This window comes from Acomys minous (genome assembly GCF_964271855.1).
Source record: "Acomys minous genome assembly, chromosome: 8".
Taxonomy (NCBI): Eukaryota; Metazoa; Chordata; class Mammalia; order Rodentia; family Muridae; genus Acomys; species Acomys minous.
The window spans coordinates 59,823,176-60,070,611 of record NC_140489.1 but is presented as its reverse complement, the minus strand read 5'-3'; the positions used below and the strand labels follow the sequence as shown (position 1 = coordinate 60,070,611).

The 247,436-nt window shown below is 43.3% G+C and overlaps 5 protein-coding genes, 2 long non-coding RNA genes and 1 pseudogene across 14 annotated transcripts; 4 read left to right on the top strand and 4 right to left on the bottom strand.

Moving 5' to 3' along the window:
• The first annotated feature begins 14,697 nt into the window (after positions 1-14,697).
• On the top strand, positions 14,698-113,429 carry LOC311603331. Its single transcript, XR_014781051.1, has 2 exons — positions 14,698-14,729; positions 108,002-113,429. It is a non-coding gene; the product is annotated as an uncharacterized lncRNA (long non-coding RNA).
• Positions 20,504-62,917, bottom strand: LOC311603320 (uncharacterized protein). 2 transcript variants are annotated; one of them, XM_084792368.1, is made up of 9 exons: positions 62,768-62,917; positions 43,319-43,440; positions 41,581-41,719; positions 39,749-39,870; positions 37,365-37,475; positions 33,886-33,992; positions 29,578-29,668; positions 26,129-26,236; positions 20,504-20,581 (listed from the first exon to the last, which is right to left on the bottom strand). In XM_084792368.1, the coding sequence occupies exons 1-9, from the start codon at positions 62,862-62,864 to the stop codon at positions 20,519-20,521; spliced, it is 960 nt and encodes a 319-aa protein (XP_084648494.1). In that variant the 5' UTR covers positions 62,865-62,917; the 3' UTR covers positions 20,504-20,518. The 2 variants fall into 2 exon arrangements, with proteins under 2 accessions (XP_084648494.1, XP_084648495.1); XM_084792369.1 differs by lacking the exon at positions 20,504-20,581 and having other exon boundaries at positions 25,950-26,236; positions 62,768-62,916.
• Positions 63,159-105,665, top strand: SRP54 (signal recognition particle 54). Of its 3 annotated transcripts, none has more exons than XM_084792360.1 (16): positions 63,159-63,180; positions 74,394-74,503; positions 75,856-75,947; positions 76,948-77,032; positions 80,798-80,902; positions 82,392-82,458; positions 82,539-82,596; positions 84,962-85,112; positions 86,878-87,026; positions 87,380-87,480; positions 88,055-88,141; positions 95,010-95,083; positions 95,732-95,840; positions 100,258-100,428; positions 103,018-103,113; positions 105,197-105,665. In XM_084792360.1, the coding sequence occupies exons 2-16, from the start codon at positions 74,426-74,428 to the stop codon at positions 105,286-105,288; spliced, it is 1,515 nt and encodes a 504-aa protein (XP_084648486.1). In that variant the 5' UTR covers positions 63,159-63,180; positions 74,394-74,425; the 3' UTR covers positions 105,289-105,665. The 3 variants fall into 3 exon arrangements, with proteins under 3 accessions (XP_084648486.1, XP_084648485.1, XP_084648484.1); XM_084792359.1 differs by lacking the exon at positions 63,159-63,180 and adding an exon at positions 63,253-63,372; XM_084792358.1 differs by lacking the exon at positions 63,159-63,180 and adding an exon at positions 63,282-63,538.
• A 2,156-nt stretch (positions 113,430-115,585) lies between the features above and the next one.
• FAM177A1 (family with sequence similarity 177 member A1) lies at positions 115,586-132,809 on the top strand. 2 transcript variants are annotated; one of them, XM_084792371.1, is made up of 5 exons: positions 115,586-115,837; positions 121,237-121,410; positions 127,187-127,253; positions 128,834-128,931; positions 130,287-132,809. In XM_084792371.1, the coding sequence occupies exons 1-5, from the start codon at positions 115,754-115,756 to the stop codon at positions 130,491-130,493; spliced, it is 630 nt and encodes a 209-aa protein (XP_084648497.1). In that variant the 5' UTR covers positions 115,586-115,753; the 3' UTR covers positions 130,494-132,809. The 2 variants fall into 2 exon arrangements, with proteins under 2 accessions (XP_084648497.1, XP_084648498.1); XM_084792372.1 differs by lacking the exon at positions 115,586-115,837 and adding an exon at positions 121,022-121,100.
• Positions 117,716-120,892, bottom strand: LOC311603328. Its single transcript, XR_014781048.1, has 2 exons — positions 120,741-120,892; positions 117,716-118,789 (listed from the first exon to the last, which is right to left on the bottom strand). It is a non-coding gene; the product is annotated as an uncharacterized lncRNA (long non-coding RNA).
• A 532-nt stretch (positions 132,810-133,341) lies between the features above and the next one.
• On the bottom strand, positions 133,342-157,474 carry PPP2R3C (protein phosphatase 2 regulatory subunit B''gamma). 2 transcript variants are annotated; one of them, XM_084792361.1, is made up of 13 exons: positions 157,341-157,474; positions 154,248-154,375; positions 153,770-153,874; positions 152,960-153,072; positions 150,423-150,520; positions 149,197-149,267; positions 145,841-145,973; positions 144,550-144,605; positions 144,397-144,472; positions 143,715-143,851; positions 138,851-138,988; positions 136,254-136,313; positions 133,342-134,095 (listed from the first exon to the last, which is right to left on the bottom strand). In XM_084792361.1, the coding sequence occupies exons 1-13, from the start codon at positions 157,396-157,398 to the stop codon at positions 133,907-133,909; spliced, it is 1,362 nt and encodes a 453-aa protein (XP_084648487.1). In that variant the 5' UTR covers positions 157,399-157,474; the 3' UTR covers positions 133,342-133,906. The 2 variants fall into 2 exon arrangements, with proteins under 2 accessions (XP_084648487.1, XP_084648488.1); XM_084792362.1 differs by lacking the exons at positions 144,397-144,472; positions 144,550-144,605.
• Positions 157,475-157,996: 522 nt separating this feature from the next.
• Positions 157,997-243,394, top strand: PRORP (protein only RNase P catalytic subunit; the record flags this gene model as incomplete). Of its 2 annotated transcripts, XM_084792357.1 has the most annotated exons (8): positions 157,997-158,023; positions 159,217-159,632; positions 162,324-162,371; positions 163,330-163,462; positions 190,645-190,752; positions 238,305-238,453; positions 240,876-241,071; positions 243,143-243,394. In XM_084792357.1, 8 exons carry the CDS (start codon positions 158,012-158,014, stop codon positions 243,287-243,289), a joined length of 1,209 nt encoding a protein of 402 aa, XP_084648483.1. In that variant the 3' UTR covers positions 243,290-243,394. The 2 variants fall into 2 exon arrangements, with proteins under 2 accessions (XP_084648483.1, XP_084648482.1); XM_084792356.1 differs by lacking the exon at positions 157,997-158,023 and having other exon boundaries at positions 158,641-159,632.
• LOC311603326 (small ribosomal subunit protein bS21m-like) lies at positions 200,331-201,441 on the bottom strand (annotated as a pseudogene). Its single transcript has one exon. The product of its transcript is annotated as a small ribosomal subunit protein bS21m-like (transcript).
• Positions 243,395-247,436: the final 4,042 nt, after the last annotated feature.

The window sequence follows — 247,436 nt, the reverse complement described above, 5'->3', positions numbered from 1 at the left end:
TCTCCTGTCTCCCCACTTGTCTGCCCCCTCCACAGGTACCCATTGAAGACCCCACGGGCCAGGACATTAAGTAGTGTGCATGCCACAATACATGTTTAAAGGTCAGGGGACACTGCGCAGGAGTCGTTTCTCTTGTTCAACAATGTGGGTCCAGAGTGTGGAATTCAGGCCATTGTTCTCCACAGCAAGGGCCTTCACCTGCTGAGCCACTTTATCAGCTGTGAGAACAGTTGTACGTAAGATTATTTATTCTAAAGACCAGGACAATAGCACCTGTCTATTGTTCGGTATCAGTGTTCTACAGTAGACCTTAGTTGTCATCAGAGACAATGAATCGCTGGCTACTTCGTTGGACACCTAAAACTAAAAGCTCCAGGGGGTTAGGGGATCCATATAGATCTGGCACTGGGTTACTTCTGACCCTGGGTGGGAGCTAAGTGGCTCAGTGGACCTGGAGATGGGGGTGAGGGGTGGGAGGGGGGAGGGGGGGGCACTGGGAAGCAGGAATTGTGTCAATTACCTTCCTCCTCCATCCAACCAGTGTCTGTCTTAAGAGTAGAAGGAAGTTATCTGAAGTGTGACTGCCAAGTTCTTTTCCAGCTCCATCTCTACCAACCAAGGTGCAGCACCCTGAAGAAAGGCAGCAAGGAGGCCTGAAGCTTCTGGAAGACTGTCCCAAGAATAATCCCCGGCTGCCTCAGGGCAGTGCCCCACCTCCAACCCCTGCAGGGCTGGGACCAAGGCCTGGGCCACCACACCCAGCCTTTTTCAAAGGCGTTAGTCTCAAATACTTTCTTCCGTGCCCTGATTATCTATCTTACAGTGTGCTGCTGTGGAGTATTGGGAACGTGTGCATTTTGCAAGCATAATGATGCTACAGCCCCAGCCCTAAGGTGTTTTGTTTTGTTTTTTGAGATAGGGTTTCTCTGTGTTAGCTTGGCTGTCCCTGACTTGCTCTGTAGACCAGGCTGGCCTCAAACTCACAGAGACCTACCTGCCTCTGCCTCCCAAGTGCTGGGATTAAAGGCATGTGTCACCATGCCTGGCTCCCTAAGGTCTTAATATTGTTTGGTTTTAGTTTTTGAGATGAGGTCTCACTATGTAACCTTGCTGGCCTCCAACTCACAGACATCCACCTGCTTCAGCACTCTCCAGTGTTGAGATTAAAAGCCTTCACCGCCACAGAGTTTTAATTTTGATGAAGTTTGATTCTTTTTTGAGGGGAGAGGAGGCTTATACTTTTCATGACATATCTGAAATGACCTAACCAACTGTAGTGCCTATTTTCTTCTAAGAGTTTATCTCTTTAGTTATTTATTTATTTTTATGTGTTTTGTCTGCTGTGTGTCTATGAATCACATGAGTCCAGAGCCAGCACAGGGGACTGGATTCCTTGGAACTGGAATTATGGAGTGTCGTGAGCTGCCATGCGGGTGCTGGGAATTGAACCCAGATACTCTGAGAGAGCAAGAAGCACTCTCCCACCTGCCAATCCCACCCCCTGGTTCTTGGTTTTGTTTTGTTTGTTTGTTTTGACAAACTATAGAAATGATCCCTGAAAGTATAGTCTTTGTTTATTTTGAAAACAGATCTTTTTTTTTTTTTTTTTTTTGTTGTCTTTGGTTTTTGGTTTTTTGAGACAGGGTTTCTCTGTGTAGCCTTGGCTGTCCTAGACTCACTTTGTAGACCAGGCTGGCCTTGAATTCACAACAGCCTGCCTGCCTCTGCCTCCCAAGTGCTGGGATTAAAGGCATGTGCCACCACTGCCCGGCTTTGAAAACAGATCTTATTTATTTATTTAAATCTTGGTTTTATGATGGAACCCAGCCTAGGATACACACACACACAGACACACACACACACACACACACACACACACTCGCGCTCGCACTAAGCAAGTGTTCTGCCTCTAAAGTATACTCCAACCTTGAGTTAATTTTTAAATATAGTATAGGTTGAAGGCCCAACTTTTTTTTTTTTTTAAACAGGGTTTCTCTGTGTAAAAGCCCTGGCTGTCCTGGACTTGTTTTGTAGACCAGGCTGACCTCGAACTCACAGAGATCTGCTTGCCTCTGCCTCCCAAGTGCTGGGATTAAAGGCATGCACCACCATGCCCAGCCCTTGAAGGCCCAACTTTATTCATATGCATTTAAATATCCATGTATTTTGTATCCCTAGCCTTTGCATTCCTATGTACATGGATTTATTTTTGTCACTTACATATTTAGGCTTGTAATAACTGCACTCTTATGTTTTCATTAAAAACTGTTATGTAGCAATTAAAAAACATTCTGTATATTAAATTGTTAATAAGATTACACTGTGGGCTGTTGAAAGGGGGGGATTTTAATTCAATAAGACCAGTTCTATAGATTGCATAGGTTGAGTATAAATTGTACCACAGTATCTTAGCTGCCTACAAAGCTTTGTGGGAAAAGAGACCAGCATTAGGAACAAAACTAAAATGAAGAAAGAGATTGTTAGAGGAAAAAAAAAAGACATTAATGTTGTGCTTCAGTAACTGGATTTGTGAGCAACTGGTACCAAGACCCTTCCCCTGGTATGTGCCATTAAGGATGTTATAGTTAGAAACTGGATGTAAGCCAGGTATGGTGGCACACTCCTTTAATCCCAGCACTCTGGAGGCAGAAGAAGGTGGATCTCTGAGTTCTACACCAGCCTGGTCTACAGAGTGATTTGCAGGCCAGCCAAGTGCTCCACAGAGAAACCCTGTCTCAGAAAAACAAACAAACAAACAAACAAACACAAACAACGAGAAAGAAAGAAAGAAAGAAAGAAAGAGCTGAATCTAAAAGTATACTCTGATGCTCATGTGGAATAAAGATTTTTTTGGCAGCTTATTGTAGGTCATTTTCGTTTTCTCCCCAGAGTTAACCTGTGGGTCCTCGACTACTCTAAAGAAAGTTAAAGTCACTCTCACGCATGCACTGTGGCATCCTTGGCATCTCCGTATCCCTGTCTGGGGTCCTCCTGGCTACATGGGGGCTGAGCAGCTCGCTTGGCTTCAGCCCTCCTTGGTGAAGCCAGCAACTGATAAGCCAGAGGACTCGAGGAGCAGGGGTGAGGGTAGGAGGCCAGCTGCCCCTGGAGACTGGCCAAAGGCCAGGACGGGACTCAATTTCTTTAGAGCACCATGCACATTTCTGTGGGAAACACTTTGAAGGACTCAATGCAACAATTTGGGGGAAGTTCTTTTTTTTTTTTTTTTTAAAGATTTTATTTATTTATTACGTATACAGAGCTCTGCCTGCATGTACCCCTGCAGGCCAGAAGAGGGCATCAGATCACATTATAGATGGTTGTGAGCCACCATGTGGTTGCTGGGAATTGAACTCATGATCTCTGGAAGAGCAGTCAGTGCTCTTAACCACTGAGCCATCTCTCCAGCCCCTTGGGGGAAGTTCTAATTCTGCTTTTTCCATGCCAGAGATTCTCACCCCTATGGGAGGGGTAAACTGAGGAGGACGAGAGGAGCTCAATGGTGCATCCCAGGCCTCACAGAAGAGCCAAGCCTGGGAGAGAAGAAAGACCAGGAAATGTTTACAGACCCAGCCTCTGAGGCTAGGACTCCTGTCTTGTCATCGGGTTAAGGACCTAGAGGACAAATGCCCTATCCTGTCATTTACACAAATGCTGAATTCTGGTTGGTTCTTTCAAAGATGGCTCAGGCCACCTCAGGCTGTATGTGCAGGTGGCTAAGTAAGTACCCTGTCATAGCTGATTGTAGTTGAAAAAGAAAAAGCAGAAAGGAATCCCAAAAGATTTGTGTGCCGAACGTCTCTTCCCAGCTACTTAGTTACAATTATATAAGATGCACACTTTCACTGGAGATCTGCGAAGATAATTCCTCTACATGCCTAAACGGAGCCCAAATAGTAGTGAGGGCTCATGATATAGAGGGAGAAGTCCAGGACTTGGGATCAGAGCAAGTGCTGAAACTTCGCCTTTTGAAGTAACTGGCATTAAATATAGGGTAAGAATATTGTAAAGTGGTATGTGTTAGCTTTTCAGCAAATGTGTTTGATTTATAATGTATATGAAGGCCGCCCTGGGGTTGCTGTTCTTGCAGAGAAGTCTGGCTGGGTTCCCAGCACCTACACGGCAGCTCACAACCCTGGGCAGTGCATTCATGCGGTACACAGACATGTGCAGGCAAAACACATAAATAAAAATTAACAAATATGGCCATGCTTATCTATATATTTTTTTATCTTTAGAGTCAAAATGACAATTCCCTTTGTTTTATTTGTAACTGACCACCACTTTATTTTATTTTTTTAAAAGATTTGTTCATTATTTATACAATATCCTGCCCACACGGGTGCCTGCCCACCACAAGAAGGCACCAGATCTTATTACAGATGGTTGTAAGCTACCATGTGGTTGCTGGTAATTGAACTCGGGCCCTTTGAAAGAGCAGATGGTGCTCTTAAACCTCTGAGCCATCTCTCCAGCCCTCACCACTTTATTTTTTATTATTTATTTGTTTGTTTGTTTTTAAGGAAAGCATGGGTTATTTTTTCACACAGTTTTAGAGTACAGCCCATCATGGCATCATGGAAGCAAGAGCTTGAGGCAGATGGCCACACTGTCTACAGTCAGGAAGCAAAGCTTACTTTTTAACGGTTATTCAGTCCAGTCAGCAGCCACCATTAAAGCAAGTCTTCCTAACTCACCCTAGCTGGATGTTTGTCTCCTGTGGGGTTTTAGGTCTCATTAGTATTAATCATCACATGGAATTTTCTCTCTTGGACTGCTATGATAAAGGACAAATAATGCAAGGCACAAGGTAGATATGCTGTCTATATTAAGTAATAACAATAGGGGGCTGGAGAGATGGCTCAGAGATTAAGAGCACTGACTGCTCTTCCACAGGTCCTGAGTTCAATTCCCAGCAACCACATGGTGGCTCACAACCATCTGTAAAGTAATCTGATGCCTTCTTCTGGTGTGCAGGTTTACATGCAGATAGAGCACTCATACATATAAAAATAAATAAATATTTAAAAAAAAGAATATCATAGAAAGAAAGGGATTTAACCCATTTCTTTACAGGTAGTAAATTTTCAGCATAACATCATTTATACAATATCAGTTAATTAATTAATTAGGTTTTTTTTTGAGACAGGGTTTCTCTGTGTAGTCTTGACTGTCCAGACTCTCTTTGTAGACCAGACTGGCCTCAAACTCACAAAGATCCATCTGCCTCTGCCTCCTGAGTGCTGGGATAAAGGTTTTGCCACCGTGTCCTGCTATTTGGTCTTTGAAAGGGTCTCCTGATCCTCCCTCCCACAAGTTCTGGGATTACAGGTACAGGTCACCAGCCCCAGCAATTTTACCTCTTTTTGTTTATTAGAACCACAGAGACTGAGCACTGGAATGTTGCACCTGTGAAAAGGTAAAGACAAGCCGGGCGTGGTGGCGCACACCTTTAATCCCAGCACTCGGGAGGCAGAGGCAGGCGGATCGCTGTGAGTTTGAGGTCAGCCTGGTCTACAGTTAGTCCAGGATAGCCAAGGCTACACAGAGAAACCCTGTCTCGAAAAACCAAAAAAAAAAAGAAAAAAAAAAAAAAGAAAAAGAAAAGGTAAAGACCGTAGCAAGAACCAGACTGAGTTTGTCTGAGTCTGGAGGAACAGGTGGGCCAAGCCGCTGCAGTAGAGAGGAAGGGGAGGAACCAGAAGACAGGTAAGTGTTATATAATGGAAGCATGGCACTGAGATGCAAGGGCCAATGTTGACATCAAGTCAGGACCAAAATGAGTCACAAATTAAGATACTAAAAATGATGCTTTGCTGGACCAGAGACAAAGAACAAAGATGAGTCATGCTGCCCCAGGGGGAAAGTGCAGGTGCCGTCCTTGAGTCAAGTTTTGTACACAAGTAAATGCAACCTGAAAACTCCAGTTTCCATTTGGTTTTCCATGATCCTCACTGTCTTTAAAAACAAATAAACAAACAAACAAAAACAAAAAACAAAACCAAAAAGAGCTGGGCAGTGATAGTACACACCTTGAATCCGAGCACTAGGGAGGCAGAGGCAGGCAGATCGCTGTGAGTTCGAGGCCAGCCTGGTCTACAAAACGAGTCCAGGACAGCCAAGGCTAACACAGAGAGACCCTGTCTGAAAAACAAAAAAAAAAAAAAAAAAAAAAAGAAAAGAAAAGAAAAAGAAAATCTCATATTTGCTGAATAGTTCGTCTATTATTACTGGCCTTTCTCAGCCTAGTCTTAAAAGAAATGATTGGAGACATGCATATCTTGCCCAGATATTAGTTATTTTAATTTTTCTTATGAGGGACACAATTAAGAAAAACATTTAAGGATACATAAGTGGTGGTGCACGCCTTTAATACCAGCACTCGGGAGGCAGAGGCAGGTGGATCCCTGTGAGTTCCAGGCCAGGCTGGTCTACAAAGGGAGTCCAGGACAGCCAAGGATACACAGAGAAACTCTGTCTCAAACAAACAAACAAACAAAAAAGTACATTAATGGAAAACAACTTTTTTGTTTGTTTGTTTGTTTGTTTGTTTTCGAGACACAGTTTCTCTGTATAGCCTTGGCTGCGTCTGCCTCCGGAGTACTGGAAAACAATTTTTAACCTTACCACTTTTGGGAGTTAAGAGGCCTTTATCATAATTTTGTCATTAGAATTTTTTTTTCTTTTAAAAATGCTGGGCATGGTGGTACGCTCCTGTAATCCCAGCACTTGGGACTAAGTGAGTCCAAGACAGCCAGAGCTACACAGAGAAACCTTATTTGGGAGAGGGGAGAACTCCCTCTTTTGTCCAGGCTGGCCTTGAAGTCTTAAACTCAACTTCCTAAATTACTGTAACTGTAGAGGTGTGTCACATTCCCCAGATTGTCATCAGAATTCCTCGGGGCATTTTGATTTGTTCATTTATAGTAAAGTGGTTTTTCTTCTTTCCGTTTCCAGGAAAGACTCACCCAGGTATGACGACACAGTCCTGTATTCTAGGCACTTGGGAGTTTGAGGCAGGAGAACTGTGAGTTCAAAATCATCCTGTGTCCCACAGCAAGACTGTGCGTCGGGTACTTTTGTGAAAGAAAGAGCCTAAGGAAGGAGATACTTGCGCAGGTGATCAGTGCCAGACTGTCCCTCCATGGTAGAAGACGAGGCAGGAGAAGTTCACATCCTGGATGACTAGGAGGCATCCTGTGAGTTAGGAGCCAGGGACTGACTAGTCAGCACCTTCAAAGTCCTGCTAGTTAAGTCCTTCTTCCTAAAGGCTCCACAGATTCCCGGAATATTCCTACCCACTGAGGAACCAGTGTTAACATCCTGCGGTGAGGGGTGGGGAATCAACTCTCCCCTCCTGTTTGGTAAGGGTTTATTTTTTCTTCCAGATTTTATTTTTGTTTTATGTGTATGAATGTTCACCTGAGTTTGTGTCTGTGCACCACCATGCATGCAGTGCCTGCAGAGGCCAGAAAAGGGACTGGAGTTACAGACAGTTGTGAGCTGCTATGTGGGTGCTGGGAATTGAACCCAAGTCCTCTGGAAGAGCAAGCCAGCGCTTTTAACCATGGAGCCATCTCTCTAGCCCCAAATTTAGTGGTTTTTTAAAAATGATATATTAAAAAATAAAAAAAGCAACAATGAAAAACATATCACATGTTCTAGAAAGCTCCAGTAAGGGTCCATGAGCAAAGGTGACAGAGCAGAAACGCTCATTGAACTGCATGTGTGCAAAGAATAGGCTTGTTATTTTAAGCCACAAACAACTATTGGGTAACAGCAAAAAGCACTGTTTAAACAACCATTGCCACTTATAGCTATTTTCAAGAGACTGCCATTCTTCTTAAGGACTGTGATGAAACCTGTCATGTTCAGTGTTGTCCCACATCTAAATGACAGTTGACTGGTGTGGCATCTGCCCAGTGTGGCCAGTTGGAGTTTCTCCCTAGGAGCTGAAAAAGAACCCTCTCTTCTTGTTTGTACATTTATTTTTAAACTAATTAATTAATTAGAGAGAGAGTCTCATGATGTAGTCCTGGGTGGCCAAAACTCACAATGTAGACTAGGCTGGCCTTGAACTCCCAGAGATCTGCTTATGCCTGCCTCCTGAATGCCACCATGCCCAGCTGATTTGTAAATCTTAGAGCTGTTAGGGCGACCTGGGCATGGAGGAACCAAGGAAGTCCTTGGAGATGCCTCATTGGTTAAAGACTCTTGCCTCCAAGCCTAAGTTGAATCCCATGGTAGATAGAGAGAACTGAGTCCTGCAAAATGCCTTCTGCTCTCCACAGTCACATCACAGCACAGTATGACAACACACACACACACAGACACACACACACACACACACACACACACACACACACACACACACCATAAAATAAATAAATGCAATTAAAAAAGAACCTAGGTGGAGAGTAGGTGGAAAGAGGCCCATATATAGGGGCTGGAGATGGCTCAATGGTTAAGAGTACTGGCTGCTTTTCCAGAGGTCTTGAGTTAAATTCCCAGCAACCACATGGAGGCTTATAACCATTTGTAATGGAATCTGAATCCTTCCTCTGCGTGCACGAAGGCAGAGCACTCCTATACATAAAATAAGTAAATAAATATATACATACATAAACAAAGAAAGAATTAAAAGAAAAACTTAAAAGAAAAGAAAATTAAAAAAAAAAAAAAGAAGAAGCTAAGGTATGAAAGGAGGGAGACAGAAGATGTCCTTTCAACATTAATGGGCTCCTGTGTCCAGTTTAATTTGTACCTGAGTTCTGTGAATCACTTCTCTCTTTACATTTTTAAACTTTTTAAACCCCGTGCCCCCATGTTTAAAGTTGATTTGGTGTTGTAGTTGGCATGACACTTGGGTAGTTGGTTGCATTGTTCATACACAGATTTTTCTGTTTATGTTATATAGCAGTATACACTACTGATACATGCATGCACATCACAATATAACACACAAACACACACACACATTTCTTGAGAGCAGCCATGCACAAAACATGCTATGAGGTAGCTATACTCTTGATCCCAGGATGTGACTAACTGGGGGAAAACATTGAAGCAGGCATGCTTGGAGAAGTGACGTAGCACCGAGTGCCAGGTTTGAAGGGCATCAAGAGCCTGTGTAGAGCTGGCAGTGGTGTCGGTGGTGGGTGGAACCCTTAAATTCACCAGTTTAGCACTACACAAGTGCCACCCAGTAGTAGTGTGCAGCTGTAAGGGTTTCTAATTTTGTGAAACTGATGTCCTCTCAGGATGTCATCATACAACAAAAAGGACATACATGGCTGACCTCCGACAGAAATTCTATCGCAGCCTAGGCCGTGACATGGTGTGACATGAGAAGACCTTACATTGCAGTGGTTTTTTGGATCCTCCCAAAGTCTTTTTTTTTTAATTAATTTATTCATATTACATCTCAGTTGTTAGCCCATCCCATGTATCCTCCCATTCCTTCCTTCCTCCCACTTCCCCCCTACTCCCCTCCCAAAGTCTTTCTGCACCCTCTTCAAGCCTCATCAGGAGTTAGTCATCTTTGCAAGATTCTATTTTTTTTCCCCCAAGAAGCACAGGACACTAAGGAAGATTCCTTTATTAATCATGGTGGAGACTTAATCACCTACCGAAGGTCCTTCATCTTATTTCCTACAGGTAACCCAGCGGCCCAGGGTGGACAGCCTTTCAGTTTGATCACCTTGTAGTCACTGGCAACCACCTGCTTGTGAGCCTCTCTCCGCTGTTTCTTACCTGCATCAGTGCCTAATTCTGGCTGCAGATTCTTCGGGGTGGGGGGGGGTAGGGGGGGAGGAGGCACCAGCACATCCTCCCCACACAGGCACACTGGAGTCTCCATGCCCCACAAGGACCTGACCATCACAGTTTGAAAAATGAGCTCCCGGCCCCTTCCTCCAGCAGAAAGGGAATCCGGCTGAATCCGCATCGCAGCCACTTCCAACACTGTGGTTTTGGGGAAAGCCACTTATCTTTCCAAGCCACAGAAGTTAAGAAACACTCAGCAACTCGCGATCTGGACTGTATTTCATAACATTAGGAATAACAGACTTAAAGATGTTCATGATACGCTAGACTAAATTAAGGAGGCCCTTTCTTTCTTTTTGATGTGCTCCGGTGTGGCACATTCAAGGGCCAGCTTGAAGTTTGCAGTTATCCCATAGTCTTTGCCAGAGATATTTTTTTCATCTTTTCCTAAGGAAAGTGCTGCCATATTGGATATCCAACATGTCCCTTTAGATTGTTTTTCATGACAATAATGAGAGCCTTCATCTGCAAAGCTCTCCGTTATGACAATTGATGGCACAGGCCATGCCAAGAGCACCAACCCCAACAACTGCAATCTTATCGTAGGGGCCTGTCCCCCTTCAGAAGATTCACAGACAGCTCATCCTTGAGGCTCACTGACCTGGACTTGAAACCCAGAGTACAGATTGCAATTACCAGGGCCACTTTAGCAGGACTCAGTCAGCAGCGCCAGCACCATTTTTAAAGTCTTTGGAGACAAGATCTCACTCTGCAGCCCAGACTGGACTAGCTTAGACTGGTCTCCAACTTGCAGGAATCTTCCTGCCTCAGCCTACCAAGTGCTGGGATTGTAGGTGTGAGCCATCATGCCTGGCTATAAACTGACCTTAGTAGCTAAGTAAGGACCTATTTGTGTTCCTGTGACTTGCAACCATGAAGCCTCTTTCAACTGGGTGTGGTGAACCTTAGTCCTACAGTCCTAGCGCTTGGGAGGTACATTCAAGGCCAGCCTGGGCTACATAGGGATTTGGAAGCCAGCCTGGGTTACAATGTGTCAAGAAAAAAGGAAAGAAGGAAACAAGAAAGAAAAGAAGGAAGGAAGAAGGAACCCAAGTAGACACACTTAATCTACCCCTGGCTTACACTTGAATAAGGCCTATATTTCTTTACATATTTAATTTTAATAAAAAAAAAGTATATGGACCTGTTGGTGCGCACCTTTAATCCCAGCACTCGGGAGGCAGAGGCAGGAGGATGGCTATGAGTTCAAGGCCAGCCTGGTCTACAAATTGAGTCCAGGACAGCCAAGGCTACACAGAGAAACTGTCTCGAAAAGCCAAAGCAAACAAACAAACAAACAAACAAATGTATGTTTTTGTGTGTCTGTATATGTGTGTATGTCTGTGTGTGTGTCCGTGTGTCCGTGTGTGTGTGTGTGTGTGTGTGTGTGTGTATGTGTGTGTGTGTGTGTGTATGTGTGTGTGTGTGTGTGTGTGTGTGTGTGTATGTGTGTGTGTGTGTGTTTAGTGCCCACAGTGGTCAGAGGCTTTGGATCATCTTGGAACTGGAGTTGAAGGTTGTTGTGAGGCCTCCAATGTGGGTGTGAGAACCAAACTCAGGTCCTCCACATGAGCAGTTGTTCTTAACCCCTGAGCTGTCTCTCCAGCTCCTGTATTTGGTTTTTGCATTTTTAAACCATTTATCATTTTATTTATGTGTTTTGCCTGCGTGTATGTTTGTCTGTGCACCGCACGCATACCTGGTGATGGAGGCCGGAAGAGGGTTGTTGGCTCCTTGGAAGAAGTCACAGACTGCTGTGCGCCACCATCTAGAAGCTGGGATTCTGACCTTGGTCCACTGGAAGAGCAGCCAGTGCTCTTAAATTCTCAACCATCTCTCCAGCTCCCCCAGTTTGCTTTATAACCTAAGAAGTATGACTTTGCAACATCTATAATAAAGATTGGCACCCCCCATAGTAAAAACTGCACAAGAAGGTACCAAAAGCCACGCAACCCCTCATTTTCAAGTGAGAAAACTGCAGGTTAAGTGACAAAGTCATACAACAGGCTGTAGGAGCAGAACACCTGCGTATCTCACTGCTCGCTCTGGTACAAAGCGGCATCTCTTCAGGGAAGCATTTGGGTGCACCGTAGGGCAGTGTTTTTGCTTGTTTTGGGTGCACTAGCTGCACAGTCAGTGAATCAGAGCAGAGTTAACAAGGACCTACCAGGGAGAGCCAACAAAAAAGGCAGCGTGAGTGGTGATTAAATACTATGTTACAAGCACTTAATGCTAAAAATAAATGCCTACTTTTTTTTTATTAGTCATAGAAGGACTCTATTCTTCGCATAGATATACATAACAACTTCAGGAGCAGTTGTATATAGATTGAAGAAAACAATTCAAGACCATATGAGATGGGGTACAAATTACTCAGGTTTATCTAAACTTCCTTGAAACTTGGGTGTTAGCTCATAAACTTCCTGTTTGGTCATAATGGAGAGCCAGAGGATTGGAACAGTTCACCTCTCTCAGTCTAGTCCTACAGTTGATTAAAACTGCTAATTTGAGCCAACTGTTGTGCTAACTGTGTTTGGGGGAGTCATCTGTAATGTGGGAAAGAAATGCCCAGGTTTTTTAATGAAAGGAAGTTTGGTGAACACGTGACTTGCTGGAAGGCACCGCAGAGAACAGAAGGTGTAATTGGCATCTTTCGGCGTCCGCTCCTACTGCAGCAGCTGCTGCTGTCCCTGCTAGCACATCGGTGGCTCAGAGTCACAGGTGTCTAAGTTTAGATAGCATCTGTCTGCCACACTGGATTGTGTCTTATATTTCCCTGGGGGTTGTGGGTGGTAACAGAGAAACCCTGTGCTGTGACTATGTGGATTCCTTCCTACTCTTGCTTTCTCCTAAGCAGGTAGGGCAGCTTTTTTGTTTTGTTTTGTTTTTTGTTTTTGTTTTTTGAGACAGGGTTTCTCTGTGTAGCCTTGGCTGCCCTGGACTCGACCAGGACTGGCCTCGAACTCACAGCAATCCCCACCTGCCTCTGCCTCTCAAGTGCTGGGATTAAAGGCAAGCACCTTTTTGGTTGGGGGTGGGGGTAGGGGTCGGGTGCAAGGGTGGGAGGGTGGACCTGGGAGGAATGGGAAGCCAGTGTGATCGTGTGCATTGTATGAAATTCCCAAATAGTTAATAAACATTATTTGGGGTAGGGGAATCTGAAAAAAAGAAAGAAAGAAAGAAAGAAAGAAAGAGAGAGAGAGAGAAAAGGCAAAACCCATCATGCCCAGATGTTAACTATATACATCTTATATTAGAAGGAAGGAAGGCTGAGCATCACAGCACATCAGAGGGGGGGGGGGAAGTACGTGAATTTATGACCATCGTGGTCTGTGTGTTCCAGGACTAGACAGAACCTGTCTTTAAAAAAAGAAAGAAAAAGGCAGCCAAGGCTGCACAGTAAAACCTCGTCTTGCGGGGTGGGGGTGGGGTGGGGGTGCAGGTGGAGGGGAAGGAAGAAAGAAACAAAGGCCTGAGAGGTAGAATGCTAACCTGATACACATAAGGCCTGGAGGATTCCTAGCAACACAAACAAAAATGTACATAATGCATAGTGACTGTCACACCTATAGCCTCTTTTAATGCAAACAAGTATGCATTTTTAGTGCCACATAATCTATCATTGAGAGCTATTACTTACCAGAGTTATATGTTAATTATATATTACATGGATATCATTAGCTGTGTGGTTGAACCTGTTAGCGTGTACACAGAGAAGGGACTCTGAGTAGTCTATTTCACTTCATTACACACCTGTACTTGAAGGTATGTAGTTACGTTTAATAGGTCATGTAGCACGGAAGATATTATGCCAAGCAAAATTATAGTTGGCGGTTTATTTACCTGTCTAGCTTCTCTGCCCTTCTGCCAAGTAGAACGTGTGCTTGAGGGCTACAAAGGGCCTGTGTGGTTTTCTGTTTGTTTCGGTTTTTGTTTTTATTACAGACACGGATTTTCACCTTGTCTGTTTTTGTTCATAATTGCACTGCTGTCCTCAACAGCCTGACTCAAACAGTAACATAATAGTATGTTAATACACTTTAGATGAATCAGAAATAGGGAAGGAACTTTAAGAGATTTTTAAAAACATTGAGGGGTTGGAGCGAAGGCTGAGCAGGTTAACCCACTTGTCATGCAAGTGTGAATGCCACGTACATGACAGGCAGTCATGGCAGCCTGGCTGGCGGTATCCTAGCACTTTAGGAAACACTGGATTCTCAGGGAAAGCTGCCTGGCTAGCTGAGTCAGAGGCTCTGGGTTCAAGTGAGTGGTCCTACCTATGTATAAGATAGAGAGCTCAAAGAAGACATCTCAAGGCAACCTCTGATCACCATTCGTGCTGTGTAACCTGCACACATACGCTCTCCCATGTGCCCAAACACTGGAAAGTCTGCACATGCATACTTGCATACACCACACACACACACTTTAAAAATTAAAAAAAAAAAAAAAGAAAACAGAGAGCACGGGTTTTATAAAACACCATAAGCAGAAGTTCTAAAAGATTCCCCACACCCCATTCTAAAATAAATCAGATTTATTCAGAGTTTCAAGTTATTCTGTGTCCCGACTTTGAAGTGCATCACAGGCTTACTGATGATATAATTAGGCAGTGACACTAATTGCTAGAGTTCAAAGATGAGTAAGGAAGGGAATTTGTGATGCAGAGTCAAAGGTAGCCTTTGGCCTCTGAGTAAGCGTTTGAGGCAGGCCATCACTGCCTGTGGGCAGATGTGTAAGCTGACAGGGTGAACAGGAAGGAGCAAACTCATTTGCTCATCCGTGGGTTTCTCTCTCCTAAAATGTTGTATTATGTTTGTGTAATCTGGTTTAAAAAAATGAGCCAGTTGCCAGGTAGGGAGGTGTGCACACCTTTAATCCCAGCACTTGGGAGGCAGAGGCAGGCAGATCACTGTGAGTCCCAGGCCAGCCTGGTCTACAAAGTGAATACAGAGCAGCCAAGGCTACACAGAGAAACCCTGTCTCAAAAAACAAACAAACAAACAAACACCAAAAAATTTAGCCAGTTGTAGTGGTGCATGCCTTTAATCCCAGCATTTGGTAGGCAGAGACTGGAGGATGTCTGAGTTTGAGGCCAGCCTGGTGTACTACATAGTGAATTCTAGGTCAGGACTACAGAGAGAGACTTTCTCTCTCTCTCTCTCTCTCTCTCTCTTTCTCTCTCTCTCTCTCTCTCTCTCTCTCAGTGAAAATCAATTATTGTATTTATCTTATTTGTTATGTTTATGAATGGTATTTTGCGTGTGTGTGTGTGTGTGTGTGTGTGTGTGTGCGCGCACGTGCGCGCGCGCGCGCGCGCGCGCGCGCGCGCGCGCATGCCAGGCACCCATGGAAACCAGAGGAGTGTCAGAGGCACTGGAACTGGAGTTACAGACAGTTGTGAGCTGCCGTATGAGTGCTAGAAATCTCTAGAAGAGCTCTTAACTGCTGGGCTAGCTCCTAGTTCCTTATTTTGTACGTCTATGTGTCTGTGCCCATGAATGAGTGTCACAATGTACATGTGGGTGTGAGAGGCTATCTTTCAGGGGTGGGTTCTCTCTTTCTACCATGTGGGCTCTGAGGATCGGTGGTGGAGAGTACTATTAGCTGCTGCGCCATCAGCTCCCTTTGTGGGCATCTCTTTAACTTCGTTCTTTATCCTTCATTGCTCCAAACTAAAGGAATGCTTAGCTCCGGAGAATTGAAGCAACCGATTTAATAAAAAGGCAACTTATACAATTTTAGCAGAATTAGTTGAAATGTATAAATAGGTTTGATGGAAGGTAAGAAAAAGCCTCTAGAAGCTGGCGAGATCTTCTAGAGAACTCAGGTTCAATGCTCAGCATTCACGTGGTGGTTCACAACCATCTGTTCCAGGGGACCTGCTCCCCTCTTGTGGCGTCTGCAGGCAGCAGCCACACACCTGGTTTACAGATGTACATAATGACAAAAAAACCCATAACAGATAAAGTATATAAATAAAAAAGAAAATCCCGGGGGCTGGAGAGCTGGCTCAGAGGTTAAGAGCACTGACTGCTCCTCCAAAGGTCATGAGTTCAATTCCCAGCAACCACATGTTGGCTCACAACCATCTATAACGAGACTTGTATACACAATAAAGAAATAAATCTTTAGAAAAAAAAAAAGAAAATCCCATTTAAAATAATAATTATAATAATAAAATTAAACAATTATTATTGTTATTATTATCTGCACCTTTTAAAAGCTTGAACTTAAATATTTTCAGTTATGATATGTGTGTGTTTGTTGGGAGCAGGGAGTGGCTAGTGTGTGCATGTGTGGGTGCCCATGAAGGCCTTGGCCCTGCTGGAGCTGGACTTGCAGGTTATTGTGAGCACTTGTGGAAGCTAAGAACCAAATGCCAGTGCTCGGCATGGGCAGTGCGCTCTTAACCACTGACTCATCTGTCCAGCCCCCATAGCTTCCAGGTTTAACACATTTTAAAATTCAGAGCTAAAGAGCCAGAGGAGGTGGCACACACCTTTAATCCCAGCACTCAGGAGGCAGAGACAGGCGGATCAGTGGGAGTTGAAGGCCAACCTGGTCTACAAAGCAAATCTAGGACAGCCAAGGCTACACAGAGAAATGTGCTCTCTCTCTCTCTCTCTCTCTCTCTCTCTCTCTCTCTCTCTCTCTCTCTCTCTCTCTCTCGTTTTTCCAGACAGGGTGTGCCACTACAGCCTAGTTTGAGAAATGCTGCCTTAAAAAGCCAAAAAGCCAAAAAAGGAAAAAAAAAATCCAAATTAGAAAGATAGCTTCTTTCAGTTGGTTGCTTGACTGATTGTTTGACAGATTGATTCTGTTTTGCTCAGACAGTCAGGCTCCATAACTCACTATGTAACCCAGGCTGGCCTCAAACTCCAGTGCCTCCTGACACAGGCTTTCCTGTTTCATTTGTTTACTTACATTTAAAAGAAAATTTGTATAAACTTTATTACTTTTTTTTTTTTTGAGACAGGGTTTCTCTGTGTAGCCTTGGTTGGTCTGGGCTCTGTAGATCAAGCTGGCCTTGAACTCAGAAATCCTCCTGTCTCTGCCTCCCAAGTGCTGGCATTAAAGGCATGCGCCACCACGCCCAGCTTAAACTTTATTACTTAAAGAGCTTACAAATAAAAACAAACAAAAACAACTACCACCAAGAATATGCTTTTGTTTTGTTTTCTCTTTGTAGCCTTGTCTGTCCTGAACTCACTTAAAAAAAAAAAAAGATATATTTATTTGTTATTTATACAGTATTCAGCTTGTGTGTATGCCTGTGTGCCAGAAGAGGGCACCAGATCTCACTATAGATGGTTGTGAGCCACCATGTGGTTGCTGGGAACTGAATTCAGGACCATTGGAAGAACAGTGCTCTTAAACTCTGGTTCATTTCTCCAGCCCCTGAACTCATTTTTTAATCCCAGGCTAGCCTTGAACTCACAGAGATCCACCTGCCTGTGCCTCACCAAGTGCTGGGATTAAAAGTATGTGCCACCACTGCCCAGCTAAGAATATGTTTTTAAGTCAACTAATTAGAATTATCAGGTGATTGTTTTCTAGCTATCACACAATGGTGGCTGGTGTATTAAATAGACATGTGCATCTTCAAGCCAGGCCTGGGAAGATGGCTCAGAGATTAATAACACTGGCTGCTCTTCCAAAGGTTGTGAGTTTAATTCCCAGTAACGACATGGTGGCACACAACCATCTATTATGATATCTGGCGCCCTCTTCTGGCCTGGTTGCTCACATGCAGGCAGATACTCTATACATAATAAATAAATAAAATTTAAAAACAAAACAAAACACATCTTCAGGCTGTGATCATTTGTACCAAAGAGTCCTTGTTTCCAGAATTGTTCTGAGGTACTTCCAAACTAGGAGTATATTCTTTTCCAGGATAGTAGAGAAATAATTAGGGACTTTCAACTTAGAAAAACAAAAACAAAAACAAAACAGCAATTTAAAAAAAAACTTGTTTCTAAATGAAAAAGCATGACTACATTTCTTGCGAACTTAGAAGCACAATTATCACACAGTTGTTTACCAGCATGGAGGCCTTTTCTGGGTAATAAATACCTTGGTTGGGAAGGAATAAGTCTTTTAGCTGGGTGGTGGTGGCGCACGCCTTTCATTCCAACACTCAGGAGGCAGAGGCAGACAGATCGCTGTGAGTTTGAGGCCAGCCTGGTCTGCAACACAAGTCTAGGACAGCCAAGGCTACACAAAGAAACCCTGTCTTGAAAAACAAAAACAAAAACAAAAACAAAAAGAAAAAAAGAAAGAAAAAATATAGACCAGGCAAATAGTTTTTATAACCGAGTAAAATTTAGTTAGACATAAGTAAATATATATGTAACAGAGATTATATTAGTAATCTATTCTTTTTAGTTTTACTTTTTTATATTAAAAAATGATTATGTGTATCTGTGTGTCTGCATCTCTGTGTGTGTGTGTGTGTGCGTGAGTATGTGTGTGTGCCTGTATATTTATGAGTGTGTACATGTCTCTCTGTGTGTGAGTTTGTGTTTCTGTGTGTGTGTGAGTATGTGTGTGAACGTGTGTGTGACTTCAGGTGCACTGTGGTGTGTATGTAGAGTTGAGAGGGAGCCTTCAGGAGTGTTCTTCCCTTCCACTGTGGGATCCAGTGACTGCAGCCAGCTTGCTCAGCACTTTAACCTGCTGATCCATCTCACCCACTTTGTTTACTTATTTTGAGACAGGCTTTGTTGTAGCCCAGGATTGCCCTGAACTCCTTATGTAGCCGAGGCAGTCTTGAACTCCTGTGTCCTCCTGCCTCTACTACCTGAGCGCAGGGATGAATGCATACACTATCATGACTGGATGTATTAGTTACTGATTTCTATGTAAAAAATTACTTCAAAAAATTAAAACTTGGAGCTGGTAGCTGGCTCAGTAGTTGTAAGAGCACTTGCTGCTCTTTCCCAACACCCACACCACGTAGCTCAAAAACACCTGAAACTCCAGCTTCAGGGGCTCCGACACTGTCCCTGGCCTCCACAGGTACTCACACACATGGAGCATGCAGATACATGTATGCATGATATACAGCATACATACATAAAAATAAATCTTTTTAATTAAGCAAAACTAGTCATGGTGGCACATGTGTGGAACTAACACTTGAGGGGCTGTTCCAAAAGCGTAAAGAGGCGACCAACCATTGTCTTCCACTGTCCCTGAGTGACTAGGCACAGCTTTTAGATTTGAGTTCCCCCCAGGCTGCATTTAAGGGTTTGGCTGGTGCTACAGTCATCTTAAGGGCAGTTCATAAACTGTGTATTGAACTGGGTGCAGTGGCACAGGCCTGTAATCCCAGCACCTGGGAGGCAGAGGCAGGCGGATCTCTGAGTTCGAGGCCAGCCTGGTCTACAAAGCGAGTCCTGGACAGTTAAGGCTACACAGAGAAACCCTGTCTGGAAAAACCAAAAACCAAAACCCAAAAAAACCCAGTGTATTGACAAGGATTGTTTTCTTCCAGAATGTTGTAGTGATAGCCTTATGTGTTTAATTCACACATAGCCCAAGTTACCCTCAAACTAACCGTGTATCCAAGGCTAGCCTAGATCTTCTTTCTGACCCTCTCGCCCCAGCCTCACCAGTACGGGAATTACAGGTATGCACCACTCACACGGCTCACTATTGACTTTCTTTGTTTCGCCACACAGCTTGCAGCTTCCCTCACTGAGCCAGCGAGAGAGGGGAAGGAGATTGGACCGATGGTCAAGCCTTTGTTATTCCAGTCTCAGGCAGAACACTTATCATGTTGCCATATTTTACACATTAAAAACAAGTTCTAGCCCATCATGGAGGAGGAAATTGCACAAGATGTGCAAACAGCAGATGGGGTGATGGGGGAGCCCTGCTGAAGGAGCCTATGGCAGGGACAATGAAAAGAAGGAAATCACCAAGTGAGAATGCCAGCTCAGCAGGAGTCATCGCGAAGGAATATCTTTCATGCACTGAGATGGTGTTACTGATAATGATCCCCTCATGACTCTGTGGTTAGGAATGGAAAGACGGCTGAGCGAAGTAGGAACGCTTTCCACGAGAGAACAAAGGCGGTTTTATGATTGAAATCACTATTTGTAGTTCGTGGCTGTTTTTGACTGCGCAAACAGGTTTCCCCTCCCCCTCAAGACAGCAAGGTGGTGCTGAGATTTAGAATTCAAAAGCAACTGTGGGCCAGCCACAGTGGTACACACTTGGAATCGCAGCACCGGAGAGGAGGAGTCCCAGCTTGCGGGTTATCGGACTATGCGGTAGAACCCATAGAAAAAGCCAAGTCAGAAAAGCAACCCCCTCCTCGCCCCAAATTTTGGGATACTGTAGTCATCGTCAAAAACATATTTAAGTGCTTACTTTGTATTATATTAGAGCCATACGAGACGACATTTGTTCTCAATTAGTCTGGGACGAGATTTGTAACCAATGAAATAGAAGCCTTGAAAGCTATTTATGTATTTATTTTTGTTTTTGAAACATTTATTTTCATTTTATGTGTGTGGGCGTCTTGCCTGCATATATGTCTAAGTGCTTCATTCGCGCCTGGTGCTGGTGGAGGCCGGAAGTGAGCACTGGGTTCTTGGAACTGCAGTTCCCGAGAGCTGCGAGCTGGTTATTTAGGTGATGAGAATTGAACTGGGGTCCTCAGGAGGAGAAGCCAGTGCTCTTAACCACTGAGCCGGCTCCCCAGCTCCCGGAACCAGGCTCTGACTGTCTCATATTCTGTGTCCTAAAGTCAAAAGGAGAAGAAAAAATTTGAAAAATCAGTGAGGTAGAGTAGCACATACCCGAAATTCTAGAAAAAAAGAGAATAACCTCCGCATAGTCTTCTTGGGGAGCATTCATGTCTACGTTCATGCATGTTTTCATTCATTATTTTCAATACAGTTTTTGAGTACCTACTGTGTGCCAGGCACATACTTTCTATGCCCTCCCTCGCTTTTCTTTCTTTCTCTTTTTCTTCCTTTTTTTGGGTGGTGGTGGTGGTGGTGGTGGTGGTTTGGTTTTTCAAGGTACGGGTTCTCTGTGTAGCCTTGGCTGTCCTGGACTTGCTTTGTAGACCAAGCTGGCCTCAAACTCACAGAGATCCGCCTGCCTGTACCTTCGAAGTGCTGGGATTAAAGGCGTGCGCCACCATACTAGACCTATTTTTTTTGGCTTTTTTGAGACAAGAGTTTCTCTGTGTAGCCTTGGCTGTTCTAGCCTCACTTTGTAGACCAGGCTGGCCTTGAACTCACAGCAGTTTGCCTTCCTCTGCCTCCAAGTGCTGGGATTACAGTCCTGCACTACTGCCATAACTCATTGTGATTATATTACTTTAATTAAAAAGAAGAAGAAGAAGAAGAGGAGGAGGAGGAGGAAGAGGAGGAGGAGGAAGAGGAGGAGGAGGAGGAGGAGAAGAGGAGGAGAAGGAGCAGGAGGAGGAGGAGGAAGCAGCAGCCAGGTGTGATGACGCACGCCTTTAATCACAGCACTCGGGAGGCAGAGGCAGAGGCAGGCAGATCACTGTGAGTTTGAGGCCAAGCTAGTCTACACAGTGAGTCCAGGCCAGCCAAGGCTAACACAGAGAGACCCTGTCTCAAAAAAAAAAAAAAAGAAAAAGAAAAAGAAAAAAGAAAAAAAAGAAAGAAAAAAAAAGGCCAAAGTGTTGCTGTTGTATATTGTTAGATGGCAGGGATATATTCTCTCGTATTTTCTTTTCTTTTTTTTTTTTTTCCGGTTTTTCGAGACAGGGTCTCTCTGTGTAGCCTTGGCCATCCTGGACTCACTTTGTAGACCAGGCTGGCCTCGAACTCACAGCGATCCGCCTACCTCTGCCTCCCGAGTGCTGGGATTAAAGGCGTGCGCCACCACGCCCGGCTTATTCTCTCATATTTTCAACTCGTGTGTTTATCATCTCATGCCCAGACCTGGCATGCTTTAATGCATGTGGGTAGTTGACATTATTCATTTGTCCCTAAAACATATTTAAAAATCATTTGGGGCGTGTGCTATGCATGCCATGCCTGTAGAGGCCAGAGAACAGCTTTGGAGAGTTGTTCTCTGTTTCTACCACAGGTCTGGAGATCCAAGCATGACATTCTAGTCCTCCTATGCCTTCCTTCCTAGTGCTGGGATTACATGTATGTGCCACCATGCCTCCTTTACATGACGCTGAGCAGCAAACCCAGGCCTTCACATGCTAGGCAAGCACTGTACCAACTGAGTTACATCTCAGACCCTAAATCAAAATATTATGTTGAAAACACTTAGTTCAGGTGGTCAGTGGTGGCGCACACTTTAAATCCTAGCACTTGGGAGGCAGACGTAGTCAGATCTCTGGGTTTGAAGTCAGCCTGATCTACAGAATGAGTTCCAGGATAGCCAGGGCTACACAAGAAAACTCTGTCTCAAAAACAGACAAGCAAACAAACACACAAAGGGAAAAGAAAAGAAATCACTTAGTTCAATTGGTTACCAATATTCTGTTTTACGGCAGTGGGGGGACTAAGCCTAGATCTTGCCTGTATTCAGTGTACTCTTTGCCATAAACACTACTGCCAACTTAAAATAATACCTTACTTACAAACTATTATCTGAATGAACAGTTACTGTAAAGGTGATTTGTAAATCAAGAATTCTTCTATTATTATTTCTTTTTTCTTTTCTTTTTTTTTTTTTTTTTAAGATTTATTTCTTATTATACAGTGCTCTGGCTGAACGTACACCTGCAGGCCAGAAGAGGGCATTAGATCACATTATAGACGACTGAGACACAATGTGGTTGCTGGGAATTGAACTCTGGACCTCTCTCTGCAAGAGCAGTCAGTGCTCTTAACCTCTGAGCCATCTCTCCAGCCCCATTCTATTACTATTACCAATAATGCTATTAGGGGGCTGGAGAGATGGCTCAGTGGTTAAAAGCACTTGCTGCTCTTCTAGAGGACCCCATAACTGCAGTCACATGGGATCTGATGTCCTCTTCTGTTGTGCAGACATACATGCAGAGAAAAAAGGCCATATACCTAAAACACATGAATATACATTTTTAAAAGATGTATTTATTATGTATACAATCTTTTGCTTGAAAGTACACCTGCTAGCCAGAAGAGGGCACCAGAGTTCAGTATAGATGGTTGTGAGCCACCATGTGGTTGCTGGGAATTGAACTCAGGACTTTAGGATGAACTGGCAGTGCTCTTAACCTCTGAGCCATCTCTCCAGCCCATGAATACATTTTAATGCAATTATATCAAGACATTAGAAGTAATTAACAAGAAAGCATTGGCCGCCACTGTATGCGGGCTTTATCCATGAGCATCCTATCAGCATTCTTTGAAGATGAGAGGAAACAAGTGTGGCCCCGGGAGAGGGACACAAATTCATAGCTGCTACTATTACATGATTTACATGTCTAAAAAACTAAGACAGCTGTGATGGTGCATGCTGAGGCAGGAGAATCACTAGCTTGAAACCATTCTGGGTACATAGCAAATTCTAAAAAGAGACCCTATTTTAACAAGGGGAAGAACTGCATTGTTCTCTGAGACATGAAGACATGAATTCTTCAAGCAACTCAAAGCCAAACATAGGCTTGTCTAACTAAAACACAACCATTAAAAATGCATCCTCGGAAACTTTTGGTAAAACACGTATTACTTTTTCAATAAAGAAAACTTTGGAGCCAGGCATGGTGGTGCACGCTTGTAAGCAGCACTTGGGAGGCAGAGGCAGAGGCAGAGGCAGAGGCAGAGGCAGAGGCAGAGGCAGGAGGATCTCTGTGGATTCAAGGCCAGCATGGTCTACAGAGTGAGTTCCAGGACAGCCAAGGCTACACAGAGAAACCCTGTCTCAAAGTAAAAAACAAAAGAAAAAAACTTTGGAGTCAGTCACATCCTTGAATACTTGGCAAGTTACCCGGTGGAACCCGAAACGTGTGAAACAGTGGGTCCCTGGTGGGGCAAGGTTCTTAATGTCATGAACGGACAAACAACAGCATGTCAGGAACGCTAGGGGAGATCTTGGTACCTGGGATCTAGCTAGAGATTCACCGGACACTGTTTCCATAAGGGGTCTGTGAGCATCTGTGAAGGGGGCGACTGCATGCATTGTGGCCTGGGCAGCAGCTGGATTCTCACCTTATATTCTTAAACATCTGGTTTGTGCAACAGGGAAACAAGTTTGGAAAGCTTTGTGCTAATCCTTCTACGCCTTGGCCAAGATCTAGTATTTGGATTGTACTTTGAATTTAGTCAGTTTAATAGTTGATATACCTGCCTGGCAGTGGTGGCACACACCTTTAATCCCAGCACTTGGGAGGCAGAGGCAGGTGGATCACTTTGAGTTTGAGGCCAGCCTGGTCTACAAAGCAAGTCCAGGACAATCAAGGCTACACCCTTGATATACAGTGCTCTGCCTGCATGTACACCTGCACACCTGAAGAGGGCACCAGATCTCATTATAGATGGCTGTGAGCCACCATGTGGTTGCTGGGAACTGAGCTCAGGACCTTTGGAAGAGCATGCAGTGCTCTTAACCTCTGAGCCATCTCTCCATCCCCTAATTACCTTTTTGTTGCTGTTGTTTTTATTTTGTTTTTTGAGACAGCAATTCTCTGTTTAGCTCTGGCTGTCCTGGATTTGCTTTGCAGGCCAGGTTGGCCTGGAACTCACAGAGATCCACCTGCCTCTGCCTCCCTGAGTGCTGGGATTACAGGTGTGTGCCACTGTGCCTGGCTATGCTTCCCCAGTTTTCAAGCATTCTCCGTCTTATGCACTGAGTCCAGAAATTGAAAAATACATTCTCTGTAACACTCAGGATTGTGCACACTTAGCTCAGAAAATACAAGAAAATGAAAAGATGTGGTATTCCACCACCACCCAGGATGGTGTGAAGGGACCAGGATCAGTCTCCCATTAAACCAGCACTGGAAGAGAGCACTGAGCGGGAGGGCTACATAAAGAAGCTGCATATATAGTGATCCTATATATAAAAAAGAAGCTCTCATGAAATGACTCAGATCAGTGTTTGCTTGGGCAGTAGGCAGGGGCGGGATGGATGACACGCAAGAGGAAACTGGGAAGGACGGAGATGGGCCGATTGGCCACACCGTGACCATTCTGTCATTTCAGTAAAACTACTCACACCACCAACACTGGATATATTACTGTGAAGTGGTTAGTATTCAACCACTGTCACCTCTTTTCCTACCAGAGTCAGTCTTTTTAATTCTTATTTGTTTTATTTATTTTTGGTCTCACATAGCCCAGGCTGACCTGGATCTTACTAGTAGTGGAGGATGACCTTGAACTCATCCTTCTGTCTCTACTTTCCGAGTGCAGGATTACATGTGGGCAGCCTTGATCCTTCAGCTTTGCATATGCATGTCCCCTGGCCTCAGCACTAACTTGTCTATACCCCCCAGTAACTTTTATTCTAGATGGGGAAAAACGGCTAGCTTACCCACTGGTCTTAGACCCGATGCCTTATTGAGTTGGGGGCATCCTGTTTTGTCTTTTAGACCTCGGTTAGCAAGCTTCACCTTGCTTCATGTGTACGATCGATCATTCATAAAGTAAAATGTATCCCTGGTGCTGTAAATGGTTGACAACTATGAATATGGTGGGCATCCATCTAGGTCCCCAGGGAACGTGCATGAGAGCACAAATAGAAGACTGGGGTTCAGTGAGGGCTTTGTGCCTACATGTAACAGAAATGGGCTGCAATGACCATGATGAACCTAGTGAAATTTGTGTAATTTTTTTAAAAAAAGGTTTGTTTTATGAGCCGGGAGGTGGTGGCACACACCTTTAATCCCAGCACATGGGAGGCAGAGGCAGGTGGATCTCTGTGAGTTTGAGGCCAGCCTGGTCTACAAAAAGTAAGTCCAGGACAGCCAGGGCTAACACAAAGAAACCCTGTCTCGAAAAACAAAACAAAACAAAACCACCAAAAAAACCAACCAAATAACAAAAATCATCCTATCTTAGGTGCTTCAGAGACACAGTAAATCGGATACGATGAGACCTGCCATTTCCTTCTTTCTTGCATGAAAGAAGCCACTGTCAGGCTTCCTAGTGGCATGTAAAGTAAACTCAGAATAAAGGGGCAAACAAACATTTCAAATAAATATTTTAATTTTCATACAGTTTACTTATATGTACATACAGCTGCTGTGTATGTGTAGTCATAGAGAACTACTGCAGGTGCATGATCATGCATATAACACTTGAAAGGGAACATACAAAGCACATGGATTAACAGCACACTAGGGAGGGTTACTTCAGTGCTAGAGAACCTTATATAAGTGAATTTGCTCAAGAGCTTCTCCGTCAATGTCCCTTTGTAGGTACACGTCAAGGTTCAGTGGTATCTCTTCCACCCAGGAAGACAGCTGCATATTAATCTATGAGAAAAAAAGTATTAACAACATGAAATTTCAGAATGATTTTATTATTTAGAATTTTACAATATCACCTTAAGTAAGTTACACAACAGCTTTTTAAAGGACCTATTTTTATATTTATAAATGTTTATGTATACGCATGTATGTGTACTTTGTGCCTGGTCACCAAGAAGGCCCAGGAGGGTGTCACTCCCTGGCCCTGGAGTTAGAGCTCACCCACGTGAGCTGCCACATGGGTGCTGGGAACAGAGCGCAGGTCCTCTGCACGAGCAGCACGTGCTCTTAACTGCTGACCCAGCATCTTGCCAGACCCCCGCACAACAGGATTTTTACTATGGTAACATTTACATGAGTAATTTTCGTTTTACTCTGATTCTGAAACTTGAAATTTTTTCAGAAATACTTATAGATTTATTTATGTCTATGATGTTTTGCCTGCATGCAGACTGTGAACTACCAGTGTGTGCCTGCTGTCCACGGAGTCCCGAAGAGGGATTTTCCTGGAACTGGAGTTATGACAGGTTGTGAGGCACCTTGTGGGTGCAGGTCATCTTTTAGAGCAAACAGTGATCCAACTGCTGAGCCATCACATGGGCCTGAAACTTGTTTTCTTAAATAAGAAAGCAACAAAGTCATCAAGTTTATATATAAGAGCTCTTCCATAAACGTCTTAGTTTGTGAAACAAGATGGCCTCCAGCCAGCTCTCAATCTTCCTGTCCCAGCCTCCCGTGTAAGGGGAGTATAGACTCTGCACCAACATGTGTAAGTTGCATTTTTTTTTTTCGAGACAGGGTTTCTCTGTGTAGCCTTGGCTGTCCTGGACTAATAACTTTGTAGACCTGGCTGGCCTTGAATTCACAATGATCTGCCTGCCTCTGCCTCCCGAGTGCTGGGATTAAAGGTGTGTGTCACCACTGCCTGGCTTAAGTTGCAAAGGTTTTAAACAACTGATTGTATTTATTATTTGTGTGGATGTCTACTCATGTGTCAGGTACATGCTATCTCTCCAGACCTCATGAGTTTTTTGTTTTGTTTTATAATTTTTTAGGATCAGGACTTCCTTATATTGGCCAAGATAGCCCTGAAGTCATTCATGAACTTCCTCGTTGCGGCCTCTGGATTGCTAAAATTACAGGTACAATGGCTGTCTAGGAAGATCTGTGTGCACTGTATGAAAGCTGTTATTTTGGGGCTGGGGAGATGTCTCAGCAGCTGAGAGCACCTGCTGCTCTTGCGGAAGACCCAGGATTGGGTCTCTGCACTCACAGGGTGGCTCACAACCATTCCTCAGCACAGGCCCAGGGAACTTAATGCTCTTTCCACCAAAATGGGCAGCAGGAACACACACACTCGGTTCACATTCATACACGGAGGCAAAAGTTACACAAACAAACCTTTAAAAACCTGTTATTTTGGTAAGTGAAAAAAAAAAACCAACTAAATTGGCTTACGAATATAAATATTCTATTATAAATTAGAAATTTAGAATGAATATATTTTGGCTTTGGTTTTGGTATTTATTTATTTATTTATTTATTTATTTATTTATTTATTTTTTGAGACAGGGTTTCTCTGTGTAGCCTTGGCTGTCCTGGACTCCCTTTGTAGACCAGGCTGGCTTCGAACTCACAGTGATCCGCCTGCCTCTGGTTTTGATTTTAAACAGGGTCTTGCCGGGCGGTGTTGGCACACGCCTTTAATCCTAGCACTCGGGAGGCAGAGACAGGTGGATCCCTGTAAGTTCGAGGCCAGCCTGGTCTACAAAGTGAGTCCAGGACAGCCAAGGCTACACAGAGAAACTCTGTCTCAAAAAACCAAAAAACCAAAACAAACTAACAAACAAAAAACCCAGGGTCTTACTATGTAGCTCTGATTGGGCTGGAACTCACTTTGTAGACCAGGTTGGCCTTAAACTCAAATATTCTCCTGCCTCTGCCTCTGAATTGCTGGGATTAAATGCATGCACCACTATGCCTGACCAAGAATATATTTTAAAAGGCATGTTTGCATGAGAATGGGAAATTATGGTAGGATCACACTATTGATGGACAGGGCTCTCACAGGAAGAAATGAAGCAGGTAAACTGGAATTAGCATCTTTCTTTACACATTTCTGGATTACTTCCTTTGCCGTAACAAGCACAATTAGGGCAGGAGAGATGGTTCAATGTTCAAGAACACTTGCTGCACAAGCAAGTGGCTCTAGAGTCTATGGGACCAACAATAAGCATCCATCATCATGCTGCAGTAGACCAGCCTGGGCCAGAGTTAAAAAGAAATTTTTTTTCTTCTTTCTTCTCCTCCTCTTCCTCTTGTTCTCTTCCTCCTCTTCTTCCTCATCTCCTCCTCCTCCTTCTTTTTTCCCCCGAGACAGGGTTTTTCTGTGTAGCCTTGGCTGTCTTGGATTCCCTTTATAGACCAGGCTGGCCTCGAACTTACAGTAATCTGCCTGCCTCTGCCTCCTGAGTGCCGGGACTAAAGGCATGTGCCACTACGCCCAGCAAAAAGAAATTTCATACTGACTTAGGAAATCAAATTGCACATAGAACACAGTCTTCCTCTCTACTTGTTCGATTCTGAGACCCTTGAACAACTTTGACCCTACTGCAGCCCTTTATTTTGTATGGCAAAGGCTCCATATATAGCCCGACTGGCCTTAAAATGCACTCAGCACCTGTTCCTTTTCTGCTACAGGACAATGTGAGGACGTGGGTACTCAGTTTTTGAGTTTAGTTTTTCAGAAGGGGGTTCTGTTAACCAGGTTGGCTGTGAACCAGTGGGTTCAAGTGGTCTTCCTGTCTCAGCCTCCCATGTAGCTGCGGTGCAGGCTTGTTACCTTCCTCCTTAGCTGTGATGTGGGTGCTAAGTCTCTTACCCACACTCGAGTGTTTATTACCCTCCAACTATCACCCCACAGTTATTAAAACTGTGTAGAGAAACAAGGGAATCTATATCCACATATGAAATAAACCACAAAACAGTACTTTAGCGGCACAGTCTTGCTATTTCTAGAATGCTATAATAGTTATCAGAAAAAAACAGTTTTGATAAGAGAAACGGTGAAGGGCTGGGAATATAGTACAGCACTTGCCTAGCATGCATGAGCCCTCTGGGCTTTCTGTTTGTTTGCATTTTCAATGACAGAGTTTCTCTGTGTAGCCCTGGTTATCCTGGAACTCTCTCTATAGGCCAGGCTAGCTTTGAACTCAGAGGGCCTGCCTCTCCTTTCCAAGTGCAGAATTAAACACCTGGGTCACCATAGCAGCTCAGGAGCGCTACGTTTAATTCCCACCACCACCAAAACCAACCACCAACCAACCACCAGAGAAGTGGTTACATACCTGAAGACCCATGAGAGACTCTTGGAGACTTGGTACTGTCACTAAAAGTGAGCCTTGTTTTCTTACATTATGGATGATGTAGTCCCAGGCACTAGAACACAGTAAAAACAGTAAGATAACATTGCATATAAATCAGTATAGAGATAGCTGTCTTGTTCAGTGCCTCCCCGCTCTCTCTCATGATGGGGAGAGAAAGAGAGCCTCAAGCATGCTAAGCAATCTACTCTACCTTTAAGTTACAGCCCCAGCTGAGTTTGGTGGCACACACCTGGAATCCTAGCACTGAAGGAAAACTAAGGCAAGAGGATCCTCTTGAGTTTGATGGAACGGAAACGGAAAGGCTTGGGATTCTACCATTACATGCTGGAAACACAACACTACGGGCTGCCGAGGCTGAGGCAAGAGTACAGGAGCTGAGCAGGGGATTTTTAGGGCAGTGAAACTATTGTCCCTGTTTCAAGGCTGAGTGCATATCATCACACGTTGGTGCACATACATAGGCTGCACGACACCAAGAGTGAATGCCACTGTGGCCTGGGGCCTTCTGGTGACCATCATAACAAGCACACTGTTCTGGTGGGAGGAATGGGTGGCACAGACTCTGCAGGTGGGGGGAGTGTACAGGAAGTCTTTATCTTTTTTACAGATTTGCTGAGAACTCAGATGTCACACACACACACACACAAAAGGCAAAAACCTGATGTTAGCTTTTATCAGACACTGGATTTTTTTTTCCTGAATAAGGATGACAAAAGAAAATGCAGATAGTATCTAGAAATCTAGATGGGCAAAATGTTTACCCACAGGAAACAGAACTACAGTAGAAATTGGCAAATTTTCCAGTTCCTGAGGGGTGTTGCCAAAGTTACGAGGTCAAAGTACTGAGATTAACAAGATGGGGATGTGGGTTACTGTCAAGTTTCTGAATAAGGAGAAATGAAGTTTTCAGAAGCACACAAGTCAAGCAGGATCAGCATCGAAGCCTTGTCATTTCTCCATGAAGCAAATGAAAATCAGCCCTTCAGACTGGAACCAGAGCTAAGAAGATGACGAGTCCTTGAAAAACAAGGGGCGCCAAAGCCAGAAACCAAGCACAACTGTGTGTGGATGTGTACAGTGTGCGGATTAGATCTTCTAAAAGTCACATCAAGAGTGAAGTCGTACCTCATTTGGTTGGCTGTAGTATTTTGGGATGGAAGTCTAGTATCACAGGGCACCTGCAGAGTTTGGTGGGACTAGCCAGTTCTAAAGGACAATGAAATGGGCCCTGCCGATGATGTCACAGTGCAGTGTGTGTTGGGCCAGTTCTGTTTAACTCCCAGGTTGATATGCACTGGACTTCACCACATGGTCTTGGTAGATTACCACACCAGTGGGGAACACAGATGAAGCAATGCAGGGGGAACACAGTCTTTGCAGTGAGACGGGTGAGGTGGGTGGGTAGCAGTGTCAATTGTACTTATTTTTGGTTGAGGCTATGGCTAGTAGGTTTTGTAAGTTTCAGAACTTCTTAACAAGGTAATACAATGTTCAATAATGTTCAGTAATAAATGTCATCGTTTCAGCTAGCGCTATCTTTTTTAGTGTGATGTGGTGCCTAAAAATGATGTACTTTACAGGTCGACTTAATCCCAGACTGAAGAACTATATTAGCGCAATCTTTTTGTTTATCCGAGACAGGACTTACAGGGCTCAAGATGCCCTGAATTGGCTGTTTAGCTGAATTCACTGCCACAGCATAAGTGCTGTGTCCTGGACCCTGACTAGGGGCAATCAGAAAAACTAGGGTGGACTGTGCCCTGGAATGGAGAAGCTGCATCACCCCGGAAGCTCAGTGTGTTCATTATATGCAGTTGCACAGGCTAATGCGTGCAGCTGAACAAAGATGCAAGGTAGCACACACAGGTAAACAAGGAGGCGGGGCTTATGGTGTACAGCTGGCAAGAAGACAGGCTTAGCTAACCTCAATAGCAGCAGTCTCTGGAGGGGAGCAGTCTTCAGGCCGGAAACACCCAGGGGAAGCATGCTATGGTCATTTCCTACAATCACTATCAGCATCCGCACAGGGAGCGAGTTTTTGCTGCTCCCATGGGCCTAAGACACTGGGGTGCTTGGCATGGCCACGACCACGTCAGTAACACACATTCACCCGGGACGTCACTGCTCCCTAAGTACAAGTTATTGTATCAGGTAGCCACTGCTTGTTCAGTGACTCATGTGGTCTTGGGGAATGAACGTATGAAGAAAGCCGTTTGCATTTCTGTTTAGAGACAGGGTCACGCTATGCAGCCCTGGCTGGCCTGGAACTCTCATCCCAGATGCCTCTGCCATCCCAGTGCTGGTATTAAAGGTGTGTGCCACCACACTAATCTAAATATAGAACCTCACCAGCCCCCACAGAGCTCACCAACATTCTGCATTCCCAATCTGTGTATTTCGAAGGGTTTAAGCTACTTTTCTTTCAATGCCTAATACATATACCAGTGATATTAATACCGTTCAACAATAACATAACATTTTGCTTATCTGCAACTAAGTTTAAAAGTAAAACAGCTGCTGGTGTGGGGATACATGCCTGTCATCCCAGCACCGTTTGGGGGTAGGGGAATGCTCAGGTTTGAGGCCAGCCTGGGGTGCATAGAGAAGTGGTCAGACAGTTGCACTTTTCTCACTAGCTGAAAGTGGAGTAAATGGGCTGGGGAGACGGCTCAGAGGTGAACAGCACTGGCTGCTCCTCCTGAGTTCAGTTCCCAGCAACCACATGGTGGCTCACTACCATCTATAATGAGATCTGGCGCCCTCTCCTGGCTCACAGGCATACACGGATGCAGAACATTGTATACATAATAAAAATAAATAAATCTTTAAAAAAAAAAAGTGGAATAAAGAACCTGTTATTACTTCCTCAAGGACAGTGTTTGAGGATGGAGATGAAGCTCAGAGACAGAACATGTGCCTAGCATGTACAAGGCTGTGGGCTCAACCCCAGCACTGTAGAAACACTTTTCCAGGCTAATATTCTCATCTTCGCTACAAGCCTCAGCTAGTCCTTACTACTTTATGGTAGGAGTGATGCTAGTGTTAGCTGTTGACTTGATAGAGTCTAGAATCACCTGAGAAGGACTCTGGCTTCTGCTAAGGGCTATTTTGAGCAATTAACTGAGGTGGGAAGAGCTGAGCTAACTAGCATGCGCATGCGCACTGCTTCTAATCTGTGTGGATGCAGCTGACCAGATGCTTTGCTTTCCTGCTGCCTCGACTACCCTGTCATGGTGGGCTGTAACCAGGAACTAAAGATCCTTTCTTCCTAAAGTTGCTTTTGTCAGAGTTTTATCACGGCAACAGGGAAAGAAACCAAGACAACGGGCTAGAAATACAGTGGTATTTTACAGAAAAGAAAACCAAGGCAGAGAAGAGCAGTGTAAGAACTACTGGGAACTCTGTTAACTGTACCCTAAGCACATGCGTGACTCCTGCTGTCGTTTTATATCTGTCAAACACTGCGTGTTACAGGGACCGCTGAGACGGCCCAAAGTGTAAGGCCCACTACCTGAGCTTGATACCCAGAACATACAGTGGAGAGAACTGACTCCTGCAAGTTTTCTTTTGACTTCTACACACTTACTCTGGCACATTCACACTCACAAATAAATAAATAAATGTAAACTAAAAAATTATTTTATGGGCTGGAGAGATGGCTCAGAGGTTATATAGAACACTGGCTGCTCATCCAAAGGTTCTGAGTTCAAGTCTCAGAAACCACATGGTGGCTTACAACCATAACTAGTGAGATCTGGCGCCCCCTTCTGGCATGCAGGCACACAAGCAGGCAGAGCACTGATACATAATTAATAAATTTTTTAAAAAATTATTTTACAAAGTCAGTTTTTGTCAAAATTTTACACTTTGTATTTAATCTGTTTCCTTCTTAAAATAAGTTGATATCATGTATGAAACTGTCAAAGAATAAATAAAAATATTAATAAAACCAACTTGAGTGCTGGATGGTGGTGGTGCACGCCTTTAATTCCAGCACTGGGATGGCATAGAAGGGCAGATCTCTGCGTTCCAGGCCAGCCTGGTCTACAGAGTGAGTTTCAGGCCAGCCAGGACTACACAGAGAAACCCTGTCTTGAAAAACCAAACCCCCCCAGAATAAAAGAAAAAACAAAACCTCAAAACAACAACAAATAAACCAACTTGAGTTTGTTACTTTAAAATTAGCATGAAACCATTCTACCTTGCCAATCTCTTTCCACACCTTGCTGGGTGTAGTTTAGTAACAGATTTCTTGCTTCAGTAACATACCTGACCTGTTCAGCCTCAGTAAGAAAGTATTCGAAGACGTTATTCATTACAATGACATCGGCACTTTGCAGAAGTGAACTCTGGGTACATACGTCTGCATGAAGCACCTATAGAAGAATGAGCTTGTGTAAGATAATGAGGAGAGTGCATCAAGCAGCCGCGTAGGAGATGCCTGCTGGCTCAGTGATGCTGTGAGGACCACAGCTGAGGCACTTAGTATCTAGTAAAACCCAGACGCTTGTAAAGAAGATTTGTCTTGAATGGAATTATTTGTTCCATTATTATTGTGTCTCCCGAATTATAATTATTTTAACAGAGTTCAGAGATTTTTCCATTATAATTACATTGTTAGATGTCAGAGACAAAGGATCTAGATTTGAATTATGGCTCTGCCCAACTAGATTTGTACTCTTAGGTAGGTAGTTTTGTTTGTTTGTTTTATAGTGGTTATCAGTCCTGATTACACAATATAAAAGTTATAAAGGTAGATATGAAAACCAAACCAAACCAAACCAAAAGCCCAAGGGGCTGGAACAGCGGCTCACTGGTTAAGAGCCTTTACTGCTCTTGCGCAGAACCAGGGTGTGGGTCCCAGCACCCATGGGGGCTAACAGCGATCTGTAACTCTGTAGTTCCAGGAGACACAATACCCCCTTTTGACCCTGGTGGATACCAGACACACATGTAAGGCAGACATACACGGCAAGCAAAACGCTGAACACACAATTAAAAAAAAAATCTTAAAAAAAAAAACCCATGCCCCTCAAAACCACTAAAGTAAATTATAAACTGTCAAATTTGTCAAATGTTTGAACTTGATTCTAAAATTCACTTCAATGTATTACTGCCAAAAACGTAAGCAAAATAATTTATTTAAATCTTATATAGAGCTAAAGATTTGGCTCAGCAGTTAAGGGCACTGAGCTGCTCCAGAGGACCCAGGTACGAGTCTCAGCGCCCACATGGCAGCTCACAAACTTCTGTAACTCCAGTCTCAGGGGAGCCAACGCTCTCTTCTCACCTCTGCAGTCACCGGCACCACATCTGGTGCATAGACATACACGCAGGCAAACACACACATAATAAAATAAATAAATCTTAAAAAACCGAAACCCAAGCCAGGTGGTGGTGCACGCCTTTAATCCCAGCACTCGGGAGGCAGAGGCAGGTGGATAGCTGTGAGTTTGAGGCTAGCCTGGACTACAAAGCGAGTCCAGGACAGTCAAGGCTACACAGAGAGACCCTGTCACAATCCCTCCCCCCAAAAATCACCATAATGCTATTGATAGTGGGCTTGGGAGCTACAAGCCAAGAAAAACATGTGGGTGTGTACTGGAATAATATTTTGAAAAGTGGTAAAAAAAATTCATAAAAATATAAACATCATAAATGCTTTTATCATCATATTTAAGAAACAAAAGCAAGCACTTGATCACTTGTTTATTAACTATGACTTTTCAGAGGTCTTAATTTCCATGGCCAAGTCAGAGTGTCTCTGTGTAATAGGCCTTGGCTGTCCTGGACTTTGTAGACCAGGCTGGCCTCAAACTCACAGCCATCTTCCTGCCTCGGCCACTGAACACTGGGATTACAGGTATGCACCACCACACCCTCAGAGGTCTTAATTTTTACAGAGAGATTTATTTCCTTTTGTTTTGTGTGTCTGGTTATTTTGCCTGCATGCCTGCTTGTGTACCATGTGTGTGCAATGCCTGTGGAAGTCAGGAGAGGGTGTCAGAAACTGAGTTGGAGTTACAGACAATTGGTAGCTGCTACTGTGTGGGTGCTGGGAATTGAATCTGGATCCTCTGCAATGCTCTTAACTGTGAGAGATCTTTTTTTTTTTTTTTTTTTTTTTAAGTTTTTCAAGACAGGGTTTCTCTGTGTAGCCTTGGCTGTCCTGGAGTAGCTTTGTAGACCAGGCTGGCTTTAAACTCACAGCGATCCGCCTGCCTCTGCCTCCCAAGAGCTAGGATTAAAGGTGTGTGACACCACACCCAGCTAACTGCTGAGAAATCTTGCTAGCTCCCAATGAGTTCTTTTTTTTTTTTTAATTTAATTTTTAAATCTTTGGTTTTTTTCAAGACAGGGTTTCTCTTTGTAGCCTTGGCTGTCCTAGACTCTGTAGACCAGGCTGGCCTCGAACTCACAGCGATCCGTCTGCCTCTGCCTCCCAAGTGCTGGGATTAAAGGCGTGCGCCACCACCGCCTGGTGAGTTCTTAATTTTTAAATTTCAATTTTCAACTTTATAAATATTTTTGTTAGCTATGTGATTATTACCTAAGAGCAGAGCGAGGGCAGTCTCATCTACAGGGTAAGTTCTAAGCTAGTCAGGGCTAAAAGAAAGAAAAGAAAACTACGAGTTGATTTTTTTTTTTTTTTTTTTTTTTTTTGCAGTTCTAGGGACTGAATCTAAGATTTTGTGCATGGCAGGCAAGTACTCTTCCACTGAGCATGATCCCCATGCTCATGAACTTATTACCAGATAATGAATTCGCTCTGATCACTTATCTCTGTATTTGCAAGACAAGGGAAGGAAAAACACGTTGTATGAGGAAGTAACTACCTTTTATAAACCGAGGAAGGCTTGGTCTTCAAATTTTTAAAGAATGTTATTTATTGTTATTTATGTGTATGTGTGTGTGCCTGTTTACTTGTATGTACACCACGTGTGTGCAGGTACCTGTGGGAATCAGAAGAGATTGTTGGATAACGCGCAGCTGACAAGCAACTTTGAACACTGAATATGGGAACCCGACCTGGGTCCTCTGCAGGAACAGCAAGCAACTGCTCTTAAACGTTAAGCCATCTCTCTAGCCCCTTGATCTTTAACTCACTGGGAAGTTTTTCAATATTTTACTGTCTTTAATATCAGAGATCATTAATATTGTCTATATTGCCATGAGAAGTACAGAACAGTAATGAAATTTCAAGGACCACTGCATTAAACAAACAGAGTGCTTCCCCAAAACCAAACCCTCCCAAATCTTTTATCTTGTTATTTTTCTTTTTACAGGAAAAAGAGGAAAGCTGTTTTAGCCTAACAGGGACACCTTCCCCAGGCACCACTGTGCTGTGACATAGTATCTCCACCTCCCAGTTACAACAAGATAAGGAATCATGGGCCGTGCAAGCCCTTCTGTTTCCGGTTTAATGAAGTGCGCTGGCTGCCAACCTCTGTAGAGTCACAGTTCTGCCACCCAAACTGTCTGATGCACAGAAAAGAAAAGAAAAACTCTTCCAGGGAGGCAGAGGCAGGTGGATCTCTGTGAGTTCGAGGCCAGCCTGGTCTACAAAGCGAGTCCAGGACAGTCAAGGCTACACAGAGAAATCCTGTCTCAAAAAACAAAAACAATCTCTCTCTAAAAAGACAATAGGTCAAGCCAGTCTCGTTCCACACAAGAGCAGCAACAGGCAAGAATACAGAAGCAATTAGGTAAGATTCGCAAAAGCAACAGAAAACATACTGAACAGGTACCTTGATTCTGTCACCAAACTGGTATTTCTTTACGATCATTTCCTGCAACTGGCAAAATTCTCCGTTCAGCTCTACCCCGCAGAGCTGTGCTGCCGAGCTGTAGAGATATCCCTGAAACGAGAAGGCCAGCATGCCACACAACAGTGAGGGTTAGGTTTACGTTTATGTCCACTTGAATTAAAAAAGCCAACTGTTGCAAACCCACGGCGTTCAGAACTTTTCTGACCAGGGCCTTGACTCAAGTTTATTAACTCCTATTACATGGTTATATTTGTAAAGACTGGTTTTTAAATTTTCCTGGGCACTCAGCAAAGCTGGAAAGGATAGAAATGACCACAGTCCCCAGCTCTGTAGGCTCTGCTCAGCCGTCGTAATTTCTGGGAATGCTGCATCCTAGCAAAGCAGGCAAGGAGATCATCTGTGGGGAACGCAGCGACAACCGCAATCAGCTAACGGGGACATGGAGAGCTGCTGCAAATTGTGAGCTGCCTCGGTGGCAGAGGAATAAAAAATAATACACAAGGAGGGGTCAGCTAATTTTCTTTTTTTCTTTTTTTTGGTTTTTTGAGACAGGGTTTCTCTGTGTAGCCTTGACCTGGACTCATTTTGTAGTCCAGGCTGGCCTTGAACTCACAGTGATCCACCTGCCTCTGCCTCCCGAGTGCTGGGATTAAAGGTGTGTGCCACCACGCCTGGCTGGGGTCAGCTAATTTAATGAGGTAATCTTCTGCTAAAGGTCTGTCTTTCTTTCTCTTTCTTTCCTTCCTTCCTTTCTTTCTTTTTTTCTTGCAGGATTCATGGAGTACATACAGGCTGGCTCTGAACTTATCTTCTGGGTGCTTTAGATATGTGCCACTATGGCTGGTTCTTGAAGACGGCTGCCTAGCAACACATGCAAAGACCAAGTTTGAATCTATAGCTTCATCATATATGTTTATAATATTTGTAATGTGTTTCAAAGTACACATGTCAATATTAAATTTGGTATTGATTCAGGGATCTACTATAGGAAAAATGCCATCATATTTACATTATCAACACTGATACTATTCCAGCTAATTATGTGACAATACATTTTTTGCATGGTTCTTTTTTCCTTCTTTCTTTCCCTCCCCTTGCTCCTCTTTCTTCTTCTGTGTGTATATGTGCATGAGCATGTGTGGAGCCAGAAGGGGGTGTCTTCCTCTCCTCCCCCTTCACCTTGCTGCCCCAAGGTAGGCAATAGTTTTTAAAAAAGAAAGCTGGGGGGAAGGTGGGCAGAGCGTTGCACGTGCAATCCTGGCACTTGGAAGGCTGAGTGTCGGCCAATTCAAGACCAGCCTGGTGTTTGGCAAGTCTTAAACCCAATGCAACCTAACCCATCCAATGCCCAAGAATAACAGGAACATTAGAATAAAAGTCATCAAACTGTGTCATCTATTCACAGACTGAAAGTTAAGCATCAAAGAGTTGGTTTATGCCTAAAGCAGGCAGCAATGCTGGGAGCGGACAGCACCTGTTCCTGGCAAGAGTTGGTACTGCTATGGCCATGTTTTGTTTGTTTTGTTATAAACTGATCTAAGAACATTAGAAGTACTCACGACTTGGATTTATAACAAGAGCTACACTGAAGTAATATTTCTGAAACAAAAGTCATGCGCACATTTTGGGACACAGGAAATTGGACATGCTGTGTCCTTGGACATTGCCCAGTGTGCACTTTTATAGGGAACTAGAGAGACAGAGCCATCAAGTGACTTGCTCTGGACATACAAAAGGTCTTAGGCCCGGTGTATTTGTTATTCTTCTGAGTTCTTTTTTTCTTTTTTGGGCTAGGATTATAGGCGTATGCCACCATCGCCCGGCTCTTCTGAGTTCTTATCAAAGCTCAGTATACTATTTTATTTTAATATAGTACAAGGATAAAGAGGTTAGGCCCGGAGACAAGCCTCAGTCAGAATACTTAGTGGGTTGAGGCAAGAGGATCAGAGTTCAAGGTTATCCTCATTGACATAGCAAGTTTGAGGCCAGCCTGAGCCACATGATCCCCTCCCCAAAACAAACAAACAAACAAACAAACAAACAAACAAAGAGGGTAGTGAGTGGGGAGGGGGGAGGAGAGGAGAGAGAGTCAGTCAGTCGCATGGTCCACTCTGTTTATAGTTGTCACTTGGGTTGTGGAGACAAACCAGGAGAGGAAATTGGACAGCTGGTGTTTGAAATTCCAAACCCAGTTATTGCCACCAAGTAGAATCCAGGAGCCTGCCAACGGATCCGACTTCAACCTTAGCCTGTTACTTTAATAATAAAGCCAAGCTGTCACCTTGGATGGTGGCAGGCAAAGCTCTCGCTAGCAGAAGAAAGTATTTTCCACAGGTCGAGCAAGTCCACAAGCTGCACTTTACCCCATAAAGGACTGTGCCAAGTCTGGAGCCAACGTCAACCAAGACCTTTCCTGACAGGTCGGGGAGCACGTGGTGATAAATGAACTTCAACTCCACGAGGGAGAAAGAATGAGAGACAAACCCTGGGGAAAGAAGAGAATGAGCATTAATTAAGCTGTGCTTTTGCTTGTTGGTTGGTTTTTGAGACAGGGTCTCACTCTGTAGCTCTGGCTGGCCTGGGGCTCCCACAGACCTACCCACCTCTACCTCAGAGAGCTGGGGTTCGGCCTGCATCAACATGCCAGGCTGGCTGCGGTTACTTCTATCCTTGTCAGAGTTTTGTACCCCAGTTTCCGTGACAGCCTGACTCTGGTTTTCTTCTGACCTGGAGGGGAACTCCAAGACTCATGAGACCATGTCCTACATAGCATAACTGTCAGGAAGAATTATCATGGTCATGGAAAAAAAACAAAACCTAGGTGTGGTGGCGCACACCTTTAACCCCAGCATTCAGAGGTAGCGGCAGGCGGCTCGCTGTGAGTTGGAGGCTATCCTCGTCTACGGAGTGAGTCAAGGACAGCCAAGGTTACATAGAGAAACAAACAAAAAGAAGATGCAGGAGGAGGAGGAGGAGGAGGAGGCAACTAAATGGAAGAAGGTGACTAGTCCTCAGGAAGAGAGGGCATGTGCATGCCTCAGAGGTGGGAGGAGCTAGGCCACTGCAGTCCCCTACCCTCACAGCCCCTCACCATCCCAGTGACTCCCCTTGCCATCTGAGTGCTTGTCAGAGTCATTCATGGTGACTCAGATTCATTAGTTATCTGAGCTGCTCTGCTCTGGGTTTCCATTCGTCATTTATAACTGATTACATGGGGGACATAGGCCAATCTTAAGACTTACGGTTGTCAAACCCAGTTCTATGAATGTTTACACATCAGCCATTTGGTACATGGTACTTCAGTTTTTCCTCTAGCTCTGAGCCACATCTTTTTCCATCCTATGAATGTCATCTTTAGAGATGGGTCACTCGGTCAAAACAAAGCGCAAATAAACTTTTTTTTTTTTTGATTGCCTGTCTCTGTCCAACCCCATCCAGTAGTATTTCACCACCATCTGTCTTGCTAAGCAGGGGACTACCTCAGGTGCCAGGGAAGCTACACTTCTCACGGGAAGTCAGGCAGCATGTGGCCTATCTATCAATCTCAGTTGAAGAGCTATCTCTGACTAAGCAGTTTTTAGATGTGAAAGACATTAAGTAAACTGATCTCTAAAGACAGTTTTTAAAAAAACAGAATCTAACTCTACTACATTTCATCGCTCTACCCACCTACTTATCTACTTATTTGTGTGTGTGCCAGCGAGAGTACATGTACTTGTGTGCCTCAGTGCACATGTGGCAGCCAGAGGACAGCTTGAGGAAGCTGGTGCTACTTCTACCACGTGGGTGGCAGTCACTGATCTCGGGTCATCAGGTTTGACACAAACACTCTGCCAACTGAGCCATCTGGCTGTAGTCTCCCTACTTCTAATTTTGGTAATGGCAATGTTGGAGGTTAGCTTTTATTCTAAAAAGTGTCCAATAGTCTGATCACAAACTTACATACAGGGGCTGGAGAGATGGCTCAGTGGTTAAGAGCGCCGCCTGCTCTTCCAGAGGTCCTGAGTTCAATTCCCAGCAACCACATGGTGGTTCACAACCATCTATAATGTGATCTGATACCCTCTTCTGCAGATAAATCACTCATATGCAATAAATAAAATAAATAAATCTTTTAAAAAAACCAAATTTACATACAGAAGACATGGGTTAAAAAAAAATACACTGAAGTCAGCTTTGCAAATGAGGATCTTACCCAAAGGTGCTGTTCGGTGTGAGCCACACATGGTGCAGTAGTTTCTGCTCATTTTTCCTTCTTCACATAATGAGTCAATAAACTCTTCATCATAAAGGAATGCATCAACGTGAACTGTGGGTTCTGGCTGCTGTCGTATCTGGAGAAACACATCAAAGGAAGCAGAGTACAAAGAAGCTTCTTTTTATTGCTAAATAAGGCAAAGCAGCAGAGCAAGGCACAGAAGACAGAGCTCTGATTCACTTCTGTTTACTGCCCCTCCCTCTTTTTTTTTTTCTTTCTGAGACACTGATAACTTTCACTTTAATCTGGAAGGACACAAAACATTGCTGAGGTCTAACTTTGAGTCTTACATGTCAATCACCATCAAGATACCTGGCAAGGGCATGGTGGCGCACGCCTTTAATCCTGCCACTCGGGAGGCAGAGACAGGTGGATCACTGTGAGTTTGCGGCCAGCCTGGTCTACAAAGTGAGTCCAGGATGGCCAAGTCTACACAGGGAAACCCTGTTTCAAAAAACCAAAACAAATAAAACGACACTTGGCCAAACATCTTTGCTCAGAAAGCCAAGTTTTCAAATTGCTAAGATAGTATTGCTAAATTCAAATTGCTAAAATACTGCTAAGATAGTATTAAAACTTCAAGTTTCTAGATGTGGGTATCATAGTTTCTGTTTGTAATACCAGCATTTGAAAGACGGGGCAGGAATGCCTGAATTTGAGGCCAGCTGGAGCCATATAGTAAATTCAAGGCCAGGCTGGAGATTACAGAACAGGCTGAACACGTGGCATATGACTTGATGCCACCACTTGGTATTCAGAAGCAGGTGGATCTCTGAGTTTGAGGACAGCCTGGTCTACAGAGTGAGTTGTAGGCCAGTCAAGGCTATAGTAGAACTGTCTCCAAAGTAAGTTAAGTCAGGTGGTGGCGGCTTGGCTGTCCTGGAACTCACTGAACAGGCTGGCCTCAAACTCAGAGATCCACCTGCCTCTGCCTTCTGAGTGCTGGGATTAAAGGCATGTGCCACCACTGCCCAGTTTACTTTGCTCTTCTGAGATCCATTCTGAAGGACCGAGTATTTTCTAATAATTGTTAAATGTTCACAATGTCCATGTATTATTGAAATGTTCTGGGTTTAAGGCTAGGTATGGTGATACACACCTGTAACACCAGCACTTAAGACTGAGACCTCAATTTTGAGGCCAGCCAGTACTACAGAGCAAAACCTAAGCAAAAAAACCCTATCAACCCACCAAATAGTCAAACAATACTCTCCATCAACCCCTCCCCCTGGGAAAACAAGTGCGGGATTTCATTCCTCCACTCAGGTGTTATAGATGGAAGAGGCTGGACCGTTAACTCCTGTTGAGTAGCCGAGCTGGTGGTGGCACACACCTTTAATCCCAGCACTTGGGGAGGCAGAGGCAGGCGGATCTCTGTGATTTCGAGGCCAGCCTGGACTACAGAACTAGTTCCAGGTCAGCCTGGGCTGTTACATAGAGAAACCCTGTCTCAAAAACCAAACCAACCAACCAACCAACCAAAGAAACAAAAATACTTGTTGAGTAAATAGTACTGGGGAATCCAAAGGTTAAAGCCTCAAAAGAAAGAGGTGCATGACTGAAACCCCAAGTGGAAAACTGCTTAAAGCTGCATTTAAAACTAGTGAGTTTAGAGAGTGTGCGGTTAGGAGAAGCAGACTTCTTGAGTGGGATAAAAATAGTTCAACATATTTACTTTTTGAAAGGCTAGCTGTTCTGAGCAAAGCACAGCTTCCAGAGGCAAGCAGTTCCGAAGGTCGTCGGCTATGTTCTTCAACATAATGTCATTGTTATCTTCAGTGAATTCATCAAAATCCCCTGAAAAAGAGTAAAAGGGAAAAAGAAATAGCCCCTGTTCTTACACTCATACCTAGACTGAGAGATTACGGATGGTGCATTTCCTAGTAGAGAAGCCGTCTACACACTGGCATGTCAGCTCTAATCCGAGTTCCATTTAAGACGGTGACTCTCTCAGGCTGCCGAGATGGCTCAGTGGGTAGAGACACTTCTTAAAGAAGCATGATGAGTCAGCTCAACCCCTGGAAGCCACACGAGGGAGTGAAGAACTCCCACAAGCTGGCCCTGGCGTCCTAACATGTGCACAGACCTGCACATACATCAAATAAATAAAAAGCACACTTTACAAATAAAATACATTGTTTCTTTCTCCAAACTCATCATCAAATAAAAACAAAGATGCAAGGAAATATGTAGTTTTCAGTTTTTGTTTTTTCGGGGCCAGGTTTTTCTGTGTGTAGTGTAGCCTTAGCTGTCCTGGAACTCACTTTGTAGATGTTGAAGAGAAGTAGTTTTAAAATTTAAACTTCTTTCTTTATATTCATGAATAGTACTCTCTTGGTTTTCAGGGTGTTAAACCCACTAACAAATAATAAAGTATTTTATCTTTTGACGGAGTGAATCTTAGAAAATTTGGAGGTATTGTTCAAGGATTACTCAGAAGACTGACAGCCTTCATCTGAACATCCAGACTCCAATAAAATGCATTCTTCAAGCCGTGAACACAATAGGGCAGCCCTGAAGCCAGGCGGTAGAGTTCTCGGCTACTTGTACTGGCCTCGGGTTGATCGTAGCAATGCGTAAACAAGATGGGGTACCATGTGCCTGTAACTCCAAGAAGCAGGAAAGATCACAACTTAAGGTTCTCACTGGCTACATGGTGACTCTGAGGCTGGCCCAGGCTACATAAGACCCAGCCTCAAAATATAAACCTAATAAACAAGAGTAATACTGACACCGACTGCTGCTCTGGTGCACTATAGCACAAGAGGAAAAATTAACACACACATATTATGAGGTCTACTCTGAGGTCAGATAGGCCTTGAACTCATAGCAATCCCCCTGCTTCAGCCTTCTTAAGTATTGTGATTACAGTTGTTTCAAAGCCTGCCTAAAATAGCATATTTCCTTAAAAAATATTTATTTGCTCTATGTGATGAGTGTTTTGCTGCATGAACGTATGAGTACCATGTGTGTGCCCAAGGAGGACAGAAGAGGGCATCAAATCCCTTGGAACTGGACATTTGGTTGTGAGCTGCCATGTGGGTACTGGGGACTGAGCCCGGGTCCTCTGGAAGGGCAACAAGTGCTATTAACCCCTGAGCCATCTCTCCAGGCATCACACAGCAGATTCTCAAAGGCTGTGGCCAATATCTGAATGGTCTTGTAAAAGGGCGGAAATAAAGATGCAAAGATAGAGTAAAAGAGTGACAGGGAGCCTGTCTAGGTAAGGGTACAAAATAGTATCCATGTTTCTGTAGTTTCCACTTTCTATGAGTTAAACTGTATCGTTTGTAAGTAGTTCAAAGACAATCTAAGACAGAACATAATTTATCTGGAAATGAAGCATTCTTTTAAAGTTTTATTTTAAATAATTTTTTATTTTTTCATATACATTTATATTATTACACATATATAAAATGAACGACATACAGCAAGAAGAACTACGAAACAATCAAGAATTATATTAGTGTTTTGGCTATTTGTATTTGGCAACCTTGAAGAAAAGATATTTCCTATCTTGGTGAGTCTAAGAATCTGAATGAAGCACTCTGAAGAAGCCAGCTTCTCTCCAGGATGCTAAATGGGAAAGACTGAATGAAATGGTAGATTGGAAAACAAAGTATTTTACCTTTCTCTGAAAAGACTATTGTAATTATGAGTTCTTGCTAGGGCATAAGGAACACAGGGTGCTGTCTTTCTTACTGTTAAAAGGAGCCATGATGACGCCAGACATGGTGGGTCGTATTTCTATGGGCTTAGCTCTCAGGAAGCCTGAGGCAGGAAGACTGTTGCCTTTGAAGCTGGCTAGGGCTACATGTGAAACTATCTCAAAAACCAAAAACAAACCCCCCAAAAAACAAAACCCAAATGCTGTGGGGATTAAGGGCAAAGCTGAGTGGCTGAACATATGCTTAGAGGGTGCAATGCCCTGTTTTTGATCCCCAGCATCAAATCAGGAAGGGACAGAAAAATAAATAGTTCTAGAAGCAAGTCAAGGACATCTTGAAGGGAATGTCTATTTTCTCCATTTCTGCATCCCCCAAAACTTAGGTCATGATCTTTGCCTGTCAGTCACTCTCTCCTTTTAAGTTTTGAGGCATGGTCTCTCACTGAATCTGGAGCGTGTCAATTCAGCTAGACCCGCTTGCCAGCAAATCCCAGGGATCCTTTCTCTCCACCTCCCCAGCACTGGGATTACAGGCACCTGCTGCCATGCCATTTCTTAGTGGGCACTGGTGATCCATCAGGTTCTCATGTTTACATAGCAAGCGCTTCACCCACTGAGCCGTCTCCCCAGCCTACGATCTTTTTGTAAAAACAATAAAAATCAACATATAGATAAAACATAAAAACTGTATAATATACAGAGCAATGAGATATTCTAATACATGTCTATATTATTCAATATTTAAATCAGGTCAGAAGTATCTCCTATACATTTGATATTTCTTTATGGTGAAAACATTCAAAATCCTTTATTCTAGCTTTTTAAAATGTATGTCATAGCCTGGCATGCTTGTAATGCCAGCACTCAGGGAGGCAGAGGCAGGCGAATCTCTGTGAGTTCGAGGCCAGTCTGGTCTGCAGAGTGAGTTCCAGGACAGCCAGGACTACACAAGAAAACCCTGTCTTGGGGAAAACAACAACAACAACAACAAAAACCTCAAATAAAACATATGTCATTATTTTCTAGAGCCATTTTATTGTAAAATAGCACACAATTATCTTTTTGTTTTTTTAAAGACAGGGTCTCACTTTGCACCCTTGGCTGGCCTCGAACTTATAAAGATCCACCTGCCTTTGCCTCCTGAGTGCCAGAATTAAATGTGTGTATTACCACCATGTCCAGCTTCCCCTTTTGTTGTTGTTGTTTTTTGTTTTTCGAGACAGGGTCTCTGTGTAGCCTTGGCTGTCCTAGACCCACTTTGTAGACCAAGCTGGCCTGGAACTCACAGCGATCTGCCTCCCTCTGCCTCCCAAGTGCTGGGATTAAAGGCGTCTGCCACCACGCCTGGCTACATATACCATCCTTGCATGAACCCAAGTTCAGTTCCCACACCCTAAGCCACCTATTACTCCAGCTCCCAGCCCTGAGCTCCCACCAGTGCCTATACCCACCCGCCCTCCACATATCTGAAACAAAATTTAAAATGTACTAATTTCCTAATCAAAATTAAAACATGCCCAATTTGACAAGTTAGTTTTGTTTATGTATTTTCCTAAATGTTCTTATTCTGTCCCAAGTGTTTTCTTTATTCACTGTCCCTGATTCATAATTGTTAACAGAAACTTTCAGACTTCAAAAGAAAGTTTTTAGCCAAGATGAGTAAAATTCATATTATTTATAGTGGTTAGGACATAGCGTTTGAAAAGACTAAGAGCCGGGCGTGGTGGCGCACGCCTTTAACCCCAGCACTCAGGAGGCAGAGGCAGGCGGATCGCTGTGAGTTCGAGGCCAGCCTGGTCTACAAAGCGAGTCCAGGACAGCCAAGGCTACACAGAGAAACCCTGTCTTAAAAAACCAAAAAACAAAACAAAACAAAAAAAAAAAGACTAACTAGGGGATCATCTTCTCGCGATAATAGCTATAAAAATATCAGAAAGGCAACTGATATATTATGGAAGTACGTAAAACTGGAAATCATTTTAAAGTATTTCTTACACATTTATTTATTGATGGTACACTGCCATGCTGTGCATTTGTGGGGTCAGAGGACAAGTGTGCTTTCCTAGCATGTGCGTCCCAGGGACGGAACTCAGGGTGGAACTTGGCAGCAGATTCTTTAGCACTAAGCCGTCTCTCTGGCCTTTGAATTCACTTTACTATTAAATATTTACTCTAAGAAACTAAATTTGTTGAAGCTAGGCTTGGTGGCACACAGGTGTGACTCTACCTATTCCAGAGGATTGCCTGAACCCATGAGTTTATAGTTGGTGTGAGGCAACATAATCAAACTGTCGGAAAAACAAATTATTATCCGTCAAAAATTTTACTTATGAGCTGGAGAGATGGCTCAGAGGTTAGGAACGCTTCTGCTGGCTGCTCTTTCAGAGGTCCTGAGTTTAATTCCCAGCAACCACATGGTAGTTCGTATCCATCTATAATGAGATCTGGTACCCTCTTCTGGCACACAGGCAGAATACTATATACTAAATTAAAAAAAAAATTTTTTTTTTTTGAGACAGGGTCTGAACATGTAGCTCTAAGGTTAAAATTCATTATGTAGACCAGGCTGACCTTGAATTCACAGAGATCTCTCTGCATTCTGAGTGCTGGGATTTAAGGGATACACCACCGTGCCCAGCTTTTTAAAAAGTTAAATTACATCTTACTTATTTGTGCATGTGTATAAGTCTGTGTAAGCACTTGTGTGGTACAAACGATGCAAGCAGTCCTTCAGCCCTGAGTGTTACTTACTCAAGTATTCAACAAGGCTTTTACAGTGTACTTTCAAATTTCCTGAATGATGTACTAAGTTGCTCTGAAGGAGAGATAAACCTGTTTTTTAGGATTCCAAGTGTGGGATCAGAACGGTCTTGTGAGAGAACAGGTGAGGTTAATCCACTAGAAGACCTGACCACCTTGTGCGGGAGCTTGATTGTTGCCAGCTGAAAAGATCCCGTGAACAGACTCTGGGAGGAGCTATATAAATGAGCCGAGAACTGGAGGCGGGGTTTTTTTTTTTTTTTTTTTTTGAGACTTGGGATAGTTTTGGCTGTTCATTGCTACACTTTGAGACACTCCTAGAGAGAACCGCTTGAGGGAAGGCTTTGGGGCTCCAGCTCCTGCTGAAGTTCTGGGTTCTGGTTACTCCAGGTTCCAGCAGAAGAAATCCTGCTGATTGTGCCAGGATAATCGTTCCTTGGAACTGATATCCTTACAGTTTTGTTATTGTGTCCATTAATCCTCATTTCCTATTGTTTTGGTTAGTTGGGTTATAAGTGACCATATACTTGGTCACTAAGTTGTTAATAAAATATAGTGGTTAAGAAAATTGAGCATACATTGCTGATAGATATGAGTAAGAATGGGAGGCGGTGGGCATGGCGGCACCTGCCTTTAAGCTCAGCACTCTTCTCTCCCCTCTCTACCACTGGGAGGCCGAGGCAGGGCAGCAAGGGTTCTAGGACAGCCTGGGACGAACAGCAAGTTCCTAACTCAAAACAACAACAAAGAACATATATTTCATCGAACTTCCTTCCACAGCATTGGATGGAGTCATAAAAACAAACTTGGTGGTTTTAATTCACATTTATTCAATTACCAATTAGAACAAACACCTTTTAAGCCATGTGACAGCCATTTCAGAAGGGCCAGCCACAGTCCTTTGGGAAGTCTAACCTGTGGGACTCTGCTGTTAAGGTGGAAGTCTGGCATTTCTGGAATGCCTCTGAGCTCAGTAGAAGATGACAGATTCCCTTTCTCAGCTGGTTTCCCTCTCTGCCTAATCTGGGAAACCCCAGGTCTTCTAAGGAATGTCACATAGGCCTCAGGGAGATTAAAAGCCCAACCCTTTCCTGATAAGAAACCCTTTCAGCGAGCACCTGGGGATTCCTGGAAACACTCACCCTATACTAAAGCAAATGACCTATAACTGTGCCTGGAGATCTTCTCCCACCTGTAGCTAAAGGAGGCCTCTGTTCCCTTCTCCTGATAGGACTGTGTTAACTCTATGCAAATGAGTATCCCTGGCATCCCTAGCCCCAGAGAATCAAACACATTCATCCTCAAAAACCCTCCCACTGAACAACAACAACAACAACAACAACAACAACAACAACAAATCTAAGGCTGTAATCCCAGCACTCAGGGAGGCAGAGGCAGGAGCACAGGACAGGCAGGGCTTCACAGAGAAACCCTGTCTCGAAAAAAAAAAACAACCCAAAACCAAACCCCTCCCACTGCCCAAGGTGTGTAAATCCTTGTTTCACAGGAAACAAGGAAGCCAGCATCATCTGTTTCATCAAAGATTGTCTGACACTCGCCATTTATTCTGGGGGAAACAAGGGCTGCCCTTCTCCCCAGAGAATTCATCGCTGGACCCGGGGGCTTGGTTGCTGGTCGGTCAGCCAAGAGTCACTTTTGCCATTCCTGGCGTTGGATTGCTGCCACCATTTTCCCACCACTGCTCGGCCTCCCGCAGTGCCTGCAAGAGGCTGGCTGTTCCTGAAGCAGCCGGCTATTTTGTCTGCCTAGACAAAACCGGGCTCACACCTGTCTCTCTCGGTTTTGAAGCTCCGAGCCAGCCTCCATTACCAAATCAGGCCAGGCCCTCGGTGCAGCCTGGCTGAGGGCCCTGAGGCCTGAGTTCCTTGACTCGGAGCTTTACCCTCTTCTACCGCGAGAGTGCACTTCCAGCTTCATGCTCGACGGGGCAGGAGCGTCTCAGTAGAGGACCCAACAAAGTAGAGGTATCTGCTGGACATGGAAGGACAAAATCCATTTTCCTGAGCCTTTGTACTGCCCTTACTACACAACAGGGCTGGCGTAACATCTGTTAGTCTTCCTTGCCTAGCCCCATTCCTTCAGTGAGAGTGTGAATGCCTCCAAAAAATCGGGGGGGGGGGGGAGAAATAAAAACCAACAAAATATCCTTTACGCTTCAATGAGCTTTTCAGCCAAGTTAACTTCTCCACAGGAGCATAAGAGGCTACCCAACTCTGGGGTACTTGGATCAAGTACACCTCTGTGTCCTTCATGTCTCGGATCACATACCCCCACCCCCCAATACCAAGATGGGGATTCCTAGTTTCTCTTCCTCTGGCAGAAGCCCGAGGAACCACTCTTTGATTTTGTTCTTAGAACAAAAAGGAGTCTACAACATAAAATCCTTGATCCTATATAGGGCTAGAGAAGTCCTTAAAAGCATAATTTGGAAAGGCATGACCGGCTGGCATGTCAGGGTTTAAATAATAAACATTATGGCCAGGCATGGTGGGCATGCCTTTAATCCCAGCACTGGGGAGGCAAAGGCAGGCGGATCTGTGAGTTTGAGGTCAGCCTGGTCTACAAAGAGAGTTCCAGGATAGCCAGGGCTATTACGCAGAGAAACCCTGTCTACAAAAACAAAAACAAAACAAAAAAAGAACATTGCTTTCAGGCATGGTGGCACATACCTGTAATCCCAGCACTCAGGGAGGCAGAGACAGGTGTTGGAGGTTGGTCTGATATACTTGGATGGATATTGTTTGTACCTTGCCTAAGAGCTTAATCCTGTTTGACCAATAAAAAGCCATCACACCTGGGACACCTGGGTAGGGCAAATGGGACAGGCATGGCTAGGGCTCCTGAGTTTTGGGAAGACAGAATCTTGGGAGAAAGGAGAGATCGGAGAGGAAGGGCAGGAAGGAGGAAGAAGCACATGGCTGGCATGGATGGAGATTTGGCCCAGATGATGATGATAAGCAAATATTTGGGATTCTGGATGGGAGGTAGCTTGATAGAAATTATTAGAAGCAGATGGCATGGGACTGGGACAGGTATCCCATACCTGACCCACTATGGGAAGTAGTTTAGGGGATTAATATCGGTCCTGCCCCAGGTTAACTAAGGCTATTTTAAAATATAACTGGTGTCTGTGTTTCATTGATTGCTAGCAGGTTAGAAAATACTGCCATAATAATAATTATAGGCTGTATAATAAACATTATAGGCTATACTGATAAGTTAACTGCAACAGGCAGCAGGTCACTGTGAGTTCGAGGCCAGTCTTGTTTGGACAGCCAGGCTACACAGAGAAACCTTGTTTAGGAAAAGCCAAAAAGAAAAAGAAAAGAAAAAAGATCAAAAAAGGAAGCATCCCATTGGCCGGGTGGTGGTGGTGCATGCCTTTAGACCCAGCACTTGGGAGGCAGAGGCAGGTGGATCGCTGTGAGTTCAAGGCCAGCCTGGTCTACAAATCGAGTCCAGGACAGCCAAGGCTACACAGGGAAACCCTGTCTTGAAAAACAAAAAACAAAACAAAACAAAAAAAAAAGAAAGAAAAAAGAAAGCATCCCACACATCATAAAGACGGCAAGCCTCCAAAAAGGGCAACCCTCAGCCCTGACAATGAAGGAAAACCCATAAAATCTTATGGGTCACTAAACTTTAGAAGGCTCACACCCCAAACAGCTTTGGCTGTCCTGGAACTCGTTCTGTAGTCCAGGCTGGCCTCGAACTCACAGAGATCCACCAGCCTCTGCCTCCCAAGCGCTGGAATTAAAGGCATGCACTATCACCACCCGGCTTTTTTATTTTTTATTTTTTTATTTTTTATTTGGTTTTTCGAGACAGGGTCTCTCTGTGTAGCCTTGGCTGTCCTGGACTCGCTTTGTAGACCAGGCTGGCCTCGAACTCACAGTGATCCGCCTGCCTCTGTCTCCCAAGTGCTGGGATTAAAGGCATGCGCCACCAAGCCCAGCTGGCTTTTTTATTTTTTATTATTATTTTTTTTTAACATTTCACTTTTTCAAGCCCCCAAATTAACAACTCTGGGCCAGCCTTCAGATATGAATGGAGAGTCCTCACTATAAGCCAGCATATGGTTGCTGCAGCCCTGAAACCATATTTAGACAAGGAGACACACATTTACCACTATATGAATGATATCTTGGCCTGGAGAAATTAAAAAAAAAATTTACATTATGACCTTAAAGATTTACTTGTCCTCTCACTAACAAAAGTGGGGTTCAAAATAGCCTCAAACAAGATACGACTCATTCCGCCATCCCCTTCTTGGGGGTGGAAATTTCCTTAACCTCAGTCTGTCTTCATAAACACACTCTAACATTCCCCCATATGTTAAATGTCAACCTCCAGAGTTTCTTGGGAAACCTCAACTGGCTCCGGCCATCGCTGCCTATCCCTAACAGCCTCTTTTTGACCTCCTAAAAGGAAATAAAATTCCCTGCCCCTCAAACATTCACCTCTGAGCTCAAACAAGCCCTTTGCAGACAAAGCTGTCCACCTCCTCACACTCAGCCCTCCTCCACCAGCGTGTGGGCCCTATGTACGCTTCAGGGAGTTTTGGAATGGCTCCACTCTCCTACTGGAGGCATTCCCAGAATCCTAACAGAGGTTGATGCCCTGGCCTCTGTGATAAAGCTAGGAAGGGACATGGCTGTCTTCAGTGAAGATGGAGGGGAGAAAGTGGGGGACCTTCAGCCATGCTTCTCTACCCCAGGAGATGAACCCACTAACTATACATTTCTGAGAGCTCCCTGGCTGCTCCCCCAAGTTCAGGGAACTCTCATGCAATCTATATGACCCTTAAAGAAAAAGACGGCCCTTTCAACGTATTTTCTGACAGTGTGTATGTTGTTAACCTACTCCCCTGGCACGCCAGAAGCTTTGTCCAGCTAGATAAAGATCTGCGCTCCCCTCTGCTCATCAGTTTCCAATTTGACTCAACGGAGGACTGCTCCTCTCTTTGTCCAGCAAGTCTGATCGCATACTCCCTATCTGGTCCTTAGATCCGCCGTTGCCTCGATGGGAATTTTTGTAGTCACTCCTGAACAAGGAGAGACCTTTCACTGAGGCACCCATGTTCAGCTTAGATTAGTCTTGATTCCCCCATATTCCATCTAACCAACTACATTGGATCACAACTTGCAGCTCAGGCGCCTCACTAATTACCACCCCTGCAATACAACAAATGGGAGTTAACCCCCAGGCCTCGAGGTCACTGCCTTCTGGTAGATGTCACCCACGTACCCCTTTACAACAGACAGCTCATCGATGTATGTATCTATCGTGTTTTGTCAAGACAGGGTTTCTTCTGTGCCTCCTTTCTGAGGCCCCTTATAGTTGTGGCACCAGCTAACACTACATTAACTGACCCCTTCCTCAAACCTAAGCTCCACCTTTAACCAACTTTTACAAGAAATGCCCCTCTTTGAAGCGCCCCATCCTTTCACCCCGTGTAGACTGCCCTATGCCCACTACATGATGGATGGCAGGGTTGTCACTATCAGATGTGTCAACCTTCCCTTGTTCCTCTGGTGTGGAGGGATCTCTAGTCCCTGCACCAACTCAACAAGGAAAGACTGTGGTGTTCCTGCCATAGTTATTCCCCAGGTTTTATGAGGAGGAAGAAGTGGCCCTCCTGCTCCAAAATTCAAGAGACAAAAGAAAGATTTTCATCCCTCTGTTGGTGAAACTAGGACTCACCCTGTCATCAGGAGCAGGGGGAACTGCTGGAGTGGCACTGGTACAGACCCACCTCCTGGCTGGGGACTTCAAAGACAAACTAGATCAAGCTTTGGCCGCCATCACAGATAGTCTGGATGCCCTCCAATGACAAATGGCCACCCTTGCCGGGGTGGTATTACAAAACAGAAGGGCTCTGGACTTCTTGACAGCAGAACAGGGTGGGGGACTTGTGTCATCCTGTGGGAGGAATGCTGTTTCTATGGAAACGAATAAGGACTGGTTGAACAGAATATTAAGATCCTCGAGACCTCTGCAGCAATATGAGGTCCCAATACGCCTTCAATGATCCTGCCCCTTGTACTCCAACCCACTATTTGCCTGGCTCTTACCCCTGATGGGCCCCATCGCAGCCACTGAGCCCTCTATGCCCCAATAAGGCCTTCTCACTCCATGTCTTATACAGTTTCTTAAAAATCAAGTTACTAATATAGCCAAAGTTACAGCTAACCAAGTTCTCATACAGTATCAAGCTATTCCTGCAGATTATGCTGGCACATATGATGTTATGGCCCCATTATAAAAAACATACGGGGAAATGTGGGTTCCCAAGCCAGATGAGGGAGATGGTCATACCCCAGACTTGTCTCAGAGAGCACAGCAGGAGTGGGGCTGCTCCATACCCAAATCAGGCCTGGGCCTACTCGACCCCATAGGGACAGAGGCCATGTCATGTTAGAGTCAGTTAAACTTCTGTTTCCCTGACAGAGAACTTGCTTCTCAGAAATCAGTGACTGGTGGTCTGCCAATGAAATGCTTAGAAAGTGTTGCAGCACGGCCTCTCAAAGGCCTTGGTATTTGAATTGGTCATTAGTGTTTGCCTGTCTTCAGTCATGTCCGTATAAGCAAATTAGGCACATTTCCTCCCTTGTTCTTTTGCCCCGCCCCCACTTGAGCTATGAAAGCTAGCCCCATGACGTCAATAAACGGGCTGTCCTCTCAGTCTCATGGGTCGTTCATACTCCCCACTGCCTGAGCCACTGCTCCCAGCTATCTCCTCCACAGCCTGAGACCGCTGGTGCCAATCAGTGCTGGGGGACCCACACCTCAATACCAATTTCCAAAGTGGATGTACTAATTTACATTCCTACCAACAGTATACAACAATAGCCCTCTTCACATTTTGCCAACCCGACATTTTCGACCTTTTTCTTAATAGCCATTCCAAAAGGTGTAAGTCAACTTCCCATTTTCTACTCTCATTATTCCCTAATATTTTTGCGCTAGGTGCACCTCGGTTGTTTTACACGTTGTCTCCTACACACACAGCTCCTTGGTGACCTATTATCATCCCCCTTGCTCACCTTTAATTCATTACAGTGTGTAAGTACTAGGTCATATGATACTTATTATGCAGCCCTGTCATTAAGGAGACTTCTGGTCCCAGACAAGATGAACTTTCCCTTGCTCTCTTCTAACTACAACAAAATGTCCCATGAGCAATCCGACAGTCATCACAAAAGAACTTAAAAAAAAAAAAAACTAGATAGAAAGCCAACTGTTTAGTTACTGCAGAATCAGAGGAGGTACACTCTGGTAAACTGTTTGAAAATCTTAAACATAGCCTATACAGGGTAATAGAGGCCTGCAAGCTAGAACCGCCATAAGCATACACATAAAACAAAACAGAACAGGACAAAAACAACAAACGCATAAGCCTAAGAAAAGCTTGTGTGGCCAGAGACAGAGAAAAGAATAGCAGAGACTACGAGGAGTCCCAACCCCCACTCCACACTGGGCAGTGGAGGCCGATCTAGCACCCGTGGAGCCTGCTGTCTCCAGGCCCTCGGTGCACCGCCATCGCCTCATCAGCTGCCCAGTACCACAAAGCACAAGAGGCTGGTTTTGCCTTCTCTCATCAGTGAAGGGCAGGTTAGCCACACAAGGTGATCCAGGAAGGTGTCTTCTGTTCTTGTAGAAAAGACTGAGTCAACAGCTAAAAAGAAGAAAGGGGTGCCCAGGTACCTACAAGGAAACCTCTGCAGCTAATGTTATATTTAATGATGGAAGACTGGGGACAAGGAGATGTCCATTTTTAACATTATTACTCAACTTAGCACTGAAAGTCAAAGTAGGAATAAGAATAAATGATATTTTAAGATGCATGTGATCACAGTAAAACGTGTGACACAAATATAGGTTTTAAAATTTTGTTTGTTTTTTGAGACAGGGTTTCAAACTTGACTGTCCTAGACTTACTCTGTAGATCAGGCTGACCTTGAACTCACAGAGATCATCTGCCCCTGCCCCCCAAGTACTGGGATTACAGGTGTGGTGCCACCATGCCCAGCACAAATATAGTTTTTATTATGACAAAGTTCCAAGCCTGGAACACACTCTTAGGGAAACTGCTTAAAGCAGAGAAATAAGACCTTATCACAAAAACAAACAAACAAACATGAAGAGACTTGACAAACACATGGTAACTGAAGGGAAGGAGAAAAGAGACACCTCTCCCATGGAGTGTGGGTGTTCATGCACCACCTGTAGAGCCTGACAGTATCAGTTAAAAGAATAACACACACTACGGATTCATTCTCATAGATTCCCCAGACTTCTCAACTTCTTGTTAAATCCAGGCCCTCAACTGATAAACTACCACACAGTCCCCTTTAATGGTGTTTGACATTTCACTATAAATTAAATAACAACTGAAAACCGGCCTTAACTTCTTTATGATTCTTCTGTCTCAGCCTCCTCAGTCCTATTTGATCCCTAAGTGATTAAAAAAGTGACTAATATGTCACTGCAGATTCTAAATAGTTAAAGTCAAGAATACTGGTAATCACATAGAAAATATGGAGAACCTGGATTATTCATACATTGCTGCTGGAATGATAAAACAACATAGCTAACGCTGGGTTGGGCACAGTAGCCCAGATCTTTAATAGTAGCACACGAAAGGCCGAGGCAGGCGAGTCTCTGAGTGTGAGGCCAACCTGGGCTACATACAGAGTACTAGGCTACACTTTTTTTTTTCTCAAGACAGGATTTCTCTGTGTAGCCTTGGCCATCCTGGACTCACTTTGTAGACCAGGCTGGCCTCGAACTCACAGCGATCCGCCTGCCTCTGCCTCCCGAGTGCTGGGATTAAAGGCATGCACCACTACGCCTGGTTTAGGCTACACTTTTTTTCGGGTGGGTAGGGTCTCAAAAGGGATGGGGGAAGTGTAGTGGTGCATACCTTTAATCTCAGTACTTGGGGGCAGAGACAGGCTCTGTATTTGAGGCCAGCCTGGTGAGTGCAGGATAGCAAGGGCTCTGTTACACCAAGAAACCTATCTTAAAAAACACACAACAAAACCCCCAAAACAAACAAACAACGACAAAACAGGCTACACAATGGGGAAAAAGCCTTCCCAACTCTCTATTAGAGATGGGATAAATACGTAAGAACTTCAAAAACTAAACACCAAAACCAAATCATTGTCAATAAATGGGCTAATTAACTGAATAGACTTCTCCAAGGAAGAAGCACAAATGACTAATATTTGAAATGCAAATGAAAACTGCTTTGAGATTCCAATTCCTCCTATAGAACAGCTAGCATAGCAACAGCAAACCATAACAAATGCTACTGAGGACATGAGGAAAAGGAATTCTTTTCGGCAAATACATTTTATTGTATTTAAAATTATTATTATTATTTTTTGTATATTACATGTATGTCTGTGTGAGGGTGTCAGATTAGGGACAGTTATGAGCTGCCATGTGGGTACTGGGAATTGAACGCAGGTCCTCTCAGAGAGCCAGTGCTCTTAACCTTGGAGCCATCTCTCCAGCCTCAGGAATACTTACAGACACTGATGGGAATGAAACTGGTACAGCTACTACAGAAGTCAGTATGGAGGTGCTTCACAGTGTACAAAAATAACTATCATATATCGCAGCTACACCACTCCCCAAGGACTCTATGTCAAGATACCACAGATGGAGGCACACTCCTGCTCAGGTCTCCACTACTCATAATACGTAAGAAATGGAGTCCCTATAGATGTCCATCAACAGATGAACAGATAGATATAAAGGTCTGTGTGATCTGGCTGGAATGCAGACATGCCACATACTGTTAGTCCCTCTTGCTGGAATACAGACACACCCTTAATCTCAAGCAATGACGGTCAGGTGAGTTTGTAGAAGGAAGCACCCACATTTGAAAGTGATGTCCAATTAAATGAGGGGCAGAAAAAGTGATAAATGAGAAAAAGATTTCACAAAATAGGATATGCCAATTCTCACCAGAATAGAAGAAAGAGAAGCTATTTGAGAGAGCAGAGAGAGCAAGAGTGAGGAGGAGACAAAGGAGAGAAGGCAGTTTTACCGGGATGGTTCTATAGACAGGTTGAAGAGAACAAGCTAGATACAAGTGAAGACAGACAAGTGGGAGAATGAGAAGGAGCCAGAAAATTAGAACAGATTGCTAGAGTTAGTTTGAGGGTAAGCAGACCAATTTAGTCAGAAGCTGAAAGAAGCCAGTTTGTATCAGTCAGCTTGGAGAGGGAGTTTGAGCCGGAACAGTTGAGTTGAGCCAGCCAGCCAGAGTTCAGAAAGAGCTGATTCAGCAGCAGGCTTCAGAGGCTGAAAACATTCTAGGCTTAGATTAGATTGCAAGGAGGCTAGAAGCTTCCAGGACTAGGCCTAGGTTACTGCCAGATAGAGGCAGTAAGCCTCCAAGATGGCAGTTACATCTGCTTTTTGCTTTTACAAATAGATAAAGAAAACGTGGTACATACATGCAATGGAATTTTATTTAACCATAAAGAAAAATGAAATCTTTTGTTTTTAAAAAAGATTTATTTATTTTATTTATTACATATGAGTGCTTTACAGAAGAGGGCACAGCAGATCTCATTATAGATGGTTGTGAGCCACCAAGTGGTTGCTGGGAATTGAACTCAGGATCTCTGGAAGAGCAGGTGTCGCTTTTAACCACTGAGCCATCTCTCTAGCCCCAGAAAAATGAAATCTTGACATGCAGGAAAATGGGTCCAGAATAATTCTACTGGTTCTACCTTTAGGCTTGCATAAACTAGGCAGGTCAAGGAGGCCTGAAATCATAGTAGTTGGGAAGTAGACTCAGGGGCATCAAAAGTGTAAGGTCATCTTCAGCTATTCAGGGAATTCAAGGCCAGTCAGGGAAACATGAGAGTCTGCCAAAACAAACCAACTCACCATTTATGTGTTGAAATTTGTGTGTTATGTATCATTTACCAGAATAGGTGAGTATACTAATATACTTCTTGTTTTGGTTGATAACATAGGCAGGTACAGATGGGATATCTTGTAATACCCAGAGTATTTATAATTGGAGGAAGAGAGAACTTGGAGGATGCCCAGTTCAAGGCTAACCTGGGCTATAATGGGACCTTGTTTTTAAAAAAACCAAACCAAAACACTCCTTCAAGCCAAGTGATCTAATTTCTTTTGTTTGTCGGTTTTTTCAAGACAGGGTTTCTCTGTATAGTCCTGGCTGTCCTGGAATACTCTTTGTAGACCAAGTTTGCCTCAAACTCACACAGATCCTCTGCCTCCCAAGTGCTGAGATTAAATGTTCTTTGGAGCCAGGTATGATGGCGCACGCCTTTAAACCCAGCATGTGAGAGGCAGAGGAAGGTGGATGTCTGTAAGTTTGAGGCCATCCTGGTCTACAGAGTGAGTTCCAGGATAGCAAGGACTACACAGAGAAACTCTGTCTTAAAAAACCAAACCAAATCAACCAACCAACCAAAAACCTCCAAATAAAAAACCAACCAACTGAACAAACAAAAATGTTCTTCAGAAACTCAAGTTATTTTTTAATAAACTACACATACTTCCGGAGTAGAAGGCTGGCTGCAGAGTGGGGTCACCTGCTGGCACTGCTCTCACAGAGGACGTGAGTTTGGTTCTCAGCACCCACACCAGGAAGCTCACAACTGCCTGTACTTTTAGTGCCAAGAGATTCAACATCCTTTCTGGCCTCTGCAGCACCGGTACACATGTAGCATTCACTCATACAGACACACAAATAAAAGTAAATCTTTGAAAAGCAGAAATGTTACTGGTGAGACGGCTCAGTGAGTGAAGGTCTTTGCTGCTAAGCTTGACAATGTGAGTTTGACACCAGGAATCCACACTGTAAGAGACCCAATGCCCCAAGTTGTCCTGATTTTCACATATACACTGTGACATGCCTCCATACCCCAACACACACACACAATTTAAAAATATAAGTAAAAATATTCTTTTTACTCAGCGACATTGGGAGTACTTTTTTTTAAAAAAAAAAAACTAAATTAACATCCAGAACAGACATTAAAGTCAATCCAACCTTGAACAATGGAGTCTCAACTGATGATTCTAAATCTGAGGACTTGAATTACAAATAATTCAACAACACTAAGGAGGACCTTATTTTAGTAACTGTGCAAGCGCCAGAGGAAGGCACAGGACATTTGTGGGTTGTATGTATGCATGTGGATACCAGAGGAGAACCTCAGCGTCCCTTCTCGTTTTTGAGACAGGGTCTCTTACTGCAATTTGAGATCACCAATTAGGCTAAGCTTGCTGAGCAGGGACCCCTCCCCCACCCCACCCCTGTCTCCCAGGGACCAGTATGTCTCTGCCTGGCCAGAGCTGGGACTCCGTGTGCTAGGATTACACGTGCTGTGCCGTGCCACATCTGCTTTTTCCGAGACTTTTTAGACTAATGCACTTATGGTTTAGGAAAGGAAACACCCAGGAGCAGTTGGCACACCTGTAATCTCAGTAGTTTGGAAGCAAAAGAGAGTAGGGATGGAACTCTGGTCCTCATGGTCGAGCACTGAGCACTTGGCTCTTGGAAGGGCAAAAGTCCTTGGCATTCAAAGACAGCACTAGGGAACCCGGAATGTTAAACACACAAGGCTGTCTTTGCAAGGGAAAAGATGTAGAACTGTTTCCCACCCAGAAGGCTGGGACTGGAGGTGGCTAATAGCCACTCTCAATCTGTGGGTCATGACCCCATTGGGGGTTGAATGACTCTTTCACAGGGGTCACATATCAGATATTTACTTTATGATTCATAACAGTAGCATAATAACAGTTATGAAGTAGCAACAGAAATAATTTTATGGCTAGAGGGGGTTCATTACAAATGAGGACCTGTATTAAAGGGTGGCATCATCAGGAAGGTTGAGAACCCAGGTGATCCTGTAGGGCCAGGCCATACCAAACTCCCACAAGCAGAACCAGATGAACTCTGTGCTATCTGTATGTCAGAGACCACAGCAGATCCTCCGCTAGGCCCTGAAGATAACATGCACAGCCTATCTATAGACCTCATCTTCCTGGGAGAAGTGATGTGTACTTTGAGAAGGATTTCAATGTGGTTATGCCTCCTTGTACAGACAGGATTGTGCTACACCAGAAAACGTTTTTCCAAATTGTACTGTACTAAATGTGCCTAAAATAAGTTGCCCAGTATCATCTGGAAGTCTGACAACACCGGCTACTGAGTCCTGTTGAACTGGATTTTCTTCTTACCTCACTAGGATCATTACTTGGCCGGCCCTGGTGTTTGCAGAGACCCTCTACACTTTACTATCGCCCCAGCCTACTGCATGTTTTTGGTTGTGAGCCTGAACCTTTAACTGTTAAGCTATCTCTCCAGCTCCAACACTGCATTTTTGTAGTCAATGATGCTTTTGGAATAAATGGCGTAATGCAGAGGTATGTAGAACGATTGAAAGAAAGTTGGTGCTGTTATGAACCACTCGGTGACGGTGGATGACACAGGCAACTTTAAAGAAGTGATCGAAGACAAGATGCTTACAGTGAGACCTGCCTCAAAAAAGGTGTATTTTGTAAATTTCTATCGCCAAGCAGTCTTCTTGAATGTGTCTATAACCAGAAAGAGGTGTCTCTCGCTTCCTATACTTTCCAAAGATAAACCTTGGCTACGTGATACTTCAAGCCAACCTTAGTTTGATTGTTTCCAATTAAAATAATCTCTCAAGATGCTAGGCAATTATTATTATTATTATAATATCTAAAGGTGTTGATTGTCTCTAACTACACTGCGAAGCTTTCTCCTAACAGGTCAAGGGTGAAGGTCTAAAATGGGAACTTGGAGTTGATGGTGCAGCTCAGTAGGTACATGGCTTGCATGGCTAGCCAAGGCCTGGGTTTGCTCTCCAGCATCAGCACACGGAGGATGGCGGTAGAAGGACCAGAAGCTCTAAACCATCCTTTGATAAGTTTGAGGTATAGTGGGACAACATGAGACGTTGACTCAAAAAGTAAAAATACACTGGAGGTCACCATCAAATAAGACTATTTCAAGTACTGGGTCTGAATGAAAAGTAAGCTTGGGGATTAACGTTTTGCAGTATTGAGTATAGCATACGTTGGTACAACTGTCAAAAAAGGACGAGCATATAAATAAAACAGTGCTTTCAATAGGCTTTTCTTTGCTACAAAAGAATAGTTTTATCCACTAACTAGAGCTAATCTTTCCTGGATTCTAATTTGTGACTTTTCATTTTTTACCATTAACAGTTTAAAGAAAGTCTTTTTTTCCCTCCCCATTCCCTGATATTATTATTTAATAGTCTCTTTTACCATTTATAAAATAAATGTACTTTAAGTACACGTGGATTTTTTTTTTAACCTTGAGGATAACTCTATAGCTTAAAAACCTTTCTTGCAAAGAGCTTTTTCAAGGTAGTAACCGTCTGTACGAGTAACTGAACAAAGGTTCTAGAAGCCCGTCTAAAGTCAGCACGGGAATCACACACAAAAAAAACCCCCTAAAGTTGGTTCTCGGGCATCCAATCCTAACACGAATTCTGATGACTAGGCATCAATCAGGTGTGCAGCGGTCCAGAGCTGCCTAGCGACCCGGTGCCTAGCCCCGGCCCGCCCTGGTACCCAAAGATCAAAGCCAAGCGCCGGGCTCTAGCCATGACTGCTTACGGGTAGTTCTCATCCAGTGGAGCAGAGCCGGGACTTCTGCTGGAGCGGTAGTACTGAGCACCTGAAGCACAGCTCGCCGAGCGGAGTCAAAGTCCATGGCGCAGCCAGCAAACGGGCGGGGAGCAGTTCTCACGGAGCACGCGCAGCCAGACACGCGCCCGCCGCGACCCCGCCCCCCACGGGACCTCCACTCAGGAAGGCTGACACGCTAAGCCCCGCCCCCTCGGGGATCCCGCCCCCTCTCGGCGGCAGAGGGCGCAAGGGTCGCCCCCTGGCGGAGACCTCTGGCACGCTTTTTTCTTAAGGTGTCTCTTCGAGAGTCCGGACTTCTCCGCGACATTGCACACGGAGAGAGCCTGCTTCGCCGGGGCTTGGCGCCCCAGTGACGTAGAGGTAGAACACTAAGGTCAAAGGTCAGCTCAAGCAAAAAAACACCCCCTTAAACCCATAGCGGAGGCGAGCCTCAGAAACGCGGCTTTGTGCCCCGGAAGCGGAAGTGTGTTTTCTTCACGAAGGGCAGGACTACGCTGAGTGATGACGTCTCATTGGGGCGGAAGGTTCGGTGGCAGTCGTCGCTATTCCAGCTGGTGGGAGTTGGCTTCAAGGTGCTGGGCTCTGAGCCCCTAGTTTTGTGTAGCTGGGAAGTTGGGCCGCGGGGGTCGTCCCTGTCCTTCTGCTTCCAGTGTTCCTGGGTTTCCTTCTGCGGCGTGGGGGACCTCGCCAAGGACTCGCCGGCCCTGTGGGGCCACGGCTTGAGTGGTGCCTTTCGCGGTGAGTGTGGGGTTTTCATTGCTCGGCGCTGCTGAGAAGGTAGAGACGGGCAGCCGAACCCCCTAATTAGGACCAGACCCTTCTGCGGGAGCCTTCCCCGGTCGCCACTGGCTGTGGTCGCCGAGGCGGAGGTGCACCGACTTGCCCTCCATCGCAAAGTTTACGGAAGGATGCGCTGTGACCCTTTTTAGTCCGTCTTCAGATTTACCCGAGCCGAGTAAGAAGCGAGCATTTGTAGACCCGACTTACTGAAAGGCTTTCCTGAACAAGAGTTTAGATGAAGCTATTTGCTCGAAGCCTTTTGTGACAGATACCAGATTTTTCTATGTTCCTATCTTTTAGTGCTTAGCGTTTTGTTCTTTATGTGGTAGAACAAATAAGAACTTCCAGTTCAGTGACAATGATAAGATAATACGGACTTGACGCTACCCACTATGCATTTTGAAAAAAGAACTCTCTTATATCAGCTTTTCTGTTGCCAGCGTTCGTTTAGTTGTTAGATAGGCATTTGAACATAATGTTTCCAGGCCTTTCTTTGCTTTTTTTTTTTAACTTGTAGGGGTAAAGTAACAAAAGGACACAAGCCCCAATATAGAGCTACTAGCAGTACAGTGGAGAAAAATCCATAAATGAATAATGAGAAACTCTAATTAGGCATAAAGAGGTATGGGACAGTGAAGAAAGTTAATGTACCCCGTAAGAGATTTGTCTGAGTTATTTGCTGTTAAAAGTCTAGCCTCAATTTCCTACTGGGCTTATGAAGACGGAAGGAGGGTTAGGTACTATGTTTTAGTACAGTACCTGTAACATAGTAGTAATGGTGCGGAGAGGAGGGAGACGTTTCCCTCAAACCTCTTTCCCTCACTTTTTAATATGACATTAGTATTTTCTGATTTAATAAATAATGACTATTTTACAAAGAGTACTCCTGTAAGTGTCTGCATCTGCTACTGTAATGGTTGCTTTTCTTTCTTTTTGAGATAGTTTTTTTTTTTTTCTGTGTGCCTCTACAGGCAGAGAGGATCAGTTAAAAACTGCAGCCTCTTGGGATATTTTTAGTCTTGGCTGATTCGCTCTTTCATTTGCCCCTCAGTGCTAGAGTACATAATCTTCCATAGACTCACCTTAAGATTTATCATCCCCGTGTGTTGATTCCACACACCCTTCTCACTTGCCAACCATTTCCATGCTTTTTTCTCTAGCCTTCATTCTGAGAGTTGACTCTGTAGGTTCAAAGTAAACACGCTGCTTTCATCTCCCATTGTCCACTAAAATATGTGGTATGACCGCGGATGCAGCAGTGTGTTTTGAGTTTTGACCCTTATTTGTTGAGTGTATTATATGTTCAGTTTTTTAAAAAGACTAAGCCACATGGGCCTAGCTACTTTGTAGGCAGGGAAGGGAAATTTGAGCACAGGAACTGGAGGTGAGCCTGGGCATCACTATCAGTGTCGCCTCCCTAAAATATGCAACAAAGTAGCGTAGTACAAGGACCACTTATCTAGACGCTCTACTTAAGTTGTGGGCTATTACAAGTAGCTAAGAGTCTTCAATTTTTTCTGTATTGATTTTTTTTTCTTTTGTTTTTTCAAGACAGGGTTTCTTCTTTTTGTAGTCTTGGCTGTTTTGGACTCACTTTGTAGACCAGGCTGGCCTTGAGCTCATAGAGATCTGCCTGCCTTTGCCTCCTAGAGTGCGTGTATTGATTTTTCTGACTTTCAAATTAGCTTTCCATTCATTGGTTAATGGTATCATTACACATCAGGCTATTTAAACTAGAGACATTGGAATACTTTTGCCTTGTTCCTTTTCTTTTTATAACCATTTGGCCTTTTGGTCCTGAAGAATGTCTCATGTGTATTTTGTTGTTGTTTTTCAGGAGTACATTTCTTCCAAACTTGAATTGCGTTTGTAGTATTTGTAGATTTCTTTTTTTTTTTTAAGATTTATTGCTTATTTATTATTGTGTATACAGTGCTCTGCCTCCATCTATACCTGAGTGCTAGAAGAGGGCATGAGATCTCATTATAGGTGGCTGTGAGCCACCATGTGGGTGCTGGGAATTGAACTCAGGACCTTTGGAAGAGCAAGCAGTGCTCTTAACCTCTGAGCCATCTCTCCAGCCTGTTTGTAGACTTCTAACTCTTGGATTTTTTACCATTTGATGCTTTTCTTTCTTCTTCCTCCTCTCCCCCCCCCCCTCTTGGTTTTTTGAGACAGGGTTTCTCTGTGTAACAAGTTTTGGCTGTCCGGGAACTTGCTGTGTAGACCAGGCTGGCCTCAAACTCATATCAATCTGCCTGCCTCTGCTTCCCAAGTGCTGGGATTAAAGGCGTGTACCACCACTGTCTGGTTGCATTTGCTGTTGTTTCTAAAGAGGTATTATTATATTCTATATTTTCAGGTATGTATGTGTATACATACAGTTTTTGTTTTCCTTTTTGAGACAGGATCTTACTGTGTTGCCTTGGCTAATCTTGAGCATGATCTCAAATCCTCCTGCCTCAACTTCCTGAGTAAAAAGCACATAGGTGCTCTGCCTAAGGTATTTTGAAAGTTGAGGCTAGGTTTTCCTTCCTTTCATTTGAGGGACACTGCCGAGTGTGCAGTGATCACTAGACTTGGCTCTTCTGCTTGTCTAATCAAGAGCTTAGGTAAGATTTCTCCAGAACGTTGTATTATTTTTTTTTCCCCACTGTTAACTGTCCCTGGGGATTCTGACTGAGGATTTACTTTTGAGCCGATAGGCATTGTATACATGTAACTAATAGAACACTGCTTGAACTTGTCCCTTCTCTCTGCTTTTCAGTTTCCTCCCTCAATGCTCTTTTCAGTTTCAAAAGCAATTGTTTCCAAGGAGTGTGTGTGTGTGTGTGTGTGTGTGTGTGTGTGTGTGTGTGTGTGTGTTCATTTTTCCTCTTGGCAATATTTTCTGTAAAGATTCTTTTTATGACTGACCTGACAGCCAAAGAGTATCTTAAGAAAGTATTCCTCATAGGTTTTTTTGTTTTTGTTTTCAAGATAGGGTTACTCTGTGTCAGGTTTTTTCTTTCTCTTTTTCTTTCTTTCTTCTTCTCCCTTCCTGCCCTCTCCTTCTCTCCCTTCCTTCCTTCCTTTCTTCCTGGGCTAGAATCTGCTGTGTAGACCATGCTAGCCTCAGGTCACAGAAGCTCTGGAGTCTCTTCCTTCTAAGTGCTTAAGTAAAAGATGTGCACTACTACACCCACCCACCCTCTTGGTTTTTCAGTTACTGTTCTTTTTGCTTATTGGTTACAGTGTTGGGGAGGGAGGAAGGTGTATCTATGTTTATGTATATGTATGTGTTTGACCATGTGAACATGTGTGTGCAGGTCTGAGGAAGAGGCCAGAGGAGATAGTTGATGTCTTCTTCTAGCCCTCTCTGCCTAACCCCTTGATTGAGACAGGGTCTTTTTTCCCCCTTCTTTTCACTGTAATATCTTTAAAAAAATTTTTTTTGAGATTATAGTTACAGCATTTCCCTCTTCTCTTTCTTCCCAACAAACTATACACACCCACACACACACTCACACTCACACACACACACAACTATATACTCCTCACTTTCAAATGCATGGCCTCTTTTTCATTAATTGTTGTTACATACATATGCTTATGCATATATTCTTAAATACATAAATATACCCTGTGTAGTTATAGATATTATTGTATGTAGGTTTTCAGGCCTGACTGTTTAGTATCAGATAACCAGGTGGTGTACTCCCATGAGGAAGACTATTTCTTCTGCTCAACATTTCTTAGTTGCCTGTAGTTCCTTGGGTAAAGTGAAGCCATCTGAAGAGCTGTTGATTATTGCCAGGATATTTGTGCCATTATTGCAACCTTAGGGCTATTGTGTCATCCCAGTTGTTGCTGTGGATTAAAGCTGTCATAGCTGGGTAGGACTCTTGGTTGCTTCCTGCTTTTTTTTTTTTTTTTTTTTTTTTTTGGTTTTTTTGAGACTTGGTGTAGCCTTGACTGACCTGGACTCGGATCTCTTTCTAAATCTAAAGCCCACTATTTTGGTTAGCTGGCTGGCTGGTGAGCCTCCTGGATCTAGCCCTTGGTGCTGGGGTACACGCATGCACAGCTTTTTACAGTGGGTGCTGGGAATTCAAACTCAGATTCTCATGTTTGCACAGCAAGTGCTCTTAGGCATTGAGCCATTTCCCCAGGCACTCAATTAGATTTAAAATTGTATCAATTTTCAGGGCAAGCATGGATTTATTAAGAAAAAGAGGAAATCTCCTGAGGGTGGGAGGGGCTACAAGGGAGGAAAGTCCTTCTCTTTTAAAGTAAGCCTGTTCTATAGCCAGGTGGGCCTCAAACTCATGATCCTTGTGCCTCAGTAGGATATGCACTACCATGCCTAGCCTGATGGACGATTTTCTCTACCTTTTCTTCCATTAGACTATGAGTGGGGTCTGGAGAGATAGTTCAGTTGGTAAAGTGAGGACTCGAATCTAAACCATTTTCTTGGATTTTAAAACTCTTTGTAAAAATGTAGCCAAGAATTGAGAATGATGCAGACCTTGTATTAATGTTTATGCCTAGCCAGTTAAAAGCGTGAGCGTTGTTCTAAGTTCCAGGCCATTCTGGTCTAGATAGTGAGTTCCAGGCCAGCCAAGACCGTACAGTGAGATTCTAGGGGCTGGAGAGATGGCTCAGCGGTTAAGAGCACCGATTGCTCTTCCAAAAGGCTCAGGTTCAATTCCCAGCACCCACATGGCAGATCACAACTGTCTGTCACTCCAAGATCTGACACCCTCACAGACATACATGCAGGCAAAACACTAATGCACATAAAAATGAATAATAAATTGTAGTGGATTCTGTCTCAAAAAACCAAAAGAAGAATTTATGGTGGCATGAAATTATCAAGAGGCTTTGTCTGTGTTAATCTAATGTTAATTAATTGATTCGGAATGAAAATGTTTTTATGCTGGCACAATTAATGGAGCACATAGTAGGTATTTAATGAATGGATGAATGAGTACAAATGACACCTACCTGAACTCCTACTTTACATACTAATAGCATAAGTTCTGTATTTCACAAAGAAGCACATTGGAAAATACTCTTCTTGGCATAAAAAGTAATACTCAAGCTAGGCAGTGGTGGTGCCTGAGTTAGGTTTTACTGCTGTGAAGAGACACCATGACAGTGGCAACTCTTTTTGTTTGTTTGTTTTTTGTTTTTTGAGACAGGGTCTCTCTTTGTTAGCCTTGGCTGTCCTGGACTCACTTTGTAGACCAGGCTGGCCTCGAACTAACAGTGACCTGCCTGCCTCTGCCTCCTGAGTGCTGGGGTCAAAGGCGTGTGCCACCGCTCCCTACGACCTTGGCAATTCTTTTAAAGGAATCATTTAATTGGGCCTGGCTTACAGAGGCCTAGCCATTATTGTCACGGCAGGAAGCATGGTGGTGTGCAGGCAGGCCTGGTGCTGGAGAGGGAGCTGAGAGTTTTATATCTTTATTTGCAGGCAGCAGAAGGAGACTGTTACTGGGTGTGACTTGAGCATATATGAGCGATCAAAGCCAAACTCCACAGTAACACACTTTGTCTAACAAGAAAGCACTCTTAATGGTGTCACTCTAGATGGGCCAAGCATTTAAATACATGAGTCTGTGGGGGCCATACCTATTCAAACCACCACAGGTAGTGCACACCTTTAATCCCAGCACTTGGGAGGCGGAGGCTGGTGGATCTCTGTGAGTTTGAGACCAGCCTAGTCTACAGAGTAAGTACAGGACAGCCAGGGCTACACAGTGAAGTCCTGTCTTGGAAAAAAACAAAAAAACAAAACTCTTTTTTTTTTTTTTTTTTTTTTTGGTTTTTCGAGACAGGGTCTCTCTGTGTAGCCTTGGCTGTCCTGGACTCCCTTTGTAGACCAGGCTGGCCTCGAACTCACAGCAATCCACCTGCCTCTGCCTCCCAAGTGCTGGGATTAAAGGCGTGCGCCACCACTGCCCGGCATACAAAACTCTTAAGTATGCACTCAGCATACATACATACAGGCATAGCCTCACACATAAAATAGTCATTGCCAGGTGTGATGGTACATACCAGTGATCCCAACATTTAGGAGTTAGGTCAGGAGTTCAAGGCCTTCTTTTGGGGCATAATGGGCTGTAGACCAACCGTGGATTCACTAAAGCCTTCCTCAAAAGAGCCAGCCAAACAAACGAGTGAACAAACATAAAAAATCATGTGATGGCATCTATAGTCCAAAACTCAGCCCCCACTGTAATCATTTTATCAACTGAGTCATCTCCCAGCCTGAAATATGATTCCCATACCACACAGTTTTATACAATTTGAAGGCTTTTGATGAATCTACAGCATTATGTAGCCATGGTCATAATCAATTTTAGAACCTTTCCATTACCCTGTGATGAAACAGCATACCCACTAGCAGTCAGGTTATTCCCTGAGTTCTGAGCAGCTGTTCACCTGCACTGCATCTGTAGATGTGCCTGCTATGGATGCTTTGTAAGTGAATGATCGTATCCAACCTTTTGTCATTGGTGTCACTCCCTATGCATAATGTGTTCAAGATTCGTCCATGTTGTAGTATATGGCTCCACCACATTTTACTTAGCCGTTCATCAGTTGGTGGAAATTTGGGTGGTTTCTGTTCTTAGCTATTTTTAATAATGTTGTGACTGACCATGTTTTGTTTTTGTTCTTGCTTTCTCTTGGATAAATATGTTATAGTAGAATTTCTGGGTCATAAGGGAGCTGTGCCTCCCACCCCCTTTGGTTTTTCGAGACATACTGTCTCTACATAGCCCTAGCTGTCCTTGAGCTTAGAGATCTGAGAGCTTCTGCATCCCAAGTGGCATTAAACGCTGCACCAACACACCTGCCTTTAAAAAAATGATTATTTTATTTTTGAGCAGTGACTCACAACATGTGATTAGTTTGGAACTCTCTAGTAGCTTAGGCTGGCCTAGAATTCATGATTCTTCTTAAGTCTAGATTTTTATAAAGAAAAAAAAGATATTGGTTTTTTGAGACAGGGTTTTTTCTCTGTGTAGCCTTGGCTGTCTTGGACCTTGTAGACTAGGCTGGCCTTGAACTCACAGAGATCTGCTTGCCTCTGCCTCCCCTAGTGCTGGGATGTGCCACCATGCCCAGCACCTAGATTAATTTTTAAGAATTAACTGGTATAACTTAAAATGAAAGGTGATCTATGATGTCATCTTAACATGCTCATTGTGTCACAGACAGGACTGTGTCACCCTTGGTAACAGTGGTAAAAGAATAGAAACATCCCGCTTCCATGAAAAGTAATTACGTCATTGATTTAGCATTTTGGATATTGGATAAAAATAAATCTTAAGCTGGACGTGGTGGTTCATGCCTTTAATCCCAGCACTCGGGAGGCAGAGGCAGGTGGATCGCTGTGAGTTTGAGGCCAGCCTGGTCTACAAAGTGAGTCCTACACAGAGAAACTCTGTCTTGAAAAACCAAAAATAAATAAATAAAGAAAGAAAGAAAGAAAAGAAAAAGAAAAGAAAAAAGGAAATCAATCAATCAATCTTGAAATCTTGAATCTTTTCCATGAAGTAGTTGCTTTTTGAGGTTCAGCAACCATGGAACTGTTTAAAACAAAACAGCCTTTGCTGAAGGTAAACAGACTTTTCTCATTTTCATCATATCAGCAGTAATTTAAAATTTTTAACTTAATTTTAAGTATTTTTTGGAGACAGGGTCTCACTGTGTCACCCTGGCTGACCTCTAATGCACAGAACTCTCACTACCTCTGTCTCCCGTGTGCTGAATTAAAGGTTTGTGTCATCACGTCCAGCTTCAATTTTTAAAATTGTTTTTAAAATTTAGACAGTGTTTCACTATGTAGACCTGACTGGCCCAGAACTCACTATGTAGACCAGGCTGACCTGGAGCTCACAGAGATCTCCCTCCTCTGTTTCCCAAGTGCTGGGTAAAGGTGCGTATCAACCTACCTGGAAATAATTATTTTTAACTTCTAAGTAACTAAGTACTCAGCCTGAGATAGCTCTTTGTGCAGGTGTGGGCAGGTGTTCAGAAAATGTTTCTCTGTAGCCCTGACTGTCTTGAGTGCACTTTGTATAGATCTCCTGCCTATGTCTCCCCGACAGGTGTGTGCCACTGCTCCCAGCTGAGAGAGCTTTTTTTAAAAAAAAAATTAGACTCTAGAGCTCATTTTTCCTTTCCTATGTCTTTTAACTCTCCTAAGCTCAGTCTTCTCTACGTCTCTTTGTGGCAAATACCTTTACTATTTTCTTACTGTTTTCCTTTAACTTTTATTTCTTATGCTTATGGGATTTTTTTTTCCCTACGTGTATACCTGGTGCCAGAGGATACCAGAAGAAGGAACTAGATTCCCTAGAACTTGAGGTATGAGCCCTTGTGAACTGTACTGTGAGCTGCCATGTTGGTGCTGGGAATGAAACCTGGGTCCTCCAGAAGAGCAGTCAGTGCTCTTACCTACTGAGCCATATATTTTTTTGTTTTTGTTTTTCGAGACAGGGTTTCTCTGTGTAGCTTTGGTTATCCTGGACTCACTTTGTAGACCAGGCTGGCCTCGAACTCACAGAGATCCACCTGCCTCTGCCTCCCAAATGCTGGGGTTAAGGGCGTGCGCCACCACCGCCCAGCTTGAGCCATATTTTTTAAATGAACTTTTATTATTTAATTTATGTGTATGAATGTTTGCCATTTGTGTGAGTATGTGTTGGGGGACACAAGAGTGTGTCTAATTCCCTTGGAACTGGCTTTACAGGCAGTTGTGAGCTGCTTTAAGTGGGTACTGGGAATTGAACTCAACTCCTCTGGAAGAGTAAGTTTAACTGCTGAACTATCTCTCCAGCCCCTGTCTTTGTTTGTTTGTTTGTTTGTTGTTGTTGTTTTGAGACTGGGTCTCTGTCCAGCTCTGGTTACTCTGGAGCACTCTATATAGATCAGGCTGGCCTTGAACTCACAGATTCTCTGCTTCCCAAGTGCGGGAATGAAAGACATGTGCCACTGTGCCCAGCTTCTGTTTTTCTTAATTTTAGTGTCTTATATACTCTGCAAAATAGGATCAAATCTGGAAAATCTCAAAAGCACTGCCAGAATAATTTTTAAAAAGATTTCTTTAGTAAGTATCAGGACCTTTGGAAGAGCAAGCAGTGCTCTTAACTTCTGAGCCATCTCTCCAGACCCCAAAACAGTTGTTTAAACACTAAACTTTTGGCCAATACTGTTTATATTAGACAGTTGCTATTTCTTAAATCTGGTTTTCAAAGCTTTTATTCCCATGTCCGCATTTCTGCTTATTCCATTTCACATTTCTCAAATTCCCTTTCGCCTTCTTTTCTACTTACCTAAAACTGTTATTTACAACCACATTTTGATAAAGCCTATTTAGTTTTGCCTAATTTTGTTTTTTATTCTTTTTTTTTATGGAAATCAATAGTTGACTATGGCCCCTTATTATTAGGTTTGCTTCACTAGTCATGTGTCAGCATTCTCCAAAGAAACAATACAATTTATTATTGTTGTTGTTGTTGTTATTAGAGTGTGTGTGCGCGTGTGTGTGTGTGTGTGCGCGCGTGTGTGTAGAGGGGGTATTTATTGTAAGAATTGGCTTAGGCAGTTATGGAGGCTGACAAGCCTGAAGTTCTGCAGGACTTATTGGCAAGTGGGAGGGCTGATGCTGTAGTTGCAGTCCAAAGGCTAACATGACACACTGAAGACCAGAGACAAGGAGCTGATTTTCTTTTTTTGTAGTTAGGCAAGAGTACTCTACTTTTGGTATTTATTGTATTCTTCTTTCATGTACCTCTCCTTACCAACTAGTAAATAAAGCATTTGTGTACAGGTAGTACTAAGCATATTTATTTACTGTCTGTGAATTCTATCATCCTTACACACAGTGTATCTGTATACTTTTATAAAGCTATACCTTTTTTTGTTTTTGTTTTAGACTATCTCATGTAACTCAGGCTGGCCTCCACAGCTCCCCTGCTCTCAAGTGCTAAGACTACAGTAGTGTATTCCAATGGTAGAACAGGTTGGCCTCAAACTCATAATGATCTGTGTTCTTCTGGATCCCAAGTGCTGGGTTTAAAGGTGTGTGCCACCATGCCCAGCCTTGAAGTGATGCCATTTATGTGGAATGATTCAGTGGGTGACTGTCATGTAGTTAATGGCTCAGCAGTTGATTTGTTTTGTGCTGGAAAAGTTAAGTGAATTAAGGTAAGTTTTCCTTATCTTTTCTGCTTAAGAGTCAGATTCAAAATAGCACGGAGTTCTATAATGTGGGAATTAAGCACCGTTTCTAGAGAATTCACTCCCCCCCCCCTTTGGTTTTTCGAGACAGGGTTCCTCTGTGTAGCCTTGGTTGGCCTCGACTCGCTTTGTAGGACCAGGCTGGCCTCAGTCTCACAGAGATCCAGTCAGCCTCTGCCTCCCAAGTGCTGGGATTACAGACATGCACCCCCCCCCCAGCTCTTTCTCTTTATTTACAAGTGAATATGATGCGTCAATCAGTTACCTATGTTCATGAGCATGTGCCAAAAAGAGAACAAACTTAGCTTAAGATCATATTTTCATTTCCTTAACAGATATTTAACATTTTAAATCTCATGATTTATGTTTAGGATTGTCTAATTAGATATTTAAATGAAAAGTGTCATAATGAAATATATCTTTTGGAAATGAATGTATTAAAGTTGTAGGTCAAGGTGCTAGAAGCTGAAATGACAGTGTCCAAACATTGGACTACTTTAATTGGAATTTAAATATTGTTTTTCTTTGGTTAAGAGTTAATGAGAAATGGTTTTCAATTAGTTTTTTTTTTCCCTAGAGTTCTCATAAGTATATCTTAAGACCTTCAAGATGGTTCTAGCAGATCTTGGAAGAAAAATAACATCAGCATTACGCTCATTGAGCAATGCCACCATTATCAATGAAGAGGTATGAAAATAGAGTGTGAGATACATGTGCTTGTACATTGTTACTGGGATGAGAGAGTGGGACTGGATGTCTCTTTAGACTTGTGATTTAATTTGATGTAGAATACACTGTAACAGTAAGGAGTGATTTTTTATTGAAAATCAACTGTGTTGATGTTATTTTTATAAAACTGTTTGTTTCTCTTAGCTTATTTCTTAACCCAGCTATCACACAAATAACTGAGACTCTTTTTAATACCAGGCTCCACAACACAATCAGAGCAGTTTAAGTCTGACCATAACCCTCAGTATTATTTTGTCTTACTCTCAGCAAACATTCCAGCAATACTTGCCCCTTATAGCTTTCCTCAGCCCCAGCTGCTTCCTCCTGATCTTGCTTGGACCTCTCCCTGTGGCTGAATGCCCTGGCTTCCTCCCCTAGCCCCTCCTCCACTGGCTGTAAGCTGCTTTATTGGCGTATCAGGGGGACAATTGGGGAACAGAGTTTACACAACATTTAGACAATAAATTCTCAGAACAAAGTTTGCATGCAGACATGGGGAATACAGAAATCAGCATTTAAACTACACAATAATTTTATGCCTACACTGTGTCATTTTGTCTTTTTAACTTAATTTTTTTAAAAGTGTGTGTGTGTGTGTGTGTGTGTGTGTGTGTGTGTGTGTAAGAGGTTATGTGTGCAGCAATGCTGATGCCCACAGGAGCCAGAAGAGGTTAGGTCTCTGGAGCTTGAGGTATAGGGAGTTGTGAGCTGCTAGAAATCAAACCCAGGTCCTTTGGAAGAACAGCAAGTGGTCTTACCCACTGAGCCATAGCTCCTTCCATTATTTCATCTTACTAGTTATTAGATAGAACTTTAAAAGTCCCTCAAACCTACCTTTAGTTAAAAAAAAAAAACCAACAACAACAACAAGAGAAAAACCAAGCAAACAAACAAAACCCAAAACAAAACAATGTAGCTTTTAAATGCTTGAATCTGGAAATGTAGTTTGCTGTTCTGTTTCCACAGATCTAAGATTTCATGGTCCTTCCTTCTCCTTGGGCAACATGTGCTTACTTGTTTATTTTTTTCCTGTATCTTCCATGTAGCATTCCTTATATAAAAGATCAGCACATGTACTATAGGGATAATTAATACTTGGTTGTGTAAAACTAAATGCTATGCCTTATTTTGACAACGATTGCATATTTAATAGTATTTTCTCTCCAAAGGTAATTGAAGTTTTTTTCTCACCTCCATTAGTGTGACACTGCTATATATTAAGCTACTGCAGTATATAAAACCTGGTCAACCATTGTTTTTATGTCGCTGAAGTAAAACACTGATCATATTTCAATTTTATCTGTTTTCAGGTATTAAATGCCATGCTAAAAGAAGTATGTACAGCATTATTGGAAGCAGATGTTAACATTAAACTAGTGAAGCAACTAAGAGAAAATGTTAAGTAAGTTGAGTTAATTCTGTAAACACAAGAGGAACTAAGTTTGGATCACTGGGGCTGAGGCCTAACTAGGAAAGCTTGCTCTATTACGAGATACTCCTACCCAGCACTGGACCCATAGAGAACTGGCATTAGAAAACCGCCTGTGGGACAAGGTGTAATGGCTCGTGCCTGGGAGGCTGAGGCAGGAGGGGTGCCAAAGTCAGTTCAAGGCCAGCTTAGTTATCTAGTGGGGTTTAAGTCAGCCTTAGCTAAAAGATTTAGATGGAAGAAAGAAGACAGGAGAAAGATAGAAGGACTATATATTTCCATTGTGTGGTTCAGTGAACAAACCAAGAATGGCTTCATTTCATTGTAAGTTTTCTCCTATCCTACTTCTTTATTTGGGTGGGCTCAGTCATTTCTTAATGTGATACCATCCTAATGTAAAACCTTTCTAACAATTCAATTTGTTTATGAAATTGTGGTAAAGTTACATGAATCAACCTTCTTCATGACTGAAGAGTTATCGTCTCTTTTGTTCCCCATTTTAGTTTCTCTGCCCATGTTTGAAGAAGTCTTGTGTGCGTTTGTTACTGTATCCATTAGGAGAGGACATGCACAGAGCATCTAGAACCACACGGGCACCACCAATAGCGTTCCTTCTTTTTGCATTCATCATCTGGGAAAAAATAGGGAACTACTAGCATTTAGAACTACAAAGTCAGTCAGTGAATTCTCTGTGTATAAAATTTACAAGATACAAGAAAAATGAAATTAATACTTTAGTTACAGAGAAATTATATTTATGCATTGAACTAAAAGCCTTGAAAAATTAACCAAAGTCTTGGATCTAGTATTTAATGGTATAAATCTTTGTGGTATATGCTTATAAGTCTATAACAATTATATGAATGTTAATTAACATGAATAGTTAAATACTCTTACATTCTGTGGGATAGAAGTACTTTTAGATTACCCTAACTGACTTTTCTCCTTCTTACCCCAATTGTCACCTGTGAAGGTCTGCGATTGATCTTGAAGAGATGGCATCTGGTCTGAACAAAAGAAAAATGATTCAGCATGCTGTATTCAAAGAACTTGTAAAGGTAAAAGTGTATCAAGATTATGATTCTATCACCTCAGTGCTTTTGAGTCCCTTTTAATGTATTTTATGGACAGTTCATCTGTATTTAAATATAAATTTGAGCTAGCAAGATGCTTCTCTGGTGAAGGTGTCTGCTATTAAGACTGACAGCCTGAATTCAGCCCTGGAACCTATGTGATGGAAGAGAGAGCTGACTCCTGTAGTTGTTCCCTGACTTTCACGTGTGTGTCATGGGACATGAACACAAACACATACACACAGAAAAAAAATGTTAAGAAAAAAAATAGCCAGGCAGTGGTGCTGTACTCTTTTAATCCTAGCACGCAGGAGGCAGAGGCAGGTGGATCTCTGTGAGTTTGAGGCCAGCCAAGCTACATAGTGAGACCATGTCTCAAAAACAGAAAGACAAGCTAGACATGGTAGCACATGCCTTTAATTCCATCACTCAGGGAGGCTGAGGCAGGTGGATCACTGTGAGTTCAAGGCCAGCCTGATCTACAAATCAAGTCTAGGAGAGCCAAGGCTATATAGAGAAACCCTGTCTCAAAAAACAAAGAAAGTAAAAACAATACAACTTCCCCCAACCAAAAACAAAAAGACAGTAACACTAACTAAACTATATTAGCGACTGTAGACTTTACTAGCAGACAGCTAAAACGCCAACTCTCACTTAAGGGAAGTCCTTGATCAAACACTAGATACTATCAGTTGTATTAAACTGGGACTGTTGACTATGCATGTGTCTTTTTAAGGTTCTGTGGATGAAATGGGAAGTATAGATAAAGTTCTGTCTGTACTGTACTCTCAAGTTTCAAAATCCTCTTAGCATATCTGTGACTTCAGTTACAAGCTGAATATTATTTTATATAAATGAGCAATAAGCACATAATCTGCTTATTCTGACCTAGATTTAATTTGGCAGAATTTTTTTCCTAAATATAGGGAACCTATCACTTGAAGGAAAATAACTGACAACATTGTAGCTGATAAAATGTTAAAAATTTTATGTGGAAATATATGAACTAGGGAACCCTGTTTTGAGTCTCAGCACCACACACACAAAAAAGGAAAAATTGCATTTCGAGTTTGATAAAATGCTGATTTTTTTCCTTCTGAAACCAGTACTGACTTTAAGATTTTTAATGATTAGTAAAATGAGTAATAATATAAATTTACATAACTCAGTAAACCAGTGATTTAAGTTTTTAAAGGTATGGTGTTACAGAATCATGTACTAGGATAATACCTATGCTAAGTATAGAGTAGTGTCTCAGTTTCAGTACAGCAGACTTAAGGTTTATATGACTTCAAATGACGTATTGCAGCTAACCCATTACAAATGAATGTGTTTATAAAGGATATTTTATACCAAAAGGTTGGACATGTTTCAGAGTTTAGGAGGAAGAAAAGATAGATTTATAAAATGTTCGGTAATAATAGCCGAGTTATTCTGAGGTGTACAGAATGGAGTTTAATGTAGGGCAGCCTTTCCATATTGAAAAGAGATAGGAGGAAGGGAACTGGCCCTGTTTTAAGACAGATTTTGCCTATTTTAAAAGTTTTTCCAAAGTTGTGCACATGCTTGGAAAAGGGAGAAGAAAATGTGTTGTGATTTGTTTTCCCCGTCTCTTTACCTGAAACTCATGTGTAATAACTCGTGTGTAATACCTTGATGACACTGTCTAGGATGAGTGGGGCCGACTTCCTCATATGGGCTGTAGAACCACATGTTCTCTCTTGCAGCTCTTCAGCTCTGCTTTTGAAGTACAAAGGTAGTAAGTGAGTTGACATAGCTGTGTTCACTAAAGGATTATTTATACCAGGTTGGCAGTTCACCCCTGTAATTGTAGCACTCAAGAGCTGCAGCAGGAGTTGTAGGGCAACTTGGGCTATATAGTGAGTTCCAAACCAGCCTAGGTTACAGAATGAGATTTGTATGAGCATCATCATAATGATCATAATAATACATAATAAATTTACTTAGATTGTAAGCCTCTGGGTTAAAATATTAACAATGATTATGAATTTATTATCATGTGCAGGTAAATGTTTCAGGCTCCAAATAGACTCAAAATTGAATTAAGCTGGTGAACACACTTTTAGGATTCTTTTGCTTGTTTGTTTGTTTTTGTTTTTTGAGACAGGGTTTCTCCTATCCTGGACTCGCCTTGTAGACCAGGCTGGCTTTGAACTCATAGCAGTCTACCTGCCTCTGCCTCCCCTGTGCTGGTTTTAAAGTCGTGCGCCACCACACCTGGCCTAGGATTCTTTATACTTGGCAAACATGGTAGTACATGCTTGTAATCTAAGCTTTCAAGAGATAGGAGGAGGACCAGGAGTTTTTGGTTAGCCTCAGCTACATAGTGAGTCTACGGCTAGCTTGGGTAACCTGAGACTCTAAAAAGGCAGGGCACCCGGGAGGCAGGGGCAAGTGGATCACTGTGAGTTCAAGGCCAACCTGGTCTACAAAGTGAGTCCAAGACAGCCAAGGCTACTCAGAGAAACCCTGTCTTGAAAAACCAGAAAGAAAATTTAATAATTGAATTAGATATCTTCGTGTGCCATTTATCATTTTGCTTCATATAATCATTTGTCAAATTGAACATACATAGCAATGTCGAAGTCTCTAGGCACATAGTGATTGAGAACTTGTAATGTATCTAGGCTAAATTGTAAGGTTATTTAAATAGGAAATTTAATTTAAACACCTAACTTAAATGAAAAAAAGGAGAAGGTGATATAACATAAATGGTAGAGTACCTGCCTTGCTGTGTGAAGCTCTGGGTTCTATCCATACTATCAAACCACCTTTTGTTTTGTTTTGTTTTGTTTTTTGAGTGAGGGTTTCTCTGTGTGACAGAGCCCTGGACTCGGCTGGGCTGTCCTAGAACTTACAGAGATCTGCCTGTCTCTGTCTCTCTCTCTCTTTTTTTTTAAATATTTATTTATTTTATGCATAGACGTGCTCTATCACATGTACACCTGCTTGCTAGAAGAGGGCATCAGATCACATTACAGATGATTCTGAACCACCATGTGGTTGCTGGGAATTGAACTCAGGACCTCTGGAAGAGCAGACAATGCTCTTAACCACTGAGCCACTCTCCAGCCCCCCTGTCTCTGTCTCTTAAGAGCTGGGATTAAAGGCATGCAATAGTATGCCTGACCTCAAACCAAATTTTAATTTATTTAAATTTTTTCTTTTTTTAACCTAAAGGAAAGACAAACTTAAAAAGTATACGCCGGTTGGATTTAAAGACTTAGTATTTGAGAAAAGAAACATAAAATATCTCACTATATAGATTGCATGCTGAAATGATAATATTTGAGTAAACATAAATGTATATAGTCTAAATAATAAAATATTATACATAGATTCAACTTTTTATATTTTATGAGAAATTTTAAAAATTACATTTATGTATTTGTGTGTCTGGTAAGTATGTGCCATGTTTAGCAACTTGAGAGAGTTAGCTGTTTTCCTCCTCTATGTGGGTCTTGGGGATTGAACTCAGGTTGTCAAATTTGATAAATTACTTTTTCTTAAGATGGCCTGAGTACGATGTTAACCCTGTAATATTTTATAAAAATTCTTAAATTTAACCCTGCATGAAGGGAGCTGGTAGCGTTGCCTCAGAATGTTGGGATTGTGGTGGCTTCAGTAAATTGAAAAGATCTTTAGCTTGGCATTCATATTTAAATGCCGTAGGGACAGGGGTTTTTGAATGTCACATGTTAGTCTGATATTTTTATTTTGGACATATAGCTTGTAGACCCTGGAGTTAAAGCATGGACACCAACTAAAGGAAAGCAGAATGTGATCATGTTTGTGGGATTGCAAGGGAGTGGAAAAACGACAACATGTTCAAAGGTAAATGCTAAAAAAGTCACACGGAGCATATATTTGTATAAGTAAAGTTTTATTTTAAAGCCAAGCTATAGACTGTTGTTTTACAGTTTTGTTACTTGGTGTATTTTTTTTTTCTGCTTTTGTAATATTTTGTAGGAAAGATGTTAGAACCCCATAGTCTATGACATTTATCAGGATGTTAGGCTTCCTAGCCAGGTGTGGCGATACCAGCTTGTAGTGCTGGCCACATCTGGAGGTGGTAGGATGGAGAATTGAAGATCATCCTGTATCATAGTGAGTTTGAGGTCAGCCTTAGCTATATGAAACCATCTCAAAAAACAAACAATGTTAATTCTGGCTTGTTTTGAAAAAGAAAAAGCAATTCCTGTTCTTAAAGAGAGTAAGTATGGCCAGATGCCACGGAAAAAGAACAGATGGCCCTTTATGTTTTGAGGCCACCCTGTCCTGTAGTTACTTCCAGGCCAGCCAGGGATACAGGCTGAAAAAGAGGGGGTTGTAGGAGGGAGAGCTGATATGCACACAACGAAATTTTTTTAATTGAAGGAAACAAAGGTACTCTACTTTCTGTTTATGTATGTTGGTGTTTTGACTGCATATATGTGTGAGGGTGTGGTATCCCCTGGAACTGGAGTTCCAGATAGTTGTGCGCTGCCATGTGGGTGCTGGGAATTGAACCCACCCAGGTCCTCTGGAAGAGCAGCCACTGCTCTTAACTGCTGAGCCATCTCTCCAGCAGGTGGAAGTGGCGCATGCCTTTAACCCCAGCAGTTGGGAGGTAGAGACAGGTGGATCTCTGTGAGTTTAAGGCCAGCCTGGTCTACAGAGTGATTCCAGGACAGCCAAGGCTGCACAGAGAAACCCTGTCTCAAAAAGATGTATTCGTCTGGCCCTTTTTTCTATAATTGGGCTCCCTAACTTAGTTGCTAGGTTTGTTTTGTTTTTTAATTTCTTTCACAAGCGGTAGTCATGGTACAGTTTAAGGACGGGGTAATAATTATTATTAAAGGATGGTATGAGTTGTTTTAGCCTAATATTAGAACATTTTTAACAGTGGCCATTGCTACATCTTACATTCATTGAATGAGAGTCAGAATTTAAAATATTTAAAAAAAATATTTATTATGTATATAGCATTCAGCCTGCATGTGTGTCTGCAGGGCAAAAGAGGGCACCAGATCTCATTATAGGTGGTTGTGAGCCACCATATGGTTGCTGGGAGTTGAACTCAGGACCTCTGGAAGAGCAGTCAGTGCCATAACTTCTAATCCATGTCTCCAGCCCCGAATTTAAAATCTTTAAAAAAAAAAACAAAAAAAACCTTTCAACTCTTTAAAAGTTTTACTATGCCTCAAAATATTTTATATTACACTCAAGAGAATTATGAACATTTTATTTTACTCCTTGGATAAATAAGATTAAACAAAATAAGTTATATATAAAATGACTTTTTATGTTTTCTGATATTTTATTTTGAATCTTCCTTTCACAGTTAGCATATTATTACCAGAGAAAAGGTTGGAAGACCTGTTTGATATGTGCAGATACATTCAGAGCAGGTAGTGTGTTGACATTTAAAATTTGTTTTCTGTAATTTTTATTGCCACATTTGAGGCTTCATCAACTCTTTATCTCTTAGGAGCTTTTGACCAGCTAAAGCAGAATGCCACCAAAGCAAGAATTCCATTCTATGGAAGGTAGGTTCCTGTCTGTTTTGGTTTGTTGAGACTCAAGTCTCATGTTTAGTTCAGTCTGACCCTGAAAACTAGTAGTCCAGGCTGCCCTCTAACTTGTGATCCTTTTGTCTCGGTCTTGTGAGTGCTGCCAACACGAGGTGTGTACCACCATATTTGGCTCACACCCCCGCCCCCTTTTTTTTAAAGATAGCCAAAGCATTCCTCCCTCATGCTAGGGAATATGTTCTTGAAATTCTTTATCATTTAAAAGTATATAGCAGGGGCCAGACAGCCTGAGTTTAACCCACAGAAACATGGCGGAAGGAGAGAACCAACTTCGTAAGGTAGATGTATACTGTGGCATGTGTGCATGCATGCATATACACCTACAAATAAATATTTATTTATTTATTGGAGTTCTTGAGACAGGGTTTCTCTGTGTAGCCTTGCCTGTCCTGGACTCACAGTGATCTGAATGCCTCTGTCCCCCACTCCCCTCCAGTGCTGGGATTAAAGGTGTATACCACCGATAAAGTATATGTTGACTACTGGAACTGGACATGTAGCTTATGGATAGAGTACTTGCCTATGGCATACAAGGCCCTGAGCTTAATACCTAGTTCCACCAAAACAAAACAAAGCAAAAACCAAAACAAATCTCTCCTGCCAACAAACAAACAAACAAACAAACAAAAACCCTCATTAAAATGAGTACAGTGGGGACTGATGAGATAGCTCAGCAGGTAAAGGCATTGTCACCAAGACTGGCAACCTGAGTTCAGTCCCCAGGAACTTGATGTTGGAAAGAGAATGTACACTTCAAGTTGCCCTATGACTCCACAGGTGCACCATGGTTTATTCCTGCTTAGAGAATACACATATGGAAGAGTAGGTAAATAAGAAGATGCATATAATATTTTTGATTATGAGTCTAGCTTTTAACAGCTGAGCCATTTCTCCAGCCCGTATATGCATATAAAAAAAAATGAACACAATGGCATACTTTATTATATCATTTGTTAGAAAGGGCAGTTTAATTTTAGAATGATAATTACTGCAACCTTTTATGAAGCCTCCTATTTGTATATATGTAGTTGTTGCCGTTTTCTATAAAGATCTTTAATCCTGTTTTCTTATGAATTTTAGTTGTATAGCTATAATCTTAGTTCATAAGACACTGAGTGGGGATTACCATAAGTTCATGACTACCCAGAGCTACATAGCTGGTACCAGGTTAGCCAGGGCTATGTAGTGAGACATTATCTCAAAAAATAATTAGTTGATTGATTGGTTGATTAAATGATACATAATAATGTTAGTAACTGTCATTTTAATTTTATTTTCTATATATTACTGTTTTGCCTGCCCAGTGCCCTGGAGGATAGAAGAGGGCATTGCATCCCTTAGAACTGGAGTTAAACATGGCTGTGAGCTGAGCTTTAGGTCCTGGGAGTTGAACCCAGGACCTCTAGAAGAGCAGCCAGTGTTCTTAATTGCTGTGCCATCCCTCCATGATCCCCCCCCCCTTTTTTTTTTCCTTAAGAGAAGTACTTAGGAGCTGGAGAGATGGCTCAGAGGTTAAGAGCACTGACTGCTCTTTCAAAGGTCTTGAGTTGAATTCCCAACAACCACATGGTAGCTCACAACCATCTATAACAAGATCTGGTACTCTTTTCTGGCGTATAGGCAGAATACTGCATATAGGATAAATAAGTAAATCTTTTTAAAAAAAGAGAGAGAGAAGTGCTTATTTTGGCTCATCTCTTTTTAATACTAACATACCAGAAAAACTGCTAATGTCCAACATTGGTATACGTAGTAAATGATGATGTCATCTGATGTGATGTTGGGATCCTGTATAACCTAAAAGTTTGTTTCATGGGAGCATTTCCCCCCCTTAATACAGGGTTTCTCTGTGTAATAGCTCTGGCTGTCTTGGACTTGCTTTGTAGGTCAGGCTGGCCTTGAACTCAGTGATCCACCTGCCTCTGCCTCCCAAGTGCTGGGATTACAGGTGTACACCACCACGCCCGGCTCATGGGAGCATTTAATAATCTCATAAAATGATTTTTTTTAAGGTTGTTAAATGGAAGAGCAGTTATAATATACTTGTAAAGAAGATATTAAAAAGTGTTTACGGAAATAACTCAGAAAAAACTGCAGTAGATATGCAGTCTTGTATAGGAGAAGTTCAATGGTTCCTCATGATGCCAAAGAAATGGTTTTCTCTATTTATTACTTGCTAGTAATTTTTCCTTCTAAATTGAAACTATAATATTTTCAGTTTTTCAGAGTAGATTAAAAGTAAACTAACAATTTCCAAGTAAACAATATTTGTATGTTTTCCCATTGTGGGCTTGTTAAATTACTTGTTTATGTTAAATAGCTATACAGAAATGGATCCTGTCATCATTGCTTCTGAAGGAGTGGAGAAATTCAAAAATGAAAATTTTGAAATTATTATTGTTGATACAAGTGGTCGTCACAAACAAGAAGACTCTCTGTTTGAGGAAATGCTTCAAGTTTCTAATGCTATAGTAAGTAGCTTTCTGTGGAATACCACTTTAAGGACTTTAGTCAATTTAACTATGAAACCTGATTGAGTTTGTGGTGAATATAAGTTGCTCCTTGCCTGAAAGACAGCTGCTAAATAATTTGTTTCTGTTTGGGGGATCGATCCCTGTATGGTAAGGGCTTAATGCCATCATTTTTAGTCTTCAGTAAAGAAACAAAAAAGAAAAATTAAGAATTATCTGTATTTGTTGGTTTTTCTCCTATTGCTTAAGTTCAGTAGAAATAATAATTTTGAAGATTTTTTTAAATGAAGCATTAATACTGTCATTTAATGTCTCCTTTAAAGCTCCTAAAAGATGGAGCTAGATGTAGTAGCACACACCTTTTATTCTAGTACTTGGGCAGATCTCTGAATTCAAGGCCAGCCTGGTCTATATATGCAGCTCTAGGCCACTCAAGCCTACTTGGTGAGACCCTGTGTGTTGTTCGTTGTTCTGTTGCTGTGGAAAAGAGAACATGACCAACTCTTACAAAAGTAAACATTTAATGGGTCATGCTTACACTTTGAGAGGTTTAGTCCTTTATCATGGGGGTAGGGGTGGGGAGCATGGTGGCACACAGGCAGACAGGGTGCATGAGAAGTAAGTAGATCCCGATCTGTAGGCAGCAGGAGAAGACAGAGAGCTTCTGCGCCTGGCTTAGGCTTTGGAAACCTCAAAGCCCAGCCTCAGCGACACACTTCCTCCAACAAGGCTACATCTATTCCAGCCCAGCCACACCTCCTAATCCTTCTCAAGTAGCTCCCTAGTTATTACGCATTCAAATGTAGGAGGGCTTGGGAGCATTTTTATTCAAACTACCACATCCCATCTTAACAATCAAAACAAAAATAAAATTATGATGTAAATAATGTAGGAGTAAGAAGCAGCTTAACACTTGTTGCATACATTAGAAATTCATGCTTGGCTATTAGGATATTGTCAGTAGTTCTTTGGCTAGTCAGTTTTACTAGTTAGTACAAATTAGCACTTTTTAGTACTACTGTTATTTTAACCAGTGTAAGCAGATCTTAGGGAAATAGCCTCAGTGTGTTACTGATTCTGTTTTCATAATATATTCTTCTGCCTTGTACTTTTTCTGATTTACTTTTATTGTTCCTTTGTGTCATTCTTAAAGGTCTTGCATAACTTTTTCCTTCTCCCCTCTTCTTGTCCTTCCTCCTTCCTTTCTTCCTCCTCCTTTCTTTCTGATTTTTTTTTTCGAGACAGGGTTTCTCTGTGTAGCCTTGGCTGTCCTAGACTTGCTCTGTAGATCAGGCTGGCCTCGAACTCACAGCGATCCGCCTGCGTCTGCCTCCCGAGTGCTGGGATTAAAGGCATGTGCCACCACACCCAGCTTTCTTTTTTTTTGAAACAAGGTTTCTCTTTATAGCCTTTGCTGTTTTAGAACTTGCTCTGTAGGCCTCAAACTCAGACATCTGCCTGTCTCTTTTTCCTGAGTGCTGGAGTTAAATGCAGCTGCCACCACCTCCCTACAACTTTCTTCTTTATTCAGGCCTCAGTTCAAAATAGTTTCCAAACAGGCTACCATATTTTCTTCTATATATCATGGGCACCAAGTTTTCCTTATTTATCTCTTTGTCAAGATCTATATGCCACCTAATGCATGGTGCTCCCTCAGACCATATTTATTGATTAAATATATGTGTACTAAGCATTCTGTACATGCTCATGGTGACCCTTTTTGTAACACTAGTAAAAATGTGTCTTTTTAATTTACTTTTTCTAGCAACCTGATAACATTGTTTATGTGATGGATGCATCCATTGGACAGGCGTGTGAGGCCCAGGCAAAGGCCTTTAAAGATAAAGTAGACGTGGCTTCAGTAATAGTGACAAAACTTGACGGTCATGCAAAAGGAGGTGGTGCTCTCAGTGCGTGAGTATCAGTTGAAGCTTCACTGTTGTGACTGTTGCTAAGCCCTTTGTTCTGTAAATCATTTGTTCTGTGTCTTGGGATCGTGTGTGTGTGTGTGTGTGTGTGTGTGTGTGTGTGTGTGTGTGTGTGTGTGTGTATTTATGAGTTTCTTACTCTTTTTTTGAAACATTCTAGTAATGGAACTGTTAGGATCCATAAAAGAGATTTGGGTAGAAACAGAATTTTGGAATCTCTTTGGTATAGTTCTAAGCAGTGAAAAGAAACTTGAATATTATACATTCTGTCTATTGTCTTTGAAAAATCTGCTGGATATTTTCTTTTTTGAGGTTATATTTTACTTTTTTTCTATGTAGAGTTGCTGCCACAAAAAGTCCAATTATTTTCATTGGTACAGGGGAACATATAGATGACTTTGAACCTTTCAAAACACAACCTTTCATCAGCAAACTTCTTGGTAAGTACAGTATGGAACTACAGAGCAGCCTTTGAGATAGTATGGATCTTAGAACAAGTTAGGGCTTTAGTCCTGTCCTTACTAACTAGCTTAAGAAGGTCATTTCCTTCTGTGATTTACCCTTCCAACTTCAATTTCACTTTTCATTAAGTGCTGGGGATCAAAACCAGGGTCTTGTGTGTGTGCTCCTGAGCTGTGTCTCCAGCCCTCTAACCTCTTACTTGCTGTGGTTAACATGGACACATGCATAGTAGATGCAGAGTTTTGGAAGAGTTTGAGCACATAATACAGACATAAGTAGTTATTGTAATAGAAGTTGTAATGATAGTAAAATCTTTGTATGCCTGAAAGTGGTATAGTTAGGGCCCGGAATTAGGAGGCTATCCCTGGGCTGTCATCTCTAATTTATGTCTTTGTTGCCATTTAACCTTCTTAGCTTTAGTTTTTTTCACATAAAGTGCAGTAAGAGTACTTAACCAGCAATGCAAAACTATTAACATGTGTCAGTGTTTTTTGTATGATGTAAAAGTGAGCATATTGTTAGCTGTTAACTTTTCTCTTTGGTGTTTTATAGGTATGGGTGACATTGAAGGACTGATCGATAAAGTCAACGAGTTGAAACTGGATGATAATGAGGCACTTATAGAGAAGCTGAAGCATGGTATATTTGTAGCAGAAAAAGCATTTGATCGCACATGGTTTCTCTCTGTTTTGTTTTTCTTTCCTTTTTTGTGGTGCTGAGGATTGAACCTAGGGCTTTGTGCATGCTAGGCAAGTGCTTTCCTGCTAGTCTGCCTCCCAACCCATTGGTGTCTTCCTGTGTGGCTCAGGCCGGCGTTAGACTTTTGATCCTCATGCTTCTACTGGGTCATAGGCATGTGCTATCATCTTTTCCCTTGATTTTTCTTTTCTTTTTAAAAAATATCCAGGTGGTTGTGACACGTCTTTAATTCCAATGTTTGGGAGCAGAGACAGGCAGATCTCCGTGAGTTCAGGGCCAGCCTGGTCTACAATGTGAGCCCAGGACAGCCAGGCTGTTACATTAGAGAAACCCTGTCTCCAAAAACAAAACATAAACAAAATGTATGTAGGGAGGGAGTAGCATATGTGTCACCACACTCAAGTAGAGTCTGAGGGCAACTGTGTAGATGAAGTTTGTTCCCTTTCTCCCCCGTTTACATAGGTTCCAGGGATTGAACTTGAGTCATTGGACTTGTAAGACAAGCACCTTTACCCACTGAACCATGTTCCCAGTCCACCTTTTTGATGAAGTTACTGTTAATTTGTTGGAAATGATACTATAATTAGAGTCAATTTTAATAATTTTTAAAAGCTGCCATAGTGGCATATGCCTTTAATCTCTTTGAGTTCAAGGCTAGCCTGGTCTATAAAGTGAGTTTCAGGCTTTCCAGGGTTACGTGCTGAGTCTTTGTCTCAAAAAAAAAAAAAAAAAGCAAATACTTGTTTTAGATTATTTATATGCAAATCATTCTTGGGCACCTGATCAGCTACTGAATTACTGTTATGTTATGTTATGTTATGTTATGTTATGTTATGTTATGTTATTATTAAATTAGCTGAAAGTTAAAATAGAAGCTTTTATTTTGTTCTTGAAACAAAAACAGATGAAAAGTCAGAATATACAATGTCTTGCCTTCTGGGTTTGTCTTGAATACATTTTCTCTTGCTTCTGCCTTTCAAGTACTGGGGTTACAGGATATAACATTCACACTTGGCCGTTTTTAGTGTTGTTGTTGTTTTTTTAATTAATTAAAAAACTTTTTACATGTACAGTTATATTATTACACCTATATAAAATAAATACAGCAAAAAGAACCACAGAACATTCAGGAATTACATTCATGTTACATTCATAGTGTTTTGGCTGTTTGTATTTGGCAACCTTAAAGAAAATATTTTCCTATTTCAGTGAGTCTAAAATTCTGAATGTAACTCAATATCTATCATATCTCATCTCTATCAATTTAAAACATCTATCTAGACCCAAAAACATCTTAACCCCTAAACAAGTAGGCTTAATTGTGAAATTCAACTATTTTGTCTTCAACCCCATCAGAGACTTGAGAAGGAGTAAAACTAATTACTTGATTAAACAGGAAGTGTGTGTTAGCAGCTTCCAAATTTAATAATAATAATTAAAAAATGACAGAGACAGTTTGCTGCCTGAGTAGTTACCCATAGCTCTCTAAAACGTTGGAGCATCATCTTCAGCCTCTGGCCCAGTATATCTGACAGACATATTTGTGAACAAGGAACTGTTGAGGACTTGCTGACCGTCTTGGCAGAGTTTGGCCATCAACTCTGCCTTCATCCAAATTTGCCAAGTTTTAGGCAGAATTCTGTCAGTGGTTGGAACGAGGACATTTTGCCCAGTGGCTGGTTTGTCATGTTTGAAGCCATCTCCATGAGGAGGTTCAAGAGGAGGTCTTAAAATATAGCTCTAGCTGGCCTAGGACTCACTATGTAGATCAGGCTAGCCTCAGTTTGTGGCAGTTCTCTTACCTCTGAGTTCTGGGGTTACAGGGATGCACCACCATGCCTGACCTATGGAATATATATTTTTAATTTGCTCCCTCCCGATGATATGTGTATATAATAAACTGTATAAAAATAATTTTTTTTCTGAGACAGGGTTTCTCTACGTAGCCCTAATTGTCTTGGACTTGCTTTGTATACCAGGCTGGGCTCAAACTCACAGAGATCCTTCTGCCTCTGCCTCCCTGAGTGCTGGAATCAAAGGCGTGTGCCTCCATACCTGACCATAAAAAGAAATGTAAAAGAATGAGATTAAGAACATACAGGCCCTTTCTTCATGTCATATGAGTGAAAGACCACTTCTGTATCTGTGTCAAGTCTCAGATTCTTCCATTAGGGAATTTTAGCTTTATCTATAAAAAAGTGATACTACTACTGTGGTTGTGACTGTCACATGACAAGATACACAGAAATACCTAGCACATCATGAACACTTAACATGGAGATAGTGACCATCCTGGCTTTACTTGGGTCTTTTTTGTTTATTCCTGTGTTGTGTTTTATTCTGCCTTTTCCCCTCTTTCTTGTTCATTTTGCCAGGTACTCCTTTGTTTACTTCTCAAATATAACTTTTGTATTTATCTAATTTACAAATATTTCCTAGATTCTTTGAATTCTTTTCATTTGATCTGCTGTTGTTATTTTTAATAATTTATTTAATTTCATGTACATTGGTGTGAGAATGTCAAATTCCCTAGAACTGGAATTATAGACAGTTACGAGCTACCATGTGGGTGCTGGGAATTGAACCCAGGGCCTTTGGAAGAGCAGCCAGTGCTCTTAACCATTGAGCCATCTCTCCAGTACCTTCCCCCCCTTTTTAAAGCGTGGATTCTATGTAGCCTAGTGTCTTCATTCCTTTTTTATTGCCCTGAAGAGACCATGCCCAAGACAACTTACAAAAGAAAATATTTAACTGGGGGCTTACTTACAATTTCAGAGAGTGGGTCCATGACCACCATGGTGGGAAGCATGGCAGCATGCAAGCAGACATGATACTGGAGCAGAAGCTGAGAGCTTACATATGAATCACAGGCACAAAGCTTGGGCTTTTGAAACCTCAAAGCTCATTCCAGTGATACCTCTCCAACAAGGCCACATTTTGTAAGCATTCCCTAACAGCCCACCAGCTGGGAACCAGACGCTCAAATATATGAGCCTATAGTGACCGTTATCATTCAAACCACCACATCAGGACTGTCCTGGAGCTTGGGGTCCTTTTGCCTCAAGCCTCTGGAATGATGGAGTTTTAGGTGTGTGCCACTATGCCTGGCTGATCCATCACACTAAAATCCTCCAACAGCTTCCCATTGTGCATGTAAATGATCCCCTTCTCTAGTCTAGTTTCCATCTTCTACACAAGGCTTTGACACTGCTGTGTTTAGCACTCTGCTACCCTGCTGACTTTGAGTTTCTCAAGTGTAAGTTGCTCACACCTTTCGCTGGTCCCTCTGTTATATATCTTGTCTTTATCTTACCTGTAGACAAGTACTTAATTCATACACTCGATCTCTGCTAACATGCCCCACCTGATTCCTAGATGTAGAATAGAAGCCTCTGATGCACTTTCCTTTGTATTCTATAGTTAATTGTTGTCATTCGTTGTTCATTTGATGCTTACCTTTCTCACTCGAAGGTGAGGTTCATAGCTGTGTTCATCTTTCATCTTCATAGTACCTTACTCAGTATTTGACACATAGGTCCATGGTAAATACGGTCTCAGTGTAGAGGAATTTTAATTCAGAATGTGGTTGCTCTGGCAAGAAATCACATCCAAAGACCTTTTCTTAGGACTGTGGAATACATAAATGCCTTTAACCCAGGAGATAGAGGCAAGCAGATCTGAGTTCAAGGTTAGCCCGGTACAGAGCAAGTTTCAAGTAAAGAAAAGCTTAGGTCTGTGTGGTGGTACACACTTTTAATCCCTAACAGTGAAGGTACAGTTAATTTGTAGAAAGAAGCACGTGTGATGGAAAGTGATGTCTAATTGAGTGGCTGAAAAAGGAATAGATCAAAGACGATCTGACAGAATAGGGCACGCCCAATTCTCTTGAGAAGAGAGAGGAAAGGGTAGCACTTAAGAGGCAGTGCAAAGGTGGAGGAGGGCACAGGGGGGAGGAGGAATGGGAGAGAGAGAAAGAGGGAGAGGGGGCCATTTTACTGGGACAGTAATAGACGGGCTGCAGAGAGAGAACTCAGGTGAAGATGGAATGAACCAGAGAATGAGGAGCCAGAAGATTAGAACACATTGCTGAGTTAAATCCACCACCAGTGGCTCATATCTTTAATTCCAGCACTTGGGAAGCAGAGGCAGGTGGATCTCTGTGAGTTCGAGGCCAGCCTGGTCTATAAAGCAAGTCCAGGTCAGCCAGGGCTACACAGAGAAACCCTGTCTCAAAAAAACAAACAAAAACAAGAAAACACGCACACACACACACACACACACACACACACACACACACACACACACACACACACACAAACAGATTGCTGAGTTAGTTTGAAGCCAAGCACAACAATTCAGAGGCCAAGAGAAAAGCCAGATTGATAGTCAGCTGGGAGAGGAGTTTGAGCCAGAACAGCTGAGTTGAAGCCGCCAGCCCAGAGCTCAGTAAAAACAAGTAAGGGTGAGCTTATTAAGTGGTAGGACTCAGAGGCAGAAAATGTTCTAGGCCTAGGTTAGATTGTGTGGAGGCTAGAAGCTTCCAGGACTAGGCCTAAGTTAGCAGAAGGAAGCAGTCAGCCTCCCAGATAACAAGTGAAACAGGCAAATAAAAGTTCCTTTTACAATTCAGTGGCTAAATTTATCCTTCATTGCCTGACTTCTCTGCCTTCTATCATTTTTGTTGTCTTTTGATTTTCTTTTGAGAACAGGGTTTCACAGTATAGTAGGCTGGACTCAGATCCCCCTGCCTCTGCCTTAGGAGTTCTGGGATTAAAGGCGTGTACCAGGCCAGGCCCTTCTGTCTTGAAGCAGTGCCCTAGTTTCTCTTCTCTGATGACATAGTCTGCCTAACTGACTTAATTCCTTGCATCTCTGAGGTGTTTTTGTTTTTATTCCTAATATTCTGCTCATTTTGAGCTCAACTAAACTCTGCCCACTTTCCAAATATAATCATTGTTCTTTTGTTCTCCAGTTAACATTTGACAGCGTTACCTGATTTTTTTTTTTTTTTAAGTTTCATTTGATTCTGTTGCGTGGATTTTCTGTTTGGTCAGTGGTCACTTATTTTGTTTTATAAAAAAATTTTCAAGTATGTGTGTATGAATGTGTGTATGCCCACATATGTCATGTCATGCATATATATGGCGCTCAGAAGATAACTTGCAGGACTCTCTTCTCTTATCATTATGTGGGTTTTGGGGATTAAATTCAGCTCCTTAAGCTTGATGACAAACACCTTTACCCACCAAGCCCCACTTCTTTATGAGTGGCCAAAGTGGATGCTGGAAGCTGAACACTAATCCTTATTGCAGAACAGCAAATGCTTTTAGTCACTGAACTCTCCAGCCCAGGGTATTTCCCTAATTCTATGGTGTATCCATTTTCTCCCACTCAGTTTATTTCATATACCATGATTTCTCCCTGAACTTATTATTATTATTATTGAAATTATTATTATTATTATTATTATTATTGAAATTATTATTATTATTATTATTATTATTATTATTATTATTATTATTAATTTATTTATTTATTTGGTTTCTCTGTGTAGCCTTGACTGTCCTGGACTCACTTTGTAGTCCAGGCTGGCCTCGAACTCACAGCGATCTGCCTGCCTCTGCCTCCCGAGTGCTGGGATTAAAGGCGTGCGCCACCACGCCCGGCTGAACTTATTATTATTATTCTCATTCTCATTATTATTTGTGCGTGTGTGATGTGTGTGTGAGTGAGCATGCTATGGCATCTGTGTATAGAGAGATCAGAGGACAACTGAAATCAGTTCTCTCATTCCACCTTTTGTGGTTCCCAAGGATTGAACTCAGGTCATCAGGTTGCATGGCAGGAACCTCTGTTCACTGAGCCATCTGATCAGCACCACATAATTTGTTTTTTGTTTTAGAGACAGAGTCTTACTTTTTAGCTCTGGATGGCTATAAACTTGAATCTTACCTTCTCAGCAGGGTGTGGTGGTGCACGCTTGTAATCCCAGCACTTGGGAGGCAGAGGCGGGTGGATCTCTGAGTTTGAGGCCAGCCTGGTCTATAAAGTGAGTCTAAGACAGCCAAGGATACATAGAGAGACCTTGTCTCAAAAACTTAACAACAACAACAAAAAGAATCTTATCTTTCAGCTCCTGAATATAGCTATTACAGATGTGAGCCACTATGCCCATTAGCATAGTGTTTTTATAATCATAAATGAAGTTATGTGTAACTGTACTTTTTCAGGTAGAAACTCTTTATATAGCCCTAGCTCTACTGAAACTCGCTATATAGACCTGGTTGTCCTCAAATTCACAGGATGCGGCTGGGATTAAAGGCATGCTTCATCACTCCTGGCATTATTTGGGTACTGTTTCATCCTGAGTCTGTCCATTTTCCTAATCATGGGTAGCTAAACTACTAGCACATTATAGAGCTTATAAATCATTTTTGTTCTTTTATATTTTTTCCATATGCATAGGAATTTTGTTTGTTCTATATTCTCTTTAGCTTTTGCTGTGTCCAAGCCTTTTAATTATATCCATTTTGTTAGGTGTAGTATGTCTGCCTTGCTTTTAAGTTTCTGGGTGCTGGCATATATCTGTCTAATGTGCTGGAGTAGTAGTAGGCGTCTCTTAGAGCCTGACCATGTGCCTCTTAATCCCTGCAGCATTCATCTTGTCTTCCACCCAGCAATGTGCAGTGAATGTTTGTTGATTGGATAGTATGCTTCAGGATGAATTCATGTTCAAGGGAAATAGTAGTTTTATTGAATGGAAATGTACATTTTTTACTATATCTGAATTATTTGTGTTGTATTTCAGGTCAGTTTACACTGCGAGACATGTATGAGCAGTTTCAGAATATCATGAAAATGGGCCCATTCAGTCAGATCTTGGTTAGTTACCCCTAAATGTTTCTAAAGTTTCCTTATATATTTTTGTGTTCATCTTAATTTTTACAAAGACAGCGAGTTTAATGCACTGCAAACAGCAGGCATGGCTATAACGTAAGAGCCACCTGCCATATTAGGGTCAACCAATTTTGAAAAATAGTGGGTTTTGTTAACAACGTTTTCATGAGTTTATATAATATGTGTTTTGCTTTTCATTATATTGTTTTGTTTTGTTTTTGGTGTTTTGAGACAGGGTTTCTTTGTGTTCTGTGTAGCCCTGGCTATCCTGGATGCGATTTATGACCAGGCTGGCCTCAAACTCACAGAGATCTGCCTGCCTCTGCCTCCCTGAGTGCTGGGATTACAGATGCGTACCACCACTGCCCAGCCTTTTTTTTGTATTTTTAAGACTGGTTTTTTTTTCTGCATAGCCCTGGCTATCTTGGACTCACTTTTGTAGACCAGGCTGGCCTTGAACTAGCAGAGATCTGTGTGCCTCTGCCTTCGTGAGTAATTTCTAAGAACAGATATATTTGAATTAATCATTTGGGTAAAACGGATCTTTCAAGAATTAGTTTCAAAGCTAGTATTTAAATATTGACATTTTGAGCAATATTAAGTCATTGATGACTATGCTTAAATCTGTTTTAGGGGATGATTCCAGGTTTTGGAACAGATTTTATGAGCAAAGGAAATGAGCAGGAGTCCATGGCAAGGCTAAAGAAACTGATGACCATAATGGATAGTATGAATGATCAAGGTAAGAGTTTAATTATTTTCTTGTTGACAAGATGGAAGGAACTTAGACCAAAAGGTTCTCTTAGATTTGGAGTAATTTATAAGCTCTGACTTAAGGGCGTGATCATTGGGCTTATTCATCACTGAGAGAAATGTGAAGTGTAATACTTTTTCAAATGAATTCTGAAGAACGAATTGTACATTTTCATTATGTTGATAGAAATAAATTAGAAAAGTTACAGTCAAATTTGAGAGACTCTTGGGCTTAAAAGAATTAACTGTTGGCTAGGTGTAGAGGTTCACTCCTTTTTTGGTTTCCTTTGGTTTTTGTTTTTTGATTTTTGAAACAAGGTTTCTCTATGTATCCTTGGCTGTCCTAGACTTGATTTGTAGACTAGCTGGCCTTGAACTCACAAAGATCTGTGTGCCTCTGCCTCCCCAAGTGCTGGGGTTGCAGGTATATGCCACTGTACCCACCTGAGGTTTACTCCTTTAATTCAGGCATTGGACAGGGAAAGGCAGGTAGATCTCTTTGATGCCAACCTAGCCTAGATAGCAAGTTCCAGGCTAGTCAGAGATACATAGTGAGGTCGTATCTACATAATCAGGGGCTGGAGGAATGGCTTAGTGGTTAAGACCACACAGATGGTGGCTCACAACCATCTATATAACTGTAGTCTCATGGGATCCAATACCCTCTTCTGATACTGCAAATGTATATGCAGACAACACACTTGTATATATAAAGCACATAAATAAATAAATAAATGTAAATTTGTTTATTATTTATAATCAAATAAATTCAATTTTTTTATTGTCTCTTCAATACTTAGTCTTCCAGTGTACCTTTCAGGTCTGTAAGGGGAAAATAATTAAACCGATATCATAGACTCCTTTTACTCTGTCATCCTGTTTTATTACATCCTCTGGTTTTATTTAGTGCTTAGTCCAATTAGCATTCTTTTTTTGTTTTTGTTTTTCGAGGCAGGAAAACACGAGGTAGCTTTGGCTGTCTTGGACTCACTCTGTAGACCAGGCTGTCCTGGAACTCACATTTATCTGCCTGCCTCTGCCATTAGCATTCTTAATGCTAAATTTAGGATCTTGTTTTTTGTTTTTTTAAATATATACATATATTTTAACCTAGGAGTATGCTAGCATATTTTACCTTTTTTAGGTCTTCTACTTCATTACTTGTTCAGTTTGCCTTCTACACTCAGTTGAGAGACAATGAAAATTCTTTGACCTTTGGCTCATTTAGCTATACAATTATGAGAAATAGCCCTCCTAACTCTCTTCAAAGTGAATCAGCTGGGGCTACACAGAGAAACCCTGTCTCCAAAAAAAAAAAAAAAAAAAAAAAAAAAAAAAAAAAAAAGAGAGAGAGAAAGAAAGGAAGGAAAGAAAAGAAAGGAAGAAAGAAAGAAAGAAGTGGTAGGCGGGGCATCCAGGAAAAAAAAAAAAAAGAAAGAAAGAAAAGAAATTGGTAATACTGATTTTCAAACTTGATCAAAATGGAAAAGGCATAGATACTGGGTCTGGTAGCACACACCTGTAATCCTAGGACTGAGGCAGGAATACCATGAGTGAGCGAGCCTGGGCTGTGTAGCAAATACGAGGCTAAGCAACAGCTGCATAACAACACTTCGTTTCAGAGAAACTAAGAAATAAACAGTCTAAAAAAGGAAAATATCAAGAATAGCCAAAACATCTTGAAATTTTTAGATGAAAGCATCCTTTTTCACTCAGTCACTGAGATATTCTACACCGCTGCCTTCTAGGAAGCTTTTCATTGTACTTCATTCCCGCATCTGTAACTGAGGGTTTGTGTCTGTGTAGGAAGACAGGTGACCCTGGTCTTGCTGCACTGCTCTTTGTTGCCGTTCTACAGAAATGGATTTGTTCTGCTTCTAGACTCTGAGTTTCCTATTTCATACATTTGTTCTGTAGGTTTTGTTGTTTTGTTTTTTACTATGGCTTGTAACTTGTTATGCAGACCAAACTAGCTTCAAACTTAAATGAGATCTCCTGCCTCCTGAGTGCTAAGATTAAAAGTGTTTGCTGTCACACACCTGGCTTCATTCTATACTTTTGTACTAATTCTAGGAACTGTGCAGTCTTGTGTTCCTTGTGTGTGAATGTCAGTCTGCCTATGTTAGCCAGTTACTAGAGTTAATAAAACTGAGCCCACTTACCTTTTTATAACAGAAACTGATTTTTCTAAATTATAATTGTATGTATATTGGTGCTTTGCCAGCATGCATGTCTGCATAGTGTGTGAGCTGTGCCTGGGGAGGTCAGAAGGCACCCAGATTTCTTGAAACTGGAGTTATGCCATGTGCCACCACTGCCCAGATCCCCTCAACTTCCATTTTAAAAAAATTACTCAGTTACTTTCTAGCAAGGGTTAGAGGGACTTGGTATACAATGTAAAGGTCAGAGGGCCTTGGGGAGGTTGGTTCTCTCCTGCTCCCATGTGAGTTTTAAGGATTGAACTCAGGTTATCAGGCTTGGCAACAAGCACCTGAGCCATCTAGACTGCTTACTAAGGGATGTTAGGAATGTTATAAAGAGAATATTGGGCTAGGCCATATCATATTCCTATAATCCTGCCACTCAAGAGGCTAAGACTAGAAGATCACAAGTTTGAGGCCAGCCTGGGATACAATGAAAAAGAAAGTGAGAGGTATTTTCTGTTGTGTGTGTATTCTGATTTTGTTTATTTTGCCTTGTTCTGTTTGTTTGAGGCAGTCACATTATAGAATATCCCTCCCCCTCTTTTTTTTTTATTTTTGGAAACAGGGTTTACTGCGTAGCCCAGGCTGGCCTAGAACTTGTGATCCTGTTGCCTCAACTTTCTGAATGTGTGTCCACCTCATTCCTTACATTGCGTACAAGTAAAGGCAGAAGAGCTTCACCTTATCGAATGATCAAAAAGCTGGAGGGGACTTCTGAGAACACCACAAAAGCATTAGAATGTTACCAGGTGTAATTTCTCCATTATAGGAAATGGCAGAATTTCCCCATCAGAGTTTTCTGTCTTCTGCTTGCTTGTGGGGTCTCAGTTTGTGAAGTAGAGGTTAGCAGTTATTTAGGCAGAGTGAAGGTGAGTGCTTCTGTTGTGTGTTTGAAATGCGCCATGTTCTTGTGATACGTAGAGGACATAGAAGGGACATGTAGAACAGAGAGAGAGACTTTCAGAATCCTCAGGCTTTTCCTGCTGTTAGAGCCAGCTCCTACTGTGTAGCCCTAGTTGGCCTTCACACTGTGCCACTGTGCCTGTTTGTTCTCAGACTGTTCTGTTTAAATCGTAGGTAAAATACACATATGTTTGCTTTATTCTTTTTATCTGAGTGCTATAAATATTTTAAAGATATTTCTACTTAAAAAATTAAATTAGAAGCAAACATAACAAACAGTAACATTTATTAGATGTTTTGTGGTTTGAACATTTATATGTCTTATTCTGTATACATTTTATAATATACAGACAGAAAATGAAATATTATATCTGTAAAAAGAAAAAAGCCAGGGAGATGGCTCATGGAGTGAGAACTTGCTGTGAAGAATTTCAAATCCTCAGAATCCATATGCAGAAACCAGACATGGGTGTACAGTCCTCTAACCCTTCTGCTGACGAGTGGAGACAGGCAGATCCTAGGCGCTTGTTGGCCAGCCAGCCTACTTAGAACGCCAGGCTCCAGGTTCACTGAGAGACCCTATGCCAAACAGAGAAATTTGGAGAGTACACATCTGTACACACATGTACATCATCTCCCCTCATTCCCACCCTCAATATCTGAGGTTGATAGAGCTCAGTTGGTAGAGTGCTTACCTAATACACAGGAATCCTTCTGTTAGGACCCATTAAACAGGTGTGGTACCAAACACCTGTAATCTCAGCACTCAAGAAACAGAAGCAGGGTGATCGGAAGTTTAGAGTCATCCTCAGCTACATAGAGAATTTGACCCTGCCCTAAAATAAAAATAAATAAGGTATCTTTAAAACCCTCTGAAGTTTTGTTTTGTTTTGTTGGTTTTGTGTGGGTTTTTTGGTTTTCTTTTTTAGAGGGGTGGTTTTTTTGAGACAGGGTTTCTCTATGTAGCCTTGGCTGGCCTGGACTCACTTTGTAGACCAGGCTGGCCTCGAACTTACAGAGATCAGCCTGCCTCTGCCTCCCGAGTGCTGGGATTAAAGGCATGCGCCACCATGCCCCGCCCCGCTTAAGTTTTATATTGCTCATTTGAATTTCCTCTGTGAGTCACTTCTTCCTTGTTCAGTCCCAAGTTTTGTCTCAAGTTTTTCATTTGACTTTATTTTTATTTTCTGATAAATACATTTTCATTTTTAGCACTGGAGGTGTAACTGAGAGGCAGAGTACTTGGCTACTGTGGTCATGAAGGATAATTTTATGTAATGAAATTGTCTTTGTCTGCAGAACTGGACAGTACAGATGGTGCCAAGGTTTTTAGTAAGCAACCAGGCAGAATCCAAAGAGTTGCCCGAGGATCAGGTGTGTCAACAAGAGATGTCCAAGAACTTCTGACACAGTATACCAAGTTTGCACAGATGGTAAAAAAGATGGGAGGCATCAAAGGACTTTTCAAAGGTAAGGGGAGAAAAGCAATTTATCACTTAAAAAAACAAAGTTAAAGCCAAGTAGTCTCATACTGGAAAACTTGCTGCTGGATTTCATATTGTAGGGGTTGGGCCTTATCTCCGTGGAAGGGCCTGAAAATATGTGACCATTAACCTAGAAACTATATTAGAAAATGTACTTAGTCTCTACTATATTTCTCATTAAAGAGGACAAAACTCATTCCATGGTAATACCTAGAAACTGACCCTAATATACAAGCAGACAAGTCTCGCATATATTACGTCTCAACTACCATTTCCCCTCCCCTGACTCTCTCCCCCTGCCTCCTCTTTCCCCTGGATCCAGCTCCCCTTCTCCACCTCTCAGAAAAGAGCAGGCCTTCCCAGGACATCAACCCTAACAAGCTACAATAAGACCAGGCTCATATTGTAACATCAAGGCTGAACAAGGCAATCCAGTAGGAGGAAAAGGGTCCCAAAGGCAGGCAAAAGAGTCAGAGTCAGCCCTTGCTCCCACAAGAACACCAAGCTACACAGCCACAACATAAATGCAGAGGACTTAGGTCGCACTCACACAGGCTTTCTGGTCTCTGTGAGCCCACTTGAGTCCCAGGCAGTTGATTCTGTGGGCTGCGTTCTTGTGTCCGTGATCACTCTGGCTTCTCCAATACTTCCTCCCCCTCTTCCACAGACTTCCTTAAGCTCCACCTAATATTTGGCTGTGAAGCTCTGCAACTGTTGCTGGATGAAGTCTTTCTGATGACAATTATGCATTAAATTATTTTACTATTTTTTTCTTTTTTATTATAAGTTTAACCTCCCTGTTTTTTCGTTTATTTATTTATTATTATGCATACAGTGTTCTGCCTGCATGTATACCTGCAGGTCAGAAGAGGGCATCAGATCTCATTATAGATGGCTGTGAGCCACCCTGTGGTTACTGAGACTTGAACTCAGGACCTCTGGAAAAGTAGTCAGTGTTCTTAATCTCTGAGCCATCTCTCCAACCCTGAGACCAGGTTTCTCTGTGTAGCCTTGACTGTCCTCCTGGACTTTCTTTGTAGACCAGGCTGGCCTTGAACTCACAGAGATCTGCCTGCCTCTGCCTCCTAAGTGCTGGGATTACAGGTGTACACCACTACCCCTAGTTGAACTATTATTTTTTAATAAAGTAACTTTTGTTAAAAACTACATAGATGTCCATTTTAATACCACTTGATTATTGAAGGTCTTGTGTTTTCCTGGGATATTTGAGGTGATTGATGTTTCTTTCCTGAGTCAGGGATATACCCAGGACAACCCAGGAGCACCACATGCCTATGTGGTCCATTTGTTCTTTTGGAGTTCTCTGAGCACACACATGCACAGACAAAACTGTCTCACTGTGTCATTTGGTTCTTTACGTGTGGCAGTCCTTCTAGCTTTCCTACCTCATCATAGGCCATAGCAGGGGCTACCTAGATTTGTTGGTTGTAGTATAGTGTGCCCCTTGGGCCCTTGGGAAGAGGAGGGAGCATCTATCTCTGTGTCTGCCTCCTATTTTTGTTAAGCAATTGCTGTTGTATCTGTTAGTATTCACTTAGTACAATTCTGCTTATAGCGGTTCATCACACTTAAAACTAAAAATTTCTGGGGGGGGGGGGAAATCATAGTTTTAAGAAAACACTTCTGGCCTTTATTCCCAGTACTCGGGAGGCAGAGGCCTGTGAATCCCTGTGAGTTTGAGGCCAGCCTGGTCTATATAGTGAATCCAGGACAGCCAAGGATACACACAGAGAAACCCTGTCTCAGAAAACCAAAAAAAAAAAAAAAAAGAAAGAAAGAAAGAAAGAAAGCGCTTCTAGGGGCTGGAGAGATGGTTCAGTAGTTAAGAGCACTGTCTGCTCTTCCAAAAGTCTGTGTTCAATTCCCAGCAACTACATGGTGGCTGACAACCATCTATACTGAGATCTGGTGCCCTCTTCTGGCGTATAGCCACACATGTAGGTGAAACACTGTATATATAATAAATAAACCTTAAACAAACAAATAAACAAAAGAACTTCTAGCCGGGGTGTGGTGTCACACGGCTTTGGTCCCAGTACTTGGAGGCAGAAGCAGATGGATCTCTGTGATTTCGCAGCCAGCCTGGTCTACAGAGTGATTCCAGGACAGCCAAGGCTACACAGAGAAACTCTGTCTTAAAAAACAAAACAGAGCAAAAACAAACAAACAAAAACAAAAGAAAGAAATACTTCTAGGAGCTGGAGAGATGGTGAAGAGCACTGCTTGCTCTTCCAGAGGTCCTGAATTCAATTCCCAGCAACCACATGGTGGCGTATAACCATCTATAATGAGATCTTGTATCCCCTTCTGGCATGCAGGCAGATGACTGTATACATAATAAATAAATAAATCTTAAAAAAGAAAGAAAACACTTCTAGCTGGGCTTGGTGGCTCATGCCTTTGATCCATTACTCAGGAAGCTATCAATGATAGGCAAAGCAATGCTTTATATACAATTTGTGGTTTTCCTCAAAGAAAAAAGTAATTTAAAGATTAGTAAACTGTATGATATTGTACACTACATACACTAATTTAAATTTTTTTGTTTTATCAGGTGGTGATATGTCTAAGAATGTGAGTCAGTCACAAATGGCAAAATTGAATCAACAAATGGCCAAAATGATGGATCCACGAGTTCTCCATCACATGGGTAAATATAAAGTTCTTGGTCACTTGTAAGGTTTGTAATTTAATAGTAAGCCTTCTGTAGCGATATAGGAAAAGCTGTTTAAAAGATAAGTTTGAACGAGATGACTATCAGAATCTTAACTGACTACTTAATCATTTTTGATAAGGAGTTTTTTGAACAATTTATGAAAAATTTGGGGGTGGGGAAAGGGAAAGGGAGGGGCGAGTGTGTGTGCATGTCTGTGTCTGTATGTTTCTGGTGTGTGTGTGTGTGTGCTCATGCTACGTTGCTATCATGGAGATCAAAGAACAAAGTCCAGACTGAGCCCTTGCCTTCTGCCTTGCCAAAGCAGTGTCACGTACTGTTTTTTAGCTGCTGCTCTGTGTGGTCCTGGCTAGCAGGCCCACAGCCTTCATCTTGCTGGCTGTTGAGATCACGGATGCATACTGCTGCATGTAGCTTTCTACGTTCTGGAAATTAAGTGTGGGTCATCAGGCTTGAGCAGCTAGCACTTTAACTCACTGAACCATCTCCTTAGCTTGTAAATAAGCTGAGCTTTTATTTTGTCCTGTGCGTGCATGCGTGCGTGCGTGCGTGCGTGTGTGTTAGTACAAGTACACATGGAGACCAGACACTGGCATCAAGTTTCTTCTGTTGCACTCCATCTTTTCAAAGATAGAGTCTCTGACTAAACTAACATGGAGCTTGCTGTTTTAGCCAGGCTGGCGGCTGGCCGGCCACCAAGCTCCAGGGTTTCACGCGTCTCTGCTCTCGTCCCCACCTCCCAGGGTTGGGATTACAGAAGTTCTGGCCACCGAGCCCAGCCTTCGTGCAGGCGCTGGGGTCCAAATTCAGCTCCTCATGCTGGTGTAGCACATAAGCACTCCCTAAGGAGCCAGCTACAAACCCAGTTTTTTCTAGTTTTTAAAGTTTATTTTATTTATTTACTTGAGTATTTGAGGAGGTGTTTGAGATAGAATCTCACTATGTAGTCCTGGCTGTTCTCCCTGGTCTGCAGGCCAGGTTGCCTTCACCTCAGAGACACCCACCTGCCTTTGCCTCCCAAATGCTGGCCTCCATGTCCGGCCCATCAAGTGTGACTTTGGGGGCAAACCATTTTATTATCTTTGCTTTGAGACAGGATTTTAGGTAGTCCAGGTTGGCCTAATCTTGCTATGTAGTTGAGTTTGATCTGGAGCTTCTGACCTACTACCTCTGTCTCCCCAGTGCTGGATTATAGGCTTTGAGTGCTGGGGGTTGAGCCTGGAGCCACTTACGTTTTGTGTATGCGTATTGGGTATACGTTTGGGCATGTGCGTTAGGCAGACGCTCTACCAGTTGAGCTACATCCCAACACTAGTCTCCTGTCCCTAATGCTTCTTCCACTGACATTTCTCCTATTTTAGATGTGGGTATTTTACTTATAGAAGTTTTGAAATCACACAAAATTTTGAACTCCAGTTCCATTTATACTGTGTAATCTTTGAAAAATCCCTCAAACCTTTTAAGCTTCACTTTACTTTTCTATAACAATTGTAGGTAATATTCCTGAAGGGATTGTGACAAATTAATCATTAATATATGTGAAGCATTTAGTATAGTTCTGGATTATAGTAAATGCTTAGCATATGGTGAATTTTTTTCTCCTTAAGTCCTTTGAAACACAGCACCCACCCTAGTCGGGATAGAGAAAATGTTCTGTTTGGACTACTTGATTGTGGACAAAAACTATTCTGACATCTTTTTGTTTTCCTTTATTCCTCATGGTAACTTCATGAAGCACATTTTTTCATTTTTTTAGATAAAAATAAAGCAAATAATTCATATTTTAATTTGGTATATTGTTAAAGACTACTGTCTAAAGTACTGTCAAAACACTATTTTTAGAAGTTAAAGTACTTCCCAGTAGAGGCAGAGGCAGGTGGATTGCTGTGAGTTCGAGGCCACCCTAGTCTACAAAGCAAGTCCAGGACAGCCAGGGCTACACAGAGAAACCCCGTCTTAATAAACAAAAAACAAACAAAAGTACTTGTTTGGCAAAAGTAGTAATAACCATTTCAGAATTCTCTTGGTCATGACCTGTTCTATTTCTCTTTTCCTCTAGGTGGCATGGCAGGACTTCAGTCAATGATGAGGCAGTTTCAACAAGGTGCTGCTGGCAATATGAAAGGCATGATGGGATTCAATAACATGTAAAGAAGCTGCCTTAATCAAACTGACACGGTTGATTATGTTATCTGCTGAGACCTCAGAGTTTCCCTCCCTTTTGCAAATGGGGAAGAAGAACTTTCTTGCCTCTCTTGCCCTTTTTCTTTTGTCTCACCTTTTCCTTGTCTTCCTTCTGATGTTTGGGAGGAGTGCCTGGTTTTTTGCGGAAGTCATCATTTCTGCTTTAAATCTGTTAGTTTTCACTGGCATAATAACTTAAGTTAAACAAATCATGATGTAAAATTTAGTAAAGGTTTTTAACTGTCTCAAAGGCCAAGCATTACATTTATAAACAGTCACGATCAGAAAATCACATGATATTGAAGAAAAGTGCTGCAAAATAAACTTCAAGTGATAAGTTTCAAGGGTCGTTAACTTTTTTATGGTTTAACATTGTCAGTGTACCACCCAGAAAGCCAGCAGGTACATTTAAAGGGAGATAAGGTAGAATAATTTAATCATGAGTATTAAGAAATACTATTTATTTTAGAATAAAATGACTTTATTACAAAAAAAAGAACCTTCAGCTTTGCCATTTAAATTGAAATCAAGGATTTGGTTACAGTTCAAAGTATATTATGTTTTGTATCAAATTTAAATTTTTTACATGTTTCTGGAATCTCATCCTTGATTGTTTTTAAAGTCATTTTTTAATATTTCTTACTATTGAAAGATGATATGTTTTGATACTAGATAATACGTAAATTTGCTAACAGGAAAATATCAAATTATTAGGCTACAGTATTATGCATTAAAAATATTAAGGACATGACAAAGTTGGTTGGGTTATTGGTAACTATTGCTGTGTGTGTCTGTGTACTTGTGCCATAGCACATGTGTGGAGGAGGTCAGAGAACTACTTTTTTTTTTTTTTTTTTTTTTTTTTTGAGATAGGGTCTCACTAAGTAGCTCTGGCTATCCTGGAACTCACTCTGTAGATCAGGCTGGCCTCAAACTCAAAGAGTTCCACCTGCCTCTGCCTCCTAAGTGCTAGGATTAAAGGCGTGAGTCACCATGTGGGTCCAGGGATTGGACTCACTCAGTCACACTGGCACCAAATGCCTTTACCCACAGAGCCATGTTATTGGGTATAGTTCTATAAAAAGGAAATCTGTGTGTGTGTGTGTGTGTGTGTGCGCGTGCGCGTGCGCGCGCGCGCGTCCTGGCACATAACAGGCTACACGTTGGAAGTCAAGGCAGTTTCAGGTGCTAGTCCTTGCCTTCTAAAATGTTTAAAACAGGGTCTCCTGTTCGCTTCTGTATAGCCAGGCTAGCTACTAGCTGGCCACCAAGCATCTGCAGTTCTCTTGTTTTAGCCTCACATCTTGCTGTGGAAGCACTGGGACTACATTGCTACCATGTCTGCCTTTTGCTGGTTTGGGGAGAAAAGCTCAGGCTGGTCTGGAACTCATGGCAAATCTCCTGCTTTGGTCTCCTTAATGCAGGAATCATAGTAAATTAACTATTTGGAAAGTATTCTCATGGTGGAGTTCAGCTGAGCATGGCAGTGCTTAGCTGATCCCAGCACTTAGGAGGCTGAGGCAGTCTAAGTTATGTAAACCCTGTCTCAAAAAACAAAAACAGAACAAAAAGAATGCAGCTGATTTTTTTTGGTTTGCTTAGGTACAGATGTTATAGCTAATAGTTGTTTAGTATAGGACAAAGATTTCCCTACTGGGTATTGTATGTATCTATGGAAAAATGACGTATTTTGGTTCTGCAAAAGCATAGCAAGGTATAGCTATAGAAATCTGAAACTAGAGAAAAATGTTAATTAAACTGTGCACACTACCATTCCTGGGTATGGTTGTTAGTGATTTCTGCTTTCTGGGTATTTTGTTTTGACTAAATAAAGGTAAAATGAGATGAACCTCTGGCCATTACATTGTGAATGCCTTTTGTATGGGTTTTGGTATTTTTATGTCTGATTTGAACTTTTTCAGAAATTAAACAGTGGCAAAAGGACAGTTAAAGATCAAGATACCCCTAGTTCAATGTATTAGTAAGGGTTCTCCAGAGTCACAGAACGTACGGAATGACGTGTGTGTGTGTGTTTGTGTATATACAAAGAACTTATTGGAGTGACTTACAGGTTGCAGTCCAGCTAATCCAATAATGGCTAGCTGTGAACAGGAAGTTGTTGCTCAGTCCCACAAGGCTGGATGTCCCAGCTGGTCCTCTATATATGTTGGAATCCCGAATAAGTAGGCTCCAATGCCAGTGAAGGAATGGCTCTGTTAGCAAGGCAAAGGGCAAGCAGGCAAAGAAAAGCTTTCTTCTTCCATGTCCTTATATAAACTTCTATCAGAAAGTATAACCCATAATTAAAGGTATGTATTCCTGCCTCAAGATTTGGACTAAAGGCGTGTGTCTTCCCACCTCAAGATCTGAATTAAAGGCAGGTGTCTTCGAACTCAGAGGTCTGGACTAGAAGTGAATTCACCTATTTCTAATCAAGCAGAAAATCTTAGTTCTTAAGCTTTTGAGGATCTGACATTTTCCCAACTTGTGTAATTAGATACATCAAATATTGCATAGCACTGAATTGTTAAATTTTATTATAAAGTTACTTAAACATACGCAAACATAAAACAGCCTAGCTGCCTTAAACTAGAGTGCTTACATAGCTCTAAAACAAAAACAAAGCAGGCCAGGCGTGGTGGCACACGCCTTTAATCCTAGCACTCAGGAGGCAGAAGAGGCAGATCACTGCATTCAAGGCCAGCCTGGTCTACAAAGCGAGTCCAGGACAGCAAAGGCTAAACAGAGAAGCCCTGTCTCGAAAAAACAAAGCTAGAAATTAAGGAGCAACACACTAAGATAAAAAGGGTGGAGAAATCTTTTTTTTTTTTTGAGATTATAATGAACTCTATCATTTCCCCTGTCTCTTTCCTCCCTTCAAAGCGTCCCAGATGTTCCACCCCTTGATCTCTCTCATCATGGACTCTTTTTGTTTGTTTGGTTTTGGTTTTTCAAGACAGGGTTTCTCTGTAATAGCCCTGGCTATCACATACATGTATATGTATGTTACACATATATACATACACAGTGTCACAGCAAAGTCCCTCATCCTCTGGCTCTTGCCATCTTCCTGCCCCTCTTCTGAAGTTGTCATTGAGCCTTATGCGCTGGAGTGTTTTGTAGAAGTATCCATCAGGACCAGATTCCACAACTCTGCATTTTGATTGATTTTTGTTTCTGTAATGGTCTCTATCTGTTGCAAGGAGACATTTTTTGGATGAGGGGTGAGAACAATGATTTGTGTGGGTACAAGGACAAATGTCTAGCATGTAGTTAGGAGTTATGCTGGGTTAGTAAAATGGCAGTTGTAGATTCTCTTCCAAGATCGATGAATTCACTAACCCCTGGGTAGTTGGCTAGGTTTCCAGGACCAGGCATAATTTCCAGTCTAGTTAGAGAACTCTTGCTACCCCCAAGGTACATGTGCCACGTATATGTTTCATGGTGGGGCAAAGGCATGATGAGCAGAACAGCTGAGCGTTCATATTTGGGTCTGCATGTAGGAGGTGGGAGAGTCACAACAGTCTCACCAACTGGGACCGAGTTCAAGTATATGAGCCTCTGGTGTCGTTCTCATTTAAACCATCATAGAACCAAACCCAGTTAGGCCTCTGGAAGAGCAGCTAATGTCCTTACCCACGGCCATTCTTCAGCTCCCAAATTCATTTTCTGAAATTTTTGCTTTAAATTTCACTTACAATGTTTTGAACATTATAGTAGTGTCATCTTAATGTCCTCTGCTTTTGGACTGAAAATTATCGGTATGATTCATTGGCATCTCAGCTGCTAAGAGATTAGCTTGAACTTTACGTCTGGATGAGTTGTCTAGCTTGTGGCATGTTGTAGTAGTTAGGTGATGTGTGTTAATTGTTCTGTGCTAGTTTCTCCCAACATTTTGCAAGAAGGACATTTACCTGCCCTCACTGTTGAGTCCTTGCTCATCTATACTGTTGGGCTAACTCCCTGCACTGACATTGTCTGAAGCAGGATATTGATATCCAGGTAATTTTGTGCTTTTAGAGTAAAACTGCACCTTTGTGAGGTAGTATAATTATTAATATTTTATTAATGTGAGCCTATCATTTAAATTTTTGTTAATTTGTTTTGGTTTGGGGGGGTTGTTTGTTTTTTGTTTTATTTTTATTTGTTTGAGACAAGGTTTCTCTATGTAATGGCCCTGGCTGTCTGGAACTCACTTGGTAGACCAGGCTAGCCTTGAACTCACAGAGATCTGCCTGCCTGCCTCTGCTTCCCAAGTGCTGGGATTAAAAGTGGGCAGCATTGACATCCCTTCTTTTCCTCCAGTTGAGGATATTACATATTTTTTAGCTTCACTTCGCTTAAAGATTATTAGCCCAAAGCAAAACATTTATCAATACTGTTTGGATCATAAATGTTAAAAAACAAAACAGATAAGGAGTTGCATATAATACCTGCTACAGAGGGATAACTGAGATGTGCCTGGCATTAAGAAATGCTGAAAGCACACAGGATTCAGCATCTCGTTACCTGACATGTCCTGTAACACAAGCACTAAGAAAACAAAGCTACAGAAGATGCTCAAGATGGCCAAGAGAAGGAAGGACTGGGAAGAAACTCCAGGATTAGAGTGTCAAGGGATGTAGGCTTTCTCCATGAGAACTATTGTGGCTGATTCGGGCAAAATTAAGAGGAGCACGTTACTGGTCTTTGGGAAGAAAAGAAAAATGTCCTGCCAGGCCTGAGGAGAGGGCTCAGCAGTTAAAATAGTGAGTGCTCTTTCAGAGGATTGTTCATTCCAGCACCCCCATGGCAGCTGTTTGCCGTTTGGAACTCTAGTTCTGGGGACTCCAACACTCTCTTCTGCTCACCAGGTACTATATACGCATAGTGAACAGCAGTGCACAGAGGCAAGACACCCGCACATATTAAATAATAGTAAAAAGGACTGATGTTCCTGACACTCTTTTTTTTTTTTGCGACAGGGTTTCTCTGTGTATCCTTGGTAGACTTCTGTAGGACCAGGTTGGCCTTGAACTAAGAATCTGCCTGCTTTTGCTTCCCTGGTAGTGGCATTAAAGGTGTGCTCCACCACCGCCTGGCTGGCATTCCTGACACTTGTTTTCCAACCTAGAGAAAACAAGGTGGAACAGCCTGCTTGTGGCTGTAGGTTTTTGTTTTGTTTTAATTTTTAAAAAGTGATTTAAGAGCATTAGTGTTTTGCCTGCATGTGTGTCTGTGAGGGTGTCAGGTCACCTAGAGCTAGAGTTATAAACAATTGTGAGCCGCCATGTGGGTGCTTGGGAGTTAAACCTGGGTCCTCTGGAAGAGCAGCCACTGCTCTTAACCACTGAGCCATCTCTCCAGCCCTCAGGTTCTTCTTTTTTCTTAAATCATATTTATGTATTTGAGTGCAGGTGCCTGCCAAGGTCAGGAACATTGGATCCCCAGGGCCTTTGGCAGAGCAGCATGTGCTCTTTACTGTTAAGCCATTCTCCTGCCGCTTATTTTCCAGAGATAAACTCATGTCTGCATTAAGTAAGGAAAGCATATAATGACTAATTTTCACATTTTATTTATTGGTTTTTCTTTTCTTTTTTTTCCCCCCTCGAGACAGGGTTTCTCTGTGTATCTTTGGCTGTCCACCGCCTGGCTAAGCATAACTCTTAAAATGTGAAAATTAGCCAGGCATAGTGGCACGTGCCTTTAATCCCAGCACTCGGGAGGCAGAGGCAGGCGGATCGCTGTGAGTTCAAAGCCAGCCTGGTCTACAAAATGAGTCTAGGACAGCCAAGGATACCCAGAGAAACCCTGTCTCGAAAAACAAAAAGAGTCAGGCTTGGCTTGCTTTTTAAGCTCTTACAGTCATTAAGTACTGGATGTGGTAGTGCACGCCTTTAATCAGGAAGCAGAGACAAGTGAATCCCTGAATTTGCGACCCATCTGGTCTACATAGTTCCAGGACAGCCAGGAGGCACATAGTAAAGCCCTGTCTTAAAAAATAGAAAGGGAGGCTTGTCCTTAAAAGATACAAAGGAAGCCAGGCACAGTGGCACAAGCCTGTAATCCCAGCATTCCCAGGCATAGTTCTTTGAGTTCAAATGAGTCCAGGACAGCCAAGGCTACACAGAAAAACCCTGTCTGGGGGTGGGAGGCACACAAAGGAAAGGAGATGATTTCAACCTTTACTTTGTTCTGGCAAGATAAGGCATAATAATTTCAGTTGTTGCCAAATGGTACAAGAAATAATTACACATTTTTAAAATGAAGATTTAGTATGTGCACAGTGTTCTGTCTGCACACCAGAAGAGGGTACCAGATCTCATCATAGTTGGTTATGAGCTACTAGGTGGATGCTGAAAATTGAACTTAGGACTTCTGGAAGAGCAGCCAGTGCTCTTAACCTCTGAGCCATCTCTCCAGCCCAGTTGCACATTTTTGATACTTCATTTGATAGGAAATTGGAGAATGAGCCCCATTAGTTGATGTGTGTGCCTTGATTTTATAAAATTTTGTAGTTACTGTGTCAACAGAAATAGTGTATGAGCTTTCCCTGAGGCAAGAAGACATGGTTATGACTTTTAAAGATAAATAATAGAATCCTTGAAATAATTTTATATACATACATATATATGTGTGTATAAATATTTGACATAGATCTTGCTATATTGCCAGACTGGTCTTGAATTCCTGTGCTCAAAAGATTCTCCTGCCTCATCCTCCATAGGTGGCACTGTAGATAGGTGCCCCTGTGCCTGGCTGCTGAGGTTTGAATCCTGGCTGTATTCCTTATCACTTGCGCCCTTGAGCAGATTAACCTGTCGTCAGTTCTCATCTGTAAAAGGTGATAATTACAGTGTTACTTCAGAGTAGTTTTAAGAAACAAGAAAGACCTTAATATAGTTCCTGATAATGGTCTCCATAAATGAAAGCACTGCTTTTACTAAATACTTTTCTTTATGCCTAAAAATCAGCAAAAATGTGTTGTCTTATTTCTCATGGGTTTTACCACCTCCATTTTCAGTTTCAGAGCTGGGGATCAAATCCAGACGTATGATAAGGCAAAGTTGAGCTATATCCCTCAACTTTGTGTATCATATTTAATGAAAACATACCTTCAAAAATTATACTTCAGGGATAGGATAACCTGAAAAATAGCCCCAACTAAATATATCCACACAGACAGACAGAACTGTGCAAAAGCCATATGATCATGTTCAATGAGTATTCCTGATCTCCAGTTTTTGTTCAGCTTTATTTTCCTAGTTTTACACAGTGGATAGATCTAAATTTACCTTTATAGCTCCATATGGACCATTTAAGTTTGGAGAACAAGCTGGGCATGGTGGCACACACCTGTAATTCCAGCACTAGGGGAGGCAGAGGCAGGCAGAGCTCTGTGAGTTGGGGGCCAGCCTGGTCTACAAAGCAAATCTAGGACAGCTAAGGCTACACAGAGAAAATCTGTCTCCAAAACAAAAAACAAAATTTCAGAAACAAGTTCATTATCCTTAAATGATGGCATGAAAGGGCAATGTTTTGGCATATGGTTTTGTTGCTTTGACTTAGTTGAATTAGGACAAATTGGAAATGACTATAAATGCTCAAAATAAACTAGTGGAATTTTTTCAATATCCTTTTGCTTTGCGTTGTTGATTTATATTAAGTTACTCTTCAACTATGTGTATTAAACTGCCATTTTAGCTAGAGTGTGATGCATGCCTTTAATCCTAGCACTCAGGAAGCAGAGGAAGGTGGATCTCTTGTGAGTTTGAGACCAGCCTGGTCTACAAAGAGCGTCTGAGACAGCCAAGACTACACAGAGAACCTTGTCTTGAAAAACCAACAAAATAGCCAGGCGTGGTGGCACATGCCTATTTTTCATCCCAGCACTCAGGAGGCAGAGGCAGGTGGATCTCTAGGTTCCAGTGTTAGGATTCGGCTTCAGTCCACCTATCTGTGATGTCATTGCCTACTTGCCATGGGGGCGTGGCCCTGCTCGGGGCTATTTTAAAGAACCAGACCCTCCTCATGGCTCTCTCACTTCTTACTCTTCCTTTCTCGTTTCTGTCTCTCTTTGGAGTACCCCTCCCCTTCTCCCCCCATGCTTAATAAACTCTATAACACAATATCTGGCATGTGGTACCTTATTTTACCTTATTACCTTATATCTATATATTAATCACAAAATTGGAGGCCTGTATCTGCTGCTGCCTGGTAACTTATTACCTTATTATCTTATCATTCTCTTTATTTTTAATTATAAAATTGAGTACAGCCTGGTCTACAAAGCGAGTCCAGGACAGCCAGGGCTACACAGAGAAACCCTGTGGGGGGTATGGGGCGGAGAGGAAAAACCTCTGGGCATGGTGGTGCACGCCTTTAATCCCAGCACTTGAGAGGCAATGACAGGTGGATTGATGTGAGTTCGAGGCCAGCCTGATCTACAAAGTGAGTCCAGGACAGCCAAGGCTACACAGAGAAACCCTGTCTAGAAAACAAACAAACAAACAAACAAACAAACAAACAAACCAAAAAAAAAGTGCCATCTTTAGGAAATATTTTCTTTGGAATATAACTTACTTTTGAATTTTCAATAAACACAGTACTTGTAAACCATGAGAAGAATTCTGTTCAGCAGTGAAAATTCCAATTTAATGTTTGTTGCTAATTTGCCAGATAGCATGCATTTATAGGTACCTACATTCTAATAACAGTAATTGTTGCTTGCCCCTCATGCCAGTAAGAAGGAAAAGATTTTTGAATGCATACAGTGTAGAATTGTGTTGCTTATAAGATCAATTCAAAACTTAACAGTTGGCTCTTTATTTTCAATTTATCAGTTTAGTTTTGATGCTTTGGACTACTTCAATCCTTTGTGTATGTTACTGAATCAGATCATGTTATAATTTGGTTGTATTTATAACTAGTGTTCAAGTGAAGATGGTTTTTAAGGAACCATGTTTGTGCTTAAAGGTTTTTGGTATTGTTTTTAGATTGTCATAAGGATAGGAAGTGTACAAGAGTATTAGGCAGAGAGTAAGGAAAAAAACAAGTGCACTGTAGAGAAATCATGTCAGGATGTTAGTGGCTGAGGGCCTGCTCCTTCCATTCTGAGTAACAGACACGCCATAACTTTCTTTTAAGATATTTCTGAATTGTGACTGGCGTGAAAATACAATTTAAATCTATCATATGAACCAGGCTTGTAATCCCAAACCCGAGAGGCAGGAAGATACTGGTTTTGAGGCCAGCCTGATCTACATTTGAAAAAAGAAGTGCTTGTGGAAAGCTGAGGAGGACGGGTGGGCTCATGCTGTGTGTCCCATTCCCCACAAAATGGCACATGAAATAACAAAAACCCCACCGGTGAATTTCGCCTACTATGCTGGGGAAATGGAGACAATTTGATTATTTTAGATCCCTGTGTGAGGAAGCATGTGTAAAAGAGGGGTGGGGGCTTTCGATCATCACACCTCTGTGGCCAAAATAATCTCTTATTTTTACAAATTCATCATTTGAGACAAGGTCTCATGTAGCCCAAGTTGGCCTCAAGCTTTCTATGTATGGAGGCGTCCTCTTAATCCCCCTGAGTCTGTCTCAGGAGTGCTGCGATTACAGGTGTGAATCACTGTGCTGGGGCTGTGTTTTATTTTAATTTTTGTCTTTCTATGTATTGGTGAAGATGTTCGTGTTAATAAAAAGCTATTTACCAGGAAATGCTCCAACTAGCGCAATGTCGAAGTCATGTAGTAAGTTAATACCTCAGCAGCCCTTATGGCACTTGCCTCAAATCCCAGCACACAGGAAGTGGAGTTAGAATCTTAAATTCAAGGTCATCCTCTACTTAGGGATGCGACCCTGGCTACATGAGACCAGTCTCAAAAGAAATCTTGTAATTATTATGGTTATGATTTAATTTTGCTGAACAGTAGGAAATATAAAGTCTTGGTGGATCCCTGCTCTTAACATTCACAGCCCTATAATAAATAAAACCCCCATTCCCCACCATACTGTAAGCAAAATTCACCCCTGGGGCTTTATTTCAAGGGCATTTCCTGAGAAATGGAACAGGTAACATGAGCGGTGCGTTTTACAGCTTTACAGCTCGCATCTCCATCTCAGCTTTCGAAACAGACGCAGTTCTGGTTTTACCAGCTCAGAAACCGGTGTGTCGGGTCTCCGCCCGGGATAGCGTCTCGAAGGTCCCCGCGCTGTCTCTTGCTGCCTAGCAGGTAGGGCGGTACCTGCGATGGCCACGCCCCCCGGGCCGGCGGAAGCGGCGAAGGCCCCACCCCGCGCCTGTCGTCCGGGCGCGCCTTCGCGGGGAGGGTAGGCTGGGTGTGCGTCCCCGGCGGCCAGGGCGGTCCGGTGGGAGCCTCCGTGCTTGCGTGCAGGCTCTGGGGAGCGTTCCTCCGATCACCCTCCGTGTCGCCGCTGCCCGGCGCTGACGATGGACCGCGAGGCGGCGGGCCGTGCGGCGGCGGGAGAAGCCGAGGCAGCGGCCGCCGCGGCGTTCAGAGACGCGGGACCGCAGGTAGGTTGGCGACGAGGGTCAGCCGCTGCCCCCGGTGCAAGTCTCCGCTGGACATTTCAGGGTTCCTTTCGGTGTCCCCATTTTGCTCGGGCACCGAGCCGCTGCCGAGGCTGGGCGGCGCGGCGCGGCCTCCGCTGCCTGGGCTTTCCGGGATGACACTCCGGCCACCGGTTGCGAGCGAGAGAAAACAGGCGTGTCCCGGAAAGGCTGTCCTTAAAGTAGTCAAAAGGCAGGGGCTGCAGCCCATGGCTGCTAGGACTGCGGGGTCAGCCTTGAGGTGGCGAGGAACCAGGAATTAGTGAATGCACTATAAGCATGTCCCGTTCAGCTAGCTCAATCTACTACTACCCAGCCTAGGGCCCAGACTCAGGGAACCGTGCCATCTGCTCACTCCAAGCCTTGGTCTTCCACATCAATTAAGGTAGCCTGATGTGGACAACCCCGGGCTGAAACTTCTAGTCTTCATGCCACTTAATCCTTCTGTTAATGTCTGGAGATGGGTGTTAATCCCAGTTCACGGATGAGGTGACCTGCACAGCCCAACACAGACATGTGCTAATGGCAGTTGTGAGCAGAGAACCTTAAGAGAGTATTTCATATACTTAAACCTCTGTATAAAACATTTCAGCATATACGTAATAAAAAATCACTAGTGAAGCGTTTTACATTCTTTTAATTTTTATTTATAAGTAGGTGTATGGTGTGTTTGAGAGAGACATTGTAAATCTAAATTAGCCACTAGTGACTGGTGGTTGCCGTCTCAGTCATCACTAGTTAGAAGAAATTGCTTTAAAACTTAATTCAGGAGTATGTATATTTTGGCTATTAACATTTTTTAATTTGCAGGGTGTGGTGCCCATGCCTTTAATCCTAACACGCATTTAGGAGGCAGAGGCAGGCAAGTCCAGGACAGCCGGGAGTACACAGAGAAACCCTGTCTCAAAAAACAAAAACAAAAAAAAATTTTGAATTCTGTTTCTTGTACAAAAGGTGCTTTTTAAGCTGTTTCATTTTTTAAAACAAATAAATAAATAGTTGAATAGTAGAAGGAATAACATGTAAAGAGTTCAGGCGGGAAACAGGTCACACTTGTAATTCCAGCACTTAGAAACCTTGCCACAGGTGTGGAGTCAGCTGGGTGGGCTCAGGTGTTGAAAATAAAGTGGTTGAGGGGAGATTCCCACTGTGGCCCACTGGCTTGAGCTGCCCCTTCAGGAGTGCAGGCCGGGCCATGATTGTTACTTCTCTCCTGCTTTCGCTGCTGCGCTCTCTCTCACACTGCTTGAGCTTAAACTGATGGCAAAGGAAGCATACCAGTGCGCAGAGCCCTTGCCTGTTATTTCAAGAATGGCTTCTTGCTTTCGTTTAATACTAAGTTGTTGTGTTAACTTTTCCTGGGGAGGCATAAGTAAACCTCCAATCACCCCAGATGGGCACTACCTACACACCAAATACCATAGTCCATCCAGAGAGGCCATGAGTTTATTGGGCCCTACAGAGTATGGATTACATACTATTACAGAGTATGGATGAGTTCCTCACAGGAGCAGGTGACCCCTGAAAAGCTTCAGCGCTGTCACATCCCACCCGGTCATGGGTGGTGAGTTCATAGAGCCTCTCATTTAATCAGGCTTTTACTTCTATATATATATATAGTCTTGAATCTCCCAAGATCACTTGCGGTTGGGGGAAAGGAATGACAAGTGAAGTTCCAGATAAGGGTCTCCCAACTCCCTTCAGGAATGCTAACAGTTCCATGGCAGTTACCATAGACCCAGCCACACGTATATTATGCTTTAATTACCAGAGCTCATTTCAAAATGATATCTTGTTGCCATAGTAGAGGAAGAAGAAATGCCAGACCACAGTGCTCCATAGTCATTTAAAAAAAAAGCTTTTACTTAAGTGTGTACATGTGTTCGGGTCCCTGAGGCAGGGAGAGGTGAATGCCTGGGTGCTGGAGTTTCAGCAGTGGTGAGCCACCTGATGTGGGTGATGGGAACTGAACTCAAGTCAGTTCTCCAACCCTGGTCTTCGTAGTCTTGGTTTAAAAAATAAGTATTTAAACAACAAAGGCTATAGAGAAAAAGGTAAGCCTCACAGGAATACCCCATGGCCTTTTCTCTGAGTTCCTGTTCCACAAATGACAAAAGTATTTGTGTGCGTGTGTTCTACCGCTTTCTTGTTAACACAAATTCACACCATAGATGGAGACTCTTGGAATTGACCAGTTTTGTATGTTAGTCACATTCCTGAAGTAAAAACACCTCTGAGCACTCTAGGGGTTTGCCCAGTTTGAGGAAGAGGTCAGTGGAGATCTGGAGGAGGGAGAGGCCGCTGGCTTCGTACATTCCTATTCACACTGTTGAACAAATAGAGAAACTCCTTCCGGGTGTGGGGATTTACACCTGTAATCCTAGCATTTGGGAATCTGAGGCAGGAGAATTGCTGTGAATTTGAGGCTAGCTCGGGCTACGTATTGAATTGTAAGCTATAGACTGAGACTTGGGGAGGGGGAGGGAAGAAGGAGGGGACGGGGAAGCGCAGCCTGAGGTACCATGCAGACAAGGAGTAGAAGCAGTTCTCAGTTTGGCCTCTACCAGGCCACCTAGGATCTCATGTGACATTTTATGCAGGCTCTTTCCCTGGCCTTCCCCGCCATCCCCAGACAGGGTTTCTCTGTGTAGCTCGCCTGTCTTCCTGGACTCACTTTGTAGACCAGGCTGGCCTCGAACTCACATCAATCCACCTGCCCCTGTCTCCCGAGTGCTGGGATTAAAGGCGTGCGCCACCATGCCCGGCTTTGCAGACTCTTACCCGAATAGACATCTAACAGAATCTCAGCCTCCGGACTACTGAGGAGGTCAGGTTTCGGTTCTATTCATTTATCAGCACTTGTGTTGCTGGGCAGAGGTTCCACCGTGACGGTGTACCAAGATGTTGCTAAAAAACCTGGCGGAGGGAGGAGACAGAAGAATCCAGAGTTGTGTTTATTTTAAAAGAAGGCCTGCGTGTCTTTTTGCATTCACAAAAAAGACAACATCTATTAAAAACATCTGTAGCTGAGTGTGGTGGCACCCACCTTTAGTTCCAGAAGCTGGGAGGCAGAGACAGGAGAATCTCTGTGTGTTGAGGCCAGCCTGGTCTACATAGTGATTTCCAGGACAATCAGGGCTACATAGAAGGGAAGGGAGGGAGAGAGAGACTGATCCTGTCTCAGAAACAAAACAAGAAAACCCCCCAAGACTCGAGATTTATAGTCTAGTTAACCACAAAGTATAGTTAAATGCTAGTGAACATTACATTTCTAACTTTACTGCTGTTAGAAAATTATGTTTTCATAAAATAGTTTTTCATTGTTGTTATGGTTTTGGTTGTTTTTGCCTGGCAATGCCTCTCTTCACTGCCGCATTTCCCAAGTTCAGGCTATACGCACACTCGTGAGTTGTTCCTCATAAGCTTTGTTACTTTCTAGTCTGGTTCTCAAGCCATAGGCCAGGGGCCAGGGCCAAGCACTTGCCCATTTCATGCTAAGGCTTACTGGAACTGGGCCATGTCGATTCATCACATAGCGTCTGTATAAGTGGTCTCATCCCTGCCTGCTTTGCAGAGTTCGTTTATGGAAGACAGGAGCTCCATGGTTCTCAACCTTCCTAATGCTTCAACCTTTTCAGACAGTTCCTCAGATTGTGGTGACTTCCAACCATAAGATTATTTTGTTGCTACTTTGTAATTGTAATTTTGCTACTGTTATGAATAGTAATGTGCCAGGCATGGTGGTGTACACCTTTAATCTCAGGCAGAGGCAGGTGGATCTCTGTGAGTTCCAGGACAGCCTGGTCTACAAAGAGAGTTCCAGGACAGCCAAGGATACATGAAAAACTGTCTCAAAAAACAAAATAAAAATAATACAAAACAAATCATAATAATGTAATATCTGATGCATAGGATATCTGATATGTCCCCCCAAAGGGGTCACAACCCAGAGGTTGAGGACCACTAATAGCGGGGCTGAAAAACCTAAGAAATTTACTACTTGGCCTTTACATGTGCTTTGCTTTAAAATGATAGGCCTAAAAATTGAGATTTACCATGTCAAAAACAATGGCTAATTTTTGTTATTATGTGTATGGGAGTTTCACAAGCATGTGCTTGCTGTCCACAGAAGCCAGAAGACGATGTCAGATTCCCCAGGTCTGGAGTTTAGGTGGTTGTGAGCCATCACGTGTGCACTGGAACCAAATCTAGACCCTCCTAAGAGCAGCAAGTGCCAGGGTATCTCTGTGCCCCGCCCTTTTCAGTATGATTTTTAAGATAGGATCTCATGTAGCTCAGACTGGCCTCAGATTTACTGTGTAGTGGAGGCTGGCCTTGAACTACTGATCCTCCTGGCTCTCCTGCCCAAGTGCTGAGAGTATAGGCTTGTGCTACCGCAGCCGCCTTAAATCTTTCACATGAAATATGATTATTAGAACAAGTTTAATGCTACTGAAAATTATTACATACCAAGAACATTACTCAGGATTTGATTTTATACTTACATACTTTTGGTTCTGCAAAAAACTTGTGAATGGTGTTTCAGGCTTTCTCTTTTTTAGATTTGTTTTTGCTGTTTTGTTTTGTTTTCTGAGACAGGCTTTCTCTGTTACACAGAGCCCTGGCTGTCCTAGACTCACTTTGTAGACCAGGCTGGCCTGGAACTCACGGAGATTTGCCTGCTCCTGCCTCCTGAGTGCCGGGATTAAAGATGTGTGCCACCGTGCCCAGTTTATTCCACCACACCAGCCTCTTTTTTTTAGATTTTAAAAATTGGCAAAAGTCAGGACTAACAAAAATTCTGTGCTAGTCTTTATGGCTTAGATAGGACAAGTATGGCAACTTGAGTTCCATCCCAGGGACATACTTTTTAAGAAGCTTGTAATCCCAGCACTGGTGAGCAGAGAGAGGTGGGTCCCAGGCTTGCTGGCCAGCCATGCTGTACTACTTGGAGAGTTCAGGACCAGTGAAAGACTGTTAAAAAAAAAAAAGATGGATGACACTTTGGTTGTCCTCTGGCTTCCACATGCCACACACACATGTACATATATATTATGCAGGCAAAGCACTCATCCATATAAAAATAAATCTAAAAAAGAACTTTCTCCCATTTTAAATGCTTCAGTTGGGTCATGTATTCTCCCCAGGAGCCTTCATCCCTGTAAAGATTTATCAGTTTGGGCCATCTTCTTGACCCTAGAAGGAGTTTGGATTTAGGATTCCTGAGGTGTGTATACTTTTTTTTAATTGCTTAAGGGTTTTTCTAATTTCTTTGATCTTTAAAATAAAGCAATCAAACACCTGTTAGATATACAATGAAACACTCACTCAAAACTCATTTTCTTAATTTTTCATTGATGTAGATGAATAATGAAAGAGGCTTTGAGAATGTAGAACTGGGAGTCATAGGGAAAAAGAAGAAGGTCCCAAGGAGGGTCATCCACTTCGTTAGTGGCGAAACTATGGAAGAGTACAGCACCGACGAGGACGAGGTCGACAGCCTGGAGAAGAAAGACGTGCTGCCTACTGTGGATCCGGTATGCTTGATGCTCGGTTAAGTTTTGCTCCTTTTAAACACTGAGTGGATGGGACCATTTGAAGCTTAAGTCAGCTATCATCCATTATGGTCTGGTAGAAAACATTATTTTTACACAGTATGGATGGAAATATTGCCAATGTTTCAATAGCCTAAACCAGTTCTGCTTCTCTGTAGCAGAGTGCTCTGTCAGCGTGGGTGTAGGGAGGCTCAGTGCGTGGGAAGGAGTATTCTTGGAGGTTACAGCGTTCATTGATCCCATGTCTACAATGGGTACCGCGGAGAGGTTCTGGTTTAGACGCTGGTCGTGAGGCAGCAGCTTGTGTAAACTATATGCTAGTGGGGATACAGCAATAAACAAATAAATGTCCTATAGTTAATGAAACTCTCAAAGTGCTATAAATAAAATAAAGCCCAGGAACCTATACGAGATTTTAAAAAATATATTTAAAGTCAAGACATGCTAATTTTATAAGATTTAGCTTACTAAATTTTTGGTTATTTAAAAAATCAATTCTGCCGGGCGTGGTGGCGCACGCCTTTAATCCCAGCACTAGGGAGGCAGAGACAGGCTGAGCTCTGTGACTTTGAGGCCAGCCTGGTCTACAAAGTAAGCATGTCTAGGAGAGCCAGGGACACACAGAGAAACCCTGTCTCAAAAAACAAAACAAAACAAAAAAATCAATTCCAGCTGAGCACGGTACCGCACGCACTTGGGAGGCAGAGGCAGGCAGATGGAACTCTGACTTTGAGGCCACCCTGGTTTACAAAGCAAGTCCAAGACAGCCAGGACAATGAGAGAAACTGCCTTAAAACAAACAAACAAAAAATCCCAGATTCTCTGGTACAGAAATTATTCAAAAGGTTGTAAAATATACTCAGAGCAGTCAGACATGTTGACTATTAGTGGTAATCCATAAAGTAGAAGAATTGTTTGGTTAAATGTTTTTCTTTTAGAGTACTCTGAAGGGATAGTTATAGTTATATTTTAAAATATTTGTATATTTCCATGTTTTTAAAAGTCATTTTCAGCTGGTGTGGCAGGAGGTAGAGGCAGGATCAGGAGTTCAAGGCTAGCCTCAGCTATATAGCAAGTTTAAGTCTAGTCTGGGCTACATGAGACTCTGTCTCAGAAGTTACCTGGTGGCACATACCTTTAATCCCAGCACTTGGGAGGCAGATGTAGGTGGATCTCTCAATCTGAGGCCAAGCCTGGTCTACAGAGTGAGTTCCAGGACAGCCAGGGCTATGCAGAGAAACTCTTATCTTAAAAAACAAAAACAAAAAAACAACAACAACTAAAAAAGCTGGGTTGAGCTCTTGCTTCTATGCAAATTCACCTGTTTAATAGCTGTTAGCATAGCCATGCCCACAGTCAATTTTAGCGCATTTACGTCACCCTCACTTCCTGTGCCCCCTCGCTCTGTGCCCTACCTCTTTCCTGACAACCGCTAATCTTTCTGTCCATACATGGTTCCCCACTGTGAACGGTCTTGCATTCTTTTTGACTGTCTCCTTTCATTTGGTTTGATGTTTTCAAGGCCTGTTAGCGTTAATAGCATGTGTTAATGCTTTTATTCCTCCCTGTAACAATGGCATATCACATAATATCCAAATAATACTTCCTTGTGTCCCTATACAACATTTTATTCATTCTTTTCTGAGTTAGTGGAAACTCCGGTTGTTTATGCCATTTGGGTCATATGAATATTTCACTGTGAATACAGGCTTTTGTGTCACTGTGATTTTTACATCTTGGGTATGTAGCTAGCAGCAGAATTGCTGGGTCATTGAGGGTTTTTTTTTGTTTTGGCTTGTTGGGTCATTTGTTAACACTACCACCACCTGGCTCCGTTTTTCATTCTTTTTAATTTTTTTCAACTTTTATTTTTGTATGTATGTGTGTCTTACCTGCCTGTATGTATGTCTGTGCAATAAGTATGTCTCCTGAGTGCCGGGATTTAAGGTGTGTGCCACCACACCCACCTGGAGTTAATTCTTATGTTTATTTTTAATGTTTTATAGTATCATTCTGGGCATGGAAAGTCCCAAGTTCAAGGCCTGCACAGGCACCATAATCGAGTTCTAGGCCAGGCTAGGCTCTATGATGAGGCCTTATGAGCACAGCTTGTACAGTGAGGTCTGTAGTACTGGGTTTGTTTTGAGACAACCTGTGCCCAAGCTTGTCCAGAACTCAAGGTGATCCCCCTGCTTGAGCCAGGTGTGTTCCAGCAGCCGTATCTGTTTTGAGTTAGTGTTGTATGTTATATGGGTAAGGGTCAGATGTCATGTTTTGCCATGTGAAGAGACACCATGACCATGACAACTCTTATAAAGGAAAGCATTCAATTGATGGCTAGCTTATAATAGTTTTATGATCTTACAGCATGGGGCGGGGACGTGGGAAGACCAGACAGATACTTTGAGTTTTTGAAAAGTCAAAGCTCATCTCCAGTGACACAGTTCCTCCAACATGGTCACACCTTCTAATCCTTTCAAATAGTGCCACCCCCTGGTGACCAATCATCCAAGTCTATGAACCTATGGGGGCCATTTTGTTGTTGTTGTTGTTGTTTTTGTTTTTTGGAGACAGGCTCTATGTTGTTGTTTGTTTTGGCTTTTGATTTTTGGAGACAGGCTTTATGTATCCTTGCCTGTCCTGGGCTCACTTTGTAGACCAGACTGGCCTCGAACTCACAGCGATCCCTCTGCCTCTGCACCTCCCTGAGTGCTGGGATTACAGGTGTGTGCCACCGTGCCCAGCTTATTCCAATCACCACAGTGGTCTTGTTAAATCCTTTGACTATTGACTGTGAGTTGTTGGTTTTTTGGGTTTTTTTTGTCATTCACAAAACTGATTTATTACATAGAAAAATAGCATTTTAGAACCATTTATGCTCAGGAAAAAGGTATTTGAGGCTTAGGACACTGTCACCCAACACAAAGTCGCCATCTGGACTGTTAGTAGGCATAGATTTGTGAGTGGCCCTAGGAGGTGAGTCCCCTGGTGCCCTTTTAACACGATGTTCTCCTATACATTAGTGCTTCACTAGAGCACAGCCCAGGGCAGGCCACAGGAGAGCTGCTGGACATTTCCCTCTGCAGAGGAGCTTGCTGGTCTATCTGAAAAGGAACCCCCTCCACACATTCAGGTGTAGTGTAAAAACTATGCACATTTGTTTAAAAGAGCTCATAAATGCAGTTATAGGACTGGAAATAATGGCATCTCTCAGATGAAAGTCCTGAAATGGCCCGTGAAAGAAGGCCTTGTCTGTCAAGTACAGGTATCGTCTCTCTGTCTCTGTGTGTGTATCTGGAATCATCTCTCATCCGTCTGTACTGACTGTGGTGTTATCCTGGCTGTAAGTCCTCCACTGGCTCTGAGTCTGTTCGTGTGCTGTACCTTCCCTCTCTCTCAGTGTCTGGAGCACTGAAGTCCAGGTGTATTCTGTGCCTGGTGTAGGTTTTGAAGCTGAAAGATGTGAGTCTTAGGCCTGTTCTCCCCCACCCTCCCACCTTGCTTTCTTTTCCAGATTTCTTGGCTGTTCTAGGTCCCGTAAAATACTATGCAAATTTTGGAATTAGTTTGTCAATTTCTGAAGAGAAGGCAGTAGAGATGTATAGGTCTGTTTAGGGAAGGTTGTGACCTCCCAAAGGGTCATATACCAGATATCCTGCATATCATATATCTACATTATGATTCGTAACAGCAGAATTACAGTTAGGAAGTAGCAACAAAATCATTTTACAGTTAGGGGGTCACCACACATGAGCAACTATATTAAAGGGTTGAATATTGGGGAGGCTGAGAACCACTGGTGTAGGGAGTCTGGCCATATTATTAACCAGAGTTGTGTGAAAAACAGAGGTCTTCATAGGGTACACACATTTTTGGAGGAACAGCAATTTTTTTTCCCCGTAAATGAAAGCCTTGAAGACTCACAGTGTAGTCTCAGATGGGTGCTTCTGAGACGGTGATGGTGGCAGTGATGCTGGGGGTGGTGACATGGCTCTGGGGAGACTCTTGAGCCACTTGTGATTTTTGGCTCAGCAACATCTGTGTCCGAATAACAGGCTGGCTAAGTTCCTTCTGTGCGATTTGGGTGATGACAGGTGCCCTCCATCTCCTCAGCCACAGCAGGGGTTTTGGTAGTTCTCACTTCAGCATTGGCAGTTTCTGTCTTTAGAAATAACTTCAGGCCGGGTGTGGTGGCGCACGCCTTTAATCCCGGCACTCAGGAGGCAGAGGCAGGTGGATCGATGTGAGTTCGAGGCCAGCCTGGTCTAAAAAGCGAGTCCAGAACAGCCAAGGCTACACAGAGAAACCCTGTCTCCAAAAACAAAAACAAAAACAAACAAACAAACAAACAAAAGAAACAACTTCAGGAAGACTGCCCAGTGAGAATATCTGTATCTTTTGTCTGTATGTACATGTGTAGATGTGTGTGCTGGTGTACCCATGCATGTACAAGTGTGGAGACAAAGGTTAACTTAAGGTGTTGCTCTGTTTGACAAGGATTTTTGACAGAATTTTTTTTTCTTTCTTTTTCTTATTCTTTTTTTTTTTTTTTTTTTGAGACAAGGTTTCTCTGTGTAGCCTTGGCTGTCTTGGACTCACTTTGTAGACCAGACTGGCCTCGAACTCACAGTGATCCACCTGCCTCTGCCTCCCCATTGCTGGGATTAAAGGTGTGTGTGTGCTACCACTGAGGACTTACCAATTAGGTGGCTGTCTGGCCAGCAAGGGCCAGAAGGTCACCTGTCTCTGCCTCCCCTGTGCTGGAGTTAAAAACATGCACTACACACCTGGGTTTTGTTTTTGTTTTTATTATACACCTGGGTTTTTATGCCTAGTTCTTTTCTAAGTAGTTCTTTACTGATACAACCCAAAACATTTTATAGAAATTTCGCATTATATGTTATAGAAATTGTGCCGGGCATGGTGGCACATGCCTTTAATCCCAACACTCAGGACAGCATACAGAGGTAGGCAGATCTCTGTGAGTTCAAGGCCACCTGGTGTACGTAGTGAGTTCCAGGACAGCAAGGCCTATGTATAGAGACCCTGTTTCAAAAACAAAACAAAACAAAAAGACTGGGGTCTTTAGTGACTATATCTTCTGGGTGTGATGTTGCATGCTTTTAATCCCAGCATTCAGGAAGCAGAGGCCGGTGGATCTGAGTTGGAGGCTAGCCTGGTCTACATGAGTTCCAGGACCCTGTCTCTAAATAAATAAATAAATAAATAAATAGAAAGGACAAACACCCATCCTTCCGGTTTTGCTTGTTTTTCACCCTAGAACGTTCATTTGATATGCCCTTATTTACCTTACTTTCTGTACCACAATTTTCCCGCAGTAATGTTTGTTAGACATGCTGCAAGGTTCTTTCTGTTCATTGTGCACTCTCCTGGATGTGCTTATGAAGACTGAAGGCAAAAATGCAAGACAGGAGAAAGGATGCAGACAGTCCAGACTGAGTTACAGTGCCGTTCCATTGCTAAATCTGTTTCAGTCCCTCCGTGGGTAGAGGTGGTAGTTAGATAGAATAGTATGAAGTATCTTTGTGGGATTTGGATATGAATGCTTAGGTTTTTACTTGGCTGGATTCTGCAGAGCTGCATATCGATGGATGCCTTACATGCCCGCTGCTTACCCGGCTAGTCCTCCCTGCCCGCTGCTCAGCCGGCTAGTCCTCCCTGCCCGCTGCTCAGCCGGCTAGTCCTCCCTGCCTACAGACACTGAGATGAGTGGTGCTAACCTGCCTTCTTGTTGCAGACAAAACTTACCTGGGGGCCCTACTTATGGTTTCACATGCTGCGGGCTGCCACATCCACCCTCTCAGGTATTGCTCTTCTGTTTGAATATTATCTGATGCTGTAGTATGTTCTGCACACAGGCGCTTTACCAAGTGGGATGTTCCCCCCAAGGAAGAATACAAAATAGGGAACTACTTTGTCCTCTACAGGTAGCCTGCTAGCATTGGAAAATAATACTCTAGTTTGTACAAATGGCCTTTGGTTTACAGCTGTGTCACGAAGCACACAAACTAGGGCCAATGAATTGGCTCAAGCAGGTAAAGGTGCTTGTCACCAAACTGACAACCAGGTGCGGAGCCCCTCAGGGAAGAAGACTTAACCTCACGAGCGTCTGACCTCCACACAGTATAGTACCCTGCCACCTTTTAAGTGTAATGATCAAAAACACTGGAAAATGGCACCACTGATGCAGACAGGATTGTCATGGTTTTGTTTGTTAGTTTTGGTTTTTTGAAACAGGGTTTCTCTGTGCTGTCTTGGCTGTCCTGAATTCTCTTTGTGGACCAGGCTGGCCTTGAACTCACAGTGATCCGCCACCACGCTCAGCGGATTGTCATGTTCTAAGCCCTGTTACCACTCATTGTTACTTTACCATTTGGTTTCCTACTGCTTATCTGAAAGCCTTGTTATAAGCCATTTATATTTTTATTAGTAGTAGTTCTTCCTTGCATATTAGCATCTACCATTTTATTCTTTGTTGTGTAGTAAATTTTGTGTGTTGCTGAGGATTGAACCTATCCTGTACATCCCAGGCAAAAACTCCCTGAGTTATGTCCCAGCAATATTTCACTTCTTAAATAGAAATGTGTAACAGCTATTTGAAGGAAGTGAATTATCAACTTATATAGTTATGCTAATATGTTTAAACCATAAAATTTACTGTTTCCAATTAACTACTTGATAATTTCTGTTGCCTTTTTTCATTAGAGGAAGTCATGGCTAGTATTTAAGTCAATATTTACTGAGCACATATTGCTTGCGAGGCAGTCTGATATGACGGAGGAGCACAAGCTTCACACACAGATCTGTAGTTAGTGTCTTTATCCACTTTGGCAGCAACCTTCCGCCTCTAAGCCTGACGTCTCATTTCGTGCCAGAGCCTTCTGTATCACATGCTGATCTTGGTGGGACAGAGTACATGACAAAGGCAATTTAAAGGTTGGTTCTGGTGCCCAGTTGAAGGGTACAGTCCCTCCTGGTGAGGAAGTCATGGTGGCAGGGCCATCCCTTGTCCTGTGATATCCTAACGGTCTAATGCAGTGTGCTGTCCTAAAGACTGGACCTGTCCCTGACAGCTACAGTGCCTCATGAAAGGCGTTAGAGCTGTGGCCGGCCATGAGCACAGCTAACCCAGGACTGTGGAGACTGGCGGCGGACTGCTGATGAGACAGTCTGGAGTACAGTGTGCTGGACTGTGAGACACTGTTCTCAGAACAGAGAAATAGGAAGCTGAGCAGCCTGGACGTCCAGGGCGGAAATGAGGAGACAGGGCGAGAAATGTCCTGAGCTTAAGGATAAAACAGTAACTCTCCTGTTCTTAGTATTACGTAAAATGCTCAAGAAATGTTTACGGTATTGTATATCTTTTAACTTTTGTTATCTTTAGTGTGTGATTTTCTTGGAGAGAAGATTGCGTCTGTTTTGGGCATCAGCACCCCAAAATACCAGTATGCCATTGATGAGTATTACCGGATGAAGAAGGAGGTGTGTCTCCTCTTTTCACTTTATTGGTGTCTGCCTGAGGTTTGATGAGCCGCATGAGCAGGTGCCTGCTCGAGCAGTGCTAGCGCGGCAAACACAGCACCTCACACACCCAGACAAAGGCCCTGCCACTGAAGATAGCTTATTTAGTTAACAAATCAACATGTTTTAGGACTCTCCAAAATGCACATTTTCTAAGGTAAATGTCTAAAACCTTTGTTTGCCAGTGTTAACAACTGAGGTTCCTATGTGTATTAGCTTAATCTTTACATACTTTTTGGTATTGTCACTTTAAAGAAGAAACACCACCCAGCCTGTGTACATAGTGAGGTAGTTACTAAGTCCCATCAGCCTCAACTCCCTGTCACTTTGAGCACCCCACCTACTCTCAGGATTTGTTTAAAAGGCTGAGAACAGCAGTAACTAGCACCTACTGCTCTCCTTGAGTCAAGAGCAATAGTTCAGGCAAAGCCAGAACAGAGACACGAACATGGGCGTGCAGTAGGGGAACCGCAAGAAGCTCGGCCATGGAGGGCGGCCTAGAAAGAAACCTTTATTTTGTTGTGTGGCTTCAAACATGTGGGGTTTTCGTTGTTGTTTTTAATAAAACCAAACCAAACAAAAAACAAACCACTGCAAGCCTTGTTTAGAGCCTCCGTGTCTCATTCAGACCCCTTCAGTGGCTTCTGTGGTCTCCTGTCCTGTCTCAGGATGGGCCTGCTGAGAGGACACCACCTCCTGCCAGCCACTGCTAAGTAGTTCTGAACTAGCAACTCCTCTGTGGTCTCTGGAGTGCTTCTTCTGTATCACGGCTCTCCTCTTCCGTCCTAACTTTCCTACTAGATGGCAGAGTTCTTGAGGACAGTCACTGGACTATCTGTACATTGATCAGGTGCTTAGGGGAAAACTATGCTATACCATTTAACGAATGAATCACTCTGTTAACTAAAAAGGATGACATCTTATAATTAAGTGGTACAGTATAGCCAGTGTGTTACTCTGTTAGGCCAACTTAATTTAGTTCTCACCTAAACATAGTACTGCTGGGCCATCCACCTTTTAAAATAACTATTTTACTTTAACAACAGGGGAGGTGGATAGTTTGTTTTGGTAGTAGAGGTTCTTTCTACCACCGCCCCCCCCCCTTAGTGTGTGTGTGTGTGTGTGTGTGTGTGTGTGTGTGTGGTGCTGGGGATCAAAGCTGGATTCTTACATGCATTTTAGGCATGCACTTTACCACTGAACTACATCCCCATCCCAGACAAAATTTTGGCTTTTGAAAAAAAAGATGCTAGCAAGAGAAGAAATATTTGTTCCTTTTGAACACTAATAGTTTAACTGGTATTTCCCATTTTTAGGAGGAGGAGGAGGAGGAAGAAAATAGGATGTCTGAAGAAGCAGAAAGACAATACCAACAAAACAAGCTGCAGGCGGATCCCATCGTACAGACAGATCAACCGGAAACCGTGGTGTCCAGTTCATTTGTGAATATTAATTTCGAAATGGAGGAAGACTGTGAAGTAATCAAGGAAAGCAAACAGCACCCTGTCTCTGTCCCGCCATAGAATGAAATGACTGTATAGAAAGCACTAAGCCCTACACTTCTCCAGTCAGGAACTTTTTATGTTTTGTTTAGTGAGACTTCAAACAACTATTTATATTTTAAATTATTAAGGGAAAATCTTTCTTCATTCTTACGCTGTATCTGTCACAGTCAGGTCTGAAGCTGGGATGTTTTTATTATGAGTTAAATTAGTGACAACCCCCACCCCCTTGTTGGGGAGCAAACCCAGGGCTTCTTTCACATACTAGCCAAGTACTCTCACTAAGCCCAGTGCTTTGATTTTAAGATAATCTTTTATAACCATAAGGACTTTTAGCTAGGCCTAGTAACACACATCTTTAATCCTAGCGCTGGGGAGGCAGAGACAGGTGGCTCTCTATGAGCTCAAGGCCAACCTGGTCAACACAGTGAGCTCCAGGACAGCCACACAGTGAGACCTTGTCTCAAAGACTGAAGGCTTTCTACATTTAAGAGGAAAGTTAAATTACTCATTAACATTTTTGGTTTGGGGGCATTTTTTAAAAAAGGTAAGTATTGATTAAGCATTACTAATCTTCATAGCCTCAGATTAAAATACTCCTGGATTTTCCCCTAAGGATGGTTCAGAGTGTGTAATAGGGAACAAGATGGAAGCACTGTGGATGCCCTTTTGTTGAGAAAAGTTCAAAAGTACTGACTGTATTACTCTGGATATTAAGTTGGCTTTTCATTTTCAGTACAAGTCATTCTTGTATTTTTCAGTAGTTACTGAGATGTCTTGCTTTGATCACAAATTAACACTAGTTACTGAATGAATCTGTAGTTGTGGTTAAGTGCTGACACCTGGTGAGCACCGCATGGTATCCTGGGTGTGCCACACTTACTCTGTGCTCTGTGTAACTGAGGATGAGGAACTGGGAGCAGTTTGTTGTGTTCACCATTTTCATCCAGCGGTGGTTGAGTTGGACAGTTGATGTGAACCAGGTTTGGCTACTTCTCTCCTTCCTAAGTTATTCCTTTATAAAGCTGTATACTATGAATCTGAATTTAAGAAATATTTTTAGTTGGGTGGTGGTGGCGCAAGCCTTTAATCCCAGCACTTGGGAGGCAGAGGCAGGCGCAGGCGGATCTCTGTGAGGCCAGCCTAGTCTACAGAGCGAGTTCCAGGACAGCTAGAGCAGTTACACAGAGAAACCCTGTCTTGGAAGCCCCCCCCCCCCAAGAAATATCTTTAAGCGTGTTCAGAACCTTGTATCTGTATAACTGATTTATAACCAAATGTGGGCAGTGTTTTAGAAATGCTGATGTTTGAAATGCCTTCTCATAGATTTAAAAGCTTTTAGAAATTAATGGCTATACACTAGTCTTCTAAGTAGCATGACACTTACTGTCTTAAATATGTACACAATTAAAGCATGGGTAGGGGAGCTATTGTAGAGACCTGCTAGGGCACCTCGGTAAGTTCAACTGAAAACTGGACTGAAATTTGGAAGGCTCAGCAAGGGTAGAGTCTCTCTCAGAGATGTGAGCAGTGAGCTCACTTCATGGGTGTAAACATGTGATTGAGTCCTTAGGGGTTTATGTTTGGATTGTGTAATTAATGTCACTATCGGTTAGTTTACTAAAAATCAGTCATAGTTGATAGCTGCTAAGACATGCTGGCCTGACCTCTTCCTTTTTTTAACTTTGATACGGTGCCGCCAACCGCAACACATTTGGTTATAAGGTGAAGGCAGGTGGTCTACATGTGACCTACTGGACCGCCTCTGCTAAAGTGCCAATACCTCAGTTTATGCCTGCCAGGGCGGGGCTGCGGTAGAATGCTAAGAACCTGCTTAGGCTTGCACTTTCCTGAGTTTTTGCTGCCTGTTCAGCAAGAGCTGGTTTGTGATGTTTATAGTTATTCACTGTGCCTTACATTTTTATATTTTGGTTTATGCAAGCTGTAAAATTTATCATAAATGGGTTAAATGGTTTCTTTTATTTTAAGCCTCCCTCACCTCTTCCTATTTTCTAATTCCTTGTAGAATTATTTTCCCTCTGGATCATAGTTCATGACACTCCCCTTTCTTCTGGTCTCTCTTTATAAACCCTGAACACAAGCCAGGTGTGGCAGTGTGCGTCTGTACTCCCAGCACTAGGGGGCTGAGGTAGAGCATCATGAGTTGGAGGCTAGCCTAGACTACATACCAAGACCCATATCTCAACAACAAAGAAAAAACCATAAACACATGAGTTAGTACAATCAATCAGTAAATTCTGTAACAAAACCTTTAACAAAAGGTACAATTTTGTAAATGTAACTTGCTAATGGTTAATAAAACTAGACAAAATTTCATACTTGTGATTTTAATGAAAACAAAATATTTGCTTGAGTAGTTTTTTTTTTTTTTGAAACACTATATTTAAAAAAAGAACTTGCAGCTGAGCATGGTGGTGCACGCCTTTAATCCCAGCACTCGGGAGGCAGAGGCAGGCAGATCTCTGTTAGTTCGAGGCCAGCCTGGTGTACAAAGAAGAGTCCAGGACAGCCAAGAAAAAGAACTTGTGGCACCAGATAACTGAGTACACGTGCTTGCTGGCAAGCCTGACCACTGAAGTTGATCTCCAGAAGCCATGCAGGGAAAGGAAAGAATCAACTCCTGAGAATGTCCATTGACCTGCATGTGTGTTCTGGTGTCCACACACAATAAATAAATGAAATAAAAAAAGCTACGCATATTTGGCACTCACTTTTCGTCTTAGTACTTGGGAGACTGGGGCAAATGCCTCATGAATTCAATGTTGAAGGCCAACTTGGTCCACAGAGCAAGTTCCAGGCCAGTCAGGGCTACAGCGTGAGACCAAGTCTCAAAAAACAAAACAGCAAAAGCTGTTTATACCTTTAATTCCAGAACTTGGGAGGCAGAGGCAGGTAGTCTGAGTTCAAGGCCAGCCTGGTCTACAGAGTGAGTGCAGCCAAGGCTACCCAGAGAAACCCTGTCTTGAAAACCAAAACCAAACCATACCAAACAAAAAAACAAAAAACAATCCCAGCAACAACAAAGCCACATCTAAAGTTTTTGAATCCAGAAATGCAGTGGTGCTACTCTGATGGAAAAGTCTAAGGTCCTGCATAGTCAGAAGAACAAATAGTCATCCAACAAGAATATTGGAAATAAACTCAACACCTGCCTACAGCACATCTTACTTCCCACTTCTGAGCTAAATGCTAAATGGAACCAGAACTTACCACTTCATTAAAAAAAAAAAAAGTAGTTGATGCTGTTACTTTGAAATTGTTCCAATTGAACCAAAACTCTAGTAAGCGGAGCATCTGCTGTTGTGCAGGCATGTGATGAGTTTTATTTAGGCGTTTCTAAGGGTTCTGCTTCAAAGGGAGCTTTGCATGCAGCGTTCAGGCGTCTTTATGAAGGTGGTCTCTTCTTTCAGAGCTCATGTATCATCAAGATCTGCAGAGTTCTCGCTGTCATTTGCAACAAGGGCTTCTCTGTTCTCGTAAGTCCAGAAGCCATTCAGATCAATCAGAATAGTCGTGACTGTGTCTCCTTGGTTACTGTTGATCAAATCCTGAAGGGAGATTTTCAAAGGATCCTTTGGTTTTACCATGTCAAAGATTTCATCCTATAAGAGAAAAAATAATGAAAGCTGGTAGAAGTAATTTCCATCACACAGTTATGTAAAATTCAAAGTAGGTATTTCCCTATTTTACAAATTTTTATTCCAGTTTTTTCTTTTCTACCTAATAAGCATCTCCATTTTCTTTTCAATTTCTCTGTGTAACAAGAGCCATAGCTGTCCTGCCCTCACTTTGTAGACAAGGCTGATCCAAAGAAATCCACCTGCCTCGGACTTCTTAGGGTGCTGGAATTAAAGGTGTGCACCACCACGCCTGGCTGATAGGCATCTTCTTAACTACAGAATTTTCTTGGATAATTTCTTAGCTGTGTGAGAACTGTCTCTCATTTTATAGATGAAGAAAACAGGCTCACAGTTTAATCCAAGCTCATGGCTAATCAATGGCAGAGCTATCCAATACAGCATTCTTTGAATGTAACTAACTACTTTTTAAGCATTTTACTACCTTCTAATAGTGGGGCAAAGTCTTGGCATAATCTTTTTCACCTGCATGGCTGGATGGGAATCAAACCCAAGACATCTAGTTTTTTGCCAAGTAAGCACTGTGCCACTAAGCTGTGTCACTATACTTTAAAACAAGAGCTCATCTAAGCAAAACTCAGAGATAGCAATAAAACTTCATTTCCAGCTGGGCACAAAACAAAACAAAACAAACTGCTTTTCCAATAATAGCTTCTTTTACTCTATTCCCAATACGGGAGGAATGGAACTCTATATTAAGGAATTAGTCATCCAAAATAACAAAACTGTGCCAAGACTCAACTAGAATTCATGGAAGAGCCTCCACTATGTTACAAAGTATACAGTATAAATATTTGCAAGGCATTAGCCCATGTTTTCTAATCTTTTGTAGTAAAATTACCCTAGAATTTTGTTTTGTTTTTCAGAGACAGGGTTTTTCTGTGTAGCCCTGGCTGTCCTGGACTCACTTTGTAGACCAGGCTGGCCTTGAACTCACAGTGATCTGCCTGCCTCTGCCTCCCCAGCGCCACCATACCCGGCTACCCTAGAATATTTAGTAACATTTAAAGAAGCAATGACGTTTTTAAAAAAATTTAGAGTAGGGCCTGGAGCGATGGCTCAGCAGTTAAGAGCACTGTCTGCTCTTCCAGAGGACCTAGGTTCAATTCCCAGCAACCACATGGTGGCTCACAACCTCAACACTGGGATTTGATCTTCTCTTCTAGCATGCCGGTGTACATGCAAATAGAGCACACAGTATCCATTAAATAAATAGGTAAATAATCTTTACAAAGTTTTAGAGTAACTTGGGTTCATAAAATAGAAACTTTTAAAGTTTGAATTCTTTTCCAGATTGGTTGAAGATTGAAGTGCTGGTTCTTAAATTCAGGTTTCAAAGTCTGAAGTTCCCCCCATTTGTGTTGCATCAGAGTACCCATCAGGCTTACCCTTGGTTAAAATTGGCCAGGGTATTTTTATTGTGTTATTCAACTTGAAGTAGAAAGATCCTATTGAATGATTTTCCTAGCTGGTGAGCTGCAGACTAAATGTTGAATAACGCATATGTTTCAGATAATGATGTTTTTCTAGATTTGTGTTTATATGTGGGGGTATGTGTGATGGCTACATGTGTGCCAGTACCCACAGAGGTCAGTGGAGGGGTCAGATCTCCTGGAGTTACATACGTGAATTCTTGGAATAGAATGCAAGTCTCTGTCTCTTTTACCCGAATTGCCATCTTTCCAGCCCTGAGTAACGATGGTTTCCATATTGAAAGATGTAAGTCTCTTTAATGGAGCAAAGTATGCAGGCTCTTTAATGCAATATACTAAAGGGCTTGAACCTAAATAGTCCTCCAGCTGAATGCTGGGTTTGTTAGTGAAAAGGACTGCTAAAGGAAGCAAGCTAACTGACATTTTTTCAAATGAAATGAACGGATGCTTCCATGAAAACACGAGTGATAATGAAATCAACACATCAATCAGTAAGTCCAAATTTGTCTCTATTTCTGATGATGTAAGTATCAGTTCAGAACAAGTAACAGCAAAAATCTGATTTGGAATGATGTTTCATAGTTCATAAACTGCTTTCATATGAAGCTGGATACATTATTCAACATTACTTAGTATTATTGTAGCTATATTATCTGATAATGTTACATAGGTAAATGAAAAGTAATAACCTTGACATCTTGAAATGAAACAGGATCCTGTCCATGGATTTTCATTAGTTCTTGTATGGCCTGTATTTAAGGGAAATAAATCTATAAATAGCAATTAAATTCTTACCCCACAGTTCCCACCCAGTTCAACACTGTACATAGGCCCATAAGCTTCACCATCTCATGGTCCTTGTCAGTCTTTCTTCTGACTGTTCCACTTCAGTCCAAACTGGAGGAGGGTAACCACAGACCTTTCTACACTTACACTTTAGCTATTGAGAACTTGAGGTGAGGAAGGAGGGTTAAGACTGGGGCTAGAGAGATAGCTCAGAGGTTAAGAGCACTGACTGCTCTTCCAGAGGTCCTGAGTTCAATTCCCAGCAACTACATCTCACAACCATCTATAGTGTGATCTGATGCCCTCTCTTCTAGCATGCAGGCAGAGCACTGTATACATAATAGTAAATCTTTAAAAAAAGAAAAAAAAAAAAGACTGCAGACTGCTGTTACTTCACAGGAATGTCCTCCAACCTCAGGTGGGCCCCCAGGGTGGCCTAAGCAACTACTAATCGGGTTCTGGTTTCCAGAAATGCTTATACTTTCACTTGTTTATTTCTTTAAACTTTTAAATGTGTAAAAGTGTTTTGCCTGCACGTATATATGTATACGTGCTATATGTGTGCCTGGTACCCAAGAAGGTTAGAAGTTGTCAGATCCCCTGGACATGGAGTTACAGTAGTCGTGAGCCACCATATGGCTGCTGGGAACTAAACGCAGTTTCTCTGTAAGAGCAGCAAGTGCTCTTAACCAGTGAGCCAACTCTCCAGCACCACTTCACCATTCTAAAAGACCAATCTCTCTACTCTCAGAAAAAACAGAGCTAGACCACCCAGACTCCTCCCTCTGAAACCAAAGCCCAGCACAGTGGCACATGCCTGTAATACTCATGAGGCAGAAGGATCCAGAGTTAGTCATCCTTGGCTACCTAAGTAGGTCCTGCCTGGGTTACTTGGACCCCACCTCCAGGAAGCCAGAACCTTTAACAACAGAGTGACTAAGTAAGCTACCACCATTCATCTGGAAGCTGAAATTCTTGGCAGTTGTGCTGGTTAGCTTTTTGCCAGTTTGACACAAATGAGTCACGTGGAAAGAGGAAGCCTCAACTGAGGAAATGCCTCCATCAGACTGGCCTATAAGGCAATTCTGTGGGATACTTTCTTGAGTAATGCTTGATGTGAGGGTCAAACCCCATGTACTGGTGCTACCCATGGGCTAATGGAGCTGGGTTGTATAAGAACACGGCTGTGGGCCGGGCGTGGTGGCACACGCCTTTAATCTCAGCACTTGGGAGGCAGAGGCAGATGGATCCCTCTGAGTTCAAGGCCAGCCTGGTCTACAGTGCGAGTCCAGGACAGCCAAGGCTACACAGAGAAACCCTGTCTTGAAAAACAAAACCAACCAACAAAACAAAACCACCCCCCCCCCACACACACACACAAAGAAAGCAGCTATGAGAGCCGAGAAGGGCAAGCTGGTAGGCAGTGCTCTTCCACGGACTCTCCGGGTTTCTGCCTTGGCTTCTCTCAGTGATAGAACAAAAGTGAACTAAGAGTCATTAGCTAATTCCTTAGAGATTCCCACTCTGAGGTGTCACTAGTCAGAGTATCCCAGGAAGTCTCTGTAGGGGCCTCAGTGTCCAAGCTTAGCCTCATCACTGTGATAGTGTTATATATGTTAAATTTTGTAATATTATGAAGAACAAAAACTGTAGCTATGAAAATGTGGTACAGGGGCTGGAGAGATGGTAGAGCATTGGGTTGCTCTTCCAAGCAACCTCATGGTGGTGCACAACCATCTATAATGACATCTGGTACCCTCTGCTGGCAAACATGCAGGCAGAGCACTGTATACATAATAAATAAATTTAAAAAGAAAAGAAAATGTGGTACAGAAAACATTTCACAACTCTCCCACACAGTAGAAATGTTCCCATTCAAACTAAGGACTCGCAGGAGCAGGGCGGACGTTCCTATTCTTTACATCTGCTGGTGCTGATGCACGGCACACAGTCTGTCCGGTTAAAAATGATTACTCGAGGCTAGAGAGATGGCTCAGTGGTCAAGGGCGCTTGTTGGTCTTGCACAGGACCAACACAGGTTTGAGTCCCAGCATCCACACGGCAGTGCACGACCATCCATAGCTCCAGTTTGAGGACCCTTTATGGCATCAGCACATGACATGATGCGCAAATATCAATGCAGACAAACACATATACATAAGCCTAAAAAAACCTGACTAATGTCTACAAAAACTGCCTAGAAGGAAGCTAGGTATTTCCAAGTGAGTTACTGATGGCCAGAAGCACAAGATGTCTCATCTCCAAAGGCTGAGCCCCTCACATGTTTCCATAACAATACTGAAAAGGTAACAAAATCAGCTTTACTTTACCAGTATGTATTTCTTAAAAATAGGAACAAAACAGACATGATTTCCATTTTAAATCTATTAGTCCTCTTAAATTTCAAAACAAGTTAGGTAAAACTGTCAGTACATACAAAAAAACAAATACTTTAACACATCTTAAGGTAATGGTACTCCTTTACCCAAACCATACTTACCCTAAAGAAATAATTAAGGGAAAAGACATTCAGATACCCCTTGTTCTCAATGTCCAGCAGCTTGAAAATATACTGCAGAGCTGCAGGCTCCTTTCTGTTTTCTAAAGCAAGAACAAAGTCCAGGTAGGTCTTATAATCCTACAGAAGAAAAAACATTCATAGGAGATCTTGAGTGCAATTTTAAACGAGTGTCTGCTGAGATGAAGTTATTTTGTAATCGCAGATGGCAAATTCAAGTATTTTTTTAAAATATGAAATAAATGTGGGCCGGGCGTGGTGGCGCACGCCTTTAATCCCAGCACTCGGGAGGCAGAGGCAGGCGGATCGCTGTGAGTTCGAGGCCAGCCTGGTCTACAAAACGAGTCCAGGACAGCCAAGGCTACATAGAGAAACCCTGTCTCAAAACAAAACAAAACAAAAACAAACAAACAAACAAAAAGCCAAAAAAAGAAAGAAATGCATGTATGCATTTAGTGATGGTTTCCTAGGAATTTCAAGCAGTTGCTACTCTATAGGACAGTTTTCAAAGACACAGCCAGTTTCTTTGAGCAATTTGCTTAAACTATAATTTTCTTCTATTATACTATGAAAGTGTCAAGATAGCCTGGTGGTGGTGGCACACGACTTTAATTCCAGCACTTGGGAGGCAGAGGCAGGTGGATCTCTGTAAGTTGGAGGCCTGCCTGGTCTACAGAGAGTGTCCAGGAAATCCAGGGCTAAAACTGAGAAACCTTGTCACGAAAAACAAAACAAAACAAAAGTGTCAAATCAGTGATTAAGTTATTTTATGCTGCCATTAAATTTGTTTTCAGTGTTTTTTTCCCCAAGATTTATTTATTACTTATACAGTAATCTGTCCATATCTGCATGCCAGAATAGGTCACCAGATCTCATTATACACGGTTGACTGGGAATTGAACTCAGGACCTCTGGTAGAGCAGCCAGTGCTTTTAATCTCTGAGCCAGCTCTCTAGCCCCTCAGTGTAGTTTCTTTGAAGAATCTATTTTCAGCCAGGCGGTGGTGGCGCACGCCTTTAATCCCAGCACTTGGGAGACAGAGGCAGGCGGATCGCTGTGAGTTCAAGGCCAGCCTGGTCTACAAAGTGAGTCCAAGACAGCCAAGGCTACACAGAGAAACCCTCTCTCGAAAAACAAAAACCAAAACAAAATAAAACCAACAACAAAAGAATCTATGTTTTGGATAATGAACAGTGGTCTATTTAATTGCTATTTAGAGCCCATTCATCCACATCTGTGGGTCACATCAACTGTGGGCTGAAAGAAAATATCTGGGAAACCCTTGACTTTTCACCTAACAGACTCTCCCTGTCAGTACTCAAACCACACAGTACAAGTGCACAGCGTTCACATTGTATTAGGGATTACAAGCAGCCTAAAGATGATCAAGTGCACTGCAGCCAGTGCACGGAGCATCTGTGAATCCTGACCCTGAAATGTGGGGTCTGGACGCAGGCCACAGAGTGAGCCTGAGCCAGTAAGCAGCACTGGGGAAGCTGAAAGCGGGGGTGGTGGTGGGGTGGGGTGGGGGGTAGTGTCACAGCTGAAGCCAGCATGGGCCTGCAAGCTTATGTCTCCACAACAGAAGAAAAAAGAAATCAGAAGATTTTCAGTAGAATGAGGAGGTGGCAAGGTTGCCTGAGGGCCTGAGGCGGGCACCTGTATTCCTGACGAGAGGGAGACTAGGATCCTAAGGCTCTGGTGGCTGGCCAGGCTAACCAGAGATCCTGTCTCAGGTGGGCTGCATTCCTCAAGTTGTAGACCTCTACTACAGGCATGGAAACTTGCACATACAAACAGGATTTTAAAACTACGAATGGAAGCTAGAAACATGACAACAGGCTGTCTGCCCCTTACAAGGGGGTACTTGTAGTTTATTTGTATTTTTTTAAATTTATTTTGCTTGTTGAGACAGAGTCCCACTCACCCCTGGCTGTCCTGGAACTCTCTGTGGTTCAGGCTGGCTTCAAACTCAAGGAGCTTGCGTCTCAGCCCCGAGTGCTGGGGTGAGCCACCATATCTGGCAGAATACTTGTCTTATATGATAAAAAGAACAGGAAAAGAAGCCCACATTCTTGGAAACTATTTGGAACAATATGATAAAGAATGGTTTTGGCATAAATTGTAGCATGAGAAACTAAGGAAATGGCATGAGGATATGTAGGTCAGTTGTTAGTGTTTGCTGAACACGCACAGTGAAGCCTTGGACTGAATCCCCAGCACAGAGTAAGCACAGCACACTGTAATCCCAGCACTGAAGCAAGGCCAGCCTTGGTGACAGGACACCCTGCCTCAAAAAAGCAAAACGAAACAAGAGTTAAGGAGACAGAGCTTCATTATGGCTTAACTCCATCCACTTCTGCCCCTGGTTTTTCTTATTCACTAAAAGGGATTGGTTTACGATAAACCTCCAACATCTATGTCAAGAGTTGTGGAGTCACTTTTCCTTTGCTGTTGGCCAAGAGTAGTGCTGCCATACAGCCTGCTGGTGTCACAGTAGCATAATACAGTGTAAGGGCTCACTCTTATCTGGATGACTGTTTCTTAAGCAGTCTTCATTGGGAAAACTGTGCCCTTACTCTTTCTCTATTTGTTCTGAGATGCTCTACACCAATGCTCAACCGTCTTAATAACCCAACCATAACATTATTTATTTATTTATTTATTTGGTTTTTCAAGACAGGGTTTCTCTGTGTAGCCTTGGCTGTCCTGGACTCACTTTGTAGACCAGGCTGGCCTCAAAGTCACAGTGATCCACCTGCCTCTGCCTCCCAAGCACGGGGATTAAAGGCGTGCGCCACCACTGCCCGGCCCAACCACAATATTATTATCATTACTGCTTTGTAACTGTAATTTTGCTGCTGTTATGACTCACAATGTAAATATCTGTTTTTTCTGATGATTTTTTTTGGGGGGGGGAAACAGCCCTCAGGTTGAGAGCCACTGCTCTGTGGTCCACTTGACTTCAAAATTCAAATTCTCCTCCCTCATTTTCCATCATTCTGGGATTACAGGTGCATCACCCTCTCTAGCCCTCTACAATTTTTATTCTGTGGCCTTTTGTTGTTATTGTTTATTTTTTAAACAGAGTATCCTATCACCCAGGCTGACCTTAAACTCACTATCTCCTGCCTGCCACCTTGCAAGTGTTGGAATTTCAGGCTTCTTACACCACCACACTTTGCTTCCAAATGTTTTTTATTAACAAGAATAGTGGTTTTAAAATGTTATTTACAATTTTTCTTCTCAAAGCTGGGTATGATATATCTTTAATCTCGGCACCCAGAAGGCAGAGGCAGGCGGATCTCTTTAAGTTCCAGGCCAGCAAAGGCTACAGAGTGAGATCTTATTTTTAAAATAAGCTTTTCTGCTCAGCATGGTGGTATATACCTTTAATCACCAACACCAGGGAGGCAGAATCAAGGTCAAGGCTAGACTGACATAGTCAGTTGAAAGCCAGCCAGAGCCACATAGTGAGACTTGGTTGTCCCCAACCACCCACCCCCCAAAAAAGGAATTTTCTTTCCCAGGTGTTTTGAAAACATTAAAGAGAATATTTAACAAAATCTCTACATCTCTAAAACATCTGTATAATCTAAGATGTAATTTCTAAATTTAAATATAACTAAACTTCCGTGTATTTTGAGAGGGAAGAGGAAGACTGTATGTTAGTTAGCTTCAGCTATTAAAATAGACACAGTAACCCGACAGGACTCTCAGCCTTAGCTGGCTATGGTAGCGTCACACCCAGAACCTCAGACCTTAGGAGATGCCAGCAGAAGTAACTACACGGTAAGTCCCAGGCAGCCTGCGCGACAGAGAGAGCAACGGGCCTGATTTAAATCACAGCATACATGGTCTGTCAGACCTGGTAATTTAATGACTGAACTATTTATATAGAAATAGTTTAAGGGGTGGGGGGCTGAAGAGATAGTTCAGAGGTTAAGAACACTGACTGTTCCTCCAGAGGTCCTGCATTCAATTCCCAGCAACCACATGGTGGCTTACAGCCATCTATAATGTGATCTGATGCCCTCTTCTGGTTTGCAATTGTACATGCAGGCAGAGCACTGTATACATAATAAATAAATAAAACTTAAAAAAAAAAAGTGGTTTCCTTAGGCATACCAACAATGAATGAGAAAAATATTACATTTTCTATGTTCTAAGCTCAGAGGGAAGGTTTTTGTTTGTTTGTTTGGTTGGTTGCTTTTGGATTTTTGAGACAGGGTTTCTGTGTGTAGCCCTGATTATCCTGGGCTCCCTGCTTTTGTAGACCAGGCTGGCCTCAAACTCACAGAGATCTGCCTGCCTCTGCTTCCCGAGTGCTGAGATTAAAGGGCGTGTGCACAACCATGCCCAGCCTGGGTTTTTGTTTTGTTTTTGAAGACAGAGTTTCTTTGTGTAGCCCTGGTTATCCTGGAACTCACTCTGTGAACCAGGTTGGCCTCGAACTAAAGAGATCCACCTGCCCCAAGTGATGGGGTTAAAGGCGTGCACCACCACCGCCCAGCTTGAGGTACATGTTTTCCTGAAGAGTCGATTCAGAATGTCAAGTAGTTCCATTGACTTAACATTTTAAGATGCTGTTACACGCTAATATTAATACTGCTGAAGGAAGCAGGGCATGCTGGCACGTTCCTACAGTCCTGGTACTTGAGATGGCAAGACAGCAGGCTCTAGACTTCAAGATCATTCTTGACCATTAACCACATTCAATGCCAGCATGGTCTTCCAGAGGCCCTAATATTCAGACAGACACACACAACTGTTGATTTACATTAAGATAATAGCTTATGGAAAATGTAGGAGCCTAAATTTTTAAACAGCAGATTTCAACAACTACCATTTCTCCATCGTAAGTGAGACACTCCTGGAACACTCGGTCTAAGAAGACATTGGTCATGGTTGCTGTTCCATAGCGGGAGAGTTCTTCTTTACTGAGCATGCCATTGTGATCTTTATCAAGATTCAAATACTGACCTGGCGAAAAGATAATAGAAACATAAAATGATATTGTAGAAGACTAATGAAATTCAATAAATCCAAATCCCTCCCAAATACCCCTGACACTAGCATTTGATTGCAAAATAAGACAAGAGCTGTTGTTCTGAACTGTGAAAGGACAGACTGCACTGTTCTACATATGCTCTACAAAGTACAGTAACTGCAGAAGAGAGCTCAGACATTAGTGACGGAGCAGGTACATCCCAGGAGCCTAGAACAGTCCTTTCTTTCTTTCCTTTTTTTTAAATTTTTTTTTTAGGTTTTTCAAAACAGGGTTTCTCTGTGTCACAGTCCTGGCTGTCCTGGACTCACTTTTGTAGACCAGGCTGGCCTCGAACTCACAGCGATCTGCCTGCCTCTGCCTCCCCAGTGCTGGGATTAAAGGCGTGCACCACCACACCTGACTCTACAACAGTGAGCATTCTCTGGGCGTAAAGCAAGCAGCCTGGGTATACAATAGCTCTCTCGACATCGATCCCCTGGGGAATGGGAAATGGGATCCCCTTAGTAATGGGTCCTACCATAGACCCTCAGGGCCGAAGGAGCAGAAAACCAATTTGTTTCTTGACTCTCTTTGGACAATTCCTCATCCCTTAGCTAAAAAAACACAAAAATATAATTAGAAAATAGCGATTATCATGTGATAAAATAAGGTAGTTTAAAAAAATATTTACCTCTAGTAAATCATCTAGGAAGCTGCATGCTAAAATATCTTGAATTTTGATCTTCCCTTAAAAAATACAATGAAATACAATTTCATTTTGAGAACAAGCTATTTTCTAGAGGTGTTATTTTACAAAGTTATTCTACAGAATCATATAGTAGCTCTTAGGTTCCTTACATTTTGTTACAAAATTGAAACACTGAGAAAAATGCACACACAAAAGCAAAATGAAATAAAAATACTCCAAATAACAAAAAGAGGAAACAAACCCCAATAACCCACAAAACTCTACATTTCTACTCGTATGCCTTCAATGATAAGAAGCTAAGCAGGAAATTCCTACTATCCTTTTGTTAGCAGAGTCTACAAAAGCGTATGTCATATTTTTCCCAAAGAGGGACAATACTGGTAATAAAGGGGTGGAGCGGGAGAGCGCAGCTGCTGAAGGGTAAGGCCATTCTTCTCAAAGATGGTTTCTAGCACCTATGTCATCGAAGCCCAGCTTTCCAGCTTTCTTTTTGCCAAGTGTGGTGATGCATTCCTTTAATCCCAGATACTCAGGAGACAGGCAGGCAGATCTCTATGCGTTCAAGGTCAGCCTCGACTATAGAGTGAAACACCACCTTATTAATTAAAAGGGTATATCTAACTGAAAAATAGGGGGTTTCTATGAGTATACTGTTACAAGTATATTTACTAATCTGGCCACCACTTAAAAAGGAGAAATACATTATAGTTAAATGACTCTCAAATACAAATTTTTCATAAGAAGAGACTAATCATACAGTATGTCATATACCAGGCAGCAAGACATATAACTGTATGTGGCGCCTTAGAATTGGAAGAAGTGACAGTGACTGCTCACCTAGGTCACACTTCCAGGGACAAAAGGAAACTTGGTTTTTCTTTTGAGGTAGGGTTTCACCTCACAGAGACTATCTGCCTCTGTCTCTGCCTCCCTGGTGCTGGGACTACAGGCCTGCACCACCACGCCCAGTGTGAAGGGCATTATTAAGAGAGTAGGTGTAGTGGTTTGAGTAGGGATGGCTCATATAGGCTCATATATTTGAATGCTTGGTGACTAGGGAATAGTGCTGCTTGACAGGGATTAGGAATTCTGGACGATCGCTACAGAAAGCAAATCACGTGGCTGTCTTGTACTCTTGCCCACTCTCTGAGACTTTCCAGATTATGTCACTGACTTTAAGAACAAAGAGAAACTGTGGAGGCTGGTCCAATAGTGAGAGAGCGTGCAAGAGTAATATCCCAAAGTTTAAGATAGATATACTTTTTTCTTTTACCTGTTCTTAGAGGGTCCAAAAAGAAGAAGAACTTCCTAACGGCAGTACAAACATAAAAGGAGTAAAAGGATTTTTCCAACCCATCTAATTGTGGCAAAGTAGGAATAAGTTCCAGTATGTAGTTTTCTAAGTCCTGGAAACAAAACAAAATGTTGGTTAAATCTCCTGCCTTGACTTCCCTCTGTGACTGCCTGGAAGCTAGAATTGTAAACTAAATAAAAACCCTCCTCCCTTTAAGATTGCTTTGATTAGAGTATTTTATTACAGCAAAAGAAACAATACTATGACACCAAGTTAACATATTTAAAACTCTCTGGTACACACATGTAGTCCCAATATTTTGGAGGAGGCAGAGGCAGGAGGATCACTGCAAGTTCAAGGCCAGCCTAGCTACAAGGGCTGCAAAGTGAGACTTTGTCTCACAAAATCCAAATGAAAAAATACAAGTCTGCTGGGGCGCTTTGTATTTAACAACTTTATTTTTCCTCTATTTTAAGCATATGCCTGGTAGACCAATGAATCAAAGTTCATAAACAGGTACCCCAAAGCTGCTTTCTAAAATGAGCTTTTCCCAGCTCCTCCTGGCCTTCATCTGCTTACCCTATTCCCTACTTTATATCATCAAAATAAAATTTAGGACTCAACTTTAGCTTCTACATTCCTTTTGCCAGTATCTCATTTTCTAATCACACATCCAATCTACCAATAAGATGTGTGTCCCTCCCCCACCCCACCCGACCCTCTGTGTTCCCTTCTTTCCTTTCTTTTTAGAGTAGTAGAGGTGAAGGTACAATGTCCAAAACATGTACTGAATACATCTGTTTTTAGCCTTGGGGGTGGGGGTGGTGAGCCAGGGTCTCCCTGTGTGACTCAGGCTGGCCTCAAATTTATGAGTCGTCAATCTCCTGTTCAGCCTCTGAGTGCTGAGCTCAACAAGCGTGAGCTCCCACGCCCAGCTTTATTTCCAGCTCCCTCTACAGCCACCCGCAGTCTTGGCCACTATCATATTTTTACCTATACTACTATCATAGCTGCCTATTATTTCTGCCTCCATTTTATACTCTTATAATCTTTCATAATACATCCAGAGTAGTCGGGCATGGTAGCACAGGCTGTTAATCCCAGCACTTGGGAGGCAGTGGCAGAGGCAGGCATATCTCTGAGAGCTCGAGGCCAGCCTGATCTACAAAGTTAGACAGCCAGGGTGATACAGAGAAACCTTGTCTCAAAAAGCCTAAATAAATAAATACATATATACATAAATAAATAATAGTACATCCGGAGTGATCTTTAGAATTAGAAGCCATGGGCCAGGCAAGATGGTTTAGTGGATAAAGGCACTTACAGCCACGCCTGATGACCTGAATTCGATTCCTGGTTCCTTTATGACAGAGAGAAAGAACCAACGCCTAGAAGTTGTCCTCTGACCTCCACACTTACACGTAAAATAATACAAAAACAAAAACAAAAACCTGACAACTCATTGAAACTTTCACTGGCTTAAGAATCTTAGAGTAAAATCTAAATTCCTCATTACAGCCAAAAGGGCTTAATATGTGGTGGCCACTATCTCCTTCTCTGGCTTCATCTGCCACGTCAGCATTTGTCCTAGCCACACTGGCCTCCATTTCTACAGAGACAGGCAGAAGCAAGAGCCATTTACTACAATGTTGGTCTGAATATTAACTATATACTATCCTTGGGAAGGACAAAATGATGATCAAAATAGTTTACTCATTAGCTGTTTTGATATTTATACCCAACATACCAACTCTCTTAAGCTCTAAAAGAGGTCTCCATGTTGGAGAAAAAAATATAAGCAAAGAAGAAATATACCTACACAATTTGCTGCTAAAACCACAGAAGTAGCATAGCCATTTTGATCATGAGGTTTTAATCCCACGCATAGCCTGACCCAATGACATGAATACCTACTAGGAAACAAACACCCTCTTGGTATCTTACCATGTCCCTCTAAACCTGTGGGTAAAAACAACGCCATTATTCTATAATAAAGGAACTTCCTGGTCTTTCTCAAAATAATAAAATAATGTATATTTGCAAATAACCAAGAGCCGGTGAGGCAAGATGACCTAGCAGGTCAAATGCTTGCTGTGCAGGCCTACAGACCTGAGTTTGAGCTCTAAAACCCACGTAAAGGTGGGAAGAGAGAAGCAGCTCCACAAAGTTGTCCACGTGTTCCGTGGCACGTGTGAGCCCTATCACTTCTCTCTCTCTCCAGCCCTAGAGGCGCGGGCTAGGGAGACGCTCGGTGGGTAAGGCACTTGCTTTTCAAGAGGGAGAACTAGATAGAGTTCAGCTTCCAGATCCTGTATAAATGCCAGCGGGCTGGTGGTCCACCTGCAACGCCAGCCTGGCCTAGGGGTGCCCAGAGCAAGCTGGTTAGCAAGCTAGCCATATTGCAAGCTCTGGGTCTGACGCAAAGCCCGCCTCAACGAAGAAGGAGAAAGAGTGAATGAAGATGGTTCCTGACTTCAACTCGACCTCAGTCCTCCATGTTTGCCTGCACACATGCCAAATACACACAACTCCTACATGTACAGAGAAAATGGAAAAACAAAACCCAAAACTTTGGCCGGGCAGTGGTGGCACACCCCTTTAATCCCAGCACTTGGGAGGCAGAGGAAGGTGGATTTCTGTGAGTTTGAGGCCAGCCTGGTCTACAGAGCGAGTTCCAGGACAGCCAAGAATACATAGAGAAACCCTGTCTCAAAACAAACAAACAAAAAACTAGCCAAAACACTGTTTCTTCAGTAATTTTTTTTTTCAATCTCAGGGACAATATCTCACTATATAGCCCTAGCCAGCTTGGAATTCCATGTGTGGGGTAGGCTAGCCGCAAGCTTGCAGTGGTCCTTCTAAGTGATCCTGGCCTTAAGCTAGGATCACGGGTGTGTGGCACCACACTCCACTCTTGTCAATTATTTAAAAAGTCTGTTTATATACATTCTGTTCACTTATTGATAATGTTTTATTACATAGCTCAGGATGCCCTGGAACTCTATGTGCAGTTTCTACTACCCCTGAACTCCCAAGAATCTTTTTGCCTCAGCCCCTAAAGTGCTTGAATTAGAAACAAATACTATGATGTTCAGCTTCATTTTCCTTTAAAAAAATGAAAAAAAAAGTTTTTTAAAGGCTGGAAAAAAGAACCTAATGACCATTTATGTGGCTAATATATACTGAACTTAGCATGTTTACAGAGGCAAAATCAAGCAAATAAAAGCCATTGACAAAATCAAGCAACATAAGACTTACCTACAGTCACAACTCACTTGGCGATAATGTGAGGATTTGATGTCTATAATGTTTATTAAGTTTGGATCAATACTCACTGATTCCCGAAGGTATCCTTGCCCGGCTACATCATATAAACTGAGTCCTATTCTTGTCTGATGCAGCCAAACTGCCAACAAACAAGAAAATTACATGTAAACACTAAGATCTGTCCTTTAGTACATATATGAAAAACAATAAGGTGCAAGACTAGAAGTGTAAGCCAATGCAGGAACTCCATAAAGCCATTTTCATACATACATATAACCTGTGACCCCTAAGCCATTAAACCAAAAGAAAAAAGCCATGAAATGGCAGATTTCAACAATTCTGCCATGATTACAACCTCAGTAACGCCGATGCCCTTGGGGCTATTGTTTTCCACACATTAAACTTGACGTTCCACGAAACAGAGAGAGCTAGCCCAACACTGTCTTCAGTGAAGCCTGTATCCTCCTGAGGTTAATTACTGCAGCCAAATCTGTTCTTGACAATGGCACACAGCACCATTCTGCAGACCAGGCGGTACTTAGGAGGGTCACAACAACTCCAAAATGTTTTAATACAGGCTTCGTGAAACCAAGAGTGCAGCTGTGGATTTGAGACTGCCCTTCAGGTACATGTATTAGCGAAACAAAATTACTTCAAACTACTCGCTGTAACTCTTGCTCTGCTTTTTTAAAAGGACTACAGTGATTTACTGCTCAAGTACACAAGACAAATATAAGCCACCAGGGCAGGCTGTGGATGGCTCAGTTCCAATCAGGGAGCAGTCCCTTGGTCTTGCGGTAACTGCCAATGGATGAACTTTCCTTCCTTACACAGCAGAGAGCTCAGCAGGTCAGGGACCAGCCCTTTGGACTTATGGAGTCTCAAGCACAAAATGGACTTGTGCTACGCCCTGTGAACCCCTCAGGCGCACACCTCTCTGCCCAGTGCGTAAGTCAATTCCTTCACATCATCGTGAGACATCAACTCCAGCAAGGTGAGGACAACAGGACAGAGCTGACTGGAAAAGGCCCTTTGGGGAAGAGTACACCTGTGACCCAGAAAGAAGTGTTTCTGCTATCTCTACTTTGCCGCTGTCCTTAGGGTACATGAGACTTTTGTTTAAAATAATGAATTCAATTTTAATCCAGAAAAATCACACCCCTGTACAATGTACAAGAGAACCATAATAGCACGGGAAAAAGCCACGTGACATGGAAGAAGTAACAGAAAAGCACAGACCAACACCCACTTGATTCCCAGACAAAAGTTCAAACTCACACACACACCAAGTCACCTTTTCGCATGACATAGTTAAAGAACTGCATGATGGAAATTCTCCCGTATGAATCTGTGTGAAGGAGTTTGGCAAAGACCTTTGCTGTAAAAAATTGCCTAAAAAAGGAAAATAAAGATTAAAATGGTCTACTAGCATAGCACAAAAATGATGTCTATAAGAATTAACAAACAATATCAATTTATACAATTAAAAATCAAAGTAAGAGATAATGGACTCCTAATAGTTCAAAATTTAAAATAGTAAGTTGTAAATATTTGCATTTTCTTTGCGTTCTTCAAAGAATGAAGACCTAGATCCATGGACGGGTAATCGGTCTTTAAAGGCACCTGAAAGCCACCAGCACTTTTGATGAGATCTGGCTGTACCTCTGTTCACCAGAGATCAATGTGAGCTAGCAAAGAGACATCACATCCCCGGGGGGTTGAGCACCACGTTCTGAAAACGCAGCATTTCTAGTCTAAAGACAAAGGAAAAGACACTAAAATCATGACTATATTCTAGTTATGGGATCGTGTCTCACTGGTGTTTGAATATCTTGTAGCAAATTTTCCTTGGATGTTACATACAGTGTAAGTGATTTAATACACTGGCCATGATGTTTAATACACTGATCATGGTGTATGTAGTATTTAAAAGGTTATCTATACAACTATATTAAAGAGGGCAAGAGAGTGGTTAAGAGTACTGACTGCTCTTCCAAAGGGCCTGGGTTCAATTCCCAGCACTCACATGTCAGCTCACAACTGTCTGTAACTCCAAGATCTGACACCTTCACACAGACATATATGCAGACAAAACACCAATGCACATAAAATAAAAACAAATTATATTTTTAAAAGTTACTATATTAAAGAGTTTATCTAAAAGGAATACCATGGTTTTATAAACACATAATATAAAATATTGTGTGTTTAAGTAGATGTGGGTTGATATAAAGACCATGTAAGTATATAAATTATCATTAAGCATTAAACATCGAAAGCCCACTGTGGAACTTGTATACTATGAAGTTCCTGCTCTTGGGTAAACATCCCCAGTCTGGCTCTGAAGACACCACCTCAGGTGGCCAGCTACCTGCCGCAGACAGCTACCCTGTCTTACTCTTCATAGCTCTGAGTTTAATTTTATCATTTGTGCTTACCATTTTTGTGCCCTTAAAACTGCTTTATAGTAAGCAACTCTCATTTATATTTAAACTATATTCACTTTAAAATGACTGTAAATAGGAAAAAGTAAATCTCCGCTAAGTGAAAAAGGAATGAAGACATAGCAGCACTAAATGGCATTATTTTGCTTATTCTTTTTCTTTTTTCTGAGACAGGACCTTGCTATGCAGCACAGCACAAACCAGCCTTGAGCTTACAATCCTCCTGCCTCAGCCTCTAGAAGGTAGATGACAGGTGAATGGCAGCATCCCCAACTTGGTATCTTCCCTGCCCCCCCCCATCCCTCTGTCTCACTATGTAGCTCTGGCTAGCTTGGAACTTGCCATGTAGAGTAGGCTGCCTTCAAAGGCACAGAGAATCACCTGCTTCTGCCTACTGAGTGCTGGGATTAAAGGTGAGAGCCACCATACCCAGTGGTAATATTTTTCTTAACAACTTCATAGCACTGTTTTGTTTTATTTTGTTTTTCTTGCTGTTTTATTACATTTTATTAAGTTGAATGCCTCAGTCTCCAGAGTACTGGGATTAAGGTGCCCAACTTTGTATCTTCTTTTCTCTCTTTGAGGCCGAATCTCACTATGGAGCCTAGGCTGGCCTTGAACTTGTGATTATCCTCCTGCATCTGCCTCTTATGTGCTGAGCCATTATACCCAGCTTTGCATTATTTTTCTCAATACATCCATACCAACACTTATGTATGTGTGGTATATGTATGTTCCTTTCTGTGGCTGTGTGCATATGTGCATGTGGGCACATAGAGAAGCCAAGGGGTGATGGGAGCTGTCTCCCTCCATGATCTCCACACTGTTTTTTGAGACAGCTTCTCTAACTGAACCTGGAGCTCATCAGTTTGACTAGCTGGCTGGCCAATGAACTCCCATCCCTATTCTACCAACATTGGGGGTTACACACACCGTCTACTAGTAGCACCCAGCTTTTATATAATTGCTGGGAATCCAACTGACTCAGATATCTACCCAGCCTCCAGTTTTTTTCTTGACTTCAAGTAACTTTATTAGAGTGCAGTCACTTAAAGTAGTAAGTCAAGCGTCACTTAAAGTCACTTAAAGTAGTAAGTCACAACACTGAATTCAACTTCTATTGATATTTGAGGCATTAAAAATGTCTAAAACACCAGGCACAGTAGCACATGCTTATAATCCCAGTACTCGGGAGGCAGAGGCAGGTGGATTGCTGTGAATTTGAGGCCAGCCTGATCTACAAAAGAGTCCAGGGACTCCAGGACAGCCAAGCCTACACAGAGAAACCCTGTCTCAAAAAAAAAGAAAGAAAGAAAGAAAAAGAAAGGAAAAGGAAAAGAAAAAAGTCTAACACAACACGTTCCTTGTTACATCACATTACTCTTACTTGCACTTTGGTCCAGCCTTTTCACCAACCTTCAAAAAATTTTCATAATTGATCATTGCTTCCTCTCCAATCATAGGTGGTATCTGGTGTTTATCCAGCAAAAACCATAAGTTCTTAAGAGAATTAGGGAAATGAAGATGTTAAAATTTAACAAATGATTTAAGAATGTAAATGCATCATTTGTCTAATAAGGTTAAGATGAATTTATGCCCCAGTATTTTGGTTACTACCAATAAAAATAACTGACACTTAATATGCTGACTAAAGTTTTTTTGTTTTTTTGTTTTTTGTTTTTTTGAGACAGAGTTTCTCTGTGTAGCCTTGGCTGTCCTGGACTCACACTGTAGACCAGGCTGGCCTCGAACTCACAGTGATCCACCTGCCTCTGCCTCCTGAGTGCTGGGATTAAAGGCGTGCGCCACCATGCCTGGCTCTGACTAAAGTTTTAAGTTTTCAAAATACATTGCGTCTTTAATCCATGTTACTATGTAATGCAGGCAGCTATCTTACTTTACATGTGAGAATTAAAGCATAAAGACATCAGATCCACTGCCTGAAGTGGGCTAGGATCTGAACCTCTGCAGAGCACCACACTGTATGTTTCCCAAACCATGACCACTCATTAGGATTCTGTGGGAACATAAAAAGCAAAGCCATAAGTGCACCCATCAGCATCAGGCCACGCAGGCTCAGCAGCGACGCTGGTGCACACCGCACACCTGCTTCAGCAACCTGTGCAGAGCCGCTCTGCAGCAGTGATTCAAAAAGGCACGATGAGCCCTGCGCGACTCACATCCACGCCCCTCGTACCTGTAATTCTTCGTTATCTAAGAGTTCTCTGCTTTTCCTCTGTAGAAAGACAGCTCTAGATTCTTCTCTTAATTTCTGGAGTAAGACTTCATCTTCAGCAGGCAACTACAAACACATTGGAAAAGTCACCTGACATGGATATGAAACTAAACTGGACCAGCTTAACAGTCTGGGCAGAGCAAGCACGCCTGCTGAGTCTATACCACCTAATAGTGTACTTACTACTAATGTCTATAATAAAAAGTAGGAGAGTCTATAGCTCAAAAAAGGGAGAGTAACCATTTTTCTGTCTTGCACCAATTTATATAAAGTCTCAACATTTTAGTACATTCAAAATATTTTATCATTGTGAAAAAACAACTATAACGAAATATACAAACTGTTCAATGTAATCCTCTAATTTTAAGACACATGGATCCCACTTCTGATGTTACGGTTTTATTTACAGATCAAAAACATCTACTCAGATAACACTTACCCTGTAATAAAACCGGGGAATGGTCTTATAGAACTCATTTGTGTTTTTTCTACCTCCTTTCCATTCTGAGTAGTATTTGGTAAATAAATCCATTTCTTCATCTTTTGATTCTTGTTCACTCTTTTTTCCTAGTAAAAACAAAAACAAAAACAAAAAATCAAAGTGAGAAAATCATAAATATCAAATATTATTCCTACTCAGGATAGCCTATATATTAGAATCTAGTTAAAATATTTGCAAGGCCAGCCTGGTCTACAAATTGAGTCCAGGATAGCCAAAGACACACAAAAAAAAGCCTGTCTCAAAAACAAAACAAACAAAAACAAAACAAACCAACAACAACAAAACAAAAACACAAAAAACAAACAAACAAACAAACAAAAACTGTAGTGGCAGAAAGGCATTCAAAACTGCTTAGACACAGAACATGCTAATCTGAACATATTAACTGCTTGGAACTCACCAATTATGGACGAGCCTAACTTGCATTGGTTTTCCTTCTGTCTCTGGAGTGAATTAAGGAATGTACCTGGCTTACAAAGGTCTATATGCTAATGAAATGATTAAGAGAACTTGATGAAGCCGGGCGTGGTGGCGCACGCCTTTAATCCCAGCACTTGGGAGGCAGAGGCAGGTGGATCGCTGTGAGTTCAAGGCCAGCCTGGTCTACAAAGTGAGTCCAGGACAGCCAAGGCTACACAGAGAGACCCTGTCTCAAAAAACCAAAGGAAAAAAAAAAAAGAAAACTTGATGATACAGGTGAAGGGCTGTCCTTCAGAATACATCCTTAGAGGGCTGGAGAGATGGCCCAGCATTGGCTGTTCTCCCAAACTTCCTGAGTTCAATTCCTAGCAACCACATGGTAGTTTACAACCATCTATAATGAGATATGGTGCCCTCTTCTGGAGTACAGGTGAACATGTAGGCAAAACCCTGTATACATAAATAAATAAATCTAAAAAAAAAAAAAAAAAGCCAGGTGGGGGTGTCAGGCAGGCGGATCTCTGTGAGCTCGAGGCTAGCCTAGTCTATAAATGGAGCCCAAGACAGCCACGGCTACACAGAGGAAACCCTGCCTCAAAACAAACAAACCAAAGAACACATTCCTGGGAAGGCAAGAGAAGAATACACCCTAGGTAGAAACATGAATCTACTACGCTGACGGCAACAGCCTTCAGTAGGAGCTATTAATATTATCCACACAGTCTAGATGATTTGTTGCACACACTCATGGCCCAGTAGCAGGACTGCTATTAGAGGTGAAGAGAAATGTGGTAAACTGGAGGGCAGCTGGAGAGATGACTCAGGAAGTTAAGAGCACTTGCCGCTCTCCGGGAGGGCTGGGGTATGTTTCCCAGCACCCACATGGCAGCCCACAACCATGTGTAACTCCTGTTCCACGCGATCCAATACCTCCTTTTGGCCTTTGCGGGTGTCAGGTCTCAAAGAAATCTGGGACAAATGGCTAAGTGAGGTGCCTACTAATACATCAAAGTGGAAGCAGGACCCATCCCCCCACCCCCCACATCACCCAATACCTGTGGCTCCTCCCAGCACTTCCCACCCCACCCCCTACCCTAAACTTCTCCAGCCCAGGGCCTGGGCTTTTCCTCCCTCAGGTTCTGACCTTACCTAACTCAGCTCTGTTGGATAAGCACCATCTTGGCTCTGCTCTCGGTTCCCATGTGCTCTCTTGGTCCATTTACCCTCCCCCCCTTCTCTCGCTCTCCTCTCTCATGGTCCCGTCTACCTGCTGGCCATATTCAGTCTGGACCCTTCCAGATGCCTCTGGCTGAACTCACCCTCTTATCTACAATGAAACTTGCCCTCAACCATATCTAGGAGCAGTCATGTCCTCATTTTCACTCAGCGGGCAACGCACAAAGATGGCACACTTACATCCGCGCAGGCTAGTCCATCTTTGTTAGTAGCGATGGAATGATGGAGGAGGAAAAGATGATAATGCGTGAGAGAGGAAAACAAGCCAGGCGATATATGAAAAAGAATGTCATCTACTGAGGGACTGGAGGGACTCAAGTAAGCGTGCAGACAAGTCTTGTCTTTTCTAGAAAGAGGGTTTCTCTGTATAACCCTGACCGACCTGGAACTCTCTGAAGACAACGCTGCTCTCCAACTCAGAGATCCACCTGCCTTTGCCTCTGCCTCCCAAGAGCTGAGATTAAGGCGCGAGCCACTGCTGCCTGCCCAGTGACTATTTTAAAGATGAAGGTTGAGTGTAAGGATACATACTTACGACCTGACAGAAATGTAAATGGCAACAATTGAGGCTCTCCTTTTTAATGTTGTCTATTTCCTCTTTGAGATATACACTTGAAAAACAGATTCATCAACTGAAGTCTGGAGAGGGCAGACTGAAGGTTTGTAAAGATCAGAGGAATTAAGTGCAGCAAAACAAATGCTTTTCTTGCAGATGCGACTTTACTTTAGCTTAGTGGATGGACATGGAGTCTTAAGAACTCACCATGGTTATGTTTTTCTTTTTGGTAGTGAGTCCAGCCTTTAATGGCTGTGCCATCTCCTCAGCCCAGTTGTTTTATACTTTAGCCAATTTCAGCAGTCTGGGTGCTGGTGTGGAACTGGAAGGATTTAACCAGACTGATTGGCAAGCAAGTGTGAAGGACCAAGGAACCAAGAATGTAAAACGAATTAATGAAATTTAAAATGGAGTGTTAAGTGAAAAGTGAGAATTAAAAGCCAGCAAGCATTCCGGAGGCTGAGGTAAGGAGGGTCAGTAACTCAAGTCTAGCCTAGGCTATAAGATAAAACCCTGTTTCTAGGGGGGAAAGGTTGAATTATAAGTCTTAGGGTTCTCAGTTATTCCTCCTAAGTCTAAGATAGTGGAAAACGGGTGCCACGGTTATGCTTTTCGCTCCTAGCAGGTCCTTTATCAGGGAAGTTTGGGTCTCCCCACCGTGGATCTCTAAAGCACATTCCAATCTGACTCCTTTGTCAAACAAGTTTAAGAGACGCGGGAAGTCCGGCTCGCACTTCCTCCTCTTCCTCCCCATTCACCGTCTCCGCCACTTCTAGCCTGGGGCGGGCTATCTAGCGGGCGGCCCCTCCCAAACTCACTCTTTGGATCCGTGTTGGGCGACGCTAACCGCCGGCGAAGGGCGTCTTTCCAGTCCATGGCTGACTCCCGCTCAGAGGACCCTACATTTGCGGTTTCTTAACCGCCCCACCCACTGCCAGCTGCGACGTCAGACGCCACCAAGGAAGGTGGAAGTTAAGAAGGCCGCCTGGACGCCATCTTGGACAAGGGCGGAAGCCGTGACTACAAAGGCAAGAAGACGAATGCTGTAGCTGTTCCGGTCACACTAGCAAGGACGGAAATCAGACATGAAATAGGTGAAAGATTATTCGTCTTACGTGGGTGCCCTAGCTCACGAAACCAGATTTTAAAAGCCAGAAGAAGCCTGCGTGACTTAGGCGCTGTGGGCATTTAGCGCTTGCGCGCCACAGGATGCAGGACGCCATTGACATTTCCGACTTGAGAAAAGCACTTTCGTCACATTTTGTTCTCGTTCTGGAGGCCTTAACAGTATCTAAAATGTAATCGATGCCTCGGCAGCCGTATCCAGCCCTCTTGAATACTAAAAGCTTCAAAATCACCTTTTTCCCCCTGCTTATCTTCCTAAGCTCAACAGAACGCCTGAATTCAAGCCACTGAGGCCCGGGCGGCTCATTCAGCGCGGTGCCTTGTGGGTACTGTAGTTTTCACCGCATCTGTGGTTCCTTTAAGCATGCGCCGCGTGGTGAGTTGTTGAATAAACTGAACTTCATTTGTCGGCCGTCCGTAGAGTTAAGTCTGAGCTCTTTCTGGACCTCACTTTCTTCTCCGTGATGGTTATGCTTCATTCCAGGATCCCTCTTCTCTGAAGAGTTTTACGGCCTGGAGAGAGTTGTGAAGAGCAAGGGACCGTAGGCCGGCTTTTCTTGCTGCTGGTGGAGCTGCGATTGGTGGTTCCTGATCGAGGTTTTAAATTTTCCTGTTCTAGCACGCTTGGTATCCCGCCCCTCTTCAGGACCAGAGTCGTGATCCACTTGAGTCAAACTGGCAGGCCCTTCTTGTACTTTTTCCTCAGATTCGGAAAGTGGAATGTGACAGACTTCAGGACCGTTCTGTCTTCTGTTTTAGGGGTTGATAACTGGTGTGGGTTGTCCCTGGATCGTTGTTTAATGGCGAGAACTCACGTGCTTTCCTTGCCAGTAAATCGCCCCTGAAGCATACTCTTGATTTATTTGTAAGGGAGAAACAAAAAGTTAACCTTTTCAAGAATTGTGCTTCAACTGTCTTCAACCCCCAATCCCTTAATTTTAGGTAGGAGAGTAGAACTGTTTTGTTTTTAAGCCTCATTCACCTCACTGCACAATGACCTTCTGTTTGTCTGGCTTTCGGAGCTTCCCGAAACTTTGGAAGACCAACCCATACTACTTGGAGCTAGGCCCTGTGACCTCTTCTGTCCCTTTTTTTCTCACGGTCTACTGTGTCACCAGGAACCAACAGAGATGGTTTTCCGTTAAGCCCACGTCCCCTCCAGATAGCAAAGCAATGAATCTGCTGCTTGCCAAGGCTAGAACACTGAAGAAACGAAATGACAGCAATCAGCAGATTTCCTCTGATCCTCACTATTTTGCTGCTGGGGCAGCTAAGAAGAGGTCACCCGTAACTAAGACCCCTCAGGCTAGCGGTCCTGCCTTGCCACGCGTGAGAAGCACTATTCAACTGCCAACTAGACCTTTGAATTCCCAAGAGTGGGACAAACTTAAAGAAGACTTCGAAGGAAAGGCCAATTTTGAAGACTTGGTCATTTCACAGATGGCACAGAGCCGTAGTTGTGTAGATGTGGCTAAGTCTCTCCTGGCATGGGTGGCAGGGAAAAACAATGGCATTGTGGGGTATAATTTACTCGTCAAGTATTTGTATCTTTGTGTCTCTCATGGGCAGACATCGGAAGTCCTTGATGTCTATGAAATCATGAAAGCCAAGTACAAGAGTTTAGAATCCGGCGCTTACACCCTTCTCATCCGGGGATTAAGCCACTCGGACAGATGGAGAGAGGCCTTGCTGCTGCTAGAAGACATGAAAAAGGTCATGACCCCTTCAAGAAAGAACTATGGGGACTGTATACAGGGAGCCCTCCTTCATCAAGATGTGACCATGGCCTGGAGTTTGTACCGGGAATTGATGGGGCGTAATCTCACTCCTCTGTTGGACACTTTAAAAGCCTTCTTTGATTTCGGCAAAGACATGGCCGATGATGACTATTCTAGCAAGCTCCTGGACATTCTGCTGTATCTAAGGACTAACCAGCTGTATCCTGGAGAGTCATTTGCGCACAGTATAAAAGCCTGGTTTGAAAGGTAATGTTGATTTTTGTATGTGTGTTTTATCTTAGTGCCTATATTTTTAGAAGTAGTTCCTTTTTTTTTTTTGTGGTGTTGGTTAGTTGCTGAGACTCCTTTTAGTCGGGTTATGTCTTTCTCACCTTGACATAAGAGTTGCTTCTCTTAAGACAAAATATTCTCTTAAAGTAGTAGGAAGATGGGCATGGTGGCCCACGCCTTTAATCCCAGCTCTCTGGAGACAGAGGCAGGTGGATCGCTGCCAGTTTAAGGCCAGCCTGGCCTACAAAGCGAGTCCAGGACAGTCAAGGCTACACACAGAGACCGTGTCTCAAAAACAAACAAACAAATAACAACAACAAAACAAAAACAAAATCAAGGCCAGCCTAGTCTACACAGCAAGTCCAGGACACCCAGGGCTACACAGAGAAACCTTGTTTCAAAAAAACAAACAAAACAACAGAGAGAGAGAGAGAGAGAGAGAGAGAGAGAGAAAGAGAAAGGGCTGGAGAGATTCCTCAGAGGCTGACTGCTCCTCCAGAGGTCCTGAGTTCAATTCCCAGCACCCACACGATGGCTCACAACCATCTATAATGTGATCTGATGCCCTCTTCTGGACTGCAGGTGTATGTGCAGGCAGAGCACTGTATACATAATAAATAAATATTAAAAAAAGAAAACCCAGAAGAAAAGAAAAGTATAAAGCACCTTTTGTTTTGATGTAAATAGATCTCTTCCTTTTAGAACTAGAATTTATTTTATTTTCTGAAGCCTCTAACATGAATAATATTATAGCAAGAAAAGGGTTTAGGTGTGCAGGATGTATGCATGTGTGAAGAACGGAGGTTGACTTTGGGTTTTGTTCTTGTTTTTGTTTTAAATTAAACCCCGCCTTATTTTAAGGCAGAGTCTCTTACTGTACCTAGAGTTGAGCAGGTCATTTGGCTCCAAGTTAGTGAGCCCAGCCATCTGCTAGTCTCCGTTCCCATCTTGCTGGGGTTACAGGTTCAGGCTGCTGGCCAAGGCTTGTGCACAACGGCCTCTGGGGACCTGAACTCAGATCATGCTTGTGCCGCAAGCACTTTACCCCGTGATCATATCCCCCTTTTCAGAAGTACTGACTGGAGTGATGTGCTATAGTTGGTCTGTGAGCCCTGGCTTCAGCGCTTACAATGAACAGAGTGGATGGGGCAGTTCCTGACCCACCCTGATACCCAAGCATTACATGGAAACGCATCCTTTTTACTTTGGCTCTTTTCTTGTTTAGCCAAACTCTGCTTTGACTCATGCTACTAGTCAGATAACTGCTTATTGCTTCGTTATTTTACTCTCATTTCTTCACCATTGGTTTATTTCAGGCCGTTCCTAAAAGCTCCTTCCTTCTTTTCTCTCTCTCTTTTTAAATTATATATCGTGTTTGCAGAACTTTCAGGCAGCAGTCATGTTTAGCTATCTTAACATATTCAGTGAGGATCGGAAGAGGAGTAAGAGTGAAGATCTTGGATTACCAAGGAGTTTGGGTTTTATTCCGTTTTCAAGATCATTGGTTTTGGAGTAGAGTTTGAGATCTCAGAAAAACAAGTGTCAGAACAATGAAAAGAGCTGAGGGGAAAGGAATTAAGATTGAAAATGGGGATACACTGTGGTTTGGTTTTGCTGCTTTGTTGTTGTTATTTCTGAGACAGGGTTTCTCTGTAGCCCTTGGCTGTCCTGGAACTTGCTTTGTACACCAAGTTAACCTTGAACTCAGAGAGCTACCTGCCTCTGCCTCCCTAGTGAATTCTTTGAAATCTTTGAATTCTTTGAATGCAGTTTTGGATTTGAGTGAGAGATGCTAAGGTTTTGGATTAATTGGTCAAGGAAAGAAGGCAACGGAACCAAGAATCAGTGGTAGTTTATATAAGAAGAAAGGCTATGGTGATTGAGTGAATAAGTCAATAAGTAATTTTTGGATGGCTGTGATTACACCAGAGCCGTGTGTGTTTCTAGCATGATCTCTATTAGGATGCCATCCTCAATCTAACTAGGAAGGCCGTTCCTGGCAGTGGTCCATGAGACAGCAGCACTACAAGAGATGAGAGAAATTACTCCAAGCAGGCGCCATGTCTAGCAGTTTTATGAAGAAGGCTAGAGTTGTGTGTGATTTGAAGAGTATATCAGCCGGACATGGTGGCACATACCTTTAATCTCAGCACTTGGGAGAAAACCAAACAAAAAGAAGAAAAAATATCCATTTTTTTGCACACTTCCAGTGAAAGTAGATTTAGACATGGGGTTTGCTGCTGCTGTTTTTGTTTGTTTGTTTGTTTGTTTGTTTTTGAGACAGGGTCTCTAGCTGTGGCTGTTCTGGAGCTCTCTGTGTAGACCACGCTGGTCTTGAACTCACAGAGGTATGCTTGTCTCTGTCTCCTAGTACTAGAAATAAAAGGCGTGTCCCACCATGCCCAACCCTAAGCCAAGACTTGAGGAGGAGGAGGAGGGTTATGCCAGGAGATGAACCAAAGGGATGCTGTAGGATCTAGTAGAGTACTATCTGGTCCTTAACCCCAACCACAGCCCAGCAGCCATGGAGAAAACCATCCTCAGAAAGCATTCTGAACTTCTCCGAGCTCTTCCTTGCAGAATGTTGTACAGTGACTGTCTGTCTTTAGGTCCAGTAGGAATTTTTAACTTATTGATAATTTGGTTTTGTAATCTTTTTTTTAATAGTATTCCTGGAAGACAATGGAAAGGACAGTTCACCACAATCCAGAAAAGGTAAAGGCCATTATTTGTCTTTAATTTGTTTGATTCAGTTATAGTAAGTTCTGTTGGTATTGACTTAAAAATAGGAGGGGGTGGAGAGATGGCACAACGGTTCTTGCTCTTCCTCTGGTTCAGTTCCCAGCACCCTTACCTTACAACTGCCTGTAATTCTAGCTTCAGGTGATCTTCTGCCCTCTTCTGGCCTCTGCCTGTATCAGCACTCATATGCATATACCCCCACACACTCACACAGACACATAATTAAAAATAAATCTTCGGATTGGAGAGATGGCTCAGAGGTTAAGAACGCTGGCTGCTCTTCCGGAGGTCCTGAGCTCAATTCCCAGCAACCACATGGTGACTCACAACCATCTGTAATGAGATCTGGTGCTCTCTGTATGTGCAGAAAGAACACTGTATACATAATAAATAAATAAGTCTTTAAAAACAAAAACAAAAAATAAATCTTCATGCCATGAAGTGGTGGTATATGCCTTTAATCCCAGCACTCTGGAGGCAGAAGAAGGCAGATCTCCTTGAGTCTGAGGCCAGCCTGATCTACAGAGTGAGTTCCAGAACATCCAGGGCTACAGGAAACCCTATCTTGAAAAACCAAAATATAATAATAATAATAATAATAATAATAATAATAAGAAGAAGAAGAAGAAGAAGAAGAAGAAAGAAAAGAAAAAAGAAGAAAAGAAAAACTTTTATTTTTCATCTAGATGCCTAATAATCGTCTATTCTGGGTTTTCTGGCATACTGATAGGTAATATTTTCAGTTTTACAAAAAACAAACAAACAAACAAACAAATGTGATGGTCACAAGGGTGTTGTTGTTGTTGTTGTTGTTGTTGTTGTTAGTAGTAGTGGTAGTAGTAGATTTTTGTTTCCTTGTGCTTTGGAGTTACTCATCTTAGGAAAAATTATTTTCCAAGATATTATTTAATACAAAACATTTCAATTACAGTGGCCAGTGTTCAGGCTGTGGCAGAACCATAGAGTCTATTCACTTGAGTCCAGAAGAATATGAATTTCTCAAGGAAAAGATCATGAGGCATGTGATAGATGGTGGTGACCAATATAAAAAGACGACACCTCAGGTGAGTCCAGCAGGCTTTGTTGTGCTCTTAGATTGCTTGTCTAGAGCAGAGGCCAGCAGTTTTTTTTTCTTATAAAAGCCAAATGACAAATTTTGGGGCTTTGTGAGCCATGCAGTCTCTTGTAACATTTTGGCTTTATTACAGTTGAAACAGCAATGGACAATATATAAATGAATGACTGTGATTGTTCCATTAAAACTCTTCACAAGGACTAGGAAGATGGCTCAGTGGGCAAAGTGCTTGCTGTGTCAGCTTGAGGGCCTGAGTGCAGGTGCCTAACACTCATGTAAAAGCTAGACATGACGGCCCATGCTTATGGAATAGGGAGCTTTAGGCTCAGTGAGAGGCCCTGTCTCAAGGTATAAAGTGGAGAGTGATGAAGGAAAACTCCAGAAGTTTACCTCCAGCCTCTACATGTACTTCCATGGACACACCCACTCCTGTACACACCCGTAAATACATGCACATCCACCCTGCCCCTGCAAACCCAAAAAACTGTTCATGCAAACGAGCTAGAGTTAGCCCATGGCCACAAATGCCAGTCTTCCACAGATTAATATAGAGTTTTGGAGAATAATTGGGTATATTACAATCTGTTGAACTCAGTCTTATTATATCTAATGATATTTTCAGTAGTCAAATAAGCGGGTACTTATTTTTTTTTCCTCTGAGTGTTTCAAGGAAAAATTTGAGCAAGTTCTTTTTCTGTTTTGTTTTTGAGACAGGGTCTCACTATGTAGCTCTGGCTGTCTTGGAACTCACTTTATAGACGAGGCTGGCCTCATACTCACAGAGACTGTCCGCCTCTGCCTCCTGAGTGCTGGGATTAAAGGTGTGCGCCACTGTGCCGGCTCTTCAGCAAATTCTTATGAAAATACTGTCATGTCTTATAACCTTGCTAGTTAAGGCAGTTGAGGATAACTTAACAAAATTATGTTAACATTTCCTTCATAGTGAGTTTGATCTTTAAGTTATTTATAGCAACTTCATTTTGCTTATCTATAGGACATTATGCTGAGAACTAAGGTTAAGTTGCATGTTTTTGAGTCAGGGATACTGTCATGTCCAGGATGGCATGGAACTCACTCTGTGAGCCAGGCTGGCCTCAAACTACACATCTTCCTGCTTTAGTACCATCCGCTTCTCTGATGGCCTTTCTTGGAGTAAAGCTGCCCATCATTTCACTAAATGCTCCTCCTCCTTCTCCTTCTCCTCCTCTTTCTCCTCCTCCTCTTCCTCCTCCTCCTCCTTCTTGGCGACAGGGTTTCTGTGTGTAGCCTTGGCTGTCCTGTGTGTAGCCAGGCTGGCCTTGAACTTACAGAGTCCACCTGCCTCTGCCTCCCAAGTGCTGGGATTAAAGGCATGAGCCACCATGCCTAACGCAAATCCTTCTTCTTGTTGTTAGCTACCAAATAAAATCGGGAAGTGATCATTATTTTGTCTTCTTATCTTGACTTAACAGTTTTCAAAAAATATTCCTATGGGGTTTTTGTTTGTTTGTTTGTTTGTTTGGGTTTTTTGTTTTGTTTTTGTTTTTGGAGACAGGGTTTCTCTGTGTAGCCTTGGTTATCCTGGACTTGCATTGTAGACCAGGCTGGCCTCGAACTCACAGAGATCCACCTGCCCCTGAAAATGTGTAGCCCAGGCTGGCCTCAAACTTGTGATCCTCCTGCCTCCACCTCCTTCAGCAAATCCTACCAGCGTGTGCCACCACTACCAGCTCCTGTGTTCTATAACGACCCTAATCCTCAGAATAAAGTAAAACATTGAGTATCAAAATAATGCCTCCCTGGGCATAGCAACACATGCCTTTAATCCCAGCAGGTCATCTTGTGGGAATTGAGCCTGGCGCCTCTGTAGGAACAAGAGCTGTAAGCTCCAGTCCCTGCCTCCTCCTCATGCCATCCTTCAATTCCTCCTGTGCCCCCATCTCAAACTTATGACCTCTATAATTACTGTTGTGGGCTTTTTCTTACAGAAGACCTCAGTTCAGTTCCCAGCACCCATATGGTAGCTTACAGTTACCCATAACTTCTCTTCCTGGTGCCCCCTTCTGGCTTCCACCAGCACCTGACACACACATATACACATGCAGGCAAACACTCATACACGTTAAATAAAAATATATCTCTAAAAAGTTGTTATTGTGTAGCCAGGGCTGCGGCGGCTCATACATTTAATCCCAGCGCTCAAGGCGGCAGAGGCAGGCAGATTGCTGAGATTTTGAGGCCAGCCTGGTCTACAAAGCAAGTGCAGGAAAGCCAAGGCTACAAAGAGAAACCTTGTCTCAAAATAAAAATAAAATATTGTTATATATCTATACATATGAAGGGGAGATAAACTTGTTTCTGTTTTGATCTCAAGTGTGGGAGGGATATTTACCACTTAGATGTGAACTTGGTTTTTGGCTGTTCATCACTGCACTTCAAGAGGCTCCTAAAGAGAACTGCTCCAGGGAAAGTTTCAAGGCTTTGGGCTCAGGCTGAGGCTTGAGGTTCCAGCTGCTGCTCCTGGTTGCAGCAGCAACTTTGGTGGAATTGCTGGTCTGCTGAAATCCTGCTGACTATGCCAGGGACTGATATCCTTAAGGTTTCATTGTAGTATTTTTTAATATCCTTTTCTGATTGCTTGGGTTAGTTGGGTTGTTAAAAGGGTAGGCTCGTTTAATAAATTCATAATAAAATATAATTGATAAGAAAATTGGGCCTACATACATATGTATAGATAAATCAACCTGCTGAGTCCATCAATATTGTACACTTACATGACCACTCAGGATTAGATAACCTATAGTACAAATGATTAATTTGGTGCAGGATTTCTCAAATTTTGTCTCTGTGAATCATTAGATGCTTTATTTGTTTTGTTTGAGACAGGGTTTCTCTGTGTAGCCCTGGCTGTCCTGGACTTGCTTTGTAGACCAGGCTGGCCTCGAACTCACAGAGATCCAGCTGCCTCTGCCTCCCAGAGGGCTGGGATTATAAGTGTGTGCCATCACACCTGGATCTCATCTGAATATCTTAGAATTCAAATTCTAAATGAGATGTCGGCAACGAGGCCTAAGCTTCTGTATTTCAAACAAGCCCAATTGATGTTATTTTGGTCTTTGGTTAAGACAGTGGGCTGTTTAATTGTCTGTTTAGTCTTCACTAGTTTGTTGCAAAGATCTTTGAATCTGCTACGTGCCATGTGCTTCTTGGTGTAACACACAACTTACCTCTCTTGCTGATGCTCATTTGCTTGGGGCCAGGCTTTGGCTTTGTGACGCTGGGCATAGAAACAGGGTCTCCTACACATATGCCAGGCAAGCACTCCAGCCCCTAAGCTACAAGTCTCAGTCTCTGAGGCTGTTTGACCACTTGATTAAGAGAGTGACTGCAGGATCTCTCTGTGTGAAGGCACATTTCCCCTTTCATGCTTAATACGTGACCTGTGAGGCAACATCCTCAGACCGTGTTAATAGCATGCCACCCATCACCCTTGTACCCAGTGTTTTTAGCATCATGGGAGTGATCTCTACTTTTGAAATTGCAAAGAGGTGCTTTTGTAATTTTTTTCAGTTCTTCCCACATCTAGTAACTGACATTATGTTGTATGAAATATTTCTTCCCTCTCTCTCTTTGTCACCAATGTAGAGATGAGGACTCTTCCATGACTCTCTCTGTGTTAGGATCCATTGCTGTCATTTATGTTGATCTTCCCTGACTTGGCTTGTGGGAGCCCCTTCAAACCATCCTTGTCTCCTTGGACGCCTCCCCATCCCTATCCCGGCCACTCCCCAGTCATTGCGTGTCCCTAAATGGATTCTTTTGCTCAACACTTCCAATGGTTCCGCAGTGGTGGGATTCATTCTCAACACTTACTCTAAAGGAATAGAAGGAAGTGTAGTTCACTTTGCTATGCTGATCTGAACTCAGATGAAGTCCGCCCCGTGTATACGGTTTCAGATTCTAGGCGGTCAGAGCTGCAACAGCAGAAGGATTTGATGTGTCTCATCAGCCTAGCTCGCCGAGCTGCTGATTCCATTCATCCTTGGCTCTCCGTAGGGCCCTTTCCTCTTCCTTGTGCCCTAAGTCTTTAGTAGGAGAGGGCCTGGAAACAAGCAAACAGGAAGTCAGAGGACACCTTAGGGGACAGACTGGCGTTTGATTTGCTTACAGTGCCTAGGGAGGAAGATAGAAGGACATGCGAATTTTGAAGTGGGTCCTGAAATGGATGCCTCCCCTGTTTCTCTTCTTCCCTCTCCCTGGAACAGCACTGGTCAGAAACAGTTGTAGGACAGGATGATACTCTAATTTCTGAAAGGTGAGGGCAGGGGTCAACTTTGAGAGGACAGTTAATGCCAGAGGTTTAGTACACCACCTCCATAGAATGCCTGAGCTCGGCCAGTAAGAGAGGAAGGGCAGTAGGTTCATTTGAGAACTTGCTGGGGACGGATGGGGACAGCAGCATGGAAGGAAGGTCAGAGAATCCCATAGCGGACAGGACAGTGCTCAGTGCAGTGTCATAGACTCCAAAGAGGTGATGGCACCATGGGGATTTGGTCAGAAGAGATTGATGAACAGGGACTTAGTAACCAAGGTCAGACAATACTGGCAGGGCCAAGTTTAGCCAGGTTAGAGCAGCAGAAGGAGCACATTCAGTATAAATCTGCTTTTGAAATGCTTAAGAATAGGGCTGGAGAGATGGCTCAGAGGTTAAGAGCACTGGCTGCTCCTCCAGAGGTCCTGAGTTCAATACCCAGCAACCACATGGTGGCTCACAGCCATCTATAATGTGATCTGATGCCATCTTCTGGCCTGCAGGTGTACATACATACAGAACGCACAGAGAGAGAGAGAGAGAGAGAGAGAGAGAGAGAGAGAGAGAGAGAGAGAGAGAGACTATACAGACACTTTGCAAGTCTGTTTGTGCCTTTGTGTTAGTTTCTCATGATACTCTAATTGCTGCCCAAACAAAACGCCACAAATTGGATGACATAAAATGACAGAAACTGTGCTCTCACAGTTCTGGAAGGGAGAAGTGTGAACTCAAGGTGTTGCCAAGCTGCAGGGAAGAGCTCCTCGCCACCTGTGTGCCAGCTTCAGAAACTTTTCCACTCCTAAACATTTTATACTCCTCCCCATCTTTTTTTCCCTCCCTATGTTAAGTATCCTGATTTAATGCCTCTGGCTTAGGGAGGCCCAGGGTTAGGGGTTTCAAAGCTCCCAGCTGCTTTCAGTTGCAGCTGGGCTGGAAAATAGCCTCCTGGAATGTGAGGTTCCCTTAGCAGTATGGGGGAGAGAGAAAACATCCCTAAAGATGTAAGAGCGAAGACAGCAACTTTTTAGTTTTTCTGTTTTTAATTAATTTTGAGACACAAGCAGTGTTTTGATTTGTTTGTTTGTTTTTCTTTTTTCCAAGAAGGGTTTCTTCCAACCCCCACCCCCCACCCCCCACCCCCACCCCCGCAAGACAGGGTCTCTTTGTGTTAGCCTTGGCTGTCCTTGACTTACTTTGTAGACCAGCCGTCCGCCTGCTTCTGCTGGGAGTAAAGGTATGCGCCACCACTGCCTGGCAGGAAGGGTTTCTTTATGTAGCCCTCGGTATCCTGGAACTCACTCTGTAGACCAGGCTGGCCTCAAAATCGGAGATCTGCCTGCCTCTGCCTCCCTGGTGCTGGGGTTAAAGGCATGCACCATCACCACTGGGCTAGTTTTTTGTTGTTGTTACTGTTTTCTTATTTTTTGGGTTTTTTGTTTTGTTTTTTTGTTTTTGAGACAAGGTCTTTCTGCATAGCCCTGAGACAGTCTTTCCTCACATAGGTCCACTGTCTTCGCCCCCCCAGTCTCCCTCCCCAACCCAATTGCTGGGATTAAAAGTGTGCACCACTTCACTGGGCACAAATTTAGACTTAACTCATGACAAGCTGCCAGCCTCAGCTTCTCCCACTGCCAAGATTTTAAGTTCCTGTTTTAAACATTTGTTTGTTGTGCTTAGCCAGTGTAGCCACCAGATGGCAATAGCGTAACGTATTAACTCCAGGCTATTGGGCAAGTCAGCCCTGTTAAAGGATTTGGAAGTTTCTCAAACTGATGGATGTCTGGCATTTTGTTTTTGGTTGAGCAAAGTTTCTTGTTGTGTGCTGGAGCATCTTCTGGGTATATTCCAAGGAGTGGGATAGCTGGGTCTTGAGGAAGCCCTATTCCCAGTTTTCTGAGAAAGTGCCAGATAGATTTCCAAAGTGGCTGTACTAGTTTGCATTCCCACCAGCAATGAAGGAGTGTTCCTCTCTCTCCACATCCTCGCCAGCATGTGGTGTCGCTTGAATTTTTGATCTTAGCCATTCTGATGGGTGTAAGATGGAATCTCAGCGTTGTTTTAATTTGCATTTCCCTGATGACTAAGGAGGTTGAGCATTGGCTAGGTGAGTGCTATTAGGTGAAGAGAAGAGGTGTGGGTGTGAATTTTAACGGAAAAAAGCAGAATTCCAAATAATTTAGCCAGAGACTAATTGTGTGGGTTTTCAGGGAAGAACAAAAAGAAACAACAACAACAACGGGGCAGGCGCTGTGGCCCACACTCCTTGCTGACTCCTCCCGGATGTCGGCTTTACAGGTGTATGCCCACCACACCTGACTTGCCCTTTATTTATTTTTCTAAGACCAGGTCTCTCTACATAGCCCTGGCTGTCCTCTTTATTTAGACCAGGTTGGTCTCAAACTCACAGAGAGATCCTCTCTGCCTCCCAGGTGCTGGGCCATGCGCCACTAAGCTTGGCTCATCTTTTTGGCTGTTTTGAGACAGGCTTTCTCTGTGTAGCCCTGGCTGACCTGGAACTCCCTCTAGAGACCAGGCTGGCCTCGAACTCATGAGATCCGCTTGCCTTTGCCTCCAGAGTGCTGGGATCAAAGGTGTGCACTACCACCTACCGGCTTACAGATTCACTTTTAAGTAGCTTTCTTTGTTTTTTTTTCCTTAAATAAAATATTTCTAGCTAGCCGATGATGGTGCACACCTTTAATCCCAGCACTTGGAAGGCAGAGGCAGATGGATCTCTGTAAGTTCAAGGTCAGCCTGGTCTATATACTGAGTTCCAGGACAGTCAGGGCTACATAGAGAAACCTTGTCTCAAATAAATAAATAAATAAATAAATAAATAAATAATGCTTTCCCTACAAAGTATTTAAAAATACTTTGGAATAGCATTTCTTAAAATGCTTTGTTTCAAGCCTTTTTGTAGTCTTACAAATTACTGAGGCATGGGGAAGGTGGCAGAGTGGGTAAAGTACTTGCTTTGCAAGCCTGAGGACCTGTGTTCGGATTCCCAGTATCCACATAAATGCCAGGCATGGCAGTGTGTGTTAACCTCAGTGTTGGGAGGGGCAGAAATAGGAGGATTGTGGGGGCTTGATGGCCAATCAGTCCAGAGGAAACTCTAGACTAGTGAGAGACCCTGCCTCACCAAGTTAAGTTGGAAAGCAGTAGCAGGAAACACCCATAGGCATCTTCTGTAAGTGCAGTTCAGCTTCTGCACAATTACACTCAGGCACCTGCACACACACTCGTGCAGACACACAAAGTAAGAATTTGGGGGTTGTTTTATGTGGAGCTATATCTATTGATGTTTCTGGTTTAGAAATGTACTCTAGTAGCCTTTAAAATTAGAACTAGTACACAGGCACATTTTATGGAAATTTTGTTCAAAACCCAAAATAAATAGTATCAGTGAGAAAGAACTGTTCTAGTTATCTTTGCAAGTCTCTAACTATACAGCCTAATAGAACACTTTCTAGGGGGCTGGAGAGATGGCTCAGAGGTTAAAAGTACTGTCTGCTCTTCCAGAGATCCTGAGTTCAATTCCCAGCAACCACATGGTGGCTTATGGCCATCTATAATGTGATCTAATGCCCTCTTCTGGCCTTCAGGTGTGTATATAATAATAATAATAATAATAATAATAATAATAATAATAATAATAATAATAATAATAATAATTTTTAAAAAATAGACCACTTTCTAAAATGGCAAAACAACTTATATTTAGAAGTAGCCAGCTGGACTTACTTTACGTGGCTCCAGTTTTGTTGGCAGTGTCCAGAGCATGAGTTAAGAGCAAGATGAACAGAAACCTTTTCTCTAGTGACTTCATCAGATGCTCACCTTGGCCGTGTCAACGTCATGAAGCTTCTTAGCAGCCTGTTCAATGTGATGCTTGTTGACCTTGACAAAGTGCTGTGTTCCTGGTTAGTCAGAATTTGATGTTGGTGTATAGTGGTCCAGATTAATTCTCCTCGGGACATCCTTCAGGAATACTGGTGCTAGTTTGGGAGCTGAAGTGTCTTGAGCTGTGGAATTATGATATGCAGAGGTGTGTGTGTGTGTGTGTGTGTGTGTGTATGTGTGTGTTCGTGTGTGTGTGTGTATGTGTGTGTGTGTGTGTGTGTGTGTGTATGACAGACAGTGGATGGTTTGTTGTTTCAGATAGGTTGTCACTGTATAGCCCATACTAGCCTCAAATCCACTCTGTGGTCCAAGCCAGCCTTGAGCCGTTCTCTGGCTTAGTCTTCTGAGTGCTGGGATTACAAGTATTCTCCACTGTGTCCGGCTCAGGACCACCTCTTTTTAGCTTTGAATTAGGCTGTGGGAGAGATGTAGGTTTCTTACTTTGCTTTCTAATATCATCTTTTTGTTTTTTAATGTATATGAGTGTTTTGCTTACGTGTATGTCTGTGCACCACTTGCATGCCTGGAGCCTGTGGCAGTCAGGAGGGTGTCAGCTCACCTGGAACTGGAGTGACAGAAGTGTCCACTGAAGCAAGGTCCTCTGCAAGTGCTCTTAACTGCTGAGCCATGTCTCCAGCCCATCAAATATTATCATAATGAAAGAGTTGACAGGAAGCCTGGGCTGTCTTTAAAAAGAATTCCATTTAAAATAGACAGCTGGAGGGTGCTGAGGAGGTGGCTGTCACAAGCACGAGGACCTGAGTTCAAATCTCCAAATCTCCACGTGAAAGCCTGACACAGAGCAAGGGTCTGTATTACAGAGAGAGAAGGGGGAGACAGGAGATCCCCAGGAAATTCCCAAGCCAGATATCCGTGTTTGCACAGCAGCAAAACAAAGAGACCTTCTCGCGAAAGGCGGAAGGTGTGAAGAGCAGCCCCGCCCTCTCCAGTTGTCCTCTGTCCTCCAGACACACATGATACATACATGCACATCCCAAACACATACATTACAAAGGGAGCCATGTGGCAGGGCGGCCTAGCTGGGAAGGCCATTTGCCACCAGTCCTGAAAGCCTGACTCCTGTTCCCAAAACCCACATGGGAAAAGGAGAGGACTAACCCGACAGAGTGGGTGGCTAAGCTCTCCCTGCATCCCATGGCCTGTATGCACACACACATGGCCTGTATGCGCACACACATGGCCTGTATGCGCACACACATGGCCTGTATGCGCACACACATGGCCTGTATGCACACACACATGGCCTGTATGCGCACACACATGGCCTGTATGCACACACACATGGCCTGTATGCACACACACATGGCCTGTATGCACACACACATGGCCTGTATGCACACATACATGGCCTGTATGCCCACACACTAAACAAATTGTACCTACTACAAAACATTTATAGAAGACAGCTAAGGAAGTTGTGCATGCCCATGGCTTCCACTGATAATCCTATTATCTACAACTTTCAGATAATTTCAGGAGCATGGGATTTTCTTTTTCTGAGAGAAAAAAGGAAGGCAAATTCTGTGTGGTACATTTGTTTGAATTCTTACAGTGACATGAAATCAAACCACCAATCTTGCTTGATAGCATCTCTTTAGTTAACCGAGAAAAGAGATGCCTTTTGATGTTTCTCATGTGACATGTGACGCAAACAAGATGGCAGTGTAAAAACTGACGCAATACAGGCCGACTGTGGGGGACGGCATTGTTTTTGTTTGAGACGCAAGCTTGCTGTGTAGCCCTGCCTGACCTGAAACTCCTTACTCAGACTATGCAGGCCTTGACTCACAGAGACCTGCCAGCCTCTGCCTCCTAGTGCTAGGACGAAAGGTGCGCACCTCTACACTCCACCTTCCACAGGGCTGAGGGGTTTTAATTGTGTGAAGGCCTAGGGCAGACATCCCTCCTGTGGTCTGAGTGGCAGCTGGACACTGTACATGATATAAATTGAGTTCTTTTATCAGTTTCCAGAACTTTCTGTCTTGAACTTGAAGAGCTTGCTATTTCTAAGATAAAGCATGGGATTCCCCTTCCCCAGATTAAAGACAAAAATGTAGTAAATGGTAACTTTGGGGAGCTTAGTGGCCTTTTTTTTCTATTTTTTTTTTTTTTAGCTTAATGGCTTTTAAAAATCCAAGAAATTATGTTATCTACATATTCTCTCTCTCTCTCTCTCTCTCTCTCTCTCTCTCTCTCTCTCTCTCTCTCTCATTTTTCTATGTAGCCTTGGCTGTCCTGGACTCACTTTGTAGACCAGGCTGGCCTTAAACTCACAGTGATCCACCTGCCTCCGCCTCCGAGTGCTGGGATTAAAGGCACCACACTGAGCTTCTTCTACATTGTTTTCAGCTATGTACTTTTGATGTACTTATTTATGATGTCCAATCATAAATGATTAGTTTTTAACTTGGGGACATGTTGCCCCAGTGTGCCTGTAACAGTCGCTGAACCATATCCCCTTTCTTTCTTCCTCAACTCCACAATTGAAAGCCTGAAGGTAGACACGTGATCTCTGGACCATCCAAGTGTGTCCCCGAAAGGACTCTGGTTATAAAGGAGAAGTAACTAGGGAGCTCAGGAAGTGCTGACGAGGCTGCAGCTTAAAAGGAGAACAGTCGCTTGAATTGTGGCCTTCACTTTGCACGTTCACACAACAGACACATTCACCTATGGGCATCCGTGTAGAGGCCTGCTTGCCTGCCTTTCTTCCTTCCTTTGGAATACTTTCCCTATTTCTGCACTGTTCTTCATTTTTTTCTTGTTTGGTTTTTATTGGATTTTTGAATGTTTTTATTTCACGTATACATGTATGCCTGTGCACCACAGAGGACATTGAATCTTCTGGAACTGGAGTTACAGATAGTTGTAAACCTCTATGTGGGTGCTGGGAATTGAACTTGGATCCTCTGAACCACTGAGCCATTTTTTTTTCTTCTTTTTTTGTTTTTTTCAAGACAGGCTTTCTCTGTATACTCTGTAGTACTTACTCACTTTATAGACCAGGCTGGCCTCAAACTCACAGTGATCCACCTGCCTCTGCCTTCTGAGTGCTGGCATTAAAGGTGTGCGCCACCACGTCCAGCACAATGCACATTTTTTTGTACTTACCTTTTAATGTGTCTATGAATTTTGTCTTACGTGGCAGGAATCTGTTTGATGGCTCTTCTAAAGTTACAGGGCTGGTTTTTCGATGTGGAGAATGCTCTAGGGCAGGTGTGAGAGGGATGCTTGGTTAGGAGGTACCTGTGGGCGGAAGTGCCAGAAGCTAAGGGATAAAGTCATGTTTAGGAGTTACTAGGTTACTAAGAAATGTAATAAGATATTTTCTTTATTTAATAAAGGATAAGTATGCACTATATTTCTGACAATTTTCATAATGGATTATCTTTACTTTAAGAGATTAAAATGTAATAAAAGGCCCAGTGGCTCATGTACTTTGGAATCCTAGCACTTTGGAAGTAGATGCGGGAAATTAAATGGCTGGATGGTGGTGGCGGCTCATGCACACCTTTGATGCCAGCACTTGGAAGGCAGAGGCAAGCGGAGTTCTTTAAGTTCAAGGCTAGCCTGATCTACAGATCGAGTTCCAGCACACAGAGAAACCCTATCTCAAAAAAGAAAAAAAAATTTTTTTTTAATGATGTGTTTGTTTGTGGGAATGTGTACATGAGAGCCAGTGTCAGCAGAGGCCAAAGATGTTGGCCCCCCTGGAGCTGGGCTTATACGTGGTGTTTAGAATCAAACTCAGGTCCTCTGGGAGAGCTTTTAATAACAAAATGGTCTATCCAGCCCCCAGATTTCTCTATAGTCAAGGGAAAGTTACCTTGCTGCTTTCATTTCTGCTTCCTGATCTTTAAACAGAGAAGGTTGGAGCAGATGGTTGGCAGTGTCCCTTCGGAGTGCTTTGATGTTAAGGTTTCCTGTTGCCAAGCAGCTTCTTGATCCAGTAAAAGGGTATTAAGGCCAGCTCTTCCCGTGGAGCAGCGCTCAAGGCGGAGCTCTGAGGACAAGAGTAGGATGGGGCGCGTGATCTGAGTGTGTCAGATTGCACTCTGAATATTGTGCTGTCAGGTTGGAGGACAAGAAGAGGACATTAAATCCTTGTTGATGTCTCAGATGTGCAGAACTCTATTGAGAACCTCTTTGCCTTCCTTTAGTATCTGAAGGTAGAAATGTAATGTTTTCACATGTTGAGCAGAGTATATGATGCCTCAGTAATCAGCTTTATAGCTATAGGTGATTGTTCTGCAGGACTTGAAGAGATGAGAAATAGGAGAATGTGAGTCCCAGCACTCAGGAGGCAGAAGCAGGCGGATCTCTGTGAGTTCGAGGCCAGCCTGGTCTACAGAGTGAGTCCAAGACAACCAGCGCTCTGTTACATAGAGAAACCCTGTCTTGAAAGAAAAAAAAGAAAGGAGCTAGGTGGTGGCAGCGCACGCCTTTAATCCCAGCACTCGGGAGGCAGAGGTAGGCTGATCGTTGAAAGTTCGAGGCCAGCCTAGTCTACAAAGTTAGTCCAGGACAGCCAAGGTTACACAGAGAAACCTTGTCTCGAAAAAAAAAAAAAAAGAAGAAGAAGAAGAGGAAGAAGAAAGAAAGGAAGGAAGGAAGGAAGGAAGGAAGAAAAGAATTTGAGTAGGGTGGTGTGGAGTTTCATATGTGTACTCCTAACACTAGAAAGAATAAGGCAAGAAGATTAATATGGTTGAAGGGCAGCCTGGGCTACATAGTGAGTCCCAGGCCAGCCTAGGCTACATGACCTTGCCTCAAAACAATAAGGAAATAAGGAAACTAACCTAAAAATGGGGCATGGAATAGATAGGGTTGCATATGACACAAAATTGGCCTGAGTCCTCAGGTAAAGTTAGTTTATAGGCTCAGGGGATTCATTCTGTCTGTTTTGTATATGATTTAAATTGCCATTATAAAAAATTCTAATCGATACTTTATGGTCTGATAGTGTTTGCCATGTAAGCATGAAGACCTGAGTTCAGCTCCACAGCAACCATGGAGAGGCTGAACATAGTAGCACACATCTGTAGCCCCCATTCTAGGGGGTGGAGTCAGCTGAGCTGAGCTTGTGCGCCCCGGGTCCAGTGAGAGACCCTGTTCCAAAAATAAGGTGGTTGAGTTGAATCCCCAGGACCTATATTGAAGGAGAAAACCATCTCACAAAAGTCATCTTCTTTACCTCTATACATGTGCCATGACACATGCGACTACACACACCACACATACGGAATAATAATAATAATAATAATAATAATAATAATAATAATAATAATAATAATAATAATAATAATAATAGAGAAATAATTGAGGAAGACATCCAATGGCAACATCTGGTCTCCACATACGTACACCACACACACACAGACAGCTAGAGAGAACTGCTGTCATGCACAAATCCACATGCATTTTTTTGGGTAAGAGTGTTGCAGAGGGAGGTTATAAGACAGCACACCCTTAATGGTTTCTTTCTGTAGCATCTCCCCTTACTTAAAACTGTATACTTAATGTTCATTGTAAGATGATAACAATTCAGGACCTCACTGTGGAGTGGAAGTCTCCTTTAAGCAAACATTGTGAAAATGCTGACAATTGCTGGGTGTGGCCGCAGAGACTTTTAATTCCAGAGGCTGAGTCAGGTGGATCTCTGTGAGTTCCAGGCCAGCCGAGGTCACCTAGTAAGACCCTGTCTCAGACAAGACAAAACATCCCCAAACCCGGAAAAATGTCAGTGGTAATAGGGTCTTTTTTCTGTTTTTAAAGCAACTGGATGACATTTCTGATGGAGTAGGTAGCACAGTTCAGAGAGGCTTCCTGTTGTATATTGTGTATTGCTTTTGACTTATAAGAATTACTAATTTAGAAAACAACAAAACCCCAGTAACCTGTACATGTGAGTCCACGGCACAGTTAAGACTGTAGCTAGAGCAGCAATCTGGACAGGCGTAGTCTGGAAAGCTGTTCTGCCCTGCGTGTGAGCTGTGGATTGATTGGGGTGGGGGTGGGGGGTTGGGACTTCCATGCAGGGAACTTGAGTCTGAGCGCCCATGTCCTCCGCAGTGCTAACTGGGAAGTGTGAGGTGCGGGGATTTCCATCCTTTGTTGGTTACGGCTCCCGTCTCCCGGTGCATTTCCTCTGAGTTCTGAGTTCACGCATGGGCCTGAGCAGCTGCAGGGAAGTGAAATGTGACTCCCTACACTCAGGAGGCCTGGCTTTTCCTTTGGAGAGTGTGTCACTGCAGGGGTGGGATGTGCATAGATTGGGCTGTCTTTGGGGCTGCTTACACAGTAGGTTTGTTCTGTCCTTCTGGAATGACTTCACTGCACTTGTGCCAGCAATGGGTCTGCTCAGGTGACTTCCTTCCCTCTACAGACAGTTCAAGCATTTACTGGTCCCCCGCTGGAACTAACATTGGGCCTGGATTGGAGCAATCACACCCTGCCTTGTTGAGGAGTGCCTTTGCAGGTTCCAGTTGTGTAAAAGCTTGTGTTTTGTTGCGCTCAGTGTTTATTTCGGAGTCTCTGAGATGAGAAACGCTGCTGGGGATATTTTTTTGGGACAGTGCAAGGCCCTGCGTAGGTAGGGTGGCCAGGGGCAGTGAGAGAACTCAGAATGGTGGGGAACCAGCAACTATCCGACGTCAGCTGAAAGGTCGAGTCAGAGGTAGTACCTTTCCTGCTTGAGGCCTAATACATTTGTTCATTTTTCCAAAAATATGTTCTGGATGCTGATGTGGTAGCATACTGCTCTAACCTCAGCGTTCAGTTCTAGCGGTGGAGGCAGGAAGGTCAAGAGGGCAAGGCCAAATTAGACTATCTAGGCTGACCCTAAAGAAATAAACAACCAGCTTCTTCTGTACTGCCCTTGCCCACTGTTTCCTTGCACTGTAGGAAACAAACATATCTTTTCTACTCTGAGAAAAAAGCCACAAAATATATTTAGGAGCCCATACCGCCTCTAAACATAGACCAAGAACTTTGCAGATAGAAAGCCGTGATGATTTCTTCCCAAGTCACTTGGCTGTTTTATGACATCGGCCTCCACCCTTGCCATCAGAGAGACTTCACATAGCTGGAGATGAACCGGTAATCATGAAACCAGAATAGCCAGACAAGCCACCTCTGCAACCTCTGGTTAACCAGCTGTTGAGCTCCTCCCTGTCAGCTGTGTGGTCAGTGAAACTATAAACAAGTGCTTAAGTACAAATAAAAGTTTATTTCTATTGTATTGGGATAAACCTTTTTAATTACATTTATTTATTGGAGTGTGCGTGTGTGTGCTTGCTCATGTGTGCTTGTGCTTGTGCTTGAGCAAACACACCATGGTGCAGGGGTTGGGGTTAAAGGACAAATTTCAGGAGTCCTTTCTGTCTTTCTACCATGTGGGTCCCAGGGATTGAATACTGGTTGACTGGTTTGGCAGCGATCGCCTCTGACCACTGAGCAATGTTCTTACTGCCCTGATCCTATTTTAAATACAAAGTAGCTATACCAACTGTTTATGAACCATTTTTAAGTGGGTAATTATAAACTCAACTTGTCAGAAATTAAATGCTTGCTGGGTGTGGTGGCACGTGCCTTTAATGCTAGCATTCTTAAGGCAGAGAAAGGCAGATCTCTGTGAGTTCAGGGTCAGTCTACATGGGAGTTCCAGGCCCAGCTAATTTACATGGTAAGACTGTCTCGAAGCAAACGAACAACCAAAGCAAACATCTTATAAATGCTTCCTCTTTTGTAGTTCCCAAGGCCTCCTTTGGTTTTCCTTTAGTTATTTCCTCTTTATTTGCCACCTGGACCAAAATGCTTAAAGCTAATTTTGTCTCCTTTTACTCCTTGACTTCGGTATCCACTTAGTGACTCATCTCAGTTTGCACCCTTCCTCATAGCTGCCACTGCTGTTTACCTGCACTGGTTCTGTGTTGTCTTTACTGACTCAGTTTGCAGAGTACTTCCTGTTTCCCCAGTGTGTACTCTCCCCTTCTAACGTCCCGTTCTCCCCTCTAGCCATTCGGACTCTCTTGTCCAAAACATCTTCTGCACTTTCGCACTTTTCCTAGTTTCGCCACAACTTGTATTTCAGGCCCTGGCTCTTATTTTTTGTTTTTGTTTTTCGAGACAGGGTTTCTCTGTGTAGCTTTGGCTATCCTGAAATTCACTCCTTAGGCCGCCGCCACTGCCGCCACCACCGTCACCACCACCAAGGCTCTGACTCTTAACCTCTCTAAACACTCTTTGAGGGATTAGCACCTTCTGTAGTTTCCAGACTACTTGGTATTTTGTAGGTATACCACAAATACTGTTAATTTTACACTAAATAGGCAAATGTTTACACTTTATCAAAGCTACTGTTTACTTAGCTGTAACATTTAGTAATAACTTTCTGGAGGAAGTATTTCCTTTATAGGGAGGGAAACTGAGATTCAGAGAGGTCACGAATTCACCAGCATCATACAATGTAAGTAAGTGCTGAAGCCAGGAGTCAAACCTAGACCTCTGGACTAAATAACCCATGCTGCCTGCACTGTCAGCAGTTCTACCTCCCCTTTACACTGGTGTAGATTTTTGAGCATAGAAAAGTAATGCTTAGCTTGCTTATTTGCTTAATTATGACAGAGAAAGATATGTGAGTTAGTCATTTTTAGCAGAAAAAAATGAAATCAATTTAAAGTGTGTCAGAGGCCACAGGAACACAGAATTACCCTTGGCGTCGTTGGTTCCTGCTATAATGACTCATCCCCACTTCTTGGTTGCTCTGTAGTTCCTCAGTTATTTGTGTAAGTGAGAACTCAGGAGCCACTGATGAGGTGTACAGGCTTTATCCTGTGAGCTAGTGAGTGTTCTGGGATAGCCCTGGGATTTCTACCCAGGGGTCTTATCTCTTCCGTCAACTGTTTCTTTTTCTCCCATCCCCCTTTTTTCTTTGTGCTTTTTTTTTTTTTTAAAGATAGGATCCCACTGTGTAACTCAATTGGAGCTCAAATTCAGAATCCTACTGCCTTGCTGTCTAGCTTTGTGATCTGATTACTGGAATGTGCTACCAGGCCTGGCCTTAGATCTACTATTATAACTTTTTTTTGTTGTTTGTTTGTTTTGGTTTTTCAAAATAGAGTTCTCTGTGTAGTCCTGGCTGTCCTGGACTTGCCTTGTAGACCAGGCTGGCCTCAACTCACAGAGATCCGCCTGCCTCTGCCTCCGGAGTGCTAGGATTATTATAACTATTTATCAGGTCAAACTTAAGAGTTGTTTCTCTTATAAATTCTCTCTTCTTGGGTTTTAAGGGCGCGCTGTTTTTCTTCTGGTTCCCCACCCCCTTTTTCTCTTTTGGTGTGTATGTATGTGTTTTCATTAAAAGAGAATTTAAAAAAAAATGGGGCATGGTGGTAATGTCAGTATTCAGAAAACAGGCAGGAGAATTCCTTTTCTTTGAAAATTACCATTAAAACCCGAGTGAGGTGATAGTTGTCTCAGAGAACATCTTAAACTAAATGGCTTTTGAAGACAGGATGGGTAAATTACACTTTATACTTCATAAACAAAGCTCTCTAAGGAAATGGGGAGTGAGTGTACTCTTAAAGAAAGCTGAAAGGCTGGCATGGGCACCCATGGCCCAGCATCCAGAGGCAGAAACAAGATTTCTGCCAATTCAAGGCCCACTTAATCTGCATAGAAAGTTTCGGATTAGCCAAGGATGTATAGAGAAGCAAAAAATATTGGTCTTTGCGGGCATCCGTCCACTCTACTTCTGCATAAATAATGGAGCTCATTGATCAGTAGGAAACAGGAAGTAGGGAAAGGTGTTCTAATAGCCCCTGTTAAAAGACCAAGAACAGAGAGTTGTTGGCAAGCACTTATTTAAAGCAATTAAATGATGCTTTTAGTAGTAAGACTTTTAAATTTTTTAATGTGTTTTATGAATATAAGTGCTCTATATTTGCATCTGTGCCAGCAGGGCAGAAGAGGGCACCAGACCTCATTATAGATGGTTGTGAGCTACCGTGTGGTTGCTGGGACTTGAGCTCAGGACCTCTAGAAGAGTAGCCAGTGCTCTTAACCACTGAGCCATCTCCGCAGCCCTGTACTATAGACTTTTTGTCATGAAATCATTTAATGTGTGTGTACGTGCGTGCGTGCGTGCGTGCGTGCGTGCGTGCGTGCGTGCGTGTGTGCTGAATATGTGTGTGGTATGTGTGTATGTGTTCCTATGTCTTTGCCCAGTATATGTGGAAGTCACAGTAGCATGTCTGGTGTCCTGCTTTGCCACTTTCTCTGCCTTATTCCATTGAGACAAGGTCTGTCATTGAACCAGGAACTAGGCTGACAGCCAGCAAGCCCCAGCAATCCTGTGTACCCCACCCTGACCCCCGACAAGCACTGGAGTTACAGGCTTGCCAGGCGTGGTATCTGGGTGTTTTTGTGAGTGCTGGACATCTAAGCTCAAGACCTCATGTTTATGCAGCAAGTACTCGGACCCACGGGCTATCTATCTCCCTAGCTCCAGTTTTCTTGTGTCTTTATACTGGTTCTGATGCAGGAGTTGCAGGAGGTTGTGGGCCGCCAACTTGGTGCTGGGAATGGAAGTCAGTCCTGCAAGGGCGGTGTGTGCTCTCAGTTGCTGAGCAATCTCCCCAGCCCCTTGGGGTTTGCCTTGCTGGCCTGAAACTCACCATGTAGCCCAGGCTTGTCTGAATTCCTCCCCGTCCTGCCTTCACCTCCTGAGTACTGGGGTTGCAAGCATAGGCCACCACACCTGGCTACTTAACTCTAATCTCCAAAATATGTTAAACATATTTTTGACGCACTCGGTATATATTTGTAGCTTTTAAGTATTGAACCCCCTAGAAGTAAATGTTTTTCAGGCCAGAATAAAATTACTGGGTCAAATAGAGTAACAGTAGTTTTAGATTTTGAAATATATTGCCAATATAACTTACCAGGAGAGTAAAATGGTTACGTTGTGTCCTGCAGGTTAGAGAACTGTGTTTCCTGTATGGACTCCTGGAAGTCCTTCAGGATGACCTTGTTATCTGTCTTGTTTGTTTGTTTGTTTTCCGAGACAGAGTTTCTCTGTGTAATAGCCCTGGCTGTCCTTTGGTAGACCAGGCTGGCCTTGAACTCACAGAGATCTGCCTGACTGCCTCCCGAGTGCTGGGACTAAAGGCTTGGGCAACCATGCCCTGCTGTGTTATCTGTCTTTATCAATGAAGAGCAAAGTAGTTACCACTTGCGTTATCAGCAATGAATGGAAGAGCTCACGGTTATACCCAGACCTGAGCCCAAAGCCTAGCTAATTTCTACATCATATTGTCACTCAAAGAGATTTAAGTCTATTGCTATTTTTATTTGATTCTAATTGTGCGTGCATGGTGAGTGTGCACACCTATGTGGCAGTGTTCATGTGTACAGTGTGTGGGGGGATGTGCAGAGGCTGGTGTCAGATGTCTTCCTTGATTGTTCTCCGCCTTACTTCCTGAGTCCCAAGCTCTCTGGTTTGGCCAGTCTGGCTAGCCAGCTTGCTTCCTTGATCTCCAATCTCTGTCTCCTGAGTGTTGACATTATAGGAGGCCACCAAGCCTATCTGGCATTTATTTGGGTGTTAGGGTCCTAAACTCCGGGCCTTATGCTTCTGTGGCACGTTGAACTATCTCCCCTGCCTCTGATTGTCCTTTTTAATAAAGAATAGCTCCCTGAATAAAAAACAGTGGAGGGCATTTTGGGAGTGACTTGCAGGCTTCTGCCTAGCCCCGGTTTTGTTTGCCTTTTTTCCTCCCTCTTTCATCTTACTGATAACTCAGATAAGATTACAAGGTTTCAGGGTTACAGAAAGGCCCAGTTGGCCTGTGTTCCACAACCTATGTAGAAATGCTGCATGTGGTGGTGTGCTTGTGTGGTACTGCACTGGGAACTGGACAGGATGATCCCTGGCCTGCTGCCTTCATTGGTAGGGGCCTGTGTCAAAGAGGTGGATGCTGTTCCTGAGGATGATGCCCACACTTGTCCTCCAGCCTTCACATATGTGCACATGCATGCACACTTCCACACATATGCACCTGCACATGCAAGACAGTACACATACATAAAAAGTTTTATTTACATGGCCAGTGGGATATCATACTGTGTAGTAGATGTACACATGTTTTTGTTTTGATCCCAAATGTGGGATGGGGAACAGACTTGTGAGAGAACAGGTGATGTTTAGCCACTAGAAGATGAACCACCTCGTGTGAGGGCTTGGTTTTTGCCAGCTAAAACACTTCCTAGTACAGACCTATCTAGTGTAGGTGGGCTGGAAGGGAGGTGTAAGAAATTAAAGAACCCCAAATTAAGTGGGTTTGGAAAAGGTCGAGGCCTACAACCAATGTTCCTAATATGGGGACATCAATTTTTTTTTTCCGAGACAGGGTCTCTCTGTGTTAGCCTTGGCTGTCCTAGACTCACTTTGTAGACCAGGATGGCCTCGAACTCACAGTGATCCGCCTGCCTCTGTCTCCCGAGTACTGGGATTAAATGCGTGCGCTACCACGCCCAGCCTGAGACATCAATTTTTTAAAAAATTTATTTATTATATATAGTGTTCTGCCTGCATATGCACTTGCAGGCCAGAAGAGGGCACCAGATCTCCTTGTAGATGGTTGTGGGAATTGAACTCAGGACCTTTGGAAGAGCAGCTAGGGCTCTCAGCCTCTGAGCCATCTCTCCAGTCCTCAATAAAAAAATTTCTTTAGACATTAGGTGTAAATTATGTGACTTCTTTAGGACATGGTTCCCAAATCATCTCTAACACTGAGACAGGCACACAAGGAGTTGGATATGAGGTAACTAAGGAAGTCGCAGGTGTATTTCTTGGTAGCTATAGCTCCTGATGCTCAAAACTATCTTGTAGCCATAACTAAGGCTCCTCCTGCTACAGCAGAAATTCAGGTGCCAGGACAGTTTCCAAAGTAATATATGTGTGTGTGAGTGAAGGGCCTGTGCTTCACTAGAGTAGCATTTGCGTTGTGGCTTGTCTGAAAGCTGAATTATTTCCTTCACTAAGTCAAGAGCTGAGAAAAACTCCTTCCAGTAACAGCATGACTGCCTTAGTGCAGGTTGGAAAATTAAGCCACACGTCTAGGAAGTCCCATTAGAGCTCGACAGTTAAAACAGAGGCTGGAGGACATAAGCTTTTCTCAAACCTTGTCAAGAGAGAAAGTGTAGAAAGCTCACACTTACTTAGTGAGAAGTCAGGAGAGATTCTTTAATTTCCCACAGTTGTTTCATTCCCTGTGACTACTGCAGTACTGTAGGCTTCGCCCTTTCCCAAACCTACTGTATTTGGGATTCTTTAATTCCTACACCTCCCCCTTCGAACCCACCTACACTGGATGGGAGAGAAAAGAGGTTAATGGGAACAGGAGAAGTAGATCTTTTTGGACTTCCTTCCTGGGAGTGATTCCCCTGGCATAGTCGGCAGGATTTCAGCGGACCAGCAATTCAGCTAAAGTTGCTGCTGGAACCTGGAACAGCAGCCGGAACCCGCAGCCCCGAAGCCTTCTCTGGAGTGGTTCTCTCTAGGAGCATCTCGAAGTGGAACAATGAACAGCCAAACAATACCAAGACCCAAAAAGCCCCGCCTCCTGTTTGGTCCCATGTATATTAGGATGTGTTTCAGCTGGCAAAAACCAAGCCCCTACGGGAGGTGGTTCATCTTCTAGTGGATAAACATCACCTGTTCTCTCACAAGTCCGTTCCCCGTGCCACACTTGGGATCAAAATAAAAACACGTGTACATCCACTACAATTGCTTGTGTCCAAAATAGCTGGTATTTCCCTGCTTTTCCACTTTCAGTATGACTAAAGCCAGTTGTTTTAATATTTCCTTTCTCCTTGTTTTAAAAAATACTGTGTCTGCAGTACTTTGATACATGGTTTTTTGAGACGGGGTTTCTCTTTGTAACAGCTCTGGCTGGAACTGGCTCTGTAGACTAGGCTAGCCTCAAACTCATAGAGATCTGCCTGCCTCTCCCTCCCAAGCGCTGGGATTAAAGGGGTGCTCTACCACTGCCTGGCTTACATTGATACATATTAAGATCCTTGGTCTTCACTCAGGAGGCAGAGGCAGAGACAGACAGCTCTCTGTGAGTTCAAGGCCAACCTGGTCTGTATATCAGGGCAGCCAGGGCTTCTTTCTCTGTTTTGATTGGTGTATTTCCATATCCCCAAGTTGCCCTTCTGGAATAAGACACTAGCTAGACAAATGAGAGACTTCTGTATCAGAATTTAAGAACAGAAGTAAACCATTATGTGCATGGATGCTCCCTTTCAATTGAATAGGAAGGCTCGGCAGCTAATAGCACTTCCAGAGGGCTTGGGTTCAGTTCGCAGCACCCACGTGATGGTTCATAAGCTACGACTCCAGTCCCAGACGACCCAAAGCCCTCTTCTGTTCTCCTCAGCCACCAGGCAAGCATGTGGTCCACGTGCCCACATGTAGGCAAATGCTCATACACACATGACAAACCTGAAAAAAAAAGAAAGGGAGAAGAGAAAGCTTATAATTTGTGCCTTATTTTCTTGTTTGATTTTTTTTTCTTTTTAAGACAGGGTCATACTCTGTATCTCAGGCTGGCCTGAAGTTCACTACATTACCCAGGCTAGCTTGGAGCACACCACAGCCTCTCAAGTACTGGCTTATAGGCATGAAACTAGAAAGTTTGTTTGTTTATTAAGAATTTTAGCATCTTCACTAACCAAGAAAAATCTCTTGCTCAACTTGTTATCTTAGGAGAATTGTAAGTAGAGTTAGGTTCTGCCATGTGGGACTTAAGACTCATGTAATTATAAATCAGCTTTTTCCTTTGCCCTGGAGCAAAGGAAATGTATCATTTTAAAAATTCCAGTTAGTTGCTTGCATCACTTAGTTTGCATTTACTCTGTTACAGTCACAACAACAGTTCTGCTTCATTGTTTCTAATATGAACTTTGATAAGGTAAAGAATTCAAAACTTAGGATTGTTTTAGAGTTCATTTTACATTTTTAAAATACATTTCAAGCAAGCATTTCTTTCTCCTTTTTTCTTAATTTAAATCCAAGATATACCTTTTTATTATTTATTTATTTATTTATTTATTTATTTTTGAGGGTACAGGGTCTCATATAGCTCAGGCTAACCTCAGATTCTCTATGTAGCAGAGAATAACCTTGAATTTCTGGTCCTCCTGCCTCAGTCTCCCAGATGCTGAGTTTATTCTTTATGTGCCTCTATGCCCAGCTATCATTTACTTATTTATGAAAAATCTATCACTGGGCCAGTCTCTTGAGTTTAAAGCCAGCCTGATCTACAGAGCGAGTTCCAGGACAGCTAGGACTACACAGAGAAACTCTTTTGTCTCAGGTCCCCTTCCTCTAATAAAGGAAGGAGGGATGGAAGGGAGAAAGAGAACCTGTCATGTAATCCAGATGTTTTAAAACTATGCACATGGATGACCTTAAACGTCCCATCTTCCCTTCTCTACCTCCAGAGTGCTAAAATGGCAGGTGCACATCCATTTGTTATTTTGGTTTTGCTTGTTTTGTATGTTTTTGAGTCAGGGTCTCACTACGTAGCCTGAACCTCACATAGACCTGCCCATCTTTGCCTCCCACGTTCTGGGATTACAGGTGTGCACCACCATGCCCATACAGATCTGCTTTCAAAGTCATGTCCTCGTGCTTGTGAAAGATCAGAACATAACTCACAAAGAAACTTGTGAGTGTCAGTTTTCTTTTTCCACCATGTGGATTCTGGAAGTTGTTGAACTCTGATGGTCAGGGTAAGCAACAAGCACCCTTACCCACTGCACCATCTTGGTTTTCTTGTATTTAGCCAGTGTTAGCACTTATTTTACCTGCCTGATCCCTGCCAAAATTTGTGCTAATAGCCTCTGCTTGTAAATCATATTTACAATTCCTTTGTGGTTACATTTTCACTCATGTTTTAAAGCTCTACTGTCAAGTCGATAGCCTCTTTTTCTTTGGTATTGTTGTTATATGGAACATATGTATGCACAAATATGTATAAATATATCCTGCTGAGTTCATTTTTATTGCTTGTATGTATATGGTTTCAAGGCTGACTTGGACTCTGCATTGGACAACCAATAAGAGGGCTTGTTCATGGGAGAAACTAATTCCTTTTGTCCCAGTAAACATCAATTGCCTGTAGTCCTTTGTCCAGAAGTAGAACCTCCTGAAAAATTCTCCCCTTTCATATTAATGTGTCCATATTTCCGTTGTTCAGGTCATTCGGTCATTTCTAGAGAGCCTGCTCCTCTGACTTGTTAGAGAAAAGGCAAGCCAGGTGTGGTGGTGCATGCCTTTAAACCCAGCATCCATGACAGAGTTTGAGGCCAGCCTGCAATACATAGGGAGTTCCAGGCCAGCTAGTGCTACATAGTGAGACTCTGTCAGAGGCAGGCGGATCACTGTGAGTTCAAGGCCAACCTGGTCTGCAAAGAGTCCAGGAGAGCCAAGGCTACACAGAGAAACCCTGTCTTGAAAACAAACAAACAAACAAACAAAAGTAGATCAGCAGTTATTGGCATTTCTCTCTTTTCAATAAATATTTAAGCCCAGCCCCAACTCCCTTATACATACTGAGGTTTTGGGTTTTGGATTATTGGATTTTTTTGGTTTTTGTTTTTTGTTTTAAGATTTATTTTTATATATACAGTGTTCTGTCTATGTGTGTGCCTGCCCACCAGAAGAGGGCACCAGATCTCATTATAGATGGTTCTGAGCCACCATGTGGTTACTGGGAATTGAACTCATGACCTCTGGAAGAGCAGACAGTACTCTTAACCTCTGAGCCACCTCTCCAGCCCCCTTGGTTTGATTTTATTTGCTTTTGTGGGACAGACGATCCTGAAACTTTGAATGTACCTAGCCTTGACCATGGTGATTCTCCAGCCTCATCTGCAGTCCTGGGATTTCAGGCATGCGCCTCCAATTCTACTGTGTTTTGTTTGTTTTGGTTTTTCAAGACAGGGTTTCTCTGTTTAGCCTTGGCTGTAGACTCGCTTTGTAGACCAGGCTGGCCTCGAACTTAGAGCAATCCCCCTGCCTCTGCCTCCCGAGTGCTGAAATTAAAGGCGTGCGCCGCCACCACTTGGCTCAATTCTACTATTTTTTTATTTCTTATTCTCGGAAATCACAGAGCCACTTGTTGGGGATGTGGCTCAGCTTTAGAGCAAGGTCTTTCCTAACAGGCAGAAGGCCTCGAGTTTAACCCCAGTACAACAGCAGCAAGGCAGGGAGCCTCACTAAGGCTGTGTTTACCTTCAAGCCCAGCTGGGCTCCAGCTTTTGAGGTAGGAATAGTGCCAAATAATTTTCAGGCATGTACTAACTTTTACAGTGTCATGCACTGTCCAGTTTCTGTCCACTTTGATTCTGTGGTTAGCTTTGAATCTGGGGTTTCTATTATTACTATTGGGCATTCCAGTGGAACAGACAAATTCTGTTGTTACCAGTGTGGGGTTTCCCCCTTCTTTTCCCTCCATAGCAGTCCTCTCATCTGACATTTAGCATAGTTTATTTACTTTGTCCTCACATTAAGCTTCAGTAAAGCAGAGGAGTTTCTTCTTTTGATAAACTAGTAAGCATAGAGTAGTAGTAATGGCACATAATTGTGATTCCAGAACCCACAGGCAGAAGGAGGAGGAGTCTCACTCGGGAGGCAGAGGCAGGCGGATCGCTGTGAGTTCAAGGCCAGCCTGGTCTACAAAGTGAGTCCAGGACAGTCAAGGCTTCACAGAGAAACCCTGTCTCAAAAAACCAAAAAAAAAAAAAAGAAGAAGAAGAAGAAGGAGGAGGAGTCTGCATTCAGGGCCAGCCCAGAGTACATAGTGAGACCAGCCTGAGCTATATAGAAAAACCTTGTTTCAAAAAACGAAATTCAAGGGCAAAAATAAATAAATAAATAAATAAATAAATAAAATTTTTTTTTTTGGAGACAGTCTCACTGTGTAGCCTAGCTAGCTCAAAACTTCCTATGTAACCAGGCTGGCCACAAATTTATAGAGATCTAATTGTATCTACCTTCAAGGTGCTAGGATTAAAGATGTGTGCCACTAAAATATATAAATAAATAAAAATGTAATAATCTAGATCCACGTTCTCTCACCATAGTTGCCAGGTAACTGTTCACTTCTCTTGGCTTACAGAACAGGACTTAAATTTTTCAGTATTCCAGTCTCTTCATGACTGTTACATGTGTCGTGTGCAGATCTTGTCTGATTGCATCAAATGAAGCTGTATATCAGGATGTCCTGTGAGGGGAAAGCACTAAGAGATGGAAGAACACTGGATAGCAGTGCAGATGGCATCTGAATGCAGCCCTTTTTAGACTTCATTTTGGAATTCTGGAGTGGGGGTGTGGGGAGGAGGATGTGGTTTTTTATGACAGGAGTATTTTCAGTTACCAGAATAATACTAACTCACCTGAGCATGGTTACAGCGAAGTCTTTGTCTAGTTCTCTGATCTAGTTCTTTTGAGATCTGTTTGCTCTGAGACAGCGTCTTCTCTGTCTTGGGCTGGCCCAAATTCCTTGTGTTACTGAGGATGAACTAGAACTTTCTGCTTCTTCTGCCTGCACTTCTCTGGGTCGAGTGACACACCTAGTTAGACAGTGCTGTGAATTAAACCCAACAATTTAGGCAGAGTAGAACAGCGCTGACCCACAGCCTCAGCCCCTGACAGATAGAGTATAGACCAGCGCTGACCCACATCCCAGGCGTGACTCTCAGACAGAGCATAGACCAGCGCTGACCCACATCCTCAGCCCCTGACTCTCAGACAGAGTATAGACCAGCGCTGACCCACATCCTCAGCCCCTGACTCTCAGACAGAGCATAGACCAGGGCTCTACCAACTGACCTGCATCCGCAGCCCTTAACTCCAGTTGATGTTTCCTCTTACTTTGCCCTTTTAGGAACTGAAGAGATTCGAGAGCTTTGTGAACTCCCGTCCTCCTTTTGATATTGTTATTGACGGACTCAATGTTGCAAAAATGTTTCCTAAGGGCCGTGAGTCTCAAATTGTAAGTATGGTTTATTTTGTTACTCCTGTAGAAACAGTTTTGCCCTTTTTGCATGGCCCTCAGCTGGCTTTCCCCTGACCTCTGCTTTCTCTTGGCCTCTTACCTCTCTAATTTGAAAACGAATACACCAAGATATAATGCTGAGATGCTAGGTACTCGTTATCTCTTGTTTTCTCCACACATGATGCACTCATGAATTAACCTATATAGTTGTTTTCTCACTGGGTAATTATTTGTTGTTTTTTTTTTATCAATTTATAAATGTGCTAGCAGTTTCAAATAAGACTACTATGATTTTTTCCCCAATCTTTTCTTTTTGAGATAGTCTCTCTTTTTAGAGCAAAACAGGCCTGAACTTACACAGCTCCTTCTACCTCTCCGTCCCAAGTGCTCCCTTCTGTGAGCATGCTTTTTCAGAGCAGCAATGAGATTAGTACAGGTGCGGTGGTGCTCGCCTGTAATCCCAGCACTCAGGAGGCAGAGACAGGAGGACCTCTGTGAGTTTGAGGCCAGGCTTGGTCTACAAAGTAAGTCCAGGACAGCCAAGGCTATACAGAGAAACCCTGTCTCCAAAAAAACAAAACAAACAAACAAACAAACAAAAAGGAAAAAAAGAAAAAGAAAGGAAAGGAAAGAAAGAAAAACAGAAGGAAGGAAGAGAATTAGAGGTAATTTTGTACAATAAACACCCAGAAAACAACCAGACCAGTAAAATTAGGTTGTAGAGAGAGCCTGGATTTCAGCTGTGGCTGCTGTGATTGGTGATTTATGCCGCTCTTCTGCAGCTGAAGGCCCTATTTCTTTCATTTTTTTCTTTCAACTTTTTATCGGTTCCCCATCCCAACTCATCTTCCCCTCGCTTGCATCTGCCTTCCACCCTTGTGCCCTCCTCCCACAACAGAGAAAAGAATCTTGTTGTGGAAGCTGTAAAAAGCTCATAGCACAAGCAAAGGACAACTTCAATTTACAGCAATATCTTTTTTTTTTTTTCATTTATTTTTTCACCCACATTCTTATGACAAATTATGCGTTTAAAAACCTTTATTTTATCCCAGCATTCAGGAGGCAGAGGCAGGCAGATCTCTGTGAGTTCCAGACCAGCCTGGCCTATAAAGTGAGTCCACAACAACCAGGGTGACACAGAGAGACCCAGTCTCGAAAAAACAAAACAAAACAAAAAAGCAAAACCTTTATTTTCAAAAGTCACAAGTGGAATTTGTTATCTTTGTTTGTTTAAGGATGAGGTAGTTAGTAATTTAGCTTTGTGACCGGCCTTAAACTCCTGATTTTCTTGCCAGAGAGGAATTTGAACGTATCTTTGTCACTTATGGTATCTTTGTCACTTAAGGACCTGGGAGAGATGCCTATTGACAAAGGCAAGACAGAAAATGAAGAGTGCAGTTCCTGCCAAATGGCCTTGGAAGAATTCAGCTTTGATGGGTTCTTTTAGGAATGTCACATCTGATACATGAAATATTGTAGTTTCACGCTATTTTGCCTTGAATTTGGTTTTCAGCTTTCCACGATGCACTAACAATTAGCTTGCCTGATACAATCTAAATTGGACTAAGTTTTTTGAGGAAAGTAGGACGTCAAAGAAGGTATGTCACTAGCCTGTCCAAAAAAAAAAATCTATATATGAATGGTCCTGTCACATGTTTGGAAAAAGAAACAGAGAACAAAAGCCAACCAGCACAGCACCCTTGTGAGCCCTCTGCGGTACTTTCTAGGTTTTCAAAAGTAGTTTTCTAGTTTTTCTAATCATCTCATAAATGGCATTTTAGTTTTGAAATTAAGAGTAGATCTTCTGTGTGGGAGACGTAACTTGGTTGGTAGACTGCTTCTCTAGAACGCACAAAGCCCTTAATCCCATCCCCAGCCCCTCATAAGCCAGGCATATGGCACACACCTGTAGTCCTGGCACTTCAGAAGTGGAGGCAGGAGGGAACAGAAATTCAAGGCGATCCTCGGTTGCATAGCAAGTTCAAGGCCACCCTGGGCCGTTTTCCAGTCTGTAGAAAGAGAATAGAATGGTTCCCAGCTCTGAAAGGTGTTGTGAAGATTTAATGACTCCATATATGCCAGCTCTCGGTGCACGCGCTTCACAAGTGCAGCTATGCTTGTGGTTACTATTCAAGCGAACTCCCAAATGGAGCAGTAATTCTTGTTTGTCTGTAGGTTTATCTGATAGCTTAAGTTTTTTTTTCCTGTCATTCATGACAATGGAAAATGCTAAATTCTAAGCCATTCATGTTAGGTAATCCCAGCATTTAGGAGGCAGACACAGGCGGATCTCTGAATTTGAGGCCAGCTTGGTCTGCTATGTAGAAGAACTCTTGTCTTAAAAGAAGGAAGGAAAAAAGAAAAGAAATACTGAGTTCTACCTTAATATTAGACTCAGTCTATGCCAGATCGTCAAATAATACTTAATTAGGAACTGAAGTCAGTACTGGATCCTGAACCAGACCAATGAATCATTGCAAGTAAAGCTGTGTGGTCAAGAAGGTACACTGTGGGACACACTACAGCTTCCACGAGGAGATGGGGTTTTTGTTTTGTTTTGTTTTATTTTATATCTTATTTTCTTTTATAGGGGGAGGTTGCAAGAGTGGAGGGTGGATATGAAGAAATGGGGAGATGAGTGGGATTGGGGTGCATGATATGAAATTCATAAAGAATCAATACAAAATTGAAAATAAAAAATATTTAAAGGCAGGCGAGGTGGCACAGACCTTTAATTCCAGCACTTGGGAGGCAGAGGCAGAAAGATCACTGTGAGGTCCAGGTCAAGCCTGATCTACAAACTGAGTCCAGAATAGCCCAGGCCACACAAAGAAACCCAGTTTTGAAAAACAGAAACCAAACAACAACAACAAATTAAAAATAAAGACAACAGTTTAAAAAAAAAACAAAAACATTTATTACCCCCTGCACACATCCTGAGTACTGGTTGCTCCGGATGCTCGCTGTTACTGTGGTGGCGTCTGTTATTATTCAGCTGTAGCTAGCTCCCCTTGTCATCCATATAGATTAGTCACGGTAACTATATTTTCTACATCCTTTTTTACCACTGAATTCTCCTTTGTATGACCACATCAGGGTCAGGTCAGACTGATACATTGTAGAAGAAGAAGAAGGAAAAAAAAAAAAAGAATCGAAGTCAGTGCTATTAAAAACACAAGACAAAATAAAACAGTATGAAGAAACTGTTTCACGGTGAGGCTAAGCTCAGTGGAGAGAACTTACATAGCATGTGTGTGGTGGGATTTCTATCCCAGCTCCACAGGAGGAAAACAGACACAACTTAAGTGGGTATGTCGGTATACCTGTGAGCCCAGGCTTCAGGAGGCAGAGGCAGATGATCTCATGTTACTGAAGGACACACTGTTGTTAAGCATATTGTTTTGTCTTGCTTTCTAGACAAGAGTCTTGAGTAGACTGGACTGGCCGTTAACTCACTAGGTATCCAACGGTGACCTTGAACTTCTGACTCTCCTGCCTCTCCCTCCACACTTCCCCTCACTCGTTAATTATGTGTCTGATATGCTCGGTGAGCTTGATGATGAGAAAAGAATCTGACATTTGTTTTCTAGGGAGCTTCGCTCTGATCACACAGCTTGATCTTAGAGCTTACATCTTAAGGGCAACAGAAATTAAGAAACTAAGAAAACAAGCTTGGGGCTGGAAAGATGGTTGAGTAGTTAAGAGCATACACTGCTCTTGCACCTGGATCCAAGCTGTTTCCAGTGTCCACATCAAGTGGCTGTCAACAGCCTGCCACACACACACACACACACACACACTTAAAAATAAAATAGCAGAGCCAGGAGCGGTGGCACACACCTTTAATTTTAGCACTCAGGAGACAGAGGCAGGTGGATCTCTGAGTTTGAGGCCAGCCTGGTCTACAGAGCAAGTTCTAGGACAGCCAGGGTGGTTACACAGAGAAACCCTGTCTTGAGAAAAACCAATAAATAAAATAGTGGATCATGGTGGCATCTGCCTTTAATCCCAGCACTCAGGAAGTAGAGGCAGGTGAATCTCTGTTAATTGTAGGATAGCCAGGGCTACATAGTGAGATCCTGTCTCAAAAAGAACAAAGTTGTGAACTTATTTTCTCAATTTGCAGATGCATCTTGTATGGTGTTTTACATTTTAACTTATTTTCCATGTGTGAAATGTGCATGTCTCTGTGCTCTTGTGGAGAACAACTTGCCAGAATCAGTTTCTTCCTTTCACCATGTGACCTTGGAGATGGAGCCCAGGGCATCAGGCTTGGCACCAGGTGTCTTTACCCACTGAGCCACCTCATGACCCTCTCCTTTCCATATTTCAGCCTTCTCTAATCTCAGCACTCAGAAGGCTGAGGCAGGAGGATTGTGAGTTGGAGGGCATTGAGTTCTAGGCCAACCTGGGCTACATAGTAAGACTCAATCCAAAAGAGAAGGGCAGCAGAGAGGTGGCCTGGTGGGTAAGAGCGCTTGCGGCTTTTGCAGAGGACCTGAGTTTAGCTCCCAGCACCCACACAGCGCCTCACAACTATTTGAACGCCACTTCTAGAGGATCTGGTGCTCCTCTCAGGCCTCTTAGGGCAATAGACACTCGCATAGAGCATGTGCATGCCTGCAGGTGAGCACTCATACATGTTTTTAAAAGAAAGGCATTGCATGGATAGCGATAAATAGAAATTACGCATTATTTTCATGGCTTCAGACTGATGAGAATGTGTTTGGCTCCACCATCCACCCGGTTACTCAAGCCCCCAAATCAATCAATCCAGGCTTAATCATTATCTTTCTCAGCCAGTGTGGTGGTGCATTCTGGTAATTCCAGGACTCTGAAGGCTGAGGAAGGAGGATTACTACAAGTCTGCACTTAACCTAGGCTACAGAATGAGACCTTGTTTCAGAAAATAAAGAACAAACCACCAAAATGTATTCTTTTCTGTAGCTTTATATCCAGTTGACTGACAGTATAGATTATCACCCCAAAATATCCCCCCATGCCCTAATTGCTTCTTTCCATCCCCAGGAACATTACATTTCAGCAAAGCATCTAAAGCTGTCTTGCTTTTCCCCTCTCAATAACTTCCTACTGTATGCATAATAGTATCTAAGTTCCTTGTTGTGGACCACAGAACTGTTTGCTATGAGATATTTACCTCTTTTCAACCATCTCGGTGGCATTTGCCCTTTGTCTTTCACTCCGCTAATTGGCTTGCTAGAATCCTCCTTGTTCGTCAGACATTCTGACCCTGTTCCTGCCTGAAGATCTTCTGCCTTTGATGTTCTTTCGTTCTAGTAGCTGGATCATTCATTACCAGCACCTCAGGAGGCCTCTGGAATTCCGGAGAGGGCCTGCCTCTGCTTACCCAAGTCTGTCCTTTCATTTACATCAGCCCTGTTCACGTCTCTGGTGCGTTAAAAGTGATCACATAGGTGGCTGTGGTAGCCTCCACCAGAGGTCCTCCCAGCCAGGAGGTAGATGCAGGAAGGTCATGAGTTCGAGGCTAGTCTAGGGAACACAGGAAGAGTCCAGGCAACCTGCAGACTGATTCTGAATACAAGAATGAGCTCAGCCAATACACTATGTGGTACCAGAGAACTCTCCAGACCTCGACCTAAAATGAGCAAGTGAATAGTTATTTTGAACCCCAGTTTTAGGTGGTTAGTTGCATAACGATAGATGACTGTTGTAGTTGGCCCCCTCGGTGGCTGTGATAAAACATAAACAAAAAGCAACTTGGGAGGAGTGGGGTTTTTTTTTTTTCACCTTACAGTTGTGTCATCCAGGGACGTCAGGGCAGGAACTGAGCACACTGCTTACTGCCTGTTTCCTGTGGCTTGCTCAGCCTGTGTTCTTATACCACTAGAGACCAACCTGTTCAGGGGTGGCAGGGCCCAAAGTGAGCTGCTCTCTCCCACCTCAATCATTAATCAAGAAGATACACACACACACACACACACACACACACACACACACACACACACACACACACACGCCAAGCTGATGGAGGCAGGTCCTCATTTGAGTTTCCCGTTTCCATTGGGACTCTAGTCTGTGTCCACTTCTGTCAGTCCATTTCATAGATGATTGAAAGAACGGACAGTTGAGACTAGAGTCACTTATGTAGCCTATTAGAGAGAACACCTGCTTTTCAGCCAGACTGAGGAAAGATGCCCTAAGTTTATTCTTAGCAACCTCCTTCACTTGCCTCTTACATGACCTAAGCTAAGTTACAGAACCTCCTAGTGCCTTGGTGAAATTAAATATGCTATCTTTGAAAGATGTATTTATTTATTTAATGTGTATGTTGTGCGCCATGCATATTCAGGTGCCTGCAGAGATCGGAAGGCAGAATTGGAGTTGTGGGTAGTTAAAAGGTACTTGATGTGGGGTCTGGGAACTGAAGCCAGGTCCTTTGCAAACCATCTCTCCAGCCCTCAAATGAGCTAATTCTTGGAATATACTCACTGTAGTGTTTGCACGTGATCCAATTAATTCAAAAGCAAGGGAATAAAGCAACCCAAAGCCTGTGGGTGCATTTGTTACCCCCGGCTGCAACTTTGTAGAAACAGAAGCATGGGAGTTTGTTTTATTGTGGCTCTTGGTTTTAGACTGTGTTTAGGATCCTAGTTGAACAGCTGGCGGCCTTTCCTTTTTTGGTGTTAGCAGTAGTCATGAAGTAGTCTTTATGCTTTATTGAACTGGTGCTCAGAGTCTAAATCCACGTCACCAAGGAAACAGGCATCTTCTCTGTAAAGTAACCAGGAAGGGCCTGGGAGGAGATGGCTCCATGGACAGTGCTGTGCAAACATGAGGCCCTGAGTTCAGATCCCCACCACATAGATCCAGGCATAGTAGTGCATGCCTGTAACCCCAGCATGAGGGTGGGGGCGCCAGGCAGGCAGGCGGCAGCAGATCCTAGGAGCTTGATGGGCAGTCAGTCTAGCTGAAGTAGTGAGCTCCAGGTTTAATGAGAGACTGTGTCTCAAATAATTAAAATAGAGTGGAGATATGATTGAAGAAAGCATTCCATATCAACATCTGGCCTCCATGTATACCTGCCCAGACAAGCACACCCTCATACTTAGAAATACCATGTGCGTGTGTGTTCACACATAAGCATTCATGCACATACACACACATGAATATACATATATACATATACTCGCATACATACATATACTGCACACCCTCACACATGCACATACCACACACATATACATATATATATATATATACATATATAAATGAGGAGACAGACATACATCTACACACTCCCTCACATACATACACACGTACATACATACATACACACAGTATAGTCATTCATACAGATCCTCACATATGCATATACCACACACATGCATGCACCACACACACTTGCATACACTCACAAGCACATATACACACTCATACACACACACAGGCACACCATACATGCATACACCACACACACAGGCACATACACATATGTACATACATAGTACAAACACACAGGTATTTGCCATGAATATACATGCATGCACACACATGCATATATGCACATACACACACATATATATGTAACATACACCATACACATGCATACACATACATATATACACAAACAGTAAGGAAGAAAGAAGAAAAGATAAGAAAAGGAAGAAAGACTGTGAAAAGCCTGGTATTGTAGCACACACCTGTAATCTCGGCACTTTGACAAGAAATTGGTGAATTTAAGGACAGCTTAAACTGCATAACAACACCCTTTCTTTAAAAATAGAATAAGCAACTTTCCTTTGAGAAGCCACACCTACACTCTTGGGTATATGTGCTTAAAATCTCTTAATAAACTTCAACTCTACACACACACACATATGTATATATCTATTATTAGTGTGTGCCTGTGTGTACACATGTGTGTGTGTGTGTGTGTGTGTGTGTGTGTATGTGAGCATGTCCTGCTGTCCATGTAGAGGTCAGAGGACAACTGTGGAGCCTGTCTGGCTTCTGGCTAACCTGAAGCTGTCACAGTTTGACAGCCAGTGCGCTGTCCCACTCAGCCCCTCTGCTCATGCAGATGCAGACTGCCAATCACGTTGACTTCAGTAGGACAGGGAAGGTACCCTTACCCTGGGCTCGGCGGAAAGAGTGTTTCTCAGTAGCTTCTGGCTGCCTGGCTGAGAATGCTGATGTCTTGTTACAATAGCCAAGCTAGAAATGAGTTTTCACACAGCAGCGCAGACTGTCTTTGCCTGGATTCCTTTTTTTTTTTTTCTTTCAGAAATCTAGCTCTTTCGTTGCAGTTCTGTGTGATACTTTTGTTGATTATTTTTCTTAGAACCACTGGGGAAGGAATTCTAAAAGTCTCTATGACTCATACTTGACTCACACTTTCACAACTTTCATTTTTAAGAACCGAGTTTTTCTTTGCAGTCAGTCACCAAGTGTTCATTAATGCTTGGTGATGTGAGGGTGCTTTGAGGAGACGGGAACAACACACAGCTTCTCACTTGGGAAACAAAAGAATAAAAAGTGGAAAGGTTCTTACGCCCCGGCTTCTCTCATTAGCTTCTGCACCCCACACACCTGCCCGCGCCCCCGTCCTAATGCTTTTGTTCCTCGCTCCTTCTGAAGCCTGCATTTTAGATTGCCCAGTGTCCCTAAGTCCCTCTAATAGAGAGCGTGTGGGGGGGAAAGTACACCATTTTAGTTAATCGTGCTAGCTGTTCACAACTCTGCTCCCTATTTCTGCAACAAACGGAGAATTGGTTAAAATGGCTTCGGCAGAATGAAAATTTATAATGTAATTTAAAAGAATCACGGGCAGGCATCTGCACTGAATGCTTTCATGCTTGCCGCTTGCTTGGGCGATGAATGGAAAGCCGTCTGGTTGGAAATGCGCAGAATCCCTTCTGATTGCCGTCTCTTAGCTGCGTTTACTACAGTGAGAGAAAAATGAAGGCAAGGTATTAGCCATTAAAGGTCATTTGGTAGAGCGTTTACTTGGCAATGAGTTCTCGTATTTTTCTGCCACTCACGTTATTTTATTTCTCTCTATCGATTTACATAACCCCTTGTTAATGTTTCAGAACCACGAAGCACCTAAGATACAGTAAGCTGCGCTCATGGTTTACGCGGCATAACCTTGGGCCCTTCACTGCAAGCTGTAGTAATGGTGAATTGTCACCGCCTGTGCTCAGAACTGTTTCAGTAATGTGAAGCTCGCTCAGTCCCTGCTGTTTACAATGGCAAATGTTAAATACCAAAGCCGGCTTTCTGTTACATCTTCTTTAAAATACTTTGCTAGGTGTAATTGTTTCTCCCGCTTCACCACTGACCCTGGAAGGGTGGCTCTGCTGAAAGCGTGCCTTGTTTCTCAGCTCCTCACACTTGGCTTGTGCTACTTTTTCTCTCAAGGAACATGTTGCTTCTTTATGAAGGATTTTCATTTTCTTTTTTCCTTTGTTTGTTTGTTTGTTAATTTGTTTTTATTCATATTCTTCCTTTTAATAAAAGAAAATGTCCATTGTGGACTAACAAGATAGAAAAGAGTGGGGCATAGGATTAGCTTGGGCTGTCTATCCCAGGCCTTAGCAGCCAAGCCATGGGCTGCACGGTTCTTTGGCATCAAGAAGTTAATCTTTCGAGCCCTTCGCATGTTGTAAATCCTTTCGCACGTTTCATAGCTGTCCTGCTGGCGGCCGTGACAAGGCTTCTCATAGTAGCGTTGTCACTTTATGACTTCAGTGAGCCCATCGGTGGTGAGGATTCTGTTCATGGTCCTGTATGCACCTTCCACATTCCCCTCCTGAAGCATCACAGTCCTGGCAATGAACTTCAGATGTTTAGCCATGTATTCAAATCTTCATTCTTCAAGACCTATAGACTAGCTGGGAGTGGCGGCGCACGCCTTTAATCCCAGCACTCAGCAGGTGGATCTCTGTGAGTTTGAGGCCAGCCTGTTATACCAAGTGAGTCCAGGACAGCCAAGGCTACACAAAGAAACCCTGTCTCAAAAAACAAACAAAAAAACAAACAAAACAAAACAAAAAAAGAATTTGAAAGGTAGTTGACGTGTGTGTGTGTGTGTGTGTGTGTGTGTGTGTGTGTGTGTTAGTTAATGGGTTTTCTCTGCATGTTTGTTTGTGCGCCACAATTGTAGAATGCCAGAAGGACTCAGACCCCCTGGAACTGGAACTGAAGTTTGAGAAGGTTGTAACCCACCATGTGGCTGCTGGAAGTTGAACCTGAGTCCTCTGAAGGAGCAGAGATTTTAACTGATAGCCCAGCTCTCCAGTCTCCTGACAGTATTTCATTTTTTCATGCTCATTCTTTCATTCATTGATTCACTTACTGGTTTTTAAGACTGGTTCTTACTATGTAACTCTGGCTGTCTTAGAGCTCACTGTGTAGACCAGGCTGGCCTCGAACTCACAGAGATCTGCCTGCCTCTGCCTCCCAAGTGCTGGGATTAAAGATGTGTGCCACCATACCTTAGTTTTTTTCTTTTCCATCTCCCTGACTGGTTTTCCTGACAATATTTTTAAGCTATTCAGTTGCTTCTGAATTAAACTCTAATCCAGAAAGTTTGTCTGACTCACTCAAAGTGAACTAATTTTTAAATTAACATTTCTGATTTCAAGATTAAGAACCATGTAGTGGAAGGAATGGACTGACTCTCAGAAATTGTTCCCCGACCTGCACACATATACAGCACATTAAATGGGCAAATAGAGTTTAAAAGAGTGGCTGGAGAGATGGCTCAGCAGTTAAGAGCACTTGCTTGTACAGGACCCAGGTTCAAGTCCCAGCACCTACATGTAACTCCAGTTTAGGAACCAACGCTATGAACACTAAGCTTGTTTGTGGTGCACATACATCATTCAGGCAAAACACGCACATATGAAATAAAATGGATAATTCTAGTAAAACAATAAAATATTTTAAAAGATTTAACTTTAAGTTATGTGTGGTGGCACTTGCTGATAATTCTAGAATTTGAAAGGTGGAGGCAATTGGATGAGGAGTGCAGTACCATCCTCGGGTTTAAAATGAATTTGAGATCAGTCTGGGCTACATGAAACCCTGTCTCAAACAAAAACAAAACAAGAAGTTTTGAAACTAGGCCTGATAGCACAGACCTGTGCCTGTGTTGTCTACAGAGTGAATAACTTAGATCCCATCAAAATTGAAAAGTTGAAAAAAGAGAAGGTAGGGCAGAGGGTGGTTTGGTTGGTAAAGTACTTGCCGTGCAGGCATGAGACTTCAGTTCAGTCTCAGAACCCAGGCTTTAAAAGGTAGATAGAGTGGTGCATTCTTCTAATCCCAGCTCTGGGGAGGCAAAGGCAGGCAACTCCACGGGGCCTGGTCACTAACTAGCCTGGTGTGCTTGGCAGAATCCAGGCTAGTAGGAGACTCGTGTCTTAAACAAGATGGAAGAAGACAACAACAAAACAAGATGGGGTCAGTTACACTTTTAATCCCAGTGCTGGGGAGATAGGAGGTGGTGACTCCCCATGAGTCAAGACTAGCCTAATCTACATAATCCAGGCCATCAGGGCTGCATAGTGACACCTTTCAAAAAAAAAATGCCACATCAGATTGTCCTCTGATGGTCACATGTGTGCAAGTATATATGAGTGTATATATGTCCACATATGTCCACATATATATGACCACACACACACACACGCACACGCACACGCACACGCACGCACGCATCATTCTCTGATATCCTAAAAACATATTTACACACTCTGAAGACCTTTATATAAAGTAGTGTAGGGGCTGGAGAGATGGGTGAGTGATTAAGAGCACTGGTTGCTCTCCCAGAGGACCCAGGTTGAATTTCCAGCAAGCACATGGTAGCTCACAACCATCAACTGTAGTCTCAGGGAATCTGTTGTTTTCTTTTCTGGCCTCCATAGGCAACAGGCACACATGTGGTACACAGATATACATGTAGGCAAAACACCCATACGCATGAAAATGAATAAATAAAATGAAGTGGCATAGTGTTTGCATATACCCTATAAACATCATCCTAGATTCTCAAATTGAGCTGTTAGCTTGTTTATAATCCAGAATACAATTTAAATAGTTACCTAGGAAATAACAACAAGAAGAGTCTGTACACTTCACATCATATTCCATCACTGAAGGGAAGTCAGGATACAGGGCAGGAACCTGGAGGCAGGAGCTGATGCAGAAGGCATGGAGGACTGCTGGTTCCTTATAGAACCCAGGACCACCAGCCCAGAGATGGCTCCATCCCCTATGACTGGGCCCGCCCCCAGCAATCACTAATTAAGAAAATGCCCTACAGGCTTGCCTACAGCCTGATCTTATGGAGATATTTTTCTCAATCAAGGTTCTCTCCTCTGAGAGAGAGGTTTGTAGTGCTAGTGAATAAAAAACAAAACAATGCCAGGCATGGTGGCACACGCCTTTAGTCCTAGCACTGGGGAGGCAGAGGCAGGCTGATCGCTGTGAGTTCAAGGCCAGCCTGGTCTACAAAGTGAGTCCAGTACAGCCAAGGCTACAGAGAGACCCTGTCTTGAAAAAACAAAACAAAACAAAACAAAACAAAACAAAAAATCCAAAACAACAACAAAAACTTGGGTGAATGCTTTACAGCTAAACTATACATTCTATAAAGTTCTTTAATTTATAAGCTCATTGCATGCTGGGAAAGTAAAGCTAATCTAGGACTCCTTATTTTTAAAATAGTTAACAGCTGGGGGCTGGAGAGATAACAGCATTTGCTGTTTTTGCAGAGGGCCCAGGTTCGGTTCCCATCGCCCACATGGTGGCTCACAGCCATCTGTAACTCCAGTTCCAGGGCCTCTGACGCCCTCTTCCGACCTTCATGGGCACCAAGCACTCATGTGGTAAGCATACACACATACTGGGAGAACAGTCACAGACATAAAGTAAATATATCTACATTTGTAAAAAAAAGTTACGGTTGGGCATAGTAGCAAGAGCCTAAAGTAAGAAGATCACAGTGCCAGGCCAGCCTTGTCTCCGAAAAACCACAAAAATTAAAAGGATGGAAAGGTAACTAGTTATATCTGGTTCCTCAAGGGTGAGATAGTGACTGGGGCGGTAAGAGACAACTAGTAGATGCCTCTCCAGGGTTGCCTGAGGAACAGGAAGTGTGGTGCTGGGGTTTTTCCTCGCTATTCATCTTGGATGACACGGATATAGAGAAGTCAGATCATTGCCTCAGGCTGGTCAGTGGGGCTGACTCCTCTCAGTCACCTGCCGCTCCACCCACTCCTCTTGCTCTGCACATGTGAGTTCTCTTTTGCCATGTGACTGCTAGACTAGCCTGCACCGCTCCCAGTCACCAGCTTGTGAATGAAGGCCATCCACCAGACAGGTGAGACTTGGTGCCTTCATCCAGGATGCTAAGTAGAAAGCTAAGTGAAGCCAAGCAAAGTTTCTGCATTGAATTTGGTTTTATGTTCCTTTCTTTACAAATTTCCAGAAAGGTACACTTTGTGTGATGGTTAGAACTTCTCCAGGTGCGTCAATCAGGTGTCATGTTTTGTTGCCAGGTTCCTGTATCTGTTATCTTTCTGGCAACATCTTAATGCCTAATTGATTCCCCATCTTAATCTGTCTTGTGTGATAAGTAAGCATTTGGGGTGTGGTGAGAGTGACTGTGAATCATTATTGTGTGTATCTCGCTCCTATGGCAATATATTAAAACATCCTCCTTAGCAATGTCACAGGTAGAGGCCACTATGCAAATAATACTAATTTTAACAACAACAGTATTCGTAGTCAGGAAGAAATGAGTCCATCTTCAGCAGTAAATGTATTCCTGTTTTGAGAGCTATGTAAATACTTAATTATTACAGTGATAATGATTCAATAATTATTAGTTGTATGGTGACATTATTCTAAAATAGCATTTTTCTTCTAATATAATTGGTTGTTTCACACTTCCCACAGTTATGAAGGCTGATATTTTCTCCCAGCTCCAAATAATTAACCCAATAGATTGAAGGCAGTTTAGTTCTTAAGGTTGTACTTGTTTGGTGTTAGTTTTGCTTATTTGTTTGCTTTTGATAATTCAGTTTTCTTTTCTGGGTAGTTTTGGGAAGTGTTACATTTCAGACCCGGGACAAGCGGCCGAGGTGCCCACTTAATATACCAAGTTGGACCTGACCTCTAAATTCTCTCAGCAAACCTCGGCCCCTGCCTGTTCCAGGACATGGCTGGTACACCCCTTCCTCTACCCGGAACTTTCCAGTGCAGAGGCTGGCCCTCTTCTCCTTCAGAGGCGCTTCACTGCATAATGCGAACTCGCTCTCTTTCTCTCTGTGCCCCCACCCCTGCATGGCGACTTCACTGACCCCCTCCCTCCTCTCACCCCAGAGCTGCCCCCGTTAAACCTGCCTTCAGGCTTTAATCCTCCCTGAGTTGGCGTATTTCGTCAGCAGAGAGAAGCTTTTTGTCAAGAGTATATGGCTCCTTTTTAATTCACCCGTCTCCAAAGTGGGTCCTCTGCATCTTAGGTCAGTTCAATTCCAGAAAAGATAAGATAGTTAGAACCATACAGTACAGAAAATAGGACAAATTTAGAGGCTGAAAGAAAACAAACATAAGAAAGGAGAAAATAAAGTTAGGAAAGCAGATTTGTCCGTATAGAAACCGCGTGTGTGGTCTCTCGGTTTGGCAGTGGTCCTGAGCAGATGCGCATGGAGCGTGACTCCGAAGCAAGGGCTCTCATAGTCTCATCTGCCCGGGCACCGTTTGTAGATGTGGCACTCCCACTCTAAACATCTTTCTTTACTCACGAGGATTCTAAAAAGGAGGAATGAGAGAGACAGGCCGGGAAATTTGGAGGCACACCCAGTTCTGGTATATCTCCCCCGTGATCTCCTCCTATAAGACTCACTGGTTTGTAAGATTCACGTCACTCATAAGATTAAATAGGTATAATTTGTTGAGGAAAAGTATTATTCCTCCTTCAAAGCAAAGGGATTTCTCCAGTGACCCCTGGTGCAGGCCTTCCGGGCGCTCTTTGTTAGTCATAACACTGTCATCAGGTCGGAGGGAAAGGACAGTGTGAGAACTGACAGAAAAGCATGGGAAGAGTGGTTATGGTTCTAGAGAGGCCCTGAGGTGTGGAGAAGCCTGGATAGTTCAGTACTGCTGAAGTCAGTGGCTGTTCACAGGAGGCATAGAGTTCAGCCAGCTTGCCTTGTATGGAGTGCCCAGGGCTGTCCCTTAAGATTGTACAACCTATATGGAAGCCAGTCCTTGAAGAAGGCTGCTTGCCTCTCTCAGTAGGCACTGACTACCTGTAGCTCTTCATCTAGGGGTGGGACTCTGTGGAAATCCTTGTCCACGGTGTCATGTGACCTGGGGGCATGGCATGTTGGTCCTTTTCATATTATTGGGAATTCATAGGTTAGTTTTAAGGTATCATTCTCTAGTCCCTGGTGTGGATGTCTTGTTTTTCTGAGGCCTTGCTTATTAAGTAGCCCAGGATAGCTTGGAACTTACTATTTATTTAACACAGGGTGTCCTGTCCTACATCCAGTATGTTGAGAACTTTTTCTGATTTGTTTAGGAAAGAAATAATATATAATCTTACTGAATTTAACGTTGGAGAAAGTGGAAGCAACAGTCTATCTTCAAATAAACCAAAATAACCCCACAAAATATACATAATTTTGTTTTGTTTTGGTTTGGTTTTTTGAGACAGGGTCTCTCTGTGTTAGCCTTGGCTGCCCTAGACTCACTTTGTAGACCAGATTGGCCTCGAACTCATATTGATCCACCTGCCTTTGCCTCCCAAGGGCTGGGATTAAAGGTGTGCACCACCACGCTGGGCTTTTTTTTTTTTTTTTTTTAATGTGCATTAGTATGAATGTGTCAGATCCCTTGGTACTGGAGTTACAGACAGGTGTGACCTGCTATATGGGTGCTGGGAATCGAACCCATGTCCTTTGGAAGAGCAGACAGTGCTAACCACTGATCCATCTCTCCAGCCCCATACATAATATTTTAAGAGTTTGTCTTCTACTAAAATAACATAAGAGCGAAAACCCCAAAGCCATAGCAGTTCTATGGTTATAAAACATGAGTCTACCAAACTCTCAATTACTCTCCAGTATATTATTTTAGGTATTTTATGTTATTTGGTTATCACAGTGATGTGCAATTGTAGCGAAAGCATCCCTAAGCATTTGGCTCTTTATTATTTTACTTCTAATTAAATCCTGGCTTCTATGAATTAGTTTGTATAAGGATGCCAGGCTGTTGACTCCACACCTGCATACACACACACCCACACACTGCAATCTCTTTAAATACTAGTCCTTATCAAGTTTATCATGTATATAGTTTTAGTATTAACCATAGAGATAAGAACCAAAAAGTTCAGTACCACTGCAGGGTGCAGCTAACAGACTTTGCTGTTAAATCCATGTATACGTACATACGTTCCCACATACACATATCTATGGTGTAGATGTCTTGTTTTTCTCAGGCCTTGCTTACTAGGTAGCCCAGGATAGCTTGGAACTTACTATTTATTTAGCACAGGGTGTCCTGTCCTGCTTCCAGTGTGTTGAGATTACAGTTGGGTACCATCATGCCTGGCTTAATAAACGTATGTTTTGGGGGTTGGCAAGATGGCAGAGTGGATAAAGGCGCTTGTCACTAAAGCTGTTGGCTTGAGTGTGATACCTAGAACCCATGCAGTGAAAGAGAGAATCATGCAAGCTGCCCCCTGACCTCCGCATGTTCTCGGTGGCAAGTGCAAACCCACACATGGATGTGTTTGTTGGTTTGTTTAAAGATGGGTCTGATGTAACCCACACTGGCTGCCAAGGGTGACCTTGAACTTCCCAACCTTCTGCCCCCACCTCCTAAGTGCTGGGATTACAGGTGTGCACGCTGAATAGCTTTTATATATAAAAGTATAATGTTGGGAGCTAAGTATTTTGCCATCCACATTTTAGAAGCTGGAATATAGGCCAGTTCTTGATATTACTGATACTTTTAAAAGCTTTTTAAATTAGCTTGGCGTGCTGCCACACACCTGTAATCCCAGCACACGAGGGAGGGATCTCTGTGAGTTCGAGGACAGCCTGGTCTACAAAGCGAGTCCAGAACAGCCAGGACTGTTATATAAAGGAACCCTGTCTTTGGGGGTGAGGAGCTTTTTAAATTATAAAAGTAATATTTTTATTTTAGCAAATATGGAAAACAAACATAATCTCAGTACATATAGCCAATTTTTTATTGTATTGCCACTTCTTCAGGATTTTTTAAAAATCATTTTTAATTATGTGAAGGTGTGTGTGTCTGACATGGGTCTGTGCAGGTGAGTGCTGGTGCCCTCAGAGGACAGAGGCGCTAGCTCCCCTGCAGCTAGGTTTATAGATAGACAGGTGTAAGCTGAGTGACCTGGGTGCTGGGATCTGAACTCAGGTCCTCGGGGATAGCAGCAGATGCTTCTAACCACTGAGCCATCTCTGCATCCTGTATTTCCACTTGTTAGTTTGTTTTTATTTATTTATTTTTCTTTTCTTTTTAAAAAGATTTTATTTATTAATTATTTATACATTATTCTGCCCCCAGGTGTGCCTACATGCCAGAAGAAGGCACTAGATCTCATTATAGATGGTTGTGAGCCACCATGTGGTTGCTGGGAATTGAACTCAGGACCTTTGGAAGAACAGACAGTGCTCTTAACCTTTGAACCATCTCTCTAGCCTTTATTTATTTATTTATTTATTTATTTATTTTCGAGACAGGGTATTTCTGTGTAGCCCTGGCTGTCCTAGGCTCACTTTGTAGACCAGGCTGGCCTCAAACTCACAAAGATCTGCCTGCCTCTGTCCCCTAGGATTAAAGGTGTGTGCCACCAGTTTGTTTTTAGATAAAATCTCATATTCCTTTGGCTGACCCATATTCAGACTATATCTAAGGATGACCTTGAACTCCTGATCCTCCCGCCTCTCCCACCTAAGTGCTGGGATTGTAGACATGCACTGCCACCCCTGGTTCACTTTTTTTTCTCTTCGACATGGAGTCTACAGGCATGCACTGCACCTGCCTTTCCACTCTTTCCATTCCACTGAGGCATTATATACCTAAACGTCCAGCTTGGTTTGATATTGGCTTTGTCTTCCATCTGGTAAGGTCTCTTCTACAGAACTAAATATTCTAGAAACCATTCTGAATGAGTAATAGCTACTTTCCTACTGTTTGGTGTTTAGGTTGTTCCTTTTTTTTTTTTTTTTTTAAGTGGAAAGTGGTGGCCTGGGGCTGGGGCTACAACTCAGTAGAGGGCTTGCTGAGCACGCACCAAGCCCTGGATTTGATCCCCTAGCACCATATAAACTATATTTGGTACTACAAGTTTGTAATCCCAGCATTGGAGGTGAAGGCAGAGGATCAGAAGTTCAGTCATCCTCTCCAAGGCCAGCGTGGGATACATGTGAGACTGAAAGCATCGGAGCCATCTGACAACATGGATGCCACCTCTCCCTCTTGGCATTATATGAAACCTGTGCTCCACTCAATGTGTATGAGTGAAGAAGGCACGCTTGTGCATGTCAGAGCACGCCTCAGACCATTAACCTTCCTCTTGCAAACAGACACATTTCTTTGTGCCAAAATAAAAGTGAAAAGCTAGACGCCAGTCTTTTGACCACTGAGCCCTCTCTCCAGCCCCTGTCATGTGTTTTAACTGGAGAGCAGAGTCAGGGAGCTTAAGACAGAGTCTTGGTAGTCTTCAGCTTGTGATTTCCCTGCCTCCACTTCCCAAATGTTAGGGTTCCAGGCGTGAACCCCTACGCCCAGCTTATGTGCATTTTTTGTGTGTGGGTGTGTGTTTTCTTTTCTCTTGGGCATCTGCCTGAGAGTAGAATTGCTCAATTATATGATTACTCAAAGGACTGTAGCATTTTACATTCCCACCGAAAGTATGAGGTTCGAATCTCACCTTGCCTCCAACACTTCTCATGCTCTCCTTGGAGTTTTTCTCACAGTAGTCACACTAACAAGGATGACGTTACTTTAAGGATTTTGCTTTGTACTTCCCTGATATTTAATGATGTTGAGCATCATCTCTTAAAATGTTTTTAGCCATTTGTATACCTTTTTTGAAGAATATTATTATGTTCACTTGCTTGTTCAAAATTAGATTAGTTTTGTTTTACAATAAGCCAGGAAGTTTTCTCAAATGTATTTTGGTACTAGGTCCTTATCAGATAGAGAAATGATTGGGAAACTGTCCTGCTAGTCTGAAGTTATCTTTACTTTCTTTTTATTTGTTTACTTATTTGTGTGTTGTGTGTCTGCATGTCAGGAGTCAGTTCTCCCCTCTCACCATGTGGGCCCTGGGGATGGTCGGGTGTCAGGCTCGGTAGCAGTTGCTGCTTCCCCAGGAGCCATCTTGCCAGCCTGGCCCTCTCTTTACTTTCTTAAAAATTTCTGCCTCTTTTTTTTCCTAAGAATTTTTATAGTTTTACATTGAGTTTCTTTGATCTGTTTGTGTCATTTTTAAAATGTGGCATGAGTAGAGTCCCACTTTATTCTTCGGTATATGGATATCAGTTACCCTTGTATTGAGAACTTTATACCATCGCTAGTTAACTTATTAGGAAAACTGCTGTGTGCCTGTGTGCTAGTTAGCTTTTTTTTTTCAACCTGACACAAGCTAGGGACATCTGGGAAGAGGGAACCACAATTACCAAGATGCCCACTACGGATTGGCCTGTGGGCAAGTCTTGATGATTGATGTGGAGGGCCCAGCCCAGGATGGTGGTGCCACCACTGGCCAGGTGGTCTAGGTAGCATTACAAAGCAAAACAGAAAGAAGCTGAGCAAGCCATGCAGAGCAAGCCAGTGAACAGCATTCTTCAGCGACCTTTGCTTCAGTCCCTGTTTCCAGGTTCCTGCCCCAGGCCCCTGCCCTCACTTCCCTCTGTGATGGACTGTGATCAGGACATGTCCGCCAGGCACACCCTCTCCTCCCCCAAGTTGCCATTGGTCATGGTATTTATCACAGCAACAGAAACTAAACTAAGACCACCTGCTTGCTGCTTGCATCAAAAATGCAACTCCTCTAGTGCCTTGAAAGTAACTCTGTCAGTTTTTGGAAACATTACAGAAAAACTTTCCTCAGTGGGAACTTTTCATGGACTCTGAGTTTTTTGTTTGTCTGCGTTTTGTTTTTCTACCAGGCAGGAAATGACTAGAAAAGAGACTGTTAGCCTCAGAAGCTCTTAAAATCTACCTGCCTGGGTCCTCTCCTGCCTCCTCCTTTACAGACTGCCTTCTGTGTTTTGTTTCTCTCTGTGTCTCTTAACTCTTCGATGTAGTACCCTCTCAGCCAGTCCAGAATAATCTTAGCTAAGAGATCGTTAACTTGGTATATCTTCTCCTCAGTCAGCTCAGACTCACAGTTCAGGCATTGTGCCACGGGCAACTTTTGAGCCCACTTATCTCTCACCTGGCCCATCTCACTTTACTTTTTTTCTGGCTTCACAAGAGTTTGGAATCATGGGACAGTCATCTTACGTATCCTCACAGTCTGTTTACAAACAGCTTTCAAAGGTAAACTGTCTTCCTTCTACTGAGCCAGGCCTATCCCAAGATACGATTTAACAGGCTCCAGGTTTCTCCTGCATGGATGTAGGGGGCAAAAAGACTGGCGCCATGATTGTCATGGGAGGGAGAATTAGCATACCCACCAATTCTCCATCGTTCCGGTAACAGCTTTCTAGGAGGAAAGCTATGCTTTCCAACACAGACATCGCCACATACTGGAAAAAATAACTCCCGTTCCTAATGGTCACCAAGTGCATAGCACCTTTCCCTACTTCCTGCTTTCATGCCACGTTAACAAGTTGTGATGGACATGTACACTGTGGTGCAAATGAACCCCCCCCCCCCCGCCGCCGCCACTCCCCCACCCCACCTCCTCCCTCCCTCATACATACATATGTACAAAAATGAATAAATGTAATAACTTATGAAATTTTAAAGTAAAGCCAAATTATACACATCCTCTCTAAAGGTACTGTGAAACTTTCCCTCTTAGTTCGAGGATTCTCCTTTACCAAAGTCTCTTCCTTTACTGTTACAAAGGCCAAGCTAGAAAACACACTTCTGATAGCCAGGCAGTGGCGGCGCTCGCCTTTAATCCCAGCACTCAAGAGGAGCAGAGGCAGGCGGATCGCTGTGAGTTTGAGGTCAGCCTGGTCTACAAAGCGAGTGCAGGGCAGCCAAGGCTACACAGAGAAACTGTCTCAAAAAAAGAAAGAAAGAAAGAAAGAAAGAAAGAAAGAAAGAAAGAAAGAAAGAAAGAAAGAAAGAAAGAGAAGAAAGAAAGGAAACACACTTCTTCTAAACCTCTGTTGTTCCTACATCACCTCCAGTTTCCGCCCTGTCAGTCATGGTAGTCCTGACTAGACATTCTCTTTGTTGTTTGATCTGCTTTCTGAGAAATGAAATTGTCGATATGGTATCAGTTTACCAGGTGCTTGGCTTTTACCGGAACGAAACCTCTCTTGTGCTGGGAGAGGTACTGTTTCCTTTCACTGTGGTGTACTGAGTGTGTCAGTCTGTCCTGCAGTCTCTATTAGGAAGCCGTCACTCTGCATCGATTACATCTGTATCATCAGGATAGAACATCACTCACTGCCCAGTGCCATGAGTTTCTGTGACAGTTGCCCCCTTGTATAAACTTTCCAAGTTTACTTTCCTTGTGAAGTCTGTCGTAGGTATTGCTACTAGGAACGAAGCCAGTGGCCCGTGCAGAAGCATTATTGGGAGCCTCCCCCATGGTCATTATTGAGGTACACTGGTGATTGTGCGTGGGAACACTGCTCTTTTTCAGATAATGTTACGAGACCTTGGCGCCTACGGCATCAGTGTTTATGTCATACATCAAACACAGGAGTGACGTAGCCCCTCTTCGCTCTCATTTCCACAAAGGCGTGGCAGTTTGGGAGGAATGAGGACCTAAGCAGGCAGACTATTCCAGATGCAGGCACTCTAACCAGCACTGTGCAGGCAGAGTTAGGAATCTGTAACCAGCACTGTGCAGGCAGAGTTAGGAATCGTTGGGAGAAGAAGGACAAAGCAGACAGTGCTCCTTAGAAAGCAGGAAAACATGACCGCCGAGTGCTGTCTGTTTGTTTGTTTGTTTTTTAAGATGGAAGTTCAGTCTTAGCTCAGACTGTCCCTGAGCTGTCAGCGATCCTCCTGCCTTGGCCTATTAAGTTCTGAGAATGTAGGTGTGAGCCAACAGCCCAGAAAAAAAAAATCTTCCTTGAATAAACACTTGCACTATGGCGGCCAGAGCTCATTTAACAAACACAGTGCACTGAGAGTGAAGCGCTCTGCGAACAGTAATTTACTTAAGCATCACCAGCAAATCAGCAAATCTCTGTTTTCTTTTATTTATTTTTCTTGTTATTATGGAGTTTTGTTTTGGGGCTTTTTTTTTATTTTTCTGAAATAGACCTCACTATATAGCCCTGGGTAGCCTGGAACCCATAGCAATCCTCCTGCCTTAGCCTCTTTAGTGTTGAGATTACAAGCTTGAGCTACCACTCTTTTTTTTTTCCTTTTTAATTCTTTTTCTTCTTCTTTTTCTTTTTCTTTTCTTTTCTTTCTTTATTTATTTTTATTTTTTGGTTTTTTGAGACAGGGTTTCTCTGTGTAGCCTTGGCTGTCCTGGACTGCCTTTGTAGACCAGGCTGGCCTCGAACTCACAGTGATCTGCCTGCTTCTGCCTCCCGAGTGCTGAGATTAAAGGCCTGGCCACCACCTGGAGTAATTTTAGTGGCTTCCTCTCAGTTATGTTACAAACTGTATACAATGTATAACAATTTAATACATTGTGTTATAGGTAACCTGGGACCATCATTTGGGCTCCTCCAATGTGCACCTGTGAGCTGAGCCTATCTGTTAGTTTTTATTTCTCTTCCTCCCCTTCCATCCTCTTTTCCTGAATAGGAGGAACACCCCCCCCCCCAGAAAGAAGAGCCCTTTTAGCTGTATGAGGTGACACATGCTGTTTGTTTTTGTTTTTTTTGAGACAGGGTTTCTCTGTGTAGCCTTGGCTGTCCTGGACTCGCTTTGTAGACCAGGCTGGCCTCACAGCGATCCTCCTGCCTCTGCCTCCCGAATGCTGGGATTAAAGGCATGCGCCACCACGCCTGGCTCGGTGACACGCGCTGTAATCTCAGCCCTTGGGGAGGTAGGCAGATCTCCAACTTCGAGGTTAGCCTGGTCTACAAAGCAATTCCAGGACAGCCAAGGCTACACAGAGAAACCCTGTCAGTTTGGGGGATGGGGACTCCTTTATACTTCTTCCAGCATCTCATCTCCTGGAACAGTCCTGATTTATCTTAAAATGAAATAAGCATAGTGGCATACACCTTTAATCCCAGCACTCAGGAGACAGAGGCAGACAGAGCTTTGTGAGTTTGAGGCACAGTGAATTCCAAGCCAACTGGCTACTTGGTGTGACTCTGTCTCAGAAATAAATAGATAAGTATAAAATTATCTTATTTTTTTCTTCATAATTCATGGCTACATAACAGGCAACTAAGGAACCTAAGATCTCAAGTGCTAGCCTTGCACTATTTCTTTTTACTGATAGTAACCTGTCTGTTCCGTGTCACCACTGTTGCTTGCTGAGGGGAAGTGGATGCAAGCAGTGTAAACTTTAATACCTTTGCTTGGATTTTGGCGTTGGGGTTTTATTTGTAAGTTTGTTTGTTTTTAGAGGCAAGGTTCTGGTGGTCCTAGCTGGCTTGCAAGTCACAAGGATAGACTAGGCTGGCCTCAGAATTGCAACAGTCTTGCTGTCTCTGCCTCCCACATGCTAATATTTTGGGGGTTAGTTTGGTTTGGGTTTTGAGTCAGCCCAGGCTAGCCTCTAAATGTAGGTATTTGTAAAGAGCATGAAGGCCTAAGGCAGGAGGATCAGGAGTCCTGAGCTGCATAGTAACACACACACACTTTTTAAAAAAGAAACAAAATAAATAACATCAAGATAAATTCATAAATGAGCGTGAGGTCTTTGGGCTGTGGTGTGCCTAGCTTCCCGTTTCACTTGCTCCCACGCTGTACCCCATATGCCCTGTAGATGGCAGCACTTGTATAAAAAAGAAGTTAATGTGCAACTTGGGTATGGTGAGTGGTTGGGTCTTTAGGGATAAGGTTCATTTCAAATATCCTTTCTTTGTATGTCTTCTGGACCCTCTAGGTATTTTAAACACAAAGTTTCTTTTAAAATTATGTTTCCATTCCATTTTCTTCAGCCACTGTCTGACCTCCTTTCTAGCTGTGACTAAAAGCAACCATGGGGAAAGGGTTCATTTGGCTTATATATCCTGGTTCACAATCCACTGACAGAAGCCAAGACAGGAACCTGGAGGCAGGAACGGAAGCAGAAACCATTGAGTAATGCTGCTTAATGGCTTGTTCTGCGTGGCCTATTCAGTTTGCTTTCTTGTACACCCAAGACCACTTACCCAGGGTGGTACCACCACCTTCCTCATCAGTCGTTAGTCAAGGAAGTGCTCTGCAGGCTTGCCTATAGGCCAGTCCAATAGAGGCATTTCCTCCCTCGAGGTTCCCTCTTCTCAGATGACTCTAGCGTGTGTAAAGTTGACAAAAAACTAACCAACACACCTCCCAAACCCCCATTTTTTTTTTTCCCTCAGAAATCATATTATATGCTCATTTTCTCTTTGGAGGACAGTGACTGGAAAGTAGATGATTACACCCATGAACAAATTCTATGCAAAGTTATGTTTTCCTCGAGACGATTGACTGCCTGAGGATATCATTAAGTGTGATGTCGACAGAGAAATCGATGGCACATATGTCGCAGATAGTTCTCCACAGATCTATAGTTCTGGGACCAATCAAGTAAATGTTGACATACAGGAAAGTGGCTCACTTAGGAGTGCGAGCAGCTTGGTTGGTTGGTTGTGGGTATTATTATTATTATATGTATTTGTTTATGGGGAGGGGGCATACCATAGCACCTATGTAGTCAGAGGACACCTTATGGAAGCTAGTTTTGCCCTTCCACGATGTGAGACCTGGATCTCAAACTCAGATCATTAGTCTTGCCACAAACACCTTTAATGTTAACCCGTCACGTTGCCCCTGTTATATTTCTTCGAGAAAGGGTCTCATATTGTCTCATAGCCCATGCTATCTCAGAATCCACTATGTAGCCAGGCTGTCCTCACATTCCTGGTAATCCTCCTGACTCAGCTCCTGTGCCTAACTGAAGATCTGTTCTGGTCTCTGTAAGCATTTGGGATCTTACTGTGAGGTCCACTCACTAAATATTGCGTACTTCCTGAGTGCCAGCCATGTCTGAATAGGTGCTCTGCATCGTGCTTATGAAAGGACACGGCCCCTCCGTCTTCCCAAGCTGGGCAGTTCCTGTGAGAGGGCATTGGAAGGCGCAGTAAGAGCACAGAACAGGAACCGACTACTGCAGAATAACTGCAGCTCTGCTCACCTCACACTCTTCCACAGTACTCAGAAAGGCTGGAAGGTTTAATTAAGGAAGGTCTATAAGAAGAAATGTATCTTCTAACTGTGGCAGAGGGGCCAAGAGTCTGTATAGAAGTGGTGTGCAGAGTGCTACCATTTCAGTAAAGAAAGCACACACCCCTGCGTCCCCTCCCCCTCCCACACATGCACGTTCTCCCATATCCTTGCAGACATCTTGTTAGAAGGCTACCTGGGAATAGAGAGTATCACGTACCCTTGACGGAAGGAACTGGGTGTTTAGAGACAGAGGAGGAGAGAGACTTTCATCAAACACTCTTTGGTTTCTTTTTGATTTTGAACCGTATAGGTTTATAACGCATATAAAAATAAAGTTTTGCTTCCTTGGAACATCCCATAACCGCAGCTGAGGAGAATATGCAGCAGTTGTCTTTTATTTGGTGGGTGATATAAGCAATTACAATCCTAAAAGCATACCAGATAGACAAAACCCAAGGATCATCTAAGTGTGTAATGTGTACTGTATTTTGTTTTGGTTACAGGGAACTTCCCACTTTTATTTTCATGCCTTTCAACTAGTATATCCTGATAAACATCCAGTGGTTGAAAGTAGGTGTGGTTCCTCCCAGGAGCAAACTACAGACTTTTTTAAAAATATATATATATACATCAAAGAGCCTCGTGTTTTGCATCTGATTAGTTTTGTTGTTTTAGTGGAAATTACCCACAAACTGTGCCAGGTAATCCTGGCAGAAGACAGATTAGAAAGAAAAAAATGTGATTTATTGAATACATTTGCATTGTCCAGAATTTAGAGCAAGTTAGATTTCCCTTTGTGTGGTGTATTGCTTTTGAAATGCCATCGGCGGAGTCGTGGAAGACACAGGGAGCAGAGCAGGGCTTGTTTGTGAAATCCCAGCCAGTGGCGTGGTAGCAGCGAAAGAATCTCAAACTCAAGAAGCTCAACCTGGATCACACAGTAACACCCACCTCAAAACAAAGCAAACATGCGTAGTAGAAATCCCATGGAGTATAGAAGCACCCATATGTGAGTTTCAAAAAGCTCTCATCGTAAAAGAGTTTAAGGATTATGTAAAATATAGAGGATTATAAATAATTTAATTTATTTAGCATTCATTTGCTATGTGCACGGTATGTGTGTGGAGGTCAGAGCGCCACTCGGCATTTTGTTCTCTGCTTTGATCAAGGGGTTCTTGGGCTCCAGTTCTGGTCCTTGGGCCTGGTGTCCGGTGCCTTTACTTTTAAAGCCAGCAGCCAGGCATGGTAGTGCTGACCTGTGGTCACAGCCCTTGCAAGGTAGAAGCAAGAAGATCAGGTTATTATTGGCTACATAGGGGAGTTAAGAGCCAGCCTGGGCTATATTACAAGACCATGTGCCATACCTCAAACTTTACCGTTACTCTGCAATCATTTCCTCAGCCCTCAGCCCTCAGCCCCCCAAAACCAGATGTGTAGTGTGCGTCTTTCCTCCAGCAGGTTATGCTAAGCCACTAAGATTCACTTATAATATACCTTCAGTGGCTTAAAGGGTTTTTTCCTGTGCCTTCTCTACTTTTTCTGTTTTTCAGATTTTTTTTTTTAACTAGACAGGGCTTCTCTGTGTAGATCTGGCTATCCTGGAACTCACTTGGTAGACCAGGCTGCCCTTGAACTCATAGAAATTCACCTGTCTCTGCCACCCAAGTGCTGGAATTAAAGACATGTGCCACCACCACTCACGGCTTCTTTTTCATATTTTCTTTCTCATTAAAAAAAATATGAGTGTGGGTATGGGGGCAAGTGTATGGAGGCCAAAGAACACCTCCATTCCTCAGACACTATTACCTGTTTCTTTCTTTTCTTTTCTTTTCTTTTCTTTTAAGCTGGGGTCTCTCATTGACATAAATTGTAAGCACCCTTTGCCTCTGACCTTCACAGGCACACTGTGGCAGAGTGCAAGCATGTAGACACACATACACACACACACTTTAAAAGAAACAAGCTTCACTAGTGTAGTACAGAGCAAGCAGTAGGCATGGCAGGAAGGACAGCCTGGCACCATATTAGTGCTGCACACCTGTGTCCCAGCCCTCAGGAAGTAGAGGCAGGAGGCACTGGAATTTAAGGATTTAAGGGCACCCCAGCTACTTAATGAGTTTGAGGACAGCCTGACCTACAGGACCTTGTCCAAAAGAAGAAAACGAAGCCCACCTGTCTGCACTTTTTCCACTGCATTTCATTGGTTAGGGAGAGATGTGCCAAGTAGGCCATTGGGTGCTGCTACGAGTGGCTGCTCAGCTCTCTTGCATTCTTTGACGTTCAGGCTCCTGTGTGGCTCCAGCACCTGTTAGCGGTACTTACTCACACAGCCAATTTAGAAAATAACTGAATTCATCTTAGAACAGCTTTGATGCTGTACTCATTATTAGAATGGAACATGTATTGAAAGGTAGCAAATCTTCATGCATACAAGGTTGGAAAAATTGAGACGTATGTTTACTTGCATGCTGTTACAGTTAAGATCAGACGGAAAGGTTTAGAGTTGTGTAATTGTGGAATATCTTCTACCCACGAACTCCCAGGCTGCGCATTTCACATTCGTTAGCAATCAGGGCCCAAGGACACTTGGATTAAAATCTGCTTTGGAAACCAATTTTTCCAAATACTTTGTTTCCTAGATCTCTATTAAAATGCTGTATGACATCAGATGTTCAACTCTGTCAACAATTTTCTTCTGTGAGATAGTTTGGCTTTTGTTTTTTCCTTGTTCTTCCCTAGTCATGTTGTGTCGTGCCCTCTCCCCACGACCCCTGTACTGAGCCTAGGCTCACTTACCCTAGGCTCAGCTAGGGCCTCACTTACTCTAGGCAAGTACTCTACCATTAAGCTATATCTCCAAGCCTCTTTTTACTTTAATTTTGAACAGCTCTCTCTAATTTGCCATAGCTGGACTTGGACTCACTCTGCAGCCCACGCAGCCTTGAACTTGCAATCCCCTTGCTTCAGCACCCCCAGTTGCTAGGCTTACAGACCTGACCTACACTTGTTGAACTTTGGTCAGCCTCTTAGAACTTATCTCTGTTGCCAGCCTCATCCAGCCACTGTTGGACTTCTGCTAATCACATGTGAGGTGTGGTCCAGCCCTGATCCAGCCTCACTCTGACTTACTTCATCCTTTCTAGGCTTCTCTAGACAGGAGTAATGAAAAAAGTAGCCTTGGAAGGCTTATACAAGGAGGTGAGCCAGGTGGTGGTGGCGCACGCCTTTAATCCCAGCACTTGGGAGGCAGAGGCAGGTGGATCGCTGTGAGTTCGAGGCCAGCCTGATCTACAAAGTGAAGCCAGGATAGCCAAGGCTACACAGAGAAACCCTGTCTCGAAAAACCAAAACAACAACAGCAAGGAGGCAAATGTCACTGGAACTTGTGACTCTGGAAAACAGTGCTCAGGGCGGTGCACAGTGAAGATTTCCTCACACAGATTGCAGAACACCTGGCCCTGCCTCCCCAGTGCACCCCATGCTGCTTACATTCTTTATTTATTCTACTGTGAATGGGTGTGGGCACACACGTGCCACAGCTCACACGTGGAGGTCAAAGGGCAACTTACTAAAGTCGGTTCTCTTTTTTCACTATGTGGGTCCACTGGGCACTGACCTTCGATCATCAGGCCAGACTACAGGCGCCTTTACCTCCTCAGGCATCACCCCAGCCCAAGACTGTTACTGATTAGGAGAATGGGTTTGAGGTTACAATTTTCTAGGTTTGAAACTCACCCCTTATGTTTACTGGCCTGTGACTTTGATCTAGTGCCACAACCATGCTGAGCCTTAATTTCCCCACATGAAAAGGAAGTATGAAGAGACAGTGTACCAAATTCAATGATGATATGCATAGAAGACTAGTTTGTTTTTTTTTTTTCAAGACAGGGTTTCTCTGTGTAGGCCTGGCTGTCCTGAACTTACTGTGTAGACCATGCTGGCCTCGAACTCACAGAGATCCATCTGCCTCTGCTTCCCAAGTGCTGGGACTAAAGGTGTGCACCACCACTGCCTGGCTAACTTTTTTTTTAATTATCTATTTTCTTTTTTAAGTTTCATTATTTTTGTATACAGTATTCTGCCTGCATGTGTGCCAGCTAGGCCAGAAGAGGGCACCAGACATTATAGATGGCTGTGAGCCACCATATGGTTCCTGGGAATTGAACTCGGGACCTTTGGAAGAACAGCCGCTGTTCTTAACCTCTGAGCATCTCTCCAGCCCCCAGAAACACTGACTTTTAAAGTATTCTGGACATGCCATAATTACCCAGGAACTCACAATAAAAGTAGTGTCCGTTTTGTCCAGACACCAGTGAAGAAGACTCTCCTTTAGTGAGGACCCAGCATGCCTCTGCCTTGATCAGAGAAACAACACACTTACCTCATGAATATACTGATTCCGCCTGTCAGCCTCTCTCTTAAGTCACATCCCCATTATTGCTTCCTGTCACTTCCAGTGCCTGGCTTCTCATTTCTGCTAAGAAAAGCAGAAGTGAGCTGTGCAGGTTTGGGGATTTCTAAGGGCTGTTCTTAAGGCTGCATTATTATATGGAACTATATTTATATGAATATAGTGCTCGGCAGATCTTTTCTCTGGGAAACACAAAGGAAGTTCCCTACTAAAGACTGAAATGTGTTAACTTCTTAGGGAACAGAAATTACTATACTCTTCATGTTCAGTATGGCGGTTACACAACTATTGAGTGTAATTAGACTTAACATTGAAGACAGAAACCCTTCTGCTCCTTTTTTCACCCTATACTTTGCACATGGGGAAACCTAGGCCATTAATTTGCCTCAAGGACACAAGGTGCACTACTGAGCCTGAATTAGGGATAAGCATATGAAGTTGTGGGTTTTATTTCTGTTTGTTTTGCTATCATCCATCCATCATCTCTATCTATCTATCCATCTATCTATCTATCTATCTATCTACCTACCTATCTATCATCTATCTATCTATCTATCTATCTATCTATCTATCTATGGGTCTCGTGTGCTAGCCAGGAACTCACTATGTGGACCAAGCCAGCTTCAAACTCACTGAGATACACCTGCCTCTGCCTCCTGAGTGCTGGGATTAAAAAGATGTGTACCACTACGCCCTGCAATTTAAATACTTTTAAAATTATACTTTGTTCGTTTACTTTGTTTTTAGTTTTGGTTTTAGGTTGTCTGAGAGTTTGTTTGAGCCAGGTTCTCTCTCTGTAGCCTTATCTGTGCTGGATCTGGCTCTGTGGACCAAGCTGGCCTCAAACTCAGATCCTCCTGCCTCTGCCTCCTGTGTGTGTGGGTGCGTGCGGCATCATGCCTGGCTTCTAGTCGTTTAATTTGTATGTGCATGAATGTGCATGTGTATGGAAGTCAATTCGTAGGAGTCAATTTTCTCCTTCCACTATGTGTGTCTGCGGGGTTAAATGCAGCTTGGTGGCTGGCCTATTCACCCGCTAAACTGTCTCCAAGGCTTTGTTTATTTGTTTGTTTGTTTAAAATATAACTCTACTGTTTTTATTTATATGTATGTGATTGTATATGTACACACGTGTGCATGTGAGTGCCCCCAGAGGCTAGTAGAGGGTGTTGGATCCGCAGGAGCTGGAGTTTCAGGAGTTTATCAGCTGCCTAATGTGCGGGTTTGGAACAGGTCCTCTGAAAGGACGGCAAGTGCCCTTCTGCTAGCGAGCCGTCTCCAGCCCTTGTTTTTATTTTTTGAGACAGGATCTTACTCTGTAGCCTAGGGTGATGTGGAACTCATTATGATCCTCCTGCCTCAGCCTCCAAGTACAGGGATTGCAGAATGGGCCCCCGCAGTTGGCCAAGTTACTGCATGTTTGCTCTTTGCTTTAAGAAAAATGGTGGGATCTTGAGAAATCCATGTAGTTTCTACTGCCCAGCCTATGTGGAGTCTATGGAGGATAGGCATGTAGCAGTTATAAAGAAAACTATTTAAATGCAAATGTGTGGTTTAAAGAGAAATGAATAAAACATCTGTACCCCCCCCATTGGGCTACAAACTCCCTGCGTAACCTCTTCACTCCCCTCCTCATCACGTCTGTGTCCGTCTCCAGCTGCGAAATATAATCCTAGCTTCTACGTCAGTAATTTTCTTGTTTTCTGTTGCTTAGAACTGAGTGGTGAACTGAGCGCCAGCTGTGTGAGGAAGGACAGTATTGTCGCTGTCAGGGAAGGCTCCAGGGAGGTGAGAAATGGGACACGGTCTTCAGCTCACGATCTGGCTGTGTTCACTGGGGGCCCTCGCCCCCGGGGGCCAGAGGTCATAGTCTTAAATAAATGTTTGGAAACAGGTTGTGCCATGTGCAGAGCTGTTGTTTGGACTTGGTTCAAATAGAGCGTTCCAGCTTTCAGGAGCAAAACAAAACTTCACTTTCTTGAATTTTCAGTAACACACAAAGCCTTGCTGGTGCCGGCAACGTTGCATGTCGAGGAAGGTGGACACTCTGGTTAAGACAAGCCGAGTACAGGCATCAGGCTTTCTGCTTCCTGCATGGCAGTGTGGTGGCAGTGGGGGTCCTGATGGGAGATGCCCGTCTCTGGAGTCCTTCTCCAGTCAGGATTCACTGCCTTCTCTGACACAAGCCCTTGTAGTAGCTGGGACCTGCAGTCAGCACCCACGCGGAAATGCCTATGCATGTCCTGGCCCAAGCGTGTTTTCTATCTTCCTCTTTCCTGGGTTAGTCTCTGCTGTCAGAAAGTCTCCAGAAGCTACTTGTTTTGTTTTGTATTTTTTTAGGAGTACTTGAGGCTGGTCTCATAGCCCTGAACTTCTGATCTCCCTGCCCCTGCCTCCCACGTGCTCCGCGTATTGGCCGTGGCACCAGGCCTGGCTCCCCAGGGATTTGTTTCTTAAGAGAGCGAGTGCATGGGGAGTAATATTATTGGCGGTTTCCCACGTTTTCAAAGGGCTTTCCTTGATTCTCATACATGATGATGCAGCTGAATACAGATCTAAATATTTAGAAACGGTATTTTTAAAGAATTTTGGAGACCCTTCTTCAGACGTCCAGAGTTACTCCTTTATTGGCAAGGGGGAGGGGTGGCGGTGAGCATAGGCTGGGCTGGGCCGTGGCACAGGGGATCAGAGAACAGCTTTAGGATGCAGTTCTCGCTGGTCCGCTGAGATCCAGGATGGGATTCAGGTTGTCAGACCCACTCATCAGGCACCTCTACTCACCGCAGCATCCCTTCCGGGGTTGCTCTCAACATGCCCGACATGCTTGTTTCTTGTTTCTTGTTTTTGTGTTTTGTTTTCTGGTTTTTTTTGTTTTTGTTTTTGTTTTTTGTTTTGTTTTGTTTTGTTTTTCCTTTAGGTTTTGGTCTGGGGTTTTCATTTGGCTGGTTGGTTGGCTGGCTGGCTGGCTGGCTGGTTAGTCTGGTTTGGGAAGTTGTTTCAGTACTGGAGATTGAACCCAATGCCTTGCACATATTAAGCAAGTACATGCACTACTTACCTGAATCCTCAGCCTTCCCCCCTCTCTTTTAATTCTTAAGGACTTTATTTTATTTTATTTTTTGGCTTTTTGAGACAGGGTTCCTCTGTGTAGCCTTGGCTGTCCTGGACTCACTTTGTAGACCAGGCTGGCCTCGAACTCAAAGTGATCCACCTGGCCTCTGCCTTATTTTTCTTTTTCAATTGTGTGTATGTGTGGGTTTGTGCACATGAGCGCCAGATCTTTATGGAAGCCAGAGGAGTTGGATCCCACCTGAGCTGGAGTTGCAGGCAACTGTAAACCACCTGATGTGGCTGATGTGAGTGCTGAGAACCAAACTCGGGGGACCTGCTCTTACCCACTGAACTAGGTCCCTAAGCCTAGCCCTTATCTTTTCCATGTGGAGCAGGGTCTCACTAACTTACCCACACTGACTTCGAACTCACTCCATAACCAGACAGACCTTGGTCTCACAGTGGTCCTGCCTCAGTCTCCCCAACAGCTGAGGTTACAGTCCTGTGTCACTGGACCCAGCCTGTGATTTCTGTTCTTTAATATGAGATCTGCTTTATTCCCTGTGAAGGCTTTAAGCATCTTTCCCTTGGCTCCTTGACTTTAACACTTGATAGTAATGTGACTGGTGTGATGTGTTCCCATCCACTGAGTTGGCCAGGTAATAATAGACACTTTTATTCTGGAAACCGTTTGTTTGGTGAGGTGGCTATTGGTTATCCCTGCCTCTCTCCCCAAAATAATGACCCCATAGGCTCCTGTCCCCCACCGCAGCAGGAGCAATGTAGGCTTGAGTCGCCCAGTTCTTTAAGTCGCATGCCTCCACCCACCCTCACTTCTTTGCTTCCAGTTCTAGAGTCTCTTGGGAGATTGTGTTGACCCTTAGCGCTACCTCTGTGCAGGTTTGGCTTTGGCACATCTGCAAGGTAAATTCCCTGTTGTTCACCTGTGGATTTGTCATTTTAGAAAGGTTTTATTATAGGTTTTTTTGTTTTGTTTTGTTTTGTTTTTAGTTTATTTATTTCTATTTATACAGTGCCTGCCTGCATGTACACCTGCAGGCCAGAAGAGGGCATTAGATCACATTATCAGTGGTTGTGAGCCACCAGGTGGTTGCTGAGAATTGAACTCAGGACCTCTGGAAGAGCAGGCAGTGCTCTTAACCTCTGAGCCATCTCTCCAGCCCCCTATCATAGTTTCAAAGGAATTCCAAGTGGGATTAAAATTAGATGTGTGCTTGCCTTTTTAACTTGAAATTGCATGTTCTCCTGCTCTTACCTGGTATTGCCAGATTGACATGTGTCCCCCACCCCCGCTCCAGGCAAAATAACTAGTTAAGAGGTAGAGGGAGCATAAGAAAGAACCCTTGCGTTCTTCTGCTTCTTATTCATGTCTCTTACTGGCTGACCCAAGGCATTTTAACATAGCAGACTAGACCTCCTGCCAAAGAACTGTGCTCTTCTCCCTGAGAAAGACCAAGCAGTGAGCTTTTTAGAACGGCTTAGAAGCTATATGTTAAGTGCAACCTCTTTGTGATTTCTTTATAAGTAGGGAGCCCTCTGACCAGTGTTCTTAGCACCGCTAGCACTTCCTTCACCATTGTAAACTGCACACTGACCACAATCAGCTTCCTCTCCAAGGACATACACAATTCTTTGGTACCTCAGGACTGGAGAGATGGCTCAGCTGTTAGGGCTCAGACTGCTTTCCCAGAAGACCCAGGTTCAGTTCCCAGAATTTACATGATGGGTCACAACTGTCTATAACTCCAGCACCAAGGCATTCAACACCTTCCTCTGGCCTCTGTGGGCACTGGACACACATGGTGTACAGACATATGTGCAGGCAAAATACCCATACACACAAATAAAATAAAAGTATACCCGCTCATACCTAATCTAACAGCCATTAAGTAGCTTCATCTATATAGCTACTGCTGAGGCTCTCAGCGTCATTCCTCTCCTAATGCCTCCATTTGACTCTTTTTGGATGTGTCTTGGTGCAGCACACATCTTTAATTCCAGCACTTGGGAGGCAGAGGCAGGTGGATCGCACTGAGTTTAAGGCCAGCCTGGTCTACAAAGCGAGTCCAGGACAGCCAAGCTTAACGCAGAGAAACCCTGTCTCGAAAAACAAAAAAATAAAAAAGATAAAAATAAATAAATAATAAACTCACTAGCTTTGTTCCACAGTGACTTGTCTGAAATTCTTATCTGTGGCACACAATCAAGATCCTAGATGAAGCAGGGCGTGGTAACTCACACCTTTAATCCCAGCACTCAGGAGCCAGAAGCAGGTAGATCTTTGTAACTTTGAGGCCAGCCTTGTCTACAAAGTGAGTTTCAGGACAGCCAAGGCTATACAGAGAAACTCTGTCTCAAAAAACAAAAAACAAGCAAACAAAAAAGATCCTAGGTGAATCCAGGCAGAGGCTCTAAGAGGGACTCCAGATTCATCAGCCGTGACGCTGAGTTGCATTCCCGTACTTCATGCTTTTTTTAATTCCATTTTATTCTTTCTCTTAGAAGGAGTTTAGTCTATCTAAATTCACTGGGTTAGACTATTAATGACAGTTAACATTTATTGGGTAAATTTTCATATGTTTTGTACCCACGTGCGTTATCTACGATAGTACTCATTCATGATAAACAATTATTATTTCTGTTTTACCAACAATGAGACATCGGAGGCACAAGGAAGAAATATAGCTTTCTCATTTGATAGACTTTGTGCACCATGGAACCAAAATTTTATTTATTTATTTATTTATTGGTTTTTTGAGACATGGTTTCTCTGTGTAGCCTTGGCTATCCTGGATTCATTTTGTAGACCAGGCTGGCCTCAAACTCATGGTAATCCATCTGCCTCTGTCTCTGCCTCCTGGGTGCTGGGATTAAAGGCGTGTGCCATCACGCCTGCCCAGGAACCAGAATCTGAACCCAGGCAATCTGGTACCACAGCTTGTGTCTTTGTTACTATTGCTATATTATTAAATAGTAGATATCAAGTGGAAAAGTCACTTTCATGTGTCTCTCATCTCAATGTAAAAGCCCTCCTGTTAGCATTCGGTTGAGATAGCTACTAGAGAAATCCAAGGTGGTTTTTATGTAATCAGGTCTTTCATACATTAGAACAGACCAAGAGTGTTCAGAGAACACAGTCAGTAACCGCTGTGTATACTCTTGGGAGGCCTTGTAATTATACTAAAGGTGTGTGGACTGGTGCAGCTGGAGAGGCCACACAGATTTTCAAACATTCTCTTTTAACCATTAATTAGTGTCCTAGGAATCTTTTGTGTTCACATGCTTTCCTAGAGGGATAAAAGTATCTGGGATTGGATCTAGAACTCTGCGGAAGACTTTAAAAATTAAATTTATTTTTAGCTTTTTGAGACAGGCTCTCACTATGTAGCTCTGGCTGTCTCAGAACTCACATTGTAGACCAGTGTAGACCTTAGCTCACAGAGATCTCTCTGCCTCTATCTCCTGAATGCTGTGTTTAAAGGCCTGCACCACTACACCTAGCTACTGATTTATTTGTCTATGCACCATGTGCATGCATAGTACCCACAGGGGAGTCTGGACCTGGAGTTAGAGCTGTTGTGAGCTGCCATGTAGCTGCTAGGAATTGAACCCAAGTCCTCTGGAAAAGTAGTCAGTGCTCTTAAGCTCTAAGCCACTTCTCCAACCCTTGTGGAAAATTTTATAAACCCTTTGAGGGTGAGATTTGTATGCATCAGAATAAGTTAGGTCAATATTACTAAAACTAACTTTTAGTATTCCATATCCTTACCCTCTCTTGCCTTGCAGAGTAAAGGAGACACAGATATTGTAGACGCACTAAAGACAAACACTGCATATAAATATTCAGAGAAAAGTTACACTGTGAGTCAAGAGCCAAATCTGTCTCCTAAACATCTCTGGGTCTCATAGCTGGGATCCACCCAGACTGACAATTTGATTATTTCTAAAAGGTTAGCTTGCTGTGTGGGTGCTAGTGGTATCAGAGCAGATAGAGGTGTTCAGGAAACACATCCCACACTGGGCAGGATGTGCCCAAGCCTGGGATGGCATTTCTCTTCCTCAATAGAATTGTTTCACTAACTGAGGACAAGATGAGGTCATTGAAATCTCCCTAAAATACCAAAGACTGACAAACACAGGGTGAGTCTTAAAGCAGTGGGATTATTCTGACATCAGAATGAGGTAATATAATATAGTGTACGTACATTCCCCAAGACATTTAAAGAGCTCTACGGAGTTGTCTCTGAGTAACTTTAAATTTGCTTATAGAGATGGAGGTAGAACTCTGCCTCTTTCCAGCCTCAACCTCTCCCCTCTGGAACTACCCCATCAGACGCACAAGCCTGTGGCGTTTGCATATGCCTTCTTCCTGCTTGCCCCAGGCTCTACTTCTCTCCTTCCAATAGTCCCATTGTCACTGAGTGCTAATCTCTCTCTTCCATGGCATGCATATAAAGTTTGGACAAAACAGCATTATTAATCTGTTTTTAAAAAATAGTTGGGCCAGGCAGTGGTAGTGGCACAAGCCTTTAATTCCAGCACTCGGGAGGCAGTTGGATCTTTGTGAGTTCGAGGCCAACCTGGTCTACAAAGTGAGTCCAGGACAGCCAAAGCTACACAGAGAAACCCTGTCTCAAAAAACTTTTTTAAAAAGGACTGGAGAAATGGCTCAGCCTTTAGGAGCAGTGCACTGGCTGCTCTTTCCCAGGACACAGGTCTGATTCCTAGAACCCACATGATGGCTCAAAACTGGATACAACTCTAGTTCCAGGGGAATCTGACTCTCTCTTCTGGCCTGCATGGGCACCAGGCACACACAAGTGGTGCATAGACAAACATGCAGGCAAAACACCCATACCCCCCCCCCCAAAATCCTCCTGTCAGTTTAAAACTGAGGCCAACACAGCCTCAACTGAACAGCAGGCAAAGAAAGAAAGATAAAGAAGAAAAAAAAACTGATACGAATATTTGAAACCAGAAGCCTCAATCCACAGTCTAAAAAGGTTTGCTGCACCCTTTCCATGGTGGCATTTTGAGCAACACACAGAACACTGTTGGACATTGTAGTCACTTGAGAAGTATAGAGTCATTGTCTCTAGCATTCTCTTCCCAAGATTTAGCTCAGTAGTAAAATGAGAAGCGTCAGGTCAGGGCAGAGAAAGCGGATAATCGACAGAGGGCAGCCAGACCGCAGAAACCAGTAGAAAACACCATGTGCTTCAGTGTAAGTTACAACTTCACTGTCTTCTCTGCTGCAAGCAACGTAGAGAGCGAGCGCGTCGGCTCCAGGCACGTTGGTGGCCTTGCACTGCCTCCTGAGGGTTCTTCATTTCCCGTTGTCCCTGCAATGGCGCCTTCATGTTCTCTTAGTTTGTGAGAAATGGTTATTGAAATGAACGACTGCACCTGAAAGAATCTGTTTACTTTTATTTTCATCTGACTTAACTCCTTGAAATACCCTGAAATCCACCCTGGTTTGAATAGAAACACCACTGCACCCAATCTCTGCCACTGCGCAGTGCCGCCAGCCAGGGTGCCATGAGGCTGGCTTCAGTGAAGCTGTCACATAGAAAACGGTGAAGCATTTCCTGGCTTCAGTCTCCCAAAGAGCTGTGTAACTGGTATTAGAAAGTGCTATTCCTTTCTGCTGGAAGTGTCTGTAGGCTATTTGTGGCCGCTTTAAGAACCTCTGTTGTTTGTGGTGCTTTAATTGTCTCCTTTTATAAATAACTAAGACATTCTCTTTAGCCATGGAGTCTATTTAAAATTAGCTTGCTTACCTTTTACAGCTCAGTCAGGTCACAGGCTGCATCCTGTTACATCCCCCTTAGTGTGCACACTCTCAGGGTTTTATCTGAGAAAAAACAGACCTTCACACCTTAGGCATAATCTCAAAAGGAGCAGGGCGGTCTTAGGTCTACAAAATAAATGATGCCTTGCTCCTCAAACACTCCACCCAGTCCCAATTTGCACTAATCACTGCTGCAGCCCATTTTGGGTGAGAACGGTTTCCACTGAACCTAGCTTCCCTTTTACCCCTGATTCTGTAAAGAAAGAGAAAAGTACTGAGTTCAGGACTCTGAGCTTCCCATGACTCTAAAAGAGCGGTTTACATGCCTTCATTTCCCACAGGGCATGGCAGTGACAGAAACTACCAGGGAACGCTACTGCCTGCATTATCCAAAGGACACTGGGCCCAAACAAGATGGGTAGGATTGGGTGTGCCTCCTCGCCAAAGCAGACGTGACATACAGCGTCCCTCACTGCCCTGTCCCTCAGCACTAATTCATGAAGCAGAGAACTCTTAAGATGATGTCCTTCAGCGCTGACATATAGCCTCCTGGCACCAAATACACACTGTTTGCTTCATAAAGCCATAAAAATGTGGTGACACTGCCACAGAGAACTTGCCCTGAGAGCTGCACAATTGTAAAATCCTTTCTTTAGGGCTGGAGAGACGGCTCAGCAGTAAGAGCTGGCAACTGCCTTTATCCCTAGTTAGTTACAGGGGATCCAGCCCCCTCTTCTGCCCTCCACAGGCCCCTGTGTGGCCATGGCGCACATGAACTCATGTAGAACCAACATGCAAAAAATAATAAACAAACAAACAAATAAATAACAAGGTACAAAAAGATCCTCCCTCTACATTACCATACAGGAACACCCTGAATAAGTCCCACATTTCTCTTTACTTCCTCTTTCTTTCTTTCTTTCTTTCTTTCTTTCTTTCTTTCTTTGTTGTTGTTGTTTTTGGTTTGTGTGTGTGTGTGTGAGAGAGAGAGACAAGGTTTCTCTGTGTAGCCTTGGCTGTCCTGGACTCGCTTTGTAGACCAGGCTGACCTCAAACTCACAGTGATCCACCTGCCTCTGCCTCCCGAATGCTGGGAACTTCCTATTTCTTTAATGAGAAAACACTATTGACTTCCTTCATAAATTGCTATAAGAGGTAGTAAAAAATTGTGAGAGATTATTTCATCTTTGCATATGAAGAAAATGTATGTAAGTGATGTAACTTTATCGTTGTGTTAATGATGGCATGATGACATTTTATAACACAAGGCTGATGGGGCGAGGAGGAGAGGCATAAGTGAAGATACTTTATTCATCTTACAAGTAAAGATATATCAACAAATAAATAAAAAAGGAATTTGGAATTCCTGGGGCCAGAACCCCAAACCATCAGTCCTGCGCTGACATAAATTTGGAATCCTGTGCTCAGTTGCTCATAGTAAGTAAGAAGAGTAACTCTGGGTGACTGATGCCTCCATTATAATCCCCCCCTGAAAGCACCTCCTGACCAGGCCTAGTGTGGGACAGCACTTTCTCGACACCCTCAGGGAGGATGCCTGTTGCTGTAAACATTGCTGGCCTTTCACCACACCTGGGCCTCATCTCGTCCTGGTCTCTGCATATCTGCAGCCATAGAAAGTCCTGTGTCTAGGCCAGAAAAGAGCTGCTGGGAGAAGGATCACTTTCTACATGTCCAGCGCGCACACACCCTCTCTTTGCTGGTCTAGTCCATCCTCATGCTCTCTCCATGTTAGCGCAAGAGGCGCTGTTCTTCCCCTATGCCTGGATTCTTCCTCAGGAGCCGTCTTCCAACAAGTTATTTCTCTGTGCCTGCTGTCTTCAGCTTTTACCCATGCTACTGCCTTTTCCTGATCAAATAGTCTCAAGCCTTTGCCTTTAAGGCAGTTGGAGGTGTGCAGGATAGAGGTTGGGGGGTCGCTGTATGAGGGTGGGTGTGAGGGGGTGTGTGCGCACACGTGCAAGCGAGTGGGAACAGGGTTTGAAGAGGCCACACCACGTAGTCTGAATGAAGAGCAGAACTGACTATTTGCTAAGCAAAACAGCTAATAAGTCTACATGTGCTGTGCTCAAAATAAAAAATAAAAACAATCCGAGTCTTATAAAGGGCCCAGAGAAGCAACTAGGCTAAGTACTGTGTGCTATGGGGCCTCAAATTGCTTATATGCATTTGCAGACCACACATCTCGGCCCTGGTGTGGACCATCTGCAGCACTGACACTTAGACCATGAAATGCTTTCTAGCCCTGGCCCCTCCCCCCATTTCTCCCAGGATTCTCTGCTTGGACCCTCCTCCTCCTGTTCCATGAGAGCTCTTCTACTTTCTCCTCCCAGCACAATCCTCATTTGATCCCAAACCTAAAGCTTCCTATTGGCTGCCTACCAGACACCTCCAGCCCAGGGACATCAAAGGTTCTTCCCCTCAAGCCCCTGCCTGGGAGTCTGTCTATCCAGCAGTCCAAGGCTTGCTTTCTTTGTCCTTTTTATTTCCTACCTCCAGTCAGTGACTGCTCTGCTCTGCCCTTTCCAGCTGTGCGGCCAGCTGCAGGAGCAGCCCAGTAGCTCCCCTCCCCTCCCCTCCCCTCCCCTCCCCTCCCCTCCCCTCCCCTCCCCTCCCCTCCCCTCCCCTCCCCCACCTTCATTCTGTTCAGAATTTTGCCACCTATAGTGATAGTCTCTGTTTGTCTCCCCAGCTGCATTCAGGCAAGCAAAGACCCTGGGACGGAGGCCTGTATGGCCATTGCACCCTCATTTTAGGCATTCTCCCCGTCACCCTCTGAACCTCTGCCTGAGCTGAGTCTGCTCTTACGTTTCCTGGAACTCAACATGATGCTGGTCTTTTGAGCACGCGTCTCCTTGTCCTTGGAAACCCCCATTCCTTGTCTGAGTAACTCATCTGGAACCTCAGCTGGGCTCAGTGGAGATATCCCTGACCACTTTCTTCTCCTTGAGTGTGACTGACTTGCCCTGTCCTCCCTCCCGGCAGTTAGAACGTTGTGTTAGTCATTCGGGAGTAATGTCTTTAAGGCTAGGAGACAGTTGCCCTTAGATCTGCATGCCCAACAAATGGTTTCCACCCAGGAATTACAGAGAAAGTTCCCATTAACGCCGATGAATGAGCTGGCCTGTCCACCATTAACACCATGCTTTGAAACACACACAGAGGCTTGCCACAGAGTGAAATAATTTGCATCCAAACTGGTTTCTTTTCTCTTTTGTTTTTGTTTTTCAAGACAGGGTTTCTCTGTGTAGCCCTGGCTGTCCTGGACTCACTTTGTAGACCAGGCTGGCCTCGAACTCACAGCGATCCGCCTGCCTCTGCCTCCCTGAGTGCTGGGATTACAGGCATGCACCACCACAGTCCAACTTAGTCAGTTTATTTTTTAAAGACATTAAAAGAACGTGGACAGGAACTACATTTGCTATTTAGGACACTCATGGCCTGAACTTTGCTTCCCTCCTGCGTATACCCAGCCCTCGATTTCCCATGCCTGAACATCTCCATGCACAGCTAATTCTAACGCCAGTTGTATTTTTGCCTGTGCTCAGAAACTATTTTTAAACAGTTTTATGCCAAAAGTAGTTTTGTGATTTGTGAGTTTATTTTTTAATTTAGTACCCATTTCTATAGAAGGTTAAAAAAAAATCATCAAGGTGGAAGCCACACCAGGCGTACTTACACCAGTGCTGCCCTCCAGTGTGTTCTCGCTCTCCTGGTGTGACTCTTCTTAGAGACTTGCTCCTTCATTGTCTTATGGACCATGGTGAAATAGTAGGGAACAGAAAACAGAAATCCACAATCAAAAGTGTGTTCCTTTTAGTTAGTGTGAAATTGGATTATTTTGTTTTTAAGATATAGAATTGATTTAAAAAACAAACAAACAAAAACCTCAGCTCTACCAACCTCTATGTTTTGTTTTGGGGTTTTTTGTTTGTTTGTTTGGTTGGTTGAGTTTTCTGTTGGTGGTGTTAGAGATGGTTTTGAGACAGCCCAGGCTGGCCTAGAACTCACAGAGATCCTCTTGTCTCTGCCTCCCAGTGTGAGTTAGCCACCACACCCAGCTTGTGTATCCTTCTTTACAGTCACTGTTCCTACAGTGTTCATCAGAGTTTCACTGACGTCCTCACTGTCTCCCGATCTCCGGGGACACTGCCCCCCCCCCCCCCGAGTCATTTGCCCAGAGAGAGCAGCCTTCGTTGTGCCTTTATTGTCTGTGCACATTGGTGTTTCTGTGTTGACAGCTTCTTCAGCTTTAAGTCTGGAATAAATGAGGCCAAACCCCAAGCCAGGTAGAGTGGTTCAGTTATGTAGTCCTAGCACAAGGCCAGCTTCATCTATAGAGCAGATTTGAGACTAACCAATGTCTTCTTAAAACATTTATTTGGGTGTGGGTGTGGGTGTGGGTGTGCGCACGTGCTCGCAGGGACATGAGTGCAGGTTCCTGGAGGCTAGAGGCCTTGGATCCCCTAGATCTGGAGTTACAGGGTGTTGTAAGTCACCAGACATAGGTGCTGGGAACCCAGTGCAGGTCCTCAGGAAAAGCATCAAGTGCTCTTAGCTGCCTCCACATATATAACCTCTCCAGCCCTCACAGCCTTTTCTTTCTTTCTGGCTTTGCTCATATCCATCCCTCACATCGCCGCCTCCTTTACGCCTCCGCTCACTGCTTCCCTTCCTCCCCAAACGTTCCTACTTGTACTTTTGTGTCACTGTGTGTTTGTACTGTCATCCTGTGTTAGGTTTTGTCATATTGCCCCTCCCCTCACAAGCTATTATAATACAGCGTATGGATACTACTACATTTAGCTGCATCAGCTAGGAACAGTAATTAATTGCTATCCACAGCTACAGCTCCAGTCCCAGGTCGGTTGCCTTGGCTTGGCTTTGAGACAGGGTCTGTTTGTGCAGCCCAGGCTAGCCCAGAACTAGCAATGCTTGTGCCTCGGCTTCTTCAGTACTTGGATTACAAGCATGCACCATCACACCTGCCTCAGTTTTATTTTGGAGCAAACATACAATTAAGTTAAATTTTCTTTTCCTTTACTATTCTGGGTATGCCTATGACTTTGAGCCAGCCCACTAAGTCCAGCTTGCAATTTGCTGCAGAGGCTTTCTTTCTTTGGTTTTGTTTGTTTGTTTGGTTGGTTGGTTGGTTGGTTGGTTGGTTTGGTTTGGTTTTTCGAGACAGGGTTTCCTCTGTATAGTCTTGGCTGTCCTAGACTCGCTTTGTAGACCAGGCTGGCCTCAAACTCACAGCCTGCCTCTGCCTCCTGAGTGCTGGGATTAAAGGCATGCACCACCACACCTGGCCTTGCAGAGGCTTTTCACAGCCAGACTGTCTTAAGTTTTCAAGTTACCTTTATTCTACCCAGCCATCTTAAAAATAATAATAATAAAATAAAATTTAAGAACTATCTTTTACTGTCATTGCTTTTAAAAAGAAAAAAAAGTTAGAGACCTCTCCACCACAAGATGGTGCCACAGAGCAACTGAAGCTATGTTTTTTTCTCTTCCTTAATAATTTCTAATTTAGTGAACTTGGGGTGCCTTCTCTGAGTCGGGGCCTGGCTGTGAAGACTCGGTTGCATTTTTCTTTAGACCATGTCTTCCAGAGTCAAACAGTGTGGGACTGTGCTGTTTGATCCTGGTGCACCAGCAAGCCAGCCTAGCCTGTGTCGTAATTGTAATAGAGACAGGCTCTCTCTGGGTTGCTGGGGCAGGCTGGGGTTAGAGGCATGCAGAACTCTCTCTGGGCCGCTCGGGCAGGCTGGGATTAGAGGCATGCAGCACCTGAGCTTCAACGTGTGCTCCCACATATTTAATATATTTTTTGTAATAACTTTATGCTGATTCTTACAGAAAAATTTTAAAGTAATTGTCATCCCTATAAGTGGGTCCGATTTCTACTTTGAATCTATGTTCATAGAAAATCTATAATTTCTGCGTAGCTCTAAATAAATGGAGGACCCAGGAGGTGCTGCCTACACCTAATAGCCTGAGCTCAGTCCCTGGAACTTACATGGTGGAAAGAGAATCACTTCTTACAAGTTGTCCTCTGATCTCCGTGCAGATCAGAGGCATGCATGTCCCTCCCTCCCCCCACCCACACACACACTAAAAGTTAAATACAGCCCTGCACAGTGATGCATGCCTATGAAGCCGCTACTTGGAAGGTGGAGTCAGAAAAATAGTGAGTTTAAGTTGAACCTACATAACTTATCAAGATCCCATCTCAGAGTAAATAAACAAAGTAAACACCATAGGCATGCTATAAAATCTACAGTTCCAGCTCTCTTATTCTTACTCCCAGCTGAGGTTGGAAGTACCAGGCCAGCAAGGGCTTCATAGCAAGACTCTGTCTCTAAAGCCCCATGTACATTTACACACATATGAACATCCATGCACGCGCACGCGCGCACACACACACACAATAAGTGCATTCTGAAAGAAAGACACTCTTAATGTCTTTTGAGGTATTTAAATTCATGAGTCATTCTTTTTTGTATCATCTTCGTTATTGTTGCTGTTGGTCTTGTGATACAGAATCTCTCTGTGTAGCCCAAGCTGGCCTGAAACTCACATAGTCCAGTCTGGACTTGAAGTGCGAGGGTCAGCTGAGTGCTGGGGTTGCAGGCATGGGCTAACATGCCTGGTTCCTGATGTTGGGCATACTTTTCAGCTAATCACAACCTGCTTATTAACCACCAACTATATGTACAGTCGGAATTTCTATTTTCCTATGTTGATAGGCAAATAAGAAAAATATTGGCAATCTTTCACTAGAAACAGTATGTCTTTAATTTTTTTGTACACTGTGGTGATGCCAATATGCTTTCTACATAGTAAATGCTTTTTTTTAAAAAGAAACTTTGAAGCAAAAAAACTATTTTTAAGCAGTTTTTTAATGAATTATTATTATTGCTGCTGAGGGATTTGCCACAGCACACAGGTAAAGGTCAGAAGACAACTTTGTGGGGTTGACCCTGTTCGTCCACCATTATGTGTGATCTGGGCACTGAACTTGGGTCTCTAGGCTTGATAACGAGTGCCTTTACCCGCTGAGTCATCCTCGTAGCCTACCAAAGGCTGCGTTTTACCAGCAGAAAACTTTCTGTTGGGATCTCTCTTCTGGTTCTGGCATTCTTTGCTTGTACATTAACTCATTCAGTGGACAAGTATCCATTTGTTTTCATTCTAGAATTGGTAGTTAGGGAACATTAAAACCAACTAGAGTAAGATGGACAAAAATCCAGGGTAAACATAAAATATGTCAATATACAGTATAGACAAGAATGGAGCCACTTCCCTTCCAGGAGCTTTGGCGCTGTATGGGAATAGTGCCCCTCCCCCATCCTTAGCTGTTCTGTTCTGTTTGGGAGGTTTGTTGTTGTTATTGTTTTCATTTTTGTTTTAGACAGGATCTTGCTGTGTAGTTTAGGCTGGCCTCAACTACTGATTTTCCTGCCGCAGCCTCCAGAGTATTGGGATTTTAGGCAGGTGTTACCACACTTGATAAATACCACCTTGGCAACCACCAGGATAAATACCACATAGTGGTGGAAGGAGAGGACCAATCCCTGACAGCTGTCCTCTGACCTGCACGTGTTTGCTGTGGCAAATACCCCACCAGTAATAATAATAAGTCTCTAGCCAGGCTTGCTGGCACATGCCTTTAATCCCAGCACCCAGGAGCCAGAGGCAGGTGGATCTCTGTGAGTTTAAGACCAGCCTGGTCTACAAAGCAAGTCCAGGACAGCCAGGGCTCTATTACACAGAGAAACTCTGTCTTGAGGGGGGGGAAAAAAAAGAAAGAAAGTTAAAAATAATACCAGATGGTGGTGGCGCATACCTTTAATCCCAGCACTCAGGAGGTAGAGGCAGGTGAATCTCTAAATTCAAGGCCGGTCTGGTCTACAAAGTGAGTTCCAGGGCAGCCAAGGCTACACAGAGAAACCCTGTCTCAATAGAAAAAAAAAGAAAGAAAGAAAGAAAGAATAGAAAAAAGTTTTAAAAGTATATAATTTTTAGTTTGGGGGATTTTTGCTTCAAAGTTGAGTAGTTAGGAGCTGGAGAGATAGCTTAGTGGTTGAGAGCACTGGCAACTCTTTTAGAGGTCCTGAGCACCCACATGGCAGCTCACAACTGTCTGTAACTCCAATTCCAGAGGATCTCTCTCACAGAAATACATGCAGGCAAAAAAAAAAAAAACCTAATGCAAATAAAATAAAATAAATTATTTTTTAAAACTTGGGTAGTTACTCCTTGCCCCGTCACTGTCTCAGAGAGCTATAGAGGGTTGTTTAAAAACAACTGAATTTAACTAAACTAGTCTGTCTTTAGAAACCAACACCTGGAACCAGTGTAGCTTGACCTCGGCAGGGGTTAGGCGTTCATTTATAAACTGGCCATGGTGGTGCGTGCCTATAATCTCAGAGCTCAGGAAATGGAGGCGTGAGGGCCAGATGTTCAAGGTCACTCTTGACTTCAGAGCTGGCAACCAGCCTGGGCTACTTGAGAGCTGTTGCTAAACCAACAAACAGCAATGAAGAAGGCATTAATTCTCTTTAAATCTCAGGCTTTGAGCGACGGAAAATTATTAAGAGCCATTCTCTTCGCACTAGGAGGAGGCTCACCTGCAGGACCAGCTGGAAGAGCCTGCCTGGTTATTTGAGCTTTTTTGTTTGACTGACTCTTTGTGTTTCTTAGCTCCTTGCTGTCGTTTCTCAACTAGCCCAGCAGAATCTACGACTGCTGGTCCTGGGCCGGAAGCACATGCTAAGACCGAGTTCCCAGTGGAGGAAGGATGAGATGGAACAGGTGCAGAAGCAAGCCCACTGCTTCTTTGCTGATAACATGTGAGTACTGGAGGCAGCTGGTGGCTCAGACGAGGGCCCGGGTCATCCACTTACCGCTTACCTGTCCTCTCATTTAGAGATGCATGCCTTCGTGTATGCAGCCTCATTTAAAACAGAAACAAAAATAGGCTGGAGGGAGCTTACAAAAATGCAGCGTCTCCAGTCGAACAAACATACAGACGAGGAAATTGGCCTGAGGAAAGTAGGTCGGGAGTGAGGCTGTTAAGCGGACTGCACACCATGAACTCCTGAGCTCATCACTGAGTAGACGCCCACCAGATGTGAGCATGGTGTTTGTTTCTAGTGACTGTGACAAAGCCCTGTGCTTCTCGCCCTGACAGAAGCAGGCAAGCAGATAGCATCCTTGTGGCCAGGGATCCGTGCTGTGAAGGATTCCTCGCCTCACAGCTCCTCCCTCATACAAGGCAGCAGAGAGTCCAAGGTCCTGGCACAGGACTTAGCTGGACACGGGTAAAGAAAAGTAAGGACCGTGTGGGTGGGTCAGGACAGCCGCCAGGAAAGTAGCCTTTTGGCTGAGGATGCAGTTCGGTCGGTAGAAAGCTTGCCTGGCCTGCAGGAAGCTCTGAGTTCTATCCCCTAGCCCCACACAAACTAGCTGTGGACCAGTCTGTAATCTTAGCCCTGTGAGGGAAGACCACTCCAGTTCAAAGTCACTCCCTGCTATACAAAAGCCACCCTGGGGTGCTTGAGGCTCTGTCCAGAAAGGGGGGGAAAGAAAAAGAAGGGAAAGTGAGGGGAGGGCAGGAAAGAGGGAAGGGAAGGGATGGAAAAGATGTTTTGAAGTCAGCGAGAAGGACCATATTACAGAGGCCCTCACAACGGGCCTGGATAGAAAATTGCTGTTGAGCTCCAGCGTCCCCTCGAGCCAGAGGAGCATGGGAAGCAGGATTAGTGACACAGTGTGCAGTTCATAGACAGAAAGCAGCTCTGCAGGACGACGAGGCCTGCACTGCACGTGCAAACCCTCTGTGTTCACAGCTGTTCGTGCCCACACTAGCACATGCTCACCCGCAGCCTTGCCTAGCTATCGCTTTGTAGTGTGTGTGCCTTAGCCCTAAGCTTAGTGCTCAGTAGTTCAGAGATGAGAACGTCAACATTTTGGGGAATTTAGTCTTCAAGAGGTAAAATGGCTCTTGACACGTGAAGCAGGAGGCCAATTCCTTGAGGAGGCATTTCCATTGGTTCAAGAGCAAAAGTCTTGATCCTCTTGATGTCACTCATGCAGTGTTGGCAAGCATGAGGGGTGTTTCAGACCATGGACCTGCTGTTTCCCACCTGGGAAGGTGTTCACTCCATGTAAAGGAGATAATAGTTACAACACCTGACATCCGCACCAAGCTCATGGACAGCCAGTATGTCCTGCTGTCACTGCTGCTGTTTTCCTTATGGAAAGGAATGGGATAGACCACATGCTGTAACCCAGAAGTGGGAGTTGGCCCTGCTGCCTACTTTGAGGCCTGCACATCGGCCTGTACTCAGGGTGTCTGCTGTAGTTCTAGGCTCTGTCGTAAAGACTGACCCACTGCTGCCTCTGGACTTAAATATCTATATATTTAGTGTTAACGTGTATTCTCCACTAATGTACCAAACATTTCAAACATAAATAGAGTGGTGTAGTGAATCCCCATAATCCCCCTGTAAATGTGGCCTGCTCTAACATGCCACTCCCCTTCTTCCATATAAAGCTCCCACATCTTTAATTACACCTTTAATCCCAGCACTCGGGGAGGCAGAGGCAGGCGTATCTCTATGAGTCTGAGGCCAGCCTGGTGTACAAAGTGAGTCCAGGACAGTCAGGACTATACAGGAAATCTTAGGGGAAAGGAAAGAAAGAAAGAAAGAAAGAAACAAAGAAAGAAAGAAAGAGAGAAAGAGAGAGAAAGAAAGAAAGAGAAAAACAATTTATTGTATTGGGGGGTGGGGTTAAGATTTTTGTTTTAGCCAGGTTTGGCAGCCATACCTTAATCCTAGCACTTGGAAGGCTGAGGCAGGCAGATCGCTGTAGTTCGAGGCCAGCCTGGTCTACAAAATGGAGTCCAGGACAGCCAAGGCTACACAGAATAACCCTGTCTCGAATAACACACACACACACACACACACACAAAAATGGGTTTTGGTTTTGTTTGTTTGTTTTGAGAAGGTCACAACAATCAGTAGCCCAAGCTGGCCTGAACGTTTTTACTCCCCAGGCATTGGCAGCCCCTTGCCCTCAGCTTTCCATTGCGTTTTTGATAGTGTCATCAACTAAGGACTCCAAGGGCTCTGTGGGGGTCACTCGGGTCCCCTCTGTCAAGAAATCAGAGGCACCTCCAAGGGAAGTCCGAGTACAGGGAAAGGGATGGCGGAGAGTCGCCCTGCCTCCTGGAGCATGTCACTGTGTTCTGCCTTCTCCCTGCTGCAGCTCGCAGGACGATCCCTTCCTCCTGTACGCCACTCTGAACTCAGGCAACCACTGCAGGTTTATCACCAAAGACCTGCTGCGCGACCACAAGGCCTGCCTGCCGGATGCCCGCACCCAGCGCCTGTTCTTCAAGTGGCAGCAGGGACACCAGCTGGCAATCGCGAAAGGGTTTCTAAGATCAAAACTCACTTTCCAGGTATGGAATCTGTTCTCTAAGTGATGCTAACAGAGTCGTGTCTAAAGAAAGAGCATGGCATAGTTTTTTAAATGTCACCAGTTGAAATTCTAAAACCTTTGCTTTTGTTTTACCTTGGCATTTGGTAGCTACCAGTTCCCAGAAAAAGCATTTGTCGGGGCAAAAGTATTCATAGGCCAACCCCAAATTGTTTGACATATTAAAATATCTGGGGTGTCATGATTGTGCCTGAAGCTGTGCTTTCACCTACACTTAGGTCCTCATGTGTTTCCATACCCCTGTTTACTTGAATAGCTTGAAACTTCTTATCCCGTCATACTTTTCCTTTTAAGCAACTGCTCCTGTTGTTTAACTTAAATTACACTTGTTTGTAATTGTGTGTGTGCACACACACGTGTGCAAGTGTGCGTGCGTGCGCACCTACTATACCACAGCTTATGAACAAGCTGTCCAAGGACCACTTCAAGGAGTCACTTCTCCTTCTACCATGAGCATCTGCACTTTAATCCCATGAACCATCACTCAATCCTATTTTATTTTATCTAGAGGAGGGCTCTCATTGACACAAAAACACAACTCTTGCTTCAAAGACAATAAGAACATAGTTTATTTGGGGGCCAAATATGAATGACCATGGCCCAATAACACAGACTTAGTTATCTTGGATTTTGTTTTAATGTGGTAACTGGTTTATCAAGTTATATTGTAACAGAACAAAGAAAATCAAGACACTTTTCAAATACTTGGGTAGAAACATCAGGAAGCTAGGTCACAGAAAGCAGGGACACCTCGGGCATACAAAAGGGGGTACCTCAGGCATATGGAAAGCAGGGGTACTCAGGTATACAGAAAGCAGGGGCACCTCAAGTATAAGCCTCAGCTGCTATCTAATGGCTTTTTCAGCCTTTTGGTTGGTGTAAGCTGGGGGTCTGTTTGTACATTTGTGACAAATATATTAGGTGACATTCAGAAAGCAGTGATTAAGAGGCTTAAAGATGACCCAGGAGAGTCTGGCCGTGGATTTGTAACAGTCTAACCTTTCTGCATCACTGAATTTGGATTAGCTCATCAGCCTTTGTAGTTGCAGCTTCTTTCTAGGCACTCTTGCTTATGGTCTGTTATGTGGCCCTGGCTCACTACTATACAGACCAGGCTGGCCTGAAACACGTGCCAGCCATCCTGTCTCGGCTCCTAAGTCAGACTACATGCCCAGCTCACTTTTCCTGTATAATGTATCCTGTGTCAGTCTCCACTGGGCTGTCCTTTGATTCTAGTGTAGACAACATAGTTCATGGATGCCTCGTATTAAAACAAAGGAGCAAAATCCAAAGGAGAATTATTACAGGGAAATACAGTGGCCTATACACAGGGCTGGCGCGATGATGTGTTGGTGCAATGTGTCATGCTTCAGTTAGACAGCGGGAATAAACTCAAAACAGTGTGGTGTGACTATAGTTAATAACAATTTATTGAGCAGGCACACACCTTTCATCCCAGCACTTAGGAGGCAGAGGCAGGCGGATACTGCACCATGTAACTCCTGACACTCCTATAGTGAGCCCTTAACCTTACAATGAAAGCCCTCTCTTACATTTTTTATTTTGCTTACTGTTGTGGGGGCTGGAGAGACAACGGGTCAGTGGTTAGTGCTCTCTGAGTTCAGATCCGTGTGCCACATAACAAGCTGCGTGTGCCTTGCACACACCTGTGTCCTCAGCACTGTGGAGTCGAGACAGGAAGGTTGCTGGGGTTTGCTAGCTGCCAGCCTAGCACAAACAAACAAACAAAACAAAGGAATAATATAGAAACTGGTAGAAGAGGATGCAGTGTCCGGCCCTGGCTTCTATGTATGCACAGACATGTGCATTGGTTACATACACGTGCATACACCACACACAGAGATACACAAAGGAAGGAAGGAAGGAAGGAAGGGAGGGAGGGAGGGAGGGAGGGAGGGAGGAAATCCAGTGTCAGATAAAACACAGCACCCTTCCAAAGAAGCAGGAAGGACGGGGAGGACTCGGAACCCTTCGCTGCTGTCCTCACCGTTTGGCTCTCTTTGATTCATCAGCACATTCTCAGCTATGACACCGTGGTGCAGACAACTGGAGACTCCTGGCACATCCCTTATGATGAAGACCTGGTGCAGAGATACTCCTACGAAGTGCCAACCAAATGGCTGTGCCTCCAGAGAACGCAGGCGCCTGCCCCCTGCTGAGTTGGTCCTGGCTGCCTCCCGGCTGGTGGCAGAGCTCTTTCTTACATGCTGCATGCTAATGTTGGGCATGACCTCTGTCCTGGAAATAAAAAGGGTTTAATAACACTGTTTGGTTTAGTTGGTTGGTTTGCGGCATCAGGTTGATTTTTAGCATTCTTTGCTTTGTTATGAGACGGGTTCTTCTGCCTCCATCTTCCTGTTTCTACTTCCGGAATGCTGAGATTCCAGGCATGGGCCACCGCCCGCTGTGTGCAGGGAGGAGATGGGTCATGGGCTTCGTGTAGGCACGGCAAGCATTCTCCCAGCTGAGCTACACACAGCCCCACAAGCTGACTTTGTTTCTGCAGGTTTAACTGGGATGGTGAGTCTCATGCTGAGTCTTGGTACTTGTGTCTCCCTGCCCCGCCATCTTCCCACATAGCTGGGGAGAGGCTGCTCCTCAGAACAGTTGCTCCTTCTGACTTGACCTTCCAGACTTACTGATGGTTTCTTCTTTGTTTTATACAGTAATTATAAACCTTTCCAAGTTGATTAATTTGTGAACGTTTTTGACAAAGTTTTAGAAATTAAAAAACTGGCTTTCTGGGAGGAGAAAAAAAAAGAATAGGATTTAGAGCTGACAAATCCCTATCTTTTTGTTTTCTAAATCCCTGAACCATATATTTCACTATTCATCTCCTCCAGACTGTGCTTTAAGGCCTTTTTTTTTTTTTCCATTTAATTTTGAGACAAGGTCTCACTGGGGTAACCAGGCAGGCCTTGAACTTAGGATCACTTCTGCTTTTGCTTCTCAAGTATCTGGAGGCCTATGACACTGTACCTGGCTAATTTTTTTCTGTGTAACAGCCTTGGCTGTCCTAGACTCACTTTGTAGATCAGCCTGGCCTTGAACTCACAGAGATATGCCTGCTTCTGCCTCCCAAGTGCTAGAATTAAAGGCATGGGCCACCAAGCCAGGCTAGGAAGAGCATCTTTTAAGTTCATCTAAAAGTGTAGCGCCAATCCCTGAGAGAGAAGGAGCACACAGAGGAAAGGTGCCAGAAGTCTAGAAGAGCCTGTGCTGGGTAGTTTGTTAGCTTGGCATAAGCTCAAGTCATTTGGGAAGAAGGAATGCCAAGTGAGGAATTGTCACCATCATATGGCCTGTAGGTAAGTCTGTGGGCATTTTCTCAACTAATAACTGATATGGTTGGGCCCAGCCCACTGTGGGTAGTGCCATTTCTGGGCCAGTGGCCTGGGTTGTGTAAGAAAGGTGGCTGAGGGAGCTGAAAAGATGGCTCAGCAGCTAGAGCACTTGCTCTTACAGAGAACCTGGATTCTATTCACAGCACCCACAGGGCAGCTAACAACTATCTGAAGTGCCAGTTCTAGGGGATCCAGTGCCCTCTTCTGGCCTCTGAGAGTATTGCACACTCATGGTGCACAGACATACATGCAGGCAAAATATCTACACATAAAATAAAATTAAATATTGGGGGGGGGGAGAAAATGCAAAGAACAGTAGCTGGCAAGCCACAAGGAGCAAGTCAGTAAGGAGTGTTTCTCCATGGCTTTGTGTTTCAGCTCCTGCCTCCAGGTTCCTGCCTTGAGTTTTGGCTGTAGCTTGTCTCAGTGGACTAAGACCAGTGGGCAATGTTTTATCACAGCAGCAGAAAACAGACTCATACAGACTCCAAAAGCCAATAGTTGGGTTTTAGAGATGAGAAGCAATTGCAGACAAATGATATCACTTCACTTCAAGGGCCCCGGTATCCTATATGACCCGCCAACTCAGAACACAGGGGGAGAGAAATGTCATGTTTATAAACCTCATGCTGTTCAGAAACAAAACCCTTAACTTCACTTGCAGTTGCTTGAGGTACATCTGTCCTTTTCACAGGCATATGCTTACCCCTTAGAGCTGCTTAACATATGTCACCCTGCCACAGTGGCCCTAGGGAGCATTGTCTCTAAAAAAAAAAACAATGGAATCAGACATCTAGATTGCCCTTTTGTGCTCTGTCCACCTGACTGACTAAAAGCACCTATCTGAGAACTGCTTAAGAAGCCATTGTCTGTTGGTCCTGGTGGCATATGCCTGTCACCCTAGCATTCTGGAGGCTGAGACAGGGATTCCAAGTTCCATGCTAGGCTGAGCTATATAACAAGACCTGGTATAAATAAATAAATAAATCTGTGGATGGATAGTATTTTTAGTAGCATAAACACTGAGGCTTTGAGCCAGGCTTGGTGGCTCATACCTTTAATCTCTGCACTTGGGAAGCAGAGATCGGAAGATCTCTGTGAGTTTGAGGCTAGCCTGGTCTACAAAGTGAGACCAGGACAGCCAGGGCTATTACACAGAGAAACCCTGTCTCAAAAAACAAACAGCACCAACGAGGCTTTGAACAGGCATTACCTCTGCCTTGGGGAATGGAAGAGGGTATATGGGGCTGGGATACGCTTTGGAAACAGAATAGGCCCAATGCAGTGTGACAAGCCTTCGATCCCAGCACCCAAGAGGTAGACACAGGAGGATCTCAAGTCTAAGGCCAGCCTGGGCTACACAGCAAGACCCCGTGTCAGAATCAAAGTGCTATTTCAGTATTCCTTTGCTCTTTTGTTAGCAGTATTTAAGTTGACAAGTGAGTGCAGGGGTTTTGCTACATTCACAACTTTCCCTTGGTTGGTAATTGGAATAAAGGTGGAGGCTGTGTTAGGTTCCCCAAGCTAGCCTAAAGTGTCTACACTCAAGCAATAATCCTGGCTTGACTTCCGAAACATCTGAGACTAACCCTCACTGTGTCCAGCTCCTCATAGCTTAATTTTAGGGCAGGAATGGAGAGGAGGAGCATGTTATATATAGGCATCTGTCCAAGTAATAGGCTCATAGCTAAGTGGGGTCCCTATCTGTATAACAGTCCTGGCTGTCCTGGAACTTGCTTTGTAGACCAGGCTGGCCTCGAACTCACAGCGATCCGCCTGTCTCTGCCTCCTGGGTGCTGGGATTAAAGGTGTGCACTACTGTGCCCAGCTCCTGTCTAATATCGTACCCATCCTTTGTCACAGGCTGAAAGTGTGTTAGGGGCCTGCAAGACCAGGAGTATGGGAATGTGGGCAGCTATGATGTAATGGTGGGAATCACACTTGGGTTTGCTTCCAAGACTAAGCAGTCAGACTCAGTCCTCAGCAACACGTGCTAAGCTAAAGCCCATGGCAGGGTTGCCAGAGAAGATACTTGACTTTAACTAGAACTTGAACTTCAGAAAAATTAACTTCTTAAAATGGAACCGGGTGTGGGAGTGCACGCCTTTAACCCCCGGCACTCGGGAGGCAGAGACAGGCGGATCGATGTGAGTTCGAAGCCAGCCTGGTCTACAAAGCAAGTCCAAGACAGCCAGGGCTACACGGAGAAACTCTGTCTTGAAAAAAACAAAAACCAAAGGAAGGAAGTTTAAACTAAGTATGGCAGGCAGGGACATGCCTCTGAAATCCTAAAACTCAAATGTAACTGACTTCCTGTGTTTCTATTTGGTAAATCTGACAATGCCAGCTGAGGATTGCATAAACTAAGGAATAGTAAGAAATAGGAATACTGGAGGCAGGAGGAGAGTAAAAATAAGAAAGGGCCAGGGAGATGGGTCGGCAGGGAAAGGCATTTGCTACCAAGCCTGACCACTGCCTGACTTGGCTCCTTGGACCCCACATACTGGAGAGAGAGACCCTTCCACAGGTTGTGCTCCACACAGCTGCTAAGGCATGAACCTGCGCACATCATAAGTAAATGTAATAGACTTTTTAAAAGAAATATGACAGGAAGTCAAGAAGATGCATGAAAGGAGACCGAATGTGCCAGCCAGAGGCAGGCAGACTACTTAGGTCTATAAGCAGCTCCACAGAGAGGGCTACTTAGAGCAGAGGTTCGCAACCTGTGGGTCACGTGACCTCTTTGGGTGTAGCATGTCAGATACCCTGTATATCCAATATTTACATTATGGTTCATAACAGTAGCAAAATTAGCCAGGCAGTGACGGCACACACCTTTAAACTTGGGAGGCAGAGGCCGGTGGATCTCTGAGTTCAAGGCCAGCCTGATCTACAGAGTGAGTTCCAGGACAGCCAGAGTTACACAGAGAAACCCTGTCTTGAAGAAACAAACCAAATACAG

Coding starts and splice junctions, on each gene's coding strand:
- LOC311603320 (XM_084792368.1), bottom strand. CDS start 62,864: ATGGACTTTGACTCCGCTCGGCGAGCTGTGCTTCAGGTGCTCAGTACT. Junction 41,720..43,318: donor AACAGCTAGCCTTTCAAAAA/GTAAATATGTTG, acceptor GTGTTTCTCCAG/ATACGACAGCAGCCAGAACC. Junction 26,237..29,577: donor AGTCTCTCATGGGTCTTCAG/GTATGTAACCAC, acceptor TTTTTCTCATAG/ATTAATATGCAGCTGTCTTC.
- SRP54 (XM_084792360.1), top strand. CDS start 74,426: ATGGTTCTAGCAGATCTTGGAAGAAAAATAACATCAGCATTACGCTCA. Junction 82,459..82,538: donor TGCAGATACATTCAGAGCAG/GTAGTGTGTTGA, acceptor TTTATCTCTTAG/GAGCTTTTGACCAGCTAAAG. Junction 95,841..100,257: donor GGATAGTATGAATGATCAAG/GTAAGAGTTTAA, acceptor CTTTGTCTGCAG/AACTGGACAGTACAGATGGT.
- FAM177A1 (XM_084792371.1), top strand. CDS start 115,754: ATGGACCGCGAGGCGGCGGGCCGTGCGGCGGCGGGAGAAGCCGAGGCA. Junction 121,411..127,186: donor TGCTGCCTACTGTGGATCCG/GTATGCTTGATG, acceptor TTCTTGTTGCAG/ACAAAACTTACCTGGGGGCC. Junction 128,932..130,286: donor ATTACCGGATGAAGAAGGAG/GTGTGTCTCCTC, acceptor TCCCATTTTTAG/GAGGAGGAGGAGGAGGAAGA.
- PPP2R3C (XM_084792361.1), bottom strand. CDS start 157,398: ATGGACTGGAAAGACGCCCTTCGCCGGCGGTTAGCGTCGCCCAACACG. Junction 153,875..154,247: donor TTCCCCGGTTTTATTACAGG/GTAAGTGTTATC, acceptor ATGTGTTTGTAG/TTGCCTGCTGAAGATGAAGT. Junction 143,852..144,396: donor TTCGGCCCTGAGGGTCTATG/GTAGGACCCATT, acceptor TCTTTTCGCCAG/GTCAGTATTTGAATCTTGAT.